Source organism: Strigops habroptila, chromosome 17 (assembly GCF_004027225.2).
Source record: "Strigops habroptila isolate Jane chromosome 17, bStrHab1.2.pri, whole genome shotgun sequence".
In the NCBI taxonomy this organism is placed as follows: domain Eukaryota; kingdom Metazoa; phylum Chordata; class Aves; order Psittaciformes; family Psittacidae; genus Strigops; species Strigops habroptila.
This window is the reverse complement of record NC_044293.2, coordinates 782,719-998,290: the sequence shown is the minus strand read 5'-3', so window position 1 is coordinate 998,290 and position 215,572 is coordinate 782,719. Positions and strand designations below refer to the sequence as shown.

Here is a 215,572-nt window from a genome sequence, read left to right as displayed (position 1 = left end):
GACACTTCCCACTGCACCCCACACCACCCCGCAGGGCCAGGGCACTCCGCTGCCCTCCATAAGATAACCCACAGAAGGAAAAGGGAAGCACTAAACGCTCCTGACCGCCCGGACTCACCTGCCCAAACGCCCTCACCATGAAGAACAGTGCTGTCATCAGGGTTGCCAGCATGGCCGGGGTGTCCGAGGGAGGCAAAGCCCTGCAGCAACACACAGCGGTCTCTGAAGAGCCAGGGACTGACGTGTTCCTTCTCCAGCAGGCAGAGGCCAAGCCCCTTAATGAGCTTAGGGCTTGTGTTCATCTTGGCAAAGTAATCGTGCGCTGTCCTTTTGCTCTTGTAATCGCCGCGGTTCTCACACACACAGCACCAGAGTGCCAGGAAAAGCAAATCCTCTTCCCTATGTACATGCACAGACACGGGTCTGTGCACCCCACATAGCCATGGGCTGGGGCAGCCCCTCTGATGGGGCTGGTTCTGCACAGCATCACAGCAAAGCCTCCGGCACCCAGCAAGCACCTGCAGTTCAGAGGGGACTTTGGACCCCTGTACACTTCGCACAGCGGCTGCCTTGGGTTGGGAACAGGGATTTGTCCCCAGAAGTGCTTACCTGGACAGCGTGCGTTGCCATCTCCTCCAGTAGCTCTTACCACAGCTCTCCAGCAGACAAAGACACACAAGTGCAGCCCATGCACAGCAAGAGCTGGGGTGATGAAAGGTTTGCTGGTGGTTTGTGTTTGCTTTGTAAGGATGTGCCTCTATCAGCCTCCGTTTCTGCAGGACCAGCTGATCCACACACTGTTATTCCTGTGCCTCATCAGTCCAACAGCTTTCCTCTCCCCGGGGTGCACAGCAGCAGCCACACTCCTTCCTTTCCAACCCTCCCACCACAGGCAGAGCACAACCATGCACAGCGTCCATGTGCCTCTTGCATCCTCTGACCATGTTTGATTGTTGTACCAGTAGCTAAAATCACACTAGATTCACCCAGAGCCCCCGCACCCCCATCCATCAGAACCTCGGAGTTCAGGAGCAATGCACTGCGCAGGAGAATCAGAGCTGGAGAAACAAGGGCAGGCGCTGAACACACACAGCTGGGCTATGGGTGTCCCGGGCCTGCTGGATAGACATGAGAAGGGGAAAGGAGCAAGCCCTGGGAAGAGATGAGCACATCGCCCCTCCAGCAGCACCCAAAACCCCGCTTGGGAAACCAGCGGTGACCCCCACGCTGCAGGGAGCCAATCTTCACACATCCCGGGCTGCTGTGAGCAGCTCCAAGGGGAGCCCCATTCCCCACTGGTGCATGGCAGTGCTCCCCTTCCCCAGGGAACGCTCCCCACTGCACCATCACCCACCCTGCAGCTCCCCTCTGAGCCAGCCTTGGGCTGCACCACACACAGCCCGTCCTCCGGCCTTGACACACGGCTCCAGAGCCACTGTAATGAGGGAGGGTGACAGCTCATGAAAAGGGCAGGGTATGAGCCTGTGTAAAGCTGTCCTGCTGCTGAGAGCCCCAACAATTGCTTTTGTAGCTTTGCTTTTTAGCTTTATATCTGCCCCTGCATTCCCTACCCTGGCCAGGTACTTCATAGAATAATGGCGATAAAGGCACAGCGAGCTGGAGTGGTCTTGGAAATTGCCAGAAGTGACCTTGACAAGACAAAACATGAAGCAGCCCAGAGCCAAGCGAGGGGAAGATGTGAAAGGGAAGTACAAGCTGATATCTAGGGCTACAACAGAACATCTCCTCGAGAGAAAAACAGAGCTACAAACATCACCATCATACAAAACAGGCTCATGTTGATTTAATTGGAGTACAAAACCAGATACAGCCGCTATCACAGGTTTAACAGGGAAAGGAACATGTTCAAAATGAGCTATTGCTAAGAAAAGAGGCATTTGTCTGCACTGCAACACATGCTTCTCCAAACACGCAGCTGGGACCCAGCAGTGTGGCTTTGGGCACAGTGCCAGAACCATAGGGTCCCCTCTGAAACACCCAACTGGAAGGGCTGCCACGTGTCCCACCAAGAGCCAGGAATCCTAAAGCAAAACCCCTACAGATGGGGATTGGTGTAATCCCACAGGAGATGGGAAACCTGTGTTTGGATCTCCCCTTTCAGCCACAGCTGGTAAGGGCTGGCTGGGATTTCCTCAGCAAGGACTACCCTGTACGTGGTTAGCACCCAAAAGGTGGCAGAATATGGACCTGACCACAGGATCGAGCTGCCCTAGGATTAAGAAATTCCAAGAAAATGAGGAAAAAAAAAATATATTCAGACATTCTTCAGAGTTTTGAAATTCCATTCATCAAAAATATATTTCTCTTTGCATGTAAACGTTGCCCCGTGCCAGTACACAGGGAAGCAAAGCAGGGGGGGCTCTGCTTTACTCTGCTGCACATCACGAGGAGCACAACCAGCACTAACGGGTGCAGAGCAGCAGCCTCAGCATCCAAGGAGAACGGCTTTGAAGATGATTTCTCACAGATGGGATTCCCCTGAAACGCAGCCTCCTTCATCAGGCAAAATGGCAAAGTGGTTCAGCAGTTCTTTAAAGCCTAAAATATTTAACGTCAGCTTGGAGGAAATAGTGACAAAGACAAGCAGAGAGCACATTCCCTGCTCTGCAGCAGCAGAGCCTGGCTTCTGCCTGTCGTTAGAGCAGCACCATCTGCCCTCTCCCAGCTCCCTGCCTCCCCCAGGAGCACCCCTGCAGCCGCCGCCTGGCAGCTGAGCTCAGGTCCCTCTCCTGGGGCACGGAGGGCTGCAGAGGGGGCTTTGTCTCAACGCCCACCCTAGGCTGGGTAGATACCTCCCCATCCTCTCTCAACATCCCTGCTCCACGCTGCACATCTGTAACACAGAAGAGCTCCCGCAGCACAGCTCTGGCTGGCGTGGCACAAAGAGGAAGCAGGGAGCCATGAAAAGCCGTTCCCAGCTTAATTCCAATTGCTTCCACTCCAAAAGAGAGGAACATTTCCTGAGAGTCAGAATGTGCCATTCCAATGCTGTCCCCGGACTCCAGAGCCATGTCACCGTTAGCTCTGCCCTGCTCACACACGTGCCAGAGGCGGATGGCTTGGCCCACCTGCTATTAAGCACTTGCTGGGCCTCAGGGTGAGCTCCTTTCCTGACACATTTCCTCCAGCAGAGCCTCGGCTGGATCCACATCCTCCCCCTTGACCAGTTACTCCAAGTCCTCCGTGATTCACAGCCACGGCTCACGATCGCTAGAATACTAATGAGAGAAGTGTTGATTTATCGAGGCCCTGATGTTTCACCACTGGATTAAACAGTCTATAAAGTATATTTGGACACATTACAGGATTAGAAGAATCCACCTGGGAAGTGCACTTCCTCCTTCCTCCACTCTCTTGTAAAAAGACTTTATTTCAAGGGCACAGCACAAAGACGGAGCAGAGATGGTTGGGTATCACAGGAACCAACGTGTGGCCCCCGCCACCTTCTCTGCAGAGCCAAGGCCCACCCTTCAGTAATGGTAGAGTTTAATTTGTCTGCTTTCATCCAGTCCTAGCTGAAGTATGCTGGAGCTGCTGGCAGGGGGCTTCTGTGCACCTGGGAAGAGAGGCCTGGCAGCTGGGTGAAGGAAAAGCCTGGCTTAGGCGAGGAATTAGCACGCATGAGCACAGCCAGCAGACAGGACAGGTACCCAGGGGCAGGAGCCAGGCTTGCACACATGTGCTGCATTTAGCCCGCTGCACCCAAGTCAAATGGAATTAAAGGGGGATTAGGGAGTTCAAAGGAGCACCGTGCTCAGGACAGCCCGAAGGATTTGCTGCTAATACCAGTTACACTGCAGAGGAAATAGCGAGAGCCCCGTATAATGCAGTTACAACACGAGCCTGGAACCATCCCCGCTGACAGAACAGAGAGCTCTCACTCCTTTGGCCCAACCATATGCTACAACGTGCCTTAAAACTGAGCTGGAGGCAGGGAGAGCCCCAGCCCTCCCTGCCCCACCACGTGGCTGTCCCACGTGCCAGGTCCACGCGTCTCCAGGCACCCCGGCCTCAAGACACTGTCCCTCATTGCAGGCTGCTCAGCAGGGAATGCCTGTAGCAAAGTCCCTGATGCTTTCAGTGCTTTCCTGCTCCCAATTCACTCACCTCCTGCTGCCTGCTCCAACCTGCTGCAGGAAGCTGGAGCGCAATTAGGGACCCAGGCAAAGGATACATTTTTGATTCCCTCTTGAAGTCTTTCAGCCATTTCTTGTTCATCTCAATCATTCCTTGAATTCTTGTCCTGTCTGACTCACAGCTCTGGAACTGGGAGCGCTGGAACAGCCGGATTTGCTCCCTGTTGTACAGGAGAGAGAAAGAGACAGTGGGAAAAATGGGGTCTAGGCAGAAATGAACCCACACCCACGATGGCAGCTTTACTGCACAAGCTACAAGGCTGAGCATGTGGCAATGAGTAACTGATGACATCTAACTTGTCTACTTAACATGTACCTTATGATTTTGTTATCTACATGTTATATGATGTGACCTAAATCTTTCCACAGAAATAAAAGCAGCACAATGAAACAACAACTCAAGGAATAAGACCCTTACTCTGCAGGGATGTATCCCAGCTTGTTGCCCGGGAGCCTGGAACTTCCACTGCGCATTGGGAACCCACCTGGAAAACAGAGATTAAATACAGGCCCCCCAAAATCAATAGCATTTACATCTGGGTGCATTTGCTTTCCTGTGCTATGAACACCCCATCCCTGCAAGCTGAGCCACCTGCCAAGGACAAAGTGGTGTTAAGGAAACAGAGATGGTGAACCTATCTGCAGTTCCAGTGAAGCAGGACTCCTTTGCTCCCTTCTTGAGCAAGAACTGCTTTCTTGGGTGTATATTAAAGGCTGAACTGCTCCAGAAACCAGATCAGCCATATGCTGCACTTCCTGGAATGAGGCTCTTATTCCTTATCTCATTAGCACCCTTCCTACCAGCAGCACCAGAGGATCTGGCCTTACCAGTGTTGGAGGGAAGACGGTGAGAATTTGCAGGGCTGTGCAATCAGAAGTGGCAGGCAAGCAAGCAGATGGAGTAAAGACAGAGACTTACTTACCTGGGAAATACTTGTGCCATTTGTCTGCCAGGATGCTGTCCACTGACTGTCCAGCTGCAAGAGAGTTACCAGAGCTCAAGCAGTGCTCCAGGCCCACTGGTCCACCAAAGACATCCTGGTGGGGGGCAGCAGGGAGCCACCTGCATGAAGTCCTGGCAAGGAGGCGTGTGTAGAAACAGGGGTGTTGTCACGGGGCGTCGAGGTGAAGAGCGGAGACTGCTGGTTGCTCAGAGAGCCCAAGACACCAAGGACCTTGTCGAGTTTACTAGAGACACACATCACAGACTCTGTCAAGAACTTGACCTTTTCTGGCTCGGGGACAGCCTGCAAATCAGCTCTCAAATCAACTGGTGGAAGAGAGGGGAAAAGAGGGGTCACTGGGAAAGCAAGGGAGACGGGAGACCTTCCTTGTGCCTTACACTCGAAGCTGAGGATGATCAATCTGTGCTAAGTGGGATACAGAGGCTTTGCAGCCAGGATTTGTGCCTTGGAGGCTGCTTGGGCACAGAGTGGAGCAGAACCATGATAGCAAGAACAAGATCCTCCCATGCTGCAAGAATGGGGCCTGCCAGACAGGTCTGGGTATGCACAAGCGTGCGCATCTGGCCTCTCTGCCCCATCCCTCCCAGTTCTACTGCACCCCTACACAGCCATTAACGTAACAGCAATTCCCTTGAAAATGGCAGTCAGGCACTTACATTCAGGCTGATGTAGATTTACACTGGATGTGCTGTTTGTGTCCTCAGAGTTGCTGAGATCAAAAGTCACCATCTTCTTGCATGCGGCGCTCTTCAGTGTGTCTTCATCTGAAAGCTGGTCAAAAGAAGGAAAAGGACCCAGGTAAAACGTGCTGTATTGTTGTCGTGGTTTAAGGCATGTCTTATTTGGGTCCCAATTCTGCTCTCAGAGAATGTGTTTCAGAAACCCAGCTCTGCTGGCAAACACCACGCTCTGGCCACCAGCTGAACAGCCTCAGCGGGACCAAGAGCCCTGTAGAGACTCCAGCACAGGGAAAGAGGCTCTGGGCAGGCTGGAGCGCAGCCAGGCAGGCCCGAGCAGCAGTGATGCTGGTGGTTACCTCCTCCAGCAGCGAGGACTCCAGCTGGCTCAGCTTCTCCTCTTTCTTCTTGAGCAGTACCTGTCCTTTCCGCATAGCAGACTTCATCTTGTCCAACTGCTTTGCTTCCTGCAGGGGGTCAACAGCCGAGCCAAGGAGAAGTGAACCAGAACGACAGGAAAGAACTGCGTTAGTGGTTGGGGTGACTTTCATTATCTCACTTCCACCCAGCACAGGAGTAAATTGCTCCCAAGTGTTGGAGAGCATGGGAAATAGAGTGTGCAGAGGGCAGAGCGTGTGCCTCAAAGCCAGTTCACCCCGAGGAAGAGGAGGTGATACTTCCTCCGTTTGAAGGTCCCAAGAGCTCCAACTAAAGCCAAGCTCCTGCACTGTAGCAAGCGATGGAGCGCTGGCTGCACTGCTCACCTCTTCCAGGTTCTTGCGCATGCCCTCCAGGTGCTGGGAGCTGTCAGGATCCTGCACCACCTCCTGGGCCTTCTGCATATCCTGGCGCCACTGCTGCTTTGCAGCTTTCAGCGCCATGTGCCTCTTCCTCATGGAGCGGGTCTGGTTCACCAGGAACTCCTTGGCATTCCTGATGGAGATCCCTTCCGCAGAGATGTAGTTCCTGACACTACACGAGAGAGACAGACATGCTCCTGCCTTCCTGTGCTGCGCTCTCCTGCTTGCAAAACCAAATTAAACCCTTCTCTAGAAGCAGTTGGAGTAAGATACTCACTGATCAAACTGGAGGTCGCTGTCCTCATGGCTTTGGGCGGGTGGGGAAGCAGGCTCTCCAGATGAGTGCTGAGGAGTTGAGACATGGAAACAACTGACATTTGTATGTGAAACAGAACCCTGGAACCCCACAACAATCCAATTAGGAGTCAAAATTCAGAATGACATCACCAGGGTATTGCCCAGATCCAAAATCAGTGCCAGGGATGTTCTTCATGGACTTTTGAAAAGCAACGAAGACATTTCCATCCCTGTTTTGAATCCAAGGGCACTCAAGTATCCCACACTCCCTTCCTCCCAGTAATAAGAGACAGAAATCAGCCCTAAACATATTGATGTCCCCTGGCAAAGAAAAATGCATCACTGCATCTCAACTGACTTCATACAGAAGGAACAAAAGCTGGGATTTTCAAGGGAGTTACAGGCTCAGATCTCACCAAGCAAGCACCTTTACAGTCTGCTTTACTCACAGCTGGACTAGTTTCTCTCAGGTCTTCAGCACGGAGCTCAGCTTCCTCTTTTGGAGATTCCACACTTTCTTCTGCCTCCAGTTGTTTCAAAGTGTCCTGTTTGCTCCTGATGGCTGCGTCCAGCTCACTGCCACACAAAAGGCAACAGTGGTGACACTTGATTACACTGCAGGTCCATCTAGCCCGGCAACCTGTCTCTCAAAGCACCTTATTAACCTCACCAGACAGGTGAGGAGAAGACCTGACAGGCAGAGGTGTAGGAACAAAATTACACAGCAAGTGAGCAATAGATCTGGAAACAGACCCCAGGACCTCCATGCCCCCAACATGCAGTAAAACCACCATGAGGATTGTGAAGGAGTGTGGCCCAGCACAGGAGCTCTGAGGTAAGGGAGAGGCCCAGGTTAGGTTTCTGCCAGGGGCAGAGGGTAGATGTGTTTGCATTAGAGGAAATCCCTCATGCTCTCACCTCTTGCGTTTCTGCAGCCTCTGCTTTCGGGTCTGCAGCAAGTCCACCTGAGCCTCCAGCTCAGCCTTCTTGTCCTGGAGCTCTTCCACAGACCTCTGCAGCTGCCGGATGGACTCCAGGAGGCTGGAATGCTCCTTCCTGCTCTCGTCTAGCCGGAGCTGACAGGCTAAAGCAGCTTCCTAGAAGAAAGCCAAAGAATCCCTCACAGTTATCTCCCCAGCACCAAAGCAAAAGGCACACAACGTGCAGGAGCTGGCTACCTGCACAGCTCACAGGAGGTCCCAGAGCTACACAGACACACACCATGCGCCAATCCTGGAGGAACAGAACTGTCTCCTTCTTTTGGGAAACAGCTTGGAGCTGATCGAACTGCCAGCAGGATGGCACTCCAGACCTTCACACTCACAACTTAGGAGAAGCAGTTTGCTTCTTCAAAGCCACAGTTGTACTGTGCTGCCCTCGCCCCCAAAGGAAGAGCAGCACAGCACCTCTCCAGAGCCAAGGCATACGTACATCTCGTTCCAGCTTAGCCTGCCTGTCTTCCTCCAGCAGCTGCTGCCTCTTCTTCCTCAGAGACTCCTCCTATATACGGGTGAGAAAGTAGGTGAGTGTCAGAGGGAGGAGATGCTGATGCCCAATGGCACTTGAAGCACAGATCAGGCCTAAGCCTCAAGACCATTTCAAAACACCCGAGGATTGTTGTCAGTTTTGCTTTATTCCCCCCCGCACTCAAGCTCCCCTCCTCTATTTGACTTCAAGGGAGAAGTTGGGAACATTTGAGTCCCCCTTTGTGCTCAGCTGAGGTGTTCAGGGCTCGTGGCTGTTTCTGCAGGATCCTGCTTTTGTGAAGCCTCTGCTCGCCTCCAACATTCCTCCACCTTTTCACTTCCTTGCTCCAGTGCTGCTGGGAAAGGAAGGGCTGACAGAAGCAACATTATCTACGGTCCTTGGCACAGGCCAGGACTTAAGAGATCTGGCAGGCAAGAGCATCAGCCAGTGATTTCTGCCAGCTCCACTGGAGCATTTGGAGCGCTTCCCTCTCCCACTCTGCTACCCAAGATCTAGAAACCCTCATTCTTTTCACAGCAGCAGGGAGAAGAGGAGGTAAATCAGGAAGGGGCTGACTGAAATCTGACACAATGCCAAGCAGAACATGCCACCTTGAAAGGCTTTAATGATCCCCCTGTCACTTTTACAGCCACTTACTGTCTTTCACTGCAAAGACCAGCCTCGAGGCTGTAGTGCCAGGAGCACTAACCCCTGCTCTGACTGGGGATGGAAGTTTTACCTGTAACCTGCATGGCAGCAAAAGCCCTGGCTGAGCACTTCTGCAAAGCCTCCCATGAGGAAGCAGCAGAGGTTGGGACACCGCTGGGGACTCACCTGGCTCAGGAGCTGTGCTGATCTGCTTTGCACATTCTTCACGCGCATCTCCAGCTCGCTTTCCAGTTCCTGCACTTTCCTCTCCTGCACAGAGACGCCGAGTTAAAGAGAATAGCACGAGCTCCTCCCTCACCAGGCAGAGCTCTGCCACCACAAGGAACACCAAGACCTGGGGAAGCGTGTCCTGCCCCTTGTGCTGCAGAGGGTGGGAGGCACACCAGGGTGCCAGGGCACCCAGGCCATGCCAAGCAGCCCAGCACACGCTCACCTTCTCCCGCTGCCTGTGCTGCAGCGCCGTGAGCCGCTCGCCCAGCTCTGCCTGCAGCGCCTTCACCTCCGCCTCGTGACGCTGCCGCAGGCGCCCCAGCTCGCCCCGCAGGCCCTCCTGCAGCTCTGCTCTTTGCTTCCTCTCCTGTTCGGTGCCAGACACAAGCAGGAACAGCGCTGAGTGAAGCTCAGGGTTCTCCAGCAAGGCACCGCGACCGCACAGAGAGCCAGCCCAGAGCACACCCCAAATAGAGCAGGTTAGAACCTCTTGCTTACAGGGACAACACTTAAGGAATTGGCTCAAGAAAGAAGAAACAGCCCATGAAACTAAGGTTGTGTCACATACTGCTGACTGTATGGTCAAAAATGGGAGGCAGAAGGCTTTCCAGAACGGGTACCCACAAAAATGTGAACAATCATGCAGAAATCCACAAAAGCACATGGAAGTGGCCTGCGCAGAGACTATTTTGACAGCTTACCCTTATAACCCCAGCCTAAATTCACTTTACATCATGGCAACAATGCCCAGAAAGTCAGTTTCCAGTTCTAGCAGTAGCTATGATAGGCAGGACTGGCAAGTAGCTGTGTCTGACCAGATTCAGCTCAATCGAGCGAGCCACTAGTCACCTCCCAAACCCACTGCTCTCGCCCAGCAGTACCTCCTCCTCATACTGATCCTGCACCCGTGCCAGGGCCTCCTGGTGCTCCTGTTTCATCCTCTCCATTTTCCTCTCATGGTCTTTTTCCACTTCCTGGCGTTTCTCTCTCATGAGCTCACTGAGCTGCAGGGATGACATGGGAAGATGCTCCTCTGAACTACAGCACCACACTCCAGCAGCACCCCCAGGGAACGACCCCTCACACATGAGCAGAGGGACTGAAGCTCAGAGTGCCTTGCAAGTGGGATCAGGCTGTGGCCTGGGTAGCACAAAGCACCCTGGTGAGGCGAGATGCTGCAGGGGTGTCCTTCCCCCTCAGGCACCACCGTCACCCCCGGGCAGGGGACGTGGCCTCTCAGACCTCACCACATGTCCAAGGAGAGAGGGTGAAGGACCATCAGCAACCCAAGGTGAATACTTGCCTCGCGTTCGTATTCTGTTACTTGATAGGCTTTTAGCTGCACTTTCTGCTCTGCTCTCTGCAAGTCTTCCCGCAGCTGAGCCTCCTCGCTCCTCTGTGCTTCTGCTATCTGGGTTTGCAGGCTGGAAATGACCTGCCATGAAAGCCACCCCCAGAGATTTGTCACCCTTCTGACAAGATCCATTCAGCGTCCTCCTACGGAGAGCAAGCAGCACGGCAAAGACCAGTGTGTGCAGTCTCACCTCCCCCTGCCTGGAGCTTGTCCAAATGCTGAGCCAGACCAGAACCACATTTAGCAAGTGGAAAACATTACCACCACCCTCCTTGGGCACCTTTGGTGGCAGTGTGGGAGAAAACTATTTACACTGTAAGGACACCATCTCTTACCTTACGATGCTTCTCTTCTGCTGCCGATTTCAACTGCTGGAGTTCACTTGCAAAGTGTTTCTCTAGTTCTTCCGTTGCCTACAGGAACACGAGCAAGACAGGCTGCTGGAAAACCTCTATGTGTGGGGACGCGCCACACAAGATGCATTTGCAATTATCACCTATCCACAGGCATCAAAAAAGCACAATGGTAAACCCCTGCCAAACCAGAGCACATGCAAGGAGATCTCCATGGATCTCAATCATGCTGTGCTGGAAGGACTCTGAACTGCCTCCACCCAAGAACGGCCCAGGCTCTCAGGAGGACTAAAGCAGCAGCCAAAGAGCTGATCTGATAAAGCGGCTTGGTTCAGCGTGGCACAGACACGCAGCGATCTTTCTCTCTTCTTCAGATGCAATGTGGCCATTTAAATAATTGCTATTTAATCACTATTGTAATAAAACCTGGGGGAGTACTCCTCCCCACCTCAATCATGCCTCTAACAGCACACCTAGCATCTTTCCTCTGTGTTTAGTGAGTCATTGTTAGAATACATGCTGGTGTTATTTCATCTCAACACGTTAGCTTTACAATGCAAGCCAGGTCAGCGTGAACAGCACGACTCTGACCCTAAAAGCTGCCCATAAAGATCTCACCTTCTTCTTTTCCCCGTCTAATCTCAACTTGAGCTCACTCAGGGCTTGTTCCTTCTCTTGCTCCAGCTTGGTCATCTCTTTCTGCTGAGCTTCCTCCATTTCCAGCTTCATTTTCTCCAAAACAAGCTGCTGCTTCCTCTCCAGGCTCTCCTTCTCCATGACCTGCTGGAATTCCCACTCTTCTCTTAGTTTCTGCAGCGTGACCTCTTGCTCTGCCCTGGTAGGTTTGCAACAAGAACACAGACAGAAGTTGGTACTTTACCACTGGACTCCATACAGGAACCAGAGCCAAGAGAAGACGCTGCTACATGACAGCACACGCAAGCCAGAAGCAGCTGAGAACCACAGCACACCATTCACAAGTGCATCAGCTAAGGCCTTGGAAAGACACAGCAAAGCAGCCAGGTGGAGACCTGTCGTCTGTGAAATAGGAAATAACCAAACGTAAGTTTTCCAGTGTCTGCCTCCTCCAATTGCTTTCACAGGCCTTAAGAGCTGTTAGACAGAGACATCCACTCAAATCAAACTACTCTGACAAGTGCTGCCATCCTTATAGGTGCCATTTCTTTTATTTACATGGCCCAGAGCTGTGGTCCAACATCACAGCAGCACAGCATCTCAGTAAGGGCTTCGTACATGCTACCAAGGCAGGGTACCAGCCACGGGAGGCTCAGGAGGGCTAACACCTCCACTTGGAGCAGCTGCTGGTGGCATGCGAGATGCTTCCCTCCCAAACCAGCAGTTTACATCCCCAGGGATGGCAGCAAAACTTCCCACCTTATCTTCTCCTCCTCTGCTTCGGTCTCTGAGGCAATTTTGGCTCGCAGCTTTGAGAGTCTCTCTGTTTCCTCCTTTCTAATACGCAGCTCTTCCTCCTCAGAGACCTTTGCCAAGTCTTCCTGTAGAGTCCTGAGAGATGAGCAGCCAAATACAGAGAAACGGTTCAGGAGGCTTTAATGTCTTCAAACCGCCTTCCCCAAGGGTACAGATGAGCTGCTGCTCCCACTGGCTGTGCCTGCCTGAGTGAGGCATTCTCAGGGCTCCAGACCATTAATCCCCCTCCGTGCACCAGAACCTGGCTGCTGGCACAGGAGCCCCAAACCTCTGTTACAGTGTGCTGTATCCTCATGGATGGTACTTGGCGCTGGGTGTTTTCCTGGTGAATGAAATCTACTCCTAGTAAACGAAAGCAGGCTCCCAGCCAAGGAACCCGGATGCATCAGTACATCTGTAAGCTTCGTATTTTCCTATAACACCCTTTTTACTACTACTTTATTACTGCACAACCATTTGTCCCTTCAGGTGTGATTTCTATGTCTTCCTTCACACACAAGACAGCACTCCCACGACATTTCATGTCAAGACACTGGTTTTGGCTGGCTCAGCATGCTAAGAACATAAATATCAAGGCCCCCTGAAATAAAATACAAGCCTTGAGAGAAGAATCCCCCCCCCAGAAGAAGACACAGCCCCCACGGGACTGCTCCGCTCCCTGGATCGCTATTAGATGCTCCTGCACTGGCTGGGTTTCACACAGACAACCAAGTCCTGTTCCTTTAAGCCTTGTTTGGAAGTCCCTTTGTAAAACATACAGTACCAGAGGTTCAGATAGTTCCTCTGGGGTCACCTCATCTCCTCTAATGCTCCAACTTGCAGTCCTGTAACTAGCATCTAGCCAGGGTTTGAATGCTGGCCAGCCGGTAAAGCTGCAAGCACCGAGCTGGAAACTTCTCCCAGGTTAACCATAAGAGACAGGTTCAGAGCTCTGCAAGCTGCATGTGTATGGAACCAGAGCTCTTCTTGCAGGAGATGGGAGAACGCTCTCTCCTCTTCCTGAGGCAGGCCGTGCTCTCCACACACAGCACTCGCAGCAGACCACTGCTCATCGAGATGTGCAGATCCTCACACACAGGATTGCCTGTGCCAGGCAAAAAGTCCTGTTCTCCTCCTCCCCAAAAGCCTTGTTCTTGCCTCCTTTGTCAACCACTCTGCAAAGCAGCACCACTTCCAAGGTGGTGGCCTATACCAGCCCAAGCCTGTGGCCACCAGCAAGGAAATCACAGCTCAGAGGAGAAACAGGGGGGAGATGGAGTAAAAGAAGGAAGTACCTGAGGGATTTCTCTTTTTGCTGATAAAGCCTCTCAGCTTCCTCCTCCTCCTCCGGCTGCCTCACCTCCTCCTGGAACTGCTGAGTTTTCTCCTCCTGTGTTTGCACTAAATGCATTATCTCTTGCTTGCGCTCCAGCTCATTGGCTGTTCCCTCCAGGGATTCTTCACTAGGCTGGTTCAGGAACTGCTTGTGTTCAGGTTGCTCCTCAGGTTGCCTACCGAAAAGAGAAGGCTCCTTTGGCAAAAGCCTGATGGAAAACTGAGTAACATTAAGGAACAGCAGCATCCCCCCGAACCAAGAATCTCAGAGCCACCTCCTCTAGAAACTTCACTGTCCAAGGGAAAGGACACACAGAATCCCAATGGACCGCATCCACTTGCTGTTCAGCCCACGGGAGGTGAGGAACAGCAGCAGCACGGGCAGGCAGAGGGCACAGAGGCAGGACACAAGGTGGGTACACACAAGCACTCCTCATGAGGCTGTTGGGAACACACAGCAGACGCTCAAGGTGAGCAGTGTGTTATATTAGGTACCAGTGTGGGGATGCCCCCATGGGTTGACTCCCAGAGGAACTGTGACTGAGTTCCAGCAGCCCTCAGGTCCTCATAACTCCTGGTTTGTCCCACTAGAGCTCACCTTGTGAGGGCAACAGGAAGGCTCTAGTAGCTCTGAAAGCCTGGCGAGGCTGCCGGGCACTAAAGCAGCTGCAGGCAGTACCTGTGAGCAGCCCAGGGACTGGCAGTGCGCTGCTGCTGGACCAGGTACTTTCCTGCCATTGCAGCCTGAAGTGTGCTGGGAGTTTGCCAGCTCCAGGCAACAGAAAGCCCAAAGCACTCCACAAATTCAAACCCAATCTGCTTCTAATTAAGTTTTTTCAGACAGAGAGCAGCAAAATTATAAGGTCTGAGAGAGGCTGAAGGGGGAAGAGGGGAAAATGAAGATTAGCCTAAGAAAAAACCTTATTCTTTGCTAGTGAAAGCTGGAGCAGCAAGGTCTTATTGTGCTCTGTGCTAGCATAAGGCAGAGGGACTTCTGTTTTGCCAGGAGTCAGGGAAATAGCAGCCCCAGCAATACAGGCCTGAGTCAAAAGAGAAAAGGTCACTTAGGCAGCCATTAGCAAAAAGAACAGGACAGAGGAAAGACAGTTGGGATCTGGAAAAACCCCACTTCCCTATTGCTCCCCAGTAATGCTGCGTGCTGTGGGCCTGCTGCAGAGGTGTCTGCAGAAGGTGGTTGTTCATCTCCTGCTCTGCCACTTCCACCTTTTATCGTGTTCTCCTTTTTGCCCCAGTTCTTGCTTAAAGACATATCCGGCCAACACACACATTTACACAGCTCAACGTGATTCCCAGGAGGAAAAGGGAGATCCTGTGCTGGTCCCCACATCAAAGATCCCTTCTCCAGCACTCAGTCCTGAGCGGCACTGCCTGTTTTCCCCACTGCACCTGCTGGGCTGTCATTTGGCACAGAAAGCAAAGTCAGCACAACCACTTCTAGTGAGCTCTGCTATGGCAGAGGAACTGCGGGCATGGATCTGCAAAGACCAGCTATTTAGCGCAGCACCAGAGCACTGGCTTTAGCAGGGAACCTGAGCTCTGCATCCTGTGCTCTGACCATATTAACCCAAAGCAACCAGTGCTCCAGTGACTGCAAATCTGGGGCGATTCGTTGGGTTTTGTGGTTCCTCCCTCCCCAGCTCAGGAGTCTGTGTGAAAGCATCTACCAAAGGAGGGGGAATGCTTCCAGCCTCATTAGCGACGCTGGCAAAGAGGAGGAGGCTGCTCCAAGCACAAAGCAAACAGCTCTCCCTCCATCCCACGGCTCCTGTGCCACAGAGCCCAAGGGCTGAGCTGCTGCTCTCGCCCTCCCCAGGACAGGCTGTTCACTTGGCACTCGGGCCAGTGAAACAGCTGCTTGGGTTTGCATGTGGAGCTGCTGGAGCGCTGCTGTGCCCACCAAACCGCATCTCCTGGCGCGCCGACTTCACACCCCAGCTTCAAACACCACGAAGGGGAACAAAGGCACAAAAGCTGTTATGTTTACAACACCAGGGACTTAAACAAAGTCCTTACGCTTCCTGTGGGGCAGCCAGCTCCTCCAGATTGCCTGGGATATCCAGCGAGCCCTCCTCCGACTCCGGGGCCACGGCCTCCTCCTGCTCAGGGTTCTCTAAAGCAAAACTCTTCTCCTCTGGTGTTTCACAAGCACTCTGATCCCTCTCGCTTTGCAGCACAAAAGAGGTAACAGAAGATTGGGTTAGCACAGACCAGTCTGGGGCTGCTGCAGGTACCTGTGCCTGCCAATGGGACCCATTGCTCCAACGTGGGGCTGCCCAAGGCACAGCAAAGCTCCCAACCACCTCCAGCCCTGCCAGGTAACAGGCAGCTGAGGATTGCATGGGTGTGAGGCTCAAAATGCTGAATTAATCCCTGGATTACCCCCCTCTCTTGCCAGGTCCTCACAGAATCTCCCCAGGCTAAGCCAGCCCTATTGGCAATACTCACACTGTTGTCCAAATTACAGATGGAAATACTGGCAGGCATGTTTACATCTACAGCCCTACTTCATCTTGGAAGTACAGAGAAGAGAGGCAAGGCAAGCAGGAGCTAGCTTTACAGGCAGAGAGGAGAGGATACACAGCTGGAAAGCGGGTACTAAGAGATAAGGAGACAATTCCTGCAGGCAGAACACATTTTGGGGGACCTTCACATGAACAGCTCCTCTAAGAACAAAGCTGCAAATCCCAGCTGCACACAGGCAGTCACTAAGACGGACTGCAGCTTCTTCTGTTCACAAGTGTTCCTGGCACGGCAACAGCTTCTTGTTCCCAGTGCCCCAGAGTACACGTAACTGTGTAGAGGCTAAGAGTTTTGACATGATTCATCTATAAATGCCACACGCTGCAGCTCTCGGAGAGAGGGGAAGGGCTCCAGAGAGCCCAGGTTCAGACCATCTTGGCAAAAGCGTGACGTTCACAGCCTTAGAGAGAAGTCAGATAGCTGTGAGGGAAACAGAAGGCGGCTCCACATCTGGGGCAGCCACAAGGAAATGAGAGCCAGAAGCTACTAAAAAGCTGAAACAAAGCTGAAGCCTGCTGAGACAGCGCTCAGGAGGTGGCAGGAGAAGCGAGAGGCTTAGTGAGAAAGAGAAGCTGCAGCATCTCGGGGTGTTCTACAGGGGACGCCTGTACAGGTGACAGTGACCAGAGCAGAGCAGGGGGGACAAGACAGGAAAGTCATCCAGAGCTAGAGCTGTCCACACCTCCTTTGTTGCTCTGTTTGTACCATACCTCTCAGCAGCTTTTGTTCTTTTGCTTTGCTCTTCCTCTATACTTGCTTTGCTTTGGTCTTTTTCCTCTTCTCCCAGCTCCTGGGCCTGCAGGTAAAAGCAAACAGTGTGGAGTTTGCTGGCTCCTTCCCCATCAAAGCCTCGCAGGACCTCACTGTGGTTGTGCTGAAGGGCAGCACCCTCTGGTCCAGAGCATCAGGATGGAGCCCAAGGACCAAAGGGCATCCAGGGGCTGCTCCAGAATCCCAGCTGAATGCGCCAGCCTCTTCTCCTGCAGGTAACCAAGGGTCTCCAAACCACAGGAATGCTTCCAGCAGCACAACCAACAGGCCTGGGAGCTCAGCTCTCCAGGTTGTCTCAGGTTAGGGTCTGGGGGTTGCTTTTCCAGTACAGAAGATGAACTCCCTGCCAGCACGAAGCACTTTGGATGCAGGTTTGGTTTTCCTGAAGGTCATCTTACCAAAAACTCAACTCCCCAAAAAGCGTAGGACAAAAATCTCCTAAATGAGGAACGTCACACGCACTAAAGTAAAATAATGTGCTGTGGCCATAAAGCAAACTGATGTGCCCAAAATCACACCAGGGCTCAGTCCTGCCTCACATCCTGGCTCTCAGGCAGAAGGCGATGGGCAGCATCCCCATGGTCTCAGCTATCCAGGGATTCCCAGCTCCTCGCTCCAGAGCAGAGTGGTTTGGGTGCTGAGGAAGCCAGCCCCCTCACTGACACACCGAGCAACTTCAGCTGCCTCATTTATGACACAGTAAATACTTGCAACATGAACAGCAGACATTTGAATATGAAGTACTCGGATGCTCCTTCTCCCACCTGCCTCTGTCCCCACAGCAGGCACATGCAATGTGCACTGTGTCTACCTGGGGAGGGACGAGCTCCCCTCTTGAAGCTGTCAGCCCAAGAGAAAGCAGCGAGGGCTCATGCTCTGCTGAGGTTCCTGCTCCCCATCCCCAAGTTCTTGGGGACCAGAGGAACAGGAAGGAGCGTGCTGCGGAGCAGGGCTAAAACCCCACGGAATTAAAGCAGCGGTAATTTATGCAAGTGCTCAGCAGAGCAAACAGCAGGATTCCCTGCGAGTGCTGTCATCTTCCATCACATCAGCCTGGCCACAGCTCGCCCGGGCAGCTCGCCCCAGCCTCCCTCCTGCCCCGCTGTAACTAATGACTTCAATTCCCACGAACTGAGCGGCTCAGCAAATGTTTCCTGCCTCAAAATGGGCCCTGTCACCGCTGCCTGCGGAAGGAAAGGCCGAGATAAATGGAGACTGGGACCTCGCTGGGAATAGGGATAACCAGGATAATGCTGCTGAGCCCACGCCTGGAGCCACGGCTGCACCCCTGCCTGACAAGCCTTCCCAAGGCGGGCAGTCCTGCCATGGAAATCACAGGCTGCAGGAATCTCTGGACACATGGAGAAGGTGAGAACAGCACCTGCCTGCAGGGAACAAGGGCTGATTTTAAGCCTTGCCCCTCCTCAGGACCCCCAGCAGTCCCAGTGCTGGCTGCAGCTCTGTTTTCTGCCCTGCTCAAACACCAGGCCGCGTTCCACAGAGGACATCTCACACACTCATGATACAAAGCCAGTCTCGTGAACACAGTCTGTTATCTGTCATTCCTGTCTCCTCCCTCCCCACAGAACAGTTCCCGGGGGGCCTTAGCCAGAGGATCTCACTGTCTCCAGCACACACCAGCTTAGATCGCATGCCTGCTTCCAGCTCCTCACCACCATCACCCCCTGCGCAGCAGCAGGGCCAGCAAACAGGATGCCAGCACTTTAAATGCCTGTTAAGTGAAGGGTGAAAGGAGCAGATTCCCCCCTGCCAGCAGAGAAGCCAGGTCTAGCAGGAAGCAGCACACAGGCCCTGCAAGCTACCACAGCTCCTGCCAAACCAGCCCAACCAAAACCCTCCACCAGTGTGCTTGTGCAGCTGCTGTGCAGCAGTGCTTTACATCCACCTCCCTGCTCAAGACAGGGCTCTGTAATGAACTCCAAACGTGGCTGCTCCAACACGACATTTGTATGCACGGTGCCCGCGCTGCAGCGGGAGGGGAAGGGGGAACGCAGCAGGCGCACGGTTTGTTTTCCCTTCACATCTGATTATGCTCATTATTAGGCACAAGAGGGCAGGTGTGTTCTCCAGACACCCTCACAGCCCGGCTTGCTCCTCTCTGCTGGGCAGGTGGGGAGGTTGCCACGCAGGGCTCCTCCAGTGCATCCCACCAGCTCACAGCCAGAGCAAGGCTGAGGAACCCCAGCTGGAGCCAATGCACATGGATGTGCGCACCGAGGTGGTGCAGGGGAGGGTAGCTGGAGCATGGGGCTGAGCAATCAGCTCCATCACGTGCTGAGAAGACAAGGAGAAACCCTCAAGATGCACAGTGCTGCTTCAGGCAGAGCTGCCCCATCCTAGTTACAACCTGGGCTAACACGGTACAGGAAGCACACACGTGCAAGCACACGTACACTCCTTCATGTGCCACGGACTCACTGAAAGGAGCCTGTTTCTCCCCCTACATGAAAGCAGGCAAGACAACCAAATGCTTAAAAATAAGCTTCCCTAGACCAAAATCTGTCAGAGGGAGTTAGCCTCCTTTTCTTCCCATCTACACGATCGTGTTCTGTTACACAAATCCTTCCCATCTGCTTAAGAGAAAGAAAAGAACAAATATACCCACAAAAGAAGAGACTCAGCTTCCCACCATTCCCCTGGAAAGCCACTGACCTCCTGGGGCAGGGGGAGCTCACATGTGAGATTACACGCTGCAGCCCTCACAAGCCACCTGTACTCAAAGTTTGCTCCTTGTGTAGCTACCTGCATCTCATCTCTGCAGACAAACTGATGCACTGGTAGTGCTGCTGTAATCCCTGACACTTAACACATCACTTGTGTTTGCCTCTGCAAAGCCCCTGTGCTGACAGCATCATCCTGTTACTGCTGCACCACAATAAAGTATTTGATTCAGGCTGGTCCCTGATCACAGGCAGAGAACTGACCTTGCACATGGGGCTGTCCACAGCAGCAGACAGATCCTCCACATCTGGTACCTGCTCAGAAAGCCAGTTCTTGATGCCCAAGTCCTAAAGAAGAAAGGAGGAAAGGGTCAGCGGCCGATGAGCACACACAGGTTTGGCCAGAGACCCCGAGACTGGACCCAAATCCTCACACAGCTTGGAACACAGCTATTGAAACCAAGAGCATGGGTTACAGGACGCAGGAGATGGCCACCCCAGTCCTGCAGACGTGTGTGGCAGCACGTGTCCCACCCAAGGGACAAGGAGCTTTTAGTGACTCACCACAGGCCACATCACCTCACGGTCCAAGCACTTAGAGACTTGCAAGTCCTCCACACAGTCGCTGGCCTCTGATGTCTTTGAAAGCCAAGAGGAGATCTGTGTTACAGCCTGTACATGTCCTACCCCTGCAGCTTCACACAGGCAACCACAATAAGGTGACGACCAATGTGGGAAGACAAATTTGGCCTCTCCATAACATAGTGACACACGAGACAAGCACAAAACATTGCAGGGGGACAGGGGCAGGAGATGGGACTGGGGAGGGCAAAGAAGTGCTCTTCAAATGCCCCTGACAAAAGGCACTTGCTTACTGTGCTTTGCTCCTTCTGCACACATCTCTGCAGCTCAGAGAGCTCCCCAGCCCTCCACACAAATGGGTAAAGCCACAAGAACAGTACCATGGCCTTAAAAGGTCTTTAAAAGTACACCTTGGCATGTCTAACTGCAGCAAGGGCTCCTCTGTTCACTGCGAACACCCGCAGAGCCCTGCTGACTCCAGCAGAGCTACCCAGATGCATAAAGCAAGCGGGCAGCTAAGTGTTAAAGCAAAGCTTTCAGCTTCCAGCTCTTTGGGACAGAACGTCCCAGGCTCAGTTTTATCACTTATCATTTCTTAAGGACATTACACACCAATGGAACTAGAAAAATCACCAAAATCGGCAGGAACAAAGCTAGACTGGAAGGAGGGAGTTTATCAGCTCTCATATTCTACCATTTCTGGAAGACACTGAACCAGAGCATGTGTCTGTCTGGCACCCCAGTTGCAGGGGCCAGGCCAGGAACCCATCTGCACCTTGTGACGCTTAATGGTGCCAGAGATGGCACAGTCAGCCACCCCGGCTCTGGCTGCTTCTCCTCCCAGAGAGGGCTGGGGAAGCTGCAGGCAGGGAGGCTCCATGCTCACAGATGAGAGCTGCAGCTCCGAGCCAGCCCCAGGTACCGTCCTTCCCACTCTGACCCCGCACGTCCCATCGCATCCCTCCGGAGCTGCGAGTATCACGGCTGGCAGCTCACTTTACACTTTTGCCCCATCTCTGCATAAGCTGAGAGAAACAACAGAAGGAGAGAAACAAAGCAGCACGGACAGCTGGGCTTGGTGTGAACTTCATTATAAACCTGCTTGCTTAGTACAGATGGCAGCACTGAAAGCTGAGACTTATTTCTCCTCCAAGACTCGAAACACGCGTCTCAGTCCAGGGTTTCTGCCTGTCGGTTGCTTTGGACAGCACTTTGTGCATGCAGAACAGAATGATTTCCCAGCTCAGGAGTAAAGATGCTGATCTGGGAATTCAGAGCACTTGTGCCCCCCCCAGGAACACCCTGCTGACTAGGAAAGCGCTTACGCTGCCTTCACAGAAGACACGTAAGTGCTCCAAGAGCTTTCCTGAAGCAGGGCCTTACAAGGCAACAGGAACAGCCACGGCGGCTTCCACACCAAACCCAGCCATGCAGGGAGGTCTCTTACTTCGCCAGCATCCAGCTTGCTGTCTGCTTCCAGATCAGCTGCTGCTTCTTCCCTCATTTCATTCACCATCTCTTCACCAACACACACGGGGGCAATGGTAGAAGCCAGGTTTACCTGCTGATCCCCCTCAGCAGGTTCAGCAGCCGGAGACACACCACGAGGTGGCCCAGGACCACTGGGCATATCTATCCCTGCTGCGCTCCTTTCCCCTGGAGACTGCGGCAGCTCAGCAGCAGCAGAGATGTCACATTCCAGCTCAGGATCTTGCTTGCCCAGTAGGTCATTCCCAGCATGTTTCCCACCGGACTCCTCCTTGTCGTGGTCAGACAGGCTGCTGTCGGCATCGCCAGGAAGGACTTCGACTGGAGTCGGAGGGCACGCGTCATCAGAATCCAAGGAAAACTCTTGCCCTTCTTCAGCATGTCTGGATTTTAAAGACTCCTTCTAGGCAGCAAGTCAAACACAATTATAGCTACAACATTCTTTACCCCCTCTCTGGGAGGATGCAGCAGTCAGACACAGCATGGGTTCTGCTACGGCAAAGTCACAAAGCTTTGGGTGACTTCCAGACTAGTTTGATTTCTTTTCATAAAGTCCCTTTCAAAGACAAGGAACTCCATTAGGACAAACATGCTCATTTCTTGGGCTCCGACTTGTTTGGGGTTTGGTTCTGGTTTGTTAATCAGCTGCTTTTTCACTCAAAGGGGCTGAGTGGATAAGAGGTAGCTGTGTCTGCTCCAGGCCCTGGGAGCACCCTACATGCTCTGCAGGACACCCATTTCTGCTTCCACCCTGGCTCTGTTCCGTGAGAGATGGAAATCTACAAGAGGCTGGTACTGGACATTTAACTTCTGCCTTGAAACCAAGCAGAGAGGAGTAGATAGGATGCAAGCATCTTATCTCCCAGTGGGGCAAACCGGAGGGCAGGCACCAATTTAAGCTCTGAGCTCAGATCAGGGCTGTGACTAACACACCACGCTCAAAGAGCAGAACCCACGAGCCTTGGGAGAACACAGTCCCAAATTAAACTTAGTCATCCCGAGGTTTAGGTGCCTCTCCAGCAGTGGGGAGGCCACACAGCTCACGAGAACAAGCACGATAGCCAGGAGGAAGCAGGAAAAGGTTCCCTCATCAGCATGCAAACGAAACTGCTAGCACGTCCCACTTTCTCACTGTTTTATTAATGCTGTGGTGTCTTGTCAAACATTAGCTGCATCCTGTGTACAGCATGTACCACACACAGACCGCATATTTTAACGATGTATTTTTATCAGAGTGCAACTGGAATGCTGTCAGCTTGAAACGCGGAGCTGCCGCGCACTGAAAGCGCCTCTCCCTGCCCAGCGCTGCTCTGGGAGACCTCCCCAAGGCTGAGAGCACCATCCCTCAGCCTAGAGAGGACAACAGAGAAACCCCATCACCAGGTACCTTCCAAAGAGCTGCAGCCCAGAGCCACACTGCAATTCAAGCCAAAGTCTATGGCCCCTTTCCAGTCTGGTGCCTGGTCAGCAGAGGTTCACAGACACACCACTGAACCCCCAGCCAGCCACAAAGGCTGGGGCTTAATTCCTGAGCCCAGACAGACTTGTGCAAGTGGCACTCCTCCACTGCAGTAACACTAAAGCAGTCCTCACTGTGCTTCCTTTTCTCTGGGGATTAGGGCATCTGGAAAGTTGTGCTCCCTTTCGACAGGCTTGCTTTAGAGTTTGCCTTCAGACCTCTCTCCAGGACACCCGACAGTGCCCAAGGAAAGATATGCCAGATGAGAGCAACGAGGTTTATGTACACAGATGTACATGTAAAACAGTACAGAGACACTTCCCTTTGAGGAGCACGCACCCCACTACAGACTATACCAATGAATCCAGTAACACTGTGCACACAAAGATTTCTCTCCAGGCAAGTTTACCTCAGTTGCTAAAATATCCCAGCACAATCTCTTTAGCTGGTAGAATCCTGGTTTAAGGACAGATACAGACAAAGCTTTTGTTAACATCACACCTCAATGATCACACACACAACTCTCTGGAAGAGCTGTGCCAATCAGACACGCAGGTGGAGGAGGAGGGAGGTTTTCCCTGTGCACAAACAGGCTATGGATTTTCTATGGATTTCAGAGCTGGGACAAGTCAGTCAGGATATAATTGGCTTTCGCTGATCTTTTCACAAGCTGTAACACATTTTCCCTGCAGCTGAGTGACACTAACTGATGTGAAATTTCTGCCTATCAAATCATTATGTCCAGACTTCCAGTGATCGGCACAAGCCTGGAGAAAAGCACATCAATACCAAGGGGACCAGCTTTTGGAAAGGCATCTGATCCAGAGATGAACCATCAGGATGAGCAGCAGCCCCCAAAACTGAATCCTGCTCATCTCAAAGAGCATGATTCGCTCAAGTCCAGAGGGGGTTAGGTTTGACAGACTTCATCTGGGTAGCGTTTGCCCTGGGGTTTTAAGTTTACACCTCTTTCCATGCATGTAATACAATAACCAGCAAAAGAAACAAACCAAGCAGCTATCAGCTGCACACCACAACACTCAGAGCTGCCTACTGCATGCACAGCTCCAGTGACATCATGCGGGCAGAACCATGGTGTCAGAGCTACTCATCACCTCTCTCAGGCTGCCAGCTTCCTCTGCAGGGCTCCTTCGGCGCTGGAGATCAGCTTCAGCAGCACCAGCAGCATCAGCAGCATCAGCAGCATCAGCTAACCAGCTGCCACAGCCTTCCTCCTCTGCTTTGCTCTTCTCCTAGCGGGTGAGGTAATACATCCACTGGCAAAAGCCCTCACACCACCGTTCCAAGCTGGCCAGGTCACCCAGCTGTGACAGGTCATAGCCCTGTGCATCACCCACCGCATCTGCCCTGCAGCTCAACAGCTTTCCAACTTGGGAAAGCAGTTCACAGGAGCTCCCAGGCCCGCATTCCGCAGCATCAAACTGTTTATGTCTGTGTGCTTTGCTGTGGCTCACCACAGCAGTTCTCAGCCACACTCCCCCAGCACAGAGAAAGCAAAGCTATGGGCACAGGAGTCATCCTCCCCTTCCACTAGTCACCCCTGCGCTGGTGTTTTAGGGGTGTCTTTGTTTCCTGGGAAGCAGCAGCTCTGCTCCCTGCACACGCATCTCTCTGGTACCACATGAGCTCTATTGCACAGTGTTTATTTACAGACAGCTCCCGTTCACACATCTCCATCTGACAGAGCAGCCTCGTGTGGCAACTTCCCACCACACAAAGGACCTCCTGACTCCCACTGTTTACCCAGAGATTGACCTGGACAGAAGGCAGAGCACGAAACCTCCCAAGCTGCAAGCACGCCAGCATGGGATCACTTCTGCTGCCACGCAACCACATCCCCAGGCACCAGAGATGCTTCCAGGCCTTTTCCTCCTCTTGCCCCTTCCAGCAGTATCTCAAAGCCCTTCTATGTGTTAGGGCAGAGTCTCACACGCCTGCAGTGACTATTCCATCTCAGGAATTCAGAAGACAAGAAAGCTGGCTTTGGGAGAGAGCTGACCCCACAAGCAGCAAAGCCAACTGAGCTTCCTACATGAGGCCCTCTCACCAAAAGTGCATTCTAACTACACATAAACCTCACACCTCAAGGTCTCCAGCACCTGACTTGGGCTTCATTTGCACTGCCTGCTACCAATTTAACTTACTCCTTGCTCCAGAAAAGCCCACAGAGGGGGGTAGCATCTCTTTCCACCTCCCCTCCCTCTCTCCAGACACTTTTTCCACCTTCAGTGCAGCCTCCACTCTCCCCAACACCCTTGTGTCTCAGCAAGTCACTAAACCCACACGCTTATTTGCTTTGAATACAGGTATTCGACCCTGATGCACAGGCTACACGAAGCCACGAGGTTTTTGTCACTTCACCCTGTTACAGCTCAGATTTCCCCCCATAAGGCTTGCTCTACAAATCCTTTCCTCCCCTGTTTTGCCAGGGAGCTGGAGAACCAGGCTGGGTCTCGCTCATAGGAATGCTTTTCTACTGCCATCTCATGGAAGCACGCAAGAATTACCTCCTCCAGCGGGGTACTAATATCAGGACTAAGATATCTCCCATCTGAGTTAAGGGAGCCTGGCTGTTGGGCAGCAATTGCCATTTCACAATAGATTCCTGCGGCCCTGCCACAGCACTGGAATGCCAAGACAGCTCTGTTCTGGACACGTTAACATTCCAGCGATGAACTGGACCCCAAAAGGCTGGTGCTTGTTTGGAGACCAGAGAGTCAGACCTTTCTTTCTCCCCACTCACTTTAGCATACGCCCTGGCATTGCCACCCAGCACTGTGAACGGGTTCACTAGCAAAGCACTTGACAGCTTAGTTTTTGTGTGCTGTGAACAGGATAAGGGAAACACTTTAAAAGAAATTAATTTGCCTTTCAGATGGCGGAACAGAATTTCAAAGCACAGAGACAGGATTAATGTCAGCACAGCCGGGCTGCAGCACCAGAGCTGCTCGCCACGCACTTCCCATTGTGCCCTTGTCACCTTAAGCCTCATCCCTGCTAAGAGGCATGGAAAGGCAATGTCTGCACGAGCCCACACGTGTCCTTGGCTCACTGCTGACACTGTCCCCGAGCCACAGGATGTCAGCAGTGCAAGAAGAAAGAGAACAGGTTTTAGGTGGCCACATGCCGTCCACATGGAAGCTTTAAGATGCCTGTGGAACTAAGTGACAAGGCATTTCCAGAGCACATTCCCCTCTGCTCTCCCCAATGCCACCGTTGCCATTTCAGCTGAGAACAAGCCTTCTTTCTACTGTCACTGAAATAAGCAGTGCAGAAGCGAACCGTGCCTCTTCCTCAACAAGCCTTCCTCTCACAACAAGCAGAGGCACTCTCTGCTCCAAGGCTCTCACCTTTCTGCTGTTCATTGAAGAGCCCATTTCCAGCTTTTCACGCCTACATCACTTCAGATTTCTCTGCTTTAGAACGAAACAAAGCTCCCTGTGCGAAGGTGCCATCTCCTCAAATGCCATCTACCAAACCACAAGCACCCTCTCCAAGCACAAATTCGCCTCCAGCATACACGCCACTGTGTTCCGCAGAGCACATCTGGCTCCTCACACACTCCCCAGCCCTGCTGCTGTGCCTCCCTCTCCATCAGCCTGCTCCAGGTTCTTCCTGCTCATGAACGGCTTACCTCCGAGTCAAAGCTGCCTCCCAGGGCACCGACATCCACGTGCAGGTTTCTGAACAGTGCTCCTGTCTCATGGAGGCTCTAAAGGTATTGAAAAGCAAAAGAGGCATGGTCAGAACTGAGTTCTGACCTCTGCGATCCCACCAGCCACACAGGAGGCACTGGGGGTTCCTAACCCACAAAATAAGGCAGCAGAGCTATTAGCAGTACTCCAAGGCAAGACACCTACAGCCCTTTGGAATTACATCGTGGCAGACAGTGATTTATAGGGAGTACCATGAGAAAACAGGATCAGATGCTTTCTGGTGGCCCAACAACACAGAGGAAGTGCAGCACAAACTAAGGCCCAGACTCAAATGGAACAGCTATGGTCAACCACCAAAGCATCAGGGTTTCATCCCTTGAGGCCTCAGGCACCACAGTTACTGACTCACATGAAGAACCAAGGCACAACCCACCTCATTTTCACTTTCTTCCTCTTCGCTTCTCCCTTTATCTACAGCCACTGGGTTCAGGGAACTCTCCTCTTCACAGACCAAGCCCAGCAACTTCTTCATCTGGCTGGTGGCCTTGCAGGTCTCTGCAGGCTGTGCGGTCAAAAGAAAGGGGGTGAGAGAACAGCCAAGGGAAAGGGGAAACACAAACCCACTGAGGCACTGGCCAGCAGCAGGGGAGCTGCTGAATTCTGAGAAGGTGCTTGGGATTATGCTGCTACCCTTGTTCTGCTAGAGCCATGTCCAGCTGGGAGAGGAGGTGTTCCTTATGAGACCACACTTTCCCTCAGACCGAAAGAGGCTTCTGTCCTATAGCATCACACCTGCAAAACCTGCCTGTGCCTCAAAACACTGGTTCAGTCCAGCCCAGAATAAAAACAAGGTGTTTGAAATTACCATTGACTAGACTTTGCCAGAAGAAAACCTTCCGTGAAGGTGTTGATCTGTATGTTTTGCACTACACTGTTTTTGTTTCCTTTCGAAAGATCAATTTCTTACTATTTAATGTTTGTTTTGTTGACACGAAGGTCACTTTCTATAAATAATCGTTTGAGGTGCTTGGAAACCTTGTATTCATCCAGAAAACTCTGCTTTTCACTTTTTAGTCTCAGCAAATAGTAGAGGGAAAACATGATTTATTACACTACATTATCTGTAGTGCATGTCACACAAATCAATGTTCTACTAAGATGAACTTAACAGACTTCCCCCCAACAGTAATTGAAACAGTTCCTTCTTTAAATCTGCTAATCACAGCAGAAGAAAGCTCAGCACAGATTTAGCACCGGGCTCCCTAGAAACAGCAAGAGAACAGCAGTACGGTGAGGGACAGCAGGGCACTGGGTTCTAACAGACAAAAGCACCTCAAGAGATCACAAATGCTTCCCAGTGTCCCCATCCTGAGACCTCCTGCAGCGCATTCCCATAGCCAGGACCTTACCTGTGTCCCCGCTGCGGTGCTGAGGCCGGCGGGCGCGGGGCTGCCGTGCTGCAGGGGGAGCGGGCTGGGGCGCAGGCCGGCGAGCAGGGGTGGTGGGACACCGCGCAGCGGGGCCAGGCCCCCCGGGGGCACCTGCACGGGCGCCAGCAGCATGCCTGCGGGCTGGAATGTGCACAGGCCTCACTGACACAGCACGGGACACGGCCCCTCAAAACACACAGGACCGAGCGCTCCCCTGTGCCCGCACGAGACCCACCACTACTGACAGCCGCCTGTGAGACCCAGCACCCACGAGCACATGACACACACTTTGATTTACTCACACGTTTTGTCTGCCAAAGACCCACCTGAATACAGTTATTTACTTTACAGCAGCCAGGCAATTCAGAAAATCAATGGGCATCATTCCAAACCCGAAGCCAGAACAACAGCCACCACACCAGCTCACACACGTGCACGTACCCACACCCAGCACCCCCTGGGAGAGCTCTTACCCAGTGCCAAGCACCCAAGGCAAACTGGGCAGCTCCCCCTCTGTTTGCCCTGCTACTCTGCACAGCACAAAATGAGTGAAGTAGAAACCACTCTGATGGCAAGAAGCCTCCCACTCCCCCCAAGCTGCAATTACCACCTCCTTTTAGACAGGGATCCAGGCTGCTTCCTCACCTTACACCAGGCAGCAGAAAGCAGCTCTGCTGCAGCACATCCATAAGAAGCTCCTAAATACATCTCTCCCCTTCAAAGGGCAGCAAGAGCCCAGGGAGCCATCCAACATCCTCATCTCTGAGCAGCACATGCTTAAGTCAGAAACACGACCACCAGCGTGGAGTTCCCCACCCCACGACACACTGCACAGGTTCAGCTTGGAGCACACATATGCCAGGGTTTTCCCTGTAGCTCATACGCCAGCTCATGCTTCAGCAGAGCACGTGCACATTCAGACAGCACAGCTCCTCTGCGCTGTGTCTGCACAAGGCTGCAGACTGAAAGCACAGCTAAATCACTCTTAGGCTGAGGGAGATGAATGTGCACCAATCCTTCTTCCCCAAAGTCACTGCCACAGCAATGGCAACAGAATAAATCGCACATTCCACTGTAACAGAATAAATCACACTGATTATTTTCTGCAGAGGGCCATTAACTATGTGTTAATGCGGAGCAGAGGATGTTAGCTGCCCTTCAGCAAAGATAAACCCGCTTCCACTGCGCTAACTAAAACTTGCAGGATAATCTGCAGTTTATCTGATATTTATAGTCATAGTTCTTATCACTAACTGAGCACTACCAAGTGCTGGTAACTGGAAACCTGAGCTAGTGATGTGGTGGAGCCACAGCTGGGCACCCACAGCAGCACAGCAACCAGTAACATTACACACACTGACCTTTCAGATCATCTTTTTCTTCAGAACAGGAGATTCAGTAACTTCTTATTAAACTGAGGCAATTACTTATGGACAAAGACAAACCAACCTGGAACCTTCTTCCCTCTGAAGGGCAGAGGGGGAGAGTTTGGGCAGAATAGAGCAAAACAACGCAGCTATTACCAGAGGAAGACAATGACATATCTAGACAGCATCTATGCAGCAACAACAGGCAATCTGACTGCAGTCTCACCTCCACTTCCCCCAAAAGTATACATTTATCATGTGAACTCTCTGCCCAGCCTCCCCAGAAGCACTGCGAGTGGAGTCTACTCACAGCAAGTTGCTTCAGTTGCTTCTCCTTCTTCTTCTCTTTCTTTTCTTTCTTCTTCTTCTCTTTCTTTTTCAAGCTGCCACGTGCCAGCAGCTTCTCTCGCTCCTGAATGACAAGCTCTCTGTAGTGATCATCACACGGGTGGTCCCACACGGACTGGCCGTTAGCAAAGTTGAAGTAATAGATCTCGCCGGTGATGTCTTGGCTGCATGGCAAAAACACCAGGAAAAGGTGAAAGAGCACATACACATACAGCTGCACGTACCAGCACATCCTTACTGGATCACCAAAGACACACTGGTGTGAGGAAGCAGCTCTCGGAGATTGCTCACATCCGCATCCAACTTCCCAAACGCTCTTTCCCTCTATTCCACCATCCCAAAAAGGAGGTACATCTCCTGTGGCATTGCCCCTGTCAGACTGGCACTGACAGAGCTCTCACCAGGGCTTCCATCCAGGCGGTAACAGGGCCACGATGCCCTCCCTGGCCAGCCACAGCAGCTCCGGCTCCTTCTCGGGGTCGATCCCGATCGCCCGGGCATAATCCTGGACTTCTGGAAAACAGAAGAGGAACCAGTGGAGATGATCTGCACCAGGCACTGCACGATAAAGCCAACCTCCCCAGCCAAACCAGTGGGCACACAGGGGAAACAGAGCTGCCCAAAGCTGCCAGCGTGTCCCCATGTGTCAGTGGGCACACTGTGTCACGGTTCCCTGCCAGGCTAGACAGAGACTGCAAAATGGCATTTATCTTTATTACCATTTATTTATCATTTAATCAAAATGGCATTTATAACCAGAAAGCTAATTGCTCACCCTGTCTTCTACAAAATCCCATTTATTCTACTCTCATGCTCTCCCCAATTCTTACTTTCTTAACACACCAGGAGTGACTTGCACTCACGAATCCCATCTCCCGGCTCCTGGGAGCACAGGATCCGTTACCTTGCTCGCTGGGAACGTAGGTCTCATCATAATTTTCTTCCAGGATGATCTGGTCACCGATGCGCACCACAGGTTCTTCCGCGGCTTTCTGCATCTGCTGGCACGAAGGGAGCAACACGGGGATCACAGCGATCAACCGCGCTCGGTGTCCAGCAGGCACCGAGCATCTTTATGGCATAACGGTGAGCTCCGGACGTGCCCCGCATGCCCGGCGCTGAGCCGCCGCCTCCGCCCGCGCCGGCTTTACAGCCTTATGTAAAGAGAGCCCCAGCAGCAACCGGGAATCCGGGCGGCTTCCAGGCGGAGGCACCGCGGGGCCGCGCCGAGCCCGCCCCGAACGCGCCCGATCGCCGCTCCCAGCTGCGGTGGGTGGCTCCACACCCGCTCCCCTCGCTCAGGGCGGCGGCTGCGCCCCTTTCCCGGCTCACCCGCTCCCCGCCGGCCCCGCAGCTCACCTCGCACGGCCGGGCCCGGCCCCGGCCCCGGCCCCGGCCCCGGCCCCGGCCCCGGCCCCGGCCCCGGCCCCGGCCCCGCCGCCGCCGCCGCCGCCACGGACGCTCCCGGGTTGCCTGGAGCCGCCGTCACGTCCGGATCCCGGGCGGTGCTACCGCCCGCCCCCCGCCGCCTGCCATTGGTCCGCACGAAGCCGCCCGGCGCCGGATTGGCCGGCGCCGCGCGTGACGCAACGGTGCGGCGGCGCCTGCCGGGGGCTGTAGTGCGGACGGGGCGGGCCCCGCCGCCCGTTGCCATGGCGACGCGTCGCCCCGGCCCGCGGCCCGCCGCGGCCCCGCCGCTCCCCGCCGCGCAGGGCCGGGCCGCGGCCGGGCCCGGGGGCTGCGGAGGGGCCGCGGGAGCCGCGCGGGGCCGCGGCCGCAAGGCGCTTCCGCCGGCGGGCGGGGGGCGGGCGGGCGCGATCGCGCTTTCCGGGGCGGGGAGCACCGCGCCGCCATGCCCGCCGCCCCGCTCGGCCCCGGCGCGGCCGCCCGGGCGAGGCGCGGGGCGCTGCGGGCCCCATAGGCACCGTCCCCCCGCGCCGCGGGGGAGCAGCGCTGTCCGGGCCATGGCTGCCGCCTGGCCCTGGCTGCTGCTGTGGCTGGGGGCGGGCGCCCTCCCGGCCCCGCCGCGCATCCGGCTGCCGCTGCGGGGCGGCGCGGCCCCGCCGCCGGGTCCCCGGGCGCGCCGGGCGCCGGAGGAGGCCGAGCGCGGCGCCAGCGGCTTCGTGGATATGATCGACAACCTGCGGGGCAAGTCCGGGCAGGGCTACTACGTGGAGATGACGGTGGGCAGCCCCCCGCAGAAGGTAGGGACGCCCCGCGGGTGGCCGGCAGCGGGGAGACGAAGGTGACCCACCGAACCGGGTGCTGTGCTGCGGGGACCCTCGGTGCTGTGCGGGCCAGGCTGCATCTATCCCTCCCTCCATCCATCCATCCATCTCTCCATCATGCATCCATCCATCTATCCCTCCCTCCATCCCTCCATCCATCCTCCCTGCCAGCCGGAGGATGCTGCCACACGGCTGTGGGCGGCGAGGGGCTGGCGGTGCTGCCTGCGCCTGCCAGCATCGCCCGGCCGCAGGCATGTGCCAGCACCAAGCCTGGCTCCGCCTGACCCCGGGAATGCGCCAGGGGTTGATGCTCCCGGGGCTCGCTGCAGGGTCATGGGCAGCGCGGGCAGGTCAGAGCAGGAGCCGCTGCATCGCCGGGCTCTGCTCCATCCCTTCACCAGCATCCCTCGTGTCTGGGAGCTGCGCTGCCCCGCTCCCATGTGTGGCACCATCTGCCCCTGTGCTGGGCGCAGGATGGGTGCTGCCTGGACCAGCTCCTCCCCTCTTTTATGGGTGAGATCACACCGACTCCTGCTGCTGAATCCTTTGTGCATGTACCATCACACCTACCCCTGGCTGCAGCACGTGTGGCCTGCGAGGGGGCCAGCTCGGTGCTCGAGGGTCCACATTCCAGCACAGGGCTGGTTCCCGCACGCCTCCCACCCACCACAAAGGCTGGTGCTGCCAAAACACCCAGAGCCCACGCAGCCTCTGAGATAAAGGCTGGCTCTTCCCCTCGGGCTGGCTCTTCCCCTCGAGCTGGCTCCATCCGGCACGGCACATGGTGGGAGAGAGCAACACAAGCGGGATGTGAACCATGGAGAAGGGGAGGAAGGCAGGAATCGGGTCTCATGGTGTCCCTGCATGCCTGGGGCTTATTCCCTGCTCTGGCAGGGGATATTTAGGGGGAAAGGGTGGAGATTATTCCCAAAATCTCGTTTTCAATGGGATTTCATCATCTCCTGCCACGTGTCGCAGCTGCCACACAATTTCCCTGCAAACCACCTGTTTCCAGGGCGCTTCCAATCCACTCACCCTTTTGGGCAGCATCTTCCAGCCTTGGACTCCATCCAGACGTGAACATGGTGCGTGTGCGGGTGCGCGTGTGTGTGCTGAGCTGGATCCCTCCAGGCATTGCAATGGAATTAAGAGACTCACATGAAAGAAGAGAGTGATGGCTGTGCATATGCAGGAGATCAGGGAGCGTGTCTGTCCACAAGGATGTGTGCAGCCTTCCCAAAGGCACACGTGGGGTCTGGGCACCCCACTGTGCCCCTTGCTCCATCTCCCTCCCACCTTTCACCTTCCCAGGGAGGGAGAGCAAAGTCCCTCCCTGTCCCCTGCATCCTCCTCTCGCTGCAGCATCAGCTCAGCAGGGCTTTCTCCCGGGAAACCCACCTCCTGGGGTGCCCTGGGGACCAGCGGAGATGAGCGGTGTGGAGCAGATGGCCCCTGCCCACCGATCAAACCGACCCACCCCGGGAACGGTCCCGGTGCAGCAGCCGAGGCTGGAGATGCCGCGTTGCCATGGGAAGGTCGGGATGTGCAGCGGGCTCTGGGCTGCCCCAGCAGCTCCAGCTGCTCACCCGAGGGGGCAAACGGGCAGCTCTGATCTTTACCCATGGCCTGCAATGTCCCCCTGCGCCAGGCACCAGCCTGGGGTCGGGGGGATCCATCCCTGTCCCCAGACCCCGGGGCCCCCCAGCACACGCTGCCTGCAGGAGCCGTGCAGGCAGCTCTGGCAGCCGTAGCCCAGCGCTTCAGCGATTAGCACAAGCTCATCACCCTCCTCCTCTCCCCTCCGACGCCACAGATGAAGGGCCGAAGCCCTGTGGTGCTGGTGCTGCAGGCAGGGTTCAGCTGGGGGCAGGATCCTGCCGGCCCCCTCCCGGCCCTGCCAGCAGGATGTGTGCCAAGCCCTGCCTGAGCTGGTAATCCCGGGCACAGGCAGGAGGGAAGCGGGAGCAGAGCTCAGCATACGGGTGGCTGATTAGTGCTGTGCCATCAATCCTCTGGCCAGCTTTGGGAGCAAACCAGGTTTCCCAGCTAGGGGATGCAGGCACTGCTGCTCTCTGCAGCCCCACACATGCACATGGTACAATGGCCACCGTGTGCCCAGTGTGGGGCTGGGGAGGGCATCACTCACCTGCAGAGCCGGGTGGATGGCACAGAGGGGTCCCGCTGCAGTCTGACCATCCGTGTCTCTTCCTTTTCCAGCTGAATATCCTGGTGGACACAGGGAGCAGTAACTTCGCTGTGGGAGCTGCACCTCACCCCTTCCTCCGGAGATACTACCAGCGGCAGCTGTGAGTACACTGTGGGGACACAGAGAGCACAGGGACGCAGCCCTGGCCCTATGCTGGCCCTTCGTGGGTCCACACAGCCCCTTGTGGGGCTGTCCACACAGCTCTCTGATGCCGTTGCAGGTCCAGCACCTACCGCGACCTGCGGAAGGGTGTGTATGTGCCCTACACCCAGGGCAAGTGGGAAGGGGAGCTGGGCACCGACCTCGTCACCATTCCCCACGGCCCCAACGTCACCGTCAGGGCCAACATCGCTGCCATCACCGAGTCAGACAAGTTCTTCATCAACGGCTCCAACTGGGAGGGGATCCTGGGGCTGGCGTACGCCGAGATCGCGCGGGTGAGTCCTGCTCCGTGCCCAGGGGCACAGCTTGCAGCTGGGCTGGTGGCCTTGGGCCATGCTCCAACAGCACGCAGAGCCGGGGGGGCACGGCAGCGCCAGCAATGGGAGCTCGTCTGGGCACGGAGAGCCCCTGGAGGAGATGTAGCACTGACATCCCTGTCCTGCCTCTGCTTTCTCCTCCCACCAGCCCGACGACAGCCTGGAGCCCTTCTTTGACTCCCTGGTGAAGCAGACCCGGGTGCCCAACATCTTCTCCCTCCAGCTTTGCGGGGCAGGATTCTCCCCCAACGAGACGGAGGCGCTGGCATCGGTGGGAGGCAGCATGGTGAGTGCTGTGCTGCAGGAGCACCGGGAAGGCTGGTGGCTGCCCCTGTGGGGTGTGCCCCATCGGAGCTGGCAGGACACCGTGGCCTCCCCTTTCTGTCCCCACTGCAGATCATCGGTGGCATCGACCGCTCACTGTACGTGGGTGACATCTGGTACACACCTATCCGGAAGGAGTGGTACTACGAGGTCATCATCGTCAAGCTGGAGGTCAACGGGCAGGACCTGAACATGGACTGCAAAGAGGTGAGGGCACAGCAGGGCCACTGCTCTGTCACTGCCACTGGTGGCATCCACCTTCCTGCTAAGGGGCTTTGGGATGGGAGCGGGACTGGGGTCTGCACCTTGGTCACTCCTCGTCCACCCGCAGTACAACTATGACAAGAGTATCGTGGACAGCGGGACCACCAACCTCAGGCTGCCAAAGAAGGTGTTTGAGGCTGCGGTGAAATCCATCAAAACAGCTTCTTCGGTCAGTGAAACCCATCCCTCCCTCCCCTGCGGGCACATCCCCGCAGCAGTGTGCAGCATGGGTGCCCATCACCAGCCTGAGCACCTCTGCTGCCCGCCCGGGTGGCTCTGCTCACCTCCCTTCCCTCTGGCAGACGGAGAAGTTCCCGGATGGCTTCTGGCTGGGGGAGCAGCTGGTTTGCTGGCAGGTTGGCACCACCCCCTGGCACATCTTCCCGGTCCTCTCCCTCTACCTGATGGGGGAGGCCACCAACCAGTCCTTCCGGATCACCATCCTGCCCCAGGTGAGCGCTGACCCTGCCTGGTGCCACTGCTGGGTGGGCACAGCTGCCTGCCCCATCCCCGTTCCCAATGGCACCTCTTCCTGCAGCAATACCTGCGCCCGGTGGAGGACGTGGCCACCTCTCAGGACGACTGCTACAAGTTCGCCATCTCCCAGTCCTCCACGGGCACCGTCATGGGCGCCGTCATCATGGAGGGCTTCTACGTGGTCTTCGACCGTGCCCGCAAGCGCATCGGCTTTGCTGTCAGCGCCTGCCACGGTGAGGGCTGGGTCTGCAGGGGGGGAGAGGCAGAGGGGACGTGGACACGCGGTGACCGTGGCCCTGCCTTCTCCCCGCTCAGTGCACGACGAGTTCCGGACGGCCGCGGTGGAGGGGCCCTACCTGCACTCCAACATGGAGGACTGCGGCTACAACATCCCGCAGACGGACGAGTCCACCCTGATGACCATCGCCTACGTGATGGCAGCCATCTGCGCCCTCTTCATGCTGCCCCTCTGCCTCATGGTGTTCCAGTGGCGCTGCTTCCACTGCCTGCGGCGGGACCATGACGACTTCGCCGACGACATATCCTTGCTGAAGTGATGGTGGAGCGCAGGGGCGGCGCCGGGGCGCAGGTGAGGCGGTGGGGCAGGGACAGGTAGGACCTTGCTCTGGGGGCTGCAGCGTGGAGCAGGGCAGCGGCGTGGGGAGCCCAGACCCTCCTGGCCCTGGGGGCTCTGCCTGTCGGGGATTCACGCTGACGAGCCATCCCCTGCCTGTCCCCTTTCACCCTCCATCCCTGTGCAACTGCCCTTTTCAGCCCCCCCTGCAGCTCTCCACGCAGGGAGCTGTGCGTGTGCGCACTGTGCTGCAGCCGTGCCTTCCCGTGCAGCTCCCTGCGTGGATACCTGCTGAGCCAGGCTCCAGAGCTCACATCTCTGGAGCCTCCCGTCCCCAGCCCCAGGCTTTCTGGAGACAGCCACGCAGGGCCAGCCTGGGGCTGCGCGGACAGGAGCTGCCAGAGGCAGAGCTTTCCCTCCCATGCTCCTGCTCCCCTCTACACCATCTGCTCTAGCCATTCCCTTGGCTGTTCCCCTGCCCTGTCCAAGTGCCCTCCCACTGCCGCCAGCCCAGGGCTCCCTGCGCCCACCCTGCCCTCCCGGCTGCCCCCGGGACAGGCAGGAGCACGCAACCATCTCCGCTTCCGCTCGCCACGTTCCCAAGGGGATGGGAACTGCCTCGGCCCCGCGGGGTGCACGGGGAGGGGAGGAAGGAGGGACGCAGTGCTCCTCAGCCCACCCGCCCGTTCAAAGCCATAGGGGAGCCCGTGCCGCAGCCCCTGCCCTGCCTCACCGCCAGCGAGTCCCCAGCCGGGCACAGCAGCTCCTCTCTGCTCCCTCTGCGTCCTCGTCCGTGTATCCCGGCCCTGGCTCCTGCTCCCGAGGCGGAGGCACCCGCAGCTCTGGGACTGCAGCATTCCTTATTTTTTAAACAAACACAGTTGTATTTATTTCTTTTTTATATATACGATGCAAGTCCCTGGTAGTGCAGCTGCGCCAATCAGCGTGTATATGGCAGGTCCCCCCCGCGCCCGGCGTGCCGACAGCTCCTCACCTGTACCATACACACATATAGCTCTATTTTTAATTCCAGCGCTGAAAGCCACTGCTCCAACCCCAACGTTGACGGGTTTGGTCCTGTTTTGGTTTGGGTTTTTTTACATCCTTTTAGTCTCTGCTCGGTCCTGGGGCCTTGGCCGCAACCCATGGCCAGGGCTCGCTCAGCAGCGTGCTGGGGGGAGCCCTTTGTGGATGGGAGGTGGGCAGAGTTGGTTTCGGAGGTGGTGGTGGTGGTGGCAGAGCTGGAGGACGCAGAGAGCAGAATGGACACTGAGCACAGGAGGCACTTCTGTGCTCATCGTGTTCTGCCAGCGCAGGGAGGATTTCCTGGTCCATGAGGACAAACCTGCTGCTGTGGGCCCCTGGGCTGCAGGCGGTTGGGAATGCCGCAGCTCCTGGCTGCGCCGCCTCGGACAGGCAAGTGCTTTGTTTTAAACACCAAAATTCACCCATCCAAGGGCAGCGTTCCTCAGTGAGCAAAACACGGGGCTCCCCGCGGTGCCGGGGCCGAGGCGGCAGCTCAGGCAGGGCAGGGCTGCTGTAACCACCGTGTGGAAAGCTTGGAAAGGCGCTCCCGCAGCTTGGAAAGGCGCTCCCGCAGTCACATAGCGCTTTGGGAAAGCTGCAAGAGAGGCAGTGCGCGCGGTGGGAGGAGGAGACGGGCGCAGCGCAGCCTGGGCCAGCACCGCAGCCCGCTCCATGCACCCGCTTCACCAGCAGCGCGCTTGCAAGCGGTGCCCGCGCCGTGCCTGGCTCCAATCCTGCAACCAGCCAGCCGTGCCGCTGCGGCGCGGGACAGCGCATGGACCTGCCCGCCCAGCACCCCCGGGACTCCCTGCTGGAACACTGCCTTAACCCGCGCTGGCAAGCGGCTGCCTAGGAACACGCGGCCGTGGCCAGACCCTGGTGTGCTGCACCCGAGGGGCAGCGCTGAATCTGTGCCACAGGCTGCAGATAAAGAAGGGGAAACGCTACGGAGCCGGTGCGAGATCCAAAGTGGTGCTGAACACCTCGAAACCCCACCGAAATCCATGGAGAAAGGGTCGGCACGTGCTTCAGGAGGAAGCACAGGAGAGGGAAGCGGGGAAGTGCAGCAGTATGGTGCCCCCGAGCTGCAGCGCAGCCGCTGCTCCCTGCCCAGGCCCCGGCACAGCACCAGGCGCAGGCTCTGCCCTGCAGGAGGGCGATGGGGACGGGACGGGTACCGCCGCTGGCGCTGCAGGCCCCAGTACTCTGTAACCTATTGTCTATGTAAGAACAATGAATGTTACCACGGTAAATTATTATTACATTAAAAAAGAGACCACAAAACCTGCTGCTCGCCTGGAGGATGTTCATTGCCCAAAGGGGAAGCGCTGGGTGACAGCAGGGGCTGTGGGGGTAAGGGCTTGTGGCAAGCGTGGAGCTCCGGGAATGCCAGCCCGGAGCAGGAGCATGGCAAGAAGAGCGGGTTACAGCAGTGTCCCAGGTACCTGTCACCACGCAAGAGAAAGGCAGCAAGGCTGCGAGCTAGGGAATAAGGAGCAGCACCAAGTCACTGCATAATATACACACTTTATTTATGAATTTGTATGTATACAGACTTTCTATACACACATTACCTATATAATAAAAATGTACATGTGTATACATGGTCGTATAAATATAGAACTGTAGAAATCTTAGAACTGATCCTGTCTATTCACAGCAACTCCTCCTGTGGGACCGCTCCGTTCGAGCGGCGTCATTTGAGGCTTGGACAGAAGGGGCAAGTGTCATTCGTGTTGGTTTGTGCCCAGAATTTGATGCACTGGAAGAGAGAATTAGTCAGGAGCCACCAGCACATCCTCCATGTGCTGTGACCGTTCCTTCCCGAGCAGTGCTGGCCGGGGCACTCATTTTAAGGGATGGTTTCCTTCGCCCCATGGTGACAGCCTCCATCCCGAGGCCACCGCGCAGAGGGAGCCCTCTTCACCGCAGCAGGACCATCAGACCCTCCTCAATACACCAGTTTCCCAAATGGCCACGCAGGGTGGCCCAGCTCAGAGCACAGGAAGGAGGGATGGGAGGATGCAGAGTTGTTTATCGATCACACCCTCCTCCTGGCAAGATCTCAGTACAACAGGGACTCACTACACGTACCCGGAGGGAACTGGCATTAGAAGTGTGCTGAGGAGCACAGGAGCAGAGCACAGTGTGGGAGCACTCACCTCCTTGTGCAGCACGTGCGAGCAGGCCATGGGGTGCAGGTCACCGGGCTGCACCAGCTTCTGGCACATGAGACACAGCTTGCAGGCAGCCGGGGTCTGGGATGAGAGCGAGGGGACAGGAAGGAGACAGGGAACAGAAGTCAGGCACCCCAGCTCGGATCACGTACTCACACCCCAGCTACTTGGGCCACCAGCTGCAGCCAGGGCCGCAGTCTGACCCATTCCTCCCTCTGCACGCAGCCCTCATGTGGTGTTAAGAGCATCCAACATCTCTCCTGGGGCTGTTCCCAACACGAAGCACCAAGGAGCCATGCCCCTAACCCTTCCCTCCTGCTTCACCAGTCTAAGGAGCTGTGTGAGGAGAGGGGTCCCAGCTTCACCGGCTCATCCCCTCAGCCACCCTCCCTTGGATTTCCCTGGGGATGGCAAAGTGCTGCAGGAAAGCCCAAAAGTCTTACGTGTGCTGCTGTTCCGGGGTAAGCCACCTGGGCTGGGGGCAGGAACATGGGTGTGCTGATCTGGGGCAGCGGAGCGGAGAACATGGGTGCCCTGATCCGGCTGAGAGGCTGCAGCAAGGCAAAACAAGGGACATCAGAGAAGCCCAGAGGGAAAGGGCAGATGAGTTACCCCGAGTTACCCCACGGAAAGCTGCTCCCTCATCACACAAGCATCCCATTCCCACCTGAGCCCCGGCCGCTGCCCGCTCCTGCTGCTCCACCAGCTTGGCCGCCACCAGCTGGTTCAGCTCCTCCATGGTGAGGCCCGCCATGGTCCTGCGGGCAGTCTTGATCTGCTGCAGGATGTTGGTGAGCTGGGCCCTGCGTGGAGAGCAGCCTGCTAAGAGCTCCCAGCCCCGCCAGCGGGCCCGGGGGCACCCCACACCCCAGCAAAGCAGCGTGTGCTCTCGGCAGCGACCCTCCGAGCGAGGACACCGCCAGGCACTCACTTGTTGCACTGCGGGAACCGAGTCAACAGCTTGTCCAGGAGCTTTTCCAGCTTATCGGCCGGCTGCAGCCTGTGGAACTCGGGAGTGACGCTGACGCCTGCCAGCCCGGGCGGCGGCGGGATGGAGGCAGCGGGGGCCACGTGCGGGCTGTGCGTGCCCATAAGCGAGGCCACCACGGGGCTGTTCCTTCCCTGGGAAGTGGGCAGCGGAGGGGAGGGCTGGTTGGGCCTGGAGATGGCAGGGTTCAGGAGGGGAAAGGAGAGCGCACGGGGATCGGCGCTCGGCATGACCATGGGCACGGGGACTGGTCCGATGGGGAACGGGAGCCTGGGAGTAAGGGATGGGTTGGGCTGGAATGCCGTCAGCATGAAATCTGTCTGAGAAAGAAAAACAGGGGGAGAGGAAAAGGCTGGTTAGAATAAACCCATCTGAAAGCAGAGCCGAGTGCCCTCCTCCCCAGCCAGATGGGAGAGGGGCTGAACCACAAGCACTGGTGGCCCTACTGAAGGCAAGGGGAAGGAACCCCTTTGCAAGGAGGCCCAGAGAGACAGGGGACAAGCACAGGCCTCCAGAAGGCACAATCCCCTCCCAGCCTCCATCAGCACACACAGCACAGGCAGAGCCAGCTACAGGCCTGAGTGTCACAGCGACCTCCCTGCAGCACAAACCCGTCCGTGCGGGGCTGGAGAGACACTCACCTCTGAGGGCGGAGGGGGCAGCGTTGGTGTGGGGATCTGCGGGAGGCTGCTCAGCTTCGTTCCGTTCCTCACCATCTGAATGTGGTCGTTGAACTGATCCTAGCACAGCGGAAAGAAATGGATGTACTTAGGGAAGCCTCTGCCCGAGGAGGTTTTGGGCACTGCGTGCCTTGAACAGGCAGATTCCGCTGCCTGGGCAGAGCACCCCCAGCCCCACAACGGCTGCAGGCCCTACAGTGCACACCCTTTGGATCCATAGGAGCCAAGAGAATGAAAAGGACCTGGCAGGAGAAACAGAGTAACTGCCTTTGCCATTAACTCAAAGCTTTCATCCCCATGGGGCTTGTCCACACACGAGCCTGAAGTTGCAGGCAGACAACCTCTGCTGCTGCTTGCACAGGCAGTGCCAGGCTTTTGGACACACGTCTTGGTCCTCTCCCAAGGAGGGTTGTAACTACACGCAGAGTAGCATCGGTGTGAAGAACCGCTCGCTGTCAGGCTGGGAGCTGTTCAGTAGGGACTTACTCGAACGCTTTCCTTGGTCATTCGTATCCTGTTGAGCCTCATCTCCCACTCCTGCTTCGGCCTCATGGTCTCCAGTGTGGGTGGCGCAGACCTGCAAGCACAGCTACACTTTCCCACTGGCACCGTGCCCTTCCTGGCAGCGCGGTGGGAGCAGGTCACCCCAAAGCCTCCTGCATCCCCCTCCTCGCCTGGGCAGGAAGAGGGGCTCACACCCCACAAGAGGAGAGCACGTGGTGGTACCAAAGTGCAGGCTCATCTGGTGGACACACGGACACCGGAGCCAACACTGTGCCTACAGCACTGCCCGGAGCACAGCACGTGTTCAGCAGACAAACAGCAATGGGAATAAGCACAGCCCCACATACCCTTGCTTTGTGGCACTACTGAATCACGCTAATTTAGTAAGCCAACTACAGGAAACCTTGATTTCAGTCCAACCTCCAGTGCAGGCAGAGGAAGAGGAGATGGGCACACAGGGACACGTGAGTTACCTGCCATTTCTGAGGCCGCACAGACTTACTTGAGGTAGGTGAGGTGCAGCTCTGCTTCCTTTTCTGCCTCTTCTAGTTTCAACACCAGCAGCTCTTTCCGGCTCTCCAGGGACAGGATCTAGCAGGGAGAGGCCCCACATGAGGAGCAGTTCTTGTGCTCCCTCATTTCTTGCTGCCAGACCATCACCTCCTCACTGAGCTGCGCTGAGTGCACCGGGAACCACTCCAGGCTCAGATACTTGTTTATCCCTTCTCTTGTCCCACAGCAAGGGGACAGCCTCACGCTCAACTCCTCCTCATTTCACACAATCATTCATTAACAAAGCGGGATCTCAGAAAGACCCTCTTCAACTGTTTGCACGTACTCACCTCTGCTTTCCAGGCCCGCTCTGTCTCCTCAAGGATGTTCCTGTTGATCTCATTGTGCTGGTTCTTCAGCTTATCCAGCTCCATCTCCCACAGCTGCCTGCAGACAGGAGCAGAACGAGCCAGCTCAGGCGCTGGACTGGTGTGGAACAGGAGAGCTGACCAACTGCCCCTGATCTGGAGCTTCTCTACCCAGCTTTAACACACCCGAGCGTGCCAGTCCTGAGCAGTTGGGCAGCTGTGGGGAGCACACAGAGAATAGGTGTGCCCTGACTCGGGGAAGCTGAAACTCACTCAGAGGTAGCAGTTACAGCCAAGTCAATCCCCTGAGCACGAACTCTAATCCTATGGGATCTTTATGTCACAAGTATCTGGAGCCTGCTTGTGAGCAGGATCAAAGAGGATTTACTGCAGAGACAGGGCTGCTGGAGGAGGAGGTAAAACCCAGCCAGCACTGTCAGAGCGCTCTCTGGAGCCCACCCCACAAGCAGCATCAGCCTCAAGCACCAGATTCACTCTGTGGCCAAGTGACTGGAGGGAAAAGAGAACCCAGCAGTGTTAACCCGGGAGGAGCCTCACTTCTCATCGGACTGCTCTGCAATCAGAGACGCAATCTTGTTCTCCTTCTCCTCCTGCTCCTTCAGCAACCTGCACGGGGGAGAAACGGAGTCAGCAGCTACAAAGGGGTTATCACCGGCCCTGAACCCGAGTGTGAACAGCTCACTGGCACAGGAGGCTCTTTACACAGGCCCCCACACCTGGAGGCTGCCCCATTCAATACCCATTAGAAAGCAACCACTAACATCCTCCAGAGCAAAGATTCTGCTGTATCATGACACTGCACAAGGAGCGTGGCATGGAACCAGCACCCGCTGTGGGGAGCTGTGCCACGCTGCCAACACAGCTCTGCGACTGGGGGAACAGGAGCTGTCTTCTTGGAACTGTTACTAAAGCAGCGTTATCCCAAACCCTCAGAGTAAGGAACATCAGCCCTCCGTGACGTGACAGGGTGGCTCCGTAAAGTGCAGGTTCAACACCCAAAGGAACCTTCACATCTGCCCAAACAGCTCGTGTCTTGCTTGCATTAGACCCCTCTGACCCCAGGGAGGTTCTCTGCCCCAGCACGCAGCCCATCTTACAGCAGAGCCTTGGAAAGGCCCCTGAGGCCCTGCCCCAGCACTGGGGACAGCAGCAGTGGAGCTGAGCTGCACGTTACCCTTGCCAAGCACTGTCCACCCGTACACTGAGCCAGCAAAGCAGCGACCCGCTGCCCCAGACTCATATGGAGATCTCTGTAAAGCACTGGTGCTGTGTCTGGGGCAGATCCATCCAGAACCAAACAGGTCTGTCCAAAACCACTCACCAAAATACTCACTGCTTCCAGTGATCCTGTTTCACTTAATCGGGTGCACATCAGGGTTAAGCAATGCCTCCCCCACAAATACTTCCTTTTCCGTCCAAATACCTTCTGCCTTTCTCACAGAGTTTCTCAATTTCTGCTTTCAGATCCTGCTCTTTCTGCAAGAATTCCTTCTTTTCTTTCTCCATCTTCTTCTTTGTCTCTTCTCTCTTGATCGTAACGTCCTGGATCGCTCTCAGGATCTCCTAGAGTCAAACAAGCATCATACAAATAAAGAGCAAAATCCCCAAGTTTTGGGTTTTAAATGCATTATGATTTTAGATTAATGAATGAGGTCAAAGCAGCTGCCTCAATCGGGTAAGCAGCCGTGCTACAGGGAGGTGAGACAAAAAGGACTATGTCAAGTACCTGGTGGTTCTTCATCTCTTCCTCCCGCCGCTGCTGGAGCTGCTTAAGCTGTACCTGCAGCTGGTTCTCCACTTGCCTCTGTTTGTCCAGCACCTCCTGGTAGCGCTCCTTCAGCAATGCCCTCTCAGACATCATCTTGTCCTGCAGCACAGGGTGGAAATACAGGGAGAACCTTCCCCTTCCCTCACGCTATGGGGCACAGGCAGGAATGCTCAGCAATGGGGAAGAGCCCGGGAGGTGCCACCGCCAAGAACCACAGTTAAACACCTTCTGCTTTCAAAGCTCAGGCTCTCGATAGGCAAAGCCAAGGGAGGCACAGCCCAGAGCTGCAGCGGGCACCGTGCATCCCCCTTGGATGAGAACAGCCCGAGAACCCCATGGTGGGGTGTTAATGGCCAGAAGCGCTGCGGGGAGCGCAGGGCTCCAGCTCCATCACCCGGGCCCGGCACCCACCAGGTTCTTCTCGATGTCCTGATCCGTGTTCACCTCCATGTCGGCCGCCTTGAAGTCGGTCTGCGGGGGGACACCGCTGCCGTCAGAGCCCCGCAGCACCGCCCGCACCGCCCGCCGCGGCTCACCCGCCGGACACCCACCTGCACCGCGATGTTCTGCGACGGCCTGGCCGGGGCCGCCTCGGGGCCGGGCTCCTCCGCCGCGCCGCCGGGCCCGGGCTCGCCCTCCCCGCCGCCCGCCAGCAGCGCGGGGGCCCGGCCGGGGGCAGCGGCGGGCTCCGCCTCCCCGCCGGGCGCCGCCTCGCCGGGGGTGTCCGGGGCGGCGAGCGCGCCTCCGCTGGGCGAGACAAACAGGTCGGTGCGCGGCCGCTCCTCCGCGCCGCGGCCCGCGGGGACTAGCACCTACCTGTCGGGGGGCGCGGCGGGGCCGGGCTCGCAGAGGCGCGGCGGGGCGGGCGCGGCGGCGGGGCCGTCGGTCGGCGCCTGCTCCAGCGCCATGGGGCGAGCGGCGGGGCCCGGCCCGGCGCGGCGCGGCTCGGAGCGGAGCGGAGCGGCACGGCCCGCACCGCCCCTTCCGCTCCAGAGCGCCGCCGCCGCCGCCGCCGCCCCGCCAGCGCCGCCCTGGCGGAGCGGAGGACCGCGCAGGAAGTGACGGCGCTGTCAGCGGCCGCGGGGTTCCGGCAGCCCCGGCCCATGCCCGGTGAGCGCCCCGCGGGGCTGTGCCCCGCGTCCCGGGGCCGGTCACGGTGTGGGAGGCTCGGGAGCCCCCAGCGGGAGGCCGGCCGCGGTAGCTGCCGCCGGGGAGGCGCCGGGGTGCGGAGCTCCGGGCAGCGCGGTGGGACGCGGAGCGGGGCAGCGGGAAGCGCTTCCCTCCGCGCCCCGGCGGTGCTCCCGGTGCCCGCGGGTTCCTCTGCGTTGGAGCGGGTGGGAAGGGAGCGCGGTGGGGCTGTGCGCGGAGCGGAGCCGTGCGCGGAGCGTGGGGTGATCCTGAGCTGGGGCTGCGCGGCGGTAGCTCGGTGAGAAGGAAGCGGCTCCTCTTCCGCAGCGCTTGGGATCCATTGGGAGCGATCCCAGCCCAGGTGTGGCTTCGCACAGTGGGAACGAGGCACCTTGCCAGGGGGTTCCCTGCAATGGGATCTCCGCTGTGGCAGTGCATTGGTGGCAAGCCCGGAGCCATGTGGCTCCGTGGAACCTCCAGGTGAGGCTGTGGCCACCCTGTTCCCGATCGGAAGAGTTTCTCACCAGCTTTCCTCTCCGCTGCTTGCAGCCCGCCTGCCTGATGCCGCATTGGAAGCGGAGGGCGCCGCTATGGAGCGCGGGGATGGAGGCCACGCTCTGCATCCACACGTGCCTTTGGCTGAGCGCCGCCTGGGTCCCGCTCGCCTCGTCGGACGGGGTGTCCTGCCCCGAGGAGCACACCGGCGCTGAGCCCCGGCACGGCGAGCTCAGCTGGGCCGTCAGCCTGGATGCGCCCGAGGAGGAGCTGGAGCAGCGCGCGGAGGAGCTGGCCCGCACCGCGGGGCTGGTGAACATGGGCCGCGTCGGGGAGCTCAGGGGCCATTACCTCTTCACCTACCAGCCCGACGGACGCGCTGGCGGGCCCGAGGCCGTCAGGAGGGCGGTGGACACTGTGTTTGCACAGCACGACAGCGTGCGGTGGCACTCGGAACAGAAGCTGCTCAAGCGCTCCAAGCGCAGCCTGCACTTTAACGACCCCAAGTACCCGCAGCAGTGGCACCTGGTGAGTGCGGGTCCTGCTGCCCTGGTGCTCGGGTGCTTTGTGTCACAAAACAGTCACGCCCTGCCCTTGTGGCAGGGAGGAAGCGCGCCACGAGGTCGCCCTGTCTGTGTGCTCACTGATAACGGGAGGAGGCAGCTCCCCGCTTGGCTGCACACTGGGGGCACCGGGGCGGGCAGAGGGGTTTTGGCTGGAGTGCGCTGTGGGTAGCACAGTGTCAGCCCAGTGTCACGCTGCTCGAGCAACTTGCTCGCTGCCTGCATCAAACAAACCTCCTGTGGCTGCCCCGTGGCTCCTTCCAGCCCAGCCCCACATGTCATAGCCAAAAGGTGTCCCCATGGCTGACCCACTGCTCCGCTTTTCCCTCTCCCCTCCGGTGCTTAGAACAACCGCAAGAGCCCCGGGAAGGACATCAACGTCACGGGTGTCTGGGAGCGGAACGTGACGGGGCGCGGCGTGACGGTGGTGGTGGTGGACGATGGCGTGGAGCACACCATCAAGGACATACAGCCAAATTACGTGAGTGCTGCTCCGTGGCGGGAGGGACTGAGCGCTGGCTGCCCCAGAGCCTGACCCACACGTGGGCTCGGGCACGGTGGGAAGTGCCAGGGAGAAAGCTATTCCTGGGATACAGCCCCCAAGCTGCAGGGCTACCAGCCTCTGTGCTACCTGTAGCTGCTTGTACATGAGAGCTGGCTCGCTCTGACCCACAGCAGCCGCTGAAGCTGCCTCTGTCTGTCCTATTCCAACAGCAGCAGGTAGCAGTGTTGAGCTGCAGCCTTGCGTGGAAGCAGCCCCTAAGTTCCCATCACTTCCAGGCTGTGCTGCAACCCACGTAGCACGCTCTGAAGTCCTGCTTTTCCCAAAGACAGGAGCGCAGCACCCTGAGTGGTGACTGTGGGTCTGTTTGCAGAGCCCAGAAGGCAGCTATGACTTGAACTCCAATGATCCCGACCCCATGCCTCACCCCGACGAGGAGAACGGCAACCACCACGGGACCCGCTGCGCCGGGGAGATCGCTGCCGTGCCCAACAACAGCTTCTGCACGGTGGGAGTTGCCTACGGGAGCCGCATCGCAGGTAGGTGCATGTTGAGGCACCCCAAGGTGCTGTGCTCCTGCCTGGCTTGTGTCAGCACTGGTGCTGCAGGACCATAGAACGGTCGGCTCCGAGTCAGCCGGAGCCTTCCTTGGGATGTTGAGGGGGGAACTCTGCTCTCCATGGGAGCCGCTTCCTGGCAGAGCGGGATAGGTGTGTGCTGGGGCAGCTGTTCCGGAGCGGAGCAGCAGCAGATCCATACATCCCTATTGCACAGCCTGAGCCAGGCAGTGACAACGTGCCTGCTCCGGCGCACCGCAGCCTGGACGTGATTCCCTCTGCACTCGGCAGATGGTGCCACGTTCCCTGGCTGTGACAGCGGGATGGGGAGCGGGTGTCCCGGGTGCCAGCGGGATACGGAGGGTCGGGAGCTCGCCCAAGGGCGCAGCTCTGCACCCCTGCCCTGCGCTCAGCACCCGATGAGCCGCTCGGATGTGACAATGAAAAGCCGCGTGTGCTGCGTCAGGCAGGAGCTGGGATGGGTGGGTGGCTGCACTGCTGCTAAATAGGCTTAATTGAGATGTGTGTGCCTGGTTTCATCTGTAACATCCGTTGCCAGCCTAAACTCTGATGCAAAGCAGTAATTATCAGTGCTTTGGGGCGCTGCAAACTCAGCACTGAGCCTTTGTTGCCTTTGTTGAGGGGTGACCTTGCCCTTCTGGTCCAAGCACACTAGTCAGGGTGTCCTGCATGTCCTGAGCCCTTCCCTCAGCAGGCAAGCGTGCCATCCATCCCAAACCTGCTGCTTGGCAGGGCTGGAAGGGGAAGTGATTGCTCCAGGCAGGGACAAGCCCTGAAAGCAGTGGGATAATTGAGGTTGGGGTGTGAGGAAGCCCCTGGGGAGCAGTGCTCTGGGTAGGGGGGCTCAGGGGCACACAGGAGTGAGCCCAGCTGGTGCTTGGCTGTGCTGTCACCGTCACCAGCTTGGTTCTGGCAGTGGGACCGGAGGACTTGCTTGGCAGAAGAGCCACGTCCAGTGGATATGGAGCTGAGCAGGGTGCACCTCCAGCCACTCACACGCACGGAGCCCCCATGCACTGACCTGCAGGGTTACAGCTCCAGGAGACCTGGCTCTGCCAGGCTGGAGAGTCAGTGTCCCGGTGTGAGCGTGCCAAGGAGCCTGTTTGCTCTGTTTGTACAGCTTGCTTTGATCCGCTTCGCTCATGTTTGTTGTCCTGTGTCCTGCAGGCATCCGAGTGCTGGACGGGCCCCTCACCGACAGCATGGAGGCCATTGCCTTCAACAAGCACTATCAGATCAATGACATCTACAGCTGCAGGTGAGCCTGGGGACAGGGTCACGGCTCCCGTGGCTCCAGCGAGCCTTGAGGCACCAAAACCAGCACTGCCTGTGTGTCCATGAGCGTGCCCGGCTGGGGGGGCTCTGTATGCTGAACCTCGAGGGGGTCTGCAGCCAGGATCCTGTTAAGAGGAACACCAGCATTCCTGTTACTGGGAATCTGGCTGCCCTCTGTGCGCTGCTGCAGCGCATCCCATGGGCTGGCTGAGCTGGAGGGGGCACTGTGCCCCCCGCTGCGGTGGGGGGCCCCGGCTGAGCCGTGTGACGGGGACTGGAATGTCTGAGAAGCTGGTTGTTAACTAAAAATCAAACTGGAATCTGACCCAGGGGCACAGCTCAAACACGACAGTGATATCCCAGCAGTGAGGGGCCAGCCTGGTGGGTGGGAAAGTGCAGCGCCCTCCGGTCCCAGTCCTGTACTGGGAGTAGCTCACTGGAGGGGCAGACTGGAATGGCAGGAGGAGTTGGTGTCTGCAGCTCCTGCACTGTTGCTTCATGGTGTCTCTCTTTGCAGCTGGGGTCCAGATGATGATGGGAAAACCGTGGATGGCCCCCATCAACTGGGAAAGGTAAAACCCAGTCCCAGAGCATGGGTCACCCCTTGGGTGTCCCTCCAGTGCTTCCTCGCCTGCCCAGTTACCGTGTGGGGAGAGGTGACGTTGCTGCGGGAGGGCAGCATTCAGGCAGCGTTAGCTCAGCTTCCCAAGGAGAGGCTGGTTCCAGCAGGAAAAGGCTCTTTCGCAACCTGTTCTGACAGCTTTGGCAGCCCGAGGGACGCTCTCTGCTCTGGAGACACAGCGTTCCCGGTGCTCAGGGTGCTTCTCAAGGCAGGGAGCGTGCCTTCGGATGCTAGGAGTGAACAGGGGAGTAAATGCACCCAGCCTGCGTGTACCCAGCTCCTGCTCCCCACGTGCCACAGTGAGGGGTCACAGAGGCAGCCCCAAACCAGCACCACGTTGCTCCCGGGATGTGGTTCTGCTTCATTTCCCTTTTGCTTGGCAGCCTCTTGCAGTACTTCTGTAACCACAAGCTAGCAGTCACTGTGCTGTTGGGAGCAACGCTGGCAGCTGAGCTATCAGTCCACGATGACAAACGGTTTCCAGTTCTGCAAGTTAATCTACTCTCTTGCTGCATGCAGAGGCAGCTGCAGCGAGCTCTGGGGCGCAGGGTGCAAGCAAAGCAAGGCTTGCTCTGCCACAGCACGGCGTGGGGAGGCCTTTCTGCCCCGTGCAGTGTGTGCTGCCCCAAGGGAGGGCAGAGGAGGAGGGCTCATTCCTATCGGGATCGCTTTCTTGCTTGTCCATCAGACGCACATCCCTTCTCCAGGCAGCAGTGATGTCGGTGCAAGGTGTCAGCCTGGAAACGTGTTGCCTGGTGGGGCTGGTGCAGTTTGTTTCTCAGTGAAGGCAAAGCTGTGGGGGCTGGAGCCTTGCAGAGAGGCCACGTGTGGGTAGTGTCTGTGGGCAGGAAAGCCTTGATGCTGCAGAAGAGCCAGCTCCAGGGCGAGCCCTGTGAAGCTGGGAGGGCTGCTGCTGTCCTCCATCTGGAGGTCGAACCTGTCTTTATGCTCTGATTACCTGGAAGGTTGCTTTTCCCTTCCCTCCTCTTACTTTTAGTGCAGCATAGGCTGAAATTCACAGCGAGCTATAGACTGGCCATTCCCAGATGTTTCCCTTCTCCACAGGCTGCCCTGCAGCACGGAGTGATTGCAGGCCGCAGGGGCTTTGGGAGCATTTTCGTGGTGGCCAGTGGCAATGGTGGGCAGCACAGTGACAACTGCAACTATGATGGTTACGCCAACTCCATCTACACCGTCACCATAGGTGAGTGTGTGTCTTCTGCCTCATTCCATCCCAAAAGCACAAAACCTGCCCAGCTGGAAGCTGGATGGATAGTGGGAATCTGTGGGAAGGTGTTTGGGAATGAGCATGGTGCTGTGCAGAGGCGTTCACGCTCAAGCCTGCAGTTTCCTTTGGACCTACAGAGCTAGGGGAGGCCAGAGACGTTCCTGTGTTCAGGTCTCCATTGCTGGGGCTGGGACAGACACACTGGCATTGAGGGAGTGACCTGGAACACAGCATCCCCATCGTGTGCTCGAGGGCAGAAGCTGCAGGAGGGGTGGAAGATCAGGCTCCCTCCAGCCCATGCCTGTCTCTCTTCCAGGTGCGGTGGACGAGACGGGCTCCATGCCCTTCTATGCCGAGGAATGTGCCTCTATGTTGGCAGTGACCTTCAGCGGTGGGGACAAGATGATGAGGAGCATTGTGAGTACCACACGGGGCACACGGCTTCCCAGGCTCGAGAACAGCCCGGAGCAGAGAAGGGATAAAGCTTTGTCCCTTCAATTGCCGTGTGTCTGCTTTAGGCTTGTGGTTGGTTCCCTTGTGAGACAGTAACGAACGTGGGGTTTATCTAGGTCCTACATAAATAGTGCTCTGGGAGGCAGCTTCCTGTTTCTAGTTGTTCCTGTGTTGTCAGTGTCTGTCAGCCTGTAGCTCGGAGCATGGTGACCTCTCTGTGAGGGTGTTCATGGGCACACTGAGTTCCCAACCATGGATCCCACATATGTCACTCTGAAAGGGACAGGGACCATGGTCCCTTATCTCCCTGCTCTGCCCTGCTGGGAGCTGAGGCAGGCATCTTCTGGAATCATCAGGGGGCTGCTTGCGTGACCCCTAAGAAATTCCTCTGCGCTGTGTCCATGGGAATGTCATTTGGGAGCTGCCCCAACTCAGCCCTGGGCAGAGCCAGCAGAAGACGAGCTTCATCCCAGCTGTGCATGTGCCCCCTTTGCACATGGAGGAAGCCTGGAGCGAGACCCCTGGGCCACTGTGGGCATTCCTGAAGGGAAAGGGGCAGCTCAGCTCAGCTCTGCCCAGCCAGACCCCTCTGCTCCCAGGGCACGGAGCATGGACAAGCACTGCGGGCTGGGAGCAGCATCGGGCTCTTTAAGCTACTTGGCCCCATCTTCTTGTCTGTTCTGGCACGTGCGCCTCTCCCAGCTGAATTCTTCCGAATATTTTTATCAGCTTTTCTCTTTTTTTGCCAAAAAATGACTTCTTGTCAACAAAATGTCCTTTTTGCCCAAGCCAAGGAGCTGGGCTTGTTTCCACCAGCCCCAGCCCTGACCCAGCGCGTTCCTGCTTTGGGGCCGGTGCGCTCTGGGGGGGCTGTGACCCCTTCCTGTCCTGCTGTGCCACGTCTGAGAGCCCCAGCCACCCTGGGGCAGTTGGGGTGGATGGCACTGCTTGGGCTTGGGCTGAGCCTGCCTGGGATCTCCCACTGGGAATGCCCAAAGGCTGGATGAGGCAGCGAAGCCCCAGGGGCAGATCAGCACCAGCAGCGTGTGCTCAGGGGTCTGATGGATGAGGGACGGTGCCTGGGGTGCTGCTGTGGCTCTGTGCCTGCCGGCGGGGAGCTGGATGCAGGCTTGTCAAACAGGCTTCCCGTGTGCTGGCTGTACCAGGGGAGCAGGGAGAGCCCGGCTGGCACTCCCCAAGCTCCTCTTGCAATCCAGAGCCAGGGCAGGGATCCGTGCCTAGCTCAGTGCAATCCGCCCGGAGCAATGGCTGGGCTTGTGTGGCAGGGAAAGTAAAACCCAGAACGGAGCTAATTTTCCCTTTCAGAAATAGCTTCAGTTGTCCCAGGCTGGTTTGGAAACTACTGACGCCAGGGAAAAAGGGAAGAGCAGCCAAGCAAGGGCTCTGCTGTGCTTTCAGCACCAGTTACAGGCTTCTGGGTTGGTCCAGCTTCCCCCAAGCCTGCTGCTGGGGCGAGTGCTTTCAAGGTCTCAAAAGCCCCTTCATGTCAAATACTGGCCCCATGGGACACTGACAGAGGAGCCGGTGTTCCGCTGGGGAGCCAGGACAGGATGGCACGTGCCAGCACACCATCCTGCTCCTTGGCAGCACTGCAGTCACTCCTTTGGCGAGCCCATGGCGCGTTCCAACTTGCACACCCTTTTGTGCAGGGTGACGTGCCCCGAATGCCCTTTCCCTGAGCTGCAGTGCTGTCAGAGTTAACTTCTCAGCAGCCTTCTGTGGGCTTTCTCTTTTACCAGACTACAAACTTCGTGTGGTTTCCTTAATGGGAAGAATTTAATACAGCTTCTGGCACCAGCTGCATTTCCTCCTGCAGCCGATGCTGCTCGGGGGGTTCTCTGTGGGGCGTGCAGCACCCGAGCACACAGTGTGGGGCAGTCAGGCAGAGAAGGCAACAAACCCCATGGCTTCTGGCACTGCAGGCTGTACCCCTGGGGAGCACAGGGAGATGGGCACAGTCGGGTTGCAGTGAGGTGCCATCATTTGGGAATGTCCCAGTGCCTCTTTTGAGGCTCTGTGTGGTCCCACGTGGTCCCTCTGCATGTGCTGGTGTGACGCTGTGGTCAGCAGTGAGGGTGGGGAAGGTCCCAAACTGTGACTTCCATGAGTTTCCCCCAAAGTTGCTTAGTTCAGGCCCAGTTCCTCCCTTTCCCCAAAGGAAATGATCCGCATTCATCACTTCCCAACTGGGATGCCTCGTCCCTGACGTGCGGTCCCTCTGAGAGGTGGCTGTCTCCAGCAGCAGCATGTTGGGATTGCTGGTTTGGTCCTGAGGCAGCGGGGCTGTGCCTGCGTGCAGGTACCCTGGAGAACACTCGTGGTGCTCCAGTCTGGGGGTCTACCTCTCTGAACTGGTTTTCATGCTCGGGGAGCAGAGATGTCACCTCCAAAGGCCCAGGGAGGTTGACTGAACTCAGAAGCTTCTCACAAGAGCTGGTCACATCCTCAGGCTGGATGTGAGCAGGGGCAAGGGGAGCCTCGGCCCCGTGCTGCGCTGCTTGGATCCCAGCTCCAGGTCATACCTCTCGTGGTGGTGTCCTGGTGTCCTTCCCACCTTGTGCTGCTCCTTGCTGGGTACCCGTGTCCTGGCTGGGAACTGTCTGGGAAGTGTTTCCAGCCTTTCCAGCAGCTAATCCCTGCCCCTCTCCCACTGTCCTGCTCTTGTTGTTGCTGCGCTCTTGGCTGAGGCAGGGCGATGGGATCTCTGGCTGCCCCTCCTGTCTCCGGCCTGATCTCAGCAACCACAGACAGAAAGAAAGCTCATGTGTGCAAATTCCTCCCTCCGGGCCGGGGGGTGCGGAACAGACAGCTGGGAGATAGGCAGATTAGCTGTGGTTCATGCAGGCAGGGGGCCGGGACCACCTCCCGGTGCCTTTGCTCTGGAGGGGGGATCCTTGGGCACCCAGAGAACAACCTTGTTTCATCTGAAAGCCTTGTAAGGAGGGCGTCAGGCTCGGGACACTGGGTGCTGTGTTCCGGCTGAGCGTGCTGGAGCTGGTGCAGCGCGGGGCTGGGCTGTGGGTTACACCTACCCCAGCCACCCCGCATGGGAGCAGTGTCCCGACAGGAGGCACCTCTGCTCTCCCTGCAGGTGACCACGGACTGGGACCTGCAGAAGGGCACGGGCTGCACGGAGGGGCACACCGGCACCTCGGCCGCCGCTCCGCTCGCAGCCGGGATGATCGCGCTGATGCTGCAGGTCCGGCCCTGCCTCACCTGGAGGGATGTCCAGCACATCATCGTCTTCACCGCCACCAAGGTGAGTGCCGGCCCTGCCTCCCTCCATCCCTGCCTCTCACCTGCCCCCAGGGGTGCTGCGGCACGGCCCAGGTCCTGCCGTGCGCATCCTTGTTTATGTCTGCCTGCTCCTCTATAAATCTCTCGCTTGTCTGGCTCCCAAAGGGATTATGTTTTCCCCTCACCCCTTGTTCCTTCCAGGAATGTGGCTGAAGCACTTTCCTCTGTCATGGTAATAAATGGGGTATTTGCCTCAGGAATGCCTCCATCTATCTGCCAGGGTACAGGTCTTCCAGGGGCTCACCATGCCTCGCACGCAGTGTGTGTGTGCAGTGCATCCCTGCCCGAAGGGGTGGATGCAGCTCTTCAGGGCCACCCCACAGCCTGTGCAGGGGGAAAGTGAGGAGCTCTGCCCTGCCCCGGCCTTTCCTGGGGCTCTCCAGAGAGGTGGGCTCTTGGAAACACATGGAATGGAGAGCTCAGGAGCAAACAGCCCTTCCTTTCGCTCGGCCTCTGCTCCAGCACAGCTTCACTGCAGGGATCAGGAGTAGGAGAGGAACTGACCGGAGCTGCCCGATTCGGTTTAGGGACATCCACACCCTCTGGCAGCAGGAGTCCGTGTCCAGCTCACGCTGTGCTCGCTTTGGCACAGAGCAATGTTTTCCACAACTGTAGGCCAGCGTTGCCAGAGCGCTACAACCCGATAAGTGATGGGACCCAGATCTGTCCTGGCCTGGCTCTTGTTCATTTAAAGGACTTGGTTCCTTCTCACCAAGCTCCTGCCATCCCACGGGCTGTGGTTGAGGGAGCAGGGAGCAGCTGGGATGTTTCAGAGCAGAGGCATTTGTGCCCTTTCATGCTGCTCGATTTCCTTTCTGAGGAGCTGGGAAGCCTGTTTGTGCTGGGACCTGTTTCAAGCAAAGGTCAACCTGTTTCTTTCTAATAAGGCCATGTGGGTTTCCTTCCCTCCGCTGCGGGATGTTTCTGAGCCTCCTTCCCTTCAGGCCTGGTTCCTTTGCCCTGGGTTTGCCCCAGGGTAACAAGAGTGCCCCGTGTTTCATTGCAGTACGAGGACCATCACGCCAAGTGGGACACCAACCGGGCGGGCTTCAGCCACAGCCATCAGCACGGCTTTGGGCTGCTGAACGCGTGGAGGCTGGTGAACGCTGCCAAGGTAATTCCCTTCCCTGTCCCACCACGGACAAGGGTCCTGTGCTGGCAGTGCCATGGGGAGACACTGTTGCTGTTGAGGGCCAGCGCTTTGGCCGCCATCTGGCCAGCCCTCGCTGTGAGGCTGCTTTGGGTATGAAGTCATGAGGCTTTCGGCAGAGCCTGAAACCTGCCCCGAGCTGCAGCGCTCCCAGCACTATATATAGCCATGGCGAGAGCCTCTGCTGGTGGGAGACGACAGCTCTGATTCATGGCTTGGGCAGTTTCGTCACCAGCACCAGCACCCTCTCCCTGCACAGGGGCTGCAGGGAGGGCATCGTGCCCCAGGCAAACAGGGGCTCTCAGCTGGCAGCTCTGGGCTCTGCAGGCTGGGGTGCTGGGGCTGCCGAGGCAGTGGTGTGCTCAGAGCAGGCAGGGGCATCCCCATCCCTCCCTCCCTGGGAGAGGAGGGCACATCCCTTTGGCACTTGGTCCTCGTTCATGCTCAGAGCGCTGTAGCTGTGCCGGGCCACTGCTGGTGGCCAGCGATGCCCCTGTTTCACGGGGACTTTCAGGCTGCCCTCTTTCTGTAGGACATCAGGTTCTGCTATGTGTGGCTTTAAGCTGAAAGAGGAGAGATTTAGATTAGATCTTAGGCAGAAGCTCTTCCCTGTGAGGGTGGTGGGACACTGGCACAGATGTCCACTGAGAAGCTGTGGCTGCCCCATCCCTGGCAGTGTTCAAGGCCAGGTTGGACACAGGGGCTTGGAGCAACCTGCTCTAGTGGAAGGGGGTTGGAACTGAAGGAGCTTTAAGGTCCCTTCTAACCCAAACCATTCAGTGTTACTATGATTCAGAATGGCTTCAGAATACTGTAAAATACTTCAGAATACTATGAAATAAAATGACTTCAAATAACTGCTGAAAGCAACTCAGGTAGTGGCAGAGACAAAGCCAGGGTGGGGAGTCCCAGGCCTTAATCGGCCCCTCCTGATGCCCCAGAGCAGCATCAGGACAGAGCCCCCGTCAGTGTGCCATGGACAGGAGCAGCTTCAGGAGCGGTTGGAGGTGGATGGGATGTGCGGGGAGGGCGCAAGGTCGTGCTGAATGCTCTCCCTTCCCCCGGCAGATCTGGGAGTCGGTGCCGTACCTCGCCTCCTACGTGAGCCCGGCGCTGCGGGAGGGCCGGAGCATCCCGCTGCTGCCGCGGGAGCTGGAGGCTGCCTGGAACGGTGAGAGCACGTGCTGTGCACACCAGGGCCACATCCAGCCCGGGGCTGCGGGAGGGCACCAAGGGGTTAAGCATCGGGCTGCCTGGGCTTCTTCCTCTCTCCTTCCTCTCCCTTCCCCAGGGGAGCTGTGTGGGTTGATGCGGTCCCCTCCCCATAACTCCATCCCATGGAGCGGTGCCTGTGCAGAGCCAGACAGGCATTAGGGAGCGTGGCCGGGCTGGGCAGCAGCCAGACCTGCTCCTCTGGCTCTGACCATTTTAGGTAATGCTCCAGCTCCTGACTTGGCCTCCCTCTGTCCACACAAACAAGGCGCTGCTCTGGCTGCTACCAGTGGGAAGCAGAGCTCGGCCCCAAGCCCTTCCCGGCCCGCAGCATGGCCACAGCGCTCTGGGCAGGCTCCTGAGCCCACAGCCTGTGAGTCAGGGCCGGGAGGGAGAAGATTGGGTGTCACGGAGCCCATGGAGCAGTGGCATAAGTCATGTAGGCAGCAGCAGGGCCCCACTTGTGAAATGAGATTCGGCTGCAGGCGAGAGGCTGCTGGTAGATGAGAGGGCAGGGCCTGGGCCCCCTCCTTGTGAGCGGGGGAAAGCCTGAGCTGCTATCCCCTTCCTGCTTGGGGTGTGCTGGGAGATGCCCAGGAGCCAGCTTTCCCACTGCTGTGCAGTTGCCTTTCACTCCTCCTTTCCCACCACCTACTCCTCACCCCTTTCTCCCCATCCTTTCCATCCTGGCTGAACTCAGGCAGGGGACAAAGGGCACAGAGACGAGCGTGTGTCTCCTGTTAAGCGGGGACTCCATCCCAACCACCACCCCAACCACCTGCCTTCCCTTTCCCAGTCAGCCACCGCAGACCTGGAGCAATCCGGGGATGCGAACCCTGAGCACGTGGCTGTCACCGTCACCATAACCCATCCCCGCCGCGGCAACCTGGAGATCCGGCTCTTCTGCCCCAGCGGCATGATGTCCCTGATAGGACCGCCAGGAGCATGGACTCGTAAGCAGCGGGGGGCCAGGGCAGGACACCCGCACGGCTGGCCCCGAGCAGGGGAGCCGGGGCCCGGCCCCAGCCCCTCTCAGGGGTTGTTTCTCCTCACCCTTGGCAGGGACCCCAATGGCTTTGCTGACTGGACCTTCTCCACGGTCAGGTGCTGGGCGAGGAGGCGCAGGGCACATACAGGCTGGGTCATCAGGGACACTCGGTGAGTCCTGCCCTCTGAGACCTTCATAGTGGCAGCAGGGTCCGTCGTGGCCGTGGTTAGCTCCATGTGTGCCACGCGGCTGTGGGACAGCTCCCCACTGGACCAACCTGTTTCCTCCCCAGGAGATGATAGCCTAAGGCCTGGGACCTTGAAGCAGTGGCAGCTGACCCTGTACGGCTCCTCCTGGTCCCCAGTGGAGATGAAGGAGCGGCAGAGGTGGGACACCGCATCCCCGTCCTGGTGGGGAGGTGGTTGATGGAGGGCTAAGGGACATCATCCTGAGTCTCTGAGCAGGCACTGCTTGGCTGGAGCAGTGCTGCTGCGAGGTGCATGGAGGGTGAAGCTGCAGCCTGGCCACCAGCCCCTCGCACAGGGCCCTGGGGCTGCCCTTGATACACATCACAGCAGAGCTGTGGGTCGTAGAAAACAGCTCTGTGGCTGGCCCTGACCCAGGAGGGCAGCCCTCAGTGATGGCAGAGGCCCTCGGACCCTCTGTGTGCATTGGGGACCCTCCTGGAGCAGCCCTTCCTGCCTCTGTCCCACAGGCTGCTGGAGGAGGCCATGAGCGGGCAGTACCTGAGCAGTGACTTCTCCCTGCCCTGCCCTCCGGGGCTGGAGATCCCTGAGGAGCAGCACTACACCATCACAGCCAACACCCTCAAGGTGAGCCTGCCCATGAGACGGGGACACTGCGGTGGCTGCCAAGCCGGGGGACCCCATCCTCTGCCAGAAGAGGAGTGGGAACCAGCCTCAGTGATCCTCTTGGTGCTGAGCCTCTCTGCTGGCATCGGGGCAGGGCTCGGGTGGTCAGGGCTTTGTTTCTGAAGGGGCTTCCTCCTCTGCAGACCCTCCTGCTGCTGGGATGCTTTGCCGTGTTCTGGACTTTCTACTACATGCTGGAGGTTTGCCTGACGAGGAACAACGTGGGGCTGGACCTGACCTGCAACGGCTCCACTGCCTGCAGATGGTACCAGCAGGGAGGGAAGCACAGAGCCCTGGAGAGCGGCCTGGAGATGGAGTCCGTGCCGCTCTACCGGGAGAAGGACACGGAGGACGTGGAGCTGGAGTGTGAGCACCCGGAGCCAGCCCGGGATGGGGACGAGGGGTCCTGGAGCCCCCCGCACCCCAAAGTGCCCAGCGGCCGGGAGGCGACGGCAGAGCTGCTGGTGGAGGACATGGAGCAGCGGCCGTGCTAGCTGGGGCTGGGGGTGCGGGCTGTGACCCCCCTTGGTACGGGTACGTCCTTCCCTGCAGGGGCAGCACAGGCTTCTCGAGCCCTGTGTCCTGTGGGAGGTGGCGGGAAGCGGCTCAGGAGCCAGGAGGAAGAGTGCTGGCAGTGGAAGGGGAGCTTCCCCTTCCCTCGCTCTGGAACACAAAGCAAGCCTTAAACCTATTCCTAAGGAGCCTGCCCTGCGGTGACACTCGGGGCTTCCCCGCAGCGACGCCTCCTGCGAGCCCCCATGCACACCACTGCTTCCATGGCCAGGAAGAAGTGTTGCTTTGGCCCTGAATCCTGCAGAGTGAGCCTGGACACTGTGGCAGGGCCCCCATAGCACTGTCATTTCCTGCCCCACTGGGTTTGGGGCTGGCCCGTGCCCACTGGTTAAGCCCAGCTTAGGAGCAGGGAGCCTTCTGCCCCATCTCCAGCCTGCGCTTGCTCCCTGTGCTCTGAGCCTGGGCGGGCGGGAGGCACCAGGGCTCGCTCCGGTCCCTGCTGCGGGGCAGGACACGGGTGCCCGGGAGGGCTGAGGCAGGGGGTGATGCCTGCAGTGGGGCTGGAAAGGGGAGGTTGAGCTGCTCTGGCAGCGGCTCAGCGCGGGGTTGGCTCCTTCCCGTGTCTTTGGGTGGTTGGTTTATTTTTCTAGTGCAGGGGTTGGTTTTTTAATCAGCAGAGCCCTTTTGTGTAGCTTTCCAAATAAAGCCTGAAAAACCCTCCTCTCCTCATCCGTCCCTCCTCTGCCACCGTGGAGCCATGACTCACCCACCACCTCCCAGCCCTGGGGCGCTGCCAGCCTTCCTGCCTGCTCCTGGGAGCCGGGATAACCGGGGATGCTCCATCCAGGGAAGGAGCGAGGAGGAAGAGGGCAGAGCCCGATCCTCAGGTCTAGTTTTCCCCAGGTTTGGAGCTGGAAGAGGGAGCTGTGAGCTGAGCAGAGGGTGGCTGCAGCCGGGGGTGACGGGAGGGAACGTGCCCGGAGCCGCGCTACATGAAGAACCTTTTAATTTTGACAAAAAACCAAGTAGAAAACCGAGGCCAATTCTCCTCCCTCCCCGATGCGAGGGTCTCTGCGGCGGTGGCTGCGGCGGGGCTGCGGGTGGCTCCGGGCTCAGCCCATGGCTGCGGAGCGGCGCTGGCGATGGCGGGCGCGTTCTTGCCAATAAATACCAGTGTGAGGGGCGGTGGCGGCCCCGGCGCTGGGCCGGGGGGAGCGGACGCGGTCCCGGCCGGGGGGGGGGTGCCTAGCTGATGATCTGCCGGGGCCGCCCGTAGCTCATCCCCGCCTGTGATGCCCCCTTGTTGCTCCCCATCTGTAGGCCGATGACGTTCTTGCCCTCCTTCAGCTGGCTCTCGGTGAACTCCCGCTTGTGCTCCTGCGCTTTCCTATGGGATGAAGGGACAGGACATGCAGCACCCGCACCCCCCCGGGGTGCCCGGCCACCCTCCCTTCCCACATCCATGTGCTCCAGGATGCTGTTGGGCGGTGAGAAGAGCCCGCTCCAGGCTGCACTGGGGCAGGGGAGTCCCCACACGCGGCACTGGGCTCCCCCCACACTTACTTCATGAACCAATTGGGGTCCCCCTGGTAGTGCCCATCGTTCTTGGTGATCGCCAGGCTCCCCAGGGCCATCAGCGTCCTCTGCACCGCCGCCATGTCCTTGGCTGCAATGGATGGAGGGTGTGAGGACGGACACAGCACAGCAGCCCCATCCCTCCCCAGCCCTGGTTTCCCCACACACCTTCAAAGAGGTCGACGGTCTGGAACACATCAGTCTTGACCACACCATAGTCCTCGGCTGCCTTGAGGAACTGGGCGATCTGCTCCATCTGCTTGAAGACCATGGTGGGGGGGTGTCGGGGATCTTCACGGGCTTGGAGCCATCGGGGTAGAGGCTGTTCACCAGCCTGCTCAGGACCTGCGGGCAGAGGAGAGCCTGGGCTCGCCGCACAGCTCCGGCTGCCCCCCCCAGCCCCACGGGCGCCCGCGCTCCGGCCCCACACTTACGATGCCATTCTTCAGCCAGACCTGGAAGCCCAGGCGGCCCCGCTCAGGGCGACCCACGGCAGCCCCACACTGCGCCACGATCCACTCCACCAGCCGCTCCTCCAGCTCGTCATCGTACTTCTTCTCGATCTTGGACTGCACGTCCCTGCTCATGCCGTACGACGGGCCCTTGTTTGCCATCTCTGCGGCAGGTAGGAGACCTGGTGGCGGGATGGGGACCATCAGGATGTGGAGGTGCTGCTGGGACCCCACGGCTACCCCAGCACCTTGGGGCATCCTCAAACAGCTCTTCTCTTGCCATGCAGTGGCCCTTTTCTCCATCCAGGCATGATGGAGGTGAGCGCACAGCCACAATCCCTGCAGCCTGCCCGGAAAACCAGTTCCCATCCTGGAAGAGGTGCCTTGTCCCTGCTCCAAGGCTCAGGATGTGCCACAAGGCAGCTTCACCCCATCCTCAGCCACCCGCGAGCTCTTGGTTGGCATGAGCATCACTGGTGTGGCTGCATCCTCCAGCCAGAGCTGTCCCCATGGGGGCTGCAGAGCGGAGGGGTCCGGGCGGCAGGGTGGCCGTGGCTGGTGGCCATGGCCATGGCACGGTGGGGTGGCCTCGGCATGGTGATTCCAGGCGCCGGGAGGAGCGCAGGCGAGGCGGGATGTGGCGGGAGCCGTGCCCGTGCCCTTGTAAGGGCATGCTGAGGGCAGGTAGCTGGAGGGTGCCAGGAGGGTGCCAGGAGGATGCCAGGCGGGAATGGCGCTGGGAGCCGGGAGCCCAGCCCTCCGTGGGGCTGGTCCCGCTCCTCCCGCACAGCTCCCTGCTTGGCGTTAGGCCACAGAGAGCCAGGGCTGTGTCCTCGAGGAGCCACCGGCTCGGTCCCACATGCACACCCTGCCCCTACCGCTGCCAGGGACACCAAATCCTGTGGGATGGCTGAGACCTGGCACAGCTCGGTGCAGCGGAGGATGCTGACCCCGCCTGCTGCTGGCAATGCAGGGGTACCCCGCAAGCCTGTGGTTTTTGTAGGGGAACCCCACAAGCCCCATAAGCATCCGGTGCCCATATCCTGAGCACCAACAGGCACATCCAGCAGTGCCACAGCCAGCACCACCATATGCCATGTCCCAGCCCAGCACACGGTGATGGTATTTGGGCTCCAGCCTCACTGGTCACAGCTCCCTCCTCCCCATGGCCGTGCCTGCCGGCCACCAGATGCCTGAGGACCCACCGGCCCAATGCCCATCTCTGGTCCCCACCCAGAGACACGGGGCAGACACGGGCAAAGTGGGGTCTGTATTGCCCCCTCCACACCGCCCTGATCCCGCCCTGAATCCCACACAGCCCCTCTGGCCACCGTGGGGCTGAGCCCGGCTGACCCACAGCCCCTCAGCCCCAGTAGCAGCGTGATGCTGAGGGGCAGGAGCAGCGCTGCGACCCGAGAAGCAGCATCCCCATCCCGAGAGCTCGATCCCCACCCCGGGAGCAGCGCCTCCATCCCAGGCACCGGTCCCCGCCGCTGCGGTCCCCCCGGCACCCTCCCGCCGCCCCCCGCCCCGCAGGACTCACGGGCGGTGCGGTCGGAGCGCGGGTGCTGCGCGGCGCGGAGCGGGCACTGCGCGCTCGGGAGGGCGGCCCCGCGCTAAAAGCCGGGCGCCGGGACGGTGATGTCAGCGCGGGGGGGGGGGGGGCGGGAGGGGCTCCCCGGTTCCCCCCGCCCCGCCCCGTCCCGTCCCGTCCCGGGGGGCGCCGGCCCCGGCACCATATTTGGGGAAAGACTCCGAAAATCGGGGGCTGCGCGTCGTGCCCGCGCATTCCCCGCGTGCCTCTGCGCGGCGCAGCCCGTCCTTCTATAGCCGCGGAGCTGCGGGGCGCCCCCTCTGCCCCACCGCTGCCGCTGCCCCCCGGCACCCAGGCAGGAGGCAATGGGCAAAGTGCAGACACTTTAATGCGAGTCCCTTCCCAGCAGACCCACGCGTGGAGACACGCCACAGCCTTGTCGGGGGGCCACACGGCGGCTGACACCCCCCTGGGATGCTGCAGCAGACATGAGTGGGGCCCCCCCGGCTGCCACTGCTGTGCCGGACCCACACACCCCCTATCCCCACAACTCAGGCACTGAAGAGAGACCCCCACCCGCATGCTGGGGGGCATGGGGCTCCTGGCATGGCACATACCCCAGGCCCCCACCCCATGCCACGGGCCCACGGGCACGGAGCGGCAGCAGCACCTTTACCAGTGTCACCAGCAGCCCCCAGCCCTGGTTGCGGCTCTGGCAGCCTGGGGACGGGCACGGAGAGCTGGGAGGGACCCGGCGGTGGGGACGAGGCACACCGGGACCCCCGGGGAGGGGGACGGAGCAGCTGGTGGGACCTGGCTGGACCCCGAGGGCTGCATTTGGCACAGTCCCGGAGCATGGCCGGCTGCGGGCCCCTAGAAGACGTAGATCTTGTCCCGCTGGACACAGTCCAGGTCATCGTCCAGCGTCAGCAGCACCTGCGGAGCGAGGGGACCGGGTGAGCCGGGGGGGGGGACCAGGGATGCGGGAGCCGGGTGGTGGCATCCAGCACCTACCAGGAAGGAGCCGAACATGGCGATGGAGGAGAGGAAGTGCCAGATGTCGTGATCGTCGAAGAAGTCGAGCAGGATGCAGTCGCGGTTGTGCTCCCGGGACTCGGCCGGTGTTTTCTGTTGGGAACAAGGGCCACCCGTCACCGTGCTGGCCCGTGGGCACCCGCACCCCCCCGCATCACCCACCACTCACCTGCCAAGTGCTGAGCCCCTGGAAGAAGAAGAAGAGGGCGAAGCCCCAGACCACGGAGGTGCCGATGATGCAGAGCAAGGGGATGAGCTTGATGCGCTCACCGCTGCGGAGCTGCGGGGGAGCCGGGGTCAGCAGGAGCTGCGGGGGGCCCGGCCCTGCACTGCCCGCCCCGCACAGCGCGCTCGCCTCCCACCTTCATGATGATGTAGAAGGCGAAGTAGAGGAGCAGGTTGCAGATGCCGATGGCCAGCAGGTAGGAAGCGAAGTCATTGGGGCGGACAATGAGGCCGTAGGCAGCGCTGGGGAGGCAGGGACGGGCAGCGGGGTCAGTGCAGTGTTGGGGTACCCCTACCTGCTGTGCCCATGCACCCGCTGTCCCCAGGGGCTGCTGCTGCTATGGGGAGACCACTCATGCTCGGCTCATGGCTGTCATGAGCCCCATTGAGGGGAGCACAGCCAGGGCTCCGTGCTGCAGGAGCGGGATGGGGACAGCAGCAGGGATGGGGAGCACTGTTTGGGCTGGGAGAAGCAGTGGAGGGTCTGGTGCGTGCCCGGCTCCGCACTTACAGTGACCAGTTGATGATGTTTCCCATGACCAAGAGCACCATCCGATCCTGCAAAGGGCGGAGGGGAGGTGAGGGGAGGGCAGGAGGGGTGCAGAGAGGGGTGTCTGCAGGGCTGGGGGCCCCGGTGCCGGCACTCACCACGTACATGGGCCCGCTGCACTGCCGGACGCAGTCTGTGTACAGCACGTGCAGGATCCTGCGCAGGATGCCTGAGTCTGTGAGGACAGGGGAGGGAGAAGGAGAAGGAGAAAGAAGGAGAAGGTGAAGGCAAAGGACAAGGACAAGGACAAAGACAAGGACAAGGAGAAAGAGAAGGAGGAGAAGGAGAAGGAGAAGGAGAAGGAGAAGGAGAAGGAGAAGGAGAAGGAGAAGGAGAAGGAGAAGGAGAAGAGAGAGGTTGCACCGGGGACCACCGTGCTGCTCCCCCCGGCCCACTTGCAGCAGTGCCCCTGCCTCACCCAGCTTCCAGCGCCCCATGTAGTAGAGCTGTGTGCTCAGCAGCAGCGTGGCCACGATGTGGATGACGGAGAAGACGATCCAGAAAGCCGTGTTCCCCTTGCCAAAGACCTGTGGGGAGCGGGGGTGGGCAATGGGGTGACCTGGCCGGCTGCCCCCCTTCCACCGGCACCCCCTGTACTCACCACACCGACCACGGAGAAGAAGATGACGAGGGCCAGGCAGGCGTAGGCGCTGTAGGCACTGGCGTTGATGTCCGGGTGGCGCTTCTGGTACAGCTTCAGCATGCAGAGCCCCGCGATCATGTACATGAAGGAGGTGTCTGCGGGGGGACAGCGGTGAGCAGGGCAGGGGGACCCCAGTGCAGCAATGGGTGATGGGGGTACTCACGAACTGGAAGTTGGTGTAGTTGGGGCAGACGTGGTAGCAGGCGCTGAGCAGCCCTCATCATGAGCGCGGTGCCCATGGCGTAGAAGAGCCCAAAGTGCTTGGGGATGCCGCACTCCTGCAGCGGGAGGGGAGAGGGGAAGGAACGGGGCCCTGTGGGGCTGAGCCCCCCCCAGCACACAGCCCTGTGGCCACCGGTCCTTACAGGGCGTAGGCATCGTTGCGCATGAGCGCCCGTTGTAGTTGATCTCGCGCTGCAGGATGATGAGCAGGAAGAGCAAGCCCAGCAGCACGTAGCCCAGGTTGCTGAGGATGTTGTTGAAGCGCTGCGGGGGGACAATCAGATGCGGGTGCTGCAGACCCCCCTCCCTGCGCACAGGGACCCCCCAGATGCCCACAGACCCCCCAAACCCACCTGAGGTTCCCCAGTGGGTGAGCACAGAGGAAGTTGTAGTAGCAGATGTCCTGGTTGCCAGTGACATTCACCACCTGCATGCATGGGCACAGCGAGAGGAGGTGGAAGTGGGACGCGGGGATATGGGGATATCCCCATTGCATCTGGGGTGCACAGTTGGGGGCCGAAGCCCCCAAAAGCCCCATTTGCTGCCCCCATGTCCCCACTTACTGTCTGGTAGGTGATGACGAGCTGGACGACGGGGAGGGCGTAGAACACAAGCGATGGTGGCGATGTGTTCCTGTAAGAGGCATCAGAAGGGTATCAGGGGGCTCCGATGCCACCCCAGGACGGACACCGCTCTGTGCCCCCATCCCACAACCCGCTCACCAGAAGTAGATCTGGTACTTCTTGCGCAGCACCCGCTTGTCCTTGCGGGCCAGGTCGGCCACGCAGAGGTATTGCTGGAAGGAGAGGCAGGAGGGCTCAGTGGGGCAGCGGGGGGCAGCCGGGGCACCGGGGGCGCGGGCAGGACGCACCTTGGTGCGGATCACGTTCTTGTCGTAGTCAATGTCAGCCAGGGTGTCGTAGTCGTCCTCCTCCACGGAGCTGAGTGATCCAGGCGCGGGCGCGCCCGCCACGTGCTCCAGCGAGTTCTCCCTGCGCCAAGCGGGCATCAGCGGCGCCCAGTGCACCCAGGGCCACCCCACACACCCCAATCAGACACCCAATTAACCTGAGCCCTTCAGCTCGCCCCGGGACAGGACCCCGGCACTACCCTGGGAGCATCGCCCTTGTCCCCGTGGCTGGGACAGGTTGGGGCCAGGGGGACCATGTACCCCCCTGCCCTGGCTCTGTGGGAGGGGAGGGAGGAGCAAGGTGCGTGTGCTTGGGCAATTGTGGGTTGATTGGCCCGTCCCTGCCCGGTACCAGCATCTACCCATGGCAATGCTCAGCGGCCTCATCGGGATGGAGGGTGTGCGCCGCTTGAACTGCTCCTGCCCTTCAAAGGAAAGCCAGAGTTACCGGAGCAGGAGCGGGGGGAGCCCCGGCGGGGATCCCGTGCATGTCCACCCCCCTGGCAGCGGAGCAGACCCCGCTGCGGGCTGCATGGAGAGCTGGTGACCCAGGGACCCTCACGACACCGGAGACCCTTCCCGGGACAACCCGGACGGGACTCCGTGTCCCGGGAAGGGGTCCCTGGACACGGAGAGGACAGGGCCGGACGCCGCCGGCAGCGCGGCACCTCTGCAGTGGCCATGGCAGCCACCACGCTGCCGCCCCGGCACTCACCCACGTAGCCATAGGGGACTTCTGCGGAGCACACGCTGTCCGTGACGCCCTCAGTGCTGCTGGAGGAGCCGTTCCCTGCAAGGACAAGGACGGGACGGCCAGACAGTCAGGGACAGCCAGGCAGGGAGGCGAGGGAGGGTGTGTGGTGGCGGCACGCACCAAAGGAGCCGTAACCGTAGCTGTCGTAGGGAGAATGGCCTAGGAAGGAGTCGGGGATGCTGCGGCCGTGCCCTGCGAGACAGGAGGGTCCCTGTCAGCCACCAGCAGCTCCCGTGGCACCCGGGAGCGAGCTCACAGCGAAGGAGCGAGCAGGGGCTGCACCTACCCAGTAGAGACGCTGGGAGTCCCCGGAAAGCGTGGAAAGAAAGAGACAGACTTGGTGAGATGCCCCAGCCCCAGAGCAGCAAAGCCCAACCCCAGGATGTCCCTGTCCCCTGACACTGGGATTTGTCCCCAGGGAGCTGGGGGACCAGCAGGGCTCAGGGGGACATCGGGGAACCTCTGCAAGGGCTTTGCTATGGGCTCGAGAGGGCAAAGTAACCGTGACTCCCCCAGACAACCCCCTGGTGCTGCTGCCACCAGCCCCTCACCTGTGTCCAGGCTGGGCGAGTCCATGGCTGCCAGGAGCCCCTTCCTCTTCTGCTGCCTGCCAAGGGAAGCAGCATGAGGAGTCAGGGACGAGGGGCACGGCACGACCGAGGCCACACCATGCACCGGGGACAGCACAGCACCCACAGTCTGTACCTGGGACACCGGGAACTCACCGGCAGCTCTCCCAGCAGGCGATGAGCAGCGTGAGGATGTAGAAGGACAGGAAGATGCCCAGGCAGAAGAGCATGCTCCTCACGTAGGCTTCCGCTGCGCAGAGCCAGGACAAGCCCTCAGCGGGGACCTGCTGCTGCGGGACCCCATAAAGCCCAGCACCCCCCAGCCCCAAACAGCCCCTCCAGCTTACACGTTATGGCGGGTGACACCATCACCTCCAGCGTCTTCTGCCGGTTGTGCTGGTCCACGGGGTCATCTGGAAGAAGGCACGGGCTGGGGGCTCGGCCCTCTGCAGCCGCACTGTGTGCCCCCAGCACACAACCCGTGGTGGCAGGGGTGCGCTCGCAGTGGGGGCTTCCCCCAGCGTACCTGGTAAGGCATCTCTGGAGAGCGGGTAGTAGGGCAGAGCCCCCCCACACACCTCGTCCTCTGTCTTCACCACCACCACCACGTAGAAGCTGTTGCTGGGGAAATCCTTCTTCTGCAACAGTCATCCCGGGGGTGAGAGATGGTGGTGAGCAGAGCCCGGCTCTGGGGGACTCAGGGCTGATACCCCCAGCACCAGGCAGGGGTCAGCACGGCCCCACTCTCACCTGCACCGTGATGGCCGCTTTCTTGGTCATGGTCTGGTACATGCCGATGAAGGCCACGTTGTTGTCCAGGTCGTAGACAGGGCACTGCGGGGACAGAGGGACCGTCAGCCCCGCCAGGCATCACGGGTCACCCGGAGAGAGCCCCCAACACCCAAACCCACCAGGATGTCCTGGATGGAGATGACAGAGCAGGGGAAGGCCATGGCCGAGGTCACCTTCACAATCACCGAGTCCACTCCCTCGGGGAACTCGTACTTGAAATACTGGGGGGGTGAAAGGGCCTGTCAATGCCACAGCGTCCACGATCTGCTCCCCATACACAGCACACCAGCTCCTCCTCACCTGCGGCTGCGCGGCCGTGGCGTTGAAGCTGAACCTTTCATTTGTCCTGCAGAGAGCACCGGAGAACTGATGGGTGGCGAGCCCGTGGCCAGTGGCCCTGGCAGGGAGCGGGGCTGGGGACCAGGGCTGCCCTCACCTCAGCACGAAGTTCTCCACATGGGTGACCCGCAGCTGGTAGGAGGCATTGAGGGACAGCGTGGACACATCCACGTAGAAGTGCTGGGTCTCCACCTCCGCCTTGGTCTGAGGCTGGCAGAGCGTGCGGCTCACCTCCTGGTACGCGTACTTGCGCTGGTACCTGGGCAGGGAGAGCAGTGCTATGCCTGCGGGATCCTGCCCGCATCCCGGGATCCCTGCCCGCAATCCCGGGCACCCTGCCCGTCCCGCTGGTACTCACAGCCCCCGGAGGATGAGCGGCACCTGGAAGGACACCACCGCCTCCTTCTGCCTCACCACGAAGAGGACGGGCAAGTCCTTGTGGTCAGAGAGGACGTTCACCGACACCCGCACGCCCTCCGTCTGCGGGGAGGAACGCGAGGTGTTGGCCGCGGCGGCTGGACTTTGCTCGGCCGTCGTGGCAGAGCCCGTGTCCCGTGTCCCGCATCCCGCATCCCATGTCCCGTCCGCGGGGCCCCCGGAGCTCGGCGAGGAGCGTGCGGCGGCGCACGGGCCGCCGCGCCGGCTCACCCTGTTCCTCCGGACGCTGTGGTTGAAGGCGTAGATGTTGAGCAGGTCGGCGTTCACCCAGTCGCTGTAGGTGGTGTTGAAACGGGCCTCCTTCTCCTTCACCTCGGGCGGCCGGCAGGGCTGGGGCATGGCGGGCGGCAGGGCCAGCATCGCCCAGGCCAGCAGCGCCCGGGCCAGCGCGGCCGCCCCGGTGCCCGCCATCCCGCCAGCATCCCCGGCCGCGCCCGCACCGGCCAAGGTCCGCCGGGGCGGGACGGGACGGGACGGACGGGACGGGACGGGGTGGTCAGCCGGGGCGCGCCCGGGAGCGCTGCCCCATGGCGAGCCCCGCCGCTGCCGCTGCGCTGCCGGTGCCGCTGCCGGTGCCGCCGCCGGTGTCAGTGTCCCCGGGCCCGCGCTGAGCCCGGTGCGGATCCGAGCGGCGCCGCGGGCAGAGCCCGGGGGTGCCGGTCCCGCGGCCGGTGCCGGTCCCGCTGGCGGTGCCCTGTGTGCGGTCCCGCCGGTGCCGGTGCCCGCTGCCGCTGCCGGTACTTTCTCTGTCCCCGTTCCGCAGGCGGCTGTAAACACGGGCCGGCGGTGACGTAACGCGCCGTCACAGGTTATAAAGGGCCCGGTCGGGGAAGTGACGCGGCGGCGGCGGCGGCTCCGACCGGGGGAGCGGCAACAGCGGCGGCGCCCGCCCGCGGGGAGCCCGGGTCCTGCGCAGGGGCAGCCCCGACTCCATAGGAGACCCCATAGGGAAGCGCTGTCCCATAGGGGAGCCCCCACTCCACCGCAGTGACCACAGCCGCCCCCCGCCCGGGGACACCCCGGTCGCACGGACACCCCCGAGTCCCCCCAAGAGGGGCCGAGGCCACATCCTGCTCACTGAGCCCGGGATGGGATGGGAGCGAGCCCTCCCCAGCCCCAGCCCACCCCCGCTATGCCATGGCCTCGGTTTTGGGGTGCTCATGCATTTTCTGTGTCTGGGGTTGGGTTTTCTGGTTTAACCCACCCTCCCAAACCAGCTCAGCCCCACATTATCTCATAGGAAGCTGTTTCCAGGCTTGAAGTGACATCCAGGACCTCCACTGGTGGTTTCCCTCTCTCCTGTGCAGGACAAACATAAGGAGACAACACTGCTGCTATTGTGCACTTTATTTCTACAGGTTCTCCTCTCACCGAGGACCCCAAAGCACTTTTCGGAGCGTCTGCACGTTGTCTCCGTGCTCCGGGTGGTGACAGCAGATGGAATGACTTGCTCAGGGAGAGATGGACACCCGTGTGGGACCTGGAAGCAGAGCTCCCACCGGCTCCAAAGCTGCTGCTCCGACTGGAGGATCACCTCTGCAGGGATGAGTTGGTGTGTGGGGATGTGGGCTCCCCGTTAAACCACCGAGGAAGCAAACACAGGCTGGTGGCCTCGAGGTGCTGGGTACCTGCACCTGCAGAGCCCTGCTCACAGCTCCGGGAGCGGGGGAAAGGAGAGGGAAAACCGACAGACAAAGGCCCCGCTGGAGCAGGGAAAGGACAGATGTGAAACAAGGAGCGAGGATGCGGGCGAGCAGGACCCCGCGGGCCCCTGGGCGGGGTTTGGCTGCTCAGGGCAGGGCAGCACCTCCCCAGCCCTCAGAAACAAACACAACGAGGCACCGACACAGAGAGGGAGGGAAGGAGGGAGGCGGGCGCCCGGGCACACACACACACACACGCTGCGACACGGTGGGGTGAAACATTGACATTTATATCGCGATATGCACTAACAGAGTGAGCTCTACCAGCCGATGCATTTTGCCAAAGCAGAATCACAACTGTTTCGTCCCGGGGAAGGCTCAGGGCGGCGAGTGGAGAGGGCAGCACCCCCGGGCACAGGCTTTCCTCCTCGTAGGTCCCATCCCGTGGTCATCCTCCCGTCCCCTGGTAAGTTACAAGAGGCTCTTTCTGGCATTTCACTTCCTTTGTTTTATGTCCCTGCTGCAATGAACATGAAACAGACGATGCTCAGCCCCTAAGGAGGAACCTTCTCTACCCGGCTGAGGAGGAGGTGCTGGGTTTTAGCTGAGAACCCCCCCCAGAAGCCTGCAGCTGGAGCGGGACAGGCTGGGACTGCGCAGCGGGAAGCAGAGCTGCGGAGCGAGCCTCGGGAGCAGCACAGCCCCAGCCTGGCTCGTGGGGCAGGACCGGAATCCCTCCTCCACTGTGCCACTCCCGAGCTCCCGACTTCCGACCCCGGCGAGCGGAACGTCTTTCCTTCATCTGTGTGTAGATCACATATACTGGAAACAAAACACACACTATGCATGCAATCCAGGCAGGAATCCTGCTATGATCAAATCTACAGGAAGAGGGGAAGGTAGTGGGGACAGTCATGTATTCCTTAACGCGAGGTTATAGACGCGGCAAACACCAGCACCCTCTGCTATGAGGAAGGGCAGACAAACTATGTACAGCACCGAGGTGCTTCACTGCAGCAACCCGGACACCTGGACACCCCTCGTGCCCGACACACTGTGGAGTGCCTGATACGAAGCCAGTAGTTCCTCCTGGATTTACCTGCCAGGACCCGTGGTGGTGGCTCGTGGCCGGACACCACAGCGTGAGCCACAGCGAGGTGCACGGCACCAGCTCCGGCAGGTAAGCCAAGGAGGAACAGACCGGGCTGAAAACAAGTTTCCTGGCAAGTGGAGTTATCTATTCACCGAGGGCTCTGCTGTGTGGGTCCGAACCAGTTTCCTTCTGAAAAAGAGAACCTTTCGCTTGTAAGTAAAAGCTGTTTTCATACAACCGTTAGTGACTACTGCAGCCCTCGTAACCAAAACTAAACCCAAATCCTGCCTGGTCTGGTCCCCTGCCCCTGTGGCTGCCTCAGCCAGGGGCCAGGAGCAGTGTCCAGGGCAGGAAAACCTGCACCTCGACTTTGCCTGTTACTGCAAGAGGCTGTAGTTGCTCCAATAAAATGTTTATACAAGTAAACCAGAAGCGATAAAGAAATGTACACCTTGGAACCTGTAAAGCTTCAGAGTGCTGCAGGCCTCGAGACAGGGGCAGGCCAATGGGTTTCCTTTACAAAAAAAGGATGTAACAGTCATGCCTTCAAAAACGCACAAAAAGGAGCAATGCTCAGCACTGTGAGAGCCTCGTGGCACAGGCAGCTCGGAGCAGGGAGTGAACGCAGCAGCGGCTCTAGAGCAGCATCACTGGGGGATTAAAATCCTAAACTGAGCTACTGTTAAAAGCCAGCAAGAGCCCAGGGCAGAGCCCAGGGCAGCAGCAGCAGCACCGCAGCCACGTGGCACAGGCAGGGGAGGAAAAGTGCCCTGGTGGAAACAGCACAAGGGCAAGCGCTGGGAGCGAGCCGCCTGCTCCTGTGCACGTCCCAATTCCAGCTTCACGCTGCTTCAGGGAGGAGGAGTGAGAAAGCGACACGTGCCATTAACGCCCCAAACCAAAAACGCTTCCAAAGGTGGGACCGAGTTTGGAAAAATGCATCTGCTCTGGCTTTTGCAAGTGGAATGTGATTCTTGTTCAGCGCTAACACAGAGCCGGGAGCCCAGCGCGGCCACGGGGGTTCTAGGACAACCACAGAGCAACAAGACATGAGAGGGGCACAGAGGGACAGTCCTGTTCTCCTTGTGAATGAGGAATGGTTTAAAAGTAAAACTCTTCGTCAGCTACTTTCCTCCTGCAATAAAAGCAACCCAGCCGGCCCTCATCTGTACAAGACCAGTTAAACATCAGCCTTCCCCCTCAAAACACTAGGTACGGACATCCGGTAACATTCTACAATGGAAAGTGCTTTAAGAAAGAAGGATTCTGTAGTGCCAGTGACAGAACTGATCTGATGGGCTGGGTGATGCTGTCGACGCCGGGAGCTCAGGCCAGGGCAGCTCGTTTCTCCTCGGGGGTCTCCTCCAGCAGCTGCATGATCAGTTCGTGGAGGGGTTTGCAGATCTTTGCGTAGCCCCCTCCCGTGAGGTGCAGGAAATCAAACATGTCGTGGTAGGAGATGGTGCCATCCGAGTGCACGAAGCCGGCGTCCACGTCCAGGAGCTGCACGTTGCACAGTTTGGGGAGCGAGGCTTTCAGCAGGTGGTTCACCTTGGCGTTCTTCTGCCGCAGCGGGTTTGGCTTCTCTCCGCGAGGTAGCAGGCCCTGGCACAAGGGGGAGGCAAACAAGAGCTTCACACGACCTCGCTGGCACAACAGCGCCTTCTGATCCACGCTGCCCGCCACCAGCTCAGGCTGTGACAGGAGGAATCTCTCCCTTCCATCAGGCTCGCTCCATCCACACCCAGTATGAAACACCACCGAGGGCGCCGGGTGAGCTGTGGGCACAAGGGGCCAGCTCTGATCAGGGCACCCCTTTTCCCCTCACAGGACTTCCTCCACATCGCTTCTAAGCGGGGCAGGAGCACCACTAATGGGGAGGATTCCAGCCATCCCAAAAGAAGGATTCCTACACAGCCAAGGGAGCAAAGGGAGCACGGAGCAGGGCACAGATGAATGCCTGCCTGCTCGGTGCCCATCCCTGGCTCCGGTATCGCAGCGGGACAGCGCAGAGCCCACGTGGCTCCCCAGCTCCAGGAGACACCCCAGCACAGAGACGTACCAGCACAATGACTTTGGCCTGTGGCTGCTGGGTGTTTATCAGGCGCACGATGGCCTCGATCCCTCCTGCGACTTCTTCAGCTGTGTTCTCGTGATTGTTTGTTCCAACCCAAACCACAATGACCTACAAGGGAGAAAAAGCGTTTCCAGCCTGTCCACAGCCACGTGTCCCGGGTGGGTGAGCCTGAAACCCCGAACAAACACCATCTGTGCCAGGCTGGGGGCTGCACCCGCAGCACCGAAGTCCCGTCTCAGCACAGGGCTGCCTGCTCTGGGTTCCGCATGTACCTTCGGTTTAATGTTCTCCAGTTCACCGTTCTTCAGCCTCCACAGAACATGGCCTGTGGTGTCTCCACCGATCCCAAAGTTCAGTGCATGAAGGGGTGAGAAGAGCTCGCGCCAGATCTGCAACCAGAAACCAGCTTGTGTTTGCAGAGCCCTGTCCTCATCGCGAAAGGAACAGCCTGCCCTGACCAGCGATGGCTCCGAGCGAGCCACGAGCCTTCCTCTGCACACTCACTTCCACAAAGGGCTTTCAAACACAGGCTGAGGCTTTACTTGGGGGTCTGGAGGGGACAGAGGGGCTGCTGCTGAAGCACCCTGGCACAGAGGAAGGGGAAGCTCTCTCGAGCAGCTCCTCAGAGACACAGAGCGCTGGCTCTGTCACGGAGCACCCTGGCCCTGGCTGCCCTCAGCACACAGGTATCCGTGACCTGAGGAAATCCTTTCACCACCAGGGAACAAAACCACACGAGAAGGATCAGCTTTGCCAGGAACCCTTCTTTGCCCCAGTGGGGTTTCAGAAGACAGCCAGAGTGCCAGCAGCACCACAAGTGCCTGAGGGTTAAATGTGTTCTGGCCACGGAAGATACACCTACAGAGACCCAGCGGTGCCCCTGGGAGTTTGAATGTGAGACTTGAACTAGGAAGGGGCTGTGTGTCCAAGTGGAGGCCGTCTCAACAGCTTCAGAGCATGACTGCAAACAGCCTACAAACCACGAGGCTTCGTTCCAGCAGCGGGAAGGGCTGGGAGCAGGGCAGGATGAATGGGAGAGAGGGCAGCCAGACCCCAACAAAGGACCTGCCTGCACTGCACAGGACCACCAGTGACTGGGGTACAGAGAGAACGTGTCCCCCCAGCTCCCCCTTTCTGTAGCCATACCTCATACTGCTGGAGCAGCTGCACCATGGAGTCCCCCACGAAGAGCACGTCGGGCTCCTTGTCTTTGCAGTCCGACACGAACCTGTTGTGCTGGTACAGGAAGGCAACAAGGTCAGCTCGGCGGGGTGACATCCTGCTGCAGCACAGGGGGGACCCCCACAACCCCCCCCAGCCAGCTCGGGTGCGAGAAGAGCAGCACCTGAGGGTGCTGCACCCAGGTGAGCCCGTCGGGCACCACCACTGCAGAGGAGTGAATGGCCGGGCAGCGCCGTGGGCATCCCCTGGCTGCTGGTCCCTGCTGCAGCACGGGATGGGGGTGCACACACCGCCCCGGCTGTACCCAGCCGCTCCCTCACGCAGCCGCCCAGCGGGAAGCGCTTTGTTCGGGCCGAGCACGGCAGGGTTCAGCCCCTCCGCTCCAGCTTTACCTGCGACATCCACCTGTCATCGCCCTGCACGTCCTCCGCGGCGTGCGGCACCGCCGCCGGGTTCGCGTCCCCGCTGCTCATCCTGCTCCTGCGGGAACAACGCCTCAGCTGCACCGCGACCCCCGCGCAGGGCGGGGGGTGTGGGGACACACGGACCCCGCCGCACCGCGGGCCGAGCCCCTCAGCGCGGCCCCTTCCTCCCGCTCCCGCCCCGGCGCCCCCCGGCCGGGCCCGGCCCCGCACTCACGGCGGCTGCGGCTCTCCCCGCGCCTCCATGGCACCTCCCTGCCCTCGGCCCGGGCCGCACCGCGCCTGCGCGCCCCCCCACCGCCGCTTCCGCTTCCGCTTCCGCCAATCGCCGCCCGCGCTGCCGGGGGAAGCCTTTAGGTGGCGCCCGGGATGGCGCGGGGTGACGTCACTCCCCGGGCGGGCGGCGGGGTGACGTCACCGCGGGGGGGGGGGGACGTGCGCGCGTGTGTCCGTTCCGCGTTCACCTTTTCCCGGCGTTTTCACCCCAAAACCGCGGCGCCGCTCTTTCCCTCCACAAGGGGGCGCCCCGCGCGGCCAATCACAGCCCGTGACGGCAGCGCTGGCGTCACTGGCCCCGCCTCTCCTCCCTCCCCGCGGTTGTCATGACAATACCCCCCCCCCCCGCGGATGAGCTCACGCGGTGCCGCAGCCCCGCGGGGGGGGGTTGCTCCTCGCGACAAGATGGCGGCGGCGGCGGCGGCGGCTGCAGCGGGAGGCGCGGGGGGGGCCCCGCGGCTGTCCCCGGCCCCGCCGCCCGCGCGGCCGCCCGGGCCCGCTCGCATCGGCTACTACGAGGTGGAGCGGACCATCGGCAAGGGCAACTTCGCCGTGGTGAAGCTGGCCACGCACCTGGTGACCCGCGCCAAGGTGAGCGGCCTGCGGGCCCGGCCCCGCCGCACCGAGCCCCGCACCACGGGCACAGGGAGGGCCCCGGTGGGAGCCGCGCGGAGCGGCAGCAGCAGCCGCCGCCGCGGTTGGGTCGGTGCGGCGGAGGGCAGTGCCGAGGGCTCCTCCGGCTGCGGGGGAGCTGGGAATGGCAGCGGGCAGGACGGAGGGAAGCGTGTGGCCCTGCGGTCGGGAGCGTGGCTGTGCCCCGGGAACACCAGGGGCTGTTCGCAGCGCGGTTACACCGGGCGGCTCTGCCCCGAATTGGGCTGTATTTGCCGAACTGAGCCCCGGTTCTGTGCCTTCGAGCGGCCGCCGCTCCCCCCCCCCAGCCCGGCTGCTGGAGAGGCGGGCGGGGAGCTCAGGGAGGCTGATCCCGCTGAGCCGGGATTGCGCCGGCTGCTGCGGGTCGTGTCCCTGCTCTCAGGAGTCAAGGGTGCCTGTGAGCGGGGCTCTGCTGCGTGCCGAGAGCTGGGGCTGCTGTAAGGGCAAAAGGCACCCCCGTGCCTGGAAACCCTGGTCTGGGCTTCCATGCGTTGCCTGTGGACGGTGGGAGCGGACCCCAAGCTCGAAGAGCCCCCGCTCGGCTCAGTGGCGGCTCACACCCGCCTCTGCTGCGGCCGAGGGTGGTCCGAGGGCTCTGGGCAGCAGCTCGGCTCCGGGCGCCCCTGCCCCTGAGCCTGGTGGAGTGTGAGTGTTACTGCAGCGGTGGGGCTGGCGTGCTCGCACGTTCCCCTGCGCTGCTGCGGGAGGAGATGCGGGAGATCGCCGGGACCTGGGAATACCTGCGCTTGGAACAACCGCCCCTGTGCCCTGGAGGCCGCGCTGCTGCAGCCCGCAGCTGAAACTTGACCTGGAAGCGTTCTCAGCTCCGAGGTCGGGTTTCCTCTCAAATCCCAGCCCGTGAGGAGGAGCGTGAGCGCAGGGATTGGGTTTTCCTGGGAGCCCTGAGCGTGGCTCTTGCAGTGCTTTTCCTTTGGGGCTGGGGCTGTCGCTATGGGCTCTGTGAGAGCAGTGGGGAAGGGGACAGGGGCTGCTTGCTCTAGGGCTGGTGTTGGTGAGGTTAGAAAGGGGTATCGGTGCAAAATGCGTTGGGAAGGGTTGAATGTGCATGGGAAGGTTCTTTGGAATGGCAGCAGGAGCACACAATAATGCTGCCACGAGCTTGTTTTCATCGTGGTAATACCCATAAGGGTCTGACCTGATGGAAACGACTGAGAAGGAAGCAAAGCCTTGGCAGGACGTCCCGTGCAGTGTGTGGCAGAGCTCCCTGGTCACCGGAGGGGAGTGTGGCCCGTGCTGGCAGCCCCTGCCAGAGCTGAGCTCTCCTGTTTGGATGTGCCCAGGCAGTGTTCACATAGAGCCACAGATCCCTGCAAGCCCTGACCCCGTACCGCAGCTCCTACAGGAAAGCTGGTTTGTGTTCCCTTTCCCTATACAAGCAGGGACTGCTTTGGTGGCTATTCCCACATGGAAGGACCGGGGTTTTTAGGTGTCCTGGAGCAGAGGCTGTGCCTCCTCCCATAGAGGAGGGCATGTGCTGTGTGTGCCTGGCATATCGTGCTGACACAGGACACTGTGCTTTACATATAACTGCATTTCACACGCTGGATGTGGGTCAGCAGTGTTGGGATGCAAAGGAAAGGGAATGTTAATGATCCTAAAGGGCAGGAGGCCTGTATTCATCATTGTCTGTGCTGGAACTGCTGGAATAGGGGAGGGAACAGTCAACAATTTACGTATTAACCGAGCTGGCAATTTACATTCAGTCCCTGGCAATGCAGAGTTGGAGCCTTGTGCTCCGAGAGCTGCTCTGGTGGCTGGGCAGCAACTGGAGCTGCTTCCCCAACTGGGGGTGATGAATGGACTGGGCACCTGCAGGACATCTCCTGCAGCTCTGCTTTCTGTTCCTGCCTCTGCCCCCCTTTGTCTCGGCATCTTCCACAAGAAACTGTTCCTAGATTGAAAAACCAAGTGACCCAAACGGGCTGTTTTCCACCCAAATTCCATGTCTAAATCATCCTTGCAATCCCAGCTCTGTGCTGGAGCTGGTTTTCATGCCATGTTTGTCATAAGGGTTGGTCGACAGAGGAGTTCACCGACGCGCTGTGGAGCACATACCTTGTGTCCTGTGTTCTTTGGATGTTGTGTCTCAGACTTGAGGAGCTGTCTCTGCTTTGCTGGGAGAGGGTGTTCCCTTCGCTGGCAGAGCTGGCCCAGCTTCTCTGCTTTGTCTTCGGGTGAGCTGGAGTCATCAGCAAAGTCTGCACTGGCATTGTTGGAGGTGGGCGCTGTGGCACTTCAGGCAGGTACAAATGCTCCTGGTAGAGCTGTGGGGAGTCAGGCTTTGCTGCTCCAGAAGGAATGAGGCTCCGTTCGGCACATGTTGGTGCCTGGGTGCCGGCGGCTGCTCTGCCCATCTCCGCCACGCAGCAGCACGGCTCTGGAACGGGCACAGCTCACCCCTGGGGAGCTCCGTGCTGGTCCGACGGGTCGGTTCCCATCGCGAGGGGTTGGTCAGTGCTGGTTTCGTAAGGAACACACATCCCCGGTCTTAATCCTTCTGTTCTCCAGCGTGCGCTGGTGCCGGTCCTGCTCCCTGTTTCTCTTGGCTGTACAAAAGGCTGGTGCCTCTTTGCTTGGAAGGTGTCCTGCGAGGGTTTTGGGAATGCTGTGGAGGGCTATGAGGGCTTCCAGGGCCTGTGTTCTCCTTTGCCTTCAAAGGAGGGCTCTCCCTAGCAGGCAGCCAGGAAACAGCAGTATGTTGCTGGGAGACTGGGCTCCTTGGGTGCTGGAGGCTCCCCGAGCAGCCGCTGAACTCCTTTGTCCCCATGTCCTCTGCCTGGGCCCTGTGTCACTTGTGCCATTGCCGTGGCAATGTGCTGCCCAGCAGCTTGCTCCTTCTCGCTGCCTCAGGACCATTGTGTAATGGCTCTGTGCTTCCCGCCCGCAAAGTGAAGCTTTAGGAAGTTGCTCCGGTGCTGCAGCAGAGCAGAAGGTGCAGTTTGTGGTGGAAGTGCTCCCCAGCTGAAGGGATCCTCGTGTGAGTTGTCACTTCCCCCCGTGAGCGTGCTGGCTGCTGTTGTCTGTCAGTCCCATCGCCTGTGTGGCACAAGCGAGGAGCCGCCGTCAGCAGAAGGAGCACGAGGAAGGGTTAAAGTGACTCAAGTGTCTCCCTTTGGAGCTCGCAGGGTTTAAGCAGAGCAACTTGGAACTGCTCTAGTTAAGCCATTGTAGTGTTTGGTACAGATGGGGCCTTTCTGCTGATCCCAGGCCAGGGGTTTAATATGCTGCATTAACACTTAAATGAAGAAACCACCGGCGGCTGATTCATTACTAGTCATTATGTGTCTTTTTCTAGTAACTCTGACCCAAGTGTCTCTAGTTGAGGCTAAACCTCGCCCTCGCTGCTAAATGGCCATCAAAGGGGTTCCATAAAAAGGGAATTATGTGGCTTCAGCCAAGTTTCAAAGTAGTCGAATCATCCGAACCCACACAAACAAACTCCCACAGCCAGGGGAGCTGAGAATAGCGCAGTGCCTGCCTGCGTGTGCCCCGCTCTGCCCCTCGGCGCTGGGCAGAGACCTCCAGGCTGGATCCCATCCTGCTGCGAGCCCCAGGGCACCAGTCCTTGCTGGATGTTACCTGCGAGTGCTTCGGTCCTGCAGTGTCCTGCTCACGCTGGATGGTTCCTCTTGCTCCTGCTCATCCTGGTGGCCTCTGCATCAGCGCTGGGGCTGATGACCAGCCTGGGCAGCTGCAGTTTGGGTGCTCACAGCGGAGAACGGGAGGAGGAGGAGGCTTGTCCGGAGGGTGGTTCAGCACACCCTCAGCCGGGGCAGCTGGGCCATGGAGTGAAGCCTGGCGTGCCCAGCTTCCCAAAGCCTCACAGCAGCAGCCTGTGTGCCCTTACTTACTGCCTCAGCCTGGGGCTGGATGGAGCGAGTGGCCCAAGGGTTGGTGGTGTCACGCAGAGGACTCAAAGGTGGAGAGTGCCCTTGGGGGGAGTTCTGAGTGGGGTGGGCTGGGGAAGGGGTTTCAGGGCTGTGAACGTGCACGTGGGTTTCTGCAGCAGGAGGGAAGGCAGCTTTTGGTCAGGGCTTTCCTTACCGACACGAGTCTCTCTCAGCCTGTTGGACTTTGTGCTCCATCTCTTCCTGGCGAGCCTCTTCCCCTGCAGGGAATGTGAGTGCAGGAATACCTGTGTAACGTGGACAGAGGGGTAACAGTGACGAGGGTGTGAAAACCATGGCCATGGATTGCACTGTGAGGCAAAGGGGTCTGCTCTCGTTTAGCCCGAAGTGAATTTGTGAGGCTTTCTGCCTGCATTGCACCCATGGGGTAGTTCCAGCTGTGGTTCTGGCCCCTCTCAGGGCTCAGTGTCAGAAGCCCTGAGGCTTCTCACTGCTGGGTGAGGGCAGCTGGATGGAGGCTTCACCTAAAAACTAATTGTAGCATTTCCCAACATCTAAGGCTTCTTAATGGAAGGAGTAAGTTGACACGTTGTATGTGATTGTGTGTGAAGTCCCATCAGATAACAGAACTGCAGCCCTGATCCTGATGGGAAGCTGGTTCCCATCCCTGGGATGGAAGGATACGGTCTGCTCAGTTCTTGTGCTGCTCTCTCAGTGTGCAGCGGTGCTGGTGTGCAGGGCACTGTGTGTGCCTGTGTGCAAGGCATGGGTGTGCTGGGATCTGTGCAGGAAGAGGCACTGGTCTCTAACCTGCCCATAGATAGGAATTAGGGTTTCTTTTTGCTGAGCGCCGTGCTGGTGTGACCGTGTGTCAGTGGCAGCTCAGCAGCAGCTGAAGATGAAAAGCTTTGCTCTTCCCATTTAGTCTTTGCTCTCCAGATGTGCTGATAGGAAACCCTTGGCTGTAATCTCCCGAGTGGCTCTGTCAGGGTTATCAGCCAGCCCCGAGTGCCAGCGATGGGCTCCCGGCAGCAGCACGGGTCACTGTGGTGGTTGTACAGCAGAGCTGGAACGACTCTTCCTTCGCACACCTCAGCCTGGCATGAAGCAAAGAGAGCTGGTACCAGCAGCCGTGGAGGAGCATGTTCCTGGCTGCACAAAGCCCCTCTGTGCTCGTGCATCTCCAGCGTGTGACACAGGGAGATGGTTGTCAGCGATGCTGCAACTGTTTGTTTTCAAGCTCCTGCTCGTTGGAAACCAATTGAAGTCTTTCTGCTTCGTCCTCTGCAAGGATCTGAATATTTGCCTTCTAGGGAGGTGCTTTTTCACCTGAGCTGCTTTGGGAAGTGTCAGATGTGAAACCCAAAGACTTGTCCTTTCTGCTGGTGAGCTCAGCTGCCTTCTGGTAGAACCCAAACACAGAGCTGGTGCTGGGTGCACTGCAGTGGGGTGCTGGGTGCCCTGCCTCGATGCTGGGGCTCATGGGGAAGCCTGTGCTTAGTCAGAGCAAGATGTGAACAGCTTTTCATCCCATCACCCAGTAAAAAGACAGGCAAAGGCTGACTAGAGGTGGTTTCCACTCAGGCTCTTTGCAGTTTGAGTCACTTGCTGGGCAATGTGGCCTCGAGCTCCACTTCCCAGTGCCTGTGTGTGTGTGTGTTGGTCCCAGCTTGGTAGCACATACAAACCCAGATCGTTGCTGTCACCATTGTGACAGCTGGATGTGAAGCTGGCTGCTCCTTCATGGGAGCCCACAGGAGATGGTGGTTCAGGAACTGCAGTGTGGGATTTGAGCCTTGCACTGCTGCTTTCAGGACAAGGGCGGGCTGCGGCCTCTGATCAGGAGGGTCAGTAAAGGGTGCCATTCCTCTTGGTAAGACCTGGCAGCCCTGGAGGCGGGTGTGTGGCTGTCCCGGGGGCTGGCAGGGCTGAGGGGTTCGCTGTGCCTCGCTGCCTGCAGGAGGATGGGGGGGCAGCTCTCAGCACTGCTTTGTGGGGAGCAGCAGGTCCAACACTCGCCTTTGCTTTGAGCATGTCAGTGCTCTGTGCTGCAGGTCAGGGCTTACAGCAGTCCTGCACCTTGCCTGTCCTTGCAGGAGGGGAAGCTGGTGGGAGTGTGTGACAGCAGGGCTCCAGGGTTGGCTTCCAGCTTGTCCCCACGCTGGCATTATTGGTGCCATCAGAACGGGGACAGGCGCGTGGCTTTGCCTGCTAGAGGGGCATCTTGGGAGGATGATCGAATACCTTGAACTGGGGCTTAATTTAAAGGCAGGCGGGGTTCGGATGCAAGATAAGCTCTTGCATGTCCTGAGAAGGCAGGAATGGGGGACCCAAGTCATGCTGGTAGAGATGAGGGAGAGGGATTTTGTGTGGTGGAAGTTTAAAGCTGCTTTGAGAGATGCTGTTGGCAGGGACCAGCGGTTGGCCGGCCCTGCTCTTCCCCCGGGTGGGTGCTGGTGTGGCTCCTGTCCCCATCGCCGCCAGCAGCCCGGTGCGGAGCAGCAGAGGTTTGTAGTGCAGCAGGAAATCAGTGGGAAAACCAAATGTGTCAGAGCTTTCACCATGGCAACCCAGCCCTGCTCGCAGCACGGGGAGACAAAAGCAGGTCAGGTCTGCATGGAGCGAGGGGGGGCCTGCTCCAGGCTCTCCCAAACCTGCCCCTTCGTTCCAGGGAGCAGCAGCTGCCTTCCCTGGGAAGGGCTGGTGAGGTGATGATGGACTCTGGGACTTGGCACAGGGGACTGGAAATGGGTTCTGCTGCTCTTGTTCTTGCTGCAGCAGTGCGAGACTCGCTATTCAGAGCCTGCAGTGGATGGGAATGTTTTATCAACTCCAAACAGCCACTCACATTGTTTACCTTGCCCTGAGCACTGCATGGGCACAGCAGAGAGCAGTTGTAACCCTGCCCTGTTCCACAGAGCCCCCTTTACTTGCTTAATTCCTGGGCTCTTTCTCTTGCATTTGTACCCAGGCTGCGCTAGCTCCACATCCTGTTCTGATGGCACATCATCAGTTTGTTCTTCTGCCGTCTCATTCCGTGTTCCAGCACATCGAGCTCTTCAGTGAGGTCAGCAAGAAAAGGGTTGAGCAGCACAACAGCAGCAGTGACACACGGAAAAGCTGTTCCTGTGTCCCTGCCAGTGTCTCAACGCAACTCGTGCCTGGGTGGGGGTTCAGCATGTTTCAGAGCCTGCAGCAGGTTTCAGACCATGCTGCTGCTCTGGAGTTGTTCTCCCGTCGTTGAGCGGGATATTAAAAGGTTTCTGGTTTACAGTTACAGGCCGGAGGAGCATCGACATTGATACAGCAATTACTGCTGGGCTCGTCACGGGTTGTGGCTCTCACATGCTTCAGGAGGCACAAGTGGCAGTGGCTGGAGGAGCGCCACCAGCCACGGGCTCGCAGCCAGGCCCTTCACAACTGCCATGAGAGCAAGAATATGCTCCAGAACTTGCTTATTCCTGTCGTCTTCTCTTTGAATCTGGCCTTGCTCTGGCAGCTGAAGTGGGCTTTGTCTCTGTGTAGTGTTGTGTTTTACCACTCTGCTTTACTGTTCCTGCTTCTAGTCTCCTGGCTTTGGCTTGCCTCTGCTGCTGTAGGTACCAGGCTTCCCCCAGACATGGCTTGGAGTTGCAGTCAACACATACCCATCTCTTCCAGCAGTGGTGAGGAGCAGTGCCATGCCTGGAGCAGCCTGGCAGAACCAACATGCAGCAGTGACCAGGCCTGGCCATCCCGGCCCTCCCTCCGTAGGGAAACGCTGCTTCCTGGTGGATTTGCATGCGGAGCCCGGAGTCAGCACTTTGGGCTTGGTGTGGTAGGGTGCCCTGGCTTGTTCGGGTGAGTCATCATTCAAATAGTCACCAAGCAAACGTGCTTGTCCAAACAGGAGCTGAGCACAGCACCCATCCGGCGGCTGCAGAGCAAGGTACGGCGCTGAGGTAAACAGCACAGCACCTCTCGCTTCGCACATGGGGGGCTGCAAAGCTGCAAACCTGGTGCATGGTCCGTGTGGACAAAGCTTGTTTCCTGGGTTCCGAGCTCGGATCCTGCGGGTTGGAGGGAAGAGGGATTGTGTTTTCCTGCTGGGACCCAGAACAAAGGCTGCTCTGCAGGGTCTCCTCTGCTGCCTCTCTCATGCAGGTGGAAACCTCAGCTCTGCCGAGTCGAGTGGTGGAGTTCAGTGCTGGGGATGCTCCAGTTGTGGGTTAGAACAGGAACATCAGCTCCCCGTTAAAATGAGGAAGAAGATTGCTCTTTATCTTTCGCTTTTTCTTCTGTTAAATGTGTTGCGTGATCTCAAACAGCAGTTCCCATCTTCTGTAGGGTTCGATCCTCTGGTTCCACATGCCTTTGTGCAGAAGAGGGTGCAGGTGGCTCTGCACGAATGACGTGTTGGTAGGAGGTTGGTTTGCACCGAGCTGGCTGTTCAGCATGGAGTTCTTGGCCTGGACCAGTTCCTGGTGTGAGTAAGGAGTGTTTGTTGTGTGCCTGCAGTGAGTCACCTGAGGCAGCGGTGCTCAGCCACATGGACCTGCACAGAGCAGGTCCCCATGGGGGCAGCTCCCTCAGCCTGAGCTGAAGGCCCCCAGGAATCCCTTGCACCCCTGCACTGCCATCTCTGCCCTGCTCTTGCCCTCTTGCCTTTTCTGGGATCCCTCCCCAAAACACCCTCCTGTGCTGCAGAGCTGCTGGCTCTCGTGCTGCTGTTTGTGTTGAGCAGGCATCAACCAGCCACCCATCCTCTGGCCCCAGTGCTGGGCAGAGAGCACCGTTGTGGTGACACTGTTTTGGCTTTGGCTGATGTTTTCCTTTGCAATGGGCTCCTCTGTCCTTGGACTTCACGTGTTTGTCCCTGGCTGCCGGAGGGCAGACACGGCACTAGGGCAGGTGCAGCCGCGGCATGGGGCTGCTGTGCCCTGCTGGGGCTGCCCTGGGCTGCTCAGGCTCAAGGTCAAGGGGGCTGTAGCCGTGTGGCTGGTCACACACTGGGGACATGTGCGTGCTGGTGCTGCCTGGGGGTCCCTGGGCTCGGTGGTACCGCTCTGGGAGGAGGATTCAGCCCTGCTCGTACGCAGAGGAAGAGCCATTGAAGGGAAGGAAGGAACCAGAATTGGCGTGTCCTTGCTGTGTGTGTTGTACTGCAGCCCTGGGTGCTCAGTTTCTGATTGCAGATGCTGTGAGTGTTTGCAAAGAGCTTCTTGGGGAATGAAGGACTCTGGGATCCGTTTAGCTGCTGTTGAGCTGCTGTGTACAAAGTACCTTTTCAGAGCACTGCCAAGCCAGTTCTGTCCAGGGAATGGTGGCGAGGGCCCCTTGGCACGCTTGGGCATCATTCCAGAGTATTCCAGGCTCCTGCACATGTATGAGACTGTTTTAAAAGCAAATAAAGCCTCTCCCGGTGATGGTGCTGCAGCAGTTGTACAAGTCAGGCTCTTGGTGGTTCCCTCCTCCTGTCCTCTCCTGCGATGTGCCTGGATGTGCCCCTCAGATCAATGCCAAACGCAGTGGCTGGAAGGCAGCTTGGCTGATGCCCTCTGCAACCAGCTCGAGATGAGCAGGAGCAGATACAAGATACTCGCTTGCTGTTCAGGCTGGTAGTGCCAGAGAACTATTTAGCACATAGGTGACACTTGTAATCTTTAAAGCACTTCGTAAGCATTGGCTAATCCCCCGGTGCAGCGCGGGGCTGGCACCCGATCCGCCTTCCCTGGAGAGAGCAAACGGCCCGAGGACTCCGGGAAGCTGCAGCACGAGGCTGCGAGAGCCAGGAGAGGGAAAAGCATGTTGTAGGCTCTCGTGGTGTGAGTGTGAACGTGAAAGACCAAGGAGGTAACTTCAGGCGTCAGCACTTTGGTTTCTAGGAGGTGGTTCGGTGCCAGCTTTTGAGTAACTGCTCAGGAGAAGGTGCCTGGTGTAAGAGTGAACTCGTCTGCTGGCATGGGCACAAGTCAGCCTCTGCCTGACTCCCTGATGGTGCTTTCCAGGGCCCCTGGAGTCAGGCTGCCCACATCTCCCTTGGTGCTTTCTGGCTGTCTAGGGCTGTGTGTGTGATACAGGACACGTCGGGAGCCTCGGGGTAGCAGCTATGAGCCATGCTTGGCTGTGGCAAGGGGGTTGCTGGAGCTCTTGGGTTGGTTGTAGAGGCTTGATGCTCTGGGGCACCTCAGAGCTCCTCAGTGAGGTTTGGTTGTCTCTATCTCCTCAAATTGCCAACCAGAAGCCTTGTGTCTTGTAGCCCTGCTTCTGTGAGATGAACTTCATTCAGAAAACACTGGCTTCCTCCTTGATCCCCTTTCTCCCCTTCCCTGCCTTTGGCAGTGAGCTGTGCTGTGCTAAAACCTGGTACTTGGTTACTGGCTGGGGTTAAACCACAACAATTCCAAACCTCCAGAACCTCTGCGTTTTGGGGCTGAAAGCTAATGCTCCCTGAGAGCACTGCTTCACTTCATCCTCCTCTCAAAGAGAAGTAGGTGACTTTGGGGCACATGCTTGGGCTGCAGGACGTGGTTTGCTGTGAGGAGAAACGCTGGATGGTTCCTGCTCTGCAGGAGCTGGAGCCTTCCTTTCTCCAGCACCCTGCTCCCATGGGAAGAGTGTGTCTCCAGGCAGGGCAGGCTCCTGGAGCACTGTGGGCTCATGGCTGTGCCTGTGCGAGCTCCGGTACTGCAGGGGAGTCAGAGAGAGATGGGAATTGCATTCCCTGTGATCCCAGCCACCTCCTGGGGCCTCGGGGCAGGCGTAGTGCAGCCCTGAGTGCCCTGATCAGGGAGGGGATGGTGCTGCTCATGTTGGAACTGGGGTGCTGTGTAGGAAGGAACGTAAGATTTGTATCATCAAAGGCTGGAAGCAAGAGGGAACATGATTTTGTAGCCTGGTGATGAGGGAACTCCCCTGGGAGGGGATAGGAATCAGCCTCCATCTGTGCTCCAGGGACTGTTTATGTATTTTGTGTGGAGAGCTGCTGGATAAAGCACATCTAGAGCTGCTGGCTCATGGAAGCCAGGGAGTTAGAGCACTAATGGGAGGGTGTGCTGGGGTGGCTCAGCGCACTGCACTGCGCTTGCCTGCTCTCTTCAGGCTGTGGTGTTGGGGACAGGGACCTCGCTTATGCACAGCTGAGTGCAAGGTGCTGAGTTACTAAGCACTTACTAATTCACTAAGCACTTACTAATTCACCGCTGCAAGTATTAACCAGCCACAGAACTACCAGTCTTTGCAAGGAGAGAGCTCCCTGTGTGTGTGTGTGGAGACAGCGCAGTGTTAGACAGCTTCCACCAGGAGAAGAGGTCGTTGTCAGGAGCTACGAGGTGACAAAGGACCAGTTCTGTTTAAATCTCGTGATTAAGAACCTTCCTTTCACTTCTAACTCCCTCCTTGGGTATCTCAATTGCTTAATGAGACAGAGGAATATGAAAAGCTGGCAAGGTAGGAAGCATGGCTTCCAGTAAAGCTGAACCCACAGGTTTATCTGAATCTGGGGGGAATCCTGCCATGTGTTTATCAGTAAAGAAACCCAAAGGGGAGGCACGGCTCAGAAGACACAATATCCTTTCGTGTTCTCAGGCATTGGCTTGGAAAAGGTGGAAAAGGTGAGCCAGTTGGTCCCTCTGAGGGCACGGAGCTAACTGCTCGCTTGCTATCAAGAGGAGAAGCTACGAGGGCGTTGTTGCAGGGAACAAGCCTCGTCCTGCAAGGTTTTGTTTAGATAAAAGATACAGAGAACACGGAGCAGTGACCTGCGGTAGTTTGGGAGTGCTGGGGAGCTCCAGGAACCTCCTGGTGAGGCAGGCCGGGAGGTGCTGGGCCGGGGTGGCACCAGTGAGGAACACGTGGATGGTGGAACACTGTGGGGACACAGCACAGGTCCTTGGGCAGAGACTGTCAGCTCGTGTGCGCTCCACATAACCACTTCTGTTGGCCCAGAGACCCTTCAGAACCAAATTCTTTGGGCACGAGGCTGCTGAAGGCAATGTGTGTGCTGGCAGGACCAGAGCATCTTTGGGTCTCTCTGTATTGCATTGCATTGCTTTTCAACAAGCCTGAATGCAGTGAGGAGGGGTTTTAGGAGGAGGGTGCGTGGCATGGAATGGCAATGCAGGGAGCATGGTGGGTGCGAGGGAGTGATCTGCTTGTGTGCTCTTCCCTTGGACATCCTAAGTGTTGTAAAATCAGGTTGGAATGGGTACCACAACTCATTGTGTAACCCCAGCTGGTAAAGAACAGGCCATGTGTAGGACTGCTGGGATGCTTAATCTTTGTAAGTGAATTCCCTTACCCAGCCAGTGCAGGAGCTGTGCTCTGTAGCTGCGTGTCTGCACCTCCTGAGCGTAGCTGTAGAAGCCCAGAGAGGCTTCCTCCTTCCTCCTCAGGTGAGCAGCTGCAGCACTTCAAGAAGCCCCTGTCAGCTCCTGGAGACAGGGGATTGCTTGTCCTGCTTGCACAAGCGTGTGCACCACCGAGTGCATGTCTTTGGGTACAGAGCCGAAAACCTGCCTCGGGCATCATCCAGTGCTGGGACGTGGTCCTGCTGCACAAAGGCTTCTGACACTTGGGTGCTTGAGGTCTTGCTTTGTGCTTTTTGGCTCCTACCTGGTTGTTTTGATGGTAAGTTATTGATGCTGTTGCTCCTTTCTCCACACCTCTGCAGTGCTGTGCAGCTCAGGGATGAGTAATGCTTCTTAAAGGAGTGTTCCTGAACCTTTGATGCTGGATGCGAGCTTGAGCATTTGAATCTCTACATTTTCCATTGCGGGATGACTGTACATTCCTATCAAGTGAATCATTTGACTAACAGACCTTTCCTACAGACCAAAATCCCTCTTCAGACCCTCGGAGCAGAAGGGATCTGGAGCACAAGCCCAGGTGCCTTGTCGAAGGCTCTGTTTGTGTCTTCCAGAGCCGGGTGCTGTGCACAGGCAGGTTGGAGTGCAAGGCTGTCCTTTTCCTCCCGCTACCAAGTGTGCTCAGTTCCCTCACATTCCATTTCAGTGACGTGTGACAGCTTTTTCTTTCTCTTTCCCCAGAGGGCCTGAGCAGAGCTGTTTACCCTCAGCCTCCCCTGCACACACAGGCCAGAGAGACTCCTCAAGCACAGAGGTGACCGTGAGGGGGAAGGAGGGGAGAGCATGACCCAGGAATGAAGCACAGCTCCAGTGTCAGCCCGAGTGGCAGTGCTGTGGCTGTATCCAGGAAGGTCATTCCAGGCTGTTCCACGCGTTTTGCTGATGTGGGTTGTTGGTTTTTCTTGGTTGTTGTCAACGTGCACTCCATGTACACCAGAAAGCTGCTGGCCTGTCTTGCTTGTCCCCAGCAGCTCCCTGGCTGGTTTGCAGTGGTTTCTACATGCACCCATTGTCTCTCACCACAGTGATGTGTGCTGTGGTCTGTGGATGAGCTGTTCCTGCATGGAAAGCTGGGGATGATTGGAGCTGGGCACTGTTTAGATACCTGGTGCCCATGGGTGTCTTTGAGCTTCCCAGCCTGTGGTAGGTGTGTGTGCAGTGACACACAGCATCGTGTTCTGCTCCTCCGGTGGCATCCTGTGTCACCCTGGACCTGGGTTCACCCGTGTTTGGGTGTGAAGCTGTAGCACTTCAGCTGTAACTCCTCTTCATGGGAGCTTTTACCGTTTTGAGCGCTTCCAAGTTATAATGTTGCTGGAACGCCAGGTCTTCCCTTTGCAGCTCCCTGGGATGCACAGGCTGTTCGTGTGGTACGGCAGCGCAGCTGGTTACTTCACAGTCAGGTTTTAGAGCCTGGCCCCCGAGCCCGAGGGCTGCGTGTGGGGATGGGAAGAGGAATGTGGTGGGGAAGGTGTAGCCCGTGGGGATCACCGTCTGCAGAGCCTTGCTGACAGGACGGCCTTGCTCCCTTGCAGCGTTGTGGTCTCTTTAGGAGGTGCACATCCTGGCCCTAGCCCACTGCAGCATCTCGGATGTCACTGCTACTTGTTCTCTAAGACTCTACCACATTCCATAAGCAGGGAAAAGTTCTTGTTTTCCCTGAGGCAGCTGGTGCGTTTAAGGAATTTCTGGTACGTTCTGCAGTAGGAACTCATTTTGTACCTGAATCATGGGAAGTCAAGCTAAAAACACTGAAGCTCCTTTCTGGAGAGATGGACCCGGTTCTCCTGCACCACACGGACCTCAGTGGCTGTGCCAGCTCTGCTCAACTCGTTCCTCTCTTCACTGCCCCAGCTCGAGCTGCAAACAGGGAAAGCCCCTTTGGAGGCACACAGTGAGGCTTGGCTTTCTCCTCACCGCTTGCAGTGGGGAGGTCTGAGCTCTGCCTGCTCACAGGGATCGCACTCAGGTGCTCTCCACGCAGGACAGCAGCATCGCTGTGTTTGCTGATGGAGCTGGAAGGGCTTGGCTTCTGGTAATGGCCCTGGTTCACGTGCTGCAAGGGAGGAGCTGTCAAAGCGGATGGGTGGCAGCAGCGTTGGGTGGCTCTGCTTGAGAAAAGCTTTCCTGGGTTGTTCACGGCTGCTTCTGAATCCCATTGGCCTTGGTGGGGATGGAATGATCTCTGGTAAGGAAAGCAGATAGCACTGTCACAACTTTCACTCTCTAAAGTGAAAGTAACTCTCAAAAGTGACATTTCCAACCACGGGGCCTTGCAAACTCCCTGGGTTATGTGGTTTCTAGCACTGGGGGCAGTGAGGGTTTAGTGCTGCTGGTCCTGCAGTTGGTAAACAAGCTGGTTTGACATCTGTATTTAAAGAGAGGGAGAAACAGCAATCACTTTGGGGGGCAGCGCCTTTCTTTTCTTGCTGGTGTGCTTGAAGTTCATAGAAATCTCCTGTAGCTCCTGGTAATATGTCCCTGGAGAGCAAGGGCATCCCAAATGCCACCGGTGAATGAGCAGGGAGATGGGAAATGTGATCTGCAATCCCTGCGGGCTCGTCCTGCCCCCCCGGTCAAGGGGGGTGGCATTTGTCACCGGGCCTTGCGTAAGGCTCCCCGATGGCACCGATCCCCAGGGGCTGTGGGATGGGTTCAGTATGTGCCCAGCAGAGCTGCGTGGCACTTACGTACAGCTCTGCAGCCCTGGGCGAGGGTTTGGTGTTACCGCACCTCCGCGCAGCTCCGGAGGCACCTTTGTGTTCTTTGAGGAGGTCTTGTCAGGCAGCTCGGATCCCGCCTCGGCAGCCCGTGCGGCTGCTCTTTGGGAGCTGCACATCTGCATCTTGGAGCAATTTACTCCTGCTTGTGTTTAGGGCTACCAGAGCGCCTGTTTGCTCCCACATACGGAGCATGGTTGCAGAGGTAATTGAAACAAATGGAGTGCCACTTCCAATTTCTCAGGCTCCTGGGTCCGGAGCCAAAGCAGTTCTGGTGGCTCCAGCTTGCCCACCCTGCCTCTGTGGGCTCCCACGTGGGCTGCCAAGTTTGCAGAGCACTGTCTGTGGTCCCTGCCCCTCCTGGGGAGCAGGAATCCCTCGGCTGAGAGCAGCTTGTGCTTTGCTGGGGCACGAGCAGGGAAGCTGGGTGCTGCTGGGTCCCATCGCAGAGCGCTGCTTCCCGGTGGCGCGCCTTAGGAAGGGTGGTTTGGTACCAGCAATGCCTGTTCCTGGGCGGTGTATGGACAAGGGGAATCCGCAGGGAATACCCACCTCTGGCTCTGTGAGCTGGGGAGTTACCCGGATACACAGCTCTCTGCTTCCACATGCAGCTCGCTGTGCTGGGAGATGCAGGGGTGCAGGAAGTCAGTAGCTGCATCCCTTTGTTCCTGTGGAAGTAAACAGCCAGCCTGCTGGAAGCACAAGTGCATGTGCTGCTGGGTTCCTGGTGCCGCATCCTGCCCTGCTTGATGTGAGAAATGGGGAATGCCACGAAATGGGAAAACCGCCGGAGTTTGAGGTGGTTGCCCGGGAGGGTGGAAGGGAACAGTACCTGCTGTGCACTGAGGTACCTCCCCAGAGGTGACAGCACTTCCCTACACACGTGGGATGAGCAGCCACCCCTCTTCCCCTCTGTCCTGCTGCTGTGCTCCATGATTCCTGGGTTGTAAGTGCTTGTGCCTGACCCCTCTGCTCAGATAGCCCAAACTGAGGCACTCCAGGCTGTGTTGCAGACCTGTTTTAAGCCCCCTGTAGATGGCTTTACTTGTTTGGGGTTTGTTTCCTCGCAGCCCCTGCACGTATGAAAGAGGCTTTGTCCTGCATCGGGCCCTGAATTCCCGTGTACAAGGGGAGGCATTGAGTGAACTCCGGGCTGTGGCTTTGCTTCCACGTGCCCCTGCTGCCTTCACCTGGATTCAGTGCTCGCCTCTGACTCAGTGTTTACTCTTCAGTGTTTAAACATTCCCTAGAAATTAAATCTTCTAAGCACATTATGCTTCACACCAAGTGCCTGCAGAAGCCCAGTTGTGCAATGCCTACGCTCGTGTATTGGCTGCTGTCTTACTCCCTCAGAACAGGATTTACGGTGGCAAAGCAAAGCAGCAGCCACAATTAGAATTTGGGTACTACAACACTACGTCTGCTTTCAAAATAGCCGTGTCTGTGCTCCAGAAATACCCCTTGTCCCTTGCTGTAACTCGGAGCTGGGGTGCAGCGGTGCTTACTTGGCACACGGTAGTGCTGGGGGCAGGAACCCCCCGATACCTGAGCCCTTGGCTGCTGCCTGTCTCCTGCTGGGGTGTTGGGGGACACAAACACCTTCAGTTTGCTCTGATGGAGCAGTGGTGGTGGGACCATGACACCCATCACTGCTCTGCTTTGTCCCTTTGGCACAGAGTGCCGCCAGCCTGCGGTTAATGGCTGTGCTCGAGTGTTTAGTGTGAAACCCTGGAATTGTCCTCCCTCCTGTGAGGAGCCGCCTTGTGCTTCAGCTTGTGTGGAACTCACGGACCTGACCTCTGCCTTCCCGGTTGCTGTGCCAGCCCAGAGGTGAGGGTGCTGCTCTAGCCTGCCTTTGAAGTAGGTCTTCAGCTCCTGAGAGCGTTATCTGTGGGTTTAAGCCACCCCTGCTGATAAGGGAAATCAGATACTACTGTTGGAAGTAGCTTGTAGGCTTCTGGAGCGTTGTAAATCAGAGCTACACCGAAGTGAAAGGGGGTGCTTTAAAACACTGGTCTGTGCAGTTCCTGCTGTGGAATGATCTCCTGTCCGGCTGCTTTGTTAGGGAACAACCTTCAAATTTAAGCTAATCCTGGTGTTTCTGGGGGAAGAATCCAACTTTCTAAAGCTATAAGAGGCTGGTGCCGAGTTCTGACCTCATTGGGGTCTCTTAGTGGAGATAAGTGCAAGGGTGTTTTGTCCTCAGCAAGCTCTGAGCTTCTCACGTGTTGGGAGTGAGGAAGTTTCGGTCTTGACTTAGGTATCCCCCCTCAGCCTTGGGTGGAAATGCCACTGCAGAGCATGGGCTTATTTTAAGCCAAACTTTGACCAAACAGCAGTTGCCAGCCCTGTACTCGTATAAACCTGCCAGAAGCAGGAGGGTGGATGCAGCCCGTGGGTCTCCATCTAACAGGGGTTTGGAAGATAACAGGCTGCAAACATCAGCCCATGGAGCTTCAACCTTGCTGTGTCCCGAGCAGCGTCCCTTGCAGGGCAGGATGAGCGGTGGTGGAGGGAGATCCCAGCCAGGCATTCCCTGGATGTGCTGCTTTATGGGTGCCGCCACCTCCCTGCAGAGGTGCTGCTGGGGCCGGGTTGAGGTTTTAAGGTCACTGCTTTCAATGTCTGTAGTGCGTGTCTGTGAGTCAGTGCAGAGGGTGAGGCATGACTGGTGCAGGGGCACGGGGCAGGGCAGCCTGCCCGAATCCGTGCTGCTCGCACCAGCACCGTCTGGTTTGCTTCTGCTGCAAAGCATGAGCAGGATCGGGGTGAGGAAAGGGCTGTGCATGGCTGGGATCTTGATCCTGGTCACCGAGGGTTAATGTGTGGAAGGCTGCATTCCTCAGTTTCACTTTTGGCTTCTCTTCCCCAAAATTTCCACTTCATTTCATAACAGTTCTGGAGTGAGGGGTGGTGACGCTGGAACCTCCGAGTTGGAATGTTCCTGTGTGCGGCGGGGAGCTGAGGCAGCCACGGCTGTCCTCAGGCCCAGGGCTGTATGGCGCTGTTGTCCTGACAGTGACATTAACCCTCCCCAAAGCAGCTAATTGGGGGAGCTTTAATTAACCTGGGGATGGAGGCAGTGACTAGAGGTGATGGCTTTGGGAAGAGAATGGCTTTCTGCTGTAGTCTTGTGCCTGATGGAAATGGTGATGTTTAGTCCTATAGATGTGAACCAGAGTTTATGTGATGGGACATGCGTTGGTGCCTCATGTGCACACAGCACCCGGCTCCTTGGAGCACCACATGGGCTTTGTACTGCAAATACTGTGGGCATATCGGGTATCATTGTGCCTCAGCTGATAACCTGAGCCAGAGCATCTTCCTGATGCTGTGCAGTGACTTGAGGAGCCTTTCTGAGAGGCTCCAACTGGCTTCAGCAGTTGTTAGTGCTCAGCCTGCAGATGTTGGGGGGGAAGAGGATGAGTGGTGCGGAGAGGAGATGAGATGTGACATCTGGCAGGGAGGGTGAGAAGTGCTTGTCCCGCACGGTGTGTTTCCTCCTGACGCTGCTGTGCCGTTCCCAGATGCTGTTCCCAGAGGTGGGATGATCTCGGCTGCCCTGTGCCAGCTCGGTCGTGGCACCAGCACTGCTCACAAGGCAAGCCCTGCTCCCAGGAGGAACGTGGATCCGGGCAGGAAGAGTGTCCCCAGGGAAAGCAGCTGTGGGGCGGGCTGCTGGGTATACCCTGGTGCTGTGGCCAGCAGAGCCGTGCTGAGCAGGGGGTACACACCAGCCCGCAGGCCCACGCTGCCCTCGGCATTCCCGGTGCGGAGCAGCCTGGCCGGGACCCTGTGTGTGCCTCTCCAAGTGAGGCATCTTGTGACGGGAATGCTGCTTGTTTGTTCCCATAGAAACTGCCATCTGCTGGAAACGCAGCCTCTGAAGGTTCGAGTGCATCATCCAGAGCTGGCATTCTGCTGTATCCTGCTGTACCCTTCCCGCTCCAGCTCCTCTAGCGCTAAAGCATTCAGCACCTTCGAATAACCTCGGCAATAGAGGTGGTGCTGTCACTGGTGGTGAAGCTGGCAATTGCTCAGTGCTGGTTCCTCGGTGTAGGGTGTTTGGTGTTCTCACTGGGGTCGTGGGAGCTGAGCTGCCTGCAGACCCTTTGAGAAGTGCCCGTGATTCCCGGGATACCCCAAGAGTTTGGGGTTTGGCAGTCACGGAGTTGTGGCAGTATTACAGCATGACTCCCCCTTCTGCAGGCGTGTGCTGTAGTGCTGCCTCTGTGGTTTATTTGGAATATCCAAGCAGACAGACTTTGGTATAGAACAGACCTAACCCTGACAGGTATTCCCAGATGGAAGATGAAGTTCCATCTTAGCCGTTGCTTTAGACTTCCTCTAAAGATGGTCTTGTGATCCCAGTGTGATAGTGTTCCTACAGCCTTCCTATTTAACCAGGAGCTATTGCACTTCAGAACATAAGTGCAGCGAATATAAGTGCACATGCGGAGCGCTGTGTGTGCTGCAGAGCCTGCTCCCTGGAATGTGGGCAGGATTCCGTGTCACAGCCCCGTACGGAGCCACCGCCGCTGGGGCTGTGGCGAGGCGCAGGGAGCGGGCGCTCGGGGTGAGTGAAAGGGATTGTTATTTGGGATGACAGATTCCTCTGGAGGTTGTTGCTGTGTGCAGGAGGGAAGCCAAGGCATCAGTGCCTAATATCTTCCAGAAGTGCTCTGCTTTAACCCTTGAGCAGCCTCAGGAAATCAGCTGGAAGGCAGTGCAAAGGCTCCCTGTGGCCCTGCTGCACATCCTCATCCATTGCCATTATTTTTCCTGTTGGCCGCTTACAGCAGTGGGATTTCTTGTGCTGTGTGGAAGAGTGGGGAGCTGAACCAGAGCCGCCCTTACTGTGTGCGTGTTGCTCTTGTCATTAAGAGCTAGCTGCTGCTCTTTGCCTGTTGAGAGCTGGCTGCTCACCTCGTGTCTGATGGGAGCGAGGATGAGGTATTCCCTCAGGGAGTAGCAGCCTCTTCTGACCGTGTGCAGGGCATGGGGCCGAGCTCTCCTTGTGAAGGGTGTTCCAGCCTCCTCCTCGGCAGCAGCTTTCCCTCCCCTTCCTGCTGCCGTGCTTCCCGGCAGGCCGGGCTCCTGCAGGATCCTGCTCTGTGCCATCCCGCTCGGATGCTCGGCTCTTCCCATCGCTGCCGAGGTGCGGAGCTGAGCGCACATGAGCTGCTTTGTGCTTCCCCTCCTCCATGCAGTGGAGAGCGATGTGCGCTGCTCTACCTGATGGGAAACGGGGCAGGGAGAGGCAGGAACATCCTGTGCTGGCACTGCGTCTCCCCAGGCCTTTCCTCCATTCCCCTCCATTGAAAAGGAGGTTGGTGCCACATTGCACAGGCATGGCCCGACCTTGCTGCTTTGGACAGAAGTTCAGCTGCTGAATGACTTTATGGGTGGAGAGTGATTAAGGAACCAGTTTGAAGGTGCCCTGCGATGGAGGGTGACCTGTGCTGAAAGGGACCGAGATGAGCAAGTGTCCCTCCAGGCTTTGGTTCCCCTCTTGGCTTTGCTTGTGTGCAGGGTGCTGGGAGGCCGAGCTGCAGCATAAGCAAGAGGCTGGTCAGGCCTAAGCAGAAACTGCCTGTTCAGCTCTGCTGGTCTGAGCCTCCTCTACGCCACAGCCAGGCTTAAACACCACAGCCAGGCTTACGTGACCAGGATCTGCTGCTTCATGCCCCGTTTGATGTGTGAAGGGGTTTACATCCATGTAAATGCTCCTCCATAAAGCCCTGCACTAGTTTAACCGAGCTCATTCAGCAACCGGTTTTAATTAGCAAGTGCAGTCTTTGTGTAGTAAGTGCCAGGATGGTTTTTGTTTGCACAGGACCCGTGGAGGTGGTGCTGCAGCACTGTCTGCACAGCACAGGGCTCAACCACAGCGGTGCTCGCTGCCCTGCTCTCACTCCTTTCACTCCAGCAAACCCACAGAGCACTTGCGTTGCCTCATCAGAGCCGCTGCGACTACTGATGCTGCAAGCAAAAGCTGCATTAAACGTGTGTGCTGTGTTTGACACCTGCAGCTCAGCTCAGATTTGAGCAGATAGTGGCCTCATTTGCAGTGTGAGGTCTGTGAACGGGTCACAGCATGTGCTGCTCTGGGAGATCTCAATCTCTGCCCTGGAAAGTCTCTTGTTAGATCAAAGAGCAGGAGGTGGAAGTGAGACTTAAAGAAACCAAGGAGCTGGGCTGGGGGGTCCAGCATTAGTGAGACAGGAGCCTTTACCTGCCTGTTACCTGAGCTTTTATCCCTTAGGCTTCAGCTGATGCTTAATACTGGTTCTTAGGTATTCCTATGAAGGAGTTCAATGAAATCACATCAGCAGGCAGGCAGTTTTCCATGACTGTGAGCGTATTTCAATGTAGTAGCATAGGCCATCACTGTGGGCTGACATTTGTGGGCATAGTTTGCCTTTTTCCTTGCCTGGGATAAAGAAATAATGTTCCATACCACCTCTGATCCATGGCTCTGGCCCCTGTGAAGTTCTCACCCTTGCATCTGTTAAGCATTACAGTGATTTTATAGGGCTTCTGAACTAAAGAAACCACTGGCACCAGCATCAGCTGAAGCTGTCAGCTGGAGGGTTTCCTCCTCTTGTAGCAGGGTGCTAAGTGAGAGGATGGAGAGGTCAGTTGCAGTGTAAACAGGGCATGTGTAAAGCTGGAGGGGTTCAGAAGAGGTGGGGATTGTGTGAATGTGCCCCACTCCTGTGCTCTGCCCTCGGCTCCATCCACTTGTACATGCCCTGGAATGCTGGGATTGTCCCCACTGGGTTTAGCAGAGCTGCAGGCGTCAATGTGGGGTCTGTGCTTCTGGCACTGAAATCCAGCCCCATTCCCCCGGGATCGGGGAAGGGTCACAGCAGAGCACAGCGCTCACAAGCAGGGCATTAACACTGCACCAGGCCCAGGGCTTTGCATGTATTGACTTTTCCCAAAACACCGTCGGCGTGTTCTTCGCCTTGTGCAAGGCACAAGTCACTGCATTGATTCTGCAGAGGGATGTGGACACGGTGATAACTTCCTTCCTGAGCAAACACACTTTGCTATATGCATCTTGGTCCACAGTTTCCTGCTTTCAGTCGCTGCCAATATTTGTTTGTGCCACCTCCCAAGCCCCCACTTTGGCTGCAGAAGGGTCTGGGTTTATCTGCTGCATCCCTTTCCCTGGGGGGGTCTGCTGGTGGGTTAATTCCAAGGGGAAGATGCCTTCGTTTGGCTGGGAGCTTGTTGAGAGGAGCCTCCCTGGCCTGCTAACAGGCCATTGTCTGGGTGTTTGAGAATATCAGAGCACATCTCAGTGTCTTCTTGTGAGTTAAACCTGTACCGATTGCCTGTTTACACGCAGAGTGATCCCTTTGAGTGCCCCTCAGCACCCAGGCAGGCTTGTGGTGACAGCCAGCCTGCAGAACATGTGCCTCTGCCCCCCAAGCAGCATCTGCAAAGGTGGCATTGCTGACAAGTGGCACCCAAAGCGACAGCTCCTGGGAGGGGACACGGTGCTCGGCAGCCTGGAGTTCATGTTTGCTTCTCGTCACAGCCCTGTGCCCGTGTGCCACTGAAGTGTCCCTCATACACGGATCAGCTTCTGCCTGTGCTTGCAGTGTGGTGTGGGTCAGCGGGAGAGCCCCTCCATAGGTGCATTGCAGCAGCTTTTCCTTCGTCTGCCCCCTCTGTCCCGACTCCGCTCTCTGGTACCGGAGCTCTCCAAAGGCAGGGTCAGTATCTGCTTACCGGAGTGGTTTTCACCCCTCCAGCAGCTGCTTAATCCAAAGGGGCCGTGTTCCGAGCTCCCCAAGTGTCCCTGGCAGGCAGGAGCGGCTGGAAGGAGGAGCTCTGTGCTGTCAGCCCTCTGACCGCTCACGTCAGCACCCGGCGAGGCTGTAGTGGACAGAAGGGAGAGGGCTGCTGTGCTGCGCTGGCATCACTTGCGCATGGAGAAGGAATTCAGGTCCTGCCTGTGCCTTCAGAGTGGCCTTCTCCAGCCTTACTCCTTTAGCAGCCCAAAGACCTGCTCCAGAGCCAGCCTCTCCTGTGCTCTGCCCTGTGCCCTCGTGGAGTAAGTGGGGAGCAGCCGCATGGCCATGCTCCTCCGCAGCAGAACACACGCAGCGCCTGCTCAGCCAGGCTGTTCCGGGCAGGATTGGAGCGGGAGGACGCCTCGGAACAATTGTAGGAAATGTTTCTCCTAAATCAACATGTTGATTTCTTTCAGTGCAGTCAATTTGCCGGTGCCATCTGTTGGCTCTTGTTACACTGAGGAGATCAATTGCTGACTTATGGCAACGCTTCCTGGCCCAATTCCACTTGTGTAGGGATTACTGACGAGGCTGCTCACGTGCTCTCTTCCCAAAGAAGTGGGGCTTCTCCTGGCTTCAAGTGAAGCTGCTACAGAGACAACCGAACTAAGTGGAAAAGGTGATTTCTTTATGGAGTGATCATCCATGCAGGAAAGCTTAATTATAGTTCAGTTACAGTTATAATTGCATCCCAGCGAATGTGTGGCATGAAGTCATAGGTGTTAGCCTAGGACAGGGTGCTCAGCTATTCCCTGTGCTCACTGCACAGGAGGAGGTAGGCACTGTTCTGTGGGTCCGTGCCATGAAAACAGACTTTCCTGCCCCCTTTCTTCCCCATCCCTGTACTGAGCACGGTGCCTGTGCTCTCCTGCCCTGCCGCCCTCCTGGGCAAGTGGCAGTTCCTTTCCCTCCTCTTGGCAGGGCACTGCGGATTCGAGGAAGTCTGCAGGGATATTAGCCACGCTCGGCTCATAAACAGGATGTCCATATGAATGTTCATTCTGCCCTCCATCAGGACTCCTGCCTCCTCCAGGAGCCTCTCACCCGTGCCGTGATCTTCTCATCCTGGTGGCTTCCACGTTATCAGATCTGGCGTCTTGGGGCAAAGCAGGAATGTGCAGTTTTGCTTCTAGTGATACTGAGTGAGCTTCAGGAGAAGCCTGTGTGTTTGAGAGCAGGAAAGGCAAAGGCTGCATGTGCTGGGATGCAGAAAAGGGTCGATGCTTGGGGCAGAAGGGGCAGCCTGGGCTCGTGGGGGGTCCTGGTGTTCACATCTGGGAGCATTTTGGGGTGTTTGGGCCTGAAATGTCACTTCTCCCCCTTGTGAGTTCCCGTGTGATGCAGTGGGACACCCCGATATTGGGGGTACCTGCTCGTGCCCTTCTGGCCTCCCAGCGTTTCAGTGCCACTCCTTTAGTTCCCCAGCCACCCCTTTGCTTTCACACACATCCGTGGTTCAGGCTTGCCCTGCTGCTCACCGGGCTCCTGCCTGGCACACACACAGCTCAGGAGCAAGGAAACACGGAGCAGTGTTTCCAGGAGAAGAAACACCTGGAAATATGATGGAGCCCTGAAATTCCCTGCGCTTTCCCGTGTGGGGATTTCCTCCTTCCACCCTCACACATTTGTGGGGAAGCTCCGAGCTTCCTGAAAGCGGAGCAGGAGGTGCTTTCCCCAGGGTTTTCAGGAGCCTTTTACCTTTCCTCTTACATCAGTCACTGGAGGCGTTTGGACGGGATGAAAACACGTTGAAGGAACTTCTCCAGAAGGGCCAGGTCCCTCCTCGGCTCTCCGCAGGGTTTCGGTCTGTTCCAGGACATGTTTGGCTGAACTGACAGTAAGATCCTTCACATGGGGACATCTGGCTGGTGTGTGTGTCCCTTTGCACCACGGGTAAAGTCCCCGGTGGAGTGAGGGGGCAGGCGTGGGGCAGGCAGGGGGGCAGCAGCCTGGCTCCCCCTCCCCGCGTTACCAGAGACAAAACCAGAGTGATTCAGTTCGGTTCTGTGCGGCCCTACCCACTGGGCTGTGTTCAGTCAGATGTTCCATACACCTTGAACTCTGCCGTGAGTGTCAGCTCCACTCATATAATTAAGCTGGGAAATGAGATTTCCTTCGGGTGAATGTGGAGCTGGGAAATGAGTAAGGAGCTTTGGAATACTCCAGATCTGTGGCGTTTTCATGTATTTATGCCTGAAAATGACTCCTGTCTCTTAGACATTTTGGATCTGCTCTTTGAGGAAGTGCCTTTTAGCTTTTTATATACACACATGCATCAGTTTAAGCTTTACAAAAGCTCATTCCTGCAGGGATAATCCTTGGTGTCAAGCACACAGTGGGTGCTTCCCAAGCCCCCTCTGGCTCTCAGCTCTCCCAGTCCCCTCCTGCGCTGGCCGCGGAGCTGTGCGGTGCAGAGCACCCCGAGCAGAGGCTGCTCAGCCCCGAGGAGCAGCAGCAGCTCCTCAGCCCGTCACTCACTGCCCGTTAGTGCCCGGCAGCACTAACGTGTGGGTCCGGTGCTGCCGCTTCACCGTGCCTGGTGCCCGGTGGCAGGCCTGGCTCCGCTCAGCACAGCGCTTGCTGTCGGAAGCATGCTCACTGACTTGAGAGCCTGGAACCGTTCCTGTTGCTCTGAATTAGAGGTTTCAAAGGAAAGAAACAGCTTATTGTGCTCGGAGCCTCGCTGGGTCTGCGCTGTGCTCACACACGGGGCAGCTATTCCCCTGGCAAGGGTTTCAGCCTAGAAAATGAAGCTTAATTTTCACGTGCTTCAGATTGTTCCCTTAAAGACCCTGATGATCCCTTTGTTTGTTTGTCTCCAAGCGGCACCGTGCCTGTTGGAGCATCACTTAGCATTGCACTTGGGGTTTGGCACTGGAGGAGGAGGAGGAGGAGGAGGAGTGTTTTGGAGCGGGTGCCACAGTGGTTTTTGTTGGTGGCCGTGGCACACTCCTGCGCACAGAGCGCTTGTCCTTGTCCCTGGTGCACACCAGGGGCTGTTCAGAGCGAGGCACTTCTGGAACTGGGCTTTGGGCTCCTGGTCACATACTTCTGGTTGTGCAGCACCAGCACAGAGGGTCTCTCCCCATTTGGAGTCTGTGCCCCAAAGGGCTGGGAGCTGCCAGTGCCGGGGAAGGATGCTCAGGGAAGGCAGAGGGAAGAGAAGCAAGGAAGTCTCCAGTGCTGGAGAGCAGCTGACTGGAAGCACTTAGGCTTGTTTAAACTAGGTTAGTGTGGTGTTACAGAGCACTTCTGGCTTACAATAGATAAATAAATACCTCAATTGTTAGAAACCTGAACTCCCCCACTTCCATCCCTGCTCCTGTGTCACAGCACTGCAGCTCTTGGGCTGGTGCTGGGGCAGCAGTGGGTGACCATGGCAATGGGGAGGCCACAGAGTGAAGCTGGGTGATGAGATTTAGGAAACGGGTTCCTTGGAGCAAACACAAACGTCTGGGCTTGCTTGAAGCGTACCCAGGAGCTCAGAAACAACCTGCTCTGCAGCACAGTGCTGGGTACCCCATGAACATGGTGTGCTGTGGTGACAGGCAAGAGCCCAAAACCCTTCTGCACCCTGCTCTCACAGAGGTGCCCTCTGGAGGGAAAATACCCCGAGAGGCAGGAAGCAGCTTTGCTTCCTGCCCCCCTCGTGGCAAGGTGCTGGGCTCTGGGGGGCTGCTCGGAGCCTTTCTGGGGCAGGGGCTGTGTATTCTGTTCAGCACAGCAGGTCTTACGTGCAGGGCCTGCTTTTGAAAATGGGTCGGTAACCTCTCTCCTGCTCTGCCCTTGTCCTAGGTCGCTATAAAGATCATCGATAAGACCCAGCTGGATGAGGAGAACCTGAAGAAGATATTTAGAGAAGTTCAGATCATGAAGATGCTTTGCCACCCACATATCATCAGGTTATACCAGGTAGGAGCACTGTCCGCAGTGTGTTTTCTACCCCTTTGTGCTATAGCTTTACACTGTGTAGTAGTGCTTTCTCTAGGGTTATTTCTCCTGCATGAAATACTGGGAAAGTCCTTTATGTTTCCACGGTCTCAGAGCACTTTGGTTAAGGGAGCAGGGGGAAAGTGTGGCTGATCCTCCTCTTTCTGGGAGATGATGCTTCCGCTGCGGGCTGGGCTCTTGCCATTTGTTTATGGCTATTGTGTGCTTCTCAGCCTCCCAGCTGAAACCGGATGCGGGCTCCCCTCCTCAGTGTAAGGGAGAGAGTAAATCTCACCCCCAGCAGGATGAGCCCACAGCTCCCCTGCTCTCCTCTCCCTGCCCATTCACCCTGTGGCCCAAGGACTCACTGATCCGCTCCCTGCTTTCCTGGAAGGGGATCAATAGTGGCAGAGAAGCTTTGGAATATTATTTGCAGACTTGTTCTCCAGCTTGTTTGTCATTCCTGGTGTGCAAACAGAACCACCAGAGGCACGACCCACGTGTGCTGCCTCTTAGCCCGTGTTTGTGGTGCCCCTCTGACTGCACGATCAAACAGCAGCGGGGAGGTTGCAGCAGGCCAGGGACACGCACACAGCACCAGAGTGGTGGGAGCAGAGGGATAAAGGAGGCCACCCCCTTGGTGAAGCATGAAATGCTGCTTTGGAGGCCATTCCCTAGAACCACCTCTTGTGTGTTAAGCCCAGCGTGCTTCTTATCTGTGCCTGATGGATGGGAGCACTTAGTTGGACTCCAAGGAGTTAAAGCCAAGTAGAAGTGACAGAGGTTAATGTTTAGCTCTTTAGGCCCAACCGCAGAGTGTGAGATGCTTCCAGCAGGCACTGCAGAACTGCAGCGTTCTGAGGGTACTTGGGGAATGCTGCTTTGCAAACGGGCTCCTGAGTGCTTTTTGTTGTTGTTTACAAATAAACCCCTTTTCCAGCCTGTTTTATTCCATGTATCGTTTTTGGTGGGACACTGAGCAGGTGACACTTGTGGCTTGGCTTTGCTAAGGTGAGGGAAGAGTACCCACCGGTGTCCCACCTGGCTGATCTTCCTGGGGCTTCCAGTGGCATTGATTTTTAGATACCAAACTACTAAACCCTGGAGTTGGTGATTCGGAGCCTTTCACAGCTTTTCACTGGGAATCTGGAATAAATGGCACTTTCAAACTCGCCGTGAAAGGCTCTGGATCGCCAGCTCGGGAATGAACTGGAGGCCTTGGCACGCTGGGCTGCTGCAGCCCCGCTGCCCTGTCAGGCTCCTGCAGACGGGTGTTAAAGCGGGGTGGTACCTGGCTGAAGCACACGGGCTCCCTGCAGCAAAGCCTCTGCTCTGCCTCGTGTCTCATGGGTCTTGGCTCGTCCCAAAGTCACTTCTCGAGTCAGTGAATGTTCCCCCTTTGGCAAAATTGTTGGTGGTTTTAGTGCCGGCAGTGGCCTGGGTAATGGGGAAGGTGAACTGCTTCCCTGGTGGTGCCCCGAGAACTCTCCCAGGGGAGCGAACAGTAAAGGGAGGGCAAAGGCAAGAGGAGGAAGGCGCAGGTGAAGTGTGTTCAGTTACAGCGTCACTGTTCAGAACTTGCCATTTGATTCCTGTATGCCCTAGTTCCTGTCTGTTCCTTGGCACAGCTCTAAGGCAGAGGAGAGAAATAGTCTTGATTGAATGAAAGCAGTTACACGTGGTACAGAAAGGGTCAACTCTTATTTAGCCACGCTTCTTTTTGCAGAGGGCAGTGTCCTTAATGTGTCCCTTGTCTGTCCTTGTGCCCAGGTCATGGAGACGGAGCGGATGATTTATCTAGTGACCGAGTACGCCAGTGGAGGGGAAATATTTGGTAAGTACATTTACTACATTCTTTAATCAGATAATGCACTTGGTCAACTCCAGTAAACTGAAAATAGCTGCCACGCTCTCTTGCTGCAGCTGAGAGATGCCCTTCAGCCTGAAAACTTTCCATTGCTGAGAGGAGTAAAGAAATAAATGATCCCTTCCGTTACCTCTGCTGCTTGCTTGGCTTTCCTTGGCAGGTGGTGCTCTCCTTCGGTGCTCACTCTGGGATTAGAGATGTTGGGAATGGTCACCTGGTTGGGTTTGGAAGCGTTGCTGAACACCGGGTTCCAGCAAGTTGTGTGAAGCTTGTTGACAACAGCGGAAACGTCGGTGTTTGTTAGTGGCTTTCAAAGAAACAGGCAGTCCTGTGGCTCTGCAGTGTTCTGTTCTCAGAGCCATGCATGTTCTTATCTTCTGGATACCTGATGTTATCTTAGCCTGTGTTAGTTACATCCATTTGCAACTCCATTGTCTGCTAACAATGTTTTGGCTGAGCTTTCTTGACCACAGAAGCTGTTCTTTACAGGAAAAGACTGTAAGTGCAGCACAAGTGCAAGAACTGGTGGCTGATTGCTTCGTGTGTTTGTTTTATTGCCATGACCAGTATGAAAACCTGTAGAGATGGAAATACTGGGATCTGTGCTAGCTTAACCCGTGTGAGATGCAGGAAAGGGGGAAATCCTTTGTGCCTGACTGGAGCTGGCTTCAGTCTGCTTCCAGGCAGTGTCCTTGGGAGGACAGTCACATACAGCCTGTCAGCTGAATGGAGCTGCTCTCCTCCTTGTCCTCGAGCCGCTGCAGAAGATTGACTTTCAACGTCAGGACCTCACCTTGCTGCAAGAGAGGCTGCCTTGTAGTAAAAGGTGAAGCTCTTAGTGAAGCAAGAGAAGCCCCAAGTTAAGGAAAAGACAACTTGAGCTGTTTTCCAGTTCCTCAGTACCTCTGTAGATGGTTGTCGTGGCTTCTCCCCAACGCTGTCCATCCCCTTTGGGCTTCCTCTCTGAGAAGGTGGCAGCTGAAGGAAGAAGCAGGCGGCAGCTGATGTTGCGGATGGCCTTGTGGAAACCTGACTTCCTCCAGCTGAGCCTCCCAGTTGTCTCCTCGAACATGAATCATGGTGTGGGACACGCAGCAGCTCCGGAGGCTTGTGAGGCTCCTCTTGCCTTGTGCAGCAAAGTCACTTGAATGTGTCCCAGAGCTCTCTTGCATGCGGATCACCCCAGGAGAGCATCAATCACTTCTTACTTTCTCCCTCTTCTGTTGCGTTTGGCAGCGATGGGCTCATCTTTTTTTAAATGCGGATCTATGTGCAAGCTCATATACAAACTTGGAATGAATTCTCTTGCTGACAAAAATAGCCTTCTCCATGAGCCGAAGTGCAAAGCTAATTGCTTTCTGCACTACTTCATGCTGTAGTAAATTCAGCTCATTAGCATGGCTAATTTCCATTACACTGCCCAGCATTTATCCTGTGGGTAGCTGGGAGCAGCCAGCTCCGTACCAGCAGAGAGGCTTTTCCACACCAAAGCCCCCCAGGCCAGGTTTGAGCGTTTTCAGGCGCTGTGGTTAGAGCCGAGAGGGGGAAACTGAAGTCTCAGCTTTTTGTAATCAGGGTTTCCTGAGGAGCCATTAGGACTTTGTTCTACCAGCGGAAGCAATTTAGAGGGAGGAAGCAGCAACCCGTTTCGGGAAGGTTTCCTCGCAGTCATTAGCATCTCCTGTGCTGAAGAATCTCACGTCCTCATGTTGTGGAGAGAAGGTCTGTCGCAGCACGGGCTTCTCTGAGCACTTGTGACTGGGGAACCCTCTCTTGTGCAGAGTCTCAGCTCTTTTTCTCAGTTACCTCCTCACATCCGCACGACTGAGGTTTTAAAGCTGGGCTGCCCAAGGGGCAGGGGCTGACAACCACAGCTTTCTGGATGTGGTGTGAGGCTGGGCGCTCCTATCATCTGCGTTACAGTCATCCTTTCCTGAGCTGCAGGTGGTTGTTAGAAGCAAATCTGAGTTGTTTCCCTTGGTGCTTTGAAAACTTCCAAGGGCTTAAACTGTACCCTTTAGCTGTCAGGATTACACAGGCAGTGAGACAGGTTGGCATTTGCAGTTTAAGGAATCCTACTTTCTCTAAACGGCCTTGGTTTCAGCCTGGTTGGAGCCTTGTCTGTCTCCTTGGTCGAGCTCTGGGGTGTCACCTGGGAGAGCTTTGCAGCCTGTGTATCTGAATTGCCAGGAAGGAGCTGAGAGCTCCTTCGGTGGCTGAGCAGAGCCATGGAGTGTGTTTGATTCCTGGAAGCCCTGTGATAACTCACTGTTTGCCTGGCGCAGGGTGTGTGGGACCAGGAGGAGCCTGGCTTTTGCTGGGGGTTAAGCACCAAAATGTAAATTGTTATTTCTGTCCCTGTGCATGTTTTGCGTGCGGTTAAGCCGCTGGTTTGACATTACCAACAAATGGATGGCTCCTTTTAAACAGAGGGTGCTCTTTGTTCCAGGTCCCTCGAGTGTCCTTCTTGGGAGGTCAAACAGAACATAGTCTGAAAGTCTGGTTTGATTTCCGCTGTTTACTATGGATTCTGTAAATAATCTGCAGTCCTCACCAGAACGTGGGTACTTGATTGACAAAAGTGCTCAGAAAGCTCAGTGCTGTTGTCTGGGTAATGTGGTGAGCCTGGCTGTGCCTCTGCCTCGGCTCCGCCACTTGTCCTCAGCTCTCTGGATGCCTCAAACAACGTGGTACCAGTCTCTGCAAGGTCAGGCTGCTTCTGGGATCACAGGGTCACCAAGTACACTGGAAATGTGACTTCATCCACCACAGGGAGGAGATGTGAAGCTTTGGCAGCGTTTGCTTTCCACACAGAAAACAACTTGAAAGCACGAGGAGTCTGTCCAGGGGCGAAGAGTGGAAACTTGTGTGTCAGCCCTGTCGCTTGACCAGAAGGTGCTGCTTCCTCAGCGTGGGATTTTACTGGGGCTCTTTAATGCGGAGAGCAGCATCAGGTGCTCCAGAAGTACAAGAGCAGCCAGGCTGTGCTCCGGATCAGCGTGCTGCCTCCCAGCTGAGCGCGAGGTCATCCCTGTAACCCCTGCTGCACGCGAGGTTCCTGCAGGCTAAGCTCGCAATGGTTAATTTTGGCATACAGTTGCCCTTGGTGGTATGTGAAGTATTCTGTAGCTTCATTGTTTCTGGCCTTCCTCTGGAGCTTGGGCAGAAATGTCAGCGGTCTGTGAGTGCTGTGCCTACGTGCAGGGCCTGGGGACCGGCTCCACTCGCTTCTCTTTGGGAAGAGGGGGATTTCATGCCGAACCCAAGCAGACGTTTTGTGCAGCCGAAGCTGGGCTGGCGCAGAAGAGGGACAACTGAACGTCTCTGTGTGTGGACCACTGACCCTGGGCTGGGCAAAACCACCCTTGGAGAGCCATGGAGAAAGACTCCTGCTGCAGCGGTGCATTTGGTTCCTTGCCTGCAGGAGAACCTTGGGAATACTTTGAGGAATGTCGGGAGGTTGGAGCCTTGCACTCTGCCGTATCGGCAGGCTGCGCTCCCCCATTCAAGCGCAATGAACAGTGTGAATGCCCCTGACTTCTTCAGAGCTGTGCCTGCTGATGGGTGGCAGTGGATAACCTGGAGCAGGCCCTGGCTCCGCTCTGCTCATGAGCCTCCCAGCTCCACAGACTGGGAAATTTATGACCCTGTCACTGACTTGATGAAATACGACGGGGCTGTTTGGGAGAGTAAATGCTGCTTTTCCTAGCAGGTGAATTGAGGGTCATGTTGGGATTGGTGATGGATTTCCTCCCCTGGCCCCGCTTCAGATTTGCTTACGGAAGGAGTTCATCTGACGAAGAAAACCGAATTGACACGTTCTTTGCAAACCAGCTTCACTCTGTTGCACAACACGAGCAGGGAGCCGGGAGGAGGAGGCTGGCTCCGGAGCCGGCAGAGCTGCTCTCATGGAGCTCACTAATTAGTGTTTACTGTCAGGCAGTTATGTCACAGGTATTGGAACTAATGGGGCACTGGGAAAACACCAGCTCCTGAGGAGAAGCCTTCACAAGCCATGGGCTTTCATTGTTTTCAGGGTGTCTCTATCGAGCCCTCTATTTTAGGGCAGTTCACGGAGTGAAATGAATGGGAGGCTTGAGCAGTGAGCCCGTGTCCAACAAGGCCAAGTGCAAGGTCCTGCCCCTGCGTCGGGGCAATCCAAGCACAAACACAGAGGAAGGTTTATCAATTTAAAGCCTTTCGCTTGGGCACAGCGCAGGTAGGGGTTGGTGTGGCAGTGGTGTGCTGGGTCCTTCCCATGCAGCTCCAGCAGCGCCCGGCTGGTGCTGGAGCCTGGAAAGCAGGCTGGTGCCCGCGTTGTTCCCCATCTCCACCCTTGTGCTGCCCACCAGAGGCGTGTGAGGAGCCCCTGTGTGAGTAACCACTTTGTTCCTCGCTCCATCCCTCGCAGATCACTTGGTGGCCCACGGCCGTATGGCGGAGAAGGAAGCCCGGAGGAAGTTCAAGCAGATCGTGGCCGCTGTCAACTTCTGTCACTGTCGCAATATTGTCCACAGAGATCTGAAGGCAGAAAACCTGCTCCTGGATGCGAACCTCAACATCAAAATAGCAGGTGAGCTCAGCCTGGTGGTGTGGGAGGAAGGCAGCTGCTCTCAGAAGTTAATAAATGGAGGCATTGGCTGCTTCCAGGTATTCACAACGAAGGAAACGCAGTGCAGCTAAAGGAAGCTTTGGATTTCGGTGTGGCCTGCTGCCCAGAGCTGGAACTGCCAGGTTGTAGCCAGGAGATTTATATCTCCCTGCAAGTAGTGCAAAATAGAAAGGAAAAAAAGCAGCTTTGGCTTCATAGGCACATATGCAGCTACAGATACTGTGGTGTTCCAATACACTGGGTGTTGGGCGAGACTAATACTGAACCATTGACCTTGTTTTGAGTCCTGCTGCCAGTTTAGGACTTCTCTGAAGCAGGTCAGGCTGGGTGAGAGATAAAGAATGGCACAGCAGGGCTGGCAGTGTTCATGGCAGAGCAGTGAAGGGGAAATGGCACTCTGGGAGTCATTACACTGCGCTGTTGGTCAGCAGGAGGGCAGCCCCGGTGCTGTGGGTGCTCTGCTCGTGCAGGAGAGCAGCTGACGTTGGTAGATAAGGCCCTGCACTCTGCTCCCAGTGTTCCCTGGGCACTCGGGTTATTCACTAGTAACTGCCCTTACCATGAGCTTGCACCTTGGGCAGCTTCTGGGCTGACACAGACACAGCCCTGCATGTCTGTGATCCTCTTGTCACCTTTGACAAGGGTTTGCAACTTGATTTAGGGGGAAAAGAAAAGTGCTTAGGGTTACAGAACTCAGTCTTGGAGCAGTTTTAGTACTGGGATCTGGGGAATACTCGTCCAGCTTGATACCATGGTGGAGAGAGGAAACAGCCCTCTTCGTTCTGTTGCTTTCTCTTCTGTACCATCTGTAGGTGTTAGATGAGAGCTGAACACTGGGTTTGTAGTCAGATGGTCAGTACTTTCCTGGGTTTCTCTCATCCTTGCTTTGCGAGGAGGGAATGGGGAAGGAAGCGAAGGGCTTTGACACTTCCTCTGGACGCTTAATAGTGTGACCCATGTCCTCCTTGGCACGGGGATGGTAACCTGCTCTTCGCTGCTCTGCGAGCAGAAGATGAGCAAGAGGCACTGTTGCTGACGAAGCACTTTGTGGCGTGTGTTTTGTGCAAACAGATGCACTAATGATTTGAGGCCATCTTGTGTTCACGGGCTAAAATCTAACCCGTGTGCAGGGAGCCAGCAAATAGAAGTTAAAAACTAAGCCAGGTGGAGGCTGGATTTCCTGCACAAGTGCCCACGGGAGCACACTGACACGCTCTGAATGGGTGGAAACTTTGGGGTTTATATCTAAGGGAGCTGGAAACTGGTTTCCTTCCAAATCTCTGCTCCCGGAACGGGCTCTGGAAGCTCGCTCCCACCCTGGTGGTGGCAGTGTTTTACTTGGCAAGAAGATGTCGTAGCGAGTTGAAAAGTAGCCTGGAAAAGCTGATTGATGTGGAGGATTTTCCGAGTACCAAGTTTTGTCCCTCCAACTCATCAATTACAACTTGACACCAGCTCTTGCATTGTTTTGAGAGCAGAAAAAAGAAGTGACAGCAACTGATCTCTCTCAGCAGAGCTCCCAGAATAAACAGGGCAGAAGTGCACCAAGCCCCGTACTGCCAAACCTGCTAACAGGTCCTCACTCACCCCCTCACCGTGTGGTTAGTGCTCAGCTGGTGGAAGCTATAGACACCCCTCGAGTGTCCTCTGAAGGCTCCTCTTGGTGGGCCTGCAGCAGCGCTGGTACCCTGAGGGGCGATGCGAGGCAGGGTGGCATGGGCTGGGGCTGCGGCATTGTGCTGCTCCTCATGCCCCTGTGCACAGCTTTGCTGGGGTGTGTAACTCCGTTTGGGGCTGCCGGCCGTGCAGGTTTCCTGCAGCTACTGCTGACCTCTGCTTGCAGCTTCACAGCCCTTACTCAGTGTTAGTAGCTGGCACCTTGAGGCCGGTGCAGCAGCCTTGGAGGGGTCAGCGCTGCTGTTCTCACTCAGCACTGACTGCGAGGGAACTTCTGGAGTTTGGGGTGTTTGATTGCAGCTACACGAGTTTTCCATAAACAGGAACAGAAGCGCTCTTGCCCTCACGCTCATTTTTCCCATGGATGCCTTTTCTCCAGTGTACCTTCTCAGAGGCTGAGTCAATCGCTTCTGGCAGTGGGATCACTTGTGTTCCCAGGCAGAGAGTTCAGCCAGGAGTTGAGATGATTGCTAAACACCCAGGCCTTCCTGGGCTAGGGCTGCAGGGGAATGTCATCTGTGCATGGCTGTGCATCGCTTTGCAAGAGCCTGCAGCCTTCCCAGGATGAAGTGCCCGTGGTGCAGATGCTGGAGCCAGCTCCCCTCTATGGAAACGTGAGGGACTGGGTCTGCTTCTGTAGCATGGAGCTGCTCTTCTAAATGCTTCCCTATACCATGGTGGCTTTCACCTTGCTCCTCAAAAATGCCCTTTTCCATCTGCATCTGCTTGTGGGATGAGACCTGGTTGCTCCCTGGGGATTTGCAACCCCTCTCCCCCATGTGTTTGGAGGCTCTTAGCAAGCCTGCTGTTTTCACCAGAACAGGCTGGCAGGAGCTGGGCTGGGGGCTCCGCTGGGCTCTGCAGGAGCTGCCTGAAGGAGGAGGAGAGGAAAGTCACCTGAAAGTGGGTCATGGAACATCCTGTGAGGAATGCGGTGATTGGGAGCACGGGCTCAGCGCTTGCTGTGTTGTCCGTGGGGTGCCAGTGGAGTTTCCATGCCTCCTGTGGGATTTAGGAGAACAAACCTTTCTCAATGGCTAAAGAATGCATGCCTTACCTTGTAGAGCATGGATGAAAGGCACTGAGGAGAAATAAGCAGCTAAAACCGAAGGTGAATCTTCAAGATGCATGTGCATTTATTTGAAGATAGGGGAAGACAGCTTTTGTGCTTTTGCATCTCGGGTATTCTTTGCCATTTGTGTGATTAAAACGCACATTCTCAGTCCAGATCTCCATGCACAGCACTGGGACCTTGTGTTTCACCGACAGGTTGGCACTCAGCTGGGTGTTACCCCAGGTCCCTGCAGTGCTGACCACTGAGGGGTCAAAGTTAAGCTCTTTATAAGAGATTTCTACTTGCTGCAGCTGCACCGTGTGTTTTTGCCACGATGCCTTTTGGTTTAATCACTTGGAATTCGCCAAGTGAGTATTTATGGCCCCTGTTTTCCAGCATTCCTGATGGGATCCTGCAGCGAGGGGCTGCTGCTGGTGCAAATGCCATGGCAAACGTCTGTGTGTGTTAATGTCACTGCCCTCCTGCTGCCACTCTTCTGGCACACACATGGGCTCCTTGCACATAACCTTTAGGCACTTGCTTCTAAGGGCATCCTGGTCACAGGACACAGGCCCCTCTCTGACTGCCCACTTGCTTTTCTTATTCAGTTGAGGTGAAAAAGCAAGGGATTTAGAGAGGATTCTTTCTTTTTGTAAGGAAAATCTCTTACAGGATTTGCTGCTTGCTGTTGGTGGATGATGTGACTGGCTCTGTAGAGCTGCCCACTGTAACCACAGTTTCCATCTCGTGTGGTGCTTTCTGGAAAATCAAAGTTCCTGACTTGTTTTCCCTTTGTCCACGTTCTGTCCTTGCTGGTGGCTGCCCTGGCCCTCAGGAGGTTGTGAAGCTGAAGGCTGAGCAGAAGCAGGATGGTTTCAGTGCATGTTGTGCAGCAGGTTGTTGAGATGGTTTGTATAGGCTGAAGTGCCACTGTTAGCACTTGGGCAACTTTTGGCTCGGTACAAAGAGCAGTTGCACTGTCCAGGTGGTTTCAGTGTTGTTCTTACTCTTCTTGCCTCTTCTGCTCTCCTGTTTCTCTGCTGTATCAGGTCTGTTACAGGATTGAAGGTGACTTTAGGCTCAGCAAGTGACTGAAATACCCTTTCATTAGGACAGTTGGAGTGGATCATGTTCCTCTAATCACTTCTCTTTGTCCTTTCAGATTTTGGGTTCAGTAACATCTTCACCCCTGGCCAGCTGCTTAAAACCTGGTGTGGGAGCCCCCCCTATGCTGCTCCAGAGCTCTTTGAAGGCAAGGAGTACGATGGGCCGAAGGTTGACATTTGGGTATGTGATGCACCTCTTTCTTACCTTGATCTCATTTTCACTCTGTTTCTTTGCCTTTCCTTCCTATTTAGTACATGTCTCAGAGAGAAGCCCCTGATATGGCAAAAAATAATGGTTTTTGAAGAAATGCTTTATAAAACTGGCTCTATATTTCTATTCTGGCTGCTATGTCACACATTCTCTTTATTGGGAGACATAGTGCCAAAAATATTCCTTGCCCAGAAATGCATTTTAATCGAGTTTCCCAAGAATATGGTTCACTTCAGTGCTGTGAATGGCAGAGCATGTCCTGCGGGAGGGCTTCACCTGGCAGAGCTGGAAAAGGAAGCCCCCAGTTCTGCTGCAGGAGGGTTTTGCAGAGAGCGTCTTAGTGCAGGGGCTCGGGATGGTCTCTGTGGCCCCAGCTCTGCTTTGCCTGCAGCCCGGCCTTTCCCACTGAAGTGCCAACAGCGGCCGTGCCAATGGGAGTTTCTTTACCATCACTTTATTGTCCCTGCACGCCATTCCCCACGGCTAACCACTGTGTCCTGGTCTCTCCCCGCTGCTGCTGCTGCCGTGTGCTGGGTGCAGAGCCTCGGCGTGGTGCTGTACGTGCTGGTGTGTGGTGCTCTGCCCTTCGACGGGAGCACGCTGCAGAACCTGCGGGCCAGGGTGCTCAGCGGCAAGTTCCGCATCCCCTTCTTCATGTCCACAGGTAAGGGCTGCCCGTGCTGGTCACCTCTGATACACCTTCCTTCAGCACTGGACTTGCACTAGAACACTGGGTTTATGTGCCAGGCAGGTGGGCTGCCAGGAAGTGTGTCTATTGGATGGTGGTTTGGAGCATAAGCTAAAACGGGGTCTGAAGCTAGGATTTAGAAACCAACATACTCTTACTTAAAATCTCAGCTTTCATGTATGTAACTGGGCAAACCACAGCAAAATGTTAGCAGAGATACGCTCCTCCTGAAGTTTGGGAAATGTGAAAGTTAAAAATGGAGGAAGGACTGAGGAATGGAGAGGCTTTCACTATACAAGAAGCTTTTTACAGCATTATGGCACGTGAATTTCCAGCAATAGCCCCATCAGAGACAAATGTCTGTGTCCTGTTCCTGCAAATGCTTTAGTAACAAATCTTGGGTTTGAAAAGTGTGATTAATTCGCAGAGAAAACCAACTCCACTTAAGCACGAGTCATATGTCGGTTCTTGGTTGCCTGCTGTCAGGTTAAGGAATGATTTCACATGGGCTGTGTGGAGCTTCCCAGCTGAAAGCTCCCTTTCCTGCCGCATTGCTTGGGGAAGAGGTTGTCTTCCTGCAGAAAATGCTTCCTGAAACATGCAGTGCTTTTAAAGCAAGTTTAGGTCCCAGCCCAAAGAAGGGAGAGCCTCAGCAGGTGACAGCACACATGAAGGGTAAAGGCACGCTGGCCCTTGTGTCCCTCCCCGCGGTCACCGGCCTCTCTTCCCCTGCAGAATGTGAGCATCTGATCCGGCACATGCTGGTCCTGGACCCCAGCAAGCGGCTCTCCATGGAGCAGATCTGCAAGCACAAGTGGATGAAGCTTGGGGAGGCTGACGCCGAGTTTGACAGGGTGAGGAGCTGGGCTGTGAGCGGGGTGTGCTCGGTGCCTGCCAGGCTGCCATGGGCACATAGTGCTGTGGGGTTCATTTCAGCTGTTAAACTCCCATTCCGGGTGCTGGTGTGCTGCCCTTCCGCTTTCTGTGTCTCTTGGTCTGGCTTTCCACATTGCTTCTCATCTGCATGGATTTCTGTGCGTTTCCCTTGGCGTTGAGAGCCTAAGGCACTGGATTTGGAGCTGGTGTGCCATCAGCCTTCAAAGCTCGTGCCAGCTTGCTGCCGGAGCCTGGTGTGTTGGTTTTCAGAGCGCCGTGACTCATCAGTGTGCCTTTGGGAATGTCAGAGCTGAGCTGTGTCTGTGCTCTTGCAGCTGATAGCAGAGTGTCAGCACCTGAAGACCGAGAGGCAGCTGGAGCCGCTGAACGAGGACGTGTTGCTGGCAATGGCAGACATGGGGCTGGACAAGGAGCGCACCATTCAGGTACGGCACTGCGGCGGCAGCCGTGGCCTGCCTGCCTCTGTGGCAGATCCGTGGCTGGGTTTGCTGCTCATCGCCTCTGGCAGCTGAGCTTTAGCTTGGTTTTTGGCAGAAGGAACTGAGCCCTCTTTCCCTTTCCTCTTGCAGTCATTAAGAGCCGATGCTTATGATCACTACAGTGCAATCTACAGCCTGCTCTGCGACCGGCTGAAGAGGCACAAGAACCTGCGCATTGCAGCATCTCCCAGTATACCACGGACCATGACCTTCCCCACCTCTGCTAACATCCAGGTAGCTCCCCCTCGTGTGCTGTTCTGCCAGCCCTGGAAGGCCAGCCAGTCCCTTCCCTGCTAAACCCAGACTCGCTTCTGGGTGTCCTCGTCCTGGCAGGAGCATCAAAACATCCCTTGTCTGAGCGTGTCGTGTGTAGTCAGGGTGCCATAATCCTGCACTTAAGTTTGTTCGTTGGATGTGGGCTTAGTGAACCCTTCAGACTCCTGGGGACAGAAGAGAAGGCAAGGGGAGGGTTGCTGGTTAGGAGGTAGAGGCTGCAGACCAGGACTGCTGTGCCATCTGCTTCCTCAATTTGTGCTGCTGGCAACCCCTTGAGAATCAAGAATAAAGAGATCTTCCCTGGCTCCAGGCTAACCTCCCAAGTGCTTAGTTCTGTGCACTGGTGCTAATCCAGCAGTGCTTGTAAAGGGGGGGTATGAGATGCTTCATGTCTTCTGACTTTGATCTCTGCTCAGCAGACAGAACAGACAGGCAATACCATGAGCATCAACGTGCCCCAAGTCCAGCTCATCAACCCGGAAAACCAGATTGTGGAGGTGAGGTACACCCTTGATGACCCCTGCAAGTTCTTGTCCCCTAGCTTGATCCTCACTTTGTATTTCATCATTCCAATGTTTTGCCTGCCCAGACCGATGGAACGATGAACTTGGACAGTGATGAAGGAGAAGAGCCATCACCTGAAGCTCTGGTCCGCTACCTCTCCATGAGAAGGCACACAGTTGGAGTAGCTGACCCACGGTTAGTATCAGCCGCTACCTCCCTGATGGGGGGGTCAAGGGAACCCTTCTGAGAGCTGTAAGAAGCCTTTTTGTGAAGGGAAGCAGATCCTGCTGGGCCTGTGGCTGGTCCTCCTCACATCACTGCTAATTCCCCTCTGTAACTGTGGTTGCACAGGACGGAGGTCATGGAGGATCTGCAGAAGCTCCTGCCTGGCTTCCCCCGTGTCACTCCTCAGGCTCCGTTCCTGCAGGTGACACCCAATGTGAACTTCATGCACAACGTGCTGCCTCGGCAGAACCTGCAGCCCACGGGGCAGCTGGAGTACAAGGTACTGACCCCTGCATGTGCCCCAAAGCATGGGGGGGGTGAGGTGTCTGCTCAGACTTCCTCCATTTGCCAGTTACTTGGACTACATAAGCTTCAAAATGTACCTTCTTGCTGTGTGTCTTTAGGTGTGATTCTAGTTGGTTCTTTAAAAAGCTGAAGAAGGAAAGAACACTGCAGTATGGGCTGGGGAGAAACAGGGCTGCTGCCTGGCTTTGGGGCTGCACGTTGCAGCCTGCCTGGCAGCTACAGAGGAGGGCAGGGAAATGGGGAGTTAAACACCCCTTTTCCACTGATGTGGTCTCTCTCCAGCCCATGTCAGTGCTGAGATGTTGATGTTCCTCCATCTCTCCCGAAGCCCAGAAGGCTTGTCTCCTCCCCTGCCGGTGCCTGGGGCTGTGGCTGGGGCTCAGGTGCTGGAAGGAAGGTTGATGACCGTGCTGTCTGTGCTTGCAGGAGCAGTCCCTGCTGCAGCCCCCCACGCTGCAGCTGCTGAATGGCATGGGCCCTCTGGGGCGCAGGGCGTCCGACGGCGGAGCCAACATCCAGCTGCACGCACAGCAGCTGCTCAAACGCCCTCGAGGTCCCTCGCCCCTCGTCACTATGACACCAGTAAGTAGCAAAAGGAAGGGAGAGAGTTGGTGGTGTGCTTATAAATACCTTCTCCTTGAGGCAGAGGTGACGGGAGCAGTGGGCTCAGTCTGTAGCTCCCTGGAAGCTCTGGAAGCAGGAGCGTGCCTGTTTGCTCCCACAGGTTCCCCCGCTCCAGAGCAGTGGGGTGCTCTGTCCCCATGTGGGTCAGTTGCTGTGCTCTCCTGCAGCTAGCAGCTGAGGTGCATCCCTCTCTGGAGCTGACAAATGTGAACCTTTTCAAATGGGGGCTTTTCTTCTCCTTTGCTGCTCTCCTGGAGAAAGCTGAAACATCCATCTTGGGTGTTAATGCGCATTCTGTGGCCCTTGGTGCATCAATGACTTTTCCTGGTAGCACCAACAGAGCAGCAGCCTCGTACAGGCAGCGCTGACTGGGGGAGGAGTGCTGGAAGGGGTTCTTGGTGCTGGGGGCTGCAGCAGAGCTGACATACCCGTGTCAGAGCTTGTTTGGGGCGGTGTGGATGGGCCCACGTGGCCGCTCTCTGCAGCCCATGGCCTCTCTCCTGTCCGCAGGCTGTCCCGGCTGTCACCCCCGTGGATGAGGAGAGCTCCGATGGGGAGCCGGATCAGGAAGCTGTGCAGAGGTAACTCCTGTCTGTTAACATTTGCCCTTGCTGCCTCCAAGAGGCTCAAAAAACACAGCAACCTCCTCCCAGGCAACAGTGTTGATTCCAGCGAAGGCTCAACGTTCCTCCTGGTCTGTGGGTGGTGATTGCTGTAGGCAGTTCCTCCTCTGACACTGCTAGGTGCTTACAGAGCTGGCTTCCCCCAGGAGTGGGGAGCTAATTGAGCATTAGGTTCTCCAGAAACTCTGAAACTGCTAAATTCCTTTGCTTAGTGTGCACCAGCATGCAATCCACACTAACCTGCAAATGAGTGCTCAGTGATTCACCCCTCCCTGCTGAGTGATGGAGGTAGGAAGAGCTCTTCTGTGGCCTTGGGTGGCAATGCAGCTTTTGTATCAAGACATGCAGTAAACATCCAACTCTGATGCCTTAAACAAAGTGAGCTTGCTGGAAATACAGGTACCTGCTAATTTTAGCAGTAAGCCTTAAAATAAGGAAGGGATCATTAGATACCAGGCTGGAAACTTCTGTTCTCTTTGCTCCAAACACATACTAGGAGGCGGGTAGAAGATGCTTGTACTTTCTCAATCCATGAGAACACTAACCTTGTCCTTGCTAACACTCTCTTAGTGGCTTTGCATAGTCTCTCTCTGCTAACCGGCTGGTGCACTACGTGTGGTGAGTGTGGTTTCGGAGTGCTCCTGCTGCTTACCTCAAACCCAGCACGTTTCTGGACTCCCCCCGGGGTGTACAGGCCACCACCTCGAGCAAGGTAGCGTTCCTCAGGGGCTGCGCTCGGGAGCAGGATTCAGCCTGGGGCTGGGCTGCAGGCAGAGAAGCGCTGGGGCGGGTGGATGCTGTGCTCCAGAGCCTTTGCCAGCTCTTTCCTTCCAGGGCTCCAGAGCAAAGGGGGGATTTGGACAGTGGGTGTGTGCAGTGACAGACTGTGCAGAGCGTGTGCTGAGCTGCTGCCTGAGCTCACAAGGAAGTCAAACCTGGCGCACATGAAAGAACTCGCTTCCAGCCCTACCTTAGAGTTGACCCAGAGCACATCTTGTGTCTTCTGCGTAGCCTCAGACCCTGGTTCTTCATGAGCTGCTGTTCATCCTCTGAGCCATGATACTGGGAGGGTCCGTGCTCGTGACCTGCCCCGGCTGCGAGGCAGCATGAGGAGAGGAAGGAGGCCAGGTCACAGCCCGGAGCAGATGAGCAGTGCGCGGCTCCAGGCGCTGGGGCTGCAGCGGCCCCTGTCAGCCCTGGCTGCGTGCTGTGCTCACCCGGGCTCTGCACACACATGTGCTGCCTACGTGCCTGTTAAAAGTTGTCATTTTAGGGCCTGTGATGTCTGCTGGCACCACCTCAGGTGGTGGACAGTCTTTCGGACTGTGCAAACCAGCTAAATCTGATTCTGGGCAGGTTTTCACCTCTCCTATGTTAAACCCTACGGTTTCAGTTGAGTGTTAAAGCATTAGCTCAGCTGGAAACACTTTGAGCCTCCCCCCACAGTATTTTGTAGGCTGCAGGCTGCTGAAATGGTGAGCTCCCACTGGAAGGCAAGTCTCCTTGGACCCATCCATAGGTCACTTGGCTGCTCTCGACACTGCTGCCCTCAGCCCTTTCATACCATGTGCTCCTCTTCACCAGATGGCCCAGAAAAAGCCCCGTCCAGGTTGTGTGTTAACTTGCTCTCCACCCCCTGATGTTGCAACCCATCAGTAGTCATGAGAGGAGAAGGGTAAATAGTGTTAGCATGAGGGACAGATGCAAATATTTAGCTTCTCAGAACACTGCTCTGTGTGCAGCCTCCAGTGAGCAGGTTTTGCCCTTCTCAGCCTGACCTTGAGAACAGAGCAGATCTTCTCTGTGTTCCAAGGAACAGTCACATCTCCTTTGAGCTTTGGGGAACTTTCTTCCACCCAAACCGCTGTTAGAGCTCATGATTGGATTGTTCCCTGGAGGTCTGAAATGAAATGATCTTAGCAAACCACAACTGTAAAGCTCTTTGGGAAACTTTCCCCGCCTGCATCAAATGATTCTTAAACAGCTAATGGCACAGGCTTTGGCAAGTTACCACAAGGCCAAGCACTCTTCATTCTGTTAACTTGCTCTCTTCTGCTTAAGTGGCTTCTGCAGCTAGCAAGGAGAAGGCTTTGAGGGGGCAACAGCTTTACTGCTCGCTGCTTTTCTGTGCTTCACCAGGTACAGTTGTAGGGAGCCTTAGCAGGGGAGAAGAGGGAAGGCGAGACTCCCATTAATGTCCCTGGTGTTGTTGGCCGGGTGATCATTGTCACCATTACCAGATGGTTCACCAGAACAGAAAGAGTTTAAGTTCCCAAGTGGGCATTCACCCACTTGGGTTCATCCACTGGCCTTGAGCTGGTGAAGTGCTCGTCCCCTGCTCTTGTTATCGCTCCTGGCCCCGTGCCCCAGCTGCTCTGGGCATCCCTGCAGCCAGAACTGCGGCTCAGGGCAGTGTGTGCCTCTGTGGCCGTGGTCACATCCTTGCTGAAGCAGAGGCTCCTGCTGTTGCCCCGTGTGCTCCCCAGTCCTCGGAGGGAGTCCTGCAGCCTCTCAGGTGCAGTGCAGAGGGTGCTTTAGCTCAGGCTGCTGCCCCGGGCTCCGGTGCAGGAGGAAGGCCCAGGCTCAGTGCTGGGGCTGTGCCTCAGAGGAAGGGACCCTCTCCCTGCTCGGGTTCCCGCTGGCTTTGCCGGGTGATTCCCAACTCCCTGGAGAGCAGAGCAGGGACTAGATGGCGCCCTTGGACCGGCTGAGCACCGGCCTTCCTCGCCCCAGCGCCCTTCCTCATCGCCTTGGGCAGCCGGAGGCTCTGCCCCCCGGTCAGCCCTCTGGGGTGGCCCTCGGGCACCTTCCCCTGCTGTGACAAGTGGTCATTGCTCACAGCGAGTCCCAGGGCAGGTCCGAAGTGCAGAAGCTTCCTGCAAGGGTGAGTGGAGCAGCAGCTCTGCTCCAGGCCCCTTCTCTGGGTTCTCTGTGGCTCGTCTCTTGGCTCCATGCATGCAGCAGCCTTCCCCGAGGCTCAGGGGGGCCTTGGGAGAGACCTGCTGTAGGGGAGTGAATCCGCATTGAGGGCAGGTCATCACCTGGGTATTCCCAAAGGGATATACCAGCACTCCCCCTGGGATGTTAGGTACTCCTGCCAGCAGCAGGGAGTTGGATGATCCTTATGGGTCCCTTCCAACTTGAGGTGTTCTGTGAGTGTGTGATTCTATGGAAAGTGGCTTTCCTGCTGGGATGAGCAAATGGCTGCTCTTCCCTTCCGAGGCAGGCAGCTGAGACTGCACGTGTCCCCTGAGCACTGAGGGCCCAGTGGTGTGATGGGCACGGGCAGCCTGGCTCCGTGCTTCTCCCCAGTCAGTTCCAAGCACTGCAGCAGCCTTCTTCCTTCCCGTTTCCTCTGGATTATCTAACGCTCCCTCTTTTAGGCGTTCTCCCATCAGTCTCTTATCAAATGTGCTCCTGCTTGTTGCAGATACTTGGCAAATAGGTCAAAAAGGCACACTCTGGCAATGACCAACCCTACAGCTGAAATCCCTCCAGACTTGCAGAGGCAGCTAGGACAGCAGTCCTTCCGACCCCGGGCCTGGGCTCCGCACCTGGTCCCCGACCAGCACCGGTGAGTAACGGCACCGGCCCTTCCTTCGGGCAGCTTTGCACCAGGAACCTGCTCACAGGGCGTCTGGAACGGAGCACTGAGGACGTCCCGCTGGCAGGGAGGGAGGAGGAGGAGGAGCAGGGACGAAGAGCAGAGCCGCAGAGCAGAGGGTGTCTGGGAGTGCTGCACACGCAGGCACACTCCGTGTGCGCACCGAGCCACGCAGGGCAGGGATCAGCTGGCTCTTCCCCCCAGTCCTTGTTTTGTGGCTGGGGGGTGACTTGCCATGAAATACGGGCTGGGAATGAGCTGCTCATTCCAGAGGAAAGCTTTTCTCTCCTGTAATGGTAGGTGTCAAGCTCGCAGTAGATAGCACATTTTCTACAGAACATTTTTGGAGGCAGATACAGGCAAAAGACTGCACCAAGAGTCCTCTACACCAGAGCTGAAAAACCTCACTGTTCTGCACCAGAGTTGTGTGTTTTGACTGCAAAGTGTCTTTGCAAAGCTCCTCAAGAGTCATTTTATTTCTGATCTGAACCCCTGTTGGGAACGATGTGGGGAAGGGAAGGAAGCTGGGGGGGGGGGGAAGGAAAAATCACAATGCCTGGGCAAGAGGGAACCTCTGCAGGCTGATCTGAGCACACTCAAATGTGAGGGGAGAGGTGTTAACCTGGCACAGAGTCCTTGCCGCGGCAGCAGACTGGAGATGCCAGTGGCACAGAGGGAGCCTACACCCCGGCGCTGTGCCCTGTGCTGGGAGCACACCCCGGCTGCGAGCTGTTGAGGCAGCAGGCTCCTGCCAGGCTGGATTGGTGCTCGTGGTCACTCTTCAGCCAGCTCACCCTGGCAGGCTTGACAAAGCGCTTTTTATTGTAGCCAGATACCTGCTGAGCTGAGCACTGATGTAATCAGCAGAGACAGGTGAACTCTGAGCAGACTGAGCCAGTGCTAGTTCCACGCTGGAACTCCGGAAAACCAAGATAAGCACCTCCATACCCTCAAGTTACTCCCTCGCAGAGGTGTTTGGGGGATGGGAAGAGCAGGAGGGGAGAGCTTTCTAGGGTCACAGCTTGATAGGAAGAGGAGTGCAGCTTGCAAAACCACCAGAATGTGCTGTGTCCTGCTTTCAGGATTGCTTCAAACCCCAAAGGTAAGCTGGGTCCCTCGCCCACTGCAGGGATTGATCTTTGACAAGGCTGTTAAAACACACTTACCCTGTAAATAGATCGGTGTCACCTCTTGGCTTTGGCATCCCGAGGCCGTTGCATCAGGAACAGGGTGGTATCTGCTCGTTCCACCCTCGGTGTCATGACACGCTGTGATCCTGCCCTGTGTTTTACCTATGAAATCACAGAAGCTTCATCTGATGACCATGGCCTGAACAGGTCGCCCCATGTTGTGTCCCAGCCACGTATGGCACAGAAACCATCAGCACTCTTTGTCATCACATCACTAGACCTAGTTATTGAGTGGCAGGAGGGTTTTATTTTAGCACTTCACGTATTTTAAGCCATCCTCTTACGTAGCACCAAGTTTTGGTCACGATAACTTAGTATCTGAGGGCAGAATTGAAGTACAACAACAGTACAAGGCAGTACAACTGTCCTGCCCTGCCACATGGGTTTGGGAACCTCAGCATAACTGTATCTGTAGCTTCTGCTTCCTGTCAGTGCGAGAGGAGATCAAATGCCTCAGGATAATGGATGCGATGGCATGAGAAGGCAGGGGCACAGCTCTGTCCTTGGAAGGAGACTGTGTGTAATCTCTAGAAACTGCAGTACGTCCTGCTAAGGCAGACTGAGTGACAAGAACTGAACCCAGTGTGCTGGCCGTGGTCCAGCATCAGTCACCTTCTGATAAGGAGGAGCCTCTCTGGGAGAAATTGTTTCCCTTTGTGCAACAGGCTTTGGGAAAGAGCCACGTTCAGCATTGCCGCAGCAGGACCGTGCCTGCAGCAGTGTGGGTCAGGACCGCAGCGGTTGCTGCTGGAGGGGCTCCGGGGGGTTTAGTGCCAGGATGTCAGAGGTGCTGTAAAGCCCACATCTCCGAGGCCACCTCACAGGCAAAGGCCATTAAGTAATGTTTGCTGGGGTTTATAGAGCTTGCATTTGCACAGGAACCATTAGGGCAGGCAGAGAAGCCTGGTTCTGTTTGTTGTAAGGCACGTTGTGACCCCTGTATGGAGGGTCAGCTTTGCTAATGATGGTCGAGCTTGTGCCTCATGGGGGACAGGAGCTTAGTGCTTGCCTTTGGGGATGGGGAGCCCCAACTTCGGGAGAAAACAGCTCCTGGAAAAAATCTGGCTCCCTCTGATGGTGAAGAAGAAACTTCATTGTGAAGGGAAGGTGCTCGTGGTGCCCAGGTGCTTGATGGTGCTGCGAGTGAAGTGGCAGCTCAGTTAAGGTGTTAGAACGATCCCCCCTCCCGTGCAGAGTTAGGCTCTTACCCTCTCTCTTAATTCAGTGCCTCTCTAAGCACGGATCCAGCCCCTCTTCCTCCTCAGAGGCTGCGGAACACATCGGGCTCCATCCTATTTGCCCCTCCTGTTTTCCGCAGGCATCAAATGTAGTCAGGGCCCTGGGGAGGTGGAAGGCTCAGGAAGTGCTACTGAGGAGGTGAATTTTAGGTTTTTAGGATGCTGAATGGTTTCTGTAACCCTTTTCCAGCTGAGGGATAGATCCATCTGAGTGGATGGACTATGAGTTGAGGCCCACCTGGAATCTGGTTTGTGGCCAAGTCGTCCCCAACCTTAAAACCCATTTATGTGCCCAGGCACAGAAGATACTCGATAACCCTATTTCCAGCTCGCAGTGATGATGGCACTTTGTTTCTTGATCTAAACCATGGTTTATTCCGGGTGAGTGGGCAGGTAGAACTCGGCGTGGCTGGTGTAAGTGCCTCTGTACCGCAGTGCTTCTCAGTTGCTGGCATCTCTAACGCGCTTGCCCATGTGTTCAGTTCTATTTACAAGGACTCCAATACTCTGCACCTCCCCACCGAGCGCTTCTCCCCGGTTCGGCGCTTCTCCGATGGTGCTGCCAGCATCCAGGCTTTCAAAGCCCACCTGGAGAAGATGGGCAATAACAGTAGCATCAAGCAGCTTCAGCAGGTAAGAGAGGGCTGGGGGTCCTCAGCAGAGCCTCTGCAAGGGCTTTTATTGTCTCAGCCTCGCTGCTTCGGGAAGCAAAAGGTGAAACCTTCACCCCTAATGGCTGAGGACACGCAGGGGTGGCTTTGCAGCCCCTCTGCACATCTACAGCAACCCTGCTGGGTGTCCTCTAAATGCATGTGCTGTTCTGCTGCAGGCCGGGAGCCTTGGGGGCTGCCTCCCCCCTTTCCGGGGAGCACAGCACCCTTTCTTTTCTGTTAAGGCTTGAGCTGGCTCTGTTATCCCACACCTGATTCCATCCAGCTCAATGGATTGGGCTGTCTTTACTGGCTTTCTCACAGGGGTAGGCTGCAGAGAGCACCTTCATGGCACAGCAAGTGTGCTGTGCACTTACAGCCTTCTCTGGGTCCATTACAGGAGTGTGAGCAGCTCCAGAAGATGTATGGTGGGCACATGGACGAGAGGACGCTGGAGAAGACGCAGCAGCAGCACATGTTGTACCAGCAGGAGCAGCACCATCAGATTCTTCATCAGCAGATTCAGGTACTGGAGCCTGAGCTGTGTTTCCCTGCGTTGCTGCAGGCACAGCAGGTCCTGCTGGGATAGAGGAGGGTGGTTTGCTCGGCTGTCAGGAGGAGCGAGCCTGAAGGGCTCGAGCAGTGGTGTCTGCACAGCTGCTGCGATAGCAGCACTCGGGGGCTGAGTGTTTGAACGTGGCTGTGTCCCACTCACCAGCTGGTGTTGTCTAAATTCACTAGTTGAGACACTGTGGATTGCAAACACTTTCTGTTTTCTTCTGGTGCCTGGTTCAGGACTGCATCCGGCCACCCCAGCCATCTCCACCCTTGCAAGCTCCATGTGAAAACCAGCCAGCTCTGCTCACTCACCAGCTTCAGAGGTAAAGAAACTGCTTCAGGGAAGCTCTGGGGAGAGGATTTTGCTCTCAGTGTAGAGAGCTAACACACTGAGGAGAGTCAGGGCTGAGCTGGAAGTGTGTGCAGTTAGAATGGCATAGCCCGTTCCCTGGTGACCGTGCCTGGTCCTTGGAGCTGGATTCTGTCTGAAGGACTTTGGGAAGCAGAGGGACACGAGTCAAAGGCACAAACTTGCTTTGGGCAGATGATTGACAGTTCTGCCTCTTGACCAGCCGGAAAGCACCTTCCCTTTGGTAGCCTGTTTCTCCGGTGGTTTCTGCTCAGAGCTGCTGCTGGATGTCTCGCACCGTTTCAGGCTTTCGTTAGGTAACTGTCCTTGGCTTCAGCGCCCTGGCTGCGATGAGGCAGGCTGGCTTATGGGAAGCAGGAAGGAACGTTCCTCACGAGCTGCACTGAGTCAGGAGGCGAGCCTGCAGTGCCCTTGACCCGTGTTTCTGGTGTAGCCACCGCGTTCTGCTCACTATGGGCATGGCATAGGCAAGTTGGATGGCTCCTGGAGGAGAAGCCAAGCTGGAAAGAGCTTGGGATCCCAACAAGGGCTGTGTGGTGTTTATTTAAAGCTCAAGAAACGCAGTATTTGGTGTCAGCTCTCGCAGTTGGGAAGACATCCTAACGAGGAGCAGGCGTGATGCTGAGGTGCTTGTTTCCCTGCGTAGGTTACGGATTCAGCCGTCCAGCCCGCCCCCAAACCACCCTAATAACCATCTCTTCAGGCAACCCAACAGCAGCCCACCTCCTGTGAGCAGCAGCGTGCTCCAGCCCCACGGTAAGCGCCGGCACTGCATGGAGCCATCTGCTCCTCGGGGCGGGCTCTTGGCACAACCATATGGGCCGATCCCGGCTCTGGGGACACCGGTGCGGGGGGAGCCGGGAGCTTCGGTCCCCCCATGGCCCGGTCCTTGTGCAGTTTGTGATGATGGAAGAGCCGCTCCATCTGGCAGCAAGGGCTGGTGTTATCGAGAGCTCGTGAGGAGCTGCCAGCTGGAATGTGCTCTTGGGTTTCTTGTCACAAGATCCTTACTTATCGCTCCCGGGGGTGGGGAGGGAGGGCTGATATTCTGGGCTTTATGCAAATCGCCCTCAGCTTTGTTTCTGTTTCTGTGGAAGGGGCTGTAGCTGTGACCTTTGCGCGCTGGTGCAGCGTGACGGCGCGGTCGGGAGCCACGCTCCTTGTCACCCGCTTAGCGGGACTCCCAGCGTGGCCCGGAAGAGCAGCAGCTCCTGCACGGGGCAGGACTCGCTCCTGAGCATTGCCCCACGCTGGCTGCGGGTGCTGAGGTTCTTTGTTCCCCTTAGGTGCCGCCTCCCAGTCCCAGTTCCAGGGGATGCCGTCCCACAACACAATCTTCCCGCAGTCCGGTAACTGTTCCCCCCCCCCCAACCATGGGGCTGACGTGCCTGGGCCTGCAGCAGCAGTCGCAGCCTCAGCAGGTCACCATCCAAGTGCAGGAGCCCGGCGACATGGTCAGCAACAGCCTGGTGGCCGGGCAGGGCATGTCCTCCCATGCACGGGGCCTGCCCATGAGCCCCAGCGCCAACCAGATGCAGATGCAGCACCGCGCTAACCTGATGGCCTCCCTCAGCTACGGCCACAGGCAGCTCTCCAAGCAGCTCAGCGCCGACAGCGCCGAGTCGCACAGGTAAGGATGCTGCCGCTTCCCCAGGCAGTGAGGACGGGGATGGGTGGTATCTTGGGCTGGGACGTGGCTTCCTCGCCAGCCCGGCGCTGGTTTGGGGGGCCAAGCTGTCTCCCTGCCCCTGGGCAGCGGTGCCTGAGGCAGGCCGTGGCTGGGAGGGTCTGCCTCGGGGAGCAGCTCTGCCTGCCTCCTGCTGCTCACCGGTGAGACAGTGACTGTTGCTCTCTGTCCTCTGCAGCCTGAACGTGAGCAGGTATCCCCCCGCCAACTACGACCAGGTGCACTTACACCCCCACCTGTACCCCGAGCAGCCCCGCGTGTCCCCCGGCAGCTACAGCCCGGCCGCAGGAGTGGGGTTCCCCCCGGCTCAGCAAGCTCTCAAGGTCCCGCAGCTCGAGCAGTACCCCAGCTTCCCGCAGAGCACACATCAGCAGCAGCAGCAGCACTACACCGCATCCGCACTACAGCAAGCACTGTTGTCCCCGACGCCTCCCGACTACAGCCGACACCAGCAGGTACCGCACATCCTCCAGGGACTGCTTTCCCCCCGGCACTCACTCACGGGGCACACGGACATGCGGCTGCCCCAGTTAGAATTTGCACAGCTCATCAAGCGGCGGCAGCAGCAGCAGCAGCAGCAAGAATTCCAAGAGTTGTTCAGGCATATGAGTCAAGGGGATGCTGGGAACATGGGCGCCAGCGTGGGACAGAGCCTCTCGGAGCGCCAGTCGTTGTCTTTGCCTTATCAGAGTGCTGACACGTACCACCCACAGAACAGCCCCCAGCATCTCTTAAAAATCAGGGCTCAAGAATGTATCCAGCAGGTACCTGCGTCAGTGCCGCCGCACGGATACGTGCACCAGCCAGCCCTGTTCCATTCGGAGAGCATGGAGGAGGACTGCGCGTGCGAGGGGGCCAGGGACAGCTTTCCTGACAGTAAGACTTCAAACACATTGACCAAAGGCTGCCACGAGAGCCCTCTGCTCGTGAGCGCAGGAGGGCACGGGGACCCAGACCCTTTGCTAGGAACTGCTAATCACACGCAGGAGCTGGGGACGCACCAGTACAGGCATCAGCCCGCGGCTGCCTTCAGTAGGAGTAAGGTGCCCAGCAGAGGTAAGGCTCCCTGCTCCTGATGGAACACTGCCCTGCTGCCGGCCTCCCTGCCGGAGGCTTCCGTGGCATGCTCTGCATAGCACGGAGATACCTGGATTCCTTCGGGCTTTGTGGCCTCAAGTAAATGCAGGCATAGTCTCTAATAAACAGTGTTAAATAAGAAGGGAACCTGAGCAGCAGCTTCTCTTTGAAGTGTGACCTACTTCTGCAGGCAGGTGAAGGCCAGGTCCCAGTAGTGCCCTGCCGTCTTCTCAGGGATGCTGCGTGCTGGTGATGCATTTATTCCCATTGGTGGTGTTCCCAATCCAGTGTAAAACAACAGGCTGGAAACAGTTAAGTGACCAGCATAGCCCTAAGAGTGGTGGTAGATGTCTTGTGGCTACGGCTGCCTTGAGGCAGCTCCTCTGGCACTTTGGGCAGCAGCAGCAGCGAGACTCCAGCCCTGCCTGAACTAGAAGGGATTGGTTCTGGAGAAAGGGAGTTTAAACTTGCCATTAGCATCTGAAGCCCTTCTCTGCTGGTTGGGAGCCTTTGCTCCTTGGTGGCTGCATTGGCAGCAGTGCAGTGTAAGAGAAGCTGCTGCCTGAGCTGTAATTCCCGGCCGTCTCTGTGTGAAAAGCACCATCCTGGCCCCTCGCTAGGAGGGCTTTGGTGAGAAAACGGCTTTGCAGGCTGAGCCGGGAGGATCAGTATTCACAGCGAGACAGAGCAGTGCTGGTCTGGAGCCATCAGCTTGCCCTTGGCACAGCAGGCCCTATTGCAGAGGAGCAGTGTCCAGGGCACAGGAGGCTCGGCTTTGTTTGGGGACACAGCACGGGTTTGCTGGGAAAGTACTGGGTTGGAACAGACTGGCGCGGAGGGCAAAGCAAGCGTGCCAAGCCCTGGTCCCCTGGAGCACAGGCAGGCTAGGGACAAGGCTCGGCTGTTCTGGAGTCATCTTCAGTCCTGGGTAACCAGTGTGTTTGCTCCTGCACCTCATTTTCCCTGTGGTGCTTGGAGCATGGAAGGGGAGAATCACCCCAGGTGAAGGTGGAAGGTCTGGAGGTGTGTTTGTACCAAATCACTGTGGTATTAAGAAGTTTGCTTTTTACTACCATAGACCGTTAGATGAACAACAAGTTTTATTGAAGCCAGAAGCTGAAGTTCTGCCCCCATACTGGTGGTGCTCCAACTGGTTACACAAGGGAGAGGACTTTACCCTACAAGACTTTGTAAATGAGTAAAAGCAAGTAAATGTTTACAAATAGTGTTGTGTAAGTGCATTGTCGGAAGGCACATGTAGTAAACTCGGTGCTGAGATGCAGCTACTCGTGCTGCTTTCCTCCTGCCTTCAATAACCCACTTGGAATCAGGCCTGTGCTGCTCCGGCTCCAGCAGAGCTGACATCGCTGCTGCCTGGGTACCCTTCCCTGCAGTTAAACCCTACACAGCAGCAGGGTATGTGCTGGTGCTTCACTCACACGTAGGGTACCCCCAGCATTCCCGAGCGTGCTGTGTGCAGGCACCAAAGGCTGGCTGGGAACACGTGCCCTGGCCAAGCGTGGCTCCGCTCCTGAAGGCTTTCCTAGCCACATTCCTTGGCTTGCCCAGTTGGTTTCCCTATACAGTGTTAGGAGGCTGCAGCTTCTCCTGAAACAAGAGGGGGAATTGTCTCTTCTGCCCCAGCTCACCGAGTGTGAGGACACCCTAGAGTGGGGTGTACCTTCGCAGTGCCTTCTGATAGAGCACCCTGGCTTGTCTGTTGAGCATCACAGCCAGGGGCTGAGAGAGCGTTGACCAAATCCGTGTTTAGGATGTGACTAAACTGCCTTCGAACAGCCTTGCTCCAGTTTTGCTCCAGCCATCACAGGGCTGGGAATGCTGCCCATGGGAAACCTGCCTCGCTCGGCCCCGAAGGAGCGGAGCTGGCGGCCGGTGGTGCCAGTGTCACATGCTGCACCGACACAAAGGCTGCTCCGTCCCCGGCGGTTGTGGGGATGGAAGCGGCTCCTGCTCCGGGTTTGGGCACCTGGAGCAGGGCTGGAGGAGAGGAGAGGAGGGTGAATTCCAGCCATCCCGTCCCTCAGCCCTCCGCATCCCAAAGGTGCTGTGCTGGCAGTGGGCCGTGTGTGGTTGTGTCCTGGGTCCCGGCTGTTCCGGGCTGCGGGGTCTCATCCTGCCGTGCCAGGCTCACTGCAGGGCTGTGAGGCTGCGGGGCTGTGTTTGGAGCTGGAGGAGCCGGCTGTCGGCCCAAACAACCATTCCCACAGTTGGAGCCGTGTCCCGAGCAGCATGTGGGTGGCACGGCTCTGCCAGCAGCTCTTACCTCATGTTTTCCTTCTCCCTTTTCCGGGAAGGCTGGCTGTTAACCGCACGTAACCTCACGGTTGTGCAAAGGAAGGGGGAGGCTGGCCGCATCTGACCGCCCTCACTGCATCCCGGGCCAGCCAGAGCTGTCTGCAGGGGAGGAAGGGCACTGGGAGCACTGTGCCAGCCCTGCTTGTGCGCCTGGGAGTGGGTCTTGTTGGCGTCCTGCTCACTGTATGGACAGGTCTCCCTGGGAGCACCTTCCCGGCCTCCCTCCGCCGCAGCCCCGGCGCTGGTGCCGTGTCCTGGCACAGCGGGAAGTGCTGCCCCCTGAGCACAGCCCTGTGGAAACAGGCAGCTCTGGTGGGGATCTACCTGCAGAGTGTCACTTCAGGGCTGCTCCCCCCTGCTCGAGGCCACGTCGGCATGTTTGTGCTCCCCGGGGCTGCCCAGAGCTGTTTACAAGCATCAGCCCCAGTGATGGGCTGCTCCCTACCTCAGGACTTTATTCAAAACATCGTGTACTTGATGATGAGAGGTTTTGCTTGATAGCAATGTAGCCTTTACCCTCGGTCATGAGAGCTTGCAGTGCAGATGGACTTTGCCAGGCAGATCACTCATGTACTCCTACGGCCAGAGTGTAGGAGGGCAGGGAGAAGTCATCTGATAAAAGCGAACATCCTGGCCAACTCTTCAGCAGGGCTGTGCTGCTGACAATTGCCAAGGGGCCCTGCTGGAACATCCCGTGTGGAGGCTGGGGAGACGCTTCTCCCTCCGCTCTTGTGCAATGAGGTGGGCAAGGCCGGGAGGAGGTGGAGGGGAAGGCAGCAGAGCTGGGGAGCAGGCTGAAGGGGTCTGCCTCCTGTGCCGTGGTGCCTCTGACCCTCTGCTTTTAGGCTGCTTTTGTAGACCTGATAGCATTGGGGTCTTTGGGATCTCAGTGCTGCAGGGAGAAGCCTGCCCGAGTGCCATCAGGGCGGCCCTGGTGCTGCATCACTGCACGAGAGCCGCGGGGCTCCCTTTCCAACCGAGCACTGGTCCACCAGTTCATGCCATTGCATGTCAGCCCCACAGGCTGGTGGTGGTGCACAGCACCGAGAGCTGCAGGTTCCTCGTACTAACGTGTCGTTTCTCTGTCTTGTCTGACTTTGAAGAGTCCATCGTAGGGAACTGTATGGACAGGAGCTCCCCCGGCCAAGCGATGCAGGTGCCTGACCACAACGGCCTGGGCTACCCCGTGCGACCCGCCTCCAGCGAGCACCCGCGGCCCAGGACCCTGCAGAGACATCACACCATTCAGAACAGCGATGATGCCTACGTAGGTTTGAAGCAGCCTGTGTCAGCAGCAGCACAGAGCTTCCTTCGTGTGTGTGGGTTATGTACAAGGTGGTGTGTAGGACAGGCAGCCCCTGGCTCTGTGGGGCTGCTGGGAGTGAAAAACCCCATGAAACACTTCATTTGCTGTGTCCTGTTCACTCAGGGCTGAACACACTTTAGCAGAGACCCATGTGGAATGCTCTTCCTCTGCTAAAGCGTTGCCCCAGGGTGGCTGCTGCAGCCGTGGCAGCTCTTTTTGCCCTGATGCCCTCTGATGAAGCAGCCTGTGCTGCCTGGCCTGGCTCTGGCCAGGGGGGGCTTTGCAGGCACAGCAAACCCAGCGTTTGGTTCTGCAGGGCCCGAGAGCAGAGAGTGACCGCTCCAGCTCTGCTGTGGTTTGGGCTGCTGGGAAGTGTCCTGCCCAGAGCTGGATGTGTTCTTTGCTACAGCTCCCTTCTGCTCAAAGTGAGAAGGGCTCTGCTTGTCCCGTCCATTGTGGGTCTGGAAGGGACTCAGCCTGCCCGGTCCACTCTTGTGTTGAGGGGACACGGGCTGCACCTAAGCTGTGCCTTATGGTGTAAGGTCTTCACTTGTACTTGGAATCTCTTGCTGAAGGGATGGAAAGACGCTCCCCAGAGAGCTGGGGCAGCAGCGGGGCGCTTTGTCCTGATCCTCCTTTGACTTGAGTGCTGCTCTCTCCGCAGGTGCAGTTGGATAACTTGCCTGGAATGAGTTTAATGGCAGGAAAAGCACTAAGCTCTGCTCGGATGTCGGACGCTGTCCTCAGCCAGTCGTCGCTGATGGCCAGCCAGCAGCTGCGTGACAGGGACAGCGATGGTAAGGACCTGCTGAGCTGCAGGGATGTGGCATGGATGTGGGTCTGGGCCAGGAGCTGAGGGCACCAGCTCACAGTCCGGGGTGCAGAGCACCTCTCCTGCAAGTGAGCAGTGCCTGCAGGGAGCAGGGGGTGTGGGCACCTCCTGTGCAAACTCCAGCGTTGTTCTTTGCCTTTACAGAATGTGGGGAGAGTTTGGAAGGTCAAGAGCATCCCAACCTAGGTGATGGCAGCCAGCATCTAAACACCTCCTGTTACCCATCGACATGTATTACAGACGTCCTACTGAGCTACAAGCACCCGGAGGTGCCCTTTGGGATGGAGCAGGCAGGGGTGTAACCAGGAGGGAGTGAGTATTCAAGTGTCCTCCTCTCTCCAGTGTAGGGTTGCCTCCATGGCAGGCCCGAAGGCCTCTTGGCTGGGATTCCATGTGTCCCATTCCCTGCTGCCTTGCTCCAGGGCTGGTGCAAGGCTGGGAAAGAGACCGGCAGCTCCAAGCTCCCATGGCTGTGGTCCCCTGCTCATGAGCAGGCTCCAGGCAGGCCTTGGCTGCTCTGCCAGAGCCCCGGGTCTCCCTCCCAGGGTGCAGCTCGTGGGCTGGGATTGGGGATGGGGTCGAGGGGCTGCGGAAGCAGAGCTCCCATCCTCTGGTGTCTCCTAACACCTCTGCTTCTCCTCTCTTGCAGGTTTTCTGTACAGCTTTGAAACGAAAAGGTCCATTTTAAACCAACAGTATCTAGCAGCATTGCGCCAAATTGCCGTAGTATTTCTGACTAACTGGAATACCATGGCCCCTTTCCTCATCCTCCGCTCCGCCAGCCTGTCCTTCCGTTGGTTTCTTTACTTCCTTTGCCATGTTTGCCTGGAACTCCCACCGAAACAACCAGAGCCCCCGAGCCCCACGCGGAGCCCAAGCACTGGGGCTGCTCTGGAGGGGTTTTGCTGCCCCGGGAGCAGGCGGGTGCGGAGCCGGTCGGATCCCGGATCCCTCATCCTGTGCCATCCTCCTGCTCTTCGTCCCTGTGCTCTGGGGAGGACGAGGACGGTGCCGGCGCCACAGCAGATCCCGCGGCTCCGGCCGGGAGCACCCACCCCTGGTGCAATACGCTTCTTGTCTCATCTTGGTCTGCTTTGGTTCCTTCTCTCCGTCCGACCGTCCGTCTGTCCGTGTGCTGAAGGATCGCCACCTCCTGCCCCCTGCCCCCACCTTTTCTTTTCCGACCCGCATCCCACTTGGGGTTTTTCTTTTTCCTGGCTTTACCGTAGGGAAGACGGATTTTCCTTTGTCTCCTCGGCTTCTCCTCCTGACCACGTAGGAATTGTTTTTTGGTAAATGTTGTTTTATTATTATTGTTATTAATAAAAAGGCAAAAGGCATTTCTGTTTGAGAGAAATTTTTAACCTAGATTCTGTTCTATATGAATTGTGACTTGCACCTTCTGTTCAAAGTATTTTGTTTCTTCCGATGACATTGTACCTGTGACTGGTTTTCTCTCTCTCGTGCCAGTGGCCACAGTGGTGTTCTCCTTGATGCAGTTCAGGCGCGCGTCGGTCTCCCCTTGTCCCGCTCCCCGCTTCCCGTGCGGGCTGGGCAGCCGTTCCCTCGGGAATCCGCGGCTCCGCTTCTCCTTAATGACACTTTTCTGGAATCTTTTATAAGAGGAAAACCCGCCCCCCCCCCCCCCCCCCGCCTTTGCACAGAAGGAGGCACGGGACCAGCCCGGCGCAGCGGCATCGCTGTCCTCACATCCTCAGCGCGCCTCGGCCGGCCCCCCCCGGCCGGGAGCGCACCGGGGGCCGCGGGCAGGCGCCGAACGCCTTTCGCTCTACCCTCGGTTTGGTTTCCTTTGTTTACATGACACTGTACGTGCGGGAGGGCCGCGGCCGCCCCCCGCCCGCCCCGCGCCGGCAGGGCCCCGCTCCACGTGCCATCGCGCAGTATCACACGTCCTCCCATGGCTTTGTATTGTAGTAACCAATACGCGCAGTATATGTTGAATGTATATTAATATACTTTGCTCTTATTTCTGTTTTTTGGAAAATGTCAGAAGTATTTTTTTTTTTTTTTTCCTTTTCCTTCCTCATTTATGTTGGACTAAAACAAAACCAAGTTTCAGTAACTCTTCAGTCCATTTTTTTTGTGGGTCACTTGCAACTAGTCACTTAGTTGGACAGTGGGATCATGACAAATAAAACCATGATGATGATCTTCCCTCGTCTCCTCTCTGGTTGCTCAATGCGGCCGCGCGGGTGAAAGCTCAAGGGGCAGCAGCGCCCGCGCTCGCTCCCACCCGCTCTGCCCCACCGGACCCTCAGCGCCCCTGCACGGCTCCTTCCACCCGCTGCAAGCCTGGGAGCACCCTGTTCATCCCTGTCCTGCCCTGCTCTGTCCCTCGGCAGGATGCAGCATGGAGCCCGCACTGTCTGCATCCTTCCCCGTGCAGGGAAGTGCAGTGTCGCAGCTCAAACCCACGGTGTTGAGCACATCCAGGAGTGGGGCAGCTCTGGGGATAACGCATGAGGATGGAGGTGAGGGAAGAAAGGAGCTGCAGCTCTGCAGGGAGGTGGGTGCAGTGCCCAGGGACCAGCCCAGGCTTGGGGCTGCAGGGAGCCTGTGCTGTGCCAGAGCTCCTCCATAGCAGCGGGGAGCTTCCCCCGGCATTACCCAGCCTCTCCTGCTGCTGTGCCCCTTTCTCCCTGTCCCTTCTCACCCAGGCTCAGTTCATGTGGGTGCCTTTGGGCACAGCTCCCAGCACCTCTGCGCTGGGGACCCACCGGGACAGGGGCTGAGGCGAGTGTGTGGGTCCCACCGCAGAGGACGAGGGTCTGGGCACGAGCGGGCAAATCCCTGCGGGCGCAGACCTTGTCCCTGGGCCCGCGGCCAATCCCCGCGGGCTGCCGGGAGGCCCCGGCCGTGTCCAAGCAGGAATCTGGGTCAGCGGGAGCGTAAACAGGCTCCTTGGCCGGGCGCGGGGAGCTCCTGTTTGCTCGCGGCGCTGCCAAGCGCGCTCCTCGGCGCGATCCTTGAACTCTACGCGCCACATCGGCCGCGCCGGGGAGCGGTTTCTTGGGCTGCAGCGCTGCTTATCTCCGCCGGGAACGGCCCCTCCGGCATAAATAGCGGCCGTGGGGAAGCGCGGCTCAGACGGGACGAGCAGCAGCACGGCAGCGGCGGGACAGAGCTGGTAAGAGCCTGCGCTGCTCCGGCGGCTCCCGGGGCACCGGCTCATCTTGCTCCTGGGATGTGGTGGCACAACGGGGATGCGGCGGCGGTGCCCATCACAGCGCCAACGGGAATCCCCTCGTGCCGGGACGGGAGCTCGGTTCTGCTGGGGCTGGCTTTGCCTCGGGGTCCCTGAACCCGACTCTGTTGCTCTGCCCCCAGGTTCAGCGCCAAGATGAGAGCTGTGGTGGTGGCCCTCGCCCTGCTCTGCCTGACGGGTAGGTCCTCACCGGGCTGGGGCCGGGGGGGCAGCAGCTCCAATCCCTGCGGGACACAGTGGGATGGGGCAGCAGAGCCTGAAGCGAGCGCTGCTGGAAGCACTTGGCTGCAGCGGAGCCGGCTCCCGGTCCCCTCCGAGCCGGGCAGGTCCCAAGCAGGGCTGGAGCCGTCTCCACCGGGGCCCCACAGTGCAGATAGTCCTGAGCACACCGTGCTCTCCCCGCAGGCACCCAGGCCCGCTCCTTCTGGCAGCGTGATGAGCCCCAGGCGCCCCTGGACCGCCTCAAGGACATGGTGGACGTGTACCTGGAGACCGTGAAGACCAGCGGCAAGGATGCCATCGCCCAGTTTGAGTCCTCGGCCGTGGGCAAGCAGCTGGAGTAAGTGGGGTTCAGCGTGGTGGGGGGCAATGGGGGGTCCCCGTGTGCTGTGCGTGACCTCCCCCTGCTCCCCATAGCCTGAAGCTGACCGACAACCTGGACACGCTGGGCGCAGCCGCCGCCAAGCTGCGGGAGGACATGGCCCCCTACTACAAGGAGGTGCGGGAGATGTGGCTGAAGGACACGGAGGCGCTGCGCCAGGAGCTGACCAAGGACCTGGAGGAGGTGAAGGAGAAGATCCGGCCCTTCCTGGACCAGTTCTCTGCCAAGTGGACGGAGGAGCTGGAGCAGTACCGCCAGCGCCTGGCGCCCGTGGCGCAGGAGCTGAAGGAGCTCACCAAGCAGAAGGTGGAGCTGATGCAGGAGAAGCTGACCCCGGTGGCTGAGGAGGCGCGGGACCGCCTGCGCGGGCACGTGGAGGAGCTGCGCAAGAACCTGGCGCCCTACAGCGATGAGCTGCGGCAGAAGCTGAGCCAGAAGCTGGAGGAGATCCGGGAGAAGGGCATCCCCCAGGCCGCCGAGTACCAGGCCAAGGTGGTGGAGCAGCTCAGCAACCTGCGCGAGAAGGTGACGCCGCTGGTGCAGGACTTCAAGGAGCGCCTCACCCCCTACGCCGAGAACCTCAAGGCTCGCTTCATCACCCTCCTGGATGACCTCCAGAAGAGCGTGGCCTGAGCCGCTGGCCAGGACTGACCCTGCCCCGCTCCCTGCCCTGCCCGGTGCTTCCCTTGGGGCTCTGGGGATGGGTGCGGGAGCCCTGGGACCCCCCTTCGCCCTCCCGCTGCCTCCCCCCTCCCCGAACCGGTGTTGGTCTCAGCTTCGCTTCCTTTTGTCAAATAAACACGACTTAAGTTATTGGAGCTCACTCAGTCTTTGCAGTGGATGATGGAGGGGGGCAGCCTGGGATGATGGTGCGAGGGCAGGGGGAGAATGGGGGGGACAGGGAGCTGCATTGTGGGTGCCCTGGGCTCTCTGAGCCTGGCTCTGCCCAGGATCCCCCGCTCAAAGCCAGGAGCTGGTTCTGCAGGAGCTGGATCCTCCTGTGCCCGGGTGTGTGTATCCCCAGGGATCCATCCCACCCCTCCTCACCCCGCAATGACACCGCCACAGCCGCTTGTTTCAGCTCTGCTTTATTGCCAGCACCATGGCAGCGGGAGGGGAGCGGGGGGTCCCCGTCCTGGCCGGGCCCCCGCAGCGCTACGCGGCCGATGTCCGCTTCCAGAGCTGCACCAGCTGCTCCTTCAGCTGCTCCAGCCGCTGCTTCACCAGCTCCGCGTTGTCCGACAGCCACTGCCTGACAGGGACAGGGACAGGGACAGGCTCAGCACCGGCTCCCGATGGTCCCCGTGGCACCGGGGTGACGAGGGGGGACATGGGGGTACCTGGCCTGCTGAGCCACCTCCGACTCCTGCACCCTGCTCAGGGCGCTCTTGGCCATGGCCGATGCTTTCTGCGCGTACTCCTGCACCTTCTGCACCAGCGCCTCGGGCCCCCCGGACGCATCGGCCCCTGCAAGCACAAGTATCATGGGACGTGGCCATAGGGCTGTGCCCCCCACCCTGTGCGTGCCCCCCACCAGCACCCTGAGCCCGGCCCCAGCCTCCTTACTTGCTTGTGCTGCCAGGACGGCCGTGCAGGCGAGCAGGAGCAGGAGTGACACCCTCATGGCTGCGGAGAGAGCAGAGCACACAGCGTGGGGCAGCTCCACGGGGGTCCCAACCCCGTCCCCGTCCCACTGCGACCCTCCCCAGGGCTTCCCCACTCACCTGAGCCGGGCTCTGGGACTGGGGCAGCCCCGGGTCCCACTTTATACCCTCCCACAGCCGGCTCCGGAGCTTGTGCAAAGGTCAGGGGCTGGCCAGGAAGGGGCCGCGGTGCAGGGACAGAGCGGTGCCAGGTCCGTGTCGGAGGGACTGCCTCGCGCCAGGAGCTGGGAAATTCCCCAGGGAACAGGGCACAGGGCTCTGCATGTGTCTGCATGTGTCTGCATGCCTGCACATCAGGTTCATGCATGTGTGCATGCGTGCGCACATGTATGTGCACGCTGGTGTGTGTGCAGCCAGCCCGCTGCAGGGCGCACCGTGGTGAGGGCAGCCATGGGGACAGGCGTGGGGCTGTGGGCACAGCACGAGGGTGACATCCAGCGGCACCGGCCCCGTGGGGCTGCCCTCCGGCCCTGGGGCACCGCGGGGGCTCTTTGGACCTTGGCAGCACGGCGGTGCCTGGCTGATCCCTGCCCCTGCCAGCCCTGCCCTTCGCCCAGCCCTGACACATCACCGGTGGCTGCAGCACGGAGCGGGGCCACCGCAGAGCCCGATGCCCATGGCCAGGGACATGGTCCCAGCTCCGGCACCTGCAGCATCCCGCAGCAGCAGGGTCCTGGCCATTCCTTATGGAGCCTGCGCTCCGAGGGAGTGATGCTGCCTGCTCATGTGCCCCCATGTATCCACCACAGCATCCCTGTGCCATTGCGCATGCCGGGTACCACACATCCGGCACCAGCAGGTCCATCACTGCATCCTATGGAGGTGGGGGCTGCTCTTGGGTCCCTGCCCCGGGGTGCCCATGTGTATGTACCCCCATCCCCTCACTGCCCTGGCCCCTGGCCCCCCGCCGGGTGCTGTCAGGGCTGTGGCTGATGTCAGGGCTGTGGCTGATGTCAGGGCTGTGCGCACGTCAGGCACCTCCACGTCGCGACCTTGCTAAAGTCCAAGCCTGAGCCTGTGTCACAGGCCTGCGTGGAAGCCACCGAGGGCGCTCAGGCTGCATAAATAGGGCCGGTGCTCCCCGGCACGGCACGGCACAGCACAGCTCAGCTCAGCACAGCTCAGCTCAGCACAGCTCAGCTCAGCACAGCACAGCTCAGCACAGCAGGGACCGCAGTAGTGGCAGTGCGGGTGAGTGGCTGGGGACAGCGGTGGCTGCATTGCCGGCGGTGGGGCAGGCAGCAGGGCCTGGGGCTGCTGCCATGGGGCTCCCTTAAACCCTGCTCTGTGTTCCCGCAGGCATCCCCAGCACTCAGGATGTCTCCCAAGGCGGCCGCCCTTGTCCTGGTGCTCCTCGTGGTCTCAGGTGAGGCACTGTGGGTCCAGGGTGCCAGGACGGTGTCGTGCCCCAGGACAGGGATGGGGATGTGCTGTCCCATGGGAGAGGGATTGTGCCAGCGCTGATCCCAGTCTCTGCTGCAGGAGCCCAGGCTGATGTCAACCCGGACGAGGTGGCCAGCGTGCTCTGGAAGTACTTCACGGAGCTGGGCAGCAATGCCAAGGACACAGTGGATCAGCTGCAGCAAGCCGAGATCACCAAGCAGCTCAAGTGAGCAGGGCTGTGGTGCTGGGGGGATGCGGTGGTGGCTGGGGGCACCAGGCAGGGGGCCATGGGCACAGCGGGGCACTGACATACCCCAGGTCAGTGCACTTGAGCCCAGAAAGCAACTGTGTCCTGGGCTGCATTAAAAGGAGAGTGAGCAGCAGGTCGAAGGAGGTGATCCCGCCTCTCTGCTCTGCATTCGTGAGACCTCACTTGGAGTACTGTGTACAGTTCTGGTGTCCTCAACACAAAAAGGACATGGAGCTGTTGGAGTGAGTCCAGAGGAGGGCCACGAGGATGATAAGAGGGCTGGAGCACCTCCCGTATGGAGACAGGCTGAGAGAGTTGGGGCTGTTCAGCCTGGAGAAGAGAAGCTGCGTGGAGACCTCATAGCAGCCTTCCAGTATATGAAGGGGGCTACAAGGATGCTTGAGAGGGACATTCATCAGGGACTGTAGTGATAGGCCAAGGGGTGATGGGTTCAAACTGAAACAGGGGAAGTTTAGATTAGATATAAGGAAGAAGTTCTTTCCTGTGAGGGTGGTGAGGCACTGGAATGGGTTGCCCAAGGAAGCTGTGAATGCTCCATCCCTGGCAATGTTCAAGGCCAGGCTGGACGGAGTCTTGGGTGACATGGTTTAGTGTGAGGTGTCCCTGCCCACGGCAGGGGGGTTGGAACTGAGTGATCTCAAGGTCCTTTCCAACCCAAACCATTCCGTGACCCCATGTCCGCAGCACCCTCCTGGGGAGCAACCTGCAGAGCGTCAGCTCGTACGCCGAGGACCTGCAGCGGCGGCTGGTGCCGTTCGCCACGGAGCTGCAGGCGCGGCTGGCGCAGGACTCGCAGCGCCTGAAGGAGCAGATCCGGCAGGAGCTGGCGGAGCTGCAGGCCAAGCTGGCGCCCTATGCCGACGAGGTGCACCAGCAGATCGGCACCAACATCCGCCAGCTCCAGGCCAAGATGAGCCCCTACGCCGAGGAGCTGCGCTCGCAGGTGGACCGCGGCGCCGGCGACCTGCGCCGGGCGCTGGAGCCCTTGGCCGCTGAGCTGCGGGACCGGCTGCAGGGCAACGCCGAGGACATCCAGGCTTCGCTCAGCCCCTACGCCGACCGGCTGCAACAGCAGATCGATGGCGGCGTGGAGAGCATCAAGGAGCGCCTGGCGCCCTTGGCCGACGAGCTGAAGGCGCAGGTGGGGAGGAGCGTGGCGGAGCTGCGCCGCGGGCTCAGCCCCTACGCGCAGGAGGTGCAGGACGGCCTCAACCGTCAGCTCGAGGGTCTGACGGCGCGGATGGAGCGAGTGGCCGAGGAGCTGCGGGCGCGCCTGGCCGCCAGCTCGGAGGAGCTGCGGGCGCAGCTCAGCCCCCTGGCGCAGGAGCTGCGGCAGGCAGCAGGCAGCGATGCCGAGGGGCTGCAGCAGCGCCTGGAGCCCCTTGTGCAGAGCCTGGATGAGCGCGTGGGGCAGACGCTGGAGGCTTTCCGGCAGCAGGCAGCCCCCTTCGGGGAGGCCTTGGGGCGGCAGCTGGTGCAGCGGCTGGAGGACATGCAGGGCAAGCTGGACTCGGGCGCTGCCGGCGTCGAGGATCACCTCGAGCTGCTGGAGAAGGAGGTGCGGGAGAAGGTGGCCGCCTTCCTCAGCACTGCGCCACCGACGGCGGACTGAGCCCCCCGATGGCGCCATGGGGATGGGGTGTGCTCACGGCACAAATAAACCCGTGTGTGTGATGCACATCCTCCTGGTCCGCATCCCTCATTCTCCGCAGCATCCCGCTCTGCTGGCCTGGGATGGGCAACCTGGGGCAGCTGGTCCAGGGGAGAGCATCACCCCAAAATGGGTCCTAAGGCACCCGGGAGGGGAACAGAGGGGTCCAGGCACGTGGGGGTCTCATCCCAGCATGGGGCTGGAGGCAGCTGCAGCCACCATCAACCAGAATGGGGTCAGGGACCGGGACCTCACCACTCTGGGGTGCCCCAGCAACATGGGAGCATCCGGCATGCGGACAAGCACCCCACTGCAGCGGGGCCAGCTGCCGCTATGGGGTCCTGGGCTCTGCAGGCTGCACTGGGTGGGTGATGGCCATAGGTAGGGGGGCTCAGATAGGTAGCGAGCAGCCACTCATTCCCAGGACCTTCCCAGCTCCAGGAGAAGAGCACTGGAGCTGTGGCCACAGAAAGCACCCCAAGCATCTGCTGCTGGGTGCCCTACGAGGACCATGGGCAGTGCATGGGCTGCAGCAGCAGAGCCCTGGGGCTGGGGCTGGGGCTGCTCGGGGTGACACCGTGCGTCCACCCAGGCGAGGGAGCAGGGTGGACTTTGGTGCCAAGGAGCACTGGTGGCTGCTTGGAGTTTCACCCAGCAGCACTTTGCCCTGCGCCCCAGCCCTGCACCCTGACCCATGGGGAAGACCTGCCCCTGTTTGCGGGGCTGCTTCGGTGCAAACATTGCAGCACTCTCCTGGTTTAAAAGCCTGGTGTCAGCACCAGCCCCCTGCACGGGGATGTGACCCAAGCTGAAAAGGTGGCTGGTTTTTCCCGGGGGAAAGGCAGCTAGGAAGGGAATGACACCAAAACGTGGTGGGTTTGGTATCCCAGCAGGAAGCACGGATGTGCAGCTGGCAGCTGGCAAACAGGCAGCCCCCACGGCCAGCACTATGTTTGTTTCACCCTCCCCTGGCACAGCCGGGACCAGGCTCATCCCGATGCTGTGGGATGCTCCATTAGACCTGCAGCCGCAGGAGCACCCTGTGGTGCTGCAGCTCTGCCCCATTGCCGTGTGCCCCGGGCTGCAAAGGGCAGGGGCAGGCAGCAGAGCACGGCGCTCAGGTGACCCCCACGTCAGCCCTCCGGCACGGCCGCAGCCCTCCACGTCGTGTTTACCCGGAGTGAGGTCCAAAAGGCCTACCCCTGCACGTGTATAAAGGGAGCTGCGGGCCAGCGGCTGCAGGAGGGACACGGGATCGACCAGGAGCCAGGTGAGGGGCTCCTCCTGCCTCTGTCACTTGTCTGGGTGCCATCCTGTGCTGGTTGGCATCACAGGGGACCCCGGGGGCGAGGTCGTTGTGGAACACAGTGAGGGGGGCACGAAGCACAGGGAGCATTGACCCACGAGTGCTCTGAGAGCCGGCCTGTGCCATGAGCTAACGTGCTTCCCTTCCTGCCCGCAGCACACCATGCCTCTGACGGCTGCGCTGCTCCTCACCCTCCTGGCCACCACCGCAGGTAGGTGCAGAGCAGAGGAGCTCACTGGGGGCAGTGGGATGGGGCAGGGGCTGGGGTGCTGCACTGCCCGCTGCCCTCCTGCCCGCAGTGTCACCGGCCGAGCCAGCAAGGAGCAGCTTCTGGGAGTACCTCGGCCAGCTGACGAGCGACAAGGACAGCCCCGAGCACGGCCAGGGCAGCAAGCTGGGCAGGGACATTGTGTGAGTACCTTGTGCCCAGCCTGGGGAACCCCTGTGGTCCCTCTGCAAGTCCCCCTAGCACCCACAAACACTCATGGAAGCTATCAAACAGCTTTATTATGTGTGTGTCGGGGCACAGCGAGGGGTCTGCATCTGCTTGTCTCACGCAGGAACCTGAAGGGAAGTGTCCAGGATGGGGTGAGCTACATGGGGAACTTCCTGGAGAAGCTGGCGCCCCTCAACCAAGGCCTCCAGCCGCGGCTGTCCCACGACGCGGGCAGCCTGCGGAAGCTCATCCGGAAGGAGCTGGAGAGCCTGCGGGTGAAGCTGTCGCCGTACGTGGACGAGGTGCACCACAAGGTGGGCAAGCACCTGGAGGACCTTCGCTACCGGCTGCAGCCGTTCACGGAGGAGCTGCTGGACCAAGTGTCCCTCAAGGCCCGGGAGCTGCGGCGCCACCTGATGCCGAGCCGGGAGGTGACGGCTCAGCTCCTGGGGGGCGCGGACGAGGTGCAGCGCTTCCTGGCTCATTACGCCGACAAGATCGCGCTGCACACGGAGCAGGTGAAGGACATCTTCCACCCTTACGCGGACCGGCTGGTGACCGAGATCCACCGCAACGTGGAGGAGCTGCACCGCAACGTGGTCCCGCACAGCCAGGCCAGCCCGGAGCAGCTCAACCAGTACATCCAGGAGCTGTCCGCCAAGCTGACCCAGAGCGCCAGGGACCTCCACGGGAAGATCCAGCGCAACCTGGAGCAGCTCAAGGCCAAGCTGAGCCTCTACCCCGGCAGCCTGCGGGAGCGGCCGCCCAGCCCGGAGCGCTACGCCGAGGCGCTGGCCCGGGAGGTGCAGCGCCGGGTGGAGGAGTTCCGGCGGGACACGTACATCCAGATCCAGGACTTCACCCGCGCCCTGGACCAGGAGACGGAGGAGATGCGGCTGAAGCTGTCAACGCGCGTCCCGCACCCGGGGGACCCGCACGGGGACCCGCCGCCCGTGGAGGACCTGCACGCCCGCCTCGATGCGCTCTGGAGGGACCTGTCCCACAGCCTGGGGGAGCGGGGCGGCGGCGGCGGGGCCGGGAGCGGGGCCGGGAGCGGGATCGCGATCGGGATCGGGACCCATGAGCACCAATAAAGGCGCCGCCATGTTGGGGCGGGCCGGCTCCTCACGTGACGGCGGCAGCATGTCGGCGCTGGGCGCGGTGGAGGCGGCGGGCGCGGCGGGGGGGTCCCTGTTCCGGCCGCTCGGCGCCGAGGACGGGGAGCAGCGCCCGGCCGAGATCGAGTCCCTCTGCATGAACTGCTTCCGCGACGTGAGCGCCCGGCGGAGGGGCCGCCCCGGGCCCTGCGGCCTGCGGGCAGCGCGGGCGCTGCCGGAGCCCCGCGCCGGGGCGAGGGAGCGGGGAAGGGGGGGGGCGGGAGGCGGGAGAGGGGGGCAGGAGGCAGGAATGGGGGGCAGGATGGGGGTGCAGGGGGCAGGGGAGGGGGGCAGGAGGAGGAAGGCGGGTGCAGGAGAGGGGATCAGGAGGCAGGAAGGGGGAATCAGGAGGAGGAAGGGGGGGCAGGAAGGGGGGGGCAGAAGGCAGGAATGGGGATGCAGGAGGGGGGTGCAGGGGGCAGAAAGGGGGATCAGGAGGCAGGAATGGGGGGGCAGGAGGGGGGAGCAGGAGGCAGGAGGGGGCATCAGGAGGCAGAGGGAGGATCAGGGCCTGCTGTAGGGGTCGGGTGTTCTGGGGGGGCCGGGACCTGCCGGGGGGTGTTGGCAGGAACCGTGCCCGGGGTGAGCGCTGCCCCAGGGAGCCGGGTTCCCACGAGGCCCCTCGCTGCCGCAGGGGGTGACGCGGCTCCTGCTCACCAGGATCCCCTTCTTCAAAGAGATCATCGTCAGCTCCTTCTCCTGTGAGAGCTGCTCCTGGTCCAACACGGAGATCCAGTCCGCGGGCCGCATCCAGGAGCAGGGCGTGCGCTACACCCTGACTGTCACCTCCCGGCAGGTCAGCGGCTGCCCCCGCTGCTCCCCGGGGAGCTCCTGCGCCTGCCGGGATCCTAACGCTGCTCCTCCACTGCTGTCGCGTGCAGGACATGAACAGGGAGGTGGTGAAGACCGACTGTGCCACGGCTCGAATCCCAGAGCTGGACTTCGAGATCCCCGCTTTCTCCCAGAAGGGAGGTGGGTAGGGGCTCTGTGCGGTGCACGCTGGGGAGGGACCTGCACCGGGTCCATTGGCTCACAAAAGCTTGGCAGGGCCAGCACGTGGAGGCTGGCAGGGTTGTGGCACTGCTCTGGTGTGTTTAACAGTGCCTCACTTCTGTTCTCTTTCCTTCTCAAGTTCTTACCACCATCGAAGGGATCATTGACAGGGCTGTGGCCGGCCTGGAGCAGGACCAGCCTGTCCGCAGGGTAAGAGGTGTGGAAGGGGAAGCTCCTCAGGAATGCTCGTTGTGCTCGTCCTCTGCCTACCAGCACTGTGCGCTGCTGGTGGAGGAGTGTTCTGGGTGCTCTGGTTTGTGCTGGTGTCACTGGTGTCTTCTGGGCTGCCCCAGCACTGGTCTCAAACGTGTGTCCTCCTTTGCAGGCAACGGACCAAGAGGTGGCCAGTAAAATAGATGAGTTCATTGAGAAGCTAAAGCAGCTGAAAGAAGTGCATTCCTCCTTCACCTTCGTGAGTACCTGGGGGTGCAGCCCCTTTCCCCCCCAGGGAAGCACGGGATGGGTTCCTAAAGCTTTGTTCTCCCGTAGATCATCGACGACCCTTCAGGGAACAGCTTTGTGGAGAACCCTCGTGCGCCGCAGAAGGATGATGCTCTGGTGGTCACTCACTACAGGAGGAGTCCCCAGCAGGCTGCCATGCTGGGACTGGAGGTAATGGGGAGCTCAAGCTGTGCCATCAGCCTGCTGCATGCACAAAGCGGGCTCATCGGCCCCCTTGTCCTCTGGGAGACCCTGAGTTGAGGAACAGGAGTTAATGCTGCTCCTGGTGTCCCTTCCTGCAGGGAGAGGAGGTGGTTGAGAAGCCAGATGATGCTGCAGAGGACCTGAGGAATGAGGTGGGTGACTGTGGTGGTGCCCCTGCCTGCATGGCTGGTGCCCAGGACAGGCTCTCTGCACTGGATGGGCCTTTCTGATGCTCCTGTCTGCTCCTGTGACCCAGGTCCTGCAGTTCAACACCAACTGCCCCGAGTGCAACGCTCCGGCCAACACGAATATGAAGTTAGTGCGTATCCTTGGGGCGGGGGCGCGGATCATTGCCCCCCATGGGGCTCTGCACGGAGGCGGCGGTGGGGAGAGTCCCATGTGTGTGCTCTTCCTGCTGTATGAAGAGCTTGTCAGGGTGCCAGGGTGTCTTGGTGCTGCTCAGGACTTGCCAGCGAGCTCCTGCAATGAAGGACTGGGGCTGCTGGGATCTCCGAGGCTTCTCGTGCATTGAGTTTTCCTTGACTGCCTGCTCCAGAGATCCCGCACTTCAAGGAAGTGATTATCATGGCCACAAACTGTGACTCCTGTGGGCACAGGACGAATGAGGTGAGCTGGCAACCCCCTGCCCTCTGCCCTGGGGGGCAGTGGGGAGGGCTCTGGTGGTCTCTGCTTCCATGGGTGAGTGTTTCCCAGGGTCCCTGTCCCCCTCTGTGAAGCCAGGCTGGATTCATGGATGAGCTGCGTTGTGCTGGGGGTGCCAGAGCTGCCCCTGGGCAGGGATGGAGCACACGAGCTGTGTGCCCGCTGCGTGTGCAGCTGGGTCTGAGTTGCCTTCCTGAGCAAGCTAAGGGCAGAGCTGAGTCCTGGAGAGCTCTGTTTGGCCATGTCCATGTCTGCTCTGGTCCCCTGGGTTAAGGCGCTATCCCTGGGCTTGGAGCGGCCTCTGAGCTGCTGGGTAAACCCTCTTAAGGAACTGGGGTGTGATTTAAGCGTGGCACTCGGTGAAGCTGACTGGGGGTGCTCGTAGGTGAAGTCCGGAGGAGCCATCGAGCCGCAGGGCACCAGGATCACCCTGCGGATCACAGACCCCTCCGACATGACGAGGGACATCCTCAAGGTACGGTGCCTCTGGGTACCTGCCCCATCCTGCCGCGGGTGCGTGGGGCTCAGCGGCCCCGCAGGGCTCACCGGGCTCTTCCTCCGCAGTCGGAGACGTGCAGTGTAGAGATCCCAGAGCTGGAGTTCGAGCTGGGCATGGGAGCGCTGGGGGGCAAGTTCACCACGCTGGAGGGGCTGCTGAAGGACATCCGGGACCTGGTGAGTGGTGCTCTGGGGGGGCTCAGCCCCTTCTGTGCTCCTGTGAGCTCCGCTGTGGGGCTGGGGTCTCACACTGCACTGAGTGTTGCTGCTGCTCCAGGTGGAGAGGAACCCCTTCACGCTGGGGGACAGCTCCACGCCCAGCAGGACCGGGAAGCTGCAGGAGTTCGTTGGGAAGCTGCAGGAGGTGAGCGCCCTCCTGAATTTCCACGCTTGTTTTACCCAGCCCCTGCTGCTCTTTGACTGAGGGCAATGCTAGGAATATGCTGGGAACGTCCTGGTGCCCGGAGTGAAGGGTTAGGAAGGGCATTAATGCCTGGATGTGCTCTTCCCACAGATCATAGAGGGAAAGGTGAAGGCTCACCTCATCCTGGATGACCCTGCGGGCAACAGCTACCTTCAGGTACAGCACTGCACATGGGAGGTGGGCTCCTGGACGTGTTGCAAGCAGTCTGGATGGAATTCCTTTATTTCTGGAAGCGAGTGGGTTGCTGCAGGCTCTGTCCAAAGGAAACTGCGGGTGGCTTTGTGGGAAGGAAGCTGGGAATGGTGTCTGTTCCCTGCGATCAGGGGCCGGGATGTGGTCTGGTTCATGTTGTGCTCTCCATGGGGTGGTGGCCTTGCCTTTGGGGTGACTCTTGTCCGAAGCCCCTCTCTGGGTGCTGCTGACCCTATGAGGGGCCTCCCTCTCCCCCCACAGAACGTGTACGCCCCGGAGGAGGACCCGGAGCTCCGAGTGGAGCGCTACGAGCGGAGCTTTGAGCAGAACGAAGACCTGGGTCTCAATGACATGAAGACAGAGGGTTACGAGTCGGGGGGAGCCTCGGGCCGGTAGCCGGACCCCTTCATCCTCAATGCAACGGGACTTCCTGCGGCCGGAGCCGCTCTCCCTGGACACCTGGGGACACCCATGATCCCAGCCCGGGGCGGGCGCTGCCGGGCGTGGACTGATGGAAATGGGAATGGGGTTTGGGGGGTCCCCAAATAAAGCCGCGTGTTGATGGATGGAGGCGCCGTGTCTGACCCTGATAGCCCCGCCCACCGCCCTTAAACCCCGCCCACCGCCGCAAGCACCGCCCACCACCCTTAAACCCCGCCCACAGCCGCAAGCCCCGCCCACAACCCTTCAGGCCACGCCCCCTCCGGCGCGCGTCCCTGCCGTCCCTTCCGGCCGGCGCCAAGATGGCGGCGCAGGGGCTGTCGAAGGCCGAGTACCTGCGGCGGTACCTGAGCGGCCCGGCCGCCGCCGCCGCCGCCACGCCCCGCCGCCGCCGCAGGAGGAGGCCGCCGCCGGGCGGCGCCGGCAGAGGCGGGTGAGTGGCGGGGGAACGGGGCAGCGCGGCCGGCGCCACCCGCGGCCTGTCCCGCGGCGCCCCAGGCGGGCCGCGGCCTGGGCGCTCCCCCGGGTCCTTGACGGCGGCCGGGGGCCCCTTTGCCGCCCGCAGGATGCGGATCGTGGATGACGATGTGAGCTGGAGCAGCATCGCGGCGGGCCAGGAGAAGGAGGAGGAGGAGGAGGACGAAGGGGACATGCCTGTGGTGAGCGGGGAGGGCGGCACCGGCGCCCGTCTCCTGGGGGGGACCGTCCCGTGTCTCCCTTTGGGAACCCTCCTCATCGCCTCCTGCTCTGGGAGCCGCTGCAGCAGCGAGGGACGAGCTGCCTGCCCCAAGCACAAGGGGTGAATGCGCTCCCTGCGGGCAGGAGCAGCCTGTTCTTTGTTCTGTCCAGCCTCACAAGTGCCCCAAGGACGCGGTGGGCCCGTACGGTGGTTCTCAGGCTTTAAAGCAGCTCTGGAGGCAGGGCAGGAGGTGACTGCTGGGAGTGCTGGCAGTGAGGAGGTTCCTTGAGGGCAAAGCCTCCGGGAAGCAGTTTGAGATCTTCCTGTAGGAAGGCAGTGAAATGATGGTCACCCATCAGTTGCTCAGTGCCGCTATGATTAGTTATTTGTGCCCTAGGGTGGGAATCCTTTCTTTCTTCCCCCCCAAAGCTACTGTTCTATGTTCAGGTGGCAGAATTTATCGACGAGCGTCCGGACGAGGTGAAGCTCATGGAGGAATTCCGAAAAAACGCTAAATGGAAACTGCTCGGAGGTGAGGCCAGACCAAAGGTATCTGTGTCCTCGGAATGCTGATGGGACCATGAGCTGTGGAGCACACTAACGGTGGTGCCTTTCTGCTTGTGTTCCTTTAGACCAGAATGAAGACTCTCAGAGTTCGGATGTTTCGGTCCCTGCCAAATCTGCCACCAGGTAGATCTGGGTGATGCCTCTTCTGAAAGCATCTATGGGATGTTGGATGGGGTTTGGAGCAACCTGCTCTAGTGGAAGGTGTCCCTGTTTGTGCAGGGGGAGTGGAACCGGATGAGTATTAAGGTCTTTTCCAACCCAAACCATTCCACAGCTCATTCTGTGTTCCGTGGTTGCACAGCAGCCAGGCTCTCTGAGGTCCTGCTGGGGTGTTACCTTGTGAGGTGATGATGGTACAGGGGCACCAAGTGGGGTTTGTAATCTGAATTTCCCTGGAGGCTTTAAAACCACAGCTCTGCTGTGATCCAGGCTGGTTTCTGGGATCTGCTTTGGGAAGCCTGCGCTCAGGGATGCAGGTCACTGCACGGAGCTGCGGAATCAAGTTAGAAAGAGGTTTTCACCCTTGATCCATACTGCTGGCTTTACAGGTCCCACCTGGGTTTTGATGGAGGCAGCAAACCAAACGCAACTCTCACCTTGGTTTCCACCTTTTCCTCCCCTGGCAGGAGGCAGCGCCACGACTCCCCGGATCCATCCCCGCCGGGGGGGCTGCGGCACAGCTCCCCGCACACACCTGAGGGCTCGGAGCCAGCCCCTGCCGGGCAGGACAGGAGCAACTGCAGCAGCCTCCCCTCTCCCGGGCGGCAGCGCCACGACTCCCCGGATCCATCCCCGCCCAGAAAGAAGCGCCACGACTCCCCCGAGCTGTCCCCTCCCAGGAGGAGGCACAACGGCTCCCCGGAGCTCTCCCCCCCGAGACGGAAGCGCCACGACTCCCCCGACCTGTCCCCTCCCAGGCAAGAGAGGGACAACTCCTGCAGCCTCCTGGCTCCCCGGCAGCAGCGCCACGACTCCCCTGACCTGTCACCACCGAGAAGGAAGCGCCACGACTCCCCTGACCTGTCACCACCAAGGAGGAAGCGCCACGACTCCCCTGACCTGTCACCACCGAGAAGGAAGCGCCACGACTCCCCTGACCTGTCACCACCAAGAAGGAAGCGCCACGACTCCCCTGACCTGTCACCACCGAGAAGGAAGCGCCACGACTCCCCTGACCTGTCACCACCAAGAAGGAAGCGCCACGACTCCCCTGACCTGTCACCACTGAGGAGGAAGCGCCACGACTCCCCTGACCCGTCCCCTCCCCGGCGGCAGCGCCACGACTCCCCGGACGTGTCTCCCAAGAGGGTCGGTTCAGCAGCAGGGAAGAGGGGCTGCAAAGCCCCAGACAAGGCACAGTCAGGAAGGGCTCCAGGGGAGCAGCCTCAGCCCCGGCACGGGCTCTCTGACAAGTCCTCGTCACGCCAGAAGCGTCAGGGCACCCCAGACCTGTCCCCCCCCCGGAAGAACAGGTACAGCTCGGACTCGGATTCCTCAGCACCCCGGAGGAGGAGGACAGGGTCGCCCAGCCTGAAAAAGCAGAGCAGGACAAAAGGTGAGTGTGTGCAGGAGTTTGTCCTGTGCTTTGCTGCCTGCCTGCTCTGGGGTCCTGTTTGTGTGCTCCTGAGGGGTGAGTGGTGTGGAACTGGCAGTCTGCAGGCATGGAATGGTAGTGGCTAGGTTGTCATTGCTGTTGGTACAGGTAGTTCCTGTAATCCTATTTTTCCATCAGCCAGACTAGAATTAACAAGAGTTAGCTGTGTAAGGCTTAAGCATGTCCAAAAGGAGACTGGAATTTAAACCCTTCACAAGGATTCAGAGAATTCCCAGGCTCTTGGCACGTTATGTCTTTGCTCTGCAGCTTCTCATCTCTGGAGGGCTTGATTTCTCTAGGAGCTGACCTTGTGTACCTCCATGTTTAGCCCTTTTGTGGGACTAACTGTGCCTAAGTGAGTGTGTGTCTTTGCTGCAGGTGCTTCTCCAGCCACGACACAGCCCAGGCAGGTTCCCTCGCCTCAGAGGGGCCCGAGGCACGACTCCAGCTCCCCATCCCCACGGAGGGGCACCCGGAGCGCCGCTGACGCAGAGCGCAGGCTGGGCCGTGTACACAGCGGCTCCCCGAAGCGTGGTCCTCTGAAACACAACCACAGCCAGTCCTCAGACTCGGATTTGTCCCCTCCCCGACGGGCTCTGCCAGCCGGGAAGGAGCAGCACCGCTCCAGGAGCCCCCCTGACCTCTCTCCGCCTCGCCACCGTGATGCCAAGGGATCTCCCAAGAAGGTAGGCATTCCCCTTGTTGCACCTCTGGCTCCTGAAGAGCTTCAGCCAGCTCTAAGTGTGACTTTGGTTTGGTTTACAGGCAAATACGATGCTCTCGGGGGTCAAAGCCGGCCTGGTGTCAGCTGATGTGCTGCGGAGGGAACAGCAGGAGCTCAGGAGGCACGAGAGAAGTAACAAGCACTTGGAAGGTAGGGGTGTAAAACACTGCATGAGCACCAGCTCGCTTCCTGCTTCCTGCTCTTGGTCTGTCAGAGGCCGGAACGAGTCAGAGGGGAAAATACTGACGAGAGTGGCAGTTAGTCATGGAAGTGTTCCCGAACGTGTGACTTGATGCATCTGTCCCGTCCAGAGGAATCCCGACACTCCGAGACTGTGTTCCGAGACAAGTCGGGCCGCAGGAGGGACCTGGCGCAGGAGCGGCTGGAGCAGCAGCAGAAAGCTGAAGCCAAGTCCGAGAGGGAAGAGCAGTATGCCAGATGGGGAAAGGGGTAAGGGTCTGCACAGCTCCCCGCCCCCGCTCGGGGCTCTTTGGTCCCACTTCCAGCAGTGGTGTGTCACTGTGTCCTGAGTCTGCGACTGGGACACCACGTGTTCCACATGCCCTGGAGACCCCCTCAGTTATTCCCTCTGTCTGGGTGTGCACTGGGAATGCTGCACACACAGTGGAAGTTCAGGGCTGTGATGGGACCTGCAAACTGAGCAACTCGCAGCGAGTGGTTGCTTGGTTTTGTGTTTGTCTCCAGGCTGGCGCAGGGCAGGCAGCAGCAGCAGAACGTGGAGGATGCAATAAAAGAGATGCAGAAGCCGTTGGCCCGTTACATCGATGACCAGGATCTGGATCGAATGCTGAGGGAGCAGGAGAGGGAGGGAGACCCCATGGCTGACTTCATCAAAAAAAGGAAGGCCAAAGAGAACAAAGAGAAGAAAGGTTTGGTTCTGAGTTACACCAGTCTGTGCTTTAAGGCCCCAGCAGCATAGAAATGCAGTTGCTGTTTAAATGCAGCTTGAAGGCCTATTTCTCTGGAGTCAGAGTAGCAGCAATGTTTGCTGCTACTGGATTGTTAGCACTAACAGTTACTACTATTTGTTAGCTTGGAGAGCAGGATCTGGTGACTTAAAAATCGGGAGAGTTGGGTTTGATTAAGTGTATCCTTGGGAGTTTGCTCTGTGGGCTGCAGCTGGTACGCACGCTGCCTGGTGTGCCTCTGAGCTGGTGATGATGTGAGCGTGGTTGCACTGAAGGAGTAAAGGGCTCTGTTGCTCTCTGTGTTCCTAGAAAAGCCTCGGTACAACGGACCAGCGCCTCCACTCAACAGGTTTAACATATGGCCGGGGCACCGCTGGGACGGCGTGGACAGGTACGTGCCCCTGGAGCAGTGCTGTGGTAGAGTGACAGTGAAGATGGATGAGCTGTGCCTCCAGCAGTTCCTGGTGTAAAGAGTCACAGCTATGAGGGTGTTGCCAATAGTAAGGGCTGGGTCTGTCACCTGAGGTGTGAAGAGCTTCAGAGATGCTGCTGCAGGTCGAGGTGGAGATTGACCCATAGTAAAAGCAGCAGAAAGCTCAGAGTGTCTCTAATGAGTTTGGTTCTTCAGAGGAGCTCCTGCCCAGCAGCTCCTTGGTGGTGTTTGCAGGTCCAACGGCTTCGAGCAGCAGCGCTTTGCCCGGATAGCCAACAAGAAGGCGGTTCAGGAGCTCGCCTACAAGTGGAGCGTTGAGGACATGTAGGTCAGGTGAAGAGCCACGCTCAGCACCGCTCCTGAATTGATGCTGCAGAGCTGCTGCCTGGCCACAGCTGGGAGGAGCAGCTCGCTCCGCCTGGACCAAGCCCCGTCCTCGGTGCTCAGCATCCCACTGGATCCTGTTCCGAGAGGAGAGGCCGAATGGAGGAGAGCTGCCAAAAGAGGGTTTCCCCATCAGCCAGAGGGGCGAGGACTTGGGGCAGCGCAGTGCTGGAGGTGCAGGGGCTGCTGCCTGCGGGAGCAGCTCCCCTCGCTGGTGCTCCCCATGAGACCCTGGTTTCTGGGCCATTTGTTTGTCTTCTAACAAACTGTAGAAACTTATTTGTTTTCTATTTAATTGTTTGATGCCAAATGCTTTGTCCTCTGAGGGCGGTTCACAAGTCTTCAGGTGTCCCAAATCTCAGGTTTTTCTTCATGCTGAAGGCGTGTGGAACACGTGGTTGCTGCAGAGCTGATCCTCTCCAGTCTCCTCCAGCACTCTTTGGGGGGCAGTTTCCTGTGGAAGCAAACATGAGGAGGGTGTTAAAGTGCTCCCCCTGACCAGTCTTCCCTGGAGCTGGGGGATCTTGGGGCTTCCTTCCCTGGTTTTTATTCACTGTGTTACCTTTCTAGCAGTCCTGGAACCTGTGTGTACACTTGGAAATAACAGCTTGCTTTTTTGGTACTTGATTTTGTGCGGTGGTGGTTCTTGCACAGGAGGGATGAGGGTCATCCAACAGTGCTGGTCAGCCCGTTGGTGCCAGGGCTGTGTGTGACTGCAGTGCTACAGGGCACCAGCCAAACAGTGCACCCCAAGAGCAGGTCTCTCTTCTTTGTGGGTGGCACAAGGGCAGGCTTGAAGAGTGGTGCCGTGTTTGACACATGCTCCTTTCTGCTTCTGACCTGTAACGAAACACTGTGGGCTTACTGAATTCAGCTTGGTGTGAGAGCTGCTGCCCTGGGTAGAGCTTGGGTGCTACCCTGCTGGGGTGTGAGTGTGCTGCTCTTGTAGAGCAGGTCTCTTACTTGTTCCTTACCAGATACTTTCTTCTTAAGCTCTGCCTGTGCACAGTAAGAGCACGGGAGAGCTTGGGTGATGCAGACGTGGAAGGCGCATCTGAGCGCTTCTGGCAGCAGAGAGTTGGAAAATGCTGCGGGATCCTCTGGGATGAGCGGGGTGGTGGAGATAGAGCAACTGCCACCGGGAAGTGGATCCCTTTATTAGTGCTCGTGGAGGGGCGGCAGCCCCGGTCCTGGCACGGAGCAGCAACTGTGATTAGCTTTAAGCACAAAAACTGCAGAAGAAAATCTTAATTGAATTTGGAGCGCTGTCATTCACCGTCACGGCAGGCGCCGAGCACAGTAATTATTATGCAAATGAGGCAGATAGAGAAATGATTAATAATTGCACAAATTAGAAATTATTGTAAACATCCTGTGAGTGGTGATAAGTGCGGGAGGAGGGTGCGAGCGCGGGAGCTGGCGCGGCTCCGGCTCCTGCAGCCCCATCGCTGCGTTACTGGGACCAGCAAACCCTGCACCGGCGCGGCACGGGGGCAGCTGGGCTGGAACTCCGGGGAGAAGGTGGCTTTGGAGCTGGTCTCCTCTATGGAGGAGCCGGGGTGCTGCAGCGCTGCTGTGTCCCTGCGGCGCCCGGTGCATCCCGGCTGGCACCAGCGTCCTGGCGCGGCTTCACCCCCGACCAGCCCCAGGCAGGCACCTACTAATGAGTGGTGGCTCCTGCTCCCTCCGAGCTCTTTGTCTGGCATTTGCTGCTAATTGCACAACACTGTTTTCCCCTCTTCCGCTCTTCCGTACTTTTGACTGTGAGCACGATAATAATAATAATAGGCTTACAGCAGCTAATAGGCTTACGTGGTGCGTTATTCGTGTCAAGGACAAGCAATTAAGCCTGGCCTCACACATCATAATTAGATTTTTGTTGATGAGCTCATCGGTAATGCGTTTAGTTCAGATTAAGAGCTTAAGGCGGGTGTGTGACGCCGCTGGACCCCAGGACCCTGCCTGCGGGGCTGGCCGGAGGGATGCAGGGATGCAGGGATGGATGGAGGAGGGCTGCTGGGCTCAGCCAGTGCCTTGGACACCTCTGCCGATCCTGGTGAGGGTGAACAGAGCTTCTCCTGGCCTCCCTGTTTAATGGCTCCAGCAAAGTAGGCTCTGGCAAGGGACGTGGTGGTGTACCCGTTGCCTGCTGAGGTCTCCTGTTAATTTGTAGTTAAAAAGAGCCCCTGAATCATTGTATTAATTTCTCTCTAACCAGCAGCAGTTCCATCGTGGGTGCTCAGCAGGGCCTGGTGCCTGTGTCACTCGTCCCGGGGAGCACAGGGACGAGGCCATGCTGGGGTACCCCAGGGTACAGGCCCCCCAGTTCATTTTGGAGGAGGATCGCTTCTCCCGCTGCCTCCGTCCTGCTGCGGGGCTGGAATGAATATCCTGAGAGTGACGGGTTAGTGATTGTATATGCATATGTGCACTTTCTCTAATTATTCCATAATTAGGGACACGCAGAGATAAAAATTACTAATAATATTTACTCTAGACTTTTTTTTCCAATAACCTCTTTCTCCTGCTCGTTCGCCGCGTCTTGGTGGAAATAACTTTGCAGATCCCAGTTAATGAATATTTGTTAATGCAAGAGCATTCAGCGCCGGAATATCCAGAGGGCATCCTCTCTCTGCCTTGTAATCTGTTTCACGAGATGTTTAATATTTATGGTTCCACAGCCTCGTGAATAAAGAGCCACCCGCAAACCCCCAGGAGCTCAGGGGCTGGGGATATTTATGGTGCTTCCTCTTTTCCTTTTCAATTACAAAGACACCTCACATAATTAAGTGCTAATAACCTTGTTAATCTAAAATTGATACTCTTTCTCCTGGCTATCTCTTAATAGAATTGAAAACAGATTAATAATCAAGGGTAGGAGACATTGCGGGCGATTAGGGAAGAGGGGATGCGCTCTGGTCCATCCCAGAGAGGATGCGGGAGCCGAGCCTGGCCGCTGGCATGGGCCATGCCAGGGCCGGGGCTCCCCAGAGCTGCCTTTTCCCTCCTGCTCCTAATGCAGCTTGAATGTTTAAGACAAACAGCCGTGTAACACCACCTCCTAATGAAACTGTTTTATGTTAATTAATTATGTATCAAGGCTCATTTCCATGCGCAGCCCGGCTCCGCTTCCCCTCCGCCGAGCCTTTGATCTGTCAAAGGCTAAACGGGAGATAAATAATCAAATTGAAAAGCAGCCTGGATGGAAATAAACATGTTTGAGATGTGTTATCTGGCGATTAGCGCCGGGCACCGAGGAATGGGGCTCAGGGTGTGGGTGCTGCTCCGCTGCGCACGCAGGGCATGGGGAGCTCCCTGTGCCTCGGTTTCCCTGTGTCCCATGAGTCCTGCTGCTGCTCCAGGGACAGCGCCAGGTCCCTGTGCATGGAGAGGGGTCTCCAGGGCATCCTGCTTCCTGGAGAATGGCCACTCATCCTCTCCAGGAGGAGGCTGCGGAGGACTTTATCTGCACAACGCTGGTGAAGAATTAAGTCTGCAGCGTTTCCTTTTGCAGGCGATGAAAGGTCCCCCAGGCCACAACCGGGGTACTTGGTATGTCAGCGGTGGACACAGTTCTGGGGTAATTTAACACAATCTCTAACCATTTGTTACACCTAAGCGGAGGCAGATGTGCGTCCATATTCATTTTGGAGGCACTTCAGAAGCGATAACTCCATCAGCCAAGCAGCGCTGCTGCAGCCTCCAGCCTGGGCAGCGTGTGCGCGGGACCTCTGCCTGCCTGGCACCTCCAGCCCCGCGCTGCTGCAGCCGTAAATCAGGTGTTGCTCTAAGAGTAAACACCCTACAGCAGGAATTACAGATGATAATTGTCGAGTGCTTTATCGCTGTAATAAAACTGGAGTGTTCCAGCCTGCATGTAATTACCAGCTAATAGATTTCTTCTTTAAGGGCTCAGCGCAGAGAGGGGCTGCGGAGGCACCCAGGGCTCCGCCTGCGGTGCCAGTGCTTCAGGTGGTGGGTGCAGGGGCAAACACCCCACTGTGATCCCCCAAGGACCCCTTTCTGATGGGGACTTTGACTGGGGGCTGCGGAGAGCACGTGCTGCAGGAGGGACCCCCACTGCAGCACAGCAAGGGGGGAGTAGAGGCTCTCGGTTGCTGCTCACACTGCAACCTTCCTCATCCTGCTCGTTGTGAGCAGAGCAGAGCTCCCTGCCCCTGGCTGTGCTCCTTGTGTTCTTGCTGAGATGCCAGGGAGTGATGTGTCCGAAGGTTATTCCAATAGCAGACTAGGAAGGACTTTGTCGTATTGCATCAGCTCCTCTTCGGGGCACTTTGATGGTGATGTTGTTGTTTCTCTCCAGGTGTGCTCAAGTGTGATCAGCCTGTGAGCAGAGCAGGGCCAGCGCTGTGTTGGGACATTGGCCAAATCCAGCCCTGCTCAAGTGCCACACCACAAGGTCTCAGCCTGGAGAAGAGCCCCATCCCAGGCAGGGGACATGGGAACACTGCATCCCTTTCCCAACCAGGGCTGCTCAGGTGAGCACCATGATCAGGCAGCAATAGGAGGGAGCCAGCCACAAGCGTGGAAGCAGCGCTGGGTGTCCCAGTGTCTCAAGTCCTGCCTCTTGCTGGGATGCTGGTGCTGCATGGGCTGACGTGCCAGGGTGCCTTGGCAGAGCCAGCCCCAGTGCCAGCACTGCACGGGACCAGCCAGGACTCTCGGTGGTGCCACAGCACTCGCTGAAGCCGACCCGCTCCAGGCAGAGCCGCGGCTCCTGGCCCCACGCTGCCGCCTCGCCTCTCGTCGGAGCTGAGCACGGAGCAATCAAAGGGAGCGCGCAGAGAGTGTCGTCCCCTCCAGTCTTGCCCCGGGCCCTGCCTTTGGGCTTCTGAAGGCTCCGCTCCAGGGGTGTCAGTTCTCATTAATCCACACATCAAAGCGGAGCTGCCAAACATCCTGCAGAGCTCGTGCTGCCTTCCCGAGCGGTGTCGCGCGGAGGCAGAGGGACAAGCTATGTGCGGCAGAGCATCTGCCATCAGTGGGGTCCCCTGGGCGGGCAGGAGGGGGCTCTGACCCTTTGGCTCTCGCACATTGAGCCCTAAGAGCTGTGGCCAGTGGAGCTGTGAAGGGAAGGTGTGAGATCCCTCCTGCACTGAAGTCCCCCCTGCTCTGCTGTTGCTGCGAGCCTGGGTTTCCCTGCTCCGCTCTGGCTCAGCATCCCTCCAGCGCGCTAATCAGGTCAATGCATTTTTACCATGGCATAGGAAGTCTTTATAGTTTTTGTCAGGCTCATTCTTCTCCCCGCTCTCTCTGTAGGGGGCTGGGTTATTTCATGCTCAATAGCACACCGAAATGCTTTCCCTTCGGTGCACTGCTGACTGTGCATTTTGGGGCTGCAGGATGGGCAGATGGTGCAGGGGGGACCCACACTCCCAGCACATCACTCACATCCAGATTCATGGAACAACCTGGCTCCCACTTCCAGGCACCTGTACAGCGGGGCCAGGTGTGCTGTCACTGCGAGCACCCGTGCTGCTGCCGGCCCCAGCACTCACAGAACGTGTGCTTCCCGTCTCTGCGCGCATCCACAGCTTCTCCTGGCATCCGGGGCTTCGTTCCCATCCCAGGAATGGGCTCCATGGGTTGTGTGGCTGCAGGTCCCACTGTGACCAGCACTTGTGGCTGTAATCGGGTGGCAGCAAACAGATGGTGGCGGGTGCAGGTCGCGAGCGGCGCCGATCACCCGCCGGGTGCACAAACACAAAGGGCTGGTTTGTGTATCGGGGTTTATCTTTCCCATTAATGGCTTTCTAAATTGGTGGCAGTGGAGCAAAAAAACCCAATCTGAACTTGGAGCATGCATGATTACTATTGTAATAACCTTGGCTAATAAGAATATGATGTGGTGTTAAGCTGGGGAAGAAAACACATTTCTCATTAGCTTTTTGATTAATTACTCCACATAATTTCCTAGGGGGACATGCCTGGGACTGATTGCCTTTGCTTTTGACGCGCGGAAGTGGTTTACCTTCACTTAATAATTTGCCTGGTGACATTTTGATGGCAGTCCTCAATTCATCTCCAGTTGGACAAAGGCAGCGGTGCCTCGGCCTCCCCTCGCTCCTCCAGCCCTTTGCAGTGCTGGACCCATGGTCCTCCCCTTCCCTGCCCTTCCCGGTGATGCTCGGCCGTGGTACCTGGAGCAGCAGTGTGCAGCTGCGCGGCTGCTCCGCTGCCAGGGATCCAGCTGGTAGGAGGCATATGTTTACATGGCTCGGAAGCGACCAATTTCCTTCCTTGCTTTCAAACATAAATATTTTACGGGAGCTAAAATATTCCGAGATCGTTTGATGTTGCCACATGGAGCGGCATCGAACGCGGGTGGGAAGGAGGAGAAGAAAGGAGAGGGGAGCAAGCAGCGATTCATTTGTTTCTCTCGCTGAAGATGGAATTATGCTGTGTGTTTCTGCATCATAAAATTACCCAGAACATTGATCTCCACTTACTGTTTCGGGAGCGGGCGCCTGGCTTGCAGCTCTGCACAGAGCCTTGTGATGGGGCTGCACATGGGAATGGTCCCAGTGGCACCTCCTGCCCCTTCTCTGCTCCACTCTTGCCTTGGGGCTGCACAGGACCCTCATGCAGCCACTTGCCCCTGCTTGCAGCATATGAACATAGGGCCCAGCACTCGCTGCTCGCAGACAGGTTTCCAGAGGGGGCTGGAGAGAAGCTGCTTTGCTCTGCCCCCATTCAGCTGGGTTTAGGGCTTTGCACAGTAAGAAGCCAAGGGGGGTTCTGCCTTGGCTTCTTACTGTGATTCTTTTTCTCTTCTCTCTCTGGCCAGTGCCAGGCGAGTTCATTGATGAATTATCCTAATATATATTCTGTCTGGAAAGAAAACACATATCATATATATCTTTGACAAGTGATTATTCTTCCTTATCAGAATATGTGTGCATCCAGCCACGACATAACTCACCCTGTGTGTCCCTGCTGTAAGCAGCCCGGAGGAGCGCGGCAGCTCCGTGCCACCCTGCGGCCCTGACTAGGGGGGGACCCCCTGGCTGGGTGTGATGAGGTGCTCGGGGTGCAGCTGGGGTCCTCCCAAGGGCAGGAGGTGCAGGGTCCCTGCCATGCTCTATGTGCGAGGCTGTACACGGCTGTGAGCAGCGGGAGCGCTCCCGTCTCTGCCGTAGTGCCTTTAATGTTTAAGTTATTAAGATAATAGCTGTTCCATCTCCGCTGGTTTGAAACATGATCTAATAGGAATCTTATAACAAAAGTTGCTAAGCAGCTAGGACATGATTTACTAATAGACTCTGAACGTGCTGTAACTGAGATGGAAATTAATTTGGTGATTAGGAGATTAATATATAAAGTAGAGCATATCCTTGCCTTTAAAGGGCAGGAGGAGCTATTGGGATGAGGTGCCCAGTGAGGCCTTCGGGGTAGATGTTAAAGCTGTTTAATCTCGATGCCTCCTCCCAGACCTGGGTGCAGGGAGGCTGCCTGGTTCCCTGTTACATGCTGGATCCTTCCCCGTGTGTTTGTTAATATTGTTTTGTTTCATGTCTGCAGATATCCGAGCATGGCGTTTGGGGAGAACAATCCTGCTCCGCCTCCCCACCTCCAGCCCACCTGAATCCCGGGTGGAAGCAGCCCAGGAGGGAAGCACAGGGCTCACAGCCTGCCCCTTTTTGTTTGCATTGACTCCTTCCAGCGGCAGCTGTGCATCCATATTTATGGAGGGGAGGAGAAGGAAACCCGACGGTAATCCCAGAAAGCAGAACATGTTGTAGTGATGCTCCCGAGGGCACCGGCTGACCAGGAGCGTGGCTCTGGTGTCCTGGCTGGGGGTCGCTGGGGAGGGCAGGCAGGAGAGGTGGGATGTCAAACATGCTGGGAACGCTGCAGGCGGAAAAGGAGCTGGTGGCCAGTTGTGTGTCCTGATGAGAGGAGGGAGCAGGGAGCTGATCACTTCCTGCTCCGTGGCTGGGATGGGGTGGGAGCTGCCGGCTTCCCATGGCGCCCAGGTGAGCGCTCCCCACCTCTGCCTGCTGCCTCATGCTGAGGCTGGAGGGACAGTGGAGCAGGGGAAAGGACGGACACCCCAAAGCCTCCCTGCACAGGGAGCAGAGGGCTTTGGGCTGTTGGCATTGGCACATCCCAGGGCAAGGGGGTCCTGAGCACTGGGGAGCACATGGGCACAGTGCGAGGGCACGAGGTCCCCCTGCACCCTGGGTGCCCTGAGGTAGGGGACAGGACCCAAGGCACCACCTGAGCCCGCGGCTCCTCTTCACCTTGGAGGTGGCGTTTCCAGACAGCAAACGTGATCTCCTAAAGATGCTGGAAGGGTTTCTGACAGAGGGCAGGGGTGGGAGATGAAGAGGAGTGAGCGCCTGCGTTTCTTCTCCGTGCCTTTTTTTTGCTCCCTGAGTTATCTCTGGCACAGCCTTGCAAGAAGAAAAGCTTGTGGGCATCTGTGCTTTGCTTCTGCCTTCCCCAGGGACCATCAATATGCAGAGCCTGTTACCTGGGCAAAGGCCCTTCCTTCGCTGCCTCGGTACTTTCAAGGTTATGCAGGGGACGGTCCTTGAGTAGAGCAGGGATGCCTGGGTGGGATGTGCTGCCCTGAGGAGGACGAGGATAAGGATGGGTTCCCCTTTGGCTAGGGTTAATGCCGGTGGCACTAGCTGCTCCCAAGTGCAGTTATTCCCAGCAGGAAATCCACCCTCCTGCCCTTATGGGATGGAGTGAAGGCAAGCAGGCAGGCCTGCCAGCGCTGGTGCTCTACATCCACTCCTGATGCCGGCATGAAGGCAAATATTTGGAGAAGGGCAGAGCCCGGCTTGCAGAGCATTTAGACAGAGTCGCAGCCTCTCGGAGGCTGGGATTAATTTGAAGGAATTTGCTGGTGGAGTTTGTGGCAGATAGAACAGTTTGCTTATTTCACACTTGTGTGGCCACCTGCTACGAACTGTTTGTTCAGTTTCAAATTCTTTAATTAAAATCAACATAAAACAGATTGAAAACATCCCAAGAAGGGGCTGCTTGATTTGCTGGAGGATATTGCAGCAGACGAGCCAAAGTGCTTACAAGACGCTGCACCACTGGGGAGCACCCACGGCGGCGCTGGGTACCGCAGGTCCAGTGTTGAGGGCAGCCTGCTCCAGGGCACCTTCCATCACCCTCCCTCACCCTGGAGGTGTTCATGGGCACCTTCTTTTCTTTGTGTGGGTGCGGTGCAGTGCCTCAGCCCTTAGCAGAGCTGATTAGAAGCCTCCTCCAACAACCATCAAAGCCTCAATTAACAGGGGCCGCTCGCACCCCTCTTGCAGAGCCCAGATAAGAATAGAAATTTCCCTTGGAAAATGGGTTTGTGTTTAGCTGCGTGTGCGGGGCGGTAAATGACCTGCTCTGTGCGGCACCGGAGAGGGGCCGGGGACAATTATGGTGCTCTTTGGGAGTCGGTTATCTGAAGGAAACAGGCGCGCTGCTATTTAGCTGTCTAATATCCCAGTGGGAGGGGAAGCAGAATTAAAACCTGTCCCTTTTCAGAGCCGTTTGAATCTGAAGAAGGATTCTTCCTTTATGTGGCAGCTTTTCATTTGAAGGGGCTTCTTCCTCTCTCCCCTATTTGCGTGTGGCCACCAAGAAGGATGGAGAGGGGAAGGAGAGCTGAGACGGAGCCCCACCACCTCACTGCAAGGATACAGGGATGCTCAGGGAGCACCCAACCTGCCTCTCTCCATATTCATTCTGGTGCCAGCATCTCCTGCACCAATGCAGGTGAAACAACAGCAGCCACACGGTGCAGAAAGTTAATATACAGCCAGACAAGTGTTTTAATAACAGGAAAGGTTAAAAACCCCCCTCTCAGGCTGCGCACGGGCTCCTGCCAGCTCGCGCGCTCCTGCGAGCCTGTGAGACCCAGAGTACCATGACTGTATTGATTCAATTATTCTCTACAATGTAATACCCTGCATTTGTGTGATAGCAACAAACAGAGTTGAAAGACATACAAAAATAAATGATCTGAAAGTTAATATGGCTGAATGAGCAGCTCTGAATAAGAGGAGAGCGCGCTTTGGTTTTACATTGTAAAATCAATAGCGCACAGAACAATGTCCTAACTTCCTCCAGGGACCCGGAGAGGACCTGCCTGAATTGATCACTATGCAAATGCATTGAATTCATGAAACCCGCATCGCCGGGTAATTGATGCTTCTTATAATTACCTCCGAGTTATGAGCTTTTAGGGGATTTCATTGATTCCTGCTCAGGGAGCGGGCGAGGGCAGCTTCCTGGAAGTGCTGGCTGGGCACGGGAGGCGATGGCTGCGGCACCAGGGGCTACCCGCACCAGCAGCTGATGGCATTTTAGGGGCCTTGTGAGAGGTGGGGGGACAGTGCTTGAGTCTCAACCCTGCCAAGCCCAGAGGGCCCCTGTAAGAGCAGAGCGGAGGCACAGGGCTGCTCTCTGAGGCTGGCAGAAGGTGAGGGTTGATGGGATGCTCGGTCCTCTGAGCCTGCAGGGCACCAGCCCCTTGGGAAAGCATTTGCCCCATCCCTGGGGACAAGAGGCCCATGGGGATGCCAGTGGCCAGTATGTGTGTCACAGGAGGATGTGGCAGTGCTGTGCCCTGCTGACAAGTCACGTAAGCAAATGGGTCATATCCAAAGGGATAATAGTCTTATATAGCACATTATTTAAGAAAAAGGGACAGGCAGTTGAGCTCTGCAGACTAATTAGATTAAGTTGATGAGCTCATCAGTATTGTGCGTAATTAAGATCAAGAGCTAACTGCGGGCTCTTTGATGCCCTCCGTTAACCGAGTTGTCCCTCGCAGAGGTGGTGTGGTTGGGCTCCGGAGCCCAGGAGGGCACATGGGGCCACCCGCTGGTACTGACAGGTACCAGGCAGGAGGTGACACTGCTCCTGGAGCCGGTTCCCAGCGCTGTCACCTGCCCATCACACGGGCAGGCGTTCTCCTTGTGCTGCCCTGCTGCTTGTGAAGGGGGACCAGGCGCTGCCTCGCTGCACAGCCTTCATTAGCCTGGCGCAGCAAGGCCACTGCTTGCTCCCAGGGTGTTCCCGATCTCATAGATTGTGTATTTTCAAGCATTCTTTTGAAATAGCTCTACCCTGAGTGAGCACAGAGGAACATGGATCTCTCCCAGAAGTGATGGATGTATCCGACCAGCCATCTGCTGTTTTCTAGCCCCCTCAGCCCTTGGGCTCTCTCTGGTGTGTGCGTCAGCAGCGGGCACACTGTGACTGGGGCCCCTGGGAATGTCTTGGTGAAGGGGTCACCTGCTGGGTTTGTGGCCAGGCAGGAGAGAATGTGGAGGTTTGTGCCAAACAGAAAGAACAAAGAGTGAGTGGGACAGGCTGGATGGAAAGTAAGGCAAGAACAAGTCAGCCCAGGTTCTGAGGGCCCTGCAGCCGTCGCTGGCTCTGGAGAAATGGTGTGCGGTGATGGTTGGGATTTATCAAATCAGATGCAGTGCTTAACAAGACAGACAATTCTGGCTCTGTCGTGGTGGCTGGAGTGCTGGTGCAGCCTCTTTACAGCTTTTGTCCTTGCTCTGCCATATTTCATATCTGATCTTTTCTCTCCTGCATCAACGTCTCCTCTCCGCTTCGCTCCCTTTATTCTCCCACCTCGCTTTTCTTCTCCCGCTATCTCCTCCGCCTCACCCTCTGCTCCCTTTCCATTAAATGGGTTCTCCACAGACCCTCTTCATGCCCTTCTGGACCCTCTCTGTCCGTCTCACCCTCATCACAGGGCAGCTTTGGGAGGGGGCTCACTCCCTCCTTGCCCAGCCCCTCTGCAGTGCTGCCCATGCCGGTGCCCACACCGCTGCCGTGCTGCCTGGCACCGCGCTCCCTCCGCTTCATGCTCCTCGTCTCTGTCTCCAAGGTTACACAAACTGCTTCCCTCTCCTCTCCTGAGCTCCCAGCGGGATTTCCCAATGCCATTCACCATTTGGGGTGTGTTTCTCATTGCCTTTCCTGGTTCTCCCGCACCTTCCCCCTGAGCCCCACTGTGCATCTCTGCCCATCCCCATCGCTGGAGGTGCTGCCCTGGGCCAGAGCTCCCCCCTGCACACCCCATCACCTCAAACAATGGCACACAGATGTAACTCTGTAATCCTTTCTGTGTGATCTTTCAGTTGTTGCAGCCTGAAAAGGGATTGCGGGGGGGAAGAAGCAAAGCAAACCCCAAAGCCCTTTCCAGATGTATGAGAAGCCTGAAATAACTCTGGCTTCTCACTCTGCAATAACAGGAGGGGAACATGAGCAGATGTTTATAGGTCACGCTGCATGGTTTTCCCCCTTTCTTTTTGAGGAAGAGTTTATTTCTCTCCAGTTCAGTTTGCTGATTGCGAGCTGCCTTCCCCTTTGCACACCAGTGAGAGCAGCACAAACCCTCGCTGGTGCCGGAGGGGTCCCCATGTGGGAGCCGGACCCAGGGATGCTCCCGAGGCGAGGGCAGTGTAAATGCAGGCACAGGGGTGCAGAGCGCCGGCAGGGACCCCCTGGCGATGCGGGGCTGCACGGGCAGCCCCGGGCTGTCCCCGCGGCAGCGTGGACGGGAGGTGGCAGTGCTGCACCGGCACGGCCCCAGCCGCAGCCGTGCGCCGAGCCCGCGGGTCACTGCGATGCTTTATTGCGCCTAATTACACCCCGTGGCTGCTCGATGCCCCCCGGGACCGCACCGTGGCCCCGGGTAACGCCGGCTCCAACCCCCTGCGCAGAAGGGCTGGTCCTCAGCGGGCACGTTCACAGAGAAAAGGTCTTCAAACAGGAGAAACTTCTCTCTCGAGGCTTTTCTTGTTCTCAAAGCTCTTTTGAAGGGGAGAGTTTGGAGCAGAGGAGAGTGTAGGCAGATCTGATTCCCCTATCTCAGGCAAACACACTCGCCTTTCCCTGACTGCAGATCAACAGGACACGTTCCAGGGAAAGATCATCTAGAAAGAAATGGATTTTCCCCCTATTGTTTTGCCATTTTTGCTTGTATTTCTGAAAGCCGGAGTGATGGGTTGTGAACTTTGAGGAGCGATTTCTATTCTTCTCTTTCATTTGACATGTGGGCAGAGGGACTGCGAGCCTGAATAACAAGGCAGGGCCGAAACAGCCTGGGGGAGGATGCTGAAGCCGAGGCAGCATCCTCCTGCCTCCAAAAGCATCTCCTCCTCCAGCCTGCTGTGGGTTCAGGGCGAGGGGTGGGTGCTGGGAAGGGGCAGGGCTGAGGCTGCTCTTGCCCACCACCCTGCCTGGGTGCCCTGTGTGGGGAGGAGGTGTGGCTGCAGAGCAGGTCTCCTCTGCTAATGGCAGAGAGCAATAAACACGGAGCAATCCCAGTAATATAGCGGCGGCATGTAATTAATACCAAATGACTCTATGGATTTCTACATTAGATCCACATTAACGTGAGATAGTCTGATTACAAGTAATGTTAAGGCAACAAATGCCTAAGGATTAGCGTGAGTGGGCAGCTCTGTGTCTCAAACCATCCCTCCCATCACCAGGGATGTCCTCATAGGCACATCGGGATGCCTCACCATTTCCTTCCGCTCATGATGCCTGGCTGGGTTTCTGGCCCTCCCCAGACTGTCCCAGCACTGTTCCTGGGCATAGGGCTTTTCCAGCAGATCCTGCTTATCTGCACTGGCTGCAGCCACAGATGGAAAGCCGGAGAAATGGAGACGAAGTTTCCAAGCTCCACCCAAACTCAACATCTTCCATGTAAGTAACCCCTCCCCGCTCAGCCCTACAGACTTTTGAGTTCTGTATTAAACACTCACTCTACCTTTGGTGTGACAAATGATTGAAAAGTGTAATTTGAAAGCTAAGCTCCCCATCACACTCTTCCCTATTGTTTATTTGCCAGCTCCAAAGTGGTTGGCTGCCAAGGAAAGTAATCAGAAGGTAATAGCTTAAAATCAGATGAATCCCCAGAGCTGCCAGCAAGCTGGAAAACTACAGCCTCTGTGCTGCCTGCACTATTCATGCTCTGAAAATAATTGTGTAGAACAGCAGAACTGGGATCAAACTTGGGCTGACATTCTGCGTTGTAAGGCTTGTGCTCGGCGTGGTCTGATGTGGTTATTAGTAACTTGCTCAGGGGCAAGAGAGCCCAAAGCATGTCAGGGGGGATCTTGAGATTCATTTGCCCATGTGGATGAGACAGCATCTTCCCAGAGCAAAGTGCATCTCTTTCTTGCTGTCCCCTCCCTCCCTGCGTTGCTGTGACTTCCCCCTCTCGCTGCGATCCCAGCGAAGCGCTGATGTTATTGAGTGTGGCAAGTGGCAGTTCATTAAAAAGTGGGAGCAGATGGGGAAGGGATTGTAGAGGAAGATTAATGATGCACACCGACAACTAAGTCGGCCCAGGTTTGGGAGTAAACACAATCATGCCGCCTTCCCGGGAGCGGGTGATCCTCCTGTCAGCTCCGCTCTGGTTAGCCGGCCAGGGAGCTCCCGACAGGGAATGCCGCGGTGCTGCCGGTGCAGAGGGGCTTGGTGACAGCCGTGACGTGGCTGCTCGTGGTGGGGACCTCAGCTCTGGTGATGATGCTGGGTGCCCAAGGCCACGGTGGCCACTGCCCTGCCTGGGGAACCATGGTGTGAACAGAGCAGTGATCTCATGGGGGCTTGCAGACACCATCAGCTCCATCTCCTCCTTCCATCCCTTCCTGCCATCTCTGCTCCCAACGGCTGGCTGAGCTTTGCACGCTATGGCTGGCAGTGCTGGTGCCTGGCTCTGGAAGCCAGCTGGCAAACACATGGTGATGGATGCCCAAGGCGAGACAGAGCCCAGTGGGCTGCCTCCCTGCCTGGCTCCCGTGGGATGCTGGCCATGGCACAGGGGACTTGCTTGGGAAAACAGAGATGTCAGTGCTGCGTGGAGGAGAGGGCCGCTCATTAAGCACACTCAACCTCTGCCAGCAGCCCCTTTTCCCATCCGTGACAAAGTTCACCTTTCCCTACCTGCTTGGCTTGTCCCGGCCTCGCGTCTCCTCTCCTTGCTGACAGAGCTGACCTATCCGCCGGGCTTTGCTGCGCGCTAATAGAAAGGCCAGACAGCAGCGAGCATCTCTGCCGCCGCTGCATTTAAATACAGTGTACATCTGTCTTGCAGCAGGACGCGGGCTCCTGCCGGCCTCCCCTCAGGACGACAAGCCTTTCATTATGGATGTGACTGTCATTTTGCTGCAATTTACCCAAAAGTGCCCAGCACCTTGTTTGAGAGCCAGCGGGGAGGGAGCGCAGCGGGATGGGGCTCCTTTGTCACTGTGTTAAGTGGCGGTGGGGGAGCTCCCCTCACCAATGCCTGGGGGATGCCACCCCTTGGGGGCTGCAGAGTAGGAACCAGACAGGATGATGCCAATCCACAGACCTATCCAGGCTGATATCCCCACTGATGTGACACCGTGGCTCAGGCGAGGCTGTCATTATGGCTGTGCCCATCTCATGCAGCACTGCAGCCACCCAGCACAGGGGATGCTGCTGGGGAGGGCCATTGTCCAGCCGAGCCACTGCCAAGGGCATAAATAATTTAATAAAGGAACGTTGGAAATTATATTGTCCTAAATAATATAATAAACACTAATTTACTCGCATTTATCTCCAGGAGTTTTTTCTGAAAGCAGTAATCTTGCATCTTCTACAGTGATGGATTAGCAGGAAGGAAACTCGGCTGGGGAATAAAAACCCACATCATGTAGTTTTTGACATGTTATTATTCAGTTTTATCTCGGGTTGCTCATTCCTGGGCCATTACTCATGTTCACTGGGATGTTTCTCCCCCCTTATTTATTTATTTTTAGCGTGACCAGCAGCAAAGATGCTGACAAACCCTCCTGCCTTTCCCCCAGTGTTAGAGGGGTGGGACATGCCTGTGGGGTCTCTGTTGGCACAGGGGGATGCCACGCACCGGGTACCATTGTGCGGCACCATGTGCCATGAGCCACTGCAGTCAGACGTGGGAGCCCGTGTCGGGAGCTTTAATTACTGCTTGAGCTCTGCCTACATCTCTCATTAGCAGTTGTGCATGGAAGCACCCGGGATACAGCGCCCCGTGGCTTCCCTTCACAGGGTTTTGGCTGCCTTGCTTAGAGCTACAACGGGGTTAGTAAATAACTGCAAATGACACGAGGAGCGCCTGGGATGGCGCCTCGTGTTTATTCCCATCACTTGTTTACTCCCAAGCTTGAAGGGAATCATGGCAATTCAGGGCCCAGCATCACCTCGAATCGCAGTGTGGGGCATGGAACGTGCCAGCCCAGTTGTTCCTAGTGGTGTGTCCCAGTGAAACCAGTCCCTTCTCGCCCCCGTTACTGCTCCTGCCCCATCTGGCAAAGCGCAGGCAGGCAGCAAGCGCTTCCCGTGCACAAAATAGAGAGCAGCTCTGTGTTTATTTATGGTTGCTGTAAAGTATGCCTGTTGCCTATACATATATATGTATTTATATACACAGGGGGTGGGCTGGGCTGGGAAGCGCGCAGCTCTCGGTGGGAGGGGCTGGCAGAGCACGGAACACTGGAAGACATCCAAGACAGAGGAGTGACAGCAAAAACAAGCCCCCGGGCGATGGCAGGAGGCAGGACTGCTTTCATTGCTCCTCCAGCGATGCCAGCCCAGCCGCCGCTGCAGCCCCACCACTGCAGGCACCATCCCGGGGGCTCTGCCGGCTCCTCCTGCCCTCCTTCACCCCTCAAATGCATCCTTTGCATCAGCTTAGTGAGGAAAACCAAGTTGGACCTGGCTCTTGCGAGGCTGCAGGGATTGGTGCATCTGTGCCTGCGGCTGTGAGCCCGCTAGCCAGGCAGGCAGCTCCCCTTGTTTGACTATCCCTCTCCAAATTTGCTTAGCTCAAGCTGGAATCCGCAGTAAGCAAACGGCTTTCTGTTTGTACTCGATGCTAATGAAGAGGCAGAGAACGCTGCCCACTAATGCTCCGAGGGCACCTGTGTTTGCAGAGGGCCTGTGTACAGCATGTCGTGTTTACGAGGCAGTGCCAGCCCAGCCTTTGCTTTCCCAATGAGCACAGGCTCTCCAGTTGCACCAGCATCTGTTTTCTCCCAGCGGGAACTTGTCCATGCCAGGCAGGACAGGAAGGCACCACGCATGCTGCGGGTCTGCATCAGTGATGGGACAGCTCAGGGTAATCCCAAATGCTGCTTCATCCCAGCATCCTGCACTGGGTCATCCCACTGCATCCTGCCCTGTGCTGCCAGAAACCTCCATCCCGGCTGATCCCTTGTGGGGAGCAGAAAGAAAGCATGTTTATTTGCAAATAGGCATGTTATTGAGCCAAATGAGCAGGATTATGAGGGGCTCCTGGAACTGTCAGCATAGGCTGTTTAATTAGAGCTCAGCCATAACACTCATCATCGCCCCACTGCTCCGCTCTGATCCTGGGCTCCGCACCCCCAGGCTTCCCCGCCACAAGGAGCACGGTGCGGCCGGCTTCTCCCCAGCTCCCCACCACATACCTGCTGGAGACTCTCAAGGTTAGCGCGATGGGGGTCAGCCGCGCTCAAACCTTGATTACGGAGTCGGCAGGAGCTGCTAAGATTTCTAATTAAGATTAAAGAATGCACACAGCTCATAAATGCTTCTTAGGAATGTATAATTTGATTAGCTTGTTTTCTCTTATCCCTTTTGCTCCCAGGTTGGCTCTGGTGGCCCCTTGCTGCCGGCTCCCACCCACCAGCCCAGCGATGCACTGCAGCATCCCAATGCCACTGCCTCTGTCACTGCTTCCTGGGCAGAAGTGTCCCAGCAAAGCATCCCCATGGGGAATGAGGCAGAACAATGGGCCCCTCAGCAGTTGAAAGGGAGCTTGGACCTGATTCCTGTGCCAGGAGGGTCACCACTGGGGACCAGGGTCCCTGTCCTGCTGTCGGTCCCGGTTCTGCAGCACAAGGCAAGCCTGGAGCCGGCAAAGAGCTCTGCACTGTATGTACCTGAGCAGGGGGGACATCTGCGCATCAATATTTATTCAAAACTCCCAGGAAACCTGGATGAAGTGTAATTATCTCAGCTCAATCAACCCGGATTAGCATAACATCAAGTCACCCATCAGACGGGGGGGTTTGATTTCTGGGATCAAAGCCACGCTGTAGCCGCTGATTAAGCGGGCGCAGGGGAAGCAGCAGAAGAAAGCCGCGTCCTCAGCTGCTTTCCTATTCCCATGGTTGCCAAGTTAACTTTTCCCTCCCAAACTTCCCAGGGGCACCCCATGAATCAGGCCCATGGCTCACTGAGTGCCCAGCACACACTCGTCGCCACACAGGATCGCTCCCTGCGCAGCATCCAACCCTCAGCTCTGCTCTCCTTAATTAAGAACTAAATATAGATCTTCATTAAGGCACTGATGAATTTAATTTAGAGTGGCATTACTGCCTTAACTTCCAGAGCTCAACGCCTTGTTTGTATAATGTATAATATAAGCTAAATGAGTGCTTACTTGTTACCACCATAAATAATTCCCTCACAAATCCCTTCACACATGTCTCAGACGCTAATCCATCTCCTCCTACGGAATACTCATGGGCAACAAGCCTCTTTCTTCCTACCCTGCAGATTTTAACATCAAACCTCCAAACAGCTTGCAGGAGGGGCAGGGAAGGTGGGAGGAGCAGCACAGGGTGGCAGGACCTGTAATATGGGTTCAATGCTGAGGTTATCATCTCACCTTGATGTCCCTCATGAGGAACCCTGGCTGAGGATGTCCTGTAGCTTCTGGAGTGCCACAGGATCCTTCCCCTCCAGTGCCGATGTCCATCCATCACCCAAGCAGGCGGCCCTTTGTATACAAAAGCCATTTCAGCCGGAGCTCACAGGATCAGACCTCATTATTCCCAGGAGTTCCCAGTGATTGCCGAGCTGGCCACAGGCTGCACAGCCGAGACCCTGCTGGGCTGGTGGGGAGTCAGGGGGTACGAGTGGTTCGGGGAGGGTCTGTGAGGGCAAGGGGGCACTGCATGGATACCTGGATTAGAGCCAGTGGGAGGCTGGCTATCGGCGGCAGAGGGAGGTCAGATAGGCGGGAATCAGCTCCTGCCTTTGATTAAATAGCATCCAACAATCAATTTCCTCTGCGGAGCAAGTACAGGAGAACGGCATCGGGAAGAGAACTAAAGCAGCCTGCATTTGCTCAGCTACAAGCCACAGTTGTGTCTTGCTTGCTCAAAGGATTTCTGTTAAAGCTCCACCACTTTTCTGCCTTAAACATATAGCAAAATAATCAATGGATTTTTTGATATAGCCTAAGCCCTGTGAACCTTTTCATGGGAAACAATGGAGAGTGGATGGAGCTGGCATTAAGGTCTAAAAGGAAACATGTGCAGAAAAAGCCACGGCTAATATTCTGGGGATGGAATCACTGCCTGCCCTGTGCACCAGCTCCAATGCATGCTGACAGGTGAAAACCAGGACATGAGGCTGCCTGATCCCAGCATGCATCCCATGGGATGGTGTGGGTCATGATTCAACCCCTCCTGCAGGCTCCCAGCCTGGAGCAGGCTCTGTTGGAGCTGGTGCATGGATACCTTTGCTTTCCCAGCTCCCATCCCCATCGTTTCACACCACGGGTCGCAACACCTTGCGATGAATTTAGCCGCTGCTCCGCCTTCTGTTAGTGTAAGTGCCTTAAAACCAGATGTGAGATTCCTCTAATGTACTCATTACTGAAAGGAAATTAGCCATTTGAGATCCTGCCTAATGAAATTAGCCTGGTGACAAACGCTTTGTTGCTGTATTGGCGGGATGGACACGCTGCCGGCCTCCGAAGGCAGCCCCTGCCCTGGGGATGATCCCAGAGGAACACAAGTGCAGCCCCTTGGGTGGCAGGACCAGGCGATGTGATGTGGGCTCACCCGCGATCATGGAGCTCTGCATGGGCACCACGAATGTGCCGGGGCAGACAAAGAGCAGCCAGGCAGAGGTCGATGGAAGACACCAGCCGGAGCTGTGCCATTGCCCTGCTGATGGCAGCAATGCCATCACCCTGCTAATCACCGCGGCTGCACCCGCTGCTCCCAGCCTTGCCCCGTGCACCGGGCTGTCAGCGCTTTCCCTCCTCACTCTGGCAAGGATGTGACCTGCGGACAGTTAACCCCATGCTTAGGGCACAGGGATGTCCATCCCTGGCAGGGTGAGGACATGTTCCTTTCCAGCCCTCAGCAGCGCCCACCGAGGTGCTGTGCCTGCCCTGGCAGGACCATGAGCATGGGCTGGGAGGGATGTTCTGCTCCTGCCCCTCTCTGCCTGCTTCATTTTCCTGCTCCCCACTGTCCCGGCACAAATCATTTGCTCAGATAACAGATGACGTGTTTATCCCAGGGGATACAAGCCTGAATATTAGGATGTCAAAACCGGCTGCATTTGCAATACGTTACTGTCAAATGGAAAATAAAAAGGGAGTTGCAGTTATTTAATTTGGTGCCAGTGCAGGAGATGGGGAGCGGGGGGACGATGGGGCTGCTCGTGGGGCTGGGGCAGACCCTGGTCCCTGTGCACGCTGCTGGGGCTCGGGCAGGGCACAGGGGATGCAGCATCGTGGTGCTGCTCCTCCTGCCCTCACCCCGGTGAGGTCGAAATTTGTACTTGAAAACATTTGCTGGGGTAAAAAAAGGCTTTTTGAAGACAAACATCCCAGCTCCTCAGGGAGGGCTCCGAGTCTGCGGAATACCAATGAAACACCTAAAAGGGCTTTAAGAACCCCAGTCTATAAAGCCAGGTTTTGGGATCAGGAGGGGGGGCCTGTGTGTGTGTGGGAAGGATGGCGCACTGTGTCCTTTGGCAATAACAAGCTGAGGGGAGGGAGGAGGAGAACTGTAGCACCAGCACCACAGCAGTGCCTGCTGGAAATCAAAGGCAGGTTATTTATACAGATGTGTCTGCCCTTTGGCTTGCAAGAGTCAGGAGTGTTTCTCCCGGGCTGAAGAGTTGCCCCACTCCCAGAAATGGGTACTTGGGGTGGGAAGGGAAGGAGCATCTTGCAACCACAGCCCAGTGCAGCGGTTACCAAATAAAGCACTGCAAAGCTGTGGCCATTCAGAATGGGAATCCTGTCTAAGGAATGAGGAGAAGGCACCAAGCCAGCAGGAATCCTCCTTCCCCATGGACCGAGGCCAAGGCAGCCCTTAGCATGGGGTACGGGGTGGTGGGGACAGGGGTCAGAGCCATGTCTGCCTCCTGTGCTGGTTACTCAGCTCCAACACCACCATCTTCACTCTTGTGCAGGTGTTTGCACTGTAAAAAGCCATTTCTGCCAGCATTTGTTGGAGTGAAGCCTTACACAGACAGCACTGATGTTCTGCTGAGACAGGGGGGCCAGGGACAGGCAGGATGATGGATCTTTGCAAGTGCACGTAGGGTATATAATCAATAAATCAATCTGTGTCCATGGAGCTGTCTTCTAAGCATCCAATTTTCCCGCAGCGGGGAAGCAAAGGGAGAGCTGCAGCTTGTGAGCCCCTGGCTGAGGGAGCATCCCCAGCAAAGCTTGTGGTGCCATTCCCATCGAGTGCCCATGTACCCCAGGGGGTCACTTTGATGGTCCATCCTCCTGCAACAAGCATCCGTGAGGTTGTGGGTCAGGTCCAAGGGGCTGCTGCTGCCCCATGGAGCTGTGGGAGCTCAGGCACAGCGGGGTGATGGGAGAGCAGCCACCTCCTGTGCCTCTCACCCCAGTAAAAGCACTACCTGCCTCGGTGACCCCCATAACAGTGGCGGTGGGGCAGGGGCCCCTCATCCTGCATTGTCACAGGGCATGATGAGTGGCAGCCTGCCAGTGGCAGGGACCGGAGCCTCCCCGCTGATGCTGAGCTAATGCACTGGGTAATAGTTTTTGACATATTTCATTGAAATCTAACAAAATATTTGCATAGCATTATTAGATAAAGGGGAGCTGACTGGAGGCAGAGCTCCTTTGGAAAGACGATGTGAAAATTCATTTAAAATGAAAGAATATGGAAGCTTAAGTTTATGGTAATAGATTGATGGCAGAGAGTAGCTAATGACTCCCAACAAATAGACCTCAGCCACTGCACCCTTTCTCCCTGCTTGGCTGCTGCACTGTGGAGGATGGGGATCCCTCCCTGCTTGGGGCCACCCCAACTTCTGGGGGCAAACCAGCTCTGACCGGGCTGGGAATGCCGGGATCATGGCACACAGGACTGGGCACGAAGGAGCGGGAGGAGGAGGGAAAGGGCTGCGTGACTCCGGGATAAACGCTTGGGTTTAATTTCCATCTCCCGATGCTAACGCAGATTGAAATGAAACGACTGAAAAGCTGAAGGTGAGAGGTGGGGAAATTAATAATGTCATAGTAATAACAGTAATGAGTGGCTGTGCATGTGCTAATTAGTTTGGAGCCCTGTCTCCACTGTGGGTGCGCCTGTGCGTGCTGCTTTAACAGCTCCCCTATGAGCCAGGCAGTGGGAGAAGCTCTCAGGTGGGATCCAGCTCTACTGCCCACCTGAGCAGGGGTCTCGTTAACACCCGGGGGTAATTAGGCAAATCAAGAGCCTTCAAATAGAGGTGGCCCCGCCCAGGTCAGGGTTGTGGGACTCAGACCGGGCAGGACTGGCTTGTGCTGCTGCAGCGACAGGAGGATGCTCTCCAGCCATTGGAACCCCAGGCAAGTCGCGTCCCAGCATGCGGGGTTTTGTGTAAAGAGAGAAGTGAATGTTTTGGCCCCAGTATGGCCCTGCCCTGGGCAGGAGCAGTTGTTTTCTGTGCTGCAAAGAGGTTCTGTGAGTTCCAAGTTGAGAAATACCCTGTGCTGTATCTGTGTGTTTGACCAGCCAGGGTGCTAAAAGATTGCACTGGCTATTGCCTGCCTTGGTGTACTAGGGACTGCCTCATGGGTATGTGCTGCTGCCCTGCAGTGGGGATAGTTTTGGGGTGCTGGCGAGTAGTGTGGTGCTGTGAAACTTCATCAAATCCTGGCAAAGTCAGGATGGATGCTGTGAGAGGCTTCCAGGGAGTGCAGGAGGAAGGACTGTGTTGTGTGGGACCAAGGACCATGCAGGAAAGGTCTCTTGAGCCACCTGTGGCACGGATAAAGGCACATGCTGAATTTCTGACTTTCAACACCTGAGCTGAGCTTCTCCTTGTAAGCTGTGGGTAGGTGTGGAGGTGAAGCAGTGTGGGAGGGGAAATGGAAGGAAGAGCAGATGAAATGAAGGCAAAAACATGCCAAGCAAATAGACCCCTGCTCCCTCTGTGCGTCTTTCCAGTCATTTGCCTGTCAGTTGTCCCAAGGCTTTGGAGCGTGGGAGGTGCTGGGTCACAAGCGGCTTATGGGAAGACATTGGCTGATCCTACACCAAAGCGGGCTGCTGCAGGACTCTATGGCTACAGGGAAACCAGCTGGTTAGTGCTGCTGTGCTGGGTGCCAGCCAGTGCCCATCAGCGCAGCTCGGCTGGGGACACTGCAGGGATTTGGCACCTTCCCCAGCTGTGCACTGGGGTTTGGGCACACCTGGGACCGCTGGAGGGGGACAAGCCAGCTCAGTGTTCTCTCAGTGTTTAAAACAAAGGCAGTCTATCTCCAAATCGCATGATGAGTCTGTGAGCAGCCTTTGCTTACAGCTTCCTTCAGAAACCAGCTGCCCGTGGGCTTCTACAGGCAGTCAATACTTTAATCTTGGCATTTCCCTAGCAGAGGCGGTGCTCGGGAGCCGAAAGAGATAAACACCAGTGCAAGGTGGAAAGGTGGAGATATTCCTGTGTGAAATCGTGTGTGGGAACAGCAGAAAGGGACCGTGCTGGGCTGGAGTGTGCCAGCGGGCTCCAGCCCTCCCTCGCTCTGTGTTGGTGCCGTTCCCATTGGTATTCGGGGCTGGTTGGAGAAGCCACTTAGGCCTGGAGACAGCTTTGCACAGGCACAATGGAAATGCTTCTCTAAATGGGCAGGCTTTGAGTGACAGGCCCTGCTCAGGCTAAATAAAATTAAAGATAAACCCTCTAAAAAATACATGAGCCAAACAGCCCTTCTGCACTTCATTATGCAAATGCCTCTGCCTCTTGCTGCAGCAGTTAGCTGCCGCCTTCAAGGTGCTGGGCAGCTTGGTGTGGGATGGAGGAGAGGAAGCGGCTGCTCTTCCTCCTCTTCCTCACTGCGAATTCAGCCCAGGCTGCCACGGGGACAGGAAGCTGCAGTGTTAGAGCCTGGTGTGGATCCTGTGAGGGGTTTTGGATCTTTACCTGGAAGCAGAAGCTTATGCTTAGGGAGCAGCATGGGGGCAGCGGGCAGGGGAGCTGTGGCATCCCTCGTGGACCACTGGTGCTTCCACCACAACTTCCTCTCTAATTGCCTCTGTCCCTGTTACTGTGTTCTCCCCTTCCTGGCGCTCCCCCTAATGAGTAACTCCTACTTGATGTACAAGATGGAAGTATACAGGTTATTAATCTTGTGCTGCAGCAATTACCTGGGTGTACACCCTCCTGCCGGTGAGCTTGTTCTGCCACTGCCCCTTATCAGGTTAGCGGGTTTGGATCTGCGCTAAGTGCTCCGCAATCAATTTTCAGCTTATTTTGTGCTGCGGAATTTGCCGTGCCTGGATCTCTGATACTAATTGAACAAGAGCAATTGATGTTTTAGTAGTAATTAAAGATGGTAATTATTGCCAAATCTCCCCGTGGCCCTGCGTGTTTGCTTTGGACTTGTCAAAACTGGAGGCAGGCAGAATCAATCTTCATAAAGTTGGTACTTGAAAGCGTCTTCCTGGTAATGGCTTCCCACAAGGTTGGTGATGGAGCGAGAGGGGGAGATGGGGAGGAATTCTCAAGCCTTGCAGAGGGCAGGGACATGAATGATGCTCCCTCATTAAAAAAGAAAGAATCTTTATCCAAACTGGGAACTTCACTGTTGTGTAATCCCAGAATCCCTGTGAGGGGTTTGGGAATGGGGGGATGTGGTGGCTGGCCCCAGCCCTCGCTGCTGGCCTGTCCTCTCCCCAGCAGCCAGGAGGGCTCATGCATTTGGCTGCAGCTTTTAATTTAACACACCGAGCTGGTCCGCAGCCCTGCCAAGCCTCCCAGGCCATGCTGGTGGATGAATTGCTGACCTATTTACCAGCACCTGCTTTATGGGCATCTGTCTCTTCTGATGCCAGACCCAAGTGCTCCCTTGGGACATGCAGGAGGAGAGTTTAGAAGACTTCCCACAGGGATGCAGCATGGCCAGCAGGGAGGAGAAGCCTCTGCGGGAAAGGGAGTGGTGGCCCATGGGTCTGTGCCCTGGGGTGGGTGAGCCCATGGGCGCAGGGATGCTCCTGCTGCCTGCCCAAAGGGGCTGGGATTGGGCATCCCTGCCTTGCTGCGGGGCTCCCAGCAGGCTGCTGCCTGGATTCACCCATTTGTGTTGCTGCATGGCTCCTGGCTGATATTTATACAGGCAAAAGCAGGATCAGGCCTGCTGAATTGCTGCCTCCTTGTCCCCATGGAAACAGATGCAGGATGCTGCAGAGCACAGCTCCTTGCAGCTCCGACTCTGGAAGCTGGTCCTCATCCCCGGTTCCCTGGCAGAAGAGCCCTTGAGCAGGAGGTGGGAGGCTGAGCCCAATCTCCATTTTGTCTTAGGAGAGCAAGACCCTTCTCTTCAGGGGGGAAAATGGAAATGTAATCAGATCAGCTTGTATAGTGCAAATAGAAAATCAGTTTTAATAAAGCCTGAAGAAATGCAAAGCAGCAGCTTGTGATGGAAATCGGGTTAAATAGACACCTCTTTAAGGAGAAGCTGCTCGAGGGATGTTTATGGGGGTTGTGGCAGCCCTGGGCTCCCTCCTGCTCTTCACTGAGATCTCAGGTGGTGGCAGGAGCAGCCTTTGCAGCTGGGAATGGCTCTATGGGCTGGCACTTGTGCATCCTCCTCCTCCTCCAAGGATGTTCCAGCCCCTGCATCCCTCCCCAGAGCCCCTTGCAGCCCCTTCGATGGGGGAATGGCTCCTGCTGGGGCTGCAGTGCTTAATTCCAGCTCAGAGGAGGCACTTTGCTTTATTGCTTTCATTTATTACAGAAAGACCGGTGCCTGTTTTCTGAGGCAGCTATCTGGTCCAATCGGGGCTGATAAGCAATGCTGGTCTGTCTTCCTGAGACAGCCAAAATTCATCACTTTGCCCTTATTTATTTATTTCACCAGGCTCTGGTGGTGGCCTGGATTTTTCTTCAGGTGACGTTCTGCAAAAGGCTTCATTTTCCCATTGAGCCCTAGAAAACACAAAGAGGAAGGCAGCTCTGTAATGAACCCCACTGGAAGGCACTGGAGATGATGGTGCGCTGGGCTCCAGTGGTGGGCTCACTGCCAGGCTCCTCCAGAGCAGCAGTTCCCAACCACCATTTGATTTCATTTGCTACATTTGCTGCTCAGTTGTGCCAAGTTTTTGGCAGTGCAGGATGGGGAGTGCTTTGCTTCCAGGGAGAGGGAAGAGCTGGTGCATGGGATGAGCCTGGATCCCCTTCCCAGGGAAACTGCAACCAGGCAGTGCTGGGGAAGGAGATGTGAACTTCTAAGTGGACCAGACAGCGTGGGAGACACTTGTGAATCTGTGCATAGCATCGCGGATGCCTTTAAATCTCTTCTTCCAAGCAGGCAAAGCTTCACTTGGAGTAAAATCCTCACAGCAAATGAAGCAGAACAAGGAGGAGTTTAATGCACGAAACCTTTATTAGAGCTCTAAGGAACACGCTTGCTTGAAGTTTTCCTGGAATAGATTCCAGGAATGATGCACCTCACGTCTGTTGGGCTGCGTCAAGTGGGTTTCAATCCTGCGGCTGCAAGCATGGTGGGGTGAGCTGTATGATGATGCTCGGCCCTCAGGGGAGGTGAGGAGTATGTGCTCCTGTGTTGTTGTGCCCCGATGGCAGCTTTGATTCTCCAAATCTATCTATGACAGCCCTTTGAAAGGCCGTTTACAGGGTTCCTGCAATAGCAGAGCCAGGGGGCTGCTGCTCCTTCTCTAGAGCTGCCTCTGGGATGCAGAGGCTGGAGCTGGATCCCATGGGCATGTTGCTGGAGGGAGCTGCAGTCCCCAGTTACTGTTGGGAGCTGCCCAGCCTTTCTTCCCCTCTGCCTCCTTTCCCCAATGGGTGGAAGGTGTTCTAGTGATAGCAAACAGCACTTTTTCCCTTTTCTATCAATCCTTCACCCAAAGGCAAGAGCCAGGTGTTTGGAGGGGAGGGAGGAACCAGAAAGTCACACACAACAAAGGAGAGCTCTACAATTGGCCAACTGTAATTTCATAACTCATCTCCGTGAAACACAATGAAATTAAAAGAGTTTAGATTCCGAGGTGTAATGCTCATCAATTAAATTCTGCTGGGGCTGAGCTTCCCTCTCATTTGAGTCTTATTCTGTTATTATTGTCTGTGATTGCGGGAGGATGCAAACAAAAGCTGCTGCTGCTGGAGGCTGCGGTGGGAGAGAGTTAGAGACAGCAATTACTGCTCCGTGACAGGGAAAACCGAGGGAAAGGAGGTTTTCCCTCTGCCACGCACCAGGCGCAGGCAGGGGAATCCATCATCCTGAGCCTAATCAGTTAATGCTGATAAACTGCCAGCAATAACTGACAATTGAGCTGGGGGCTTTAGGCTCGGAGTTCATTCCTTCTGAAAGTGCCATAACTAACCTATTAAAACCAGCAAAGCACAAAGGCAAAGCCCTGGCCCCTGCCTGGGTGCCCTAATGAAGGCTGCTGTTGATTCCTTTAAGTGTGGATGATGATGTGTTTAGCAGCTATTGATGCCAGAGGTTTAGCCCAGGCTGGAAAAGCCGCTTGAGCTTTGAAGAAAGGGGTTTGTGTTTATCCCTGGCAGCTTTTGGCCTGGATGTGGGATCCTGCAGTAATCCCATGGGAGATAGGGCAGCTCTGGGGCCCTGCAGATTAAGGGCTTACTGGGCTGTGTGTTGGGTGCATATAGGGTCTGGCTCTTCAAACAGGGTGCACTGATCATGTGTAACACTGCTGCTGTGATGCTTCCCTCAGGGGAATTGCTTCCCGTGGCTCAGATCACTTATTGTCTATTAAATCACTGACACAAATGGAGTAGGGATACGCTTGTGCTTCTTCAAGCTGCCTTTTGGAAGGCAAAGCCTTGCTTAGGAGCGCAGCTACGTTCGGTAGGTATCCTCTTACTGCTTGTGGTGGTTAAACACAGCTCTATGAGCATGTAGCTGCAGTTGCTCCAGTGAAGTGTGGGCTGTGGCTCCCCACCCTGGGCATGCTCCTGCCTATGGCAGCGCCTGCAGAATGGTCCGGGAGTGATTTGGCACCCAAGGTGACAACTCGCAAGGAATGATCCTGGCAGCAGGCTCTGCACAGAGGCTGGGAACAGAGGGGCATGCAGGAGCTATTGGGGCTGATTCATTGCCCTGGGACCCGGGTCACTTCCCAGCCACGCAGCCTCTTGCTCTGGCCTGGCTAGCTTGGCTTTTAGCGTGGCTCCCGTCATCCCTTGAAGCTGTGTGGACAGAGGTGCTGTGATTTATTTACCCAGAGGATCTCAGCAGGCAGCTTCCCTTTCTTTGAAAGGAAGAGCCTTCCCCATAGTTCACACAGGGAGCGACTGTTCAGGCTGTCCATCCCATGTGTCAGGGTCTGGAGAGTTTCCCTGACCCGCTTTTGCTTTAGCAGGGAGATGTGTCACCCAAGCACCCTGATGCGGTTACATCTGTCTGAGTGCTGGGATTCCTTTTGGATGTTCCCTGTGTTTAATTGCCCTTGCTGGAAAGGCAGCGCCTGATGTCTGGTCTGTGCTTGTCTGGCTCATGCTTCCAGCACTGGGTTTTTTCTGCCTTTGTTGTTAGACTGAAGAGCCCTCTATTATCAATTTTTTTTGTTCTCTGTGTAGGTATTTAAAGACTTTGATCAAGTCACCTCATCACCTTCTCTTTGTTAATGTGGAGAGACTGAACTCCTTGAGACTTTTGCAATGAGGCAGGAATTGTGCCTCTGCATCCCTCAGCTGCTTTGAAAATCCCAGCCAGAGAGTCGAAGGTTGGGCACCTGAAAACGAGAGGGTACCTGGAGAACTCATCCCTTTCCGTCTCTCTGCTTTTGCAGTGGGCTTTGACATCGCAGAGGGATTGTGCCAGTGACTCTGTCGGAAAGTTTCCCTTTGTTTTTTTCCCTTTTTTCTCCAGTGATGGATAATAACTCCTTTTCAAAGGCAGATTACCTGGGGAAATGCTGGCTCGTCTCCGAGTCCTCTGCCCCAAGCTGGTGTCCCTGTGCCGGGGAGCTGCGGGGTGCGTGTCTGGGGTGATGGGGAGTTGCTGCTTGCTTCTTCCACTGCCTTCCCTCTGCACATGGGGTATGTGCTGCCTTGGCATTGTGCGCTGCTGCTGTCCCTTCCCTCTCAGTGGTGGCAGAAACCCCATGGTCTGTGTATGGGGAGGTAGGAAGGCTGGGAATCGCTTTCCTGGAGAGCTGGGAAATGGTGGCACATTCAGCTTCAGATGCCTTCATGGATCAGCCTAGGAGGACTCACTTTAATGTAGACCCGGCAGACCCTACTGTATCTGGGAGGTTGTGTGAGCTAGCTCAGGGAAGCCTCTTGGGAGCCCACTAAAGCCGATCATCAGAGGTATTTAGTCTTTGCAGGAAGCAGGTCTGTGGAAAGACTAAACGATTTGGAAAGGATGCTTCACCTCAAAGGGGGCTGTTCCCAGCCTGCTGTGGAATTCCAACCTCCTCGCTGTGCTACGGGCCCAGCTTGGTCTCCGAAGGACCAAAGTGCAGCAGGTTTGATGGTTTTCAGGACCAGGATTACCCAGGTGTAGATACTCCTGGATGTCAGATGTTCCCAGTGTGACCAGGCACAAGGAGCAGCAGCATGGCAGGGAGATGGGCTGTACTGGCTTTTGCCATTGCTGATTCCCCTCATTCCTGAAGACCCCACTTGCTTAATAAAGACATTGCAAGTGCAAAGCTCCTTGGAGCTGCTGATGCTCTGCCCCACACCAGGCTAGCAGAGCCAGGGTCCCCTCCTTCCACCTCTGGCTCCAGCATGTGGGATGGAAGCCTTCCTCCCTTCCTCCCCTCATCCTCCTCTCCCCCAGCTGCCGCAGGACAATGAGTTGTCAGGACTGTGAGGATGGACGGGGCGCACGGGGTCCTGATGAGATGATACAGCAATGATTCCATTTCATCTCGAATTTGACATTAAACTTTAATAGTCTCAAGGACAAGAAGCCAAGAGATATCAGATGTAATGAGATAAAGCAAAGTTTCTCTGACAGCAAATTTGATCACAAATGGGCTCCGAGATTGCTTCTTTGATATAAATGAAACATAATTCATCTTCCAGTGCCTTGAATGGGCTTTGAGGCCATGTATAATAACAGTGTCGCCAGCGCCGAGCTCTGACAAATGCCTGTGTGGCACTGAGAGAAGGGGCCCTGAGACCCCACTTGCTCTCCCCTGTGGCCCTGAAAGGGCCATCAAAGGAGGCAGCAATGACAGGCAGCATGGCTCTGCTCCCATGGCACAGCCAGGGTGATGCTTCCAGCCCTGGCAATCAGGGACTGCTTCGGCATGGCTTGGCTTGTGCCCCTTGCATCCCAACAGGCTCTTTGTCTCATCCTGGAGGGCTCAGGCAGCACCAAGAGCTGCTGTAGCCCCAGCCCTGCCTGCCAAGGGAATGTGCTGCAGGGGAAAGGGATGTAGAGGAGTGCCACAAGGGATTTGGGGATGCTGGGGATGGGGACCAGTGATTGGTGCTTGCCAACAGATACAGGGGCAAGCCCCATTTCTCTCCAGTAGCCATGCTGCCTATTGATTTTTGTCCTTGAGGAAGTTATGTGAGTTTATCCCATAAGAAGCCAACAGGCAAAGCCTTGTCTCCTATGCATGTGTCACAGATGAGTTTCCAGCCGTGTTCCATCCAAGGCTGCTGTACTTGTCCTGTCCAAGCAGCAAAGTGAAGGACCCAAGCCCAGGGTGTTAGTGAGGCATAACGAAGGGTGACAGGAATGAAGCAAATACTTGTGAACAGCCCGGGAAAGCAGCGGGTTCACGTGGAGGTTCATCGAGCAGCCGCGCGGAGCAAAGCAGGTCACTCGAATCCATCGGATCCCGGTTAGCTGAGCAAAACGAGGGCCAGGAGCACCGGCAAAATTGTTTGGCACAAAGAGCCGGCCAAGCTCCAGTTGTGAGGATTAATTAGTGCTTGAGGAGATGGAGAGGAGGTGAAAGATTGCCGAACCCTATCAATTAGGCATTTGGAGCGCAGCACTGGCTCCACACATCACTGCGAGCTGGAAGCCCTGCCCTTGGAGATGGAAACCAGCAATGACCCTGAAACTCTGCAGTGTGTTTGCTTGGGCCATACCCCACATTGGGCAGGTTTGGGAATGGGATGTGCCTCAATGGGATGTGTTGGAGGAGGGTTTAGAATGGGGTCAGGTATATAAACACCACGGCAAAGCAGATGATGCGCTATGGGTTTGCTGGGTGCTTTAAAGCCCTCTTTGTTACCAAGAACCCACATGTCCCTGGCTGACAGAGGAGAGGTCTTCTACCGCTGAGGGTGCTTCTCCTTATGGTGTTTTGTGCTGCAGAGCAGGTCTGTGTGGACACCCAGCACTCACTGCATGAGCATCCTGCTTCCCGCAGCCCCGAGGAACACCCTGGGGCTGGCGGTGCTGCCACTGTCATTGCAGTGGGTTCATTTTGTGCCGTTTCCCGCTCTCGTGATCTTTGCCATCAGCTTTAAGCCAGTGGGTCTGGGGAATCTGCGTTTCTCGCCCTGCCTTTTGCCTACAGATGTCTCTCTTGAGCAGCGCTGGCGTGCCGGGAGCTCTGCATGGACCAAGGCGGGTGGCTGGGGCTGGAGCCCTTCCCCTGCACATGCAGCACATCTGGTGACAAATGCCATCAATCTGCTGCAGGGGGGAAGGCATCCTGCGAGGGGCCCGGCGCTTGCTCCCTTCTCCTAATTGGCAAGATGGGCTTGATTTATCTGTTAATTAACAGAGAGATGGGTGTGATTATGTGCTTTGTTTTAGGTGTGCTTTAAAGTGATGCTTTCCCTCAGGGAGCCCAGGGGAAAGGCAGAGGGGTGGGAAATGGTGGTGTGGGGTGTCAGGAGCTGGATGAGTTTGGCTGTGAGCATCCCCTGGGATTTTCCTGAGGTCTGGGGTCCTTCCTGGGCAGTGTGGTGGAGGGAAAAGCTGTCTCTCCTCCTGCCACCAGAGTAGAGATGAGGGAAAGCAAGGAGCTGGTGGCCCTTTGCAGCTATTGATGCACTTAACTGAGTGATTCCATTTCCTGTGTGCCTTGGGAAAGGGTTGGACTGCCCACGGCCTTACGCTTGGAGCAGAGGAGGGGTTGAAGTGGCGTAGAAAATGCACTGGGACTGCCTGAGGGGCTTTGCCTTGCCCTCTTGGCAGAGCATGGGCATGGCTGGGTGCTTCAGTGCCACTGGTAGTGATGGTGCAGTGCCCTGGGACCGCCGCCTCGGGGCTGCTGCGGCCACAACCTGCTCCCCCTGACCCAGCAGTGGTCAGCCCCTTGTCCCCAGCCCCACAAGTGTGGGGTGCAGGGAAGGGGGGGCGAGGATTGTTCTTGCAGTTGCAGATGCATTCAATGTCCATGGGGAAACGAGCAGGAGCTTTCTGCATGCTAAAGCAGCCTGAGAATGGGGGATGGCAGCTGCTTCATTTCCTGTTGGGCTGCTTTTTTGTAATTTTATTATCATTAAATTGCTTCCACTGACCTGTAATATTTTTGTACAGTGGCAATTACAGCTCTTGCAGGATTAAGCCGCACGCACACGCACAGCCGCTGCCTTCGTGTAAAGGGCAGAGCTGCAGCTCCCAGTGCGGAGGTAGCCGCTGCCTCTCCCCTCACCCCATTTAGCCTAACGAGGCCCCTTGGTGTAAGACCAGGGTATCCATTAGCTGGCTTGGCAATGGGGAAGAGACTCGGGTGTGCAGAGTCCAGCCGGGCTCGGCATGAGCTGCTGGAGCCCCTGCAGTGTTTGGGTACCACGCTGCTTGCTGGAGAAGGAAAGGGAGACACTGCTGTGATCTAGATTAAATAGTTCTAGGTTTTCGCATGCCATTTGCTGGTCTGGGACATGCAGCCTAACCATGTTCCATGAAAGCAGCCTGTATTCGGCTGTGATTCCCTGGAGTCTGCTAGAGTTCCCCTGGCAGAGCAGGGAGGATGGGGCCAGAGCGCTCTCCTCCCTGCTTCCCTTCTTGGGCTTGGGGAAGAGCAGCAGCACTGGTATTTTCCAGGGATGCTGTGCAGCCAGAGATTGTTCATTCCCCTTGTCCCCTCCATGCGCTGCATCACGCTGGAGCGCAGGGGCTCAGTGCAGGCTGCTGATGGGGTCCTTCCTGCCTCAAACTCCTGGCGAATATGAAAAGTCGAATTGATTCCCTCTAATAAATGAAGCAGTTGGATGTCTCATTTGTAACTTGACATCCGCGCCGGCGTTTCAGCTGCTGCTTCTCACCCCTGGCTGGGAGATGCACTTATTAAGATGGCATTCTGCAAAGCTATTGCCATTTACCGGGAGCCAATCTATCTGCAATTCGCCTCGGGTCGGGAGGGAGCTGCAGCGGGGCAGAGCGGGCTGGGGGCAGGAGAGGGGTCTGGGCTGCGTTCGGATGTCTGCTTTCTGCCCATACATCACTGTCTCATTCACTGTCAGTCACTGAAGGAGATCTCTTGCTAACCCGGCAGTGTCTTGGTGCAGCCTGGCTGTGCTGGTGCTTGGTGAGGGGTGTTGGGATGGAGGAGCAGGGGGTCTGCCGGGCTACTGTATGTGCTGCAGTGGCTGTTAGGCGTTCCTGTGGTGCCCATCTCCAATGGCTCCTTTGTTCCCTGTGAAGGTGATGATGGAGGTCACCGTTCTGCCCTTTGGAGGGGAGCAGGGGCCGTGCTCCTGTGCAGCCCTTGCTTTGCGAGCGCCTCGTGATGGAAGCTGTTCTACCCGCTTCCCCTCCCCTTTGCTTTGTGCTGCGGTTCCTCCACAGGGCTAGAAACAATCATGATAAATCAGAAACCCCCCTTGGACTCGGCAAGGTGCTGAGAACTTGGGATAGGAGTTTATCCATCCTAAATAATAATGCACTGGAGCTGCCAGCTCCCCGCTGACTCCATTTGCATGATGCTAAAAATCAATGACCCAGGTGACTGTGTGGTGCACGGAGAAGAGAGCCCAGAGGACTCTGTGCTGGACTATCCGGGGACTCGCAGGATGCTGGAAGCTATTAGCATCAAGGACGTTGTCACGGGCAGCCATGCCCTGGATTTCACACCAATCTAACAAAGGGAGCTGGTTGCTGTGAGCGCAGAACCTGGGCTGATTAAATCTTTGTTTAAGAGCTCCAGAGCTCCATTACCTACATCAGGAGGGAGTTAATTAAACAAGGAAGGTGGGAGGTGGCAGCCAATGTGGCTGAGGGCATCTCCGCAGCGGCACAGCTCCTGCGCGGAGCCGCTGCTCACAGGTTGCTCCTCAGACAGCGTGCCAGACGGGAATGAGCACTCAGCACAGCGTCTGCTCACGTCGGTTTGGGGCAGCTGGAGGGAGGATTCCAGTGTGATACCATGTCCTCTCCAGCCCTGCTTTCCCTTCCTCTCTCATGAGAACCAGCATGCTGGCTGGTGAGCAGGAGTTTGGTGGGCACCTTGTTCAGTCAGCGTGATGGGGAGCGGGAGGGAGAAGCAGTTGAGTTCTCAAAGGCCAGTGCAGCGAGAGTCTCTCCAGGTCCCCTATTTGTTACTTGGATATCAGGCTGCCCGTAATCGGTTTCCACTTCCATTAGGCGCGTCCCTGTCAGGAGCTGGAGGCTCGGTGGCAGCCACCCTGCTGCTTCCATTTGGCTGTACGAGGCGATAGATTAGATTCCTGCTTGCTTCATGGGAGATCCCTAGTGATATCAATTAGATATGTCAGAGGGACTCGGGGGAATATTTCTTCCTTTATTTATTTATTGGAGTTGAAGACATCGCAGGCTATCACAGTGAGACATATAATGTCTCTCGCTTTTCTTCACTCACACTCACTCTTTTTCTTCTGATGGCTTGTAATAAAGCACAGGAAAGGTTATTTCCAGAGGAGAGAGGCTGTTGCTGGGCTGGTACCCAGCTGTGGTGGATGGAGCATCCCTGCTCGCACACCCAGGCACATGCTCATCCTCCCTGAGTTGCAGCACAGATGAACTATCTTGTCTCCTTTGCTTATGCTTGATGTTTCAGAGAGCCTTGTATTTCCTTCCTTGAGCGTGGCTGCCCCACATGGTGCTGGTTCCCTGGCTGCTGCTCAGTGCATCTCGATGTGGGGCAGAGCAGGCAGCACCGCTCTGCAGCCCCAGCCCTGGCAGGTCCTGAGCGCTGCCATGGAGAGGCACCAGGGCAAATCTAATGAGATATGTGAGAAAGTGGTGCAAACAACTCAAATCTGTCAGCGCTGGAGGCAGTGGGAGGTGAGGGTAATGAAAGGAGCCCTGATGATGCCTCATGTCCAGGATGTATCAGCTGGAGCAGGTGCTTCATGACAGTGCTGCATCCTGGCCAGGCACAGGGAAGGGGAAATGTCAGTTAAGGATGTTGGGTTCCTCGTGGCACATCCAAGCAGCCTGGCCAAACCCAGGGGATGAGCATAATGAGACTGGTGGAGCAGAAAAGCGTTTAGCCAGCCTGGACCTTGCTGCTTGTCCTTGTGGTTCCCGGGCAGGGATGTGCATCCGCAGGGAAGGCAGTGCAGGGCCAGGGTGGGCATGTGGGGGTGAGGGCTGTGTGAGCATCACTGTACACCAAAGTCCCATGCAATTCCACAGGACACTCTTCCCTCCTGGTTTTGATGGAGCTGCTGAATTCTGCTTCGCGTTAGCCGTATGTTGCCCTGAGTTAAGACAGCCTCTGTCCATCCTGCGGGCAGCCTGGTGCTTTACAGGGCCTGTTAATGTGGTTTGTGTGAAATACTGTTGGCTCCTGTCATCAGCTGTCTCCTGTTCCCACCGAGGTCAAGTGCAGCCCTCCCATCCATTTCAATGAGAAGGGCAGCCCATAAAACATGCTTTATGAGCATTAGCTAATGAATCCCTCCCATGAGGCGCGCACTGTGCAGCGAGGTGGTTGGGAATAGTTGCTTTTTATCCCCTTGAGTGGATATCCTTGGTATTTTGGGGGGGTTTATTGCAAAGCAGAGGGGGCTTTCAGATGAGGGACTATGGTGGTGAGGGTACCACTGCTTGAATTATCATCCACCTCTTGTGGGGTCCCTGGTGTAGGAGCCTGGGGATGATCCTGTGTCACTCCCATCAGGTCATGGAGGTTCTGCCCTTGCCACTGCCCACAGCCTGGCTCCAGGCTGGCCCTGGAGGGTTTGCTTCTGTCTAACCTGTGAATAACCACTATGACTCACCCCATACCTGGCTCTGGAGCTGCCCAGCTCGCAGGCGCCCGTTATTAATGCGTCTCTTTGCTCGGGCTCGGGGAGTGAGTCCCATTTGAATGTTAATGCCTCTAAGATGAAACCTGGCTGATTAAATTTTAGACTTGCAAATGGATTTGGTAAATAGATGTTAGGAAAGGCGGGACGGAGACTGCCTGCCTTGATAGCAGATACAGTAAATAGCAGCACTTTGTGATTAGGCGAGAGATTCACTCCCGGAAAATGGGAGTCTCAAGGGGCTCTTTTCTGGTGAGAAATCCTTTAAGTACATAAATTTATGGCAGTTTTTCTTTTCCCAAACAAAGAAGAAGTCTCTCGGCTGCTTCTCCCAGGCGGCTGAATGGGAAATCAAGGAATAAGTGGCCAGGCTGGACAGGAACTCAGTGGGATAGATCACCTAAGGCTTGCTGAGCCCTCTGGTGAGCACAACCCCTGTGGGGCTGAGCCAGGTGGGTGGCAGTGCCCTGCGGATGCTGCTGCTGTAGTGACTGCAGGGATAACAGGCAGTGGGGAGGGATGGAGCATCACCACTCCTGGGGAAGCACTTGGGCATCAGTCCCTCCTGTCTCTGTTTGGGAAAGCAAAGGCAGGAGCAGAGATACAGTCTGGAAGAGGGCTCCTTCCCTCCTGCCCGTCCCTGGCAGCAGCCTCTGTCTCAGTTGCAGCTGAGGATGGATTATTCCTGCTTGGCACACAGGTTTATTTTATGTTCCCTGTGGAAAAGAAAGCCTGTATTTGAAATACCTTTAAAAATGCAGATAGAGGGGCAAACCACATCGACCTCTGCATATAATATAGAGAGAGGCTTTAATAGCAGTATTGCATTCATTCTTATCTGTAGCGGTATGAAATATTGAGAAGAAAGAAGAAAAAAGTAAGTGTTGAAGCTGGAGCCTGGATTTAGCACGTATTAAGCCATTTGTCTTTCACTCCCCAGCTGAGCTTGAGCAGACAGGGCCACTCCTGCCCTAAAATCTGGGGAGGAACCCAGCGTGGGCAGGTAGCATCCAAGGGGGAAAGGCTGCCGAGCTGCCTGGCAGTGCACAGGGCTCTCCTTTGAGATGCAGAGTCTTTCCAACCTGCTGAGATTCTCAGGTCAATCTGTGTTTCTAACCATGGCTAGCTGGGATGGATGCTGCTCCCAGGGTCCTTTACCTGGTGTCTCTGCCCCATGGTCTGCCTGGCAGTTGGGGGAGCACAGCCCTGCACCCTGTCCTATTGCGATGCTGAGCACCACTTCACAGCCTGCTCTTCTGCCAGGGGATCTAGTGACTGCCCATGCAGAGTTATGCTACCTATTTATCCGCCTGCAATCTCCATTGCTTTCCTTGTTCTGTATATTGAAACATACATCATCTGTTCATTAAAGCATAATCTCCAAATTACTCCGGCCCTGAGCAGACAAGGTTACACCGGCTGCTCACATTAGCAGGGATCAATATCACACCGTGCCTGCTGCAGCTACCTGGGAGGTGCTGCTGCTAAATCTTTGTTTCCTGGAGAAGCAGAGTTCCTTGGGACCGTGGAGACTCCTCTTCCATGGGGAACCAGAGTGGAGCTCATGCTGTAGTGGCCTCTTTAATGTACATGGTGTTTTTGAGCGGTGGAGCTCAGCATTCCCTGTAGCATGGCTGGTTGCCAGGCTCTATAGCGTGTTAATGCCTGTCTTCTCCAATGTGTGACTTGGGGCTTGCTCAAATCCTGGGAATCATCCCATTTGCAGTTGGGTGCTCAGTTCCACAGCCTGGCATCATGGCCTTCTCTCTGGGGATGGCTCCATGTCATGGAGGTGCTGTACTCCATCAAACACCTTGAGACATAGGCTGTGTGATGTGTCCTGGGCAGCGGGGCTCAGCACCACAGGCAGCACAGCAGGCATTACCATTGAGAGACATTACTGCAGTGCCCCGACCATGGTCCTCGTGGGCACAGGAGCTGGGTTTGGTTTGACAGGGTTCCTGGGAAAATATTTTAAATAATACATGAAGTTTCTGTGCAGTTCAAGGCTTGTGTGCTCGTTTACCAGCAGCTGCGATGCGCCATCGTCTGATAAACATGGTTGTTATATATTATGTATATCGCATCCTGATGCCAGATTCTCAGGGAGGTGTCTCCGGTCACACAGCTGGGCTGTTTGCTGTGCATGAGGATGAGGCGGTGTTCCCATCCCCGAGGTAAACACTGCCAGCAAGCTCCACTTGAGCAGCCCTGCGCTCTACGGGGAAGGAGGGTCTAATCGCTGTGCCTAATTACTGGGAAGGGGAAATTAATACAGGGGATTTCTAAGTGTCTTAAAATATCCTAAATGCCCTCCCTTTCATGGGGCTGCTTGCTAGCTTCAGCAGAGCTCTGCATGTGCAGGACATCGGACTCCAGCCTGGTGTGGGAGAGTGGGATGAGGTAGCGTTGGTGGTCAGGGATGGATGGATGGAGGGATGGAGCAGGCGCCGTGGCCTGGCCAAGTCAGAGGGCTCCTGGACCTCTGCTTTCCAGTGACCAACCCTTCAGCCTGGTGCCTGCTCCTTTGGCGGGGGTCTTGAAGCTCTTGGTGAGAGAGGACGTGGGTTTGGGGTCCCTACAAGCGCAGTGGAGCCCACTGGTTATTGCTGACCAGGGACGATGTGCAGGAGCTGCTACCGGAATCCTTGTCCCTGTGCCGGGAAGGGGCCCCAGGGTGCTTCAGGGGGAAACTTGGCTTTTGGGCAGGTGGAGAAAGGGAACTAATTAAAAATAAACAAGCGGCGGGTTTGTCCGTGCGTTGTAAAGGTTATATGTATTCTGCAAACGGCGCCGCCAGCTCCAGGCGCGGACCCGGGGGTGTTGGATGGAAAATAGCAGGGCTGGTCCAGCGAGGAACAGCGGCTGAGCTCAGACCGGCCTCCCAGTGCCGCAGGTGCCCCAGCACAGGGGCATGGCCAGTGCAAAGTCTCCCTGACCTTTAGCGGGGATCAGCTTGAAGCGTGAAATCTGCTTATCCCGGGGGGGGGGGACCAGCGGGCATCCATCCAGCGGCAGGGGACGGGCACAAGGGGGAGGAAGCTGTTTCGGGTTTGTTTGCCTCTCAGCCCTTTCAGAACAAGGGAGCAAACATTTCCGACATCCGACGTGAATATTCAGGACTTAGATTTAATCGCCCTTTTATTCACATGCTGATGAGGTGCTCAGCATCCTTTCCCAGGAGCTGTTGTTTGCGCTTTCCTCAGCACAGAACAACCTTGTAAAGACTAGAAATGGCCTTGGCTGTCTCCCTGCCCAAACACCAGCTATGTGGGACTAAGAGTGGGGTCAGAGCCTCCCTGCTCATCCCCATCACTTCAGACTTCAGTGCCTTCCATGAAGGAGCTGTTCGTTTCTGGGCTCTGGGGAAGAGAGCCAGCTCCTTAATGAGACACCCACCGGCTCTCACCTTGCGAGGCAGCTAATTGAGGTGTGCTGGCTGCTCTCCTGTTAGGCAATCACCAGGAGTTTGTCTAAATCAATTGCAGAGCGGCTGCTGGATGAAAGGGCCGGGGCTCTGCAGCCTGCCAGTGCCCCGGCTGCTGACAGAGCCTTCCGCCCGCTTCCCTGAGTGACTGCTTGACAAAATAAATCTGTGGGAGAAGGAGGCACTTCTGATCCGCTGTCATCTTCCCCAAACGCTCCTGATGCATTTTCTTTCCTCATTACACGTGAGATGTCAAGTCCTCACCTGCGAGAGTGCAACTCGACATCTCCTGCACACTCGCCTCCCCCTGAAAGGCTTCAATCTCCCACAGCAGCCGCTGACAGGGGGTGTGGAGGTGGCTGCCACTTCTCTTCCACTGCAGCTTCCATCCTGGGCTATGTACCCTGCCCCATGGCCTCTGTGGGGAGGGACTGCGTTTAGCCTGGTGGGGAGGTCCCTTCAGCCGCAAACCAGGTTGTTGGCTTGCTCATCCTGCTGTAAGGTTGGGCTTTCCTGGGGTCTGCACATCTTTGGTCACTCCCAAGCTGGTCTGAGGGTGTACCAGCACGTAGGGGGCCGGCCCTGGGAATGCTTTCCTGGCTGCCATGAACCCAGGCTTCCTACAGGGAACAAGTCAGGGCTCAGGAAAGGGCGGCTGAGCTGATTCACCTCCAGCATGTCTTTGTGGAGGAGAAGGAGCAATTAGCAGTCTGATAGCAAGATTAATAGCAGATGCTCATAATTAACTCACTATGCATGTAAGCAGCTATTGTCTCCATTTTATCCTGTGTAGATTGATATTCAGGAGTGACTCATTATATAGACAGAACCTATTTTGCCTGCAGAGCACAGCCACCGGAATGGAAATTGCAATTAGAGTTGGCTGCATCCGTGCCAAAAGCTTGGAGAGGAGCAGGGGCTGTGCTGGGACAAGACCCTGGTCCCCCTCACAGCACCCTGGCTGGGCTGGGCGCAGGGTTTATTGCTGCAAAGCTGCTGCAGGGCTGTCCCCAGAGAAAAGGCGAGGTGAAAAATGGCTGGAGAAGCTGGAGAGAGGCCAAAAACCGCAGAGAGTTGCAAAGAGAAGCAGAACAAAGCGAGGTCAAATGCTGCAGCCAGAAAACCCTTGTTGCTCATCTAGAAATGCAATCTGGAGCAGCCTTTCCCGTGCTGCTGTGACTGGTACCCGGTGCCAGCATGAGTTAGGGATGCTGTGGTCCCTGCATCTCCTGAGGAGGGCTTGGGTGCACATAAAGGGATGCAGGGGCCGTGCCACATGCAAGTACTGCTTCCCAATGCTTGGTGCTGGTTTTGGAGTGTGGTGGAGTGCACAGGGGTACGTTGTTGGCCCGTGCTGCAGCTGGGTACCCAGAACATCGATCCCACTGGGGTTCAGGGGAAACCAAGCAGCACAGCGTGACTGCTGGCAGAGCTTGGTGCCGCCTCGAGGCACCTATCGATCCGAGGAGATGTGTTGAGTCCTGGCGAGGGCTGAGGGGAGCTGGTCTGTCACATCAGTGAGCTCGAGGTGGCAGAACGTGCTCCATGTGAATCTGTGTCTATATCTCCGTGATGTCTGCTGGTGGCTACTGAGCTGCAGGGTTGCGCTGGACATCCCGGTAATTGCCTGTGTCAATTCGCTTCCCTGGAGCAGCCTCTCTAAAGACGGCCCTCCCTGGGGAGAGGTGTAAAGCTGCGGCTGCAGTCCATCTTCCAGGTTGTTTTTGCTCCCTGCTCACCGTCACCTCTTAAAAGCCTTTCACTCAGGGCTGAGCCAGGAAAGGTTTATTTGTGTAACCCAGTGAAGTGTTTTCACCCTGCACACACACGAGTGGTTGAGGGGAAGGGGAGCCTCAGTTCCTGGTTGTGGTGCACTCAGGCACCCTACATGGATAGGGTGTTTCTGCTGCAGGAACCGTTGCAGGGAAAGACTCTCCTTGCTGTTCCAATGGCTGCGACGTGCTGTGTGGATGTGGGTATTGGTGGTGCTTCTGTGAGTGAGCAGCAGGCGTTTGGCTTTGTAGCTGTGGAGCAGTAGGTGATGGAGGGTTTAGGATTTAAGGGGTTCAGTTTGGGTTGTTTTCTCCCCTTTAACACTGGCCTTTGGAGGCCAGTGAGGGAGTGCCCAGACCCCACTTTGGTCCCCTGCTGCTCTAAAAGCCCTGACAGCAGTAGGAAGGAGTGCAATGCCGGGCTGGCTGCTTTTGTGATGAGAGGATGAAGGTCCTTCCCCAAACCGATCCTTCTCTGGGAGCAAAGCAGCTCCTGTTTCTCCCTTCAGAGAACCAGCTCTGTGTGAAGTGGGTTCAAGCTATGCCCCAGGGCTGGCAGCAGATGCAAAGCCCAGCAAGCAGCAGGGACAAGGTGTGGGGATGCCCCAGAGGCAGCAGGATCCAGTGCCAGGCGCAAGATGGAATTATGCAGTGCCGCCTGCTAACAAACAATCCCGTTTGTGTAATCCCTGCACCCTGAGCAGCCTTGCTGTCTGATCTGCTCCGAACTCCAGGGGGAATCACACACTTCTGGCTAGTATCATCTGCACGTGTAATTGCACAGCCTCAGCTGCCGTCTGGGCTAACAGCACCCGTGGCTTGGGGTGGGAGCAGCCTCAGTGGGGCGATGGACAGGCAATGGGCTGCCCTCACTGGGAGCAGAGCAGGGGCAGATCCATGGCTCCCCGCTTCCATGAGCAATGGCTCCAGCACGGGCTGGGGTGCCAGGCTGGCAGGGAGGAAGCAGGTGCTTCCAAGCCTCCAGCTTTCTGCTCCTGCCTCTTCCCACTGGCTCGTGTTGCCTCCTAACAGACCGCGAAGGCGCAGGCATATGGTAATGCATATTTAACTGGTATTTACATTCAACATTGTCTCTCTAGCTCTGTTTTCCTTCCCAAACGCTGCAGCTCCTCCAGGCTGGTGCAGCTGGGGAGGCGTGGGGATAAGGTGGGTGTCCTTGGCAGGGACTGCGCTGGAGTGCTGCTGCTCAGCACCCCTTCCGCCAGCCCAAAGGGAGTGTGTGGGGCATCTTGCTTGGTTGGGAGCTGAAACACAGGCACCTGCCTGCTCTCAGTGCCTGATCATGGTCTGGGGGCTCAAACCTCCCTCTGACGATGAAGGAAACCAGCCCTAAGACCCCTTTGTGGGGTAAAATACTCAGTGTTTTGAGGAAAGGTGAATGGGAAAGCTGAGCTGGGGTCTGTGAAGAGCTGAGGTGTGATGCTCCCTATTCCTAGCTTCCCTCCATGTTCCCACCATCCCTGCCCCATGGCTGAGCATCCTCCTGGGCTGGGCAAGTGCTCCCCTGCCCCTTCCACCAGCATCCCTGCTTGGGTGAGCACATGGCACAGGGAAGGGTCTCTGCCATTGCTGGACGTGGTGCCATGTCTCTTACTGATGGCTGAGAAATGTGAAAACCAATTAAGACCAGAGGGGAACTGTTAAGGCAAAGAAATAAATAGCTCCTGTTCCAACTGACTCTGTTCCTTAATCCTGGTGCTCAGGAGCTATTGTTATTCCAAACATACCAGCACAATAATTAAACATAATTACTTGTAGGTTCTGGGCTGGTGCCTATCTATACCTAATGCTCCTAATGAGATTTCTATTAAGAAACACACCAACTTTTAATAAGTAATAACAACTCCTCACTGTCTAGCCATGGGAAGGGCTCTGGTGTGTTTGGGGCGCTCAGGGGGAAGGGAGCTGGGTGCAGGGGTGCATGGAGCAGTGTGCCCTGAGTATCCCTGGTCCCACCCTTGTGCTCTCCTGTGCCCCTTCAGTGTGGCTGGGGGTGTAAGAGCCTCCCACCACCCCTCTGCCTCCATCCATCCTGAAAACACAGAGTGGGGCAACCCAGGAAAGGTGCTTTGGGGTGTTCAATCTGTGCCTATCAATGGGGAAAAGCAAATGATTACTTCAGTAATGAGGATGTCGTCGGAGCTCCGGAGAGAGAATCACCTGTTTAGCTCAGACCCTTTTCCTTGAGAATTAATCCTAATTTAGGATCCAATTACAGACATGGAGGGTGATATAATGGCCTGAAACATTAGTCAAGGCAAATCTGTAATTGATGCCTGTTAATATGAAACAGTTTGAAAATGAGGACGCGTTTTGTTTTTAAATCCTCCCTCCTCCCCCTCCTCTGAGGAATCTGCGGCTTGGGAGCGAGAGCACTTCAAGAGAACAAAGCCCCTTTGAAAGCTTCTTTTTTCCCCCCTTTTCAATGCTTATCTGAAAGGACATCTTTTTCCCCTTAGTTGCTGTAATCATAAAAGCACAGGTGACAAACCGCCTCCTACCAGCCACCATCAATTCCAGGTTGGGGTTTTTATAAATATGTGTATGTGTGTGTGTATATATATATAGAGCAGCAGCATTGAGGCTCTGTGCCAGCAGATGATCCCTGTCAGCTCACCGGGGAAGAAGGCAGCCAACAAACTTTAAGGACAGCTTTAGGGGTGGTCCCCCTCACAGTGGCAGCATTCCCAGCCTGGGGGAGGGCATCAGGCTGGCTCTGTCATGTGGGGACAGCTGTGACCCTCAGGGATGTTGGGCGTAAGGAACATGCTCTCACCTTGGCCACCAGCAACCCTTTGTAAATGCACTGCCAACGAGTTTTTCTGGGTTTGCAGATACTTTCATCTGTGTTGTGCTTTGTTACTGCGGGAAAGAAAGATAACTTTGAATGTTGTGCCCCATATAATGTCATTGGGCACCTGAGGGAAGTTGCTCTGATCTTCCATTAGTGAAATGCTGACTTTTTGCCTTTGCTGGTTCAGTCTGACGGAGTCAGTGGGCTGCAGCACTTGGGCTCAGGGGCGTTTAGTGTCCCCTGGTCCACAACAGGCAGATGAGGGCTGTGAAACCCTGTTCGCAGCATTGCTCAGTGCTCTCAGCACATCCCCATCACGGACACATCAGCTCATAGAATTAAAGCAAAACGCCTGTCAGAGATATCTTGTTCCTGGAGCTGGACGGTGGCTCTGCAATCTGTGTGCTTAAGGAAAAAGGAGGGGGGCAATGAGGCTGCGCGAATTCCTTCCCTGCTCACAGCTGTGACTAAGAAGTAGGTTTATAAAGCCCGAACTGGGCTCAGAAGCCTGAGGTTGCTGCTGGAGCAGCCGGCCCATGGATGGCATCAGGTGGGATGCTGGGGGTGGCATCCTCTGTACTCCAGCATCCCGCTGTGAGGCCACCAGCACCAGCCGGGTCTCAGTGATGGCTTGGCACAGCTCTGGTTTCCAAGGTGACTATCTCCTTCCCAGCCTTTGAACTCCAAGGTGGTTTCTTGTCTCTGAACGCCGGGGTGGGTCCGTGCTGGGATGGCTCCGCTGCCCGGGAAGCTCTTCTCACTCTGATCAACAAAGTGTTTTGGTCAGATAAGGCTGGTTCAGATTGTCACACGCTTACAGAAATACATATCTGTCTCTGTAGCAAACGTGCTCAGTGGCATTGAGGAAGCTCCTGGGGTTTTTCTACTCAGTGTTTTCCTTCTCCAGCCCAGCCTCGGGTGGGCAGAGGTAAGAGGGAGACTGAGTAAAGCCCCTCATTGGGGGGCTTGGGAAATGGGTAGTGGAGCTCTTGGCAGCGATGGGACGGATCAGAAAGGTGATAGACTCAAGTTGGATGCCTGGAGCCCCACAGGGGCAGCGGGTGGGAGGAGCCCATTACAGGACTGGGGCTGTGCAGCCAGGGCTCTGCTTCCCCTTGCTGCAGTGCTCACAGTCATCTTCCCTCGTAGACTTTTATCTGCAATCTTCCACGAGCGATAGGAAGAAAAGGGAAAGGAGAACAGAAGGAAAATCTGAGGGGGTTGAAAGTCGCCCTTTGAGGACAATCTTATTGTTGCAGCTTCACAATCTGAGTGGCTGAATCTACTCTCAGTGCCAAGCCAGCACCCGAGCCGGGTGAGCTTTGACCCTGAAACGCAGACGTGCCGCTCGGCATGCGGCTCAACGCATGCTTGGCCCGTGGTAGCTGTTATCCCTGGGGCTGTTTCCGCAGCCTTCGGAGGTTGTGTGTTGCTATTTCAGGTCTGTTCACTGCTCAGCGCTTCCTGGGGCTGCAGCCCATGCGGGTGGGTGCTGTGGGACCTGCCACAACCTGCACTGTGCTTCCATGGCCTCTCCCATCACGCTGCTCTGTGATGCTGTCCCCTGGGTTGATAGTGATGTATGGCTCCTAACTAGTCAGAGTCTGCCCGGAGTGGGTGTTATCACACCTCATGCAGCAGCCTCTGACCAAGGGGGTTGACTTTTGCTGTTTGAGGACAGGTTTTGGAGTTCTCTTAACTTACCCGTCTGTCTAGATCTTTGTAACTGACTCCAGGGCACGTGAATGCTTGTGGTGAGTATCTGCCTGCATCACCAGTCTCCATTCCTTCTTAGACACAATGCATGTCCCTGAAAAACAAGCTCCATCCACTTTGCGGGACCCATCTGAGTCCTGCTGGGTGAGAGGAGGAGGGGAGGGAAACTTCACCACCCAGCACCCTCTGTCCTCTGCCATGAAACCCACTCTGGAGGTGAATTCAGCCTTAATCCTGGGCTCAGCAAGTCAGGGGCTGGCGCTCCTCAGTGAAGGAGGACAAGATAATCTGCTTATCTTGGAGCCCATCACGCTGTCGCAGCCCTCTCTGCCTTCAGAGAATTGGTGTGATGTTACTGGGGATTACACCCCCCAACCCTGACCTCCCATAAGTCTCTCCAGCTTTGGTGACCGAGTGATGTGCTGTGGGGATGTTGTGCCAAATGCTAATAGCACCCGACCGTAAATCCCTCCTCCTGCACTTAAAAGCCTATAATTCCTGTTCTCCCTGTGCCGTCATGGGGCTATGTGTTGAGGCCGATGGTGTGGGCAGAGCTGAGGTGCCCCAGGGATGGATCTGCTGACAGCCCTTTCCTCCTGGAGCACCCCGTGTCTGGGAGAACTGCTGCTCTGTGCTGTCCCTTCCTCTCTGCATTAGGCGAAGGGGGATGAGGACACCCACCATGGCACAGGCACCTTCCAAACCACCCATCTCTGGCTGGATCCTGCACCAGCAGAGGGGCTGATGGTGCCTGCCCACATCTGATGCAGTATCTAAACAAAGAGGATGCCCAAACCAAAGAGTTTGCAGCCCTTCCCTGCACGAAGCCAGGTTCAGCCCTACCTGCTTTACCTGGCACATTGGCCTGGCAGCTCTCGATCCTAAGCAGTGCTGCACAGCGCTGGAGCACACTGCGCAGAGAGGAGCTTCTGGCTCAGGCTCTGCAATGTCAAGAGCTCCAGCTAATCCAGAGAAGCATCCAAACATATTGCCCGAGGCGCTAGCCAGCACCATGCTGCAGAGCTGCAGTTTAATCTTCCTGCTTCTGATATTTCTGGCCTCAAACACTTGCCGAAAGAACAGCTTTTTGTGAGGATGCTCAGGAAAAACCCACTTTGCAGTGGTGTGGAGCTTGGGGTGGGGAATGGCTAAAGGAGGAACAAGCAGGGGATGCTGCCACTCGTGTGGTGCCAGGCGAAGCCTCCCGCGCCGCAGGGATGCTGTGCAGCACGGCAGTGGTTGCTGCGTGTGTCAACGTTTCTCCTTCTCCCTCTGTGACATCCCTTTGTAAGCAGGTTTCAAAGGAGGTTCTTCCCCTTCTTTAGGAAGGTTTATATAAAACTTTAATTATAGTAGCACTGTTTAAAAAGGATCATTACACCTCCCGAACAAACAGCAGTCACCAGTGTGACACGAGTGCACTGTGAAATATCAGGGTGACAAAATACTCCCGGCGCTATCTGCGTCATGTCAGCTCACCCGGTGCTGTGTAACACCTCAATTTGTAAGGAAGAGCATGCCATGCCCTGTGCTAAATGCTTAAATGAGGCGTTCAGATGTGGAGGAAGGAACTGATTTATCCTTCGGTGGCAAAACATCTTGGCGCACCTGCTAATAATCCTGCATATGATAAATCCCAGATTCCAAGCGAGCATCACTCTGCTCCGCTTGAGCAATGTGGGATGATGGAGGGGATAGAGGAGAAAACGCTGGTGCTGGACTTCAATTCCTGCCTCAGCGCAACATGCAAATGCTTTCAGGGACTGGCTCTTGGTGGGTTCTCAAACGTGGGTTCCCCCTGCAGCATCATTCCCCGGGGCCCAGGCTGGGACCCCAGGCAGGGCACCACCAGGCTTTTACATGGTGCTTCTCCCTGCAGAGCTGCAATTGCTTTGAGAAGAAGGGGTTTACATGTGAGGAGATCGAAATGGGGAGTGACTGGACTAAGGTGACTGGGCAGGAGCTGTTTCTGCCTCTCCCGGAGGCTCTTGTGTGCTTGGGGCACAGGCAGCAAGGCTGGCATTGGGCACAGTGGCATTCGAGGACAATATAGCAAGTAATCGCTGAGCAGAGGAGGATAAATCTCTGGCGTTAGGGGTGAATGTACAGCGCCGTAAAGCAAAGAACCAATATAACAGTCTACATAACACCATTAGTCTGGGACTGAGGCGTTTGATAGAGAATGAGAGCTGGCATGAGCCAACAGGTCTCTACTTTATTTTTTCCTTGTGTTTAATACAGTGTTCTGGATGCCACTTTCTATGCTCAATGTGTTTTATTGTTTTGCTCACCCTGAAAGACGAACTGCTGGAGCTTGGATAAATGGATGGGAACGTCAGGCTGTTGTTGCTGCAGCTTCCCTGGGCGGGCTGGCCCTGCAGAGCCTGTCCCTGTGCAGGGGGGATGTGGGATGGGGTTCTGGGGTCTTTGTGGAGCGGGGAGGGAGGTGGCTGTGTCCACCCATCCCGGCAGCTCAGCATCCCTTTCCCTCCCAGACTCTTCCTCCTGCTCCTCCACCCAGGGCTCATCCCCAGCTCTGACAGGAGAGGTGAGCGCTGACCAGGACAGTGTGCGGGGCCTGTCCCTGTATCCCACTGGAGAGTGAATTCAGTTCCTCATTTTGCAGATAAAAAGAAGCTGGAGGAGTGAGGGGGGGACACGGGCAGCAGAAAGCATCCGCCACAGCATCTGTTCCCCGGCAGCAGTGCGGGGCTCTCATTATCTTCCTTTGAAGTTGGTGGCCAGGACTGGATCCATCCAGGTTCCCTCATCTGGATCTCGCTGATAGCACCTCACCCCTCTCTGGGCACTGCTGGGAGTCTGAAGGGTGGCCAAAGGCTGTCCTGGGGCACCCCTGGGCTCTTCTCCCTTCTTAACCAGCATCAGGGTAGGGGTCTGGGCTCAGACAGGGGTTTGGTGTCACCATCACACAGAGCCAGTGGTAAGGGGAAGGTTTGCAGCAAACCCCATAAGAAGCAGCCAGGGAAGGAGCTACCGACTGAGAAAGCAATTTTGGAAGACAAATGTAATCTGCGGATCTGAATATTCACAAGTGAAATAGGAGGGAAGATAAAAGGAGCAAAAAGTCAGGGAATCCAAGCAGCGCCGGCTGCACTTCAAAGGGGAAGGGAGCTGGCTTTATGGATTTACCGCCAGTTGTGGCTGTGCCGGCGCAGAGCAGAGCCCCAGCATGGGAGAGAGCTGGGGATGCAGGGGAAAGGGAATTTGAAAAGCAGAGTTTCAGACGCCTGTTTCCCCCTGGGTGAAATTACACACAGAAATATTCTGGCAAAATACAAAAGGGACCGAGATGAAAGCGCAGCCCAGAATATACATTGCAAATGACATCTGTCCAGGAGGGACAGATGCGGTCTGGGAATCCAAAGCCCATTTCCAGGGCTGGTTTGATAGGCACAAGGGGACAAGCTTGGGCATCACCTATGTGTGGGTACCCCATGAGAGCCCCGGCTTCTCTTGGCAGTCTGGTTGAGGGGTATCAATTGGAGCTGGGCAAACAGTGCAAAACCGATTGGGGATGCTCATGTGAAGCCAGGGGGGTGGGAGGATTTGCTGATCTAGAGCTGGTTGGGAAGATATGATGCTGGCAAAACGAGCTGGTGCCCAGTACCCATATGTGAGGGGCATGGGCGATGCTCCGTGGCTGAGGATGGAGGCAGGAGAGGGGCTGGGGACCAGCTGCTCTGCAGCATGACCAGCCCGGGGGTGTGTGCTGAGCTGAGGAGGGCTTTGAAAGGCAGGAGTGGCGGGGAGTGGAAACAAAGGCACCCTGCGGCTCAGGAAAGGTTGCCTTTGCTTGCGGCTGAAAGCGCTGGGCAATAATAATCAAGATTTATCGCTCGGCAATCACCATAGCAACATCAAAACACAAGTGGGAGAGAGATGCTCCCCCGGGGGGGCTTCCTGCATCTCCTCCCTGCATCGCTCAACCCCAACCAGGGGAAGGCAGAGCCTGTTGGGGGGGAAAGCTGGGTTTAAATGGGGAAAGAAGGAGCTCTTCCAGCCACCATGAGCCCTGTCTTGTGGCAGAAATACTGGAGACTAAGGTGGGTCCCCTCATGGCCAGATCCATGGTGCTCATTCCCATGTCATCAGAGGCTGCTGGCTGTTCCTTGGGACACTGCCATCCCTCGCCACCTCCCTTCTGCATGCCAGACAACGGCTGGGTGCAAACAGTGCATGGAAAGAAGGAATATCATACCTCCTGTGCTGGTTTAAGTCTCAGGTCACCAGCGTTCGTGGTTCTTTGTGCCTGTTGAGTGTTGTGAGCTCCTCCCTGGCACCGGCACCTCCCCAGTGCAGCTGGGCAGCTCTGAAGCAGGGAGCACTCCCCTTGCTGGCACCCGTTCCTGCCCCGTCTGTCCTACCAGAGCTGCTAAGCCTCCATAAATATGCTTTTAATAACCAAACAGTGTTTGTTTAGCATAAACCAACTCCTCTGCTAAATCGATGAGTGGAAGCAGAGCGCGGCGTGTGGTTCAGAGACATGACTCGGGGGCTGCCTGGTGTGGTCCCCGCGTGGTGCGGACGGCACCCGCCCCTGCTCCTCAGTGCTGACCCCCTGGCATTGTCTCTGCTGCTCCCTTTGGGTTTGGGTACTGGGTAGGGCCAGGAGAGCCTCCCCAGGGCTGTGCTCCCACTGAGGATGTGCTGGGAGCGGGATGAATGCTGTGAATGCATCCCTGCTGGTGTGAAGGTGGTGACTGACCCCCCCAAAACCAGCAGGGACCACTGAGGCTGCTGACCCAAGCAGAGATGGAAAACCTCATGTCTTGTATAGGGCACAAAGCATCGCCTGGGCTGGTGGCGCATCCCCTGGCAAACAGTCGGGGCTGTTTGTGAACTCACGCTGCTGGTAGATGTCATGGCCCCGGTGGGGGTGAGTGGGGGGATCTCAGCCTCCTCTGGGCTGTCTGGGAGAGCAGCTCGGCTCCGGAGCACTGACAGTGCATTAATAGCAGTTATTAAGGCCTGAGTTGCCTCTCGCTTGCGTTGGTGCTTGTGTATTGCTGTCAGCGCTGGCTCCTGATCTATGCGGGTGCAGGGCAGAAAGCCAGCCCCCCCTTCACATGCCTGTATTTCCCTTTGGGGTGCGGGGATGGATGCTCTTCCTGGAGGGAGTATATCTGTTGGGGCTCAGCGGGAGGAGGAATTATGGCCTCGTATTTCCTTGGTGTGTACAGGAGAGTGGTTGGAAGCAGGCAGAGCTCCCCATCCATCCGTCACAGAGCTCGTGGCTCAGGAGAGGCGATCGGTGGCCAAAGCTCTTTAAATAAGTAAGGGGATGGGGAAAGGGATATAAAGACAGAGAACCCTTGTGATTTATGGAGCTGGAGGGTGAGGGATGAAAGGAGATGTCTTCTGCGGGGCATGGCATGTACCTGAGGCACTGGCTGCTGCGGCTCTGCTTTCCAGTAGGGAAAGTTGAAAACCACATCCCTATGGGATGTGCCCACTGAGGGAATTGCAGCCACACAGAGATGGAGGGTTTGCCTCTATGTTGGTGGGCTGGGTTGGGCTTGCAACGGTGTGTCTGCCAGGGGATGCTCAGGAGCATGGGCCCTGGTACCCCATCCTGTCCCCAAGGGGTGGCCACATGGGCCCCTCAGGACAAAGCACTCCAGGACGGGAGGGGAAACCCTCTGTGGGTCTGTTCTCGTGCCCCATTCAGTGGCTTTTCATGAGTGAGAGCTAAAAAAGCAGCTTCTGCCTGCGCAGGAGCAGGCGAGGCTTTATCTTCGGGGAGAGGAGCTGCACACTGCCAGCTCCCCGGCTTGCTGATCCAGTGCCAGGCTTCAGGGGCTGAAGCAGCCTGTGGAGTTAGCAAAACCCTTTATTTTACATTTGATATCTTGTTCAGATCAATATGGATTCCTTGAGCAATTCGGGGGCTTGTAGTCTCCTGATTAGCTGTCCCTTTATCCAGTTAGATTTTCCTTATCTAGAGTAATTGTTGTTCCAGAGTACACCTACGGCTGCCACACGACCTTAGTGGCAAGGGTACGCCAAGAGCTGGTCCCCGAGAAATACAGCTCCCTAGTCCTGGCCCTCCCCGCCAGCCCCTCTGCTTATCTCCCTATAAATTGTTGCTGAAGGCTTTTGTTGCCTTCCCAAGGTGAGACGGGGCAATCTGGGAGGCAAATGTATAAATCCAAGCGGCTCAAAGGCCCAGTGGTGGCCGCGGGGAGGAGGAGGAGGAGGGATGTTTACTGTGGCTGCTTGGGTGCCATCGCGGCCTGCAGCCTCCCTCCCTCTTTGATGGGAGTTTCTATCAACCAGGGTGGCTCCGTCTCTATTCCCACCCGTGGCGTCTTCAGTGAGTTTGTGAGAGATGCTCCAGCCTGAGATTAGTCAAATCGGAGATAAATGGGTGGTTAAAATAAACCCCGTCTCCAGATGTGACAGTGATGAAGGAGGAGGCGAAGGGGATGTGGGGAGGTGGCTCCTTTCTTGAGAGGCTTTCCCCTCGCAGAGCTGCCTGGGATGCTCACTTTCTGGAGCAGGAATCTGGCACCTTGGATCGCTGGGACTTCATCCCTCCTGCCCTTCTGCCGGGATCACTCGCTTCCCCTAATCAGTTCATGGAGACAAACACGGGGCTGACAATAAAGCAGAGATTTGCTGGGTCAGGCTCAGCACCAGCCCCTCCAATGCTGCCTGATGCCGGCACAGCCTGCACCTGGATAACAAACAGCTCTATTAAATTCAATGCATGCGTGAAGTGCTCTGGAGAGGCTGTCTCCATGGAGCACCTGCCTGCTCCTCCTCTTGCTCTTTACTGGAAAAATTGGAGCCACAGGGTTTTTTCTGTGGGATGCCCAACTCCAGCTTAGTGTCCTGTGCAAAAATAGCATGGAGAGGCAGCTGGGCAGCTTTGCCCACAGAGTATGACAAGAGGCCAGGGACAGGATGAGGTGTGCTTGTGACCGCAGCTGGGAAATAGGTAGGATACTGGGTGTTTTTCCTGGCATTTAGCAAATTGGCTCCCCACTGATGCTGGGAAGGACCAGTGCTGCTGAGCAGCGGCAAATAGCTTTGGCCAAGACGATGCAGAGGCAAAAATGACTGAACCCACCAAATGCTTCAGCATTTCCAAACTAAACCCCATTTCCTGGCGCTTCTGACACTGCTCCGGCGCCGTCCTGCGGCCCCACTCCTGGGGAGGGAGGGACAAGGATGGCTCCGAGTGAGGTGGTTTGGGACTGGCCTTCCTCCGCTTGTCCAGGGCCGGGGATGCTGCAGCAGCATCCTCCCCACGGGCCGGGCAGCATCTGCGGCCGGCGGCACTGCTGCTGCGAGCCGGGAGGGGGAGCTCAGCCCCCGCCTTCGCCCCGCTCGGCATCCCCATCCTCTCCCCTTCCCCAGCTCTCCCACTCTCCTCGTGTCACCCCGGCTGCTCCCAGCGCTTTGGGGGGCTCTGCGGTGGGCACCATGTGCACCCCTGCCAGGGGACCGGAGCAGGGGGTGAAGAAGCCTCTTGGAATCCCACCCCAGGGGGAAAGGGACGTCCCTGTCTTGCAGGGACTGGGGTCTCGCTTTTCCCTCCTGGCCAGCCTCCGACTCGCAGCAGAAAATCCAGGTGCTTTTCCAGGAGTCCAGTTCTCTGAACCAAAAGGACAAATATCGTCCTGTGTCTGCAATTATTTTATTATGCAGCACTAATGAAAATACACTTGAACATCTAAAAAAGGCCTATGGTAAAGAGTTACTTAATGGAATAAATCATTTTAAATTAAGCAATTATCCCCTTGATTTTTTCCTTTAGAACACCAATTGGCTAAAGGTGCTCCAGCGGCATGCTCCAGCCCTGCGTGCTGTGCGGGCACAGCGAGTGGTGCTGGCCATGGGGCAGGCAGGGCACTGGCTCTGCCAACACCAGAGCTCCTGCTCCAGGTCAAGGCTGGGTTTGCCCTGTGAGGCTGAGTGGAAAATGCCTCCTATGGTTAACTGTTCTTGTTCTGAGAGCTGGCAGTGGATATGGGGGTGACAGGGACTCCCTGTGTTTGGGAATGGGACAGGACACAGGTGAATGAACGCCAACGAGCAAACCAGGAGCTTCAGCATCTCTAGCAAAGGTGTCCAGATAAGGCAGGGGGGATGCTGTGGCCCTGCTGCAGTCCCCCAGGGAAGGGTGAAGTGGGAGAGTGATGGTTTAAGTAACCAGGCGAGACACGTGTCAAATTCAGTTTCCCACATCAGCCCCTAACCAAAGGCTGGGCAGGATTGGCAGGGAAGGCTCCAGAGCTCGTTCAGCTGGTTTCCTAAGAGACAGCAAGTCGCTCTTTCCTCTGCCACCACACTGGCAGGGGACTTGCTGGTGGCAGCAGCCGCTCGGCATTGAGTGGAGCTCATGGTGCTGTGCCCTGGTCCAGCACCACTCCAGGCAGAGGTGGGTGCAGGATGCAGGATGTGGTGTCCACCCCAGGCTCCCCTGCATGGTCATGGTCCCTGCTGACAGCTTGTGCCAAACTGGGAGCCAGTAGAGCCTCTTCCTGCCATGGTGCAGGCAGCTGATGAAGGGAGGAAGGGAGGGAGAGAGGCAATAAATAAGCAAGCTAAATAAATAGCAGGGCTCTTCAAGGGGCAAATTAGGGCTGTAAATTAGGCAAAGATTATCCTGTGATCCTGGGAACTGAGCTTCATAAATATGAACAGGCTAACGCATCCTGAGGCGAGGGAACAGCCCTGCAGAGGATGTTGAGGGGCCAGGCATGGGATGCATCCCAGGCAGGGATGTTCCCACCCAGGCTGGGTGTGAAGTCCCTGTGGGGTCTCAGCCAGACCCTGGAACAACAAATGGGGAGTGCTTGGTCTCTTTGTTCTCCAGCATAGGTCCAAGTTGTGGCACTGGCGCTGCAGGGAATGGGTGTTGAGCCTGCTTTGTGTTTGCACCAGATACAGTGTGAGGAAGGTGTGATGGAGTGGCTAATGCATACGGATTGCCTTTCTGGTCTCATCCCTCCCCAGGAGCTTATGCCATGCCCATTGACAAGGTCTCCCTGGTGTGGTTATGCCTGGCCCCAGCCCAGCTGCAGGGACGGGTGTCCCTGTGTCACCACATCCCCTCCCCATCCCAGCCATGCCATCGGCACAGTCATCAGCAAGGCAGCACCCAGCCCGGTCCCCCCACTGCTTCCACCCTTCTCTGGCTTATTTGATAAATATCCTGTAATTATATAGAAATAAAAGGCTCCTACAGATTATGGGGTAATTACACTTAATAGGAGCAGAATGAATATTCCTGGTTAACCATTTGGGCTTGGGCGGCAGATGGCACATAACCCGTGTTTACCTCCTGCCATCGCCGCAACCAGAGCGCAGTAATTAACCAGTTGCAATCTGGCTCGGCACCAGAGGCATTGGTTTGTTAACTGTCCCCGTATGTGCAGGTGGTTATGGGGGTGATTTACATGACCTCCTCCTCCTCGAGGCTGGCTGGAGGGGTGGCCCCGCTGTTCCAGGGCCATGGCCACCTCGTGCGGCCACAATAAGTATTCCTGGCATTACCATTCTGGAGAAGCAAGCGCCCAGTCAATTGAACACAGCGGCTGCTGATGGCAGCATGACAAGCAATATCCATAACTGCTTGTAATCTTCCGCAGATATTCAGTTGCTCCCATCCAGCTCCATTGAAGATGAAGAGGCTTCTAATTATCTTGAGATCCTTCTGCCACCGGTATCGCAAAGCGATGCTGACACACGGCCTGGGCGACGTGCTCCTTGCGATCCGTGTTTTGTCATCTCTGGCAAGGTGGCCAAATTGCAGGAGAGAAGCAGCTCTTGTATGGGCAGGAGGTGAAACCCTGAGGCAGGGTTTGATCAAGAGCTGCCCCGCAGCCTTTGGGCCAGGGCTGGAAGCCCTCGGGGCTTCTGCAGCCTCTTCTTGGAGGCACCTGGACAAGCTTCCTGTTGGAAGCCCCTTTGAATGCAGGCGCTCTGATGTGTTCAAATGATATTAATAAATACAAGAGCAGCCACAGGGAGAACTTGGTATTTACTGTAAATTCAGCCTCTAAACAGAGATGTTGTTTTGTCTTCTACAGTTTAACACCGTTCATAATTCTGTGTTTCAGCAGATTTCCCCCGGGCCCCAAGTTGCCTTTTTTATTTGAGGCTATTCCCTGTTACCTGTTGTGCCCCTCCAGAGCTGGCTCCTGGTTAAACACATGTGGGGCTGACTTGCCTGAACCAGCAAAGGCTGCCAAGATGCACGTCACATCGTCCTCCCATTTCCTTAACGAGACCCTTGTACCCCTGTGCCGGTGGGAATTCACCGGTGCCTGCCCTGGGTCCCTGCACTGGGGCTGTCCTCTCTGTGTGTGTATATGTATATATGTGTCTATGTATAATTCATCGCCGTGCCCGCGGAGCCTCTCTTCTCTTCTCAGGGGCCTGATGAAGCAGCACGTTCTCTATCTCCTCTCCTCTCCTCTGGAACTGGACAGGGGTTGGGTGCCATCGCCTGCCTATCCGTGGCATTTTGCACAAGAAGGGGGCAAATAACTGTATCACTTGGAATTAGTTGTCCTTCAAGAAGTGTTTTTAGGAATTTAGCCAGAGATAAGCAAGTGGCATTGGGCAGTGCTGCTGTTTGGTCCCCACAGCATGTGTGGCCCTGTGTTGCTCCATAGAGGGTGAATATAAGCCTTGCTCAGTCCAAAGGGCTGATCCCACAGCTCTCCGTGCACTGTTTGCCCTGTGTCTTGCCTCTAATTCACTGCCCTTGTGGGTGCTGCTGCTGGAAAACGTGCTTCCTGCAGCCTGGGTGTGATGGGATGTGGAGGCAGCTGTGGTTGCAGGAGGGAAAAGATGTTAAAAGTGGGAGCGAGTGGATTGTCACTGCTTTCCCGGGAACGCAGCTCCCCTGCATGGGCTGGGCATGGTGAGAGCGGCTGGCTGGGAATTCCCTGGGAGGAGGATCTGGTTTGATGTTCTTCATAACAGTGTTGAAATTGGATGGTTTTGATAAAAGTAGACTTTTTTTTCTTTAATGTGAAAATCCCAATTTTGTCACAGTGAACAATGGGAAATACCAGAATAATGGAGTGTTTCCAAGGGATTAAAATGAAAAGCCTGAGCTGATGCAGTCCAGAGGGGAATAAAGCTGAAGCTCTCTGGAGTTAGGAGCGAGGCTTTGGCACTGACTCCAGAGGCACCCTCCCCTATCAGGGGTGGGAAGGGGGTTGCACCCCCTCCGCACCCTGCAGCCTCTCCTGAGCTGCCCTCCCTCCTCTCCCATCCCCAGTTTTGCGCTACTGGGGCTGGCTTTACCGGGGGCTTTGCCATTACCTGGTATCCTGGAAAATTAATTAGCAGCTGGGATGAAAGCAGCTACCGGCAGACAAAAGGCACGTCCCGGGGGAGCTCCTGCAGTGGCAAACAGAGCTATGGCTCTCGGGCTGAACACGCTGTTACCTGACTTTGGGTTGCCAGAGCCCCCTCTCCTCACTGGTCCCTCTCCCTGAGGAACGCGTCCTTACAAAGCCCATTGCTACAAAGCAAACACTTGCTTTTGCCTTCCTCGCTTTTCTTCTCCTTCTTTATGCCCACCCGGGGGGGATCTCAGGGGTTTTGCTGGGTGCCCCTCCAGCCCATCAGCTCTGGGGCTCCGGATGGGCAGCAGGAGGTTTAAGCCACCTAATGAATTTAGATTCAATTTGCAAGTGAAAAAGAGCGTTTTCTTTTGTAGCTGACGCTGCAGCCCAAATGTCTGAGCTTCTCGGGTTTAAGTCTAATTAACTGCATTTCACAGCTTATTTAAAGAAAAGAATGGAGGCATTAAAATTGTAAAATCTAATTTTTAAGTAAATCTTTCAGCACAAAATGAATGTCGCAGTCTCGCAGCCGCCTTGGCAATATATCTCTTGTCTTCAAATTTCAACATGAGCTTTTGCAAACATGAAATTATTCATTAGACCGTCTGCTAAAAGGATAAATAAGTGTCTCTTCACATCCAAGTTCTCCCAGTTTTCCATTTAGCAAAAAGATTGGCTTATTCAGTCTGATGCCAAGCGGCCGATGGCATCCCCGAGGCTGGAGGCGAGGGGGGTGCTGGTGGCCCCATAGCCGGGCCATTGGGACGAGCAAGGAGCAAATCCCCTTGGCATTCTGTTAAACCTCAGCATCGCAGTCTAGCGGCCCTGCCTGCCCCCCCAGCTCCTAAAGCCATCAAAGGGGCTCGTTTATGCCCTCATTAAGAAGGAATAGATTTTGCAGAACCAAAAAATATTATTTTAACAGCTCTGTTTTACTATCACTTTTCAACCCCCAGTGATTTGTCTTTTTTCCTGATTAAAGTCACATAATTAATTGCCGGAGCGACACGTCTAATACTAACTACATAGTTACTTTTGTGCATGACGTCTCCAGGCCTGGTGCTTTGACCTTGAATGGGCTGTGACTACTGCACTGGGCGGGTGGGAAGGGGTGCCCTGGGGCCAGAGGGGACCTGGACTCGCTGATGGTCCCTCTGGATTCTCCCCTGGGAATTCTGGCCAGGGAGCATCCGCAGACTGGGGACTTTCAGGGCAAAATCGGCAGCACAGTGTGATGGGGGCTGGAGCTCCCCGAGGGCCAAGAGCATCCCTGTCACCTGGAGTGTCTTCTGCAGTGTTTCCCAATATGGAAACACATCCCAGATATTCAGAGGCAGCTCAAGGATAAGGCAGAAACAAGCCTGGGAGGTTTCCACTGGCAGGAAACGGATTGTTGGACCCTAGCAAAGCCCTTTGCAGGAGAGCAGAATGCCTTAGTGTGAGAAATGGAAGCATGGAGCTGTGGGAATGGTGAGCTGACTGGGAATGGTCCTGCCTGTGATTCCCCTGCTTGGAAGCACAGGAGCTCCAGCCCAGCAGAGGCAGCTCAAAGCTTTCTCTGGTCCTCTCCTGTGTGAACACAGCATCTTCTCGGTTTTGTTGGGCCCTTCCCCAGCTTCTGTTTGTGTTTGGGGGTTTATTTCCTTTACAAAATCGTTCTGTAGAGATCTCATTTCACGCTTGCCTCTTCCCAGCCTGGGCCAGCCACTGATCCTGGATTCAGCATCAGCACTGGCTGGTCTTCCCTGAGAAGAAGGGCAGGATTTGCCTTATGAGTTTGCTTTTAACAACCCATTTGGAGCGGGTGGTTACTGCCTGGCCATGGATGAGTTACATCTGTAAGAGCAGTCACGAGGTGAGCGGAGAGTGGCTGAAGCCAGGCTCCTGCCAACATCACCCATCTGGGCACTGCAGGGCCCCAGAGGGATGTGTCCCTCCAGCAACGTGGTGTTTGGGCTGGTCCTAGGAAGCACAAGCTGGTTTTTCCTAAGCCAGGGCAGCTCCATGTGATGTGTGGCTCCGAGCAGGCCAAGGCTGGAGATGGGAATGGGAGCAGAGCCTGGGATAACTCTTTGCAGTACTGCTGCTCCTTGTTATTGTTTAAAGAGTAATTCTGAATTACAATGCGTTTCTGCAGGCTCAACTGTATTCCCGAGAATCACGCTCTGTGCTAAATCAGTCCGTGGCAATCAATGCTTTTCTAATGAATTCTGAATTCCTAATGTCAGGACATTACAGTGCCTGTTTATTTTCTCTCTGCCCTTGTCTTATTCCTCTGCGTTATCCCTGTAAGCTGCATAAAATACATTAGATGTGTGTATATATTTTTTTTTCCCTTTCTCCCCTCTGCAGACCTCATTGGAAAAGTTAATGGTGTGTTTCTGGAGTAATTAGAATGATTTAAATGGCCTCATAACAAAGTTCTTTCACAGAAGCAGGCACTTCTCACCCTCTGTATCTGTCATATCTTGGCTAGAAGCAGCAGCAGAGGAAAAACATGATAGGAAATGGAGGGGAACAGCCCCCAGTGTGGAGATCTGAGTGTGGGGATGTGGCAATTCATTAGGCATGAACGGCATTTTGGCAGGATTTGCTTGGAATACATCTGGAAAGTAATGAAAGGGAGGAGATGGCTCTGCGAGGTTGTGCTGTCGTGACCCCTCAGCCCCTTTCTCTGGAGGTCTCAGTGTGGCTTGAGGCAGGACCAGGGGAGCTCGTTCTGTGCTCCCTCTCTCCAGAGCCATCCGGAGGCTCCATGGGCAGCAGGAGCCTCGCTAGCACTGGAATATTCAGGAAGCTCTGCAGGCTGGGAGTTCTGGCTGCAGGCAGACGCTGCCTCTGCAGACAGCTGCGCCTTTTGAAGCCGTTGCTGCCTCCAGCTCTTTGCTGCTCCCCTTCTCCGACAGCCACCGGGTCCCCTGGGATCAATCCCAAACCAGCTCCAGCCAAAGCGAGCCCAGGCTCCTCAAATCTGCGCGAGGAGCAGTCATTCCCCAGGGATGCTCTGCAGCCTCCGCCTGCTCAACATCTGTCTCTTGGCCCCAAGCGATGGGCTCGCCATGGCAACCGCTCCTGCGGTCCAGCAGCCCGATGCCGGGAAGGAGCAGCCGTGGCCGCGTGTTCCAGGGAGCCAGGGCTGGGATGGGGATGGGGAGGGATGCGCTGCCGAGATGGGATGGGGTCAGAGCCGTGTCCAGCCCTGCGTGCCAGTGCTGGCTGTGATGGCAAAGTGCTGACCTGGCCTCGGTACTGGCATCTGTCCCCCAGGAAGTGACTTTCCATCACTGCCAACTTCCATGGGCACGCAATGGCTATGTCAGTCTCTCTTAGCTCAACATTGCTTTAAGTGCTTTAAGTGCATGGCAGAGGCAGCTCAGGGACTGTCAGTGCTTGGTTTGGGGTGCTAGCTCAGTCCCTACAGTGGGGGGACTGTGGCTGAGAGGTGCTTCCATCCCTGGCCCTGGTTCTTGCCCTCACCCTGCAGGCTGGGCCGGGATGGAGTCTGCCTTTGGAGTCTCGTCCTGCGCTCCCAACAGTGCCTTAGAAATTAAGAATCAATCCGATTATTCAAGCCCATAAACAACATCATAAAAATAACATCAATTTGCACAGAAAGGCGCTGC

General features: G+C 57.0%; 14 protein-coding genes and 1 long non-coding RNA gene across 17 annotated transcripts; 9 read left to right on the top strand and 6 right to left on the bottom strand.

Moving 5' to 3' along the window:
* Positions 1 to 1,782: 1,782 nt before the first annotated feature.
* On the bottom strand, positions 1,783 to 31,850 carry CEP164 (centrosomal protein 164). Its single transcript, XM_030505673.1, is given in 32 exon segments — positions 1,783 to 3,591; positions 4,196 to 4,318; positions 4,576 to 4,642; positions 5,081 to 5,161; positions 5,164 to 5,427; positions 5,779 to 5,893; positions 6,159 to 6,266; positions 6,564 to 6,771; positions 6,877 to 6,944; positions 7,346 to 7,472; positions 7,815 to 7,993; positions 8,328 to 8,396; positions 9,198 to 9,281; positions 9,466 to 9,609; positions 10,124 to 10,246; positions 10,546 to 10,677; positions 10,932 to 11,009; positions 11,568 to 11,784; positions 12,345 to 12,476; positions 13,676 to 13,891; positions 16,967 to 17,052; positions 19,973 to 20,056; positions 20,273 to 20,347; positions 21,738 to 22,181; positions 24,353 to 24,490; positions 26,893 to 26,970; positions 27,348 to 27,476; positions 28,324 to 28,485; positions 30,022 to 30,223; positions 30,461 to 30,572; positions 30,964 to 31,057; positions 31,419 to 31,850. Coding segments are annotated over 31 exon segments (4,239 nt in total). The 5' UTR covers positions 31,419 to 31,850; the 3' UTR covers positions 1,783 to 3,491.
* Positions 31,628 to 38,925, top strand: BACE1 (beta-secretase 1). The gene is made up of 9 exons (XM_030505674.1): positions 31,628 to 32,263; positions 34,505 to 34,593; positions 34,714 to 34,930; positions 35,121 to 35,258; positions 35,369 to 35,503; positions 35,628 to 35,729; positions 35,863 to 36,012; positions 36,099 to 36,270; positions 36,353 to 38,925. The coding sequence occupies exons 1-9, from the start codon at positions 31,712 to 31,714 to the stop codon at positions 36,592 to 36,594; spliced, it is 1,797 nt and encodes a 598-aa protein (XP_030361534.1). The 5' UTR covers positions 31,628 to 31,711; the 3' UTR covers positions 36,595 to 38,925.
* A 219-nt stretch (positions 38,926 to 39,144) lies between these two features.
* RNF214 (ring finger protein 214) lies at positions 39,145 to 45,602 on the bottom strand. Its single transcript, XM_030505675.1, has 14 exons — positions 45,187 to 45,602; positions 45,047 to 45,106; positions 44,594 to 44,734; positions 44,291 to 44,430; positions 43,405 to 43,473; positions 42,829 to 42,925; positions 42,489 to 42,577; positions 41,969 to 42,059; positions 41,444 to 41,542; positions 40,746 to 41,122; positions 40,482 to 40,617; positions 40,258 to 40,365; positions 39,800 to 39,895; positions 39,145 to 39,399 (listed from the first exon to the last, which is right to left on the bottom strand). Exons 2-14 carry the CDS (start codon positions 45,083 to 45,085, stop codon positions 39,334 to 39,336), a joined length of 1,548 nt encoding a protein of 515 aa, XP_030361535.1. The 5' UTR covers positions 45,086 to 45,106; positions 45,187 to 45,602; the 3' UTR covers positions 39,145 to 39,333.
* Positions 45,603 to 46,211: 609 nt separating this feature from the next.
* PCSK7 (proprotein convertase subtilisin/kexin type 7) lies at positions 46,212 to 60,252 on the top strand. Its single transcript, XM_030505679.1, is given in 17 exon segments — positions 46,212 to 46,786; positions 47,168 to 47,302; positions 47,697 to 47,862; positions 49,069 to 49,159; positions 49,694 to 49,748; positions 50,864 to 51,002; positions 51,343 to 51,443; positions 54,592 to 54,759; positions 55,804 to 55,911; positions 57,016 to 57,118; positions 57,960 to 58,091; positions 58,094 to 58,112; positions 58,222 to 58,268; positions 58,271 to 58,300; positions 58,440 to 58,533; positions 58,863 to 58,980; positions 59,163 to 60,252. Coding segments are annotated over 17 exon segments (2,319 nt in total). The 5' UTR covers positions 46,212 to 46,324; the 3' UTR covers positions 59,514 to 60,252.
* A 269-nt stretch (positions 60,253 to 60,521) lies between these two features.
* TAGLN (transgelin) lies at positions 60,522 to 63,141 on the bottom strand. Its single transcript, XM_030505676.1, is given in 6 exon segments — positions 60,522 to 60,919; positions 61,096 to 61,198; positions 61,276 to 61,389; positions 61,392 to 61,452; positions 61,542 to 61,741; positions 63,103 to 63,141. Coding segments are annotated over 5 exon segments (600 nt in total). The 5' UTR covers positions 61,722 to 61,741; positions 63,103 to 63,141; the 3' UTR covers positions 60,522 to 60,777.
* Positions 63,142 to 63,463: 322 nt separating this feature from the next.
* SIDT2 (SID1 transmembrane family member 2) lies at positions 63,464 to 70,007 on the bottom strand. Its single transcript, XM_030505677.1, is given in 30 exon segments — positions 63,464 to 64,029; positions 64,108 to 64,221; positions 64,298 to 64,408; positions 64,491 to 64,596; positions 64,865 to 64,911; positions 65,002 to 65,078; positions 65,322 to 65,430; positions 65,505 to 65,641; positions 65,706 to 65,764; positions 65,766 to 65,824; positions 65,902 to 65,942; positions 65,945 to 66,032; positions 66,118 to 66,195; positions 66,332 to 66,401; positions 66,491 to 66,564; positions 66,640 to 66,761; positions 67,041 to 67,103; positions 67,394 to 67,468; positions 67,553 to 67,624; positions 67,719 to 67,730; positions 67,984 to 68,039; positions 68,158 to 68,251; positions 68,349 to 68,414; positions 68,528 to 68,639; positions 68,752 to 68,835; positions 68,913 to 69,014; positions 69,094 to 69,139; positions 69,230 to 69,391; positions 69,491 to 69,612; positions 69,781 to 70,007. Coding segments are annotated over 30 exon segments (2,622 nt in total). The 5' UTR covers positions 69,982 to 70,007; the 3' UTR covers positions 63,464 to 63,966.
* Positions 70,008 to 71,482: 1,475 nt separating this feature from the next.
* On the bottom strand, positions 71,483 to 76,297 carry PAFAH1B2 (platelet activating factor acetylhydrolase 1b catalytic subunit 2). The gene is made up of 6 exons (XM_030505671.1): positions 76,205 to 76,297; positions 75,958 to 76,045; positions 75,530 to 75,619; positions 74,656 to 74,772; positions 74,369 to 74,491; positions 71,483 to 73,911 (listed from the first exon to the last, which is right to left on the bottom strand). The coding sequence occupies exons 1-6, from the start codon at positions 76,231 to 76,233 to the stop codon at positions 73,633 to 73,635; spliced, it is 726 nt and encodes a 241-aa protein (XP_030361531.1). The 5' UTR covers positions 76,234 to 76,297; the 3' UTR covers positions 71,483 to 73,632.
* A 322-nt stretch (positions 76,298 to 76,619) lies between these two features.
* SIK3 (SIK family kinase 3) lies at positions 76,620 to 135,741 on the top strand. The gene is given in 26 exon segments (XM_030505665.1): positions 76,620 to 76,854; positions 103,455 to 103,571; positions 105,360 to 105,423; positions 109,868 to 110,029; positions 113,962 to 114,086; positions 114,657 to 114,780; positions 115,540 to 115,658; positions 116,016 to 116,126; positions 116,271 to 116,414; positions 116,873 to 116,953; positions 117,046 to 117,155; positions 117,312 to 117,465; positions 117,918 to 118,073; positions 118,626 to 118,696; positions 122,169 to 122,312; positions 125,253 to 125,403; positions 125,821 to 125,946; positions 126,216 to 126,301; positions 126,995 to 127,104; positions 127,635 to 127,720; positions 127,722 to 127,978; positions 128,214 to 129,091; positions 132,532 to 132,695; positions 133,399 to 133,531; positions 133,711 to 133,878; positions 134,216 to 135,741. Coding segments are annotated over 25 exon segments (4,017 nt in total). The 5' UTR covers positions 76,620 to 76,668; the 3' UTR covers positions 133,869 to 133,878; positions 134,216 to 135,741.
* A 507-nt stretch (positions 135,742 to 136,248) lies between these two features.
* APOA1 (apolipoprotein A1) lies at positions 136,249 to 138,091 on the top strand. The gene is made up of 4 exons (XM_030505670.1): positions 136,249 to 136,714; positions 136,915 to 136,970; positions 137,198 to 137,351; positions 137,429 to 138,091. Exons 2-4 carry the CDS (start codon positions 136,928 to 136,930, stop codon positions 138,024 to 138,026), a joined length of 795 nt encoding a protein of 264 aa, XP_030361530.1. The 5' UTR covers positions 136,249 to 136,714; positions 136,915 to 136,927; the 3' UTR covers positions 138,027 to 138,091.
* Positions 138,092 to 138,465: 374 nt separating this feature from the next.
* Positions 138,466 to 139,289, bottom strand: APOC3 (apolipoprotein C3). The gene is made up of 4 exons (XM_030505672.1): positions 139,118 to 139,289; positions 138,960 to 139,019; positions 138,734 to 138,860; positions 138,466 to 138,645 (listed from the first exon to the last, which is right to left on the bottom strand). Exons 2-4 carry the CDS (start codon positions 139,015 to 139,017, stop codon positions 138,549 to 138,551), a joined length of 282 nt encoding a protein of 93 aa, XP_030361532.1. The 5' UTR covers positions 139,018 to 139,019; positions 139,118 to 139,289; the 3' UTR covers positions 138,466 to 138,548.
* A 792-nt stretch (positions 139,290 to 140,081) lies between these two features.
* On the top strand, positions 140,082 to 142,391 carry APOA4 (apolipoprotein A4). The gene is made up of 4 exons (XM_030505669.1): positions 140,082 to 140,248; positions 140,357 to 140,423; positions 140,540 to 140,666; positions 141,396 to 142,391. Exons 2-4 carry the CDS (start codon positions 140,375 to 140,377, stop codon positions 142,321 to 142,323), a joined length of 1,104 nt encoding a protein of 367 aa, XP_030361529.1. The 5' UTR covers positions 140,082 to 140,248; positions 140,357 to 140,374; the 3' UTR covers positions 142,324 to 142,391.
* Positions 142,392 to 142,555: 164 nt separating this feature from the next.
* Positions 142,556 to 145,004, top strand: APOA5 (apolipoprotein A5). The gene is made up of 5 exons (XM_030505227.1): positions 142,556 to 142,726; positions 143,825 to 143,879; positions 143,968 to 144,079; positions 144,229 to 144,942; positions 144,986 to 145,004. Exons 1-5 carry the CDS (start codon positions 142,556 to 142,558, stop codon positions 145,002 to 145,004), a joined length of 1,071 nt encoding a protein of 356 aa, XP_030361087.1.
* ZPR1 (ZPR1 zinc finger) lies at positions 144,576 to 149,306 on the top strand. Of its 2 annotated transcripts, none has more exons than XM_030505666.1 (14): positions 144,576 to 145,376; positions 145,896 to 146,057; positions 146,143 to 146,233; positions 146,394 to 146,464; positions 146,640 to 146,726; positions 146,804 to 146,926; positions 147,058 to 147,111; positions 147,216 to 147,282; positions 147,516 to 147,586; positions 148,008 to 148,097; positions 148,187 to 148,297; positions 148,398 to 148,484; positions 148,635 to 148,700; positions 148,998 to 149,306. In XM_030505666.1, exons 1-14 carry the CDS (start codon positions 145,083 to 145,085, stop codon positions 149,130 to 149,132), a joined length of 1,509 nt encoding a protein of 502 aa, XP_030361526.1. In that variant the 5' UTR covers positions 144,576 to 145,082; the 3' UTR covers positions 149,133 to 149,306. The 2 variants fall into 2 exon arrangements, with proteins under 2 accessions (XP_030361526.1, XP_030361528.1); XM_030505668.1 differs by having other exon boundaries at positions 145,213 to 145,376; positions 145,922 to 146,057.
* Positions 149,307 to 149,454: 148 nt separating this feature from the next.
* BUD13 (BUD13 homolog) lies at positions 149,455 to 155,114 on the top strand. Of its 2 annotated transcripts, XM_030505664.1 has the most exons (12): positions 149,455 to 149,610; positions 149,743 to 149,836; positions 150,304 to 150,388; positions 150,489 to 150,546; positions 151,050 to 151,421; positions 151,461 to 151,978; positions 152,396 to 152,703; positions 152,783 to 152,891; positions 153,053 to 153,191; positions 153,447 to 153,631; positions 153,980 to 154,061; positions 154,338 to 155,114. In XM_030505664.1, the coding sequence occupies exons 1-12, from the start codon at positions 149,480 to 149,482 to the stop codon at positions 154,429 to 154,431; spliced, it is 2,175 nt and encodes a 724-aa protein (XP_030361524.1). In that variant the 5' UTR covers positions 149,455 to 149,479; the 3' UTR covers positions 154,432 to 155,114. The 2 variants fall into 2 exon arrangements, with proteins under 2 accessions (XP_030361524.1, XP_030361523.1); XM_030505663.1 differs by having other exon boundaries at positions 151,050 to 151,978.
* A 1,506-nt stretch (positions 155,115 to 156,620) lies between these two features.
* LOC115616436 lies at positions 156,621 to 159,973 on the top strand. The gene is made up of 3 exons (XR_003994296.1): positions 156,621 to 156,891; positions 158,812 to 158,986; positions 159,768 to 159,973. It is a non-coding gene; the product is annotated as an uncharacterized LOC115616436 (long non-coding RNA).
* The last annotated feature ends 55,599 nt before the right edge of the window (positions 159,974 to 215,572 follow it).

What these genes read in the sequence shown, in the direction of transcription:
- PAFAH1B2 (XM_030505671.1), bottom strand. Translation starts at nt 76,233, where the DNA reads ATGGAGGCGCGGGGAGAGCCGCAGCCGCC. An exon ending in CGGGGAGAGCCGCAGCCGCC is followed by an intron (nt 76,046 to 76,204) that starts GTGAGTGCGGGG and finishes TTGTTCCCGCAG; the next exon opens with GAGCAGGATGAGCAGCGGGG. An exon ending in AGGCCAAAGTCATTGTGCTG is followed by an intron (nt 73,912 to 74,368) that starts GTACGTCTCTGT and finishes CCCTTGTGCCAG; the next exon opens with GGCCTGCTACCTCGCGGAGA.
- APOA4 (XM_030505669.1), top strand. Translation starts at nt 140,375, where the DNA reads ATGTCTCCCAAGGCGGCCGCCCTTGTCCTGGTGCTCCTCGTGGTCTCA. An exon ending in GGTGCTCCTCGTGGTCTCAG is followed by an intron (nt 140,424 to 140,539) that starts GTGAGGCACTGT and finishes TCTCTGCTGCAG; the next exon opens with GAGCCCAGGCTGATGTCAAC. An exon ending in GAGATCACCAAGCAGCTCAA is followed by an intron (nt 140,667 to 141,395) that starts GTGAGCAGGGCT and finishes CCATGTCCGCAG; the next exon opens with CACCCTCCTGGGGAGCAACC.
- APOA1 (XM_030505670.1), top strand. Translation starts at nt 136,928, where the DNA reads ATGAGAGCTGTGGTGGTGGCCCTCGCCCTGCTCTGCCTGACGG. An exon ending in CGCCCTGCTCTGCCTGACGG is followed by an intron (nt 136,971 to 137,197) that starts GTAGGTCCTCAC and finishes CTCTCCCCGCAG; the next exon opens with GCACCCAGGCCCGCTCCTTC. An exon ending in GCCGTGGGCAAGCAGCTGGA is followed by an intron (nt 137,352 to 137,428) that starts GTAAGTGGGGTT and finishes TGCTCCCCATAG; the next exon opens with CCTGAAGCTGACCGACAACC.
- APOC3 (XM_030505672.1), bottom strand. Translation starts at nt 139,017, where the DNA reads ATGAGGGTGTCACTCCTGCTCCTGCTCGCCTGCACGGCCGTCCTGGCA. An exon ending in CGTCCTGGCAGCACAAGCAA is followed by an intron (nt 138,861 to 138,959) that starts GTAAGGAGGCTG and finishes TTGTGCTTGCAG; the next exon opens with GGGCCGATGCGTCCGGGGGG. An exon ending in GAGGTGGCTCAGCAGGCCAG is followed by an intron (nt 138,646 to 138,733) that starts GTACCCCCATGT and finishes TGTCCCTGTCAG; the next exon opens with GCAGTGGCTGTCGGACAACG.
- BACE1 (XM_030505674.1), top strand. Translation starts at nt 31,712, where the DNA reads ATGGCGACGCGTCGCCCCGGCCCGCGGCCCGCCGCGGCCCCGCCGCTC. An exon ending in AGATACTACCAGCGGCAGCT is followed by an intron (nt 34,594 to 34,713) that starts GTGAGTACACTG and finishes ATGCCGTTGCAG; the next exon opens with GTCCAGCACCTACCGCGACC. An exon ending in GGATCACCATCCTGCCCCAG is followed by an intron (nt 36,013 to 36,098) that starts GTGAGCGCTGAC and finishes CTCTTCCTGCAG; the next exon opens with CAATACCTGCGCCCGGTGGA.
- APOA5 (XM_030505227.1), top strand. Translation starts at nt 142,556, where the DNA reads ATGGGGCTGGAGGCAGCTGCAGCCACCATCAACCAGAATGGGGTCAGG. An exon ending in GGCTCTGCAGGCTGCACTGG is followed by an intron (nt 142,727 to 143,824) that starts GTGGGTGATGGC and finishes TCCTGCCCGCAG; the next exon opens with CACACCATGCCTCTGACGGC. An exon ending in CCTCCTGGCCACCACCGCAG is followed by an intron (nt 143,880 to 143,967) that starts GTAGGTGCAGAG and finishes TCCTGCCCGCAG; the next exon opens with TGTCACCGGCCGAGCCAGCA.
- ZPR1 (XM_030505666.1), top strand. Translation starts at nt 145,083, where the DNA reads ATGCGCTCTGGAGGGACCTGTCCCACAGCCTGGGGGAGCGGGGCGGCG. An exon ending in CAGAGGACCTGAGGAATGAG is followed by an intron (nt 147,112 to 147,215) that starts GTGGGTGACTGT and finishes CCTGTGACCCAG; the next exon opens with GTCCTGCAGTTCAACACCAA. An exon ending in TGAAGGACATCCGGGACCTG is followed by an intron (nt 148,298 to 148,397) that starts GTGAGTGGTGCT and finishes CTGCTGCTCCAG; the next exon opens with GTGGAGAGGAACCCCTTCAC.
- BUD13 (XM_030505663.1), top strand. Translation starts at nt 149,480, where the DNA reads ATGGCGGCGCAGGGGCTGTCGAAGGCCGAGTACCTGCGGCGGTACCTG. An exon ending in GGCGGCGCCGGCAGAGGCGG is followed by an intron (nt 149,611 to 149,742) that starts GTGAGTGGCGGG and finishes TGCCGCCCGCAG; the next exon opens with GATGCGGATCGTGGATGACG. An exon ending in CGCTGGGACGGCGTGGACAG is followed by an intron (nt 154,062 to 154,337) that starts GTACGTGCCCCT and finishes TGGTGTTTGCAG; the next exon opens with GTCCAACGGCTTCGAGCAGC.
- RNF214 (XM_030505675.1), bottom strand. Translation starts at nt 45,085, where the DNA reads ATGGAGGTGAACACGGATCAGGACATCGAGAAGAACCTG. An exon ending in GCAGAGCAGTCCGATGAGAA is followed by an intron (nt 42,926 to 43,404) that starts GTGAGGCTCCTC and finishes TCCTGTCTGCAG; the next exon opens with GCAGCTGTGGGAGATGGAGC. An exon ending in CGCACGTGCTGCACAAGGAG is followed by an intron (nt 39,400 to 39,799) that starts GTGAGTGCTCCC and finishes TCTCTCTTCCAG; the next exon opens with TGCATCAAATTCTGGGCACA.